Source organism: Myotis daubentonii, chromosome 9 (assembly GCF_963259705.1).
Source record: "Myotis daubentonii chromosome 9, mMyoDau2.1, whole genome shotgun sequence".
In the NCBI taxonomy this organism is placed as follows: domain Eukaryota; kingdom Metazoa; phylum Chordata; class Mammalia; order Chiroptera; family Vespertilionidae; genus Myotis; species Myotis daubentonii.
This window is the reverse complement of record NC_081848.1, coordinates 23,121,386-23,409,743: the sequence shown is the minus strand read 5'-3', so window position 1 is coordinate 23,409,743 and position 288,358 is coordinate 23,121,386. Positions and strand designations below refer to the sequence as shown.

The following is a 288,358-nucleotide window of genomic DNA, read 5'->3' as shown; positions in this document are numbered from 1 at the left end:
TGTAGATTTGTGGTGCTTGATTATCCAAAAGAGACAAAATTGCCTTGCAATGGTTCCAAAAATGAGATATCAAGCAAGATAAAATCAGTCACCAAAAAATTTACTCCTCTGTACTAGGATTGTGTATGCATAGTGCTATGGGAGCTAAGAAGGTCAGTTTTTCAGGCTATGGAACTAGAGAAAGCTTCCCAGAAAAGTAACATTTAAGGAGAAGCAGGAATTACCCATCTATTAAGTGTTTAAGGAAAGCAAAGTTATTTAAGAAGAGGCTTCAGCTTAGTAGCAAAGAGAAATCCAGGGTAGACTGCAGAGGCCTGCCAATGGCTGTGGACCTTGTTACCTGCAAGGGCCTCTGAGCGGTTGAGGCTGAAAAACAGCCTGTTGTCCTGCTTTCCAATTGCTCTATAATCTCTACAGCAGAAGGAGGGGATACACCCTGAGGCCTGAGAGTATGACCACCATTTGTAGTTCACACAAAGGCTTGCTTTGCTCTTTAAACTTTATATTACCACCTTTCTAGGCCCACAGGAGATGCCTTCTCAATTTTGCACAAAAGTATCATGTAAATTCGTGAGGATCCTTTAAATATGGTAAGACTGCCTGACCAGTGTGGCTCAGTGGTTGAGCATTGACTCATGAATCAGGAGGTCAGAGTTTGATTCCCAGTTAGGGCACATACCAAGGTTGTGGGCTCAATCCCCATTAGGGGTCACAGGAGGTAGCTGATCAATGATTCTCTCATCACTGAAGTTTCTATTCCTCTCCCTTCCTCTCTGAAATCAATAAAAGTATATTTTAAAAAAATAAACAAGTATAGCCAGCTTATGGAAGCCCATGCAAATTAGTGTAAAGAATTTGGACTTTAAGGAAGAACAGCGAGGAGCCACTGAAGGTTTTTGGACAACTGGGAACATGACAAAAAAATAAAATTATTCCACAGCAGCTGTATGCAGGGTAGACTAGAGCCAAGAGACTCAGGAAGTTAATGCAGTTGTCCAGACATGAAGCAAAAAGGGAGATATGATGGTATCCATGGTAACAGAAAGGGAAGGATATGGAAATTATTTTGAAGGCAGAAACAACAGGACTTGATTACTGATTGGGTATGAATGTATGGAAGAGGCAGCGGTAATAAATGACTCAGGGGTTTTGAGCTTAGGAAGCTATGAGAATACCTTTGAAATAGGGATGCTAATCAGGAGAGCTGCTTTGAGAGAGAAAATAGGGAGTTTGGTTTAAGGGATGTTGAATTTCATATAATGATGGAATCTGTAAGTGGAAACACTCTCCATACATTTAAAAGGACAAAAGTAAGACAGTCTACCTTTTCTTTCTTCTTCCTTCCTTCCTTCCTTCCTTCCTTCCTTCCTTCCTTCCTTCCTTCCTTCCTTTGCTTTTTTCTTCCTTTCTTTCCTATTTTTGTTCTCTTTCCATGATTTCTAATGCATCTGAGGCTCTTTATCTGAGAGCTTTGAGGATAAATTTTACCAATTCCCTTACATTTGGTAAACTGTGAGGAAGGCTGCCATCACTGTCATCACCAACCTTGTCTTCAAGTTAACACAATGTATTATTCAATACTCACTTGTGTTTGTCACTTTTGTAGACAGAGTTCACAATAACAGATTCCATGCCCTTGAGACATGTTCACTCCGTGATGGCCAATATGTATAGGACCAATACACAAAGAACACAGAGAATAGAATAATAATCACTGAACAATATCTATAGAAGATTAAAAGTAGTATTTATTAGTATACTCTACATGAAGACATCAGGGAAGAGGAAGGTCACTATGCTAGATAGGACCAGTTGTGGGACACTGATAGATAGAGGTAAAAGAAAACCTGCTTGAATTTCTTTTTTGAACAGAGCTCATGTACGTCATGATCCCCTTAGGAAAGGAAGATGGATTTGGAATGCTGCTTAGACAATAATAATTATTATTCTCATATTTTTAGGACTTAACACTGTATACCCATTAACTCATCCTATCCCTGGATGCTAGGACTTGCGCAAGACCATAGAGCTCTACTGCAGGAAGCTGCGCTTCAAACTCAACAAGTTTACAATACAACAGGCTGAACACTTTAACGGTGATGAGAAACACCATAGTGCTTCATTCGAAAATTCAGGCAATTTTTTTAAAAACCCGGAATGCAAGAACCCAAAAATACTGAAGCTGAGGGCAGCTTCCTCAGCGTGATCTCCTTCTCTCCCTTTTACAAACTGAGGCCCGTCCTTAGGAGAGATCCCAACACTGGGCTGCACGTCTCTTCCCATCTGAACAGCACATCCCCTTCACTCATGCATCTCTACTTGCCTCTGCTGCCATTCCTGCAGCGGTTCTGTGAGTTAGTATGAAGACAGCTACCTGCCACATTGCCTTTGCTACCTCGGAGAGGAGGGTCCACTTGGAGTAAAGAGAGAGAGAAAGAAACGGCATGGTTTTCCCCCTACTTTTTCACTTTGTGAGTTTTCATTAAAGTTTAACATTCTGCGTCAAAATCTGGGCTCAGAGTCAGGTGACTTGGTTCATCTTTTTGGTCCACTGATGGGCAAATTGTTTCACTTTTGTGCTAATGTTTCCTCTGCTGTTAAAGAGATTTAGCAAAACCTTGGGTGAATATTGGAAAGATTAAGACACTCAGTCAAAAATGATGCCTTATGGAGACAAGCACCATTCACAGTCAACATCTGCTGGTGTGGGTGGAGTCCCCATTCCCACCTTTAAAAAACTCTGTATTAATTTAAGTTTCCGTATGAGTTATAGCCATCATTCACCCTTTGCTTACATAACATGTTTTCTTCAAGTTTCCCTTAAATTGTTCGCTCTACTAAACAGACATTTTTTAAGTATCTTCATCTTTTGTAGCTAGTTCAATATATGAAAGCTTGATTTCTTTGCTACCCACACAGTTTCCTCTGGGGCCTTAGCCTTACCAGTATTCTATGACTCACTACTTTACTTTTCATAAATAGATGCTAAATACTGTCCCTGACTCTATTGGAAATGGCAGATTAAAACACTCAAGAAAAATTGTAACTAATGCTGTTAGATTTAAACTATGCAATAGGTTTCTCCCCTCTCCTTTTTACTCTCTTCTTTTTTGTTTTCTACTCACTGTTTGTCATAAACAGTGGTTGTCAATTTCTGTCAGATAACTCTGTTCTCTTTATTTCTCCTTCCCCACAATATATAGCCCTTTTATTTGGGAGGAGAGGGCAAGTCTTTGGTCCTCCTCCTCTTCTCTCTCTTATATTTTACTAGAGGCCTGGTGCATGAAATTTGTGGCCAGCGATCAGGGCCAATCTGTGGGGTGACTGGTGGGGTGATAGGGCCCGCCCCCTGCTCGTACCCACCTTGGCCAGCCTGGCACCACCCACTCACCAGCCCCACTTCCTCCCCCCCCCCCCCCACCCCCCGCTTGCCTTGGCTGGCCTGGGGATAAATTTTGTATTGAGTGTCTGCCCCTTGGTGGTCAGTGTGCATCATAGTGACTAGTTGTTCCACCATTTGGTCAATTTGCATATTAGGCTTTTATTATATAGGATTTGCCAATTCTTGTCCACACTGTATTTTCTTCTCTTTTATTCACTCTCCTCTCCTCATTCCTAAATAAATAAAGTGTCACCACTGGTCCCAGAAAAAGTTACTTCCTCCTGCCAGAGACCTAAGTGATTTGTCATCTTTCTTGAATGCAAAGATCCCTGAACAGATTCAAGGAAAATAAATAACATCCAGGGTATTTCCAAGTACAGTTTGAGAGCAGAAACTGGAGGCCATGAGAACCACTACATGCCAGTTGAGATGATGGCCTAGAGACAGCAGTGGAAAGAGACAGAGATTACACATTGGGCATAGATACCAAGTTCTTTGGAGACATTTTCTCCATGGGACTCTCATGTTTCGGCAGGGCTCCTGAGCAGAGGCACAATAACCTTTCTTTTGGACTATCTTTTCGAGGATATTTGTATAGAAATAAACATTAGGAAATACAGTATTTCCCTCCCGAGGAAAGGGCAGACATTATTATCACCCATTGTAATGGATCTGGGTTCCCCAAGCTTAGGGTTTCTCTCCGGCCATGCAACCCACTGTCTATGCAGATGTCACCTGGCCCTCTTTGCAGCACCCTGTGGGAATTGAGGCTCAGGAAAGTGCCGCAAGAAAATTCTGATATTCTGTCTACTGCTGTTTTTCCAAGTAATAAAGTCCTTTGTCTCTGACCCAGGAGTCTTGTGTCTCCTGCCAGTATCTATGAAACTATAGCAGGCTAATGTATTGGATTACAAGTAGGCTAAAATCTCAGCCTTTCATACTTCTTGACAATATCCAGACATTACGATATTTCAGGCTGTTGGTAGCAATATTAGGCAGAGAGAAACTTAGAGGCTAAATTTTTTTCTCTCCATCAATATCTTGAAACAGTTAAATGCACACTCTCTTCCCCTTCAGCTCCCACCTCCATCTAGTCTAATGTACCTTCTTAACCTTGGTAATAATGGCTCTAATGGCCCATGTATTCAATAGAGTGGATTTCTAAAACCTATTTCCAGGTTACAGTTTGTGTGCAAGGATTACATTTGTTTTTATTAATAGAGAAAGGAGCCGTGTAGCAGATTAGAGCTGACTTTTCAATCACTTAATCACCAAATGCACCCTGAGTACTTTCATACTTCTGTGTTAAGTGCTGCATAAAGCAGCTTCAGTTCTCAAAGCATTTTAACTTCCTTCACTCCCATAAAAAAAAAAAACACAATAAAAACTTCTCTATTAAAAAACCCAAATGTTCAAGCCACTCATTCATTGAGGCTGTAACCATAGAAACATTTTTATAAGTAGGCTTTTAAAAGTATTCTCCCCCATCTATCTTGGTCCTAAACAGAAAAACAACCTCAGGATCCAGACTCAATATCCTCATTTTTAAAAACCTCTGACCTTCAGGGAGCTTGAAGATTAAAAGAGACCAGGCCTACCAAACCAACATCCTTCTGGTACCACTGATTAATAGTAATAATGAAAATAAACATTGCTCTCTGTCATTTCCAGTTAATTCAATCCATAATGATGATTATTTGTTGTAGGAAAGAAAGCAGTGAGTCACAGCAAGGCTTTAAGAGCTGGGAAAGAAGCCATGTGAACACACACACACACACACACACACACACAATTTTCACACCAATCTGAATCATAGCATTGTTTTAAACAATGGTGCTGACATGATAAGTGCACTTTACAGTTCAACAAAAACTCAAAGTCTATCACCTGTCGTCAATCATTCTGAGTCTCTGTGATCCCCAATTCAGCCCAGAATTGAACCTCCAAGCCAACCCAACATAGTACTGACCAGTTAGATTTCAACCACAGTCTTCAGAGAGAGAGAAAACTGCAGCTTGATTACTGGGTGGGGGTGTGGATAAATATGAAAACTCACTGGTTCTACTACCAAGGTACCTAGCAACCAGCCAATAAGGTACAATAGTCTCAAGACTTGCATTTTTGTGGGAGTTGGAGAGCCCCAAAAGCTGTTCTCCTTCCTCTGACGCAGCCCAGCCTTCACCGTTTGTTGCTCCTTGCAACACTGCCTATTTTCTTTGTGTCTGTTGCCCCTGAGGAGAAGGGCTACAGACATGCGGAGTGTGTCATGGGCTGCACTGCTTGCTATCTTGGCCTGATTTCTACCCAAGGATGCAAACCATTTCTAGGTTTGCTTTACTGTTTGGACAAAAGATGTTCAAGACCTCCACACACAACCAAGAGATAAAGTACCTAAAGTTAACGACACTTTCATAATGATAGACTTTTAGGTGATTTTTGACTTGGAAGTTATTCTTTTCTCAATTAAAAGTCAGAGGTATTTATATAACTACTCACACTGCCTTAAGTCATCCCAGGTGACCAGTGCTGTAAACTGATTAAAAAAAATAAAGACAATCTCCAGAAGTTCTAGCATAACACAGATCCAGTCACTAGTACTTAGGAAGAAGAGTAATTAGAGCTAAAGAAATACAGCTGATAGAAACTCATCATAAAGAATGAAATCTGAGCAACTGCAGGCAGCCTAAAAATTCTCAAGTAGTTTAAGTGAAGAGTTCTGACTCAAGAAGTAACCATTCCAACACAGGCCTATAAGGGACATAGAATAGCATGTCATATGGGAGATAATAAAATCACATCCTAGAATTAAATGAAAAAGGGAGGGGCAGTAAACATTTGTATGTGGATCAGGCATAGACATTTCCCTCAGGCATTCCTGGATAAATCTTCTATCAGTTCTCTAAAGAGTTAAGATAGGAAATTGTGTGGTTTCTTGAGTAGATATTACATGTAGTTTCACATGCCTGCACGTGTGTGTGTGTACTTGCTTAACTACTTAGTAACTTAAACCTAGTACATTCCTTGGTAGGGGTTGAATTATCCTCAATTAATGCTTTTTTAGTTTATTATAGCATCCAATGTAAAATTCCCCAGCAAATATCAAGATGAATAATAATCTGGATTATAGGTGCCTAATGGACAATCAGAACTAAGATTCTGGTACTTCGAATAAGCAAAAGACATTATCAACAGCCCTTCAGAACGTTGCTTCAGCAGGATTATTCTTATTTAGATATGCTATACTACATAGGGCCCCAAGAGATTTTGCTATGCTATATAACTCTCCTCATAGAGGGTAAGATCTGACAGAGCTAAATGACCTGCCTACCCCCAAATCATCTCCTTTGTCCTCCTGATATGTACCTGAAATTCTTCACTGTCTTTGTTAAAGCTAGCATAATGTTACATGCAATTTGGGGAAAGGGGTGATTAACACTTTTAGCTTCTACTCAAATACAGATAAAGCCATTTCTTCAGATTAACTAGCAAGTGGTCTTGAACACAGTGAACGTATTTTACAAATCTGAAAGTGGGTCAAGTTGTTGCACAAGTAAAAATGTAAATACAAACTGTTAAAAACTTGGAAATCACAACAGTGCTAGAAGAACTGAGATATTAAGTTATCATAAGCATGAAATGGGATCCTTTCAATGGAGGAGGAAGAGGATGGGGAAACACCAGGCAAAATGGAAGAGTGTGGAGCCATCATTACCAGAGAGCATCACAGCACTCACGGGAGGAAAAGGAAGACAGGAAAGGCACGGGAATCAGCAGGTTCTGGGGGAAAAAAAGGCACAAGGCTGCTCTAACTGGCCCTAACGTTTCTGCTTAGTCCTTCATATTTTTGTTGTAGTATTAAAAAAAAAAGTAAAGCAAAATTGGACGATGACAAACTAGATTACTTTTCTAACATAAAATATGAATAGAGGGGTGTTCGCTTCACTATTTCCTGAGTTGTTACTTTGTGTCAAACCCTGAGCCCCGCACTCTCCTTCCATTGTGCCGAGGACCAGGCTGTAGAGTGCATGTTACCATGGCAACACACCAGTGGAAACAGCTCTGGCCCCACTCATACTGAGCCTTCAATTCTAAGTATTCCCAAGGTTCATCTCAAACCAAAATAAACTTTTCTTCACACTTCTGAGAAAGAGCTGCAATTATTGATATTTATTTATTTATTCCCATAAGCTTTAGCAATAGCATGCCAAAACCGAGCCCTAGGGAACAAATAAAATAGGCCTTCAGTGGGTGTGCAAGAAGTTTTTGTTTAAAAGACTACCATCTATCTGTTATTTGGGCAGAATATCAAGAGCTCTTAATGCAACTCTCAAGTCCATCTGTCAAAAGCTTTAATAAAGTCCAAAATATCCCAGTCCCTATCCCCTCAAAATATCATAAAAGAGATAACAGTTCAAATGAAATGATAAGGGACACACTGACCAAGTCATTGAGTGGGGAAGCACCTCACTTTTAAGGAAGGATAGAGCCCCAGGCTGACCTTGCCCAGGCAGTTTTGCTGGCTCTTCCTGCCTTGGTTGGAGAGCGCCACCTACTGTATCTGCCCCACTACTCTTCTCATACAGTCCCTTTGTCAGCTCCAAGTATCCCAAATGCCAAAGACGTTGAAAGCCCAGGGCCAACTCTAATATTTATAAGCATCGGTTGGACAAGTGTGTCTTGGACTGTGGTCTAAAGAAAGAGGAAAGAAGGGCCAGCTTTGAAACTTTTAAAGAAGAGCATATGAGAGCTTTGGGAGGAGGATTTTAGATTATTTTTACCACCCAGACACCTGGTCTGGACACACTGAATTCCTGCCCACTTTCTTGTCCCTATCAGCCACCAGTCTTTTGTACCAAGTCTGCACCAAACTGGATTCCCTACCATAGCCTATATTGTTTCTCGTGGGGTTTTTTTTTTTTTTTCATTCCATTCCCATTCCTTAGCTTTACCACTTAACCAAAACTTATGCATCTGTTAAGGGCTAGTTAAGAATGTTTTTCTATCTTCATGAAGGTTTTCTTTACCGTCTTTATAGTTCTTCATACCACCCATGGTTAATACCAATTATTTATCAATTAAATAACTAGTGAGATCTCTTTTACATTTCATTATTAGTTAATTCTTGCCTGGCTCTCTAAGTAGTCATGTGCTTTGGGGTAACATCCCCTGAAGTCTTAGAAGCTCCTGGAGAGCAGCAGTAGCATGACATATTACACCAAGAATAGAGCCTTGGACCTGACAGCCATTTTTCTTGATCTCATCATTTCTCCTCCAAAACTTCTTTCACTGTGTCCCATATAATTCCTCACAGGCACTTGCCTTTGTGAGAGAGCTCTGAATTCAGTTGTTAGACATGTACCCTGGAGTCCCTCATCCACATAACACTGTGGGTAGGAGGGCGGGGTGAGGATGGGTAAAAGTGGATAAGAATACTGGCAAAGCTGAAAAGTGAATAATTTTTTTCTTTGTCTCTAGAGGTTCCTTGCTTCTCAATAAGTCAATGAGCTTAATTTTAGTCACCCTCCTATGCTACAGAAATTCTTCAATTCCTTGTTTTCATTAATATTTAGCAACAGATTAATGGATGTGGCCAGATATAAAGCATAATGGCTAAGATCATAAATTTTAAAGAAAGAAAACTGAGTTTAATTACCAACTCTATAATTTATAACCCATGTAACCTGGGGCATGTTTCTTGGCATCATTGAACTTGTTTCCTCATATGTAAAATGAAGATAACATTCACCTAATGGGATTTTTGTGAGAATTAAATGAGTAATGTGTGTAAAGCACCTACTGCAGTGCCTGATGATAAGTTTTATTGCTGGTGGTGTTTATATTCCCACAGTCTAGCAGGGAGCCTGGCCACAGAAACACACACACACACACACACATACACACACACACACACGTTGAAGTGAAATAGAATATACAAAAATAGATCTATGCCATCCCACACACTATGAACAGATCTAGCCCCGGTGACAGGGATATATAAAGATCCAGCTCTAGGCCCCAGTCCTCAATGTCCAACACTTGTCCAAACAGTTCATTTATGACAACCTGCTCTCATCTTCTCTGAATTCTCCCAATTTTCACTTCTGGCCCCTGATGACCCAGTGGGACACCCCCTGTAGTCTGACCCATGTGCTCTTAGACCCAGCTGAGCAGTCATACTCTGCCTCCACATACTCTCTACTCTGCCTTCCATCTTGTCCAGTAATCCCTCTGATCTCACCAAGGGCAGGAGATGGACCACAATTATCCCAACGAGCAACTAGCCAACAAAAGCAAAAATATCAGTTATCTACTTAAGAGATTAAATTAGGTACCTGAACTCAATTCCAACGTGGGGGGGGGGGGGCGGGGGCGATGGGGGAGAGTTCCTCCACCACCAACAAGCATTTCTCAGACACAAGAAGGGTAGCATCAGATTTCACAGGTTAAGTATTAAGATCTACAAAACTGCTCCCCCCCACTGGCACCCCCTCTGGCACCCCCACTTCAGACTCCAGTGGCAAGTGCTTTTGACCCACTGGCTATAAATCAGAGGTTCCCAGGACCACCTCCTTAGATTTGATTAATTTGTTACAAGGGCTCACAGAACTCAGAAAACAAGTTGATTCACTAGAATACCCATTTATTACAAAGGATATAAATCAATAGCCAGATGAAGAGATAAATAGGGCCAGGTCCCAAACAAAGGAGCTTCTGTCCGCATGGAGGTTGGGGCTCTGCACAGTGGCGCAGGGTAGCATTCTCATTTCTCGATGTAGAAGCTCTCCGAACCCTGTCCTTTGGGAATTTTGTAGAGGCTTCATTAAAAGTCATGATTAATTAAATCACTGAGATTGGTGATTGATTCAGCCTCCAGCCCCTCTCCCCTCCCTGGAGGTGATGGGTGTGACTGAAAGTTCCAACCCTCTAATTACATGGTTGGGTACATTGGCAACCAGCCCCCATCCTTAGGTGCTTTCCAAAAATCACTTCATTAATATAACAAAAGACACCTTGATCACTTTCAACACTTTGAAAATTCCAAGGGTTTTGGGAGCTCTGTGCCAGAAATGGAGTTGAAGGCCAAATATATTTTTCTTATTATAAATCACAATAGCAGAGAGATGAAAATCTGTAATCAGATTTCCACTGGTTGCAGGAAAATAAAGTATTCACATTTTAACATTATGCATTAGCCTGTCCACTGTTAGAGACTAATGTTTACTATTGTTAATTTTTAACACAAGCTATATATGTGTCCTACATGTGCCAAAACCACTTTCAATAGGATGGCTATTACACACATATGGAGGAGCAAAAAGGTGTGAACTTGTCAAAATTTGGCCTTGGTTTCTTTTAGCACCATTCCCTGGCAAACTGTTTCTGAGAGCCCCTGTTTTCCCTGTTATTTTGCTTTCAGCTAGTTGTCAATGACTGTCCCTCAGGTGTGGACTGGCATTGCTTTAAAGTGTTTTAAGTGCAAGAAAAAGAAATGTATTAGGCTTAAAATACAGTACCTTCCAATGGTATTTTCACTTTTGTATGAGACCCTTGAATAGAGTTCCTTTAGACCCAATAGAATTAATCTCTCAGGGTAAGATTTCCAAAGGTTGAAAATGACTTCTGTTCCTGAAATTACATCAGTGGTGGGTCCACTTACTCCATCGTCCACTAATGTTAGACCCCGGACAGAGTAGGCTGTAAGCAATGGCAAAATGGAGATGAACACATAAAAGATGTAGCCCTCTTCTGTCCCTTGAATTCTGCGGTGAGAAGCAGTCGTTGGCTCCAGCTGCTCAGAGAAGAGTTTTAGAACAATCGAGGCCAGCTGTGGAAAATCCTGCCTGGGTTTGGCTTCTGACAGACAGCAGCTTTGGTGTGGAGAGAAGCAGCTCTTTTCCCTCAGGTAAAACCTGTCTGTGAAATCTAAATTGGCCAAAGATTTTGAAAGAACATGATTCTGATGCTGAAACCATCAACAAGTGAGGAAGCAGGAATGTGCCTGTTAGTAGGCAGCACGAGCCACAAAGATTGGACGTAAAGCTACATGATTCAGCCTACTTGATATTATTTCCAGAGGGCTCAGAGCACCTAAATCCAGTGAGCTCCATGGTCTTAACACTTAATGTGTGCTGTCCCTATCCTGAATACAATTCCCCAAAACTCGCCAATTCATTTTGCTAATAAGAAAGTCAACTTATACCTATGAAGGAAGACCAAAGCAACCAGTAAAAAAACGCAACAGGATATTAAGTATGGCTGTAACTTGCCTGAGAAACTAGAGTCCCACAGAGGAGGGGAGGAAACTGTGAGCAATGCTAGCGTCACTCAGGTAAAGAGCCTCAGTGGAGATGAGAGACGACTGTGACCAGGCAAGCAGAGGCCTAAGGGTAGGGGATAGTGAAAGGAATTAAATCCCGCTCCTGGGAGCGTATTAAGGAGCATTTGAGCTGTAGGAATGAGAGTGAGTTCAACTGGAATGATTCCTATTACATTAAGCTAACATAGGCAAGGTCAAAGATTCTCACTAGATGAGAAATACTACAAAGATGAGACAGAGGGGAGATTTCTAGTTTCATATAGTAACTTCTGATAGTTTTTTTCCTAATTAAACTTTAGTATAATTATACTAGAGGCCCGGTGCACAAAAATTCATGCACTGGGCAGGGGAGGGGCGTCCCTAAGCCTGGCCTGCACCCTCTCACAGTCCCGGAGTCCTCAGGGGATGTCCTACTGATGGCTTAGGCCCCCTCCCCGCAAGGAGGGGGCCTAAGCCACAGTCTGGCCTCCCTCTGCCGAAGGCAACTGGGCCAGCTGATCAGGGGACAGCGCCAGCCCCCCACACCCCCCCACATCGCCCCTCTGCCGCCGCTGGTCGCTGCCCCCCCACCCCATTGCCGTTCCCTCCCTCTGCCCGCGGGCACATGCCTTGGCTGGCCCGGCACCGCCTGCTCGCAGGCCCCGCCCCCTGCTGACTGGTCATTCTGCCTTTCGGTGGATTTGCATATTATGCTTTTATTATATAGGATGGTAAAAGTTTCTTGCTCCATATATCCCAGGATTTAGTTCTGAGAGGAAGAAATATGCTAACTCAGAAACATTCCATGAAACTAATTGGTTGCCTGGTAAATTTGTGCAAAAACAAACAAATAAACAAAAACACCCTTAGTACAGAGATATTACACAGGAAAGCGGGAAGAAGCTCTAAAGTCAATAGACTAAAATCAAAACAAAATGGTACAGAAAGTGGGATAATGCAGAGAATGTCAACTGGGATGGGTGGTAGGAAACTAGAATTATCTCTGGCATCTTTCCAAAGGACACATCTACCCACACATAGATTCTGATGGGTTCACAGGGAGAACTCCCAGCTTCCCACCCCAGAGAGGAACACTGCTCTTGATAGACAGGAATTATCCTGTCCTTTAAATGAGAAAAGGGTGAGTCATCATCCAAATGAGAAAAACCACTAGCCTACAGTCAGGTGGAATGAGAAGTGAATTTAGGTTTTCACACATACTAAGTACTTGTTTAGGCTATTATTTCTATCTCCCTCCATTTCCTGTTTTCACAAAGGGGGGGGGGTGGGTAGTAATAGCTACAAGTTTATGCTAAACATTCAATAATACATGATAATGATATTAAAGAAACATTAGAATCTGAATTTTGTTGTAGCATTCATAACTATGATGCTTTACCAAATAAATATGTCAGGCTCTGCTCACTGTTTTTATTTTAACTTATTTTCATTTATATCAATTTGCCCTGGTTTGTACTAAAAGGATTTCCTGGGTTGTATATTTTTAATCAGTTTGTGGGAAAGGAAGTTCTCAAAGGAAAGACTCTTTGCGCTATATCCGATGAAATTATTGGCATAGGATTTAGAAAGTTAAGAAAAACTAACTTGTTTACAATTACTTGATTCAACATGGAAATTTCCTTTTGGTTGGATTTATTTTTGTTGATGCTGTTTGTGCAAAGCAAAACCACTAAACATAAAGATATGAATCCAGTATTAATAGAGCAAAGCTGTGAAACTATCAACTAACTGAATTTCATTCTCATTGGTGTTATCAATTAACTTGAAATTGAACAAATAATCGTCCCACATTAAAAGTTAATCTACCCATAAGTCTAAGAAACACCACCTACCCATTAAAATAAACAAACAAAAACATACGGCATAATCTATAATAATAAAAGTGTCATATGCTAATTAGACCAGATGACCTTCCGGAAGAAGCTGTGGCAACGGGGGCCAAGGCAGAGGCAGAGGCAGAGGCAGATGGCTGCCGCTGCGTCGTCGGCAGGGGCCAAGCCTCTTGCACGAATTTCGTGCATCGGGACTCTAGTTACATTACAGAATATCACCATACAACTATGCTTCTGTAAGTCTTCATGCACACTTAGGAATATAGTCTCATTTACTTTACTTATGTATCACTAATATATATGTACAACCAATATGTATCCAGTTAAGACTGGTATATATAATCTGCTCCATAAAATTTACAGTTGGTGGATCAGATTAAAAAATTATGCTAAGATTGACACATTTTTTTCTCCACCTAATTGTTTATTCACCTAACTGCAGTTTACCATACTTTTTGGAAATCCAAAGTAGCCACTGATGAAACTGAGAAAGTAATTCTTTTCTTTTTGTTTGAATTTTGTGATATAATTCACACTCATGCTGGAACCTTCAGCACCCCAGAAAGGAGTCAGGTGAAAGGAAATTCCAAAGAGTATTTAAGGCCTCCCCCAAGGAATTTTCCCTTTCTCCCCCTCACATACCTCTATGCTTTGATCCACCTACAGTTCTGAGAAAAGTCAAAAGAGTTAAATGAATGTATGTGTGAGTTTATTACAGGCTCTCTAGGTAAAATTGTGCTCCAGCATTACCAGTTGCATTTCTGAAGCTCCGACGCTGTCATAAACCATAGTGCCATTTAGCTGAGGTTGAGCATATTGGGCAGAGTCAAGGTGAACATCTAGAAAAGAGCTTTGGGTACACTCCAGGGAGAAAGCTGAAGTCATTTCTCACTGGAACAACAAATAAAATGGACTTGTTCTCCAGGCTGCTCCTTCCCCTCCTTCTCCCACCTCTACTTTCACTTTGGTAACCAGTATTAAATACTGAGCCTGTGCTGTTTATGAAATAATACTAAAGGGAATAGGAATTAAACATTTTCCACTTTTCATCTCAAATTTTATCAAGAAAATATGACAAAGTTTCTAATACCTCCCCTGAAAGATGTTTTAAATGGTGGCTAAATAAAATACCTGGGAGTTTTAGAAAATAAGATTATTAATTAAAAAATCATGCTTAGGCCCACACATTTTGCCAAAAAAGTTTTCTTCTCTGGAATTCTGATGGAGCAGAATAAATAAATACTCTCATTAATATTTTATTACAAAGGGTGATTTATAAAGCAGCCATTTTTTGAATGAAGAAACTAAGATTCAGGAAGCACAAATGATTTGCCCTGTCATGGATTTGGTTAACCAAAGAGCAAGTTGTTTCCTACACTTACTGTCTTTTTTGTTAATCATTTATACACAAACTCTTGAGTACCTATTATATCCACAGTGTTATCTAAGGGCTGTGAATGTATAAACCCAAACAGGTCATGGTTCCTGATGCCAAAGATACTATTATTCGATATCCTATACAGAGCAATAATAGAAATCACTATATATCAATATTCATCATGTGAGAGAAACTAGGTCAATCTCAGGCAGGGTCACAGACATTATTCTCTTAATATGAGTGTTATTTTCCTCAGTTTACAAATGGGAATCCTAGGATACAACATGGTCATGTGATTGTTTCAAATCACACAGTTCATCTGAAGCCCGGGTCACACTTGAACCCAGATCTGCCTGATGCCAACACCTTTGCTCTTAACTATATCATAGGCTAAGCTACATCCGAAACAGTTCTTCTCCCCAGAGGCAGTGGGAGATGCTTTGGCTAAATGTAAAAGGGATGTTTTCCAAAACGAGTTCTATTAGCCCTGGAATAATTTACCAAAAGAACCTACAGATTTTCATCTCTCCTAGGTGACTTGAAAATGAGAGGATATTGATTTAGAGGTTTAAGAGTGGGCCTGCCTGACTGCCTAGTAAGAAGTGAAACTAAATGACATCTCAGGCTTTCTTCCATCCTGTAACTCTCGGGAAAAACAATAACCACCAAAACACAAAAACATCTATAACAAGTCTCTCCTGTGTTTTCCCTTGAATTCAAATAAGCTGAAAAGTAATAAGTATATTGCACTTAACATAGCTATGCAGAGCCCTTGGAAAATACGGATGGACTATGAAGCTTCCAGGCGTTCCAAGGGGGTTTTGCAGAGGGGTTGTTGTTTTTAATGGTAAAGCCTGAACTGAAGTTTGGGCCAAGGTGTGTGTTTACATGTAGTGATTAAGCCTGTGTCTGTGGGAAGCAAACACTGCAGAACACTGAAAAATATGTTCATGCTAGAAGACCCGTATGAGGGCTGGCATCCTGAAAGAAAGACAGATGTTTCCTCAAAAGCAGAACAAGTGGCTTGCTGTTCTATCTGGACTTGGTCCTTTAGCTGTATCTCAGGGTCAGAACAGTTGCGACCACCATGCTCCCCTCTGTATCTCTAGAAAGAGATGGAGCACCAGGAAAGAGCCAACTCTTCGTTCACAAGGCCTTTGCTAGCAGTACTTCTCGTTTGAAATACTTTTAGTTTTCAAGCTCTATTACAGGCTTTAGGACTGTTGCCTTTGTTCACATGCTGCGGGCCCCTGCAGTGCTCCTAGAACAACACTGTGTATCTCTTTTTCATAAAAACCATCCCTTTAGCATTCACTTTTTAATGCAATAGGTCTCTTCTCTGCTAAACCATATGCTCATTTCATGGCAGGAAGCATAGCTGCCTTGTCAACCATAAAATCCCAAAGGCCCAACACAATGCCAGGCATATGGTAAGCCCTCAACTTTCTTTTTCTTACCACTCCTGAGAGCATCTTTGAATAGTCTCAGACATCCATGAAAGGCAAAGCCTTTCATTAGGCTGCTTGAACAAGATCGTTCATTCATTCATTCAACAAATATTTTTGAGTTCATAATATGTGGTAGGCACTGCTCTGAGTGATTGGGCTTCTACAGTGAAAAGAGACCATAATCCTCATCTTCATGGAATTTGCATGTCACCATAACTACAATGGAAAAAGGAATTTAAAAATCCAGCTATGTCACTACCATTTATTTTGCAGATTACATGAGGTTGCTAAGTATCTTACAAAATTTCTATCTTAATCAGGTGGAGGTAGCTATAATAATAAAAGGGTAATATGCTAATTAGACCGGACATCCTTCCCGAGGTCATTCCGGACGTCCTTCCTGACGGAAGCCGGGGCCAGAGGGAAGCCAGCCCAGGTTCAGGGTGGCTGCAGGCAGCTGGCTGGAAGCCGGTGTTGGCAGCCGAGGGAAGGAAGGCCTACTCCTTCAGGCCTCTAGTATCTCCATAAAACAGTAGAGTTTTAACTGAGAAATGTAACTTACAAGTACAGAAACCTCTTGCAATGGTATCAAAGCTAGCTGTGTAGTATTCCATGCCCACCTTCCCATGTGTGACCTCAGAAGCTCCCTAACAGCTTTAGCATGAATACATGTGTCCTATTGTTCTTTGCCGCCAATCAAGTTCTGAGTAATGGGCAGTAGGTTCTGACAGGAATAGAAGCACGTGGAGTGTGGGGGATTCATTTAGAGAAGAAAAGTGAAACTAACGTGCACCAAGCTAATTGCATCTAAGTTATAATTGGCATTTTTACATACACTATCTCAATCTTGGCAATAAACTATATCATATGGCCTCCCTTTAGCTTCCTATGGAATGAGGAAATAGAGTCAGAGGTAGAGATGTGCCTTTACATGCCAATAGATTATACCTTTTGCAATGGCCAGTGCTCCTAACTAACTTCCTAACTAGCAGATTTGTGGACTGGCTTAAAGAGTGAATACACGAATGGTCTCGCCAGATAATGAGAACATTTACTGCTCGTGACCCTGTGCCAAAAAAGAAATGGGAAAGTATCAGACCAGAGAGAATGGCCATCTACCTTCTATTCAGCCAGGCAACATTTTGTAGAAAAGGTAGAAACTGGCTACAGCTCCTGCTATTTAAAGAAACCCTGACTTTCAAAATTCTCCGCTGCCTTTTCTAATGGTGCCATTTCCCCTCCCCCTCCTTAAGGTCACAAACTTTTCTCCAGCTGAAAACACAGCTGTCTCACAGAAACACTGTATACGAAAATTAATAACAATAAAACCCAGAGGAATCAGGCAGGCAGTGATAAGGCTGCTTTATGCTTTTCCTTTATCCAACTGGGAACTTACATATTGGGCTTTGCTTGCTGAGTGCTAAGAAGCTAGGGGAGACTGCTGGGGCACACAGGGCGAAGGAAGGAGGGTGGGGAGCAGCAAACGGAAGAGGGAGCAAAGAGAATTTAACGAGGAGAACAGTCTCCAGCTGGGCCTAGTCCAAGGATAAGTTGAAGGTCAGTAGAGGAGCTTTAACACAAACCTCTCCATCTTTCTCCCCCCTCCCCCTCTCCTCTCCCCTTCCCTCCTTTCTCCCTCCCCCCTTTCTCCCTCTCTCCCTCCTCCCTCTACGGTGCTCTCATTGCCTTCAGGTCCTACCCCCTTCCCAGCTGCTCCGCTTCTTATCCTCTCAACAACCTGAAACAACAAATGCTCCAAATCAGGAGCTTTTGCGTGGATACTGGCGCCCAGTTCTGTACCAATTTATTTGTATTCTGACTTTAGGACTGAGGCTTGAACTAGTATATTTATCTTCAACCACAAACAAATCCTCCTTTTCCGCAGTTTTGTTTTGATGGTTTTACTTACCCGTGGTGAGCCATGCTCCTAGATTATCAAATGAAAAATTCCAGAAACAAGCAATTCGTAGGTTGTACATGGCGGCCGCTCTGGCTAGCGGGGTGAACTCTCCCGCCTCCTGCCCTTTATGTGCCCTCCTCCCCCACTTGTCCCGTGTCTCCACGCTCTTCACACCCCGCCCTTCCGTCGCCTGGTGGCTGCTGTCTTGGTTGTCAGACCCACTGGCGGGGATCGCAGTGCTTGTGTTCAAGTCACCCCGATGTTCCTTAGGCCCCAAAGCACAAGAGTAGTGATGCTGGCCATGTGGATATGCGAATGAAGTGCTTGTTTGAAGAGAAAAGGTGGAAGTTCTAGACTTAAGGAAAGAAAAATATATGTGCTGAGGTTGCTAAGATCCACGGTAAGAACGGACCTTCTATGCATGAAACTGTGAGTAACAAAAAAAAGAAATTCTTTCTAGTTTAGCTGTTGCACCTCAACCTGCAAAAGTTAAGGCCACAGCGAGTGAGAAGCGCTCAGTTACGCTGGGAAAGGCATTGCATTTGTGGGTGGAAGGTGAACAGAAAGCACATTGCAGTTGGCGAGAAAGCACGGGCACACCCAGGGATGTCAGCAAGGCATCCCCTGAAACTATTGATCACATTCACCGGACTCTGATTTTAATATACTGTTCTAACTGTTCCATTTCATTATTAGTTATTGTTGTGAATCTCTTACTGTGCCTCACTTATAAGTTAAACTTTGTCATAGGTATGTATGTATATTTTAAAAAACACAGTATGTATAGGATACAGTGCCATCTGTGGTTTCGGGTATTATTGGGGGGTGTTGGAAGGTATTCTCCATGGATGAGGGGAAACTACTGCATTAGGGTTACAGTGGCTTAATAGTAAAAGCCAGAATGGGATACAGCCTGCGGGAAAGCTTTAGCAGAAGTTCTCAACCTGTGGGTCGCAACCTCTTTGGCGGTCGAACGACCCTTTCACAGGGGTTGCCTAAGACCATCCTGCATATCAGATATTTACATTACGATTCATAACAGTAGCAACATTACAGTTATGAAGTAGCAACGAAAATAACTTTATGGTTGGGTCACAACATGAGGAACTGTATTTTAAGGGCCAGAAGGTTGAGGACCACTGCTTTAGAGTTACACCTATCCCCATTCTCCTCCAAAGGAACTTCAAAGACAATGTTGTGAAGGGTCAGATATCAGAATATATTTTTTTATTCTATCTTTGGTGAACGGTAATCAAATTTCTATGTGCTTGAGAATTACAAAATATCTTAAAACTACTTATACTATGCTCATAGGTCAGTTAAAGGCTTTCCAAGCCCCTACAAAATTTTTATGTAGTTTGACTTTTCATCATGACTTTTATCTACTTTGACTTTTTATCATGGCCACAAAAGCTACTTCCACCCTTTTCTGGGGAGAAGGGCTTTAGCTTTTGAAGTACTCTCAAAGGACTCCATAACCACCAGAGGTAAGAACCACTGCTCTTCCCACATCAACCCTCACCACCTCACATCTCAGTCCCTCAGGAATAGCCTATTCCCCTGCTTACTGCTGCACCTTAACTGATAAAGTCATCTGAGTTAAGCTTTCAATGGCTCCAGTACCTAAACGGAACCTGTACTTTATAAAATACTAGAGGCCCAGTGCATGAAATTCGTGCAAGAGTAGGCCTTCCTTCCCCCGGCTGCCAGCACCAACTTCCCTCCAGCACCCGGAACCAGGCTTCCCTCACAGCCCTGGTTTCATCCAGAAGGTCATCTGGAAGGATGTCCGGTCTAATTAGCATATTATGCTTGTATTGTTATAGATTATAAACATGTCGAACAACCTCACCAGTGGAGTGGGGGGTTAGGATATTGTCCTGAATAACTTTGGAAATCAGTGAAGTCTGTAAGTCTAAAGGCAAAAGGGACTCTACACGCATTCTAGTTGATAAAGTTGTTTCCCACAAAGTATGGGTTAACAATTCTGAAACCATTATATATCGATACTGGAATTGAACCGTGAGGTAAATGAGTGGCAGATGGTAGAAACCAGATTTCTTACTATTGGAGTGGGAGGTTGCAGATAAGCAATGGGAGGAACCTACAATGGTCTAGGCCAGTGGTTCTCAACCTGTGGGTTGCGAGCCCTTTGGGGGTCAAACGACCCTTTCACAGGGGTCACCTAAGACCATCGGAAAACACATATATAATTACATATTGTTTTTGTGATTAATCACTATGCTTTAATTATGTTCAATTTGTAACAATGAAATTGGGGGTCACCACATGAGGAACTGTATTAAAGGATCAGGGCATTAGGAAGGTTGAGAACCACTGGTCTATGTGATGTTGAGTTAGAGCTGAAGGCTTCCGAATAAACTAATGTTTAGCTTAATAGATACAGGTAATTATATATGGAGGTATATATAAATATGTGCATAGACACAGATAAAAATACATTTTTTTGTTGCTCTATCACCTGAGAGGGCTTGGAAGTAATGACACCCCATTCTAGTTTTCCCTCTCTCCCCAAATATGCCTCTCTCTCCTTGAGAACTCTTGTCTCTCCACACCTGATTTATTTATCTATAAAAGCATGCTGTGCAATGACGCTATAACTCAATAGAGCTGCCCAAGACAGAAAATTTAATTTTTCTAGTTGCTCTGCCTTCACACAAGGAAACTCAATTTATCTTGCAGGGAGCGAAAGGAAGCTTCATCCAATTTATTTTGAGAAGCAGGAAATAAGCTATATATACACAGAAAGAAAAAGCTAGAAAGTACATTTGAACTTAAAATCTAGGAGATGCACCCTGGCTGTGTGGCTCAGTTGGTTGGAGCATCATCCTGTACACCAAAAGGTTGGGGTTTTGATCCCCAGTCAGGGACGGGAGGCAACCAATCGATCTCTCTCTCTCTCTCTCTCTCTCTCTCCCTTCCTCTCTCTCTAAAATCAATAAACATATCCTTGGGTGAGGATAAAAAAAACCTGGGAGATGCTATCTCATTAATTTGTATATCACAAATGCAGGATTTTGACAGTTCAGACAGAATGCATGTAATTTTATTGAATAAAAGTAAAAGCTAGCAGCTACAGTATAATATATTTAATGGCATATTCTATTTACATTATTGACTTGATAAAAATGAATCCATGTTAAATATATTAAATGTATATAAGTGTACTTTTTAAAGATTTTTTAATATATTTGAAAATTTAGTCACAATTATTTGGGATATACGATTTTGTATTGTATTAATATTACCAAGGCTCCCAGAACTGAACCCAGGAGCTTGACAAACATACAAATAACTATGTGTAAAAACATGCTAGAAATAATGTTGTTAAGATAGGAATGAAAGGACAAAGTAATACTTGGAATGTCAAATAAGAGGATGTCTTTGAAATGAATAGTCATCAAATTCATAATGATATTTAAGTCCAAATCCATTGCCTGGTTAATTTTCATTTTAATCTAATTCAGGTGATGATTTCTAGCGCCTGTTGAAGAAGTGGGTATCTTAACATCTTCACCAGCCTTAAACCAAACTCAGGAGTGAAGATTATCCCTGCCTTCCTCTCCCCATCCTAGAACCTGGTTGAGTTAACAACTATTTAGATAGGTTGATGGTAGTAATTTACATATGGAGAATAAGGCATCACATGTATCAAATGCTAAAAAGGCTACAAAGAAGATTCTGATGAAAATATATATCTTATCTCATTCTTACACATTCACAAATATGTATTTCATCCTACCAAAAATCTTTATTCATTCAAATAATCATCACTTATTTGTATACCAGTTTTAGCTTGAATACAATTTGCAACATTTTTCTTGTAGTACTTCCAAAAGGAGTTCAAATAAGAAAAATTTGCATACCTGTCTTCTATAGAGAAACAGATAAACTCTCAATGTCCTTTTGTTTATTTTTAATTATTAATACCATACATTTTATAGGCTTTCTATTTTTCAGTGCCTTTTCATAACGTTACGTCACTGGTCTGTTTTATAGGTGATGGAATCATTTCAGAAATATTAAGGGCCTGAATTAAAGTCCTACGGCAAATACGTGATGATCCTAGGATCAAATTGCAGTCTCCTGACTATGAAGTCCATATTATTTGCAATACAGCTGCAGTGAAAGTTGTTTATCAAAAGGACGTTTTTCAACTTCACTGTTTCTGAACACAAACAAATTAATGACCAAGAATATTATATTTTGCAAAATCAGAAGAAAATAAAATTATTCCCAAAATCTGTTCAGTTAATAGACACTGACAACAAATCACATAAGAAGCACAGGTTGAGCCCTCAACATTAATAAATCCGAGCGCCTCACTCTGTAAGATATAACTAGTGAGGGAGTGTTTTGGGGATAACCTCGGGAATCCTGAAGGACTGGAATGACTCAGGACAGAAAAAGTAACTATGTGCAGAGATGAACAGACCGTCCCTTCCTTCACAGCTATCATTCTTTTAGTTGGAAGTGACAGACACTAACTCAGGCCTGCTTAAGTCAAAAATGGAAATTTAGTACAAGGACACTGTGCTGCTTCGGAATTCAGGATCGTGTGTCAGGGGCTCACAGAGACCCTATTGTGAAGCACTCTTAGCGTGGAGGCTTTCCATGTTGTCTGAAGGAAAGGGGGAGAGTCTGGCGTATAGAAGGAACATGTCTACGGTTGACTCTGGGTAGAAAATCTGAACAGACCCATTTCTGCATGCACAGAGATGCGTCTAAGGACTCCCACACTTAAGTGGAGACACTCCACAAGGGTGGGGATTGGTAAGGCCCTCCAGTTCTATAGGTGAGAGCAAAGGAGCCAGCAAATTTGTGGCATTAGGCTAATGTAATTCCATTTCTACCCACAGACTGGAGAAGCCTGAGAATATGGGTTATGCATACATGGGGGTGTGATACAGAAGGGGGGGGGGATTCTCCACAGGCCAGTGGAGAACACAACATGGGATTTCTGCACCAATGCTGCCCTCATCTGTGGTCTTGGCACAATGAAATAGCTAGCGGTCGGTCGTACTGAGCAGAGCAGGGGCGGGAGGCAGGGAGGGGCCTAGGCAGCGCCCTGGGCAGCGGCATCTGCTCTGTGGCATTGGAGACTGGCAGCAGACCTTAGGCAGCAAAGCTGGGGCTGGAAAGAAGTGAAATGATGTGTTTGGGTGTGCATATAGCGGTGAAACACTGTCAAGATGACTCGGCATTCATCAGTAAAGGTTCTAAAGGCATCTGAAGGGAATGAGGCAGAGCCAAAGAAATAATATATTTGTACTGCAATTCTGAACCCCTTCTTTTTACCTCTTAGTGCGTGGCTTGGAAAACATGGTATATACATCTTTAGACATATGTGGCTATATCTCTCTATCTCCATATTTGTAGAGTTCTCTGAGTATTGCCTCTGAACCATTCTATTTCATGGTGTTGGATGACAGAGGTTGTTGGCCCTTGCCTGAACTCTTTCTGACGCACTATAGAAACTCAGTAAACCTTTGCTGCTGATGGCGATCCCAATTCCTCACAAACATGGGAGCCTGTCAGTGTCATTTCCATGCTCCTCATGATATTAGTCAAGATGTCAGGAAGTAATACTTATGGAATGTAGCAACAAAGAACTTTTTTTAATTTATTAAGTTGAGAGAGAGGTATGAGAGAGAGAGAGAGAGAGAGAAAGGAACATTGACTTGTTCTTTGACTTATTTATGCATTCATTTGTTGAATCTTTTATGTGCCCTGACCAAGGATTGAATCTGCAACTTGGGCGTATCGGGATGACACTCTAACGAACTAAGCTACCCGGCTTCAAAGATCTTTTGAAGCCCAGACACATCCATTATATTCATTGTAAAAGACATGTCTTATATTACATTCCTAAAAAGTCTATATGTAGTAATGAATTGCATATAAAGACAAATGATATTTTAAGCATTGATCATTGAAAAAATTCTAGAATCAATTTATTTGTAAAGGAAATAATCATCTGTTATTCATTTTCTTGGTAGATTTGTACTGCCTCTTTAGGAGATTTGCAGAAAGGGGATACCATAGCAGAGTGGGAAGAGTTAGGGCTTAAAATTAAATAGATGAAGAATTGATCTTTATTTCCACTAACTAGCTGTATGACCTTAAACAGGTTATTTGTTAAGTATTTATTTTCTCATCTTCAAGTACAGCTATTACTAATCTCACAACTGAGGAACCATGTAAAGAACTGGTACATAGTAGTTGCCCATATATTTGTCTATGTCATGTTTTATATTTCTCTCTCTTTTTGTATATATTAATCATACACATATATAAATTTATACATATATGTGATGCCCACATTTCTGTTTCCTAAAAATTAGTATTTCTAGAATTTTTAAGTGTATATACAGAAATAAAAATTTATACATATACAACACAGTTAGGCACACTATCATAGCTCCTCAATATTCTGGATAAAAACTATTAAATTTACACCTTTTAACCATTTTTAAAATTTTACTGAAATTAGTGTCTTAGCCTATTATTTTATTACTGCTTAAAGTTGACAGCTGCACCTCAATTTCTGCAAAATGAAGAAGCAAATGAATGAGATGCACCTTTCTATGTTGAATCCTTCCATTTCTATGAAAACCCAATCAACTGATAAATCGGTACGTGCCATGGCACAGGACTGTGTTGAGCAAATCAGAAAAGACCTTACTAAGTGCTTTTTTTCTCACTGGTATGATATACCTAGCTTTGCCAAAATCTTATTTTTGATAATTTCATTGATCCTTTAAATTTTAGATAAAAAGCTAGCTCAAAACAGCAATGTATTCCAAGAGTCAATTTCAGATGGATTTTCTTCTCTATAACATACATAGTCAAACAGATGCCATGACTAATAGTTGTTCTTTAAGGTTCAATATTTGTATTTTTGCAGTTGCAAAATGGGCCTTAAATTTGTTCAAAATCAATGTGCTTCAAATGTAAGGTTTCTCCCAAGAGGAAAATTAGAATAAATTTTGTATGGTAAAATCACTGTTCTGCATTCTGCACCTGTAGCTGATTTCTACACTAATGTGGAAGAATTACAGGAATAATTTCTGGAACACATTCATCATTAAGTTTGTTGGAAGATAGCTGTTTGAGGGCTTAAAGAGGCTAAAACACAAGTTGGAAGGATCTGTTCCTCAATGTTGGGGACTCTTTGTGTCAAACAAAGACATTAGTTTATTTTCTTAGATTCTATTAAACCCAGTAAAGCAGGTGTTTGCATAAACTGAAATTTCATTGATGTGCTTGCTCTACATAAAGATAGAAATTACTCCTTATTATTGGTAATGCTTGTCCTAAAAGCAGAATCTTGAAAGTGTTATAATAACTGGATTTAAAAAGCTCTTTAGTTTCACCGAAATTCAGGTGGTCATATGCTGTTGTCATAAAAAAAGTTTCAAAGGGAAAAAAAATACTATTTTGCAAAGTGGCTTAGCTTGACTGATCTCACAGGCTTCAAATCAAGTGATAGAATTTGAAATTTGGAAATGACCTTGTAGATTATCATACTTTCCAACCTACTTATTTTAGGTAAGCAAATTAATGCCCGGAGCTGTGTCTCCTAGTATCCAATACTGACATTCCCAGCTTTGTGAGCAGTCTCAACTCACAGGATATAAACAATAAAAGATTTTTCACCCCCCCCCCCCCCAGTAATTGAAACTAGTTATGCTTTGTTGAACACCCTACACCATTTTCCATGCTGGATAGCAGACTCCCTTAAGGTATCTCATTGTGGCCTCCATGAATTTGTAGCCACTTTCAGTTACTAAAACAGTCACATTTTGGATCTTTAAAACAGAGTGCTGTTCATTTCGCTTCCGTCTCAAATTTTATCCAAAGTCCTTGTTCTCATTGCCCTAGCACTGGCTAACCTCATGACTTTAGCAGCTTGAGAGGAGAGGGAGGAACACCGGGTTGTCTCTCCTCTTTACCTCTCCCCATCCTCCACCCCCACCCCACCCCCACTCCCTGCCTCTGATGTTGAGGCAGGGGGAGGGAATGGGAGAGGTAAAGAGGAGAGAATTCCATACCTATCCATGATGAGGTTTCCAGCCCTTTGCTGTAGGCAGTGGTGTCTTTTCTGTCAACCATGGGTAGGCCAGCAATCCTTTCACGGTTGTTGACATCCAAATATCCTTGAACCTCTTTTTTCTATTCACACTTCATTCCTAGTTGATCTCACCCACTCTGGTGGCTTTTAATATTTTTTATACATTAAAAAAATCCCAATATCCAACTGCTTATTCACTGTCTTTACTTAGATGTTCAGTAAGCATCTCAGACTTTACATGTCCACAATCCTGCTCCACCTGAACTCTTCCCAATCTTAACTAGCAGCAACTCCATCCCTCTAGTAACCAGAGTCTAGTTGCTCAAACCAAAATTTAGGATCACTTTTCCTTCTTTCTTTCTCTCTAAACCCACAGACAATATTTCAACAAATTCCATCACTCCTACCTTGAAGACTCATCTGGAATCCAAATCCTTCTTACCGTGTCCACTGCTGCCTCCCTCATCCAAGCCCTTGTTAGCTCTAGGCCAGATTATTGCAATGGTCTTCTAATGGATCTGCTTTGCTTCCTATATCTTCCTTAACATAGCAACAAGAGTGATCCTATTAAAACAGATCAATTCATGTCTGTGCTCAAAATCTTACAAAGAGTCCCTACCTTATCCAGAAGAAAAGCCAGAGGTCTTGCAATGGCCTAGTAGGCCCTACATGATAACTTTCATCCCCTGTTATATCTTTGTCCTCTTCTGCTACATTCTTCTCTTTCACTTCACACCAGATAAGCTGATTTTATGCTTTTCTTCAACAAACACTCGAGGCATGTCTTCTTTTTTTATTTGAATTCTGATTTACACACAATAAAATTATAAATGTTAGTGTCCAGTTCATAGATTTTTGACAATTATATCCACCCGTGTAACCAGCACCCAAATCAAGATCTAGAACAGCCGTGGGCAAACTACGGCCCGCGGGCCGGATCCGGCCCATTTGAAATGAATAAAACTAAAAAAAAAAGAGACCGTACCCTTTTATGTAATGATGTTTACTTTGAATTTATATTAGTTCACACAAACACTCCCTTTTGTTCCGGCCCTCCGGTCCAGTTTAAGAACCCATTGTGGCCCTCAAGTCAAAAAGTTTGCCCACCCCTGATCTAGAATATTGCTATCTCCTTACAAAATTGCCTCGTGTTGTTTTTTGGGGTTTTTTTTAGTCAACTTCTACCCATCCCCATAGGCAACCAGTGCTTTATTTCTGTCACCTTAGATTAATTTTACCTATTCTTAGACTTAATGTAAACAGAATCGAATAGTGAGCTCATTCAAAATACAAGAAACTTCCCTCATCAATTATGTCAATTGTTATAACTATTACAAGTTAACAAAGATGCTTGTCTCTGAAATCTTAAAGTGATTCTCAGTACCTGCTCTGCTCAGGGAATAGCCAGGAAAACACATTTCACTTACAGTATTTACAGCAGAGGTTACACAATGCAGGAAGTTGGTTGCATGGGTGATGAAGGAGCTAGGAAGCCATGGTGAGAGGGAATCCAGAAATTTGCCATTTCAGGAAACCACTGCTATCCCTAAGCTGGAAGATAAATGGAGGAAGCAAAATTACCAGAGCCCAGGTGCCAGGGTCACTCAGCAGGAGCTTGTTTCATGGCACACCTGTCAGACAGGACAGGTGCCATGGAAAATATATAGCCCAGCCAGAGGTAGCCACAAGGAAGAGATCAGCAAAGAGAAATAAATACCCTGGCATATTCATTTCTCTCTCACTCCAGTCTCCTGGAGGGCTTCCCATTGGCCACACTGAGCCAGAAGCCAGTTGACACATGAACCTGGGAAATAGCCTACAGGGACCAGCCTACTCAAGCCAGGGATGGGCACGGAACAGATCTGAGGGCGGCAATTAGAACTGTGACAAAGCTATAGCATAAATACACATAGCAGAATTTGGAAAACATTCAATAATTTCTATCAGAAACATTTCAAAATGCATGCACTAACATAAACAGATATAAATGCCTATACTCCCTTGGTTTCAAAAAGGGAAAGAAGGAAGGAAGGAAGAAAGGAAGGAAGGAAGGAAGGAAGGAAGGAAGGAAGGAAGGAAGGAAGGAAGGAAGGGAGGAAGGACTACCAAATGCTAAAACATTATTAAAGTAGATTAACACTCAAACAGAGTTTGAAAGGGGGAAGGGGTCTTTTTGGATTCCATCCTATTCTCTTATGGCATTGAGATTGGAAGTAGTGAGGCAAAAAGGATTGAATAATTCCATGTAACTTTTGGTCACTCCAGTTGCACCATGGGAAAAAATAAAAAGGAGACTAACAGTACTTGTTCAGATCTTCGCTTGATAGTTATCTCAAAAATTTGTATATTTTTAGAGCAATGAAACTAGTAAATAAATTTGGAAGATAAAGTTCCTTTTCCTTCTTTTTGACACTGTAAAGTTATTTCAACAATTAAAAAATAGTCTGGAAAAAAAGGTTGTGCCCCTAAAAATCAAGGGTTTATATACTTCTTAAGCCTGCAATTTACTAGGCAGAATGTTTTGGCAAGACTCACAATTAGGCCATTGCTGTTATGACTGCGGTTAACTTACAAGCAGTGGAGAGTGCCAAGGATTTTGAGTTCCAAGACCCGGCTCTGAGTACCACCTGGAGTACTTCCCTACCTGTGTATTTTTAGACAAACAACTTGGCAACTCTGAGACCCTGGTCATTTGCAATAAACTAGCTCCAGTCATGGTACCACACCACAGGGTCATTGTGATGATTAATGAAATAAGGTTGGTGACTGTTACTGCACAAATGTTGGCTGTTGTTGTTGTTTTATCTCAAGGACCTGAGAATGAGCCTTTCTTTTATCCGATGAAAAAACATGGAACACAAACATTATGTCATCAGAAGCAACCTAAAATAGCCACTATATAATTAACTCAGTCTTCAGAAGAGAAAACAACTGCAGGATGAGAGAAGGAAAAACACAATTTTCAGTGCCTTCTCAGTTGCCGCAGCTGAATGAAGACCTGTCAAACTCATTTATGGTACCCAGCCATGTTACGGAATCTTTACAGCCCTCAGTATTCCAGATGTGTAGGGCTCACCGGTGTCTGGTAAGCTAGTAAACAGGCTAAACAGTGGTTTTCTACAAAACAGTGGATTAAAAAATCAGAAGAAGAAATGAAGAACACCTGGACATTTTTATCTTAATATAATTGACAGAGGGGGTGGGGAAAAACTAGTTTTGTAAACCCAAGTTTCTTGCAGCAGTATTCTTACTTAAAGAATCCTGGAAAGCATTTTGTCTACCAAATCACCAAGTCCTGGTTTCAGCTCCATTGCTTATCTTCCTCTCTAATTCAGACCCCAAGAACAACCAATTACAACCCACTCACTCTCTTTTTAAAGGATCCTTTACTTCATAAACTTCTCTCTCTCTCTCTCTCTCTCTCTCTCCTCCCTCCATTTTAGCCCCTTGGAGTAATTTTACACATCATTCATCATACAATGAGACTTAAAGACCTCCAGTTATTATGTGCTCTGCTAGGCCAGGGTTGGGGGGTGGGGGGGTGGACTACATTAGAAGTAAACAAAGACCCTGACCTTCTGAGCTTACATTCTAGTGGGGGAGACAGACAATAAATAAGCAATATAATAAAGAGGTAAATTAGATAACATGATAAGTGAAAACTGTTATGGATTGAAAAAATGAGTTGTAGACCTGACCTTGAGGAAGGGAAGAAGGGTAGAAAATTCTCCCCTGTCCTTTCAACAGTCAGCATTCAAGAGACTGAGGTTTCTGTGAAGACACATTCCTTCCTCGGGAACAAGGTTTCATACGGCCAGTAATAGCCTGTTGCCCTCCCGTTCATGCAAGTAATGCAATTTTACACCGTTCTTTTTACACTTTCGATTTCCAGATCTGATTTTGTGGAACGACATATATTAAGATACCCTTGTTTCTCTATTCATTATATTTCATTAGAACTAATTTAGCTTCTCATCTCCGAGTCCTCAATCTTTCCATGTTCCCTTCACTAATAGAATAATTACCAGTTCACATCCTTTGACGTCAGAATAGTCCGACCAACTCAGTGTTTTACCAATTCAATTCTGAGGCTTTCATCTGATTCCCTGGACCTCATTCGAACTTCCCCGGGTACAAGTCCATCTTAATAAAAGACACTGACTCGGTAAAACAGTAAAGCAAGTGAAGACTGGGAGGGAGCCCCTCCACAGTCCATTTATGAGGTTCTTAACCCATTTATTGCTGCACTTTCTTTCTTCTTCTCCCTTCCAATGGTGGACTATACCCTCATTCCATATTTCCCTCAGCCAAAGCCTTCACCCTGTATGTCAATACCTTGAGGACTTTCCACATAACTGGTAAACCAATGCCTGCTGATACATTAATTCACACAGTTACTTTAAGTAAAGTGAATATTTTATTTAAAGGAAGGGGGGTGCTTCTGGCTTATTCTTATTCAGCATTGTATCTCCAGGGCTCAGTACATGTTAGTACTCAATATATGTTTGATGGAAGGATGAATGAATAACATTATTACAGGAAGATATAATTCTGACATAGAGGAAAGAAAACAATGTAAATTTTGTGTAAGTGGTTGAAACTTGGATTCTGTCTCTCCTATAACTGAATGCTTTATCCCCTGCTCATACATGCTTTGATTTTATTTCACCATGTTTCATTTGTCCGTCTGGCTGCCCCCTCTTCCACTGGACCCGGAGTTCCTTGAGAGATTATACGTGGTCAGCTGTTTTATTTCCCGCCGTTAACATCCAGGCTGGGAGAACACCACTTTGTGAACCCCCACATCTCCCTTGATTTATTTTTATTTTTGTTAATTTTCACCAGGGATATTTTTCCCATTGGTTTTTAGAGACAGTGGAAGGGAGGGGGAGAGGAAAAGGGGGGAAGGGAGGATCTATCAGTTTCCAGCCAGAGAAGAGCAGGGATGTCTACATTCCTCCTCAGAAAAGAAAAGCTGGGAGAAACTACAAATGTCTCTCCAGGCCCTCTCGCTCCTCGCCATTGTGAAATATGGGAGAAGACATCACACGCACTCAGCTCAGCCCCATTCACCTCCGCCCCACTCTCTGTGGCTGCCAGGGGGTAAGCTGGAGAGGGAGGGGGTTATACTGCTCGTCCAGGGCCTGGGTGGGTAGGTCTGCCCAATTCAGAAGTAAAGTCTTAAGTGGTTCATTGGGAATGGCATTTCTAAACCACAACTTCTACTCAGCCTTACCCACAAAGCCAGTTTTCCTTCTCTGTTAGATTCCTGCATCTACGCCTGAATCGGCGCTCACTGCCATCACTAGCACAGGGCCTGGTTCGGGATATGCACTCAAAGATGAATGAGATTAATTCAATAATGTTGTCAGGGTCTTTGTGATGCTTGGGTGGAAATGTGAAGAATGACCTAGATAAGCACAAGGCACTTTCATTGCTCAGGAAAATGGGGAGTAGCTCTCATTCAGAAGTCCAGGAGTCATTAATTTATTTGGTACTCGAAGGCAGCGATTTTCAACCTTTTTTATTTCATGGCACAGATAAACTAATTACTAAAATTCTGTGGCACACCAAAAAATATATTTTTTGGTTATCTGGCTAAAAAAGGTATAAGGTATCATTGTGATTGATTCAATATTATTGCTATGTTGGCGGTTGGCGGTTTTTTTATTTGACAATCTAAGGGAAAAGAGGTCAGTGCCTCTGACTAAATAGTCAGGTATTGCATGTTTAAAAATTCCTGTATCTTACCAATGTGCACACCGGTTGAAAATCACTGCTCTAGGGAGTAGGTTTAGGCTAGGGTGAACTGAAAAATGTCTAACTTGTCTCTGTTTTCTTGTCTCCACTATATCATAAATGTGTTGACCCAGAGCTGGGGCACATCCAGCAATACCTGATATATTTATCCTAGAAATACCCTTCCCAAAGTGCGATCTGTGAGATTCTGCTTGAGCAAGATGCTCTTGGGGAAAAGAAAAAAGAAAGAAAATAGAGCATTGTAATCAAGAGTATGGGTTCTGTAGCCAAACTGCTGATTCAAATCCCAGCAAAGGCACTTGCTCATCATGACTTTCGCAAAGTTTTTTAAGCACTCCAGGCCTCAAGGCCATCATTCCAGAAAATAAAGATACATCATAGAATAATTATATGGATTAAATGAAGCAATCTATGTAAAACTATGTAAATCTATAAAAGTAGTTTATATATGTAATAAATAGTACATAGATGCTCAATAAATGCTGGTTTCCTTTTATACATCTGATAATTGTATTACCTCCCTCCCTTAGAGATGTGCAATGCTCATATGTATACTCACTGCTCTGAAATACCCTGCACTAAAGAAATTCATTGTACTTTGTTCAATACAGGACTTTTTAAATGTATTTCACCATAAATTCTTTTCTGTGTGTGGGTTTTCAAATTATTCTTAACATCCATGCACAAACTTTAGGCAACAGTGTCACAGGATTGTGAATACAGCCCAGAGCCACACACAATCTTAGTGGCCATCAAACCTTAAAAAAAAGGAGATGCAATTCAAAAATATACACCCATTTGGCCAGTTAGTCATTTCTGAACTCTAAGAGTACAGCGACCCTTCATCATCTGCTTTTTCATGACCAGCAGTCTGCACAGGCCTTAGCTAATTGAACTTGCAAAGTGCCACCCGCAGATAATGATCTCAGTATATATTTTAAGTCATCATCCACCGAAATCAGAGATAAGAGCAACATGTAATGGCTGCAAATACATAAATAGCCACGTCCATTCACTTTCAATTACTCTGCAGAGAAATCTGGTCACAAATGAGCTCAGTAAATTTACAATATGTTATCCTCAATAGCCAAGCTGGGCAAAATGACCCAATTTGTTAGACCATTAATCCTCTATAAGTGTTCCAACCCTAATCATTTTATGGCTTCAGATGGCTTAATGGTAAAGTTAAAAGAACCCCCAGGGATGCCCAGGTGTGACCTTCAGTTAGTCAAATGCAGACAGTCTCCTGATAACATGGATGCGAGTAGTGCTGCCTCGATACCTCATTTGCATTACAGTACATGTCATTGACTAAGTCATCTTGGTTGGTAGAATGTCCAGATCTTTGAAAGTAAGGATTATGTCTTATTTATTTTTGAATCTCCAGTGATGGATATAATATCAGGCACATAGGAGTCAAGGTACATAGGAGTCACTCAACATATTTTGTTAAATGAAAGATCAAATAAATGACCCTCAGTAGTCACTTTCAATAATGAGGAGAGGGGAGGGGTGCTTTTTATACCTGTCAATCTAAAGGTGGAGCTGTAGGCTCTCTTTGCTTGATTTTCCCTGTGAGGAGTAATTCTGAGTGGTGATAATATAAGTAAAACTGGTAGGATAATGTAACAAAAGCACAGACTCTGCATCATACTTTATGGGTTTCAATCTTGGACCTGCCTCTTAGTAGCTGTGTGACCCTGGGCAAGTTACTTAGCCTCTTTGTGTCTTAGTTACTAAACTACCAGACAGGGATAATAATGAAGGTTGTCATGAAGAGTAAATAAATTGTATATATTTACATATATAGCTATCTACCTATACATATGTCTGTATCTATGTATCTGTCTACCTAATGTCTAGGTGTGACCCTAAACCTGGGCTGTTACTGTGTGAAGGATTAGGAGTAAAGCAGTAATGAGATTATTGCACTCATGTAAATTGCCCCCTCTTAAAGTTCTGTTCCCTTTTCTGCATCTCTTAGAATTCACTTCTCACAAGGCTGATGCAGCATGAGAGAGAAAAGCCTGGCAAGGAGTAGTGTATATTTGTGTGGCCTCCCCCTCTATTCAGATCTCTCTGGGACCTAGTAGAAGTGGGATCTGGTCAAGAACACCATCAAGCACAAGGCAGACTTGTGCCCTTTGGCCCTCCCTTTCCTGTATTCTTGGAGTCTCTCACTCACACCTCCGACCACCCAGAGCCTATGATAAATTCTAGCCATGCAAAACCCCCACATCTCCATCAAAGGAACTGTATTCAGATCCTCTCTTGGATATTGAATCAGTGTAACATGAGTTCATATAATTAGTAGGATGATTGTTGCTGGCTGACCAGTGATCATCTCAGGGAATCATGCTTTATAGTAACCTTCCTCTTCCCAATTTAAAAGAACAAACACCAAATGCCATTTTAAAAATCAACTTAATTGAGGTAAAAATTATCTTAAATAATAAAAGGCTAATATGCAAATCAACTGAACAGCAGAACGAGCGGTCGCTATGATGTGCACTGGCCACCAGGGGGGTAGATGCTCAACGCAGGAGCTGGGCTCATGGCTGGCGAACGCAGTGGCTTTGGCATGAGCCTCTCCTACCTCTGCAGCAGGGCTAAGATGTTCAGGGAGCAGGCCTAAGCCACCAATTGGATATCCCCCAAGGGCTCCCGGACTGTGAGAGGGCGCAGGCTGGGCTGAGGGACACCCCTCCCCAGTGCATGAATCTCATGCACCCAGCCTCTAGTATGTAATAAAATGCTTCCATTTTTAAGTGTTCAGTTTAATGAAATTTGACAAATACCTATATATATCTGTATAAGTATCATCATCAGTACATTTCCCTCACTCCATAAAGTTCCCTTGTACCCCTTGGTAGTAAATTATTCCCATCCTAATCCCCAAGCAACCACTCATCTGCCATTATGATGAGTTTTTCTTTTGCTAAATCTTCATATAAATTCACTTTTGTGTATTTTATTCAGCACTAGATGCCTGGTGTACGAATTCGTGCACCAGTGGCGTCCCTCAGCCTGGCCTGTGGGGATTGGGCCAAAACTGGCTCTCTGACATCCCCCTAGGGGTCCCGGATTGCAAGAGGGTGCAGGCCAGGCCAAGGAACCCCACCAGTGCATGATCAGGGCTGGGGAGGGACGTGGGAGGTTGGCCAGCCAGGGAAGGGCCACGGGAGGGCTCCAGGGCATGTCTGGCCCATCTTGCTCAGTCCCGATCAGCCAGACCCCAGCAGCAAGCTAACCTACCAGTCAGAGCGACTACCCCCTGGTGGTCAGTGCACGTCATAGCAAGTGGTTGAGCGTCCTTAGCATATAATTAGCATATTACACTTTGATTGGTTGAATGGACGACCGGACACTTAGCATTTTAGGCTTTTATTATATAGGATATTTTTGAGAGCTTATCCATGTTGTTTTATGTTTCAGTAGTATGTTGCATTTTATTGCTAAGTAGTATTCTAGCATATGTATATACTATAATTTGTCCATTCATACACCTGTTGATGAATTGTTTCAATTGTTTGCAGTTTTGGCTATTATGAATAAAGAATCTGTGAAAATTCATGGACAATTTTTCATGTAGTCATATGCTTTCCTTTCTTTTGGGTAGATTCCTAGGCTATTGCTGATCCTATGGTAATTTTGTACTTAACTATTTAGAATCTATCAGTCTGTTTTACAAAAATTTTATAGTTTCAGCATTTATATTTAGGTCTATGAACCATTTCAAGTTACTATGTGAAAATGATGTGATGTAAGGTTTGCTCATTATTTTTTTTGAACTTATACCCATTTGTTCCAGCATTATTTGTGAAGACTTGGTACAAAGGCACTTCAGTACACACACACAAACACACAAACACACTATCTTCTGTTCTATTGATCTGTGTGCCCATCCTGACATCAATACCATACTATCTTGAATACCATAGCTTTTGTAAGTCTTGAAGAGAGGTGGTGTAAATCCTCCAATATTATTCTTTTTCAAAATAGTTGTCATTACTCTAGATCAGTGGTTCTCAACCTTCCTAATGCCGCAACCCTTTAATACATGTTGTGGTGACCCCCAATTTCATTGTTACAAATTGAACATAATTAAAACATAGTGATTAGTCACAAAAACAATATGTAATTATATATGTGTTTTCCGATGGTCTTAGGCGATCCCTGTGAAAGGGTCGTTCGACCCCCAAAGGGGACGTGACCCACAGGTTGAGAACCGCTGCTCTAGATGCTTTGTAGTTCCTTTTTTTTTTTAGTTTTTTTTATTATTATTATTATGTTTTATTGCTTAAAGCAGGGGTCCTCAAACTTTTTAAACAGGGAGCCAGTTCACTGTCCCTCAGACCGTTGGAGGGCTGGACTATAGTTTAAAAAAAAAACTATGAACAAATTCCTATGCACACAGCGGCGGCAAAAACACCCGGCAGGCTGGATAAATGTTTTTGGTGGGCGGCATGTGGCCCATGTGGCCCGCGGGCCGTAGTTTGAGGACAAAGAGTATTACATGTGTCTCCTTCCACCCACCCTTGACATTCCCCAGGCCTCCCCTACCCCCCAGTGTCTTATGTCCATTTGTTATGCTTATATGCATGCATACAAGTCCTTCCGTTGATCTCTTACCCCCGCTCCGGCCCCACAACCCTCCCCAGCCTTCCCTCTGTAGTTTGACAGTCTGTTCGATCAGCTTCACAATTTCTACCAAAAAAAAAATGCTGCCAAAACGGGTTTGGCTCAGTGGATAGAGCGTCGGCCTGAGGACTGAAAGGTCCCAGGTTCGATTCCGGTCAAGGGCATGTACCTTGGTTGCGGGCACATCCCCAGTGGAGGGGTGTGTGTAGGAGGCAACTGATCGATGTTTCTAACTCTCTATCCCTCTCCCTTCCTCTCTGTAAAAAATCAATAAAATATATATTTTTAAAAAATTGCTGTGTTAGAGCTAAAAATCTATGTCAAGTCAAGGCAAATTGATATTTTAATAATACAGCACCTTCCAATTAATGATGATGGTATCACCTTACCATTTATTGTTTAGATGTTCTTTTATTTCTCTCAGCAATGTTTTGTGGTTGTAAAGTATTATAGTGTACAGTCTTAATATCCTTTGCTAAATGTATCCCTAATTATTTTATGTCTTTTATACTATTCTAGATGGAATCACTTTTTATTGCATGTTCTTGAGGTTCATTGCTAGTATATAAAAATACAGTTATATTTGTATACTACCTAGTGTCTTGTGACCTTGCTAAATTCACTTGTTAATTATAGATATTTTACCATGAATATGTATTGAATATTGTCCAATACTTATTCTGCATCTAAGGAAGCATTGTTTTTCTTCTTTATTCTAATGATATAATGACTGATATTAATTGATTTTTTAATGTAAATCAACTTTGCATTTCTGAAATAAACCTTACTTGTTCATTTTTTATTATTTCTATAACGTATTGCTGGATTTCTTTTGATGATAATTTGTAGTGTAGTTTTGTTTCAGTGCTGATGAGGGACATGGGTCAATAGTTTTCTTGTAATGTCTTGGTCTGCTTTGTTATCAGAATAAGGCTGGCCTCACAAAATGAATTAATATTTCCTCCTCTGCTGTTTGCCAATAAAATTTGTGACCCATTTGTATTTATTCTGTAAATGTTTGAAGGAATTCACCTTTGAAGCAATCTAGCAAATCTGTAATTTTCTTTGACAGAAATCTTTTAATTTTTAATGCAATATCTTCTCTATAGGGCTATTCAGATATTTTGTTTTTACCTATGTTAGTTTTGGTAATTTGTGCTTTTAAGAAATGTTTATTTCATATAAACTGTCAACTTGGGGGGGGGCATATAATTGTTCGTAGTATTTTCTTATTTTTCTTTTAATGCAGAAAGATCTATATTGATAAATCCTCTTTAAATATTTATAAGTTGTATTTTTTTCTGATCAGCCTCACCTGAGGCTTATCAATTTTATTTTACTTTATTTTTTCCACTTATCCCCTCTATGCCCTCTTCCACCTCCACCTAACCACCCCCCCAACACACACACAGTCACCACATTGTTATCCATGTCTATGAGTTCTCTTTCTTTTTCTTTTTTGCTCAGTCCTTTTACCACCCACCACCCTTCACCACACACACACACACACACCAGAGCTGTCTGACTCTCTATTTTGCTTGGTAGTTCAGTTTGTTCATTAAATTCCACATATGACTGAAATCATAAGGTATTTGTCTTTCTCTTACTGGCTTATTTCACTTAGCATAATATTCTCTAGGTCTGTCCATGCTGTTGCAATTTTATTGATATTTTCAAAGAATCAACTTTTGGTTTTACTGATTTTTCTCTTAGTCCTCTTTTCTATTTAATTACTTTCTGTCTTTATTATTTCTTTCCTTCTCTTTATTTTGGGGTTTATTTCCTCTCTAGTGTCCAACAGCATCTTCTTAAAGTGGAAGCCTAAATCGTAATGTACTTTTTTTATCCTGATAATATTCTAGTTTGAGTCTAATTTAAAATAGCCACTCTATTTTTCTTTTGATTAGTTTTTTCTTGGTATTTTTTTCCATTCTTTTAATTTTAACCCAGGTTTTGATATTTAAAGTAAGTTCTTGTAGGTACTATAGACTTAGTTGTTGCTTTGTTAATGCAAATGGAGTAAAGACCCCAAATTAAAGGTCAAATTTGACAATATCGGTTTTTTATTTAGGGTCTTTAGTCTATTTACATTTCATGAATTATTGATATGGTTGGGCTTAAATCCACAATCTTGCTATGTGGTGTTTATGTTTGTCTGAATAAGTCTTCTTTTCCTTTTTTATTTAATTTATTGGGGTGACATTGGTTAATAAAATTCTATAGGTTCTTTGAATATATCTTTTTCTCACCTTCACTCCTGAAGGACATTTTTGCTTAATATAGAATTCTAGGTTAACAGGTTTTATTTTCTTTTTCCAGTAGTTTAAATCTGTTTTTCAATTACATATTGGCTCATATTGTTTCTAATAATAAGTCTGACATCTTTGTTCCCTTTTATATACATGATATTTTCTTTTCCTCTGGCTGTTTTAGGAACTTCTCTTTATCGTTGATTTTCAGTAATTTGATAAAGATATACTTTGGTAGGTTTTTTTGCTTATTGTTTATGTGATTGTTAATTTTGGTTGGGATTTGTTGAGTTTCTTGGATTTATAATTTATGGTTTTTACCAAATTTGGAGATTTTTTTTTTATTTCATCAAATACTTTTTCTACCCCCTACCTTTCTCCTTGGATTTTATATATAGGTATGTAAAGTACCTGAAATTGTGTCAAATATTGCTGAGGTTCCATTCACTTGTTTTAATCTATTTCTTTTTCTGCTTTCTTTTGGATAGTTTCTATTCCTATATCTTCAACTTCACTGATGTCTTGCACTATATTATCTAATTTTCCATTGTGTTCATCCTATAACATGTTCATTTTAAATATTGATTTTTTTTCATTCTTGGAGGTTCCCTTTGATTTTTTTAAAATGTTTTTATTTCTCTCCTCACTAAATGTTTTTTTTTTTAATTCCATGAGCATATTTGTTACAGCAATTTCAAAGCTGTTACATGTTGATTTCATCTTCTATGTCATGTCTAAGTTTCTTACTACTAACTAGTTATTTTCCTGGTAATGGGTCACATTTTTTCATTTTTTTAACATGTCTAATCATTTTTATTGGGTGCTTGGAATTGTGATTGTTACACTTTGAATGCCTAGATATTATCTTCCATTAAAGTGTTTTCAAGTTTGTTTTGTCAGGCAATCAATTTACTTGTGGATCAACTTGATCTAATTGAGGTTTGTTTCTAAAATTTTAGGAAAGTCTAGAGTAGCCTTTACTCTAGGGCAGTGGTCAGGAAACTCATTAGTCAACAGAGCCAAATATCAACAGTACAACGATTGAAATTTCTTTTGAGAGCCAAATTTTTTAAACTTAAACTATATAGGTAGGGCATTATTAACTTAATTAGGGTACTCCTAAGCTGGCCTTTGCTAAAAACGTGGTATTTTGTGGAAGAGCCACACTCAAGGGGCCAAAGAGCCACATGTGGCTCGCGAGCCGCGGTTTGCTGACCACTGCTCTAGGGTTAATAAACTGTGAACCTTCCGGGGTCCCTATTTAATATTCTGTGAGGCCTCACTACTTTGGCTAGTTGGAACTCAAATAGTTTTCAGTCAATTGTAATCTATGAAATTTGCTTAGTGGTTCCCTGCTTGGCTGTGAGTTTTTATGCTCTGCATAGATAGATAGTTTAGAATTCAGCAACAGACTAAAGTGGACTTCTGTGTAAGTTTCTCTGCATGGCTGCCTGCTCTTTAGTTCACTGATCTACAAATCCAGCTACCTCAACCTCCTCAACTTCTGATTTTTGTATCTTCAACACAACAAGACCACTGAGTTCTGCTTGGGCTCTTCGTCTATGAGCTGCCATCCAGAAAGAACAGAAAGCCGGGGTCATTGAAAGAATGACCCCACATTGCCTTGCTTACCTTCTCTCAAGGGTCACAGTCCTGTACTGCCTGTTGTCCAAAATCTGAAGATAGTTATTTAATTCCCCCCCCCCAATGTTTGAGTGTTTTGGGTGGGAGAACAAGTAGAGTCTCAGTTACTTCATCCTATCTGGAAGTAAAAGTCAAACATGGTGTTTCAATTGCTGTTATACTATAGGAAAAAGGTTTTCTGATTTAACTAAAATTTACATTAATCTACAAAAGATGTAACCTTCCCCTTCAAAGACCACAGTAATTCCTTTTAATCATTGAACGCGTTTGAAGAAGAGCAAAGAATAAATGGTCAAAGAAATCCTAAAGTGGTGATGTTGGCAAGGATTTCCATACAAGAGGATGTACCCCTTTCAGGTATCAACACTCCTCACCTCCCACCCTTCCTCATTCGCAGGCTTGGTTCTAGATTCCCCCCTGCAGTACACTATGCCCTTTACTTTCTTCAAAATATCTCTGGACAAAATTTTCTAAGTATCCATGTGTTCAGAGCCCAGCTCCCCCTTCAGAGGCTGTATGTGGGCCACACTTCAGTGGTGGTGGGAGACTAGCTCAGTGTTTACTGCTTTTGACCAACGTAACATCTGTTCTTGTCAGCAGGCACTTTCTGGGGACAACAGTTCTGCCTTTGTTGTTTAACTCAAAAGAGCACATCTAATCAGCCCAGGTAGGAACAAAGGCTGCTTGGCCAGTCACTCAGAGTGAACATTTTAATTAGATCAACTCTTTAAGTAAGTCTCCAGGTGAATAATTAATAAAACTGGAGAACTTTTCATAACATTTAGACACAGTATCTATACCTCCTTTTGGTCTCCAGAAGAGCAACAGAAGGGAGCATTCAAAACGATTGCTACTTAATTGACCTCCAAGGAATGATACAGCCATACTTGACAACTGTGTACAGTTTGAGTTTTTTTGTTTTATTTATTTATTATTTTTACTGTTTTTAGTAATTCGTTAATTGGCACATTTGGAGTCATTTATTAATTCTGAAACAGTTATTTCACAGTTACCATGTGTCATGCCCTATGCTAGCCATTCTAAGGATGAATGGATATGGTGGCTGTTCCTCAGGAGCTCACAGTCTCCTGAAGGAGCAAGATATGTAACTGTGTTATTATAATATGTTGTGAAGTCATTTGATGGAGACATGCGCAGAGAGCTACAGGAACACAGAAGGGGGTGTAATTCTCCATGCCGTGAGAAAAGCTATCCACAGCAGGTACTATTTCAGTAGTAGATTACAGTCAATATGTCTGAACATCTCAAAATTAAGATAGTTTTGAACTGAAAACATTGTAAGATATAGGGAGCTGTAATTTAATCATTACAATTCCAAGTATCTACCTGTGGGGCCTGGGAGGAGCTGCTGATTAAAGCTAAGTGGGGATATTCTTGTGCTCAATGCCCAGATTATCAGAGAGGAGAGAAATCAAGAGAGCAGGTCTGATGTAGTTCATAGTGAAAAAGTTGGATCCCTGTGAGAAGGCTGAGTAATGATTGCATATGAAGGAGAAACATAATTGACTAACAAGCACGTTCCTATAGGGCAGTAATGCCTAATCTAAGGTCCATGACTGGGTTTCAGCCGTATGGAGACAATGAACCTCTCCATCCCTGAAATTGTCTTCGCAATGATGTTTATGCATTTTTTTCTCAAAAAAAGTTTCTTAGCTTTGATCAGGTTGTCAAAATATCACATGTTAAACACTATTGCATAGTAAATTATCAGGTAATGGAAATACGCCAGGAAGCCAAAAGACTCAAGTTTGAGACATAGGCCCATAGACTAGCTATGTGGCCTTGAATATGTCCCTTTATCTCTCTATGCCTAAATCTGTCGTCTGCTTACCTTGTACAATTATCGTGAAAGTCAAAGGATTTCATAAAACATAAATTGCTACACTATTGTCTATAAAAATTAACTTAAGTAAATGCATATTTATTAGAAGTTTATTGCTCAATTAAATATGGCAAATCTACTAGTACTCTAGAGGTTAATTCCTACCTGTATGTGTATGTGTGTGTGTGTGAACTTTAAAAATTTTTTCCGTGTGAAAGTTTTCCAACATATGCAAAAGAAAAGAAAATAGTGTAATACACCCATGTAATAGTTTCCATAATTATCAACATTTTGCTGATCTTGTTTCATCTATACCCCCATTTCCTCCTCCTCCATTCACTGAATTATTTTGCGGTAAATCCAATACATATTTTACTTCAGTATGTTTCTTATAAAATAGAGACTTTTTTTTTTTTTTAGAAAATAGCATTACCATTTTAAACATAACAACAAATATCACTGTCACACCCCAAAATAACTGTAAATCTTTAGCATCATCAGTGTTCCCATTTTCTGGTCTTCTTTCTGAATCAGGTCCAAACAAGGTTCACTGAACCTTTGGTTGACAGAGCTAGAGGTTCACTCCATGCTGACCTTCCCAGGTCCTCCTCGCCAGGCCCCTAGATGCCCTTCTCCTGCAGCCAGGGCTGATCAGGCCAGGGACTCTAGCAGCAGCTTCAGCCACCAATCGATGGATTGGGAAGTTATTTTTGTTGCCATATCTGTTATCAACTAGGGCTCCGCCTGATTTTCCTCTGAGCTTTTGCTTTGATTTCCCTGATTAGCATCTGACAATTTAACTACCGCTCTCATGACTATCTGTGGTGGATTTAGTGCCCAGCTACAAATTCTTTGACACTTCTTCTATTGAGTAATGATGTTTATGCCCCACTTGAATCTGGATGAGATTCCACTGCTTTGACCAATTAAGTACAGCCGAAGTGGTACAATGTGACATACAAGGCTGAATCATAAGTGGCCAGGGAGCTTCTATCATCACGCTGTACCATTCCAGCACGCTGATAGGAAGCTCAAGCTACATGGAAGGGCCACGTGTGGTCATTCCAGTGGACAATCCTGGTTGAGCAATCTTTACACCATCCCACGGGTATCATACCTGCAGCTGAAGAAATTTCTAGATGATTCCAGTCCCTAGTCATTTGAGTCAGTCTAGGTGTTTGTCTTCCCAGTTAGGACTAGAGGTATGATAAAGCTGGGACAAGCCATCCCCACTTAAGTTTTAGTAGGAGCGCCCTGTCTGAAATCCTGACCCACAGAATCCATTAGCATAATAAAATGGCTTATGTTTTATGCCACTAAACTTTGTGGTGGTTTGCTGTATACAATGTTAATAACCACCCTAGTTCTTGGCATACCTGTTTCCTTAGAGGGCTAAATACTCCCCCAAGCTCCTTTTTAAGTGCAATACACCGAGTGTCCACGATTTGGGAGACCAGCTAAAGAAACCGACTGAGAGAGCTTACCAGTCACTCTGCAGAATTTAGTGTAATCCTCATTTCTAATAAAGTGACGCACTCTGATCCCCAGGCTGTATTTGTCATCACTAAATCCAAAGTGACTTGGTTCAATTTTTTGGACAATAAACCCCCAGATTCCAGGCTTAAAGGGGTGGGAGAAGTGTTCAAATAGTCTAAATTCCAATAAACCTTCATTAAGTCCATCCTCACCCTGCCTCCAATTCCTAAGTCTTCCCTGGGTCCTGCAGAGTAAAGCCTCATTGTTGGCACCTTCTGTTCACTCGGCTAAGTTGGAATCCACAAGCTTTCTCTCTTCTACAGCATTGGTTGGAATATCATGTCAGGTGTCGTTTCCTACTGCCTGTTCTCTGTCATTGTGTATTTGTGCCTTGTTTTATTCATCCTCGGGCATCTGATCTAGAAGCAAGCCAGGGAAAGTGGCTGGAGGGCTGGTCTTATTTTCTGAAGGTAGACTCGACCTCAGTCCCTGATTTCTGGCCTGCCTCTCATCCCAGTCATACACGATACACAATATTATGGAGTTCTGAGCTCAAGCTTTCTTTTGTTTGTTGCAGACTTTCAAGCAGTCTTCTAATTTTCAGCACTGGGCCTCAGTCGCAACTTCCACAGTATTTGACACCTCCAAGTTCTGAGCCTTGGAAGGTTTCTCTGCAGTGAAGGTTTCTCTGCAGTGGACAAGCTCACGACTAGTAAGTTTCCCTTTTTGTAGACTCTACTGTGCTACCTCAGTCATCACTTCTCTGTCCACTTTCTATCTCTCAAAAATGTACTAAACTCCTGCATCTGTTGAATTGCCATTTTCTTCCCAGGTCTATAGCTTTCTAATTTCTTTAGTTTTAATACAATCTTGGAAGAGGATATAAACCTATGTGGTTAATACACCAAATTTAATAAAAATTGAAAATCACCAATATTTACTTAGAAAGTGACCAGTGAATAATGAAGGTTTTGCTTAGATAAAAATCAGTATTTATAGAAATAATGAATAGCAGTTGCTGTATTGTGTCACCCTCAGTATCTGATTTTCTTCTTTATTTTGTGGGAGGGTGTTGCAGAATATTGAGGATCTTCTATTTCACAGAGAAAAGTTGCAAATGATAATGTTTTTTAACAGATTGCCCAACAGCCTCTGTTGCCTCCTGACGATATCTAACATTGTAAGCAATAAAGGGGAGAAATTCCTAAAAGAGCAGAGAATGGGAAAGAGGATATCAATGTAGAAAAGTCATCGGTAAATTTTCATAAGATAGAAACTAGATGATATAATACCAGTGGATGAGCAAAAGTAGATGAATCTCCAACTCCAGCATATCCTGACATGGCTGAGGCAGAGGGCTGATCAATTTTCATGATACCCATCAGAGTCAGGACATGATAATTATCATGAGTTTTATTTTATTGAGCACTTACTACATGTCAAACAGTGTTTTAAGTTAGGTGTTATCCCATTTAATCCTTCAACAACCTTATAAAATTGATTCTAGGTCCATTTTATAGATAAAGAAATTGAGGCACATGAAAGTCAAGTAATATGGCCAAGATTCTCAGCTTGTAGGTGGTAAAGTTATAAGTGAAACTCAGGCAGTTCATCTCCAGTATCTCATACTGGCTGTTTCAAGTGGCTATATTCATTTCATTTTGCATGTGGAATTCAAACTTTAAGGTTTGCTTTTATCGTTGATATTTTATCTGCATTTATAAGCTGGAAAATACTGGAAGACTGTATTGTAAAATTGAGCTTATTCAGCTTATTAAAAGTTAGAAAGCACCACAAACTCACAAATGCTAAATCTATCTATAATTGGACCACATGTTACCCATTCACATATTTCCTAAAACTTCTATTTCTCCATGAAAATGCCACACATCCAGGGGATGCATGTAAGTGTTGCCTCACATTTAATTGAGTACAGCATGCGTGGGTTGCTGTCATGTACTTATGTCTATAACTTTATGAGGGAGCACACACAGCAGGCTGAGCTAATAAAACACTAGAGTAGGCCTACAAATCTCTTATCTAATGCATTTTTTTAAAGTACAAATACAAAAGCTGTCAGAAAATTTTTATTCCAAAGTTTGCACAAAAGCAAGCTAAACTACGTGTCATAAGTCAACGCATAACATGTGGCCCCTGTAGTAGCTCAGAGATACCTCAGTGCCAGCACACACAAAGCCCCTCACCCACAGGTGCTTATACTGTACTTATACTGCGTGATTCTGTGCCCTGCAACTAGGGATTCAAAGAAGAAGCCACATGGACACTGGTAGGAGGGGCAGAGATGAAAAACCGGCTGGTCCCACACCCACATGTGGCAGCTGAAAATCGGGAGGGATATCTCAGCTGCGGAGGTTCCCCACTGAAGAGCAAGAGGACCCAGCCCCACATCATGTCCCCAAGTCCAGGGTTTCAGTGCTGAGAAGAGAAATCCCCATAACTTCTGTCTGTAAAAAACACAAAACAAAAAACAGTGAAAATTGAGGCTGAGCCCAATGGAGGCTGCCGGAGTCCCAGGCAGTTCTTAAAGGGCCTGCTCAGGAATTTCCTATGACTGAGCTCCAGCGCTGGGATGGCAGCTCCAAAGGCATCAGGGGCATATGAGGAGGAACTGAGGTGTCTGGCATCAGGGCAAGAACTGGGGGACAGCTTTCTCCCAGATAAAAGTACCTGGCAGAGGCTACTGGTCCTTTGATAAGCACTCCCCTCCACAGAGCTGGGAAGTGGGTGCTATAGCTGAGTCTCCACCAACCTGGCTATCACTGTTTGCCCCCACCCTGGTGATTCCCTGAGACCCCACCCCACCAAACTTGCAGGCCTACCCCAAACTGTTTCCCGTGGAATGGCCTGTCTTGGCTCACACTTCAGACTTTTCTAAAATCTCTCAAGCAGCATCTGGACTTAGCACGCCCCTTACCCCTCTCTTAGTGGCTCCAGGTAAGCACAAGCAGAAGCTGGCTGTGTTTCACAGCTTGGCCTGTCCTGGACACCTCCAAGCCCAGGACAAATAGCAGGCAGCTGCAGACAGTTTTGTAGCTCAAGCCCTGGGCAGAACACAGGTGACCACTGATCTTGGCCTATACCTCCCAGGGAGGCCGCAGAGCCAGCACACCTGGTGGACAGCTGTGGGTTGGCATTATAACCCAACCACCTCCATGATGTCAGTGGTTGTAGCCAGTCTTTGCAGCAGATTGACCTGGGGGTAAATCTCTCCAGTTGACATGCCAACATCAGTCAAGGATCAACTATAATAGGAGGGTATACACAGCTCACATGGGGCGAGGGGGTACAACAGGAATCCTCAGCTTGGGTGATCAGGGAGGCTGTGCCACTGAACCCTACAGAACACCTTCTACATAAGGCCACTCTACCAAGCCTGGGAGACATAGCGGTTCTACTTAAAACATAGAAACAAACACAGGGGCCGGGTAGAGGTCAGTGGTGGGAAAAGGAGACTTGTGTAATACTTTAAACAATAAAGAATTTAAATTTTAAAAAAAGCAACAAACAAACACAGGAAGGCCAAAATGAGGAGACAAAGAAACATGTCCCAAATGAAAGAACAAAACTCCAGAAAAAGAACTAATGAAAACAGAGACAGTCTACTAGATGCAGAGTTCAAAACACTGTTTTTAAGGGTGCTTATTGAACTTAGGGAAAGAATAGCTGAACTTAGAGAGAACCTCAACAGCATAAAAAAGGACATGGATACCATAAAAAAGAACAAGTCAGAAATGAAGAATACACTAACTTAAATGAAGAAAATTTACAGAGAATCAACAGCAGAGTAGATGAAGCCAAGAATTGAATCAGCAATTTGGAATATAAGGAAGCAAAAAACACCCAATCAGAACAGCAAAAAGAAAAAAGAATCTTGGTGAATGAGGATAGTGTAAGGAGCCTATGGGGCAACTTCAAGCATACCAACATTCACATCATGAGGGTACCTGAAGGAGAAAGAGGAGAGCAAGAGATTGAAAACCTATTTGAAAAAATGACAGAAAACTTCCCTAACCTACTGAAGGAAATAGACATACAAATCCAGGAAGCACAGAGAGTTCCAAACAAGATGAACCCAAAAAGGCCCACACCAAGATATATCATAATTGAAATGCACAAGTTTAAAGACAGAGAATCTTAAAAGCAGCAAGAGAAAAGTAGTTAGTCACCTACAAGGGAACTCCCATAAGACTGTCAACTGATTTCTTAACAGAAACTTTGCAGGCCAGAAGGGGTTGTTAAGAAATATTCAAAGTGATGAAAAGCAAGACTCTAAAACCAAGATTATTCTAGTCCACAAAGCTATCATTTAGAATCAAAGGATAGATAAAGAGCTTTCCAGACAAGGAAAAGCTAAAGGAGTTAATCACCACCAAACCAGTATTACATGAAATGTTAAAGGGTCTTCTTTAAGAAGAAAAAAAATGATAAAAATATGAAAAATAAAATGGCAATAAATACATATCTATCAATAAATGGATCTGGAACAAAACAAAATAAACAAAGAAGTGCAACAGAAACAAACTCATAGATACAGAGAATATTTTGACAGTTGCCAGATGGGAGGGGGTTTGGGGAGAATGCATGAAAAAGGTGAAGGGATTAAGTCCAAATTGGTTTGTTACAGAATAGTCATGGGAGTGTAAAGTACAGCATAGGGAATACAGTTAATGATATTCTAATAACTATATATGATGGCTTATGGACACTAGATTTATCGGGATGTTCATTTAGTAAGTTATATAATGTCTGATCACTGGGGTATACACCTGAAACTAATGCAATATTGTATGGCAACTGTAATTGAATTAATAAAATATTAAATTTTTAAAAAATCTGTTATGTGAAGATTCTGTGACATAAAGACAGCCCTTTTGCTAGCTCTGTACCATACTGAGAACTTGTAGTCTTGAAGGACATTCAGGGAAAGGGCATGTAACTTGTTAACTTTGGCAGCTTCCTAGTGCATAGCAGAATTCTGACTGCGCTGTGTTTAAAGTACCCCAGTGGACTCAGCTCAGCTCAGCTGGCAAGGAAAGATCTGCTAGATGGTCTATAATAACAACAATATTTGATGGCAATCAATTGTATAGAGGAATTTTTATAATCATGATCTTACTTGCTTCTCATAGCCCTGAGGATTGAAGGTTACTGCAATATTATTGTGACACTTTAAAAGTGAGGGGGAAAAGTGAGATGCAAAAAAAGTTATCTTTTCAAGGTTTCCTGATTCCCAATCTCACACTTCTTTCCATCCATCACAGGCCTTTAATTCGATAATTAATTTTATAGAAACTCAGCTCTGAAGGTTACGCAATGGCATAAATATCCCTTTCTCATGAAAGAGACAAATAATTTAAAAGCAAGTGAATATCAAGAACTTTTTCAAGTGAGCAAGTTGTCCAATCAGATTCCATTTTTAGGAAATAAAAATAGCCCATTTACTGAGCACTAACTATGTGCCAGGAAATGGGATCAGCATCTTCTGTGCTTTATTTACACTTAACAACACCATGTGATTAACCTCCATTTTAGCAAATGATAAAACTGAGACTCAGAGAGGTTATGTAACTCACTCACTGATGCACAGCCAGATAGTGACAGTGTCTGGGCTTGAACCATAATCTAACTCTAAAGCCTCTGTTCTCAACCAATACATCTGTGGTCTCTGTGCAACACTGTGCTAAATCTAATGAGAGATATCTTGTCTTTGAGTTAAGGAAAAGTTAAGTGTTTTCAACAATTGCCATTAACAATGCTAGAAAGTGTTATTTACTAGTAGGAGTTGGGGAGAATCACCAAAAACTAGATTAAATTGTTTGACTTAAACTTTAGTGGTCAGGAAAAATTACTTTCCCAAATTACTCTTTTTCCTGCAGTTCAGGATACATGAGTTGTTAACCCACTTTTATTTTGTATATCCTTGTTAAAATTTATCTTTATTGTTATTTTAAATGCACAATTCTCTTTATTTACTTAAAGCAGAATAGTTTTTTCTAAAAATAAAAAAACTCTTCAGCACTAGGTCATTTTAAAAAATAAATACATCTAATTTTTGTATATTTAAAAACATGATTATATTCATGCTAGATTCTTGTGGCACAGTTTTTCCACATTACTTGCCACTTCTCTCTTCCTGTAGTTATTTTTAAATGATGCTTTCATTTTTCCTTTTCATTATTTTTATGGATTTGATCAAGCTGCTTTCAGCCTAGTTTCCCCCCAATATCTTATAAGTTATACCTCCTTTTCATTTCATTAATGGCCACAACTCTTTCCTGTGCTCACAATCACACTCATCTTTACCTGTTTCATTGAAGAAAAGACACCAATTGGTTTCTCCCACCTCAACGATTCTATATTTTCATTTTCTCCTCAATCCTTTATATGCTCACTAAAGGCCTGGTGCACAAAATTCATGCACAGGTAGGATCCCTAGGCCTGGCCAGGGAGCAGGGCCGATCCGGGCCTTCCCGCTGCCAGCTGGGGCCTTCTTTCATTCCATACCACCCTCTGGTGGTCAGCGCACATCATAGCAAGCGATCAAAATCCCAGTCTCCCGGTCGAACTCCTGAGGGGACACTTTGCATATTAGCCTTTTATATATATATCGATAGATTCCCCTTTCTCCTGCTGTCTGTCATTTGTTGCCTGCCTTGCTTGCTTGAAACTTTTGGAATGGAATTATTTAGTCGTTTTCTATCTCCAGCTCCTATATTTAAAGGAGATAGTCAAAATCTTTGTAGTTCCTTCTTTTTCAAGAGTTCATTTTTATCACTTCAAGATATTAAAAGACCCCAGGCTAACATTATCTGTTTAGATATAAAGATAAATATATCTTGCAAACTTCATTGCTCACCACCATTTCCTCTCTGCCACATCTCCATACCGGATTTCTTTTCCTAGTTCCTTTGTTTAGTGTCTTTTCTAGAATAGTTTTCCCATATGTAGAACATGGGTGATACAGTCTTTGATTGCTAGCACATCCACATTCTTCTTGACAGAATGATACTTGGCTAGAGTAGGATTTCTTGGTAGCTGCCTCTTTCTGTAAGTGGTTTGTGGGATGTTGGTTCACTATAGCTTCTGGTGTTACAGATGAGAGTCTAATTCCTTTTCCTTTGAAGGAAACCTCTTTTTGTCTGGAAGCTTATGAGATTTTTTTTCTCTTTAGCCTTGGAATATAGACATTTTACCAGGATTTTTTTTTTAAATCAATACTACCAGAAATGTATTAATTCCTTTTAATACATAGACTCAAGTCTTTCATAGCTCTGGGATGATTTCTACTATAATTTAATGTATGTCTCTATTCCTTCTGTTCCTTTTACATTTTTTTATTTTAGAACTCTTTTTAAAATTATTATTGCTTTGCATGTCAGGACTCCTGAATCTATATTATAAAGAAATGAATATATTTTATCATTATTTCTGCTTTGCATTTTGGATGTATTTCTTGTCGTTATTTTTCCACTTATCCAACCTTAGCAATGACTATCCTCTCCATTTACTGAAATGTTTGGTTTTATCACTTTTTTTTTTCCGTCTGTGTGTGTGTGTTTTAATCTCTATTATATATTTAATTATGTGCTGTTTTTTTATTTTAAGCCTCCATCATTGCTGTGAGGTTTTTTAATTTAAATTCTTTATTGTTTAAAGTATTACATAAGTCTCCTTTCCCCCCATTGACCTCTCCCTAGCCATTCCTACCCCCCAGCACATGCCCTCACCCCCCTACTGTATGTGTCCATTGGTTATGCTCATATGCATGCATACAAGTTTTTTGGTTGATCCCTTACCCACCCCACACCTCCTTAGGTTGAATGACCTGTTTGATGCTTCTGGATCTATTTTTGTTCATCGGATTATTGTTCATTATATTCCACAAATGAGTGAGATCATGTGATATTTATCTTTCTCCAATTGGCTTATTTTGGTTAGCATAATGCTCTCCAGTTCCATCCGTGCAGCTGCAAATGTTAAGAATGCCTTCTTTTTTATATCAGCATTGTATTCCATTGTGTAGATGTAACATAGTTTTTAATCCACTCATCTGCTGATGGGCACTTAAGCTATTTCAAAATCTTAGCTATTGAAAATTGTGCTGTTATGAACATAGGGGTGCATATATCCTTTCTGATTGGTGTTTCTGACTTCTTGGGATATATTCCTAGAAGTGGGATTACTGGGTCAAATAGAGTTCCATTTTTAATTTTTTGAGGGAACTTCATACTGTTTTTCACAGTGGCTGCACCAGTCTGCGTTCCCACCAGAAGTGCACGAGGGTTCCTTTTTCTCCACATCCTCTCCTGCACTTGTTTGTTGATTTGTTGATGATAGCTATTCTGACAGGTGTGAGATGGTACCTCATTGTTGTTTTGATTTGCATCTCTCAGATGATTAGTGACTTTGAGCATGTTTTTATATGTCTCCTGGCCTTCTGTATGTCCTCTTTTGAAAAGTATCTACTTAAGTCCTTTGCCCATTTTTTGATTGGATAGTTTATCTTCCTTTTGTTAAGATGTATGCGTTCCCTATAAATTTTAGAGAGTAGGCCCTTATTAGATGTAACATTGGTAATGTTCTCCGATGTAGTGGGCTTTCTTCTTGTTTTGTTGATGGTTTCTTTTGCTGTGCAGAAACATTTTATTTTGATGTAGTCCCATTTGTTTATTTTCTCCTTAATTTCCATTGCCCCAGGAGCTGTATTGGTAAACATATTGCTATTACATATGTCTGTTATTTTGCTGTCTATGGATTCTTCTAAGATTTTATGCTTTCGCATCTTATGTTTAAGTCCTTTATCCATTGTGAGTTTATTTTTGTGTATGGTGTACGTTGGTGGTCTAGTTTCATTTTTTTTGCATGTATCTGTCCAATTTTCCCAACACCATTTATTGAAGAGACTATCTTGAGTCCATTGTATGCTCTTGCCTCCTTTTTCAAATATTAATTGAGCATAATGGCTTGGGTTGATTTCTGGGTTCTCTTTTTTCTTAATATTTTATTGATTTTTTACAGAGAGGAAGGGAGAGAGATAGTTAGAAACATCGATCAGCTGCCTCCTGCACATCCCCCACTGGGGAAGTGCCCGCAACCCAGGTACATGCCCTTGACCGGAATCGAACCTGGGACCTTTCAGTCCGCAGGCCGACGCTCTATCCACTGAGCCAAACCGGTTTCGGCTCTGGGTTCTCTTTTGTTGTTGTTTGCCAATTTAATTATAGTGTGTCTTGGGGTTGGTCTTTCTGGGTTCATCTTGTTTGGGATTCTGTGTGCTTCTTGGACTTACATGATTTTTTTCTTCCCCAGATAAGGGAAGTTTCCTGTCATCATTTCTTTTTCTTTAAACAGGTTTTCTATTCCTTACTCAGCTTCCTCTCCTTCTGGCACCCCTATTATGTGGATGTTGTTTCATTTCATGTGATCCCAAAGCTCCCTTAGGCCCTCCTCCTGCTTTTTAAGTTTTTATTCCAGTTGCTATTCTGCTTGGGTGTTTTTCTACCTTGTCTTCTAACTTGCTGATGCGGTCCTCAACTTCTTGCAGTCTGTTGTTGAAACTTTCCATTGTGTTCTTTATTGTAGTTAAGTCATTCTTCATTTCCTCTTGATTCTTACATGTTGTTGAATTTGTCTCCCATTCTTTTCAGTGTCCTTATAACTATTGCTCTGAATTCTTTCTCTGACAAATTACTTGCCTCCATTTCATTTATTTCCTTTTCTGGTGATTCCTCCTTTTCTTTCATATGGGGTTGTTTCTTGTCTCCCCATTTTTGCTTTTCCTTTGTGATTGTTTCTATGTATTAGATCAAACTGCTATGCATCCAGACTTTTTGAGTTTATCTTATATAGCAGATGTTTTGTGGGTCCCAGTGGTGCCATCTCTCTGGTCTTCTGGGCTGGGTATTCTAGGGAAGCCCCTTACTTGGGATATTTGAGTTCTCTTGGTGTAGTTGGGTCTTGAGTGTTGTTATCCCATTTGTGGATGGAGTCTCCTCTCAAGGTGTCTGGTTATGTGGCTCACTCTCTACTACATTGACCAAACAGCACAAAATACAACTCAACAAGACATGACACAAAGGGAACAAAACTCAAATGTACTCAGGACACCAATAACCCCAATAAAAGTAACTACCAAAGAAAAGAGAATTAGGAAAGAGAAAAGAGAGCAAAGATAATATGGGTGGGGGGTAGGGGAGAAAGGGTAAGAGACAAAAGAAAAAGAAGAAAAAATGTGGGGAGAAAACACCACAAAACAAACAGATAAACCAAAAAATTCAAACAACAAACACCCAGAAAAAGAGGGGGACAGAATCTGTAGAGGCAGAGCTTATATAAGGAAAGTAAGGTTAAGGAATTGAATGAATAGGGGAAGAATCATGGTTCAGTATAGAGGAGGTAGAAAGAGAATGAGTGGATAAGAAGAGAAAAAGAAAACCAATAAAGTAAAAAGAAAATATTAAAAAATTAAAAATGCTACTAATAAAAATTTAAAAAATAAAAAGATAAATATATATATATATTCATTTATTCATCCATTTTTTGAAAAGGAGAGTAGAGGAGAGAGCAGGTAGGCTTATTGAGTGGAACTAACTAAACAATTAAGAGAAGAGAGCAAGAAAGGAGAGGAAAAACAAGCATAAAAATTGACTAGTGAAGAAAGAGAAAGGAGAAGCATGTGTAGACTTGGGGAGAGGAAAGCATGTGTGCAGGGGAGAGGAAATTAGATATGAGTAAGCCAACAGAGACTACAATAATAATAACCCATCAATAAAGCAGGTAAAGATGATCAATTTTTAACAAAGGATAAAAAGAAAGTAAAGAGAAAAACTAAAGCAGGCACAGGAGAGGGGGAAACAGGATGAAAGGGAGAAGTGGGGGAAAAATATTTAAAGCTAATTTCTTGTGATGGGATGAGTGGCAGAGTTGGTGCTTAAGCAAGTTCTTTTGAGATCTCCCTCCACACCCCTGGGAACTCTTTATCTTACTTTCTACAACATGGGCAAGAAGATATTTTCCTATAGCTCACTGTACATTCTTAAAACTCTGGTTTTTCTTTTGACTATTCAATGAAGACTCCTTGCTGGAATCCCCTCACTGCTCATCTCCTACTAACCCAAAGCAGTCCTCTTGGGCAAATTTGGAACAACTCCACACTGGCTGAATCACGTCTCCCACAATTGGAAACACTACTCACATATCTTGGACCCAATAATCCCTGAAAATGAAAATCAGTCTCGATGCAGCAACGTTTCCTTTGTTGGTACCATCAGAGAAGCCAGCCAAGCCAGTTGTATCTGCCAGATTTTAGATTTTCCAGGGAGAAGTCACACTCCAGTGTGGGGAACATATCAAACTCTTCAAATGAGTTCATTGAAAATTCTCTCCTTTTATGGGGTGTTAGCCTTGGTTGCAGAGAAAGGGCTTACAGTTCAGCTCTCTCCACACAAATCTTTTCCTAGGTACCACTTTCAACCTGTCTAGCCCCTCATTGTTGGTTAGGGGTTAAGAAATGTGTCCTGGGTTTTCAGTTACTTTCTTTTCACAAGATCCCGGGGGTGGCCCATCTCACTTTGGTATCTACCATCTATTGTAGCTTGTTGTTTCACTCATGACTCTCATTTCATATCCTAGTACAAACAATCTGTGTGCACAAGCTGAATTCATAGCCCTATTCCTACCTGAAATGCTTCTTTTGCACTCCTTTTCACATGCTCCCCAAAAGGTTGTCTTACTCCAGTGTTTTGAGAGAGATAGAGAGCACAGTTATAGAACATAGAAAATGTGTAGTGCTTTATATTTTAAGAATAATTTCTATCACAACATCCTCATGCTTCTTTACCCACAGGAGAGACTAAATACTGACATTGCCCTTTCTCCCTCTACTCTGTGCAGCCACAGAGATATTTATAGTCCGGGAACCGGGCTACCTCACCTACATGGATAATCAGGAATTGGAGCCCGTCTTGGTCACCATAGCAGCAGGCAGCCAGTGACATCAGAAGCCTGACATTGGTCAGTGCTGCTATGCTGAAGGAAACCAGAAGCTGATATAAAGAAAACATTATATAAAATGCTTTTTATTTCTTTTGAGAAGCACTTGGGAATGATTTCTGAAAGTAGCTGAATTCCTGCAACCATTTTTAAATCTTCAGCTTGTATTAATAAAATTTATATTATAAAAAAGATAATTTAAAAATAATGTAGAGTAATAAGAATGCAGATGTGAATATATGTATACACGAATTTCGTGCACTGGGGGGGGGGGTGTCCTCAGCCCACCTGCACTCTCTCCAATCTGGAACCCCTTGGGGGTTTGTCCAACTGCCGGTTTAGGCCCGATCCCACAGGGCAGTCGGACATCCCTCTCACAATCCAGGACTGCTGGCTCCCAACCTCTCACCTGCCTGATTGCCCCAACTACTTCTGCCTGTCAGCCTGATCACCCCCTAACCACTCCTCTGCCAGCCTGACACCTAACTGCTCTCCTGCTGGCCTGGTCCACCACAACTGCCCTCCCTTGCAGGCCCGGTCACCCCCAACTGCCCTCCCCTGCTGGCCTGGTTGCCCCCAACTACCCTCCCCTGCTGGCCTGATCGCTCACAACTGCCCTCCCCTGCCATCTTGTGGTGGCCATCTTATGCCCACATGGGGGCAGCCATATTGTGTGGGGGCATGATGGTCAGTTTGCATATTACCTCTTTATTATATAGGATATACATATATCATATATATTACATCATATATATATATATACATATATATATATATATACATATATATATATATATTTACCAACCATTAGTTTTAACTGCTAGTTTGACTATGAAGACACCCTGCTGTAGGATAACTATGCCATAATCCAGACTAAGTCGACTTGTATAAAGTCTTTCTAGTGTAAACAAATGGATGCATTAATTATGCTGGCCTTTGGTGTTTGTTGATTTCTATCTGAACTCCATTTTTCCTAATGCTCTGCTTTCCTTCTAGCTACACTCCAGGCTTCTCAGATTACCCTCTCACACTTATTCTACTACATCATTATTTCCATTTCCATTTCTTAATTTTCAGTGAATCTCTTAATCCAGACCTGACATACTTGAAACATGCGTAGTTTGTTATTCAGAATTAGAGGCCTGGTGCACAAAATTCGTGCACAGGTAGGGTCCCTAGGCCTGGCTGGTGATCAGGGCTGATCTGTGGGGCAACTGGCAGGGCAATCAGGGGATCCCATTGGCATCCCCCTTGGCCAGCCTGGTGCCGCCTGCTCGCCGGCCCTGCCCCCCACTGCTGCCAGTTGCCTCTCTCTGCAGGACGACTGGCGGGGTGATTTGGGGGTGGGGGGGCCCACTGGCACCCTCCTTGGCTGGCCTGGAGCCTGGGGGCAGCTCCTGTGTTAAGAATTTGCCCCCTGGTGGTCCGGGTGCATTGTAGTGACTGGTCATCCCGCCAGTCGTTCCACCACTTGGTCAATTTGCATATTAGGCTTTTATTATATAGGATGATAATGCATGTGATACATTTGGCCCAATGTCTCAATAATGTTCGCCATTCACTCAACAGAAGTTAGTGATTTTATTCAAAGAAAATTTACAGTTCTCATCATGACTAGAGATAGTTAACAGTTTGGTTAGTTGTTATGTGGGCAAGGCAGAAATGATTTTTCTAGCTTAAATTAACAATTAAGAATTTGAAAAGAGGGGCTTTCGATAGAAGCTGAATGGCCCCATCCATATGAGTCCCTGGTATCCTGGAAGATCTTTCCCATTACTAACAAATAAGGGAGGCCTTAACTAACCTCTCAAAGAAAAGTCCATGCCACAGGAAGTGCACAAAGATAAGCAAAATCTATAAAGAAGTGATCCCTCAGGAGCTGTCCAGTACATGCAATAGCTCGGCTCAGAGCACACCATTCCAGCCAGCAGGTGCTCCAAGTTTCAGGCCATCAACCATGGGCTGTGTATTGTATAACTCCATGGAGGGTTTTTGACTTAGGACTGCTGATTCCCTGACTCATCATGTTGCCTCTAAGTATAGTGGGTAGAGGAACTCCCTCACAGGCTTTGGAGAGAAAGGAATGTGTACAGAACTTCAAGACAGAGATTAAAAGCAATTATTTTTCAAATAAAACTTCTGAATTCAAAATTGATACTTCCAAAGGCAAACATTTTAAATTCTTTTTGTGTGTGTGAGCTAATTGGTTGTATTCTGAAAAGTTGTATTCTGGAATTATGCAAAACCAATTGCTTTTGCAAATAGGTTTTCCCATTTATAACAATACCTAGCCCATATTTAATAAAACTTGCTGTTGCAAAGAGTAGCGATGAGAATGCTTGCTCTTATTACAGTGCCTCCCATGGCTGGCTGCACAACAAATGAATATTGTAGGGTATTATTTAGTAGTGAAGTGCTCCCCCTAGTGAACATAAGTAGGAATTTAAACAAAAAGAAAAATCTTGAAAATATTTCAGTTCCTCTTTAATATTTAAATCATAGAATTAAAAAAAGTAGGGCACTAGCTACTTTACTGATTGGTCCTATAAGCTTTGGTGAGGTAGAGAGACACACTAAAGTCAAGGCTTTTTAGGCTACTGTAAGGGTTGAGATGTCAAGTCTTTTTAGGGTTTTGAGTGCAGTAGGGTCTCTCAACTCTGTCATTATTGACATTGTAGGCCAGACAATTCTTAGTTTGGGCAGGGCCATCCTGTGCATTGTAGGATGTTTAGCAGCCTCTCTAGCTTCTACCCACTTGATGTTAGCAGCATCTTCTCCCTACCCCCGCCCACCCCCCCACTCCCGCCCCCAACACACACACACACACACACACTCCTACCAGTCCTGATGACCAAAAATGCCTTGACATTGATCGCCAATTTCCCCAGGAGAGCAATATATCCCTCCAGCTGAGAACCACTGAATGGAGGGATGACACAATATGACATCCTTTAATAGAATCACGGTTTCTCTGCTGAGAATAGCTGACAGGCAACAAAAATAACAGATAGGAATGGAGATGGTGAAAAGTGGTCAACTTCTGAATATATTTTGAAGTTAGAACTGACAGAAATTTTGAAAGAACAGATATGGAGACAAAGAGAGGAGAGAGGAGAGGCGAGAGAGGAGAGAGGGAGGGGGGAGGGAGGAGGGGGAAAAAGGAGAAGGGAAGGGGGAGAGAGGGAGGAAGAAAGGGAGGGAGAAAACTGAGTCAAGGATGACATCAAGGGACTTTAGCCTGAAGAACTAGAACTGAGTTGTCATTAACTGAGATGTGGAGACAAAAAGAGGAGCTGACTTCAGAGGCTTTTTAGATACCCAAATAGAGATGAAACACAGTTTGGAAATTAGGTGAGAGGTGAGGTTATATGTTTGGGCTGTTGTTATATGTTTGGGAGTCATTATCTTATAAATAATATATATATAAGTTGATCTATGAAGTGAATATATATATATATAAGAAATTCCAACTATTCAATGTAAGAAATGTGAGAAGAAACCAGCAAAAGAAACTGAGAAGCAATAAGTACAGTTGGAGAAAAACAGAACAGTGTAATGTTCTGGAAGTCAGGAGCCTTTGCACATAGTTTTTCTCTTTACATGAAAGGGTCTCATCTTAGTAACTTCCTTCTTAAGGTGATCATTTGTGAATATATGCAATATATCATATTTTCTGCAATAACATACTTACCTGGCTGTCTCCCCTAGATTGTGAGCTCCTGAAAATAAAGATTTCTGCAGCTTTGTAGCAACCAGCACAATAACTGGCACATATTACATAATACATGTTCAGTCGATACTGAGATTTAATAGGAAATCCACCCTTCTGAAATAAATTAAATCAAGGCTCGCAATTAATTCAAAATTAGCAATAACTCAGACATAACTCAAATAACTGAGATGTTTAAATTCTGTGTTGGATCATACCATGAAAGGGATACCATTGCTGCCTTGAATTCAAAGTGTCTCAGCTTTTATTTTATGTGTTTGGGACTCTTGATAATAGTGTGTTTGATAAAAGAAAATTAGATCCATGGCTAATAACTATAAAGCCATTAATCATCCCTAATATTCTATTGCCATCAGACCCATCAAAGAGACGTGCTTGAAAGCTGAAAAGGCGGTTAGCCTACATGTTACCTTTAAATATTTTTAATAGATTAAATAAATGAATCGCCTAAACATATTGTAAACCTACTATGTGCCAGAGAGTACAGAAAATACTTTCTATATTAGTCCTTTATCTTATTTAACACTTAAAACTCTATGAATTGTTAATGACACAAATAAGGAAATTGAGACTCAAAGATGTTAATAAATATTCCCCCCCCCCCCCGAAATTAAACATAGCTGAAATACCATATCACATCTGAAAAGTTAACAATAATTACTTAATATCATTAACCAGTCAGTATTCAAATTTCTGGTTGTCACAAATTGCAATTTTTTTCAATTTTTAAGTTTCTTTGATTCAAGGTCCAGATCAGTTCGATCATTATGACTGGTTGATATCTCCTAAGTACGTCTCATTCTATAAGTTCCCCTCCATCACTTTTTCCCCCTTGCAACTTATTGAAGAAATAATCATGCCAATTGCATCCCTTCAGTGGCATTTTTGTCCTATTTCCTTAGTAGATGCTTGATCAGATTTAGGTAGAATTCATTTCCGTAAAACCAGAAAGCATGTAATGTTAAGAATGTGTCTCTTGTGTACTCTAGCAGCTAACCAATAATCTGTTCTCTTTTTCGAAGAATCCCAGTCTTAAGCAACAAATAGAATGATAGGATTAGAATACCACATTATTCACTTGCCTTATCCTACAGTATTTTTATCCCACACAATCTCAGAATAACAACACCAACACTGCCACCAACATGATCATTACAGACAGTGTAAGACGATTTCTGCAGTTCTCTTTTTACTTTAGGACATATCCCATTAGAAAAATACACATTGAACTTTATAGCAATAAGAATAGTTCTCTGCATTGTTATGGTACCAACTGGATATATATTTAGGTATGTTTTTTAAAGATTGACTTAAGTTTTGAGAAAGCAATGACACCTTTCTGACAATTCTTAGAATGCCCTTGATAAAGGGGCACTTTATAATATCAAAGTTAAGTTCTAGATACCTTTTTATGTATATTGTCTCCCCACCTAGACTATTATCTTGTTTTCAACTTTTATTCTATCAAACAACCTAGTATAATCATATGCCAAAGTTTTCAAAAACTTTACTGTATGTAACTTGATTTGTTACTTTGAAATAGCTCATTAAACATTTATATACTGTTTTTCCCCCCAGAAAAATATTTCATGAAAGCAGTCTGAATGAAATTAGGAAAATAAAACATCTGTTTGGCCTGAGCCAATTATATCAAATAGGTTGTTTTAGGACCTCATCCTGGATATAAGTAGATAAAGCTTATGGTAGGTTCAATAATGGTCCCCCAAGATGTGTATGTCAGAATCTGTGAATGTTGCCTTATATGACAAAAGGGAGTTTGCAGATGCGGTTAAGGATTGAAAATGGGGGGACATCCAGGTGAGCCCAATGATCTATATTATAAAAGGCCAGTGGCTGTAATCCCATAACCAAACGACCAGTCACCAGAAGGTGCATTGATGGGTCTCACGGCGCGGTGGGGGTCTGGGTCTCGTGCGATTTCGCACGCTTGGCCTCTAGTATATATATAAAAGCCTAAGCAACCATTATGACCAGTCGACCGAACGAGCAGTTGCTATGACACGCACTGACCACCAGGGGCAGACGCTCAATGCAGGAGCTGCCCCCTGGTGGTCAGTGCACTCTCACAGCTAACCTCTGCAGCCAGCCAATCTCCCGCGGTCCCTCCCCCCAGCCAGCTGGCCCTGATAGGCCCCAATTGCTGGCCAGGCTGAGGGACCCCACCTGTGCATGAATTCATGCACCAGGCCTCTAGAGTCTTTATAAGAGGGAGCAGAAGGAGACACTACAACCAAAGAGAGGAGAGCATATGATAATTGAGACAGAGACTGAAAGATACTAAACTTTTAGCTGTTAAGATGGAGGAAGGGGCAAAGAGCCACAGAATGCAAGAAATGCAGCCCCAGAAGCTGGAAAAGGCAAGGAATTGTATTCTCCACTAGAGTTTCATGAAGAAACCAGTGCTGTCAATACCCTGACTTTAGCCAGGGAAACTGATTTTGGACTTCTGGCCTCCAGAACATAAGAAAATCTTTGCTGTTTTAAACCACTAGGTTTGTGGTAATTTGTTATAGCAGCAATAGGAAACTAATACAAAGCTTTTGACAAGTTTTATTGTGAAATATTAGATTTAGAAAAAAGTACAAAATGTCAACAGTTGGATGTGTACAAGTACAGTATTTTAAGTCTATACATGTGAACAGCTTAACAGGTTCACCTCAGAATGCATATTTAGACCAATACAATCTAAAAAGGACTGTAATATTCACAGGCTATTAATACATAAATAGCTTGAGCCAAAATGATCCACACTGGTAAATGCTAATAGCTGAAAACAGGCTAAAAAGCACAATACAGCACACCATAGTATCTCCTTACAGGTCCACATTTAAAGAATATCAGCTCATTATGTCAATACACTATAGATCCGGGACTGGGACTCAATTGCTAATACAACTGAAATAATTTTAAGTGATAAAATAAAGTCATGGGATAAAGAGAGGGCATTTAATTAGTGCTAAATACTGTGAAACCCCTAAAAGATTTTAGCAAAGTTTAATTATTTAGATTGATTTTCAATTTTCAATGTTACCTAAAAAAGTGGGAATCCTTTGCAGCAGCTCCAAAAAGGTGTAAGAACTACTATACATCTTAATTTAAAACCATAATAACCACAGTGGATTGTCAAATGACTATAATCAGAATATAAAATATTAAAATCTGTGATAAGGAGGCAGTATCTAGCATTGTTCAAAGTACTGAAATTTATGAAGAACATTACATATAAGGATCTCATAAAAATAAACTGGTTTAGTTCTTCCAAGTCTTACAGATTCAGTCTTTTGCTATCACTTGAAAATTACCCTAGATTATGTTTTCAAATTTGGCAAGGAATTATTTTATATTACTTTATAATGAATGACCATAGGAATAATCTACTGAAACATGAGTCATATTACAATTACAATTATTCTGTGTTCTGAGAAAAGATGACCTTTGATGAGATTCATAATCATTGCTTGCTTAAAAACAAACCTTTCCAAAATTGACAAATTTAATAATCAGTTTACTTCAAACAAATTTACCCTGCTCATAAATTCCTAAGAGAAAGAACTCTCCCATTCTATCCAATATACTAGCAATGCCTGATGTTTTAAAATTTAAATACAAGTCTGAACTGGCATATATTAAGTAGGCCATCAATTCCATTACAGGCTGAAAACATGGATCAGAATATAATTAGTCAATAACTTCCCATAACCTATCCCACCCTACCTTAATCTTTTATAGACAATTTTAAAGACTCTTATATAATTTTCTTATAAATAGTACCTGAATCTTAAATAAGATTCCAATTTATTCAAAGATAGTCACAGATTGATTTAAAAGTTATTTAATTTTTTCCAGATTTGCTTTAAACTTACAAATGAAGTATGGTGTACATAAATATTAACTTAGATAACCACATATTATAAGGAAAGCATATATATGGACCACTGCAGAAAAATTATAAATTTTTAAATTTTTTATAAAAGAAAAATAAATCAAAACATGTAACTTATAAAATATGAACATGAAGCCATATCACATAAAAATAAAATTACTCTATCAGAAGTGATTTAAAATTAAATCTTTGGGAAGTATTTTGACTAATTCAATGAATTCAATGACCAACAACTTCCCATATTACACAGAAACAAACCATAAAATCATCTAAAGTTTATATGCATAATCAGTTCTTAATGCAACCTCAAACATTTTACTAGCAAGTTTGATTTCCTTTTGAAATAGGCTCCTATACATATGCATTTATATACAAACATTTATTAAACATGATTTTAAAACAACTATGTACAAAAGATCAACATTCCTATAAATAAAAACATTAGGTGGCAAAAAGGCACTTGTAAGTAAAAATCCACAGTTTATACAAAACAAAACACATTTTACCTTGGGTACTGTACAATAAACATTAATTCCTATACCAATAATGAAAATACTAGTATACTAACTAATGTTAATTATGTAAATTTAAAAACATATTTACATATTCTCTGAAGTTCATTTAATAAAAGCACCATGATTCCTAAATCAATGTTGATGCAAAGTGAAAAAACAATCACCAAAAAAAAAAACCCAGTGTTCACCATTTTCCTTGTTTAAAAGCTTTTGTATTTCTAAATTGAAAACTGTTTATTTGAAATTAGCATGGTGTAAAACAAAAAAACAAAGCAAAACCCTGCTGCTATGATTTCTTAAAACCATACCTACTCTATTATTGCATGTTACATTTTATAAAAAGCACTACTCATGCACTCCTTTACAACTGTTTAATACTATTGCTGGCAAAAAAGTTCCTGGATATCAAATAATATAAAGTTACTTCAAACCAGTTGAAGTTTTATTTGGATGTTTTACAACTTAAAAATGCTTATCAGTTACAAAAGTGAATAGGAAATATGCCAATTCATTTGGTGTGCAAAAATATTTTTTCACTACACAGAATTTAAGGGCTTTACTGAAATTTTTTCAAATTTACATTTTCAGCAGAAGCATTAAATCAATAACTTTCTCAAGGGGATGTTAGTATACTTCCACTTTTGTCAAACTTTTTACCCTTCGACAATGCAGCAACCTGTTTGAGTAGTTCTCTGTTTTTGGCCTGTGGGAGACAAAAACATTTAAAAGATTTAAGATTAACAATATTTGAAATATTAAAACATGCTGAAGACTACTACTTAATTAATGCTTTTTTTTTCACTTACAGAACAAGATTTCATTGAAACACTAACAATTAAGTAAGAGTATACTTAGATCCATCTCTTTAACTCTGGCTATGTAGATGGAAAATTATAGATTGGTTTGTAAATGTCAATATAATTGTTGTCTAAGGATTTAATCATTTAAAAAAACAGGCAACTTAAAGTGAATATGCTTAAAAGAGAGTCAACATTTTATTTTATTATTATTTTTTATAAATATATTTTTACTGACTTCAGAGAGGAAGGGAGAGAAACATCAATGATGAGAGAGAATCATTGATCAGCTGCCTTCTATACACCCCCTTACTGGGGATCGAGCCAGCAACCAGGGCATGTGCCCTGACTGGGAATTGAACCTTGACCTCCTAGTTCATAGGTCGATGCTCAACCACTAAGCCACACTGGCTAGGACAAGAATAAACATTTTAAATAGAAAAAAAAGTTTTGGCTCTTAATCATATAAACATGAAGTGAAAAGTTTTATTTTATGATGAATAAGATCAAATGACTCAAGTGATGATCTGGAAGGAGTATTTCCCTACGAAATGTACAAAGCCTTTTATTTTATGCTCACCAATTAAGAGAACAAGCTGAAGAAGTCCTTTTTGCAAAATGCTGACTTTATTACTTTGCCACAAAGACTCTAAGCTTAATGATATTCAATACTTAAAAAAATACCCATCAGAACCATCCTTCCTAATCTTATTTTTGTTCTTTTAATTGCCATTTTGTGCTGGCTTTGATATAATTTGAGCAGTTATATCATCATTTTTAGTTTCATTAAAGGGTGAAGTTTTTTTTCAAAGATTCAGAATTTCACATTGTCATTGATCTGAACTGAATTTGCATTTCATTCAAATGTTGCATCCACCACTGACGAAGACACTACCCTTGAGCCAATGTGCTGTGTCATATTTTGACTATCTCCCTATGTAATCTCCTGACTATGGAAATGTAAATAAATACAGTGGGGCCCTGACTTACGAGTTTAATTCGTTCCATGATGGAGCTCATAACTCAAATTACTCTTATGTCAAATCAAAAAGTGAACGAGTGAGACACGTGATGCTGGGCTGATGTTGTGGCGTTCACTGTGACGTTCGCTGCGCCAACTAGCGGTGGGGTATCTGAAGCTGGCTCGTAACCCGAATTTTAGCTTGCAACTCAAAGCAAAAAATCGGCCGAGAGACGGCTCATATTTCGAAAAACTTGTTAGTCGGGACACTCGTAAGTCAAGTCCCCACTGTAATAACTCTCCATATATACAAGTACATTAATGATCAGATCCTTTCGGAGCTTCTGAGCCAAAATGGGGAGAGTGCTGACAATAGTTTGAAATCTGAGCACTGTCCTAAAATAACAGAATCCTATCTAATAAAAGAGAAACATGGTAATTGGCGTACGACCACTACCCTTCCCATTGGCTAATCAGGGCAATATGCAAATTAACTGCCAGCCAAGATGGCGGTTAACCACCAACAAAGATGGCGGTTAATTTGCATACGTAGCCGCAATGCTGGGAGGCAAAAGGGGAAGGACTGAAGAATGGTGATCCGCAACCCAGGCGGCAGGCAAGAGCTGGGGGGTGGGCAAAGGCCGCCTTCAGCCGGTGATTGCCATCAGAAAGCTGGTTGGGGTTGCCGGCTGGCCTGCGCCCAGCGATCGCCATGGTGATCCGAGGGCGGTGGGATCGGAGGGCGGGAGGGCCTGATCCCAGCGATCGCCATGTGGCGATCAGAGGGCGGGAGGGCCTGCCCCCGCAATTGGAGTGCGGGAGGGCTGGGGTGCAGGCCAGGCCGCAACTCCCAAAGCCCCGGGGGCCAGTGTTGCCGGCTGGCCTGCGCCCAGCGATCACCATGGCGATCGGAGGGCTGGAGGGCCAGGGCGCAGGCCAGGGGGCAACCCCAAACTCCCGGGGCTGGCGGCTGGCCTGCTGCCCCAAGATCGCCATGGCGATCGGAGGGTGGGAGGGCACGGGAGCAGGCCAGGCAGCAACCCCGGTCCCCCCGGGGGCGGGGTTGCTGGCTGGCCTGCGCCCTGAGATCGGAAGGGCGGGAGGGCCGGGGCACAGGTCAGGCCGCAACCCCGACACCCCGGGGGCCAGGGTTGCCTGCTGGCCTGCACCCAGAGATCACCATGGCTATCGGAGGGCGGGAGGGCCTGTGCCCTGCGATCGATTGGAGGGCGGGAGGGCCTGGGCGCAGGCCAGGCCGCAACACCGGACTCCCGGGACAGGTGGCTGTCCTGTGCCCCGAGATTACCATGGTGATTGGAGGGCAGGAGGGCCTGGGAGCAGGTCAGGCGGCAACCCCGACCCCCCAGTAGCCACCTGCCCGCACCTCTGTGCAGCCTCTGAAGCCACCTTTCCACAGCATGTACAGCCACAAAAGCTGCCTGCCGCCGCCTGTGACCTGATCGGGTCCCAGGTTGCAGGCCCGCACCCGTGTGCAGCCGCAGAAGCTGCCTGCCTGCAGCATCCCACTATGATCCACTGAGTTATGAGGCCAGAGAGCAAAGAGAACTTCCACCCCTGAGTCAAAGTGGGGAGCGGAGGACACGGCCTCCCCTCCTAAAGTCGCCAAAGGACAGGACCTAACCTAAGCCACATCCTCTGAGACAGCTGGGCAGGCACCACTGACCCTCTCTGCAGGCCGGGCCCCCCTCCCACTTCCCCTGTCCCTGCACAGCTCCCATAGCTCCCCACTGGCTGAGTCAGGCACAACAGGTTGCAGCCACAGGGGCGATCTATCAGCTAATGAAAAATGCAAGAACGAACAAATGAAACAGCTACTGCAGTGGGGAAAAGACGTTCATCAAATTCGTTGTTGCTGAGAAACTGAGGCAGCCAGCACAGGCCCCTGCACAGGACGAGGCTTCTGCTTCTAAAGAAACGTCCTGGGGTTAGAGGTGAGGGGGTGCTGCCTTTCCCATTTCAGAGCTCTAGGAGTCTGTGCTCCCCCTCCTGGTATTCTTAACACCCAGAGACCCCTCCCCAGTCCAGGCAGGAATGTTCCACGCTGACTGCCTCCAGAAAGCAGAGAACAAAGAGGCACTTCTTGACTTCAAGCCTCTAAACCAGTGGTTCTCCACCTTGGCTGCACATTAGAGTCACCTGGGAAACTTTTTAAAATCCTGATTTCTGGGCCTCATCCTCCGGAAATTCGATGAGGCCCAGAAATCAGGATTTTAAAAAGATTCCCAGGTGACTCTAATGTGCAGCCAAGGTGGAGAACCACTGCTCTAAACAGACTTGACCACTGTGGGCAAAGACCTGCAGCTGAGAGGGGGCAGGTTCTGGGTGTCGAGGTCCAGAGTGTGGAAGACCTCCTGGGGGAGCAGTGGATCTGGAAGCCTGTGTGCTGGGTCAGAGACATGCCTGCCTCCCACCCTCCCCTGCCCTGCACATAGACGTGCCTGGACTGGGGTGAGGAGGAGAAGGAGAACTAGAGGGAAGGAACACTGAGTGTTTGTTGGCGGCCATGTAAAAAGGACTGTGACCCTCCCCTCCCACTGAGTCACTCCCTAAGGCAGCAGGAGACGGAGGGTCTGAGAGCAGCCACACAGCTTTGTGGCCGTGACCAAGGCACCAAGATGGTGTCCATGCAACGGGGCTGAGGAGGTGTCAGAGGACCTCACCCCAGAAAGCCCAATAGCTCTTTGTGTGAGAGAGAGAAGGTGGCAGGGAGGGAGGGAGGGAGAGAGCAAATTGGACTCAAGAGGCCTCATGGCCCAGATGAGGAGAATATACCAGGGATCAGCATGGACTTGAGCTCTGAGGTGAGGGTCAAGGGCAGCTGGGTGGGGGCCAGCCCAGACAGAAGACCGAGGTCCAGATGTTCTTGACTCTGCTCGGTTCTTTGGCACCTCTGCCTGAGATATAAACTGTCTGACATGGAAGTACAACTCCAGAGAAGGGGGTGGGGAACCTATGTTAAATAATATTTTGTTTTTGTTTTTCACTTGGCAGAATGGGGGCTGAAGTTGAAGTTAGGTTTGGTTACTAAACAATAAAGAAAGCAACATTTCTTGCACACCCGACTGTGTGGTCTGAGTTTGCTGCTGCCTATAAACCGAGAAAAAGTTGTAAAATGAAGTACTAATCTCTAGGGTTTAGGTCAGACCGAGGAGTGCCACTCAGCCAGAAGCTGGCTCATGGCTGGCCAGTGCAGTGATGGTGGCAGGAGCTTCTCCCACCTCCGTGGCAGCACTAAGAATGTCCAACTAACAGTTTAGGCCCGACCCTTGGGGGCCTAAGCCTTTAGTCGGACATCCCCCAAGGGCTCCCTGGCTGCCAGAAGGATGTCTGACTGCAAGCTTAAGCCTGATCCCCCGGGGAGTGGGCCTAAGTCAACAGGTGGACATCCCCCAAGGGGTCCTGGACTGCAAATGGGCGCAGGCTGGGCTGAGGGACGCACCCTTCCCCCGCCCCCAAGTGCACAAATTTTGTGCACCAGGCCTCTAGTTTTAAAAGATATCCTCTGGTTATATTTCCAAACCATTTCCCTTCACAAGTCTCAAGAGTTATTATTATTTAGGTAGACTCCATTTTAACCTCAGTGCTTCACCTTCTACTCTAACTTTAGCCTTTCTATGGCAACATAACACCCTGCCTTCTCTGCATACCATCTTAAAAGCAGTTTCATGAAACAGAAACCTTTGCAGGCTTTGTGCTTTCACTTCCCCACTCTTTTCCAATCAAACTCTCCCTAATTAATACCTATGACCTCCAAAATGCAAATATTCTTAGAACAATCTTGTATTTGTAAATCAAAAGTTTTTTTCATGTTTGACTCCATAATTAACAGCATTTCTCTGTTCTTGGTTGTTAAATATTTAAGGTGGTAATTAAGAATTTCAATTTCAAATTTAGAAAACCATTAAGAATTTAAAAGGGCCCTGACTGGTTTGGCTCAGTGGATAGAGCATGGGCCTGTGGACTAAAGGGTCCCAAGTTCGATTCCAGTCAAGGGCGTGTACCTTGGTTGTGGGCACATCCCCAGCAGGAGGTGTGCAGGAGGCGGCTGATCGATGTTTCTCTCTCATCAATGTTTCTAACTCTCTATCCCTCTCCCTTCCTCTCTGTAAAAAATCGATAGAATATATTAAAAAAAATGTATTTTAAAGGATTTTTATTTTTCCTTAAAACTAAAGTTGAGAAATTCAGAGGACAAATCATTAAGAATGCCTGACAGTTGGTGATCATGATCAACTGCCTATTACTCAGCTGACCAGTCCTAGTCAAATGTAGATTTTAATTGTTTTCTTCCTTTCTTTTTTAAAATTTTTGAGGTGACATCTATAATAATAAAAGCGTAATATGCCAATTAGACTGGACAACCTCCTGAACAAAGCCGGGGCTGCAAGGGCTGAGACGGCTGCCATGGCGGGCGGGGGCCAAGGCAGAGGCAGCCGCCACGGTGGTGGGGGCCGAGCCCCTTGCACAAATTTCGTGCATCGGGCCTCTAGTTGGTTAATAAATTATTATATAGGTTCCAGGTGTATAATTATAATTCTATTACAGATTGTCTGAAAACTCCATTGTGTGTTCACCACCCAAAGTCAAATCTCCTTCCAACACCATATATTTGACCTCTTTTACCCCTTTACTACCTCTTCCCCACCTGCTTCCCTCTGGTAAACATATTGTTATCTGTGTCTATGAGTTGTTGTTTGTCTTGTCTATTCATTTGTTGATTCCAGTTTTGTATCTCATATATGAGTAAAATCATATGGGTCTTGACTTTTTCTGTCTGACATTTATTTCCTTAGCATAATATTTTCAAGAGTGATCCATGCTGTTGCAAATGGCAGTATTATTTGTTAGATACAGATTTAATTTATAACTGAAATAGACTTACTGGCCAAAAAAGAAGTATCTTAAGAAACAAATTTTAAAATACAAATTTATGAAGAGCATGAAAAAGGATATGTCTGCAAATTTGCTTCAAAGAGATCTCTATCAGATCTGTAAGTTATCCTATACTAGAGGCCCGGTGCACAAAAATTTGTGCACTCGGGGGGGGGGGGGGGAAAGGGGGTGTCCCTCAGCCTGGCCTGTGCCCTCTTGCAGTCTGGGACCCCTCGGGAGATAACGACCTGCTGGCTTAGGCCTGCTCCCGGGTGGCAGAGGGCAGGCCTAATCCCTAGGTGCAGCCCCTGGTCGGGCTCAGAGAAGGGCCGATTGGGGAATTGGGGCGCTGCCCCCTGTCATGCACAGAGCAGGGTGGATCAGGAGGTTGCGATGCCACCCTTAGTCATGCTCAGGGTAGGGCTGATTGGGGGGTTGGGGCACCGCCCCCTGTCACACTCAAGGCAGGGTCGATGGGGAAGTTGCGGCGCCACCCGCTGTCATGCACAGAGCAGGGCCCATCAGGGGGTTGGGGCGCTGCCCCCTGTCACGCACAGAGCAGGGCCGATCAGGAGGTTGGGGAGCTCCCCCCTGTCACGCACAGAGCAGGGCCCATCAGGGGGCTGGGGAGCTCCCCCCCTGTCACGCACAGAGCAGGGCGGATCAGGGGGTTAGGGCACCGCTCTCTATCACCCACAGAGCAGGGCCGATCAGGGGGTTGGGGCGCCGCCACTCTCACACTCAGGGCAGGGCCGATGGGGAGGTTATGGCTCTACCCCGTCACACACAGAGCAGGGCCTGTGGGGTGGGGGGGTTGAGGCGCCGCACCCTGTCACACACAGAGCTGCAGGGCGATCAGGAGGCTGGGGAGCTCCCCCCTATCAGGCACAGAGCAGGGCTGATCAGGGGGTTGGGGCGCCTTCCCCTGTCACGAACAGAGCAGGCTGGATAGGGAGGTTGTGGCCCCGGCCCCTGTCACACAGAGCCACAGGGCGATCAGGGGGTTTGGGCGCTGCCCCGTCATGCTGATCCCAGTGCCGGGAGGCATATTACCCTTTTACTATATAGGATAGAGGCCTGGTGCATGGGTGGGGCCGGCTGGTTTGCCCTGAAGGGTGTCCTAGATCAGGGTGGGAGTCCCCACTGGGGTGCCTGGCCAGCCTGGGTGAGGGGATGATGGCTGTTTGCAGCTGGTCACACACCATTCAGGGTAGGGGTCCCCACTGGGGTGCCTGGCCAGTCTGGGTGAGGGGCTGAGGGCTGTTTTCAGGCTGGAAGTGACTGAAGTTCCCAATCGCTCCTTTTTTTCTTTTTTCTTTTTTTTATTCTGGGCCAGCTTTAGCTTGAGGCTTGGCTCCAGCTCTTAGGCCTCAGCAGGCTGAAAGTAGGTTTCTGGCCTTTGCATACAATGTTGCGAATCTGCTGGCTGTTTGAAACTGCAGGCTCAGAGGCCTGCAGCGGCAGGTGGGGAACGTTGGTTTCCTCCGTCACTGAAGCAAGCAAGCCTCATGTTAGTTTCAAGCTGCTTGGCTGCCGGCCGCCATCTTGGCTGACAGTTAATTTGCATATCTCGCTGATTAGCCAATGAGAAGGGTAGCGGTCGTACGCCAATTACCATGTTTCTCTTTTATTAGTGTAGATAATAAAAGCCTAATATGCTAAGTGTCCAGTTGTCTGGTCAGCCATTCAACCAATCAAAGCATAATATGCTAATGATATGCTAAGGCTGCTCAACTGCTTGCTATGATGTGCACTGACCACCAGGGGGCAGATGTTCTAACAGGTAGATTAGCTTGCTGCTGGGGTCTGGCTGATTGGGACTGAACAAGACAGGCCTGACAGGCTCTGGAGCCCTCCCACAGGCTCTCCCCTGCTGGCCAACCTCCTGCATCCCTCCCCCGCCCTGATTGTGCACCGGTGGGGTCACTTGGCCTGCCCTGCGCCTCTCTCAGTCCAGGACCCCTCAGGGGATGTTGGAGAGCTGGTTTTGGCCTGATCCTGCAGGTCAGGCTGAGGGACCCCACTGATGCATGAATTTGTGCACTGGGCCTCTAGTATATATATAAAAGCATAACAAATTATTAAAAAGTTAATCTTAAAATTTTTTTCTCTTAATCAAGAAACAAAAAATGAATTTATAATTTTCACATTTTAAGTATGAAATACCAGAAATTAAAAATTCGGTAATGATAGCAATTTTCCCTTTTTAATTCTATAGCAGCTAATTTTCAATCTGTACTTATATATTCAGTCTCCTAATCAAGACACTAATAAATTCAATTGCCAATAAATTATGTTTAAAAAAATGCCTTTCAGAAAAATAAACAGTACATCAGTTGTTAAATGGAGACAAGCCTCAAACTGTCTATTCTAATATAGGTACAAAAATATATTTTATAATGCAACATTTAAATATAAGCACTCAAAATTTATATGCTAATATAACTTCTTTATTACACACCCTTAAAAATCCATTACATTATTTTAAAACTCTTAAGCAAGTTAAGTTACAAATGTTTAGAAATGCTGGCCTAACCAAAAGGTTATCTAGAATAGGAAGCACACATATCCTGCTTTGAATCCTGGCTCTGCTACTTATCTGCTATGTAATCCGGAGTCTATTTTTTCACAGGTAAACAGAAACTTCACGCCCCCCATAACAGGAGTTGAAAGAACTAAATCCTATTAATAAAAGTCTAATATGTTAAGTGTCTGGTTGACCGTTCAACCAATCAAAGTGTAATAAGCTAATAATATGCTAAGGCCACTCAACCGCTCGCTATGACGTGCACTGATCACCAGGGGGCAGACAGCCGACTGGTCGACCAGTCCCTCTGACATGCACTGACCACCAGTGGCAAATGCTCCAACCGGCAGGTTACCTTGCTCCTGGGGTCCAGCAGATCAGGACCGAGCGAGACGGATCGGACATGCCCTGGAGCCCTCCCACGGTCCCTACCCGACCCCAATCGTGCACTAGTGGGGCCCCTCGGCCTGGCCTGCGCCCTCTTGCAATCCAGGACCCCTCAGGGGATGTTGGAGAGCCGGTTTCAGCCCCATCTCACAGGCCAGGCCGAGGGACACCACTGGTGTACGAATTCAAGCACCGGACCTCTAGTAAACATATAAAACACTTAGCCAAACACAGTAGCTCCTACATAGTAGGCACTCAAATGTTAGTACTCTATCCTCTTTCATCAACTCCTAAATGAAAGGCAGCTGCTTTAATTTGTTATTCTTGATATTTTAGATAATTTAGGGTGTTTGTGGGTGTGTGTTTTTGGTATTTTGTGCAATTTTTTCTTGTTATGCTCAATGCTTTTTTCCCCAGATTTGATAGTTTAAAAAGTTCTGAGAGCTATTATAGAATAAGGTAAATTTCCTGCTACAGGGTTCAGTTTCTTATCACAAAAAGATAAGACAAAGAGTTAACTATATTTACTCACCTACTAGTACATGGTTGCTAAAGGGAATGGGATTAAAAGAGGGTATTTAGCTGTAATAGAATGACTCCAGATATGGGAAAGTGGTCTGATAACAAGAATGAAACATAAAATCTAAGTAACATGAGATGGAAAGAAAACTATAGAACAGGAGAAAGTACAGTCAAATCAAAGTCAAAAGATATAGGTTTCTATGTCACTTCCAACTAATTATGTGAACACAGTTTCATACCACATAACAAAGTTATCTTAAGGAGCAAAAATGATAGACTATGTAAACTCACATTGAAAATGTCATACTTCTATATAAATATTAGTCATTATTCTCTCATATGAAAACTTAGCTATCAATCAAGATGCCAATCAGGCTAAAATGACAAAGATAGTAAATATAGTAAATACTGTAAATACACTAAAAAATGAGACAATAAATTGCTCTTTTGAACAGAAGTACTAAGTTTTATCATATTTAAATACTGCTCATAGTTTTTCTGTTACTTCATTCTGGATTAACTCCAGAGTTTTGGTTATACCACATTAAATCAGATCAGAGATCATCATACAGAAGATTTTGTTCCCAGGTAATCATTCAACATTAATAACTGAATGAGGAAAATAAGAGTAAATAAAAATAATTAGTGAACACAGTTCACTAAAAATAATACTTGCTGGTGATGATAAACAATAATGCATAAGAAATCTAATATATGGGCAATCTCCCAGGACAGAAGGAAAAGGGGCAGTTACATAAATCACCACGCATTCAAAGAATTACCTGAATGCCTATTATGTGCCAGGTTCCATGCAAGATTTCTCTTCAAAATTCTTTGTAATAGTACAAAGAATAAGAGTTAAGAGTAGAGTAGACAGAGATAAGGGTAGATAACTTGTACTTCAAATTTCAACAGGTTTTCCTAAATCTAATTCTAATCTTACACAATTTAAGCTATTTATGAAGAATACAAAGCCAAAAGATAGACACAGCAAATATTCTTTGGTGTTGCATTGTTTAAAACAAAAAACAAAAAATGGGGCAAAATCCTTACTTCCCAAGCAGCACTCTCCCATCAAGAGTCTAAAGCTAAAAAAAAAAAAAAAAAAAAAAAAAAAAGAGTCTAAAGCTGTGTGCTGGCATGTGCTATGCTTTTAAAACTTCTGAAAACCCTGTTACCCAAAGATTAATTCTACAATGAAAGACCATAAACCAATAGGATATGTAATTAATTTAATGTGGTCTAATTTCTAAATTTATGAAACCTAGATGAGAAAAAGCTTGGATGCTCTCCATCTCAGTGTGCCAGACATCAGATATTACCTTCTTTGTAACTGTGGTGACTCTTGGCTTCATCATTCAGTTGTTTGCTATATAAAAATCCAACTGAGTATATATACTTGTCAGTATTTTGAGATTGACCAAGTGCCTTACATCACTGCAAACAATGTAAAGTTCCTCCACTTGAGGCCCTGAAAATTAGTTTTCTACACCCATCTCCCTTCCCATTATGTGGGAGGAAATAGGAAGAATAATTGCACAATGTACTAAAGACCTTGTTTTCACATATCCAATATTTAATGTTTTGCTTTACAATGATCACTGTAATGCCATCCTCCTCTAAAAATTTCATTTGATGTTTACGCAGAAGTTTTCAAAATTAATATTGAATCCCCTATTGAGTGATTTCTTTTAATGGGAGTAGGATTAAGCAATAACTTTTAATGGGTGTAGGATTAAGAACTATTGTGAAATCTAAATCAAAGCTGAAAATGCACCAAATATGCATAAAACGGGGATACCAATACCCGTCAAAGGCAATGAATACTATTAACAAAGTTTAGCTTTCCTCTTCTAATAGTGTATATAAATAATGTCACTTACCTGAAGTTGTTCCACAGTTTCTTTGTGAGCTTTTTCCATACTGTTCATCTTTGTTCTCAAGTTTGACTCTTGGTACTGAAAGTCTGCCTTTAGTTCAGTTAACTAATAAAAACAAAAAACACCATATATATGTTTATGTGTGTGAGATCATTTTCAATATTCTTTACCATAAACTACAATTCATTATAAAAATGGAAGATGTTAACAATGGCTTCCTGAGTTTTATAACGTATCTATAATTTCTGCTTTGTGAAATTATAAATTGTCTACTTTAGTATAATTTTAATGTTAAAATAATATTAAACCATCATTTAAACTTTTGAAAAGTTGCCTTTTTGTTTCTATTAAGGGCTTTAGCCCAGCTAGTGTGGCTCAGGGGTTGAGGGTGGATCCAGGAACCAAAAGGTCACTGATTTGAATACTGGTCAGGGCACATGCCTGGGTTGTAGGCTGGATCCCCCACCCCAGTAGGCAGCGTGCAGGAGGCAGCCAGTCAATGTTGTCTCTCTCATCAATATTTCTATTCCTCGCCCTCTAGAAATAGGAAGGCTGGCTCTAGAAATCACTAAATAAAGTGAAATAAATTCAAGAAAATAACTTGGTTGTCTTAGATTTACATTTATAAGAAAAACTGCAAATATGTAACTACTTTAGACTTACAATTATTACTTTCCTTACATCACTGCTAATCCCCATACCCGTTAGTGTTTTTTAAGAAAAAAGGAACACTAACAAAAGCAGAAAACTCAATGTATGCACTAATATAGAATAATTATGCTAGGAAAAGGAAAAGTAGCTAAAAAAGTCAAAATTCCACAATTTTTTACTACTTGGTTTTTGGAATCATTATTATAGTAAACTTACCATTTTATTTAACCTTTATCTGGGTTAATACAGATATACCCATCTTAGTGCAATAGAAATGTCTCTGAGATTTTGAGCATTAAACAAATTTCCATAAAAGCCCACTAATATAAAAAGTCCTGCAATAAAAAATGACCCTAAAAAATAAGACACAACTATTCTATTTTTCTTATGTCAATCCTAAATTTCATATACTGAATTTGCTTAAAATAAGGTACAAATGTATTGAAAAAAATTTAGATCCGCTAAACCATCAAGGTATGGGAAAATGTAACATTAAAGTTGTTGAATGCCAGAGGAAAAGCTAGCTCAAACTGAAGCACTACTATAGATACTTAGAAACAGGTAATTCATGTACATATTTATAATCTATATTATAAAAGGACTGTGGCCCTAACGCCATAACAACCAAAGACTGGTGTGGGTGGGTGGGGCTGTGTGATTTCGCGCACTGGGCTTCTAGTCAAATTATAATTTTAAAATTAGTTTGTAATATTTTCCTACTGCATAAGATATATGATATAGAATAAACTAGTCTACGACAATAAAACAAGTACAAATGTAGGTTCTACCCTCAAAGATGAGAGTCTCTATTGAGTCTTAGAACAGTAATAGCATTATGAGCACTTACACATGCGAGGAGCTGTGGTAAGTACTTTACACGTTCATTTAATAGTAACAACCATCCCATGTGATGGCATTAACACTCTCATTTTTAAAATGAGAAAATTGAGATCCAAAAAGGTGAAAACATTCCGCTCAAGTTCACCCAGAGAGTGTCAGAACTTTTCACTAAATAGGCAACATATTTTGATATCCTTTTTGATCAAGTCCCATAAATACTTCCTTCTTACAAAATGATTTTAGACATGTAATGCTAATCACTGACTAAAACACAGGAAATTACCACAAATTTACTTTCACCAGTTATTTGATCTCGACTGAAATAAATACATGATTGGATTATCACCAACTATATTCAATTGCTTTCTTAAATCGTAAGAATTCACATAATATACCATATATATCTCATTTTCAAATTAATACATTAGACCTATTTTAAATTACAGGCTTACTGAAAACTAATGTTCAGAAATTATTACAATCCTAATTAGCTCTCTATTGACTCTTAGAACAAAAATTCTGAAAGACTATTTTATCTATCTTCACTAATGGCTTAGGTTCCAATTTGGGCTTTTGTTATGTGTCCTACAAGAATCATGTATAACAAACATTACCAATTATTAAAGAAAGTCTAATAAAATTCACATTTATCAAGCAAGAGTCAAAATGTAAGTTTTACCAGGCTTCAGTGAACCATGTACTTACCTTTTTATCTTTTTCTAAAATGGTCTGGTCTCTCTGCTGTAAGAGACGTTTAAGTGACATCACTTCTTCTTTCAGTTGACTTATAAGGACAAAATTGTCTGTTCCCCCACTATCTGCTGACTGATTTATAGAGCTACTAAAAAGAAAAAAGTAAAACAGAGTTAAATGAAGTAGAAGGAAAATAAGCAAGTGTTCAAATTGCATAAATTAGACAATTCCACAAACATCCTTAAGGCTAATGCAAAAAAATATGTACCTGACAGAAATGGATGCAACTGGCAAATTACCTTACTAATGGCACACATTACATACACCTGCAGAAATATAATTCAGTATTAGCTTTTAGGGGGTCAATACTTCTAGTGTAAAGCAATAGGCAGCCAATTTGTACAGTAACATCAGCAAACTTTTGGCTAATGAACTAAAACAAAGTCACGTTCATAATACTTTACATCTAAAAACATTTTCCAAGCAGGCCAATTTAAAATATCACAATTAGATTTGTGTTTCATTGAAGAATTATTAAGATAAAAAGAATGTTCTCTATGCAGATTTGTTTTCCTTTTTTCAAAACCCAAATTTATTTCCCAAATAGAACAACATAGTTCAGTGCCACTTTCTTATTGCCAAAATTAAGTTAAAATTTTTCAACTGTTATGTTTACTCTTCTGAATGACTCAAAGAAGTCAATGTAGAAGATACATGTTTCTGTTCTTTCACCTAGTAGTAACTGGCAATCAACTATAACTGTTTTCAACTAAGTTGGATTTTCACTAAAGGAATTCATTTTTACCTATCTCCATTAGATGGCTTAGATTCCAATTTGGGCTTTTTCTTTGGAGTTTCATTCTGAATTGCTGCAGAGGATTTATGGCTGAAACCAAACATTAATAAGAATAATTAGAGGAAAAAGGGCTGAGGCACCAAATGATGTTATTTTTCTTCCCCCCAAATATTACCAAACATCATTGATTTTTTTAAAAGCCTAAGTAACAAGGTTAATGGGAAATGGCATTTAAAAAATACTTTTCAATATACTTCAGAAAACATATTAACACCAGAGGCTGGGTGCACAGAATTCGAGTGGGGGGGGCGGCGGCGAGGGGGAACCCTCTCCAATCCGGGACCACTCGGGGGATGTCCGACTGCCTCTTGCAATCTGGGACCACTGACTTCTAACAGCTCGCCTGCCTGCCTGATTGCCCCTAAATGCTCCCCTGCTGGCCTGATCACCCCTAACTGCCTCTGCCTCGTCCTGCACCCAGGGGCCCAGGATTTCCTCCTCTGGCCAGTTGCAGGCATCTGGGACCCGGGCTTCCTTCCCTCTAGCCAGCCGCAGCCGCAGGGGACTGTGGGTGGGCAGCTTTGCCCGGGCCGCAGGCGCCCGGGACCACAGGACAGGTGGCTTGTCCCTCTCCTGGGCCGCAACCTGGCTGGTCCCCATTCCTCTCTCATGAGCTCATTTGTGCCTGGCTGGTCCCCATTCCTCTCTCACCAGTGTTGAGTGTCTGAGCCATTACGATGTTGACGACCATTTGCACATTAGCTCTTTATTATATAGGATATTTACCTCTGTTTCCACAGTCCCTGTTCTTGTTCAGGACTCAGATTGCTGATTCTGAAAAATATATAAATGGCATCTAATAACAACATTTATTTAATACATCTACATTTAATAACATTCTTCCCAATGAATTTACACTTTATATGCTTATTATAATCTCTTGTTCAGAGAAAGGCATATTCAATTAAGCAAATATATATTGAATAAATCACATTCTAATAAGATGCATTCTAATCAGATGACTGCTAGTCATCTTAAGTTCTTCAAAAAAGGTACAAAGACAGGGACTGAATTTTATTTTAATGAGGACCTCCAAATTCAATTTACTATCATACTAAGGGTGGGAGGATATGACCATGAAACACCACAAAAGGGATTTATAATTATAAACTCTGAGAATCATCATACTTAGGCTGCCCTTACTATTTCAGATAGATTTCTACCTTTAGAGTCAGGGCTTCCTAATAATCCTACATGAAGATTCTTCCTTTGGAGTAATTCAAGTTGCTCAAAATAGTGTATCAAGTTGAACCAGGAAATATCTTAATGTCTTTGTTTCCTTCCTACTTTTTCTAAGAACTCTCTCCAAAGTCTCTAGATCTTTCTTTAATCAGTACTCTGAAGAAGTCATCCTGAAATACTGGGAAATTTCATAGTAACAACTGATTTAACTTTTACTTATAATTAGTACTATACCACTTCTCTTTCATTATGCCATAGTATCAATATAGCCACTTCATAATGCACTATGAAGCCTACAAACTTCCCCCGTCCTTGCACATTACCCAATTTTCCATTAACCCCTAGTTCACTGACTCAACATGTATAGAGCATCTACTACGTATATATTTATACAATAAAAGAGACGTAGAAGCCCTGGGTTGTGTGGCCTTTTTCAAGGTACTTAAAATTCCTTAGTTCCCTCATCTATAAAATAGATATAATACATCTGAAGATTAATGAGTTATTTGTGTATGTATAAATATATATGTATATATACATACACACACGTCTGTGTATAATTTTTTTCTATTGTTTTAGTCTAGAAGTTTTTTTAAGCAAAAGTAAAAAACAAATCATGTTCTTAAAAATCACTTCTAAGTAAATATCATCTAATCTATATACCTGAGTTTTTCCTTACATGTGGCAATGTATGGCAACCCTAAGAAATTCAGTTGCCATTTTGTTTATTTTAAAAAACTTCATTAGTAGAAGTAGCAAACCATAAAATCTCATGTGAATTAATGGCACTATCCAGATTTCAAAGTGAGAACTATCATATTAATAATGATTAAACTGAAATAGAATTATCATCCTCACTTTCTGAGGTAGGCCATTTCTGGATCCAGATTGACCAGAATTTCTTCCCTTCCCCCCTTCCATCACTGTATTTCACAATATGTATGCTCCTCATAATTTTTCTAATCTACTGAACTGAAGATAGGACCCCACAAACTGGTTAGTTGCATGTCAAAGGTCTGTATCCATCAAAGACAAAACAGTATTTGCATTTCTTAAGTAATCAAAAGGAAAAAAAGTTAATCCCATCCTCTTTCCCTTTATTTTTGAAACCTGTGATTTTTTAAAAGATTTAAGTTCCGGTCATAGAATTTGATCTTATAAGCATACTCTGAGTGTGTCCTTTCACATCACACTAAGACCAATTTATCTGTAAAGGACAAAGGAAAGGGACACTTCGGCTGAGTCTTAGGAGTAGGTCTGCTGGATACCATTTGTCATATTTTTTGTTAAAGCAAGAAACAGAAAAAGGAAAGATTTATGTTCCTTTGCTCCTCGGGGTATTCTGATATAAAGACCACAAGATTTCTTCAAAATAGCCATATTAAAAGTCACCATTCGGTCTAGCATTGCTACATCCAGAAAGCACAACACAATAAGTAAGGAAAGTGGAAAAAAATTGCTCCTGAAGTAAACAACATCATTGCCTCAATAATACCCCATAATCTAATATATACTTGCCTTGATTTAAAATCAAATTTTAATTAGAACCATGTTATATTTCCTATATATCACTAATTGTGTTCCTAACTAATTTATGTTTTCTGTAAATAAAATTAAGTTTTGCCTATCTAGAACTTTAGACTCATAGAGAAATTTGGGGGGAACAGTGAACTCTTCTGAAAACCTGTATATGATGTTCCTGTGTTCTCCATTTAAATATGTGTTCGTGTTTCAATATTCTTGATTTTTCCCTGAGTAAAACCACACTTAAACATCTTTATAGTACAGACATTAAGTGTTAAGCTATTACTACTATATAACTCCCTCCCATTTTAAAAATCAAGGAGTTCTTTATATTTGAATAGAGTTCCTATGTATTTTTTAAAAATACAGCAAAGCACCACCAGTTAAAAAAAATTACTTCTCACACTTTGAGAACTTTCAAGATTTCAAATGTTTCTATCATGGTCACTAATGATAGTGTTACAATCGGTTCTCAATAATATCGAATTTACATTTCCTACTCACTGGTTTAATTGTTTTTAACTAAAACAAATTAATGGTAACAAAGGTAAATATAATTTTTACAAGTAAAGTCATAACAATTATTTAAATAAAAAATTTAAAAAAGAAAGGAAATTGCCCTGGCCAGGTGGCTCAGTTAGTTGGAATGTGGTCACATACACCAAGAAGATTTCAGGTTCCATCCCTAATAGGGGCATGTACAAGAGGCAACTGATCGGTGTTTCTCTCTCACATGGATGTTTCTGTCTCTTTCTCTCCCTTCCTCCTTCCTCTCGCCCTTCCTTTCTCTCTAAAAATCCTTGGGTGAGAATTTAAAAAAATGAAAGAAAATCGAGGCTTTTTTAAAAAAAAATCATCACCTGCAATCATCACTTGTATTTTGACTCCATAAAATTCCCTAAATGTCCTATCTTTATTATAATGGTAAATAGCTAAACACAGTCCATGTGTACAAATTAAATACATTGAATAAAGTGGGGAAACTATAGACACTCAAGAAGTTTACCCTGTACCATGGAAACCAGCACATAGCTAGTATTTGGCATTAAATGCCTGGGAGGATTTTAAAAAACATTTCAAAGTACTTACTTGTGATGGCCACTGCTGTGACGATGGTGATGGTGATGATGGTGATGATGATGTTTTGAATGATGCTGGTCTTTCTCCGGAAGAGATGAAGATGATGAATTTGAATGGGAAGATCCCAGGCTCTTCCTTTGTTCTTTTGTCTTCTGTAAAACTCTTTTGTATGATAAAGTACAGAGCCAGCATAATAACTTTCCATCAACCTTTTTAAAGAAAAGATTTGTATTAGATTAAGTGTACCTATTAACTGGCCATAGGTGAAACCAAGTAATATAAAGTGCTAAACTTCTAGCTGTATTTACCTCTCCCCCACCCCCTTCTTCTCTCTCGCTTTTACACACACACACAGTGCTGCAAAATGGAAGTAAAATTCAGACTTTCCTGAAATTTGGGAAAATGCTTGTTTGGAGTCATAAAGTTGGTCATAAGGGATGATATCTAGACTTCCGTTAGTTTTGAGATATTGATTACTTTGGAGAGAGAAACTTGTTTTCTTATTACTTTGAAAATTGATGATATACTTCAAAGAAATATTACCAAAACACTAACTTTAATTCTTAAATCAGTGTAATTACTAAAATAACAAAGTATTTTCCCCTACAGCAAAAACTATTAATTTATACAAAAAAGAAGAGCTTGAATAACATATACAGTGATTCTCATTATTTGCAGATTTCACATTTTTTTTTATTTATTTATTTATTTATTTATTTATTTATTTATTTATTTATTTATTTATTGTTTTTTTACAGAGAGGAAGGGAGAGGGATAGAGTTAGAAACATCGATGAGTGACAAACATCGATCAGCTGCCTCCTGCACACCCCCTACTGGGGATGTGCCTGCAACCAAGGTACATGCCCTTAACTGGAATCGAACCCGGGACCCTTTGATCTACAGGCCGACGCTCTATCCACTGAGCCAAACTGGTCAGGGCCAGATTTCACATTTTTAAATTCATCACCTACTTGCTGAAATTTAGACATAACCCTAAAGTCAACTTGCAGCACTTTCGTGATCATCCATGCACATGCACAGAGCAGCAATTTGTGTAGCTGGATGGCAACAGGCTGAGTAAGGTGACGATCTGTTGCCTTCTTTTAGCTCTCATACTGTAAACAAGTGTCCTTCTCATGGTCTAGCAGTGCCATGTTTTTTTTTGCATTTTGGGCTTTTTATTAGTAATTTCACTGATTACAATGGTTCCAAAGTGTAGTGATGTGATGTGTTCCTAAGAACAAGGCTGTGAAGTACCTTATGCAGAAAATACATGTGTTAGATAAGCTTCATTCAGGCAGTTTTAATGCTGTTTGCTGTGAGCTCAATTTAATCAATCAACAATATATATTAAGGTGTCTTTAAACAGAAATATACACAAAACAAAACAAGATTATGTGCTGATCGCCACGTTGTGACTAGAGGCAGGAACCTATTCCTATAATTATCCTTAGGAGCAATGGTTCAGTATTCACCAACTCAAAGTTTGCAGCAACTTTATAGACTACTAGAGGTCTGGTGCATGGACTTGTGCACCAGTGGGGTCCCTGGCCTGGCCTGTACCCTCTCGCAATTGGGACCCCTCGGGGGATGTCAGATAGCCGGTTTCGGCCAGATCGCAGCAGGCGAGGCCGAGGGACCCCACCGGTACACAAATCCGTGCACAGGAACTCTAGTATGCATATAAGATCTTTGGTTAATCTCTTCCCGCCCTCCCCCTCCCCCCTTCCCTCCTCTCACCTGAGATTCACCAGTCTGTTCTATGTTTCCATGTCTGTGCATTGAGCGTCTGCTCCCTGGTGGTCATTGTGCATGATAGCTACCAGCCAGTCGCTTAGGCTTTTATGTATATAGATAACTACTACAAGTAACAAGAATCACTTATACATGTCAAGGGGGAGGAAAAGAGACTTCTTTCCAAAATTATTAAGACTAAAACTATAAAAATAAATTAAGTTTCTAGCTTCTATTTGTTCACCCAAAAAGTGCTAGAGGAACACTTCTTATAAGTAGGGTACATATATTGCTGTGGGAGCAGCTAGGGGAGCTCCTCAGTTAGTCACTTTCCAAGGCAACTGAAACTGACAGACAGGAGGCCTGTGTGAATGCTGATCAGAAGAATGCCACATGCATACACACACTTTTTAGGTCACTATAGGTAGAGAAAAACAGTGATTTAAAATATGAGCCCCAAATCAAAGGCACAAGACTAACTTTGAATTACACATGTTAATGTGCCATCAGGTAGTTTTTCATACCAGTAACTTCAAATAAGTAGCTGTAAGGATGTAAAAGCAGTAATTCTCTGAAACCAATTGTTAGATAACCAAGTAGTACAGAATAGCCATCACAGACTAGTTTTTAAAGTACAGTAATTTCAATTGATCAATATCTATCTACATATGATGCAAAGAGAAGATGCACTGTTCCTACACTTTCATCTAACTACCTGCTTTCAGGGACCCAAAGAATACATCAAGTCTCACTAGTGCATTAGTTATAATGACTCCATTTGTTTGGTATTTTATTTAATTTCCAGAATATGTCATAACATAAATAAAACATACCTTCTTTCTTCCTTCCTCCTTCCGATCAAAAGCACATTGTTGTTTGCACTGTTCACAGGTCTGAGGTGGTCCATATTTCTTTTCTGAATTTGTGCAACGCTGACATTTCGTACCAATAAATGCTGCAATTATGTTACAGTACTGGCAAGGCTTAGGCTGAAAAACAGATATATATTTTTCTTAACTGAGACATTTAAAAATGTTAAAAATCTGCTGCATAAAATATACCCAATGTACAATTTCTGGAATTAAGAAAAATAGGTAAACAATTTTTTCTGTTAAATATAGCAAGTCCTCAGTTAACATCAATGATGTGACTTTAAGTGAAATAATGTATATGAAAACCATATGGTAAAATGTCATATTCAATGACATTCATAATGTTTATGATGTTTCCATTAATTTAATAAAATTTATTTCTAGTTATGAACTTTTTGTTACTCTATTGAATAGCTAAAAAAGATCATGAGAAACATTTATGATTTGCAATGTATGTTATATAATACACTAACTACGGGGTAAAAGGTCTTAAAGAATGAAAACAGAAGTACACACTGATAGAAAATTTTCATGTATCCAGTATTTAGGGAATAAACTTCTACTAATTTAATATCTTGGTTAGGTTAATCACTATACCATTTATTCAAAAAACATTTATACAGGTACAGATGATGCAAGGAATGTACACTATAGGTGAGTTTTCAACTTTAAAAAATTGGCATATGCATACCTTGATTTTCTTTTGATATTCAAAAAACAATTAAGGATTTTGTAGAACCTTAAGGCCTACACTTTGACTAATCATGACTGTAATAAACCAATAATTGCTATAATATACATGATAAAAAAAATTTGTACTAGAATAATGTCATTACTTTTGTGAGTAAATGCCTGAATTGTGCTGCTATATAAAAATTGTTGAAGGTTCCGAAGGGAAAAAACCATGATTATGCCAACTTTATCGGTAAGTAGGTTCTCCATAACCAGTTTATTATATTTGAATCTTTAATGAATAAATTATATTTGAATCTTTCACCCTGTATGTTAATATATATAAAACATGCACATATGACTGTTTTTAAATATTGTCATCTTCCCCACAGACTGTCTACAGAAAATTTATTTCCTGAAATATTTTGACATGTTGAAATATTTAAGAACTACATATATATTTTAAAAGATCCATCTTTGTGTAAAACATTAATTGACCAGTGACAGTAACATGAAATGAAAATATATGACATACTTACCGTGCCAAACTGCTTCACATTTTGAGCACACTTCTTACAAATGGTATTAGTTTTGCTGAAAAGGAAATTGTAGGTGATCAAATTTATGTAGCTTTCAGAGATAACTGGCATGATGCTGATTTAAAACAGATAAAGAATACAACTTGCTTTAGTACTTAAAACTCACTCAAATAAAAACTAACCATTTTAAAAATATACAAACATAAGAATCTTTTTAGGGTTATCTATTATTCAAATTTACTCCTCTTCCATTACCTGAAGACAGTGATTGGTGTGCTGCAAGAATCTTTAAAACATGCAATATCTGACTACTTAGCCAGGGGCAATGACCTCTTTTCCCTTAGATTGCCAAATAATAACAGCCAACACAACAATAACTGTCCAGTGTAAATGAAATAAAATTTTCTTTTGTCAGATAGGCAAAAAATATCTTTTTTGGTGTGCTGTAGAATTTTAATAATTAGTTTACATGTGCCATGAGATGAAAAAGGTTGAAAACCACTGACTTAAGATAAATGTTTTATATACATTTTCATTGTGCATTTTTGGTAAACAAAACAAAGAGTCTTAATGTTTGGTATCTTGTTGCAAAACCAACACGTGCCACTATTTATGCAGAGCATCATAAGTCAGTGCCTACCTAACAGCCCAATGGCCTTCTCCACTAGATCATTCCACACCAATTTATGAAGAAATTACTGTTCTTCTCTTAGGTTACTCTCTAACGTGTACTCTAATTTTCTAACAAGAACCAACCTATTAAAAAGTCCTAGATTTCACTCTTGGAAGATAGTTGGTAACACTATAGTCCTTCCCTCAGGTCCATGTCAGCACTAATATTGTGCCATATTTTTAGCTTAAGAGTACATGCTTATATTTGAATTTTTTGTTAGCAGGTCTATACATGTTCCATACAATAATTTATTTCCTCATGTTCAAACGGAAGTCTAGAGAAACAATAACCATTAATTTTTTGTCAACATTCTCTCTTCCGCAACTTAACATTTAAGAAGCGAAACCATTTTTTAAAAAACACCTTAAATGTGGAGTTACAACCCCCAAGTATTCCTTACAGACAATATCTTTATCAAAAAGTGTTGTTATACAAACCTCTCTTGTTGAAACTCTGATCTGCAGTAAGTACATTTTACAATAGGATGCGCAATCCGACATTCCTGTAGTAAGACAGTGAATTGATCAGTACCTCTCTCAAAGTCCCAAGTTTCACTTTTCTGGTTTAAAATTATTATCTAACCTAGGCAATGTCTAAAACATTCGTAAGATTTATTGGGGCGACTCATCATACAAGCGGTGTAATTCCTTAGGGAAGGCATGGGTGTCTTTGTCTTTATTAGATGGAGTTGGGGGGCGGGGGGTAATGCTACTGATAAATTAAGAAAAGCTGTCAGGGCCGACTTCAAGCACAGCTTAAATGCGAAACTACTCATTATTGTGCACCGTTGCTCACAGACAGCACCCCGGCTTTAAGGGGCTGGGAGGAGCTCCAAATCATAGAGCATTCTGTTCCCAAGCTAGTCGCTTCGCTTTCCTGGACAGGGAAGGAGGATGCCATCAGCTTTGCTGCTTCAGGTTCCTAGCAAGAAAGTGCAAAAACCGTCCCCTGCCTCCCGGTGGAAGGAGAGGGTAAACCAGGCAAAGGAGGGGAAGAAAAAAAAAAAAAAAGAAGCCAAAAACCAAAACATCTCCAGCCCAGGGTCTCTGCGGCACAGACAGGTGGCTGTCTCTCTCCGTCAGCCCCACCCCCGGGACCCCGGAATGTGGCCCGGGTCCGGACCCCTTCCGGGCGGGATTGCCTTCCTCTCGGGGGCCTTTGGCAGCTGGCGCCCGGGTCATGCACGAAACGGGTCCCTGGGCGTGGGGGCCAGGGCTCCAGAGCCCCGAGGCGCCAGCACCCAGAGCGGGGCTGCAGTTCGGCGGGCACCCAGCTCCCGGAGGCTACGGCCGAGGACACCCCACCCGCCCGCCGCCCAGCGCCCACGGACCTTGCAGAGCTGCTGGCCCTGGGAGAGCTCCTCGAAGGGATAGCGCTGGGTACACTTGGTGCAGGCGTACAGGGCCGAGGCCGCCATCCTGCTCCTCGGTCTCCTCCACCTCCGCCCGCTCCGAGGCGGGGCCCTACGGGGAAGTCGGGCGCTGCCGCCGCCCGGGCCGCGGGCTCCTCCTCCGCCCCCTCCCCCTACCTTAAGCCCACCAGGGCCTTGCCCGGGGAAGCCCGAGCCCTGCGGACGCCGCCGTCTCCCTCCGCCTCCACTTCCGCCCCAGCCCACCCAGTGACGCCGTCCCAGCCGCTCCCGCTCAGGCCCCGCTGGCGGCGGAGGGAGACGAAACGGGTTGCTGGCTGCAGTTTAGCTGCGCGGCAGAGGATCCGCTTCCTTCTTGGCCCCCCTTTCCCATCTCTGATTAGCTGGCCGAGCTTCTGCGTCACTCGGCCGCTCTTCCCAACCCCTAACCCCGGCGACGCCGGGAGCTCCCACAAAGGGAGGAAGTCGCTGGCCAATCAGCGCCCGGCGCTCTGGGCGCGGGAAAGCCGCTTTAAACTCGCCCCGCCCCCCAGCAGCCAGTCCGAGGTTTGGGTGAGAGCTCCCGGATCCAATTGGGCGAGGGTTCGCGAAGGGTTACGCTCGGCCTCCACGCCCCTTCCCTGAGCTTGTATTGGACCAGATCGTCAAGCCCCTCCTCTTTCTATCTGCTATTGGCCAGAAGGTGAGTACTTCACCTGGACTGACGTCCCGGAGTCAAGCGAACGCCCTCCTTGGCCTTTAGTCCCAGAGAACCGGTGCAGTGTGTGAACTTCGCATTCGCTTTCATTCCTAACGGTCATTCGGGTCAAGTGCCTTAGGAGACAAAACACGACCCCTCGCCCACGTCTACTCCGGGAGACGGCTCGCCCTCAGAGCTGTCTAGCAGCCACCGCCTTAGCGCCGCGGCGTTCTCGGCTGCGCGCTACCTTGTGACGTCACCGGGAGAAGAGGCGGATTCGCTCTGACTCCCGGAAGACACCCGCCTTTTTGATTGGCTGTTCCGGACGCCCGTTAGTGCGTGTGGCCCGTTCCGTGTGCGCGCTCAGCGTGGGCGTCCCTGTGGGGGTGTGCGGTAGGGGTTTCCAGACCCGGCGCCAGCACCCTAGCGGCCCCTTCCATCTGGGGCTCGGCTTAGGGTCGCCCTCGGCGGGCGGCTCCCGGATTTGGAAGGACGGCAGGAGAACCAGCCCGCTCCGGGGCTGCGGGGTCCGCTGGGCAGACGGGAAGATGGCGGCAGCGTCGGTCTCGACGACTTCTGGGTCTCAGTTCTCGGTAAGAAGCGGGTGCCCCGCGCCTGGGCCCCAGGTCGGTCGTGGCGCCTCTGCTTCTCTCATCCTTCAGAGCGCCCTCGGCCCCGCGTCTCCCCGCATCCCGGGGGACGGCGGAGGGCGCCCAGCCCCGTGCTGCCCCCCTCCGCCCCCTGCTCCTCTGCGAGGCTGCACTCCCCCGTGGAAACAGGCCCGGCCCGTCTCTATCTCCCACGCCCCCTTACCTTTAGCCTAGCAGCCCCGGGGCACAGCCAGGACCCGCTAGGATGACTGTGCCCACACCCCGAGTTGCGAAAACATTGCTGAGTGGGTCACGTGGGTGTAACGGCCCCTCTAGGAATCTTGCCCAACCAGGTAGGCGCCCTGGCCGGCGGCTTCATGGCTGCAGTGGATGGACCGCAGCCTGGCGTGCACACCAGCCCTCCTTGAAGCTGACTCCTTTGACCGCAGGGCCCCCGCTCCCGTCCTCCCGGTAGCTTCGTGCTCATCCTGCCCGGAGCTCGCGCTTCCTACCTCCCACCTGGTTACTGACTTCAGCGTGTCAGTGCCCTTTTGCAGAAGCCACACGGGGAGCTAGCTGGATGTTCGTTATTGTTTTTGCCTTCGCGAGGGCCACCAGCCAGTTAGGCCCCTCATATTTGCTAATGGAGCGTCGAACATGCATTTTGAAAACCGCCGCTTTGGGAATACTACTGGAAATAAGCAGTAAATGGGAGGAGGCCCGAGTTTGCGCCATTATCTCTTAATTAGCAAATGCCCAGTGCCTCGCATACCTTTACGAGCCTAACTTTGTGGTTCTCAACCTTGGCTGCACATTAGGATCACCTGGGAATCTTTTTAAAATCCTGGTTTCTGGGCCTCATCCTCCGGCAATTCTGTTTCTTTGTTATGGGGTGGAGCCACAACATTAGTAACAAACAGAATTTCCTGAGGTTGAGGCCCAGAAATCAGGATTTTAAAAAGATTCCCAGGTGATTCTAATGTGCAGCCAAGGTTGAAAACCACTGCTTTAGGTGCTGTGATTACACAGATAAATAGGATAGAGTCCGTATTCTGAAGCAGCAAAGCACTGAACAGGAACCACAGGCAATGAGATCTATTGCACTGTGGAGGCTGATCAATGCTACTACCATCCTGGAATAACTGAGGGAACAGTGATTAGCTGTGCTTAGGTTAAATTCCTAGAAGGGAAGATGGAGCCAGCTGGATGGATGATGAAGGGATTCTAAGTGCTTATCACAAGAAGAGAGCAGAGAGAAAAAGGGACCACAGGCATTTGAGGTTTGTGCCAAGAGAGTAGGTACTTTGAGTAAACTTGAAATAATTTGGGATGAGCAGTAGTAGTGTAGGGGTAGAGTCGTATTTAGATGGATTATAAAAGTAGGTTAAAAAAAAGGACTGGATAGTGAAGGAAGAAGACAGGAGAATATCAGGGTAAAGTTATCTCATAGAAGCAGGTGGGGGAAAGTGTTCAGGGAATGTTAAAAGAGAGCAGTCACCTTGATAAAGACTTTTCCTTAGTTTCAGTTTTCTGTGACTATTGTTAGGGTCTGTGTTAGTGAGACCAGAAATAACCTTCAGGGTTTCAGCTGAATGAGGGGAACAGGTTTGCAGAGGTCAGGGCTGATTATGGAAAAAGAATGACTGAAGCAATTGGAATTCAACCAGGAATTAGGTCAATAAAAAGGAAGGTAAAAGAAGAACCATTTGACTATTAGGAAGAAGTGTCACTAAGTATAGATGGATGAGATTATATAAGAATTGAGGTGCATTAAACTTAATTGGGATAAGAGGCTTTTCGCTGCTCTCGAAGGCACCTGTACTGGGAGACTAAGCAAGGAATGCTATTATACAGGCATACCTTGGAGAAACCATCACAATAAAACAAGCAGTAATCTTTTTGCCGGGGGAGGGTCTTACTTTCCATTTGTAAAAAATACCTCGCTGTGCAGTGCAACAAAGCAAAGCACAAATCATGAGGTATGCCTGTAAATGTTGAATTGAACTGCACACTGCCAAGACCATCCAGCTAGCAGTGGTACTGCAATGTGGTCTTTAAGGTAACCTGGTCAGAAACCTCATAGAATGTTTAATAGGAAAGCATATATATTTTATATACCAAGTTCAGCTTTAAGTGGATTCTAAATATCAAGAATACATTAAGGTTTAAATATCTACCACCCTTTACAAATCAAAACATGACCAACCTTCCTAATCACATTGAACCTGCTACATCAAAATGTCTAATTTGGAAATCACTATTTCTCAAAACAAAATGACAATTTAACAGAAGAAATGGCACAGCTTAGATACTTTAACTGTCATGTCAGAAATAAGGCTGGCATTTCCAAAAGAATTTAAAAAGCATTTTAGCTTAACAAACATATGACCATAAAATATGACAACACAAAATGACCTTTTAAAACTACCACATGGAATCAGAAGGCTACTCATACTCAGATTTCAAGGTTATGAACATTAACAATTCACTTAACATTGATAAATTCAGCACAGAGTTAGCTATAGTAAATAGAGGTGCTTTGACCAGGCAAGGATTTTTAACAAGTAGATGAACAAATAACACAGTCTAGGAAGCAGCTACCATGTAAATCTCATAGGTAACATGGACTTAGTTGATACATTTGAATTGTTCTTTTAAGTATGGTAGCCTTTTACTTTAAGAGTAACACTTAGAAGCTCTTGTTACTAATATTTATTGAATGGCAGTTTTGGAGCCTATCCCAACTCACTAGTGGAGAGCAGCCGGAAAACAAAAATGATAGTACAGGCAGCATAGTCTTGTCCTTTTTATTTTCCTAGTAACCATAGTCAACACTTAGGACACTTTGGACTTAATTTATAAGCTAATCTAATCGATCTCCTGGCCAGGCCTTTTACCCAAAAATGTTTTGTGAATATATCATAGATTTTATAACAATAAATATATAAAAAGTTTATTTTTGAAAATAAAATGAATACTTGCATGCCCCTTTTTGCATTTTCCTGCTTTCACACACACTATCATACATCTTGAGATTATAATAATACATAACAGTACTAATTGGTAGTCATATTTTAAATACTTTTCATAAAATTTAATCCTCAATGACCTTACGAGATTGGCATTAGTATTTCCATTTTCTAATGAGCAATGAGGCACACAGAAAGGTTGTTGAGGAAAGAATGTCCAGCCTATAGAAAAGGTGTTATAAAAGAGTTTATTTGAGACAAAATTTTGAGAACATGCCTGGAAGTAAAATCTCAATGGATTGAGAAAATGCTCCAAAGAATGGCAGTTTTGCAGCCTATCCCATACATCAGAATCAAAGGAAAAGATGTAAGGAAGATTACATGAAATCCATTAATGGTATGGTGGATCAAGGAGGTAGGAGAAAGGAAAGTAGGGAAATCTCTAGAATCGGATGAAAAGTAAAATGGGGAAGCCTGTTTTTACATTAGTGGGTACAGGATAGTTAATTAACATTTGCAGCATAGAGAGATGGTATGAGGGGATCAAGATAGCAATGAGGGGTTTGTGGTCTTGTGCTCTGGTGCCTTTAAGGGTCTAGAAAAGAATTACTCTGGTATATTATCCTAGATGCATAAGGACAATGGACAGAGCTCATTTAAGGTAATGATTGATCTTTGCTAAGGAAGGAGACTGTAGGCTTGAGATGGAACTATACACCATGGCCTAAGCTAGGAATCTATGGACCATCCTCTGATTACTCTTGAGCTTGTCAGGCTCCCCATGTAGCCCCTGGTAGCTTGTCAGATGTTAACATCTGTTATCTCTTTCCATTATCCTAATGTGCAGGCTAGGAAATGTAGCACATCATTGACTAGAAGTTGTCTTGTAAATATCTTTGTCTTGTTCCTGAATTTAAAAGGAATGTTTAAAATTTTGCACCATTAAATATGTTGTCATGTGGGTTTTTTGGGGAGTAATTTTTCTTATAAGAAAATAGTTATTTAATAATGGCTAGATAATTGAATTTTATTGAGGTGTATTGCATTAAAAGATGTTCTCATGTTCACCTTGTCTTATCTGGAATAACCCCACCTTGATCATATTGTTTTATCTTTTCTACAGAGTTGAGTATGGTTTACTAAATGGTATTTAAACTTTTATGTACCTGATTTTTTTTCCAGCCATATTGAACATTCTGTTTAAAAAGAAGGCAAGCAGTGTACATTTTAAATTATACTTTACATTTAACATGGTGTTGAGAGATGTTAAGTAAATATTTGAATCATAAGTGTTCTTAAATATAATATTTGCCCTAATAACTAAAGCTACCAGCAAAGAAAGTGGTTAGGTTAAACATTTTGTCTTTAATTCTGGAAATTTTTCCTAGAATTGTATCATTGTAGTTGGAAAAATATTTACTGAATGCTTGGGGTCATGGAAGTAGTACTGCATTAGGAGGTGGTCTTGGGCTTCTTAGTAGTTATGAGACCTTAAACAAATGGGTTAAATTTCCTTAGCCTCTTTTTTTTTTTTTTTTAACCTACAAAATGGGGACAATAATATTTGCTATGCTTCACAAAGTTCTTGTGATAATTAAAGGAGAATATGAATGTGCTTATAAAAACCAACAATGTGCTAACAAATCTAGGATACTATGTTCAGTGTTCTGAGAATAAGTCCAAGTATCTATATATATAAAGAGCCAGGGGCCGTCACATTTGAAACAACCAAACAGATGAACAGGCTGCATGGGGTGACCAGGCCGGCAGGTGGTTTAGTGAGGGACGACCAAATGACCGAGCAGCAGGCTGCGTGGGCGACCAGGCCGGCATGGGATTTAGTGAGGGACAACTGAACACCAGTCTGCGTGGGGCAAACAGGTCGGCAGGGGGGTTAGTGAAGGATGGCCAAATGACTGAACAGCAGGCTGCATGGGGTGACCAGACTGGCGGGGGTGGGGGAGGAGGAGTTAGGGGCAACCAGGCCGGTGGTCGGGGGTGGGGGGAGGGGTGGCAGTTGGGGGCGACTAGGGCGGCAGGGTGGCCAGTGAAGGGCGACCAGGCCAGCAGGGGTACAATTGGGGGCAATCAGGCTGGCAGAGGAGGCCATGAGGGGCAACCAAGCCAGCGGGGGGGAATTGGGGGCAACCAGGCCAGCAGAGGGGGGCAGTGAGGGGTGAACAGGCTGGCAGGGGAGGCAGTTGGGGGCAACCAGGCCGGCAGGGGTGGGGGGGGCAGTTGGGGGCAATCAGGTCAGCAGGCAGAGGCAGTTAGGGGTGATCAGGGGGGCCAGTTAGGGGCAATCAGGCAGGCAGGCAGGTGAGCACTTAGGAGCCAGCAGTCCTGGATTGTGAAAAGGACTGCTGGTTTAGGCATGATCGATCCTCAGCAGTCAGACATCCCCCAAGGGATCCCGGATTGGAGAGGTTGCAGCCCGGCCTGAGGGGACACTCCTGCGCCCCCTCCCGCCTGTTCCCCCCCTCCTCCCCATGCAGGAATTTTGTGCACCGGGCCTCTAGACCAACCGTGGGCAAACTACGGCCCGCGGGCCGGATCTGGCCCATTTGAAATGAATAAAACTAAAAAAAAAAAGACTGTACCCTTTTATGTAATGATGTTTACTTTGAATTTATATTAGTTCACACAAACACTCCATCCATGCTTTTGTTCCGGCCCTCCGGTCCAGTTTAAGAACCCATTGTGGCCCTTGAGTCAAAAAGTTTGCCCACCCCTGCTCTAGACTATATTATAAAAAGCCAGTGATTGTAATGACCAAAAGTCTGGTCACCAGGAGGTGCATTGATGGTCCCCCCCGCGCTGTGGGTCTGGGTCTCGCGTGATTTCATGTGCTGGTCCTCCAGTGTCTTTCATAAAGTGGAGATGTTTTTTCTTACCCGTCAGGATTGTTGTGAGGATCAACCCAGATACTGGGAGTGTAAATTGTTAGCTGCAATGGGAATTTGTGGTTTATGGGTGGTCATTTTTAGTATGTATGTGGAGGGAGTGAGCATAAACATTCTGCTTGAAGGATCTTTTGCCCTTCCATAGTTTTCAGGTGCCCATGATTGTATGGCATATGGCATTGAAAACAAGAATAATTTTTCACTTGAAATGTACCATCCTAGGTTAGTGCTATCTTAGAAAGGCCTGTTTACAAGTTTGGCTCTTGGTTGACACCTATGAACTGAATAGTAAACAATTTCCTACACGGATAGAAAACTTCAGCCTAAATGATGAGTGCCTCACTGTGCCTGAATTGTTTGTACAAACAATTTGGTTTATGCTGAACACCTGTTTGTTTTTTTTATGGAAGTCAGGAATGTGACTAGCCCCCAATAAAAACATGGCACTCAGTGTAACGTGAGCTTTCTTGGTAGACAACACTTCACCTAAGTTGTTATTAGTTGGTGGAGGAATTAAGCACATTCTGTAGAGAAACTTTGAAAGCTTGCACCTGATTTTCTAAGGTCTTCACCCCATGTATCTTTCCCCTTTGCTGATTTTACTCTGTATCCTTTTGCTATAATAACCTCAACCATGAGTATAACTATCTGCTGAATACTGTTAATCCTTCTAGCAAGTTATTGAACCTGGGGCTGGTCTTGGGAACCCATAACACTCCTGCTGACAATAGTTGGAACCTTCCCCAAATTAAACTTCCCTAGATAACTAGGTAAGAACCAACCTTGTAAGTGGACATTTCTAAGGATAGCAGTTGCAAAGTTTGCTATTACCTCTACTTCTTATGACATTTGTGCTATTTGTTTTTTGATATAAATGAAATCAAAAGCTTTTATTGTCTTTCAATGGGTTATAGCAACTTTATTGAATAGAATAGTTCAGTTTCATAAATAGGTGTTTTTTCCCCCCTGTTTTGCAGGGGAATTGTGTAACTAATTTATTAACATTTATTCAGCAGATGTATCGAATGTCTTTATTAGAACTTAAACTCTATTGATGATGACTGCTTTTACTACATCAGTTCTTTGCCAACTGGGTGCCCAACAATTCAATTCACTTCTGGAACTAACTTCCTGGATATAGTGCAGATCCTATAGGGATTAGGTGCTACAAAATTGCTCCCACTTCAGTTGTTAGCTCTAAGTCCCAGATGTTCCCAATGCAAACTGCCCAGCCAACTGCAAATTAAGGAGTTACATTTAATAATTCTCCAGAATGACTCTCAGAACTCAGGAAAGCACTAAAGGTATACGTACAGGTTTAAAAGATAGTACTGAGAAACAGGCAAATGGCTGAGACACCTAGGGCAAGATGTAAAGAGGATTTCATGACCAATACGGACGCTCCCAGAAATTAACTGCAAGGGTTTTTTGGAGGTTTCATTATGGAGGCATGATTGATGAAATCATTGGCCATTGGTGACTGAACTCAATGTCCAGTTCCTCTCTCTTCTGAGGTCTGGGTGTGGGGCTAAAATGTTTAACGCTTTAATCACCTGGTTGGGTTTTCAGGCTACCAGCTCTCATCCTAAAGTTACCTAGGGTGCTCCACTATTAGCATAACAAAGACACTGCTATCACTTAAGAAATTTCAAGTTTTTGAATGTCAGGAGCCAGGGACAGACACCAAGTATATTTTTTATTCCACAGGGCATCTACACTAATAAAAGAAAAACATGCAATTGGTGTCACTCCGCTATTCCCACCAGCCAATCAGATGAGTATGCAAATCAACCCAACAAAGATGGCGGTTAATTTGCATACACAGGCGCGGAGCAACAACTGAAGACAATGTAGAAGGAAGCCAAGCGCTGCAGAAGGTAGCGAAGCTGCAGAGAAGCAAGCGGGGCGGCGGGGGCGGGAGGGAAGCCTGCCTCGGCGGGTTTCACTCCCTTCTCTGCTTTGCTTTGGCCACAGGAAGCCCTGTTCTTGCAGGAATCTGCCTGCAACTGGCATCTAGTATAGATAATATATGTATGTCAGGTAGGATAATTTTTTTTTTTTCAGAGTAAGGAGATTGAGTGACAGAAGGGCACTTACTACTTTAGATAGGGCAGTCAGGGAAAGTTGCACTGACAGACTTTGGGCAGATTACTCCATGGTGTGAGGAAGGAGCTTTCCAGGCAGAGTAAACTTAGCAAATGAAAATGCAGGGTACTGTGTATTTCAGAAATCCAAGTTAGTATGGCTGGGAAATGGTGCTGGTGGTAAGGAGAGAGAGGTGGGGAATGAGGTCAGGGTTAGCCTGGGTCAGATTATGTGGGGCCTTCTAAGCCATAAGATTTTTGGGGTTTTTTTAGTGATGGAAAGCCATTGGAGGGTTTGGATTAGGAATATTATTTGAATTAATTTACTTCTTAAAAAGAATCATAAGGACTATTTGGAGAGGAGACTAAGGCAGTGGTCACCAACCGGTGATCCACAGACCACTGGTGGTCCATGAGGTCCAAAAGGTTGGTGACCGCTGGACTAAGGGGATGTGGGCAAGAATGGTTAAGAGGCTATTCTGTTAGTCCAGATGAAAGATCACAGTAGTGTCAACCATCGCATTAGTAGTGGAATTGATGAGAAGTTGGGGGAGTTTATTGATATATTTTGACAGAGCTCCAACCAAGATTAGATGTGCGATATATGAGAAATGACTCCATCCAAGGATTTTGGCCTGAGCAGTTGTGTATATGGTGGTGCCACTTATTGTGCTATGCTGAGAGAGGAGCAAGTTTTGGGATAAGATTCAATAATTTGATAATAGACATGTTAACTTGGGAAGCCCATATTGACATCCCAGTGGTGATGAGTGGGAAGGTTGGTTTGAATATAGAGTTTAAGAGGGAGAACTCTGTATTCTGTGTTTAAACTTGAAAGTTTTTAGCCGAGAGGCTTTTCAAAGCCCTGAGAGTAGGTGAGATCATCAGAGGAATCCATGTAGGTGAAAATAAGAAGAGGTGGGAATACTAAGCTTTGGGGAATGCCAGCATTTACAGAAAAAAAGGAGCCAGGGAGATTCTGATTGAGGAGCCTGTGTTAGGAGGAAAACCAAAGAGTGTGGTGTTCCATCCACTAAAAACAGTAAAGTGGTCTATCACATGCTTCTGGGAGGTCACTGAATTCAGCAGTGTAAAAGTCATTGGTGAACTTGAGAGCTGCGTCTCTGAATTGATGAAGACTGGGAGAGGTGATTAAGAGGTAACAGCACTTGTAGATATTGTGAGGGACTTTTTTATTAAAGCTGAGAAATGAAGCAGAAGCTGGGAGTCCTAAAATTCAGAAAAATTTGTAATCCCCCCCCCCCCCCCCCAGTTTTGTCCTTAATAGCATTGTGAAAGATCTGGTAGGGAGGGAGAATTAGATGGCATCAGAAGGGAGGAGAGGGGTTTTATAGGAGACAAGACTTTCAGTAGGTTAGTTACACAAAGCTCACTCCTTGTTTGAGGAGAGGGGGGCAGAGTAAGAGCAGTGTAGGTAGGTTGGCCGGTTCTCTTGAGAACTAGTTCTTTGTTCAGTTAATCACATAGAATGTGATTGCCCTGATTCTTCAGGGAGTGAGGTTGTGGTGGGAGTGGGGGGAGATAATAGGGAAAGGTAATAGGTAAGTCAACTTTTTGAACCTCCTTTTTTCTTTTTTTGTAAAATAGGATTATACTAGACTAGAGGCCCAGTGCATGAAATTCGTGCACAGGTAGGGTCCCGAGCAGCTGCTCCCTGGTGGTCAGCGCACGTCATAGCGAGCGATTGAAATCCTGGTCTGTCAAACTCCTGAGGGGACACTTTGCATATTAGGCTTTTATATATATAGACTAGAGGCCCGATGCACAAAAATTTGTGCACTTGGGGGGGGGGGACGGGTCCCTCAGCCCGACCTGTGCCCTCTCACAGTCTGGGACCCCTCGGGAGATAACGACCTGCTGGCTTAGGCCTGCTCCCGGGTGGCAGAGGGCAGGCCCAACCCTTAGGTGCAGCCCCTGGTCGGGCTCAGAGCAGGGCTGATTGGGGAGTTGGGGTGCCGCCTCCTGTCATGCACCCGATCGGGAGGTTGCGATGCCACCCTCAGTCACGCTCAGGGTAGGGCCGATTGGGGGGTTGGGGCACCGCCCCCGGTCACACTCAAGGCAAGGTCGATGGGAAGATTGTGGCGCCACCCCCTGTCACGCACAGAGCAGGGCCAATCGGGGTTGTGGCGCTGTCCCCTGTCACGCACAGAGCAGGGCCCAACGGGGTTGGGGAGCTCCCCCCTGTTACGCACAGAGTAGGGCCGATAGGGGAGTTGGGGCACCGCCCCCTGTCACACACAGAGCAGGGCGGATCAGGGGGTTGGGGCGCATACCCTGTCACACTCAGGGCAGGGCTGATGGGGAGGTTATGGCTCTATCCCATCACACACAGAGCAGGGCCCGTGGGGGGCGGTTGGGGCGCCGCCCTCTATCACCCACAGAGCAGCGCCGATCAGGGGGTTGGTACGCCGTCACTGTCACACTCAGGGCAGGGCCGATGGGGAGGTTATGGCTCTACCCCATCACACACAGAGCAGGGCCCATGGGGAGGGGGGTGTTGGGGCACCGCACCCTGTCACACACAGAGCCGCAGGGCGATCAGGGGGTTTGGGCGCTGCCCCCTGTCACGCTGATCTCGGTGCTGGGAGGCATATTACCCTTTTACTATATAGGATAGAGGCCTGGTGCACAGGTGGGGGCCGGCTGGTTTGCCCTGAAGGGTGTCCTGGATCAGGGTGGGGGTCCCCACTGGGGTGCCTGGCCAGCCTGGATGACGGGATGATGGCTGTTTGCAGCTGGTCACACACCCTTCAGAGTGGTGGTCCCAACTGGGGTGCCTGGCCAGTCTGGGTGAGGGGCCGAGGGCTGTTTTCAGGCTGGCGGGTGACTGAAGCTCCCAACCGCTCCTTTTTTTCTTTTTTTCTTTTTTATTCTGGGCCAGCTTTAGCTCTGAGGCTTGGCTCCAGCTCTTAGGCCTCCGCTGCTGAAAGCAGGTATCTGGTTTGTTTGGGTTCTATAATCGAAACACTGTTTCAACTCCAGCTCTGAGATCCCGGCTGGGGTTTTGTTTAGCTTCTATATTTGTAACAATGTTTCAAACTGCAAGCTCAGAGGCCGGCAGGCGGGGAACGGGGAACGTTGGAGTCCTCCGTCACTGAAGCAAGCAAGCCTCATGTTCACTTCAAGCTGCCTGGCAGCCAGCCGCCATCTTGGCTGGCAGTTAATTTGCATATCGCCCTGATTAGCCAATGGGAAGGGTAGTGGAGGTACGGCTAATTACCACGTTTCTCTTTTATTAGATAGGATAGGATAATTTCTATGGCGTTTCCAACTCTTAAAAAAAATACTTTTCTAATCCCTGAAGTGTATAACTCCTTACAATTCTTGTTATTTGTCTTGTTATTTACCTAAACTTTACCATCTTAACCATTTTTAAGTGTATGGCTTATTTTTTCAAATATATTTTTATTGATTTGGAAGAGGGAGAGGAGATAAAAACATCAGTGCTCAGAGAGAATCATTGATTTGCTGCCTCCAGCTTCCCCCCCCCCCCCCCCCTCCCCGGGATTGAGCCTGATATCCAGGCATGTGCCCTGACTGGGAATTGAACTGTGACCTCCTGGTTCATAGGTCAACGCTTAACCACTGAGCCATGCCAGTTGGGCTAAGGATACAGTAGTGTTAAATATATTCACATTATTGTGAATCAGATCTCCAGAATTTTGTCATCTTTTAAAGTTGAAGCTCTATATCCATTCATCAACTCCCATTTGCAACCTCCCCTCAGCCCCTGGTAACCAAGATTCTACTTTCTTTTTCTATGAATTTGACTATCTAGATACCTCATGTACTATTAAGTGGAATCATAAAATATTTGTCTTTTTGTGACTGACTGATCATAATGTCCTTAAGGATCATCTATTATGTAGCATGTGATGGGATTCCCTCCTTTTAAAAGCTGAATAATACTTATGTATATATCACATTTTGTCCTTTACTGTTTTTAGTAGACACATTTGTGTGCATATGATTAAGAGTATATGTTCGTTTTGCATGTCTTATTTTAATTTTATTTAAAAACTGTATTGTAAATAATTTTTGCAAAGCCATTTTATTTTGTCTTCCTATTCTTTGCTTCAGACTGCTGGCAGTAATGAGGACATTTGAATTTCATTGATTAAACCTTGGCATTCAAAGTGAGTTGACTGACTTAGAATATGGAGTACATTTAGAATTGCTTTTCTCAAATGGCAGGGTGTGGGGGGACCCATCTCAGTATAACTTGCATTTTTATATAAAGACACTGCATAGTTTGCTGATCCAACCCAAGCAGTATTTCGATGACATATATGTGACAAATTTTTTTGGACAATCTTAAACTATTTTATAAGAGCTTGCAGGCAGTGATTTTAATGAGGTTTGTTTGTTTGTTTTCTTTGCTAAATTATTTAGGCACCTTCCTGTTAATATAAGGAATATTTCCTAACCATTGTTACTACGTGATAGGATTTAGTAGTTTGTATGAAGTTTTCTGTGAAGAATCATATTTAAAATTAAGCTATATTTATGGTGCTTTGCAGAAGCTTTGGCAGTATTATATGTTACTAGAAGCCTGATGCACGAAATTCGTACATGATTAGGGTCCCTAGGCCTGGCCGGCGATCAGGGCCGATCTGTGGGGCGACTAGCGACTAGCGGGGCGATCGGGAGGGGGGGGCCCTGCTGACACCCCCTGCAGACTGGGGGCAGCTCCTGCATTAAGCATCTGCCCCCTGGTGGTCCATAGTGACCAGTTGTTCTGCCATTCGGTTGACTTGCATATTAGGCTTTGCCACCTGCCAAACCTGATGCCAGATTGCCAAAAAGCTTGAAAAATGTAATTCTCGGTCCTTGTTTCATGTGAACATACTTTTTTACAATAGACCTACCATTGATTTACCACTTTTTAGACTAATTCTTACCCCTTCCAAGTTCTTTCCCCTTTCCTTTAGTTTTCATAGCCATATCGTGTGTTTTGAGTTGACTTTCTTAAATCAACTGAAAAATTGCCCGGTTTTTAAAAAAGAAATAGTCTTTAGTTTTTAATAAGATTTAGCTCCAATGTGGTTGGTTATTTTGATGGCCGTTGTTTGTACCAAGAGATGTTTTTACTGTTATTGTAAATATTTATATTTCTTTGTCCTTTTCTGGAAACAGATTTTTCTGGTGCTGTATAAATAGTTGTAGTTCTCCAATAGTAGGAGTCGAAAGCCTACATTACTGTGGCTACTTGAATAAGAAAAATGAATGTTGAGAATTTTGAGTAGCTAGCAGTCATATCGTCCTTCCCCTTTAGATTTTAGTTTCTCCATTACGTCTCCCACTCTAGGTCTCTTGTACTAACAGGAAGTCACCTATAACACAAAACTCCACATTTATTATCTCCTGCACTAAAAATTATCATGTGGAACAGAATCCCAATTGAACAGAATCCCATTTATGACAGAAGGTGTGTGTGTGGAAATACACTTTGATAAGCTTTAATGTTTTCTTGGTGTCCCCTTTCCCCCCCTAACTAAATATAAAGTTTTTAAGGCAAGGACTATGCCTTATTTTCTTATGTACCCCACATTGATTAAACCTTGGCATTCAAAATGAATTGGCTGGACGTTTGACAAATACTCATGAAGTGTTTAGTTGACTGGGGATAGATTAATGCAATCATTTTGTGTCAGTTTCTGATACTGTAAAAATACAATATTTTTCTGAATATGTATTTTATAGTAAATACTTTTAAAATAAAATTAATTGTGAGTATAACATTAAAGTATTTCTATGCAGCGTTTGTATTCAAGTTGTGTGAACATTATTTCTTATTTATGCACTCATTGGTTGATTCTTGTATGTGCCCTTACTGAGGATCAAAGCCACAACCTTGGTGTGTGAGGTACACACTCTAACCAACTGAGCTACCCAGCCATGGCTAACATTATTTCCTTTTTATAGTGTCTGGCATATGGCTGTACTCACACAAATTTGAAACTCTTTAAAAGTTTTATTATTTTCAAGCAGACATGGGGAACATCCGGCCTGCGGTCCATATAAGGCCATGAAATAATTTGGTCTGGCCCTGCCAGGCATTAGGGGCGAGTTAGTTAAATGTTTGACCAAATATAGCAGGCTATTTGTATGGCCCAAAAATGATGTTATAAATGTCCAAATGGCGCTTGGCAGAAAAAAGGTTCCCCACACCTTTTTTAAAGTGATGATTGGATTCTATCACATATGATTAGTGGACTCTGTTGTTTCTGTTGTCGCTATGATTGGAACATATACACAGTCTAGTTCTCAGTCATGAACATTCATGGGTGAGTGTGTGTTTGTGCACATACACATATGCCGTTTGCATTTAAAATTTGAAAGGTAATTTCTGTAATTTTTTATCTTTCAGAACGTCTTAGCTGAACCATCAAGGTCTAATGGAAGTATGCTTCGCCATTCCACATCTTCATATGTAGTATATCCACCAGATAAGCCTTTCCTTAATAGTGATCTACGACGCTCCCCAAATAAGCCTACACTTGCCTATCCAGAAAGCAACAGCAGAGGTAATAGAGCCTAGCAAAACAGATGTGGGTTTGTGTGTGTGTGTGTGTGTGTATGTGTGAGTTTAGTTGATGTTTAAAAATTCTTGTGTCTTTTATTTTAAACTAGGGGCCCGGTGCATGAAATTCGTGCACTGGGTGTGTGTGGTGGGGAGTGTCCCTCAGCCCAGCCTGCCCCCTCTCACATACTGGGAGCCCTCAGGCGTTGACCCCCATCACCCTCCAATCGCAGGATCGGCCCCTTGCCCAGGCCTGACGCCTCTGGCCTAGGCATCTGGCCCGGGCAGCGGGACCTGCAGCTGCAGCGGCCCCACGATCGTGGGCTTCGCTTTAGGCCCAGGCAAGGGACCCCTAGCTCCCATCGCTGGCTCCACCCCTACTTCCTGCTATCACTGGCCAGGGCGGAAAAGGCACCTGATTCTCCGATCATGGCTGGCGGGCAGGGCAAAGGCCGCCTTTGCCCTGCCCCCCAGCTCTTAGCTCCCCCCTGGGTTTCTGATCACTGTCAGTGGCAGGGGGCTTCTTCCTGCTTTCCCTTTCGCCTCCCTGCATTGTGCCTACATATGCAAATTAACTGCCATCTTGTTGGCAGTTAATTGCCAATCTTAGTTGGCAGTTAATTTGCATATAGCCCTGATTAGCCAATGAAAAGGGTAGCTCGTACGCCAATTACCATTTTTCTCTTTTATTAGTGTTGATTTAGAGGAGAGAATATTTCCCCCCTTCCTGTTTTAACCTCCTCAAAATATAATGTCTGTTTTAGTTTGTTTCTTGTCAAACATCATCATTTTTAATATTTTATCCAGCAGTAATTCACTTTTCTCTGAACTTTTGAAAAAGTTCCATTACATAGATGTAAAAATCAGAACTAGGTATATTGTAACACAAGGAATAATATCTAACTCTTAGACTTTTTGTTCTGCTGGAACTCTAGTGCTTGGGTTTTTTTTATATGGGTTTTTTGTTTTGTTTTTGTTTTTAAGAAGAAATTATTACTAAAACGAAACTTTTTATTCCACTGTGAACTTAGTTATTTGTTTTTTACTTTTTTAACCTATGTTAAATTGTTTGAATGTCATGTAGTTTTTGTTATTTTTCAGAATTGCCAGTCTTTACTGTATTCTGATAAGTAGCACTTTCGCAGTTGTTTTATTAACAATTAAATTAGCATGTTCTTTGTCATCATCATCTTTGAGAAACAGCATCTTATAAATAAGGTTCTGATTAGGAAATTGAATATTGAATTTTGAAATTCTTAACACATTGTATGAGGAAAATGTATTCATACGTTTTACGTTGCCTGTAGTAGTTGAGCGCGGGACACGTATTAATATGTTTTTTATCGACTAGCGGTAGAATGCGAGTAACGTATAAATACGTAAACTAAAGTGATCGTAATTTTACTGAACGTTGCTATTTGCGCAAAAAATTAGCAAAAATGGCCCGCGCCACCTGTTAGCGTGCGATAAAAACTACCCACAAACAATGTGTTAACAGATACCAGACACCAGGTTAAATTTATTTTAGCAAACACCTTTGAGGTCCCAAGATTTACATTGGAGACTATACTTGGATATTATTATGTACCTGATACTTTACTATACCGTCACCTCACGGTTTATAAAACTGTCTTTCTGAGATTAATCTTTTTTTTTTTTTTTAATATATTTTATTGATTTTTTACAGAGAGGAAGGGAGAGAGATAGAGAGTCAGAAACATCAATGAGAGAGAAACATCGATCAGCTGCTTCTTGCACATCTCCTACTGGGGATGTGCCTGCAACCAAGGTACATGCCCTTGACCGGAATCGAACCTGGGACCCTTCAGTCCGCAGGCCGACGCTCCATCCACTGAGCCAAACCGGTTTCGGCCTGAGATTAATCTTTTAAGAGATTTGCAATGCATTTCCCTCTTGAAACAAAAAAGTTGCAAACTTTAATTTACAAATGCCTATTTAACCTATAAGTGGCAAATCTAACACTTCTTTTATCTAGAGCAGCGGTTCTCAACCTGTGGGTTGCGACCCCTTTGGCAGTCGAACGACCCTTTCACAGGGGTCGCCTAATACCATCCTGCATATCAGATATTTACATAATGATTCATAACAGTAGCAACATTACAGTTATGAAGTAGCAACGAAAATAATTTTATGGTTGGGTCACAACATGAGGAACTGTATTTAAAGGGCCAGAAGGTTGAGAACCACTAATCTAGAGAATTGTTGGTAAATAAAATTGCCACAGTACTAGTGATTGTGTTAAAAAATTAAACACAATTTTTTTTTTTTTTTTAAAGAATGAAATGCAGTAGCATTCCAGGTAAAGCAAATACATTTGATTTAATCACAATTGGAAAATAGTATAAGATAGGTATATTCAAAATGGACAGATGAAGAAACATCTCAAAGATGTTTAACTAAGTATCAAAACCTTTATCCCTTTCCACTTTTCCCCTCATTTGTTTAGTGTACCCTCAAATATTTATTGAATGAAGTCTTATTTTGAATAGAACTCTCTTATAACAAACTTTTTTTGCATATTAATAAGCTTTTTTCTCACTAATACTTTAGCTGGGGAAAGCTTTGTAATTCTTTAGTTATGTTTTAATATATTTTCATTGATAAAAATTTTACACTCCTATCTGATAATTACAGAACATGAAAATACTAGAGGCCCGGTGCACGAATTCATGCACGCGTGGGGTTCCTCAGCCTGTCTGGCGATTGGAGCTGGCCGGCTGGCCAGGGGAGGGAGCGCGGGAGGTTGGCTGGCAGTGGGAGGTTGGCTGTGGGAGCACACTGACCACCAGGGGTAGCTCCTGCGTTGAGCGTCTGCCCCCTGGTGGTCAGTGCGCATCACAGTGACCAGTCAACCAGTTGTAATGGTTGCTTAGGCTTTTATATATATAGACTAGAGGCCTGGTGCACAAAAATTTGTGCACTCGGGTGGGAAAGGGGGGTCCCTCAGCCCGGCCTGTGCCCTCTCACAGTCTGGGACCCCTCGGGAGATAATGACCTGCTGGCTTAGGCCTGCTCCCGGGTGGCAGAGGGCAGGCCCAATCCCTAGGTGCAGCCCCTGGTCGGGCTCAGTGCAGGGCCAATTGGGGAGTTGGGGCGCCGCCTCCTGTCATGCACAGACCAGGGCGGATCGGGAGGTTGCGATGCCACCCTCAGTCATGCTCAGGGTAGGGCCGATTGGGGGGTTGGGGCACCGCCCCCTGTCACACTCAAGGCAGGGTCCATAGGGAGGTTGTGGCGCCACCCCCTGTCACGCACAGAGCAGGGCCCATCAGGGGGATTGGGGCTCCGTACCCTGTCATGCACAGAGCAGGGTCGATCAGGGGGTTGGGGAGTTCCCCCATTCCATGCACAGAGCAGGGCCCATCAGGGGGTTGAGGAGCTCCCCCCTGTCACTCACAGAGTAGGGGCGATAGGGGAGTTGGGGTACCACCCCCTGTCACACACAGAGCAGGGCGGATCAGGGGGTTGAGGCACTGCCCTCTATCACCCACAGAGCAGGGCTGATCAGGAGGTTGGGGCGCCGCCACTGTCACACTCAAGGCAGGGCCGATCGGGAGGTTATGGCTCTACCCTGTCACACACAGAGCAGGGCCCGTGGCGGGGGGGGGAGGTTGGGGAGCTCACCCGTATCAGGCACAGAGCAGGGCTGATCAGGAGGTTGGGGCGCCTTCCCCTGTCACGAACAGAGCAGGGCGGATAGGGAGGTTGTGGCCCCACCCCCGGTCACACACAGAGCCACAGGGCGATCAGGGTGTTTGGGCGCTGCCCCCGTCATGCTGATCCCGGTGCCGTTAGGCCTCGCGGTTCTGCTGATCCCGGTGCTCGGAGGCATATTACCCTTTTACTATATAGGATAGAGGCCTGGTGCACGGGTGGGGGCCGGCTGGTTTGCCCTGAAGGGTGTCCTGGATCAGGGTGGGGGTCCCCACTGCGATGCCTGGCCAGCCTGGGTGACGGATGATGGCTGTTTGCAGCTGGTCACACACCCTTCATGGTGGGGGTCCCAACTGGGGTGCCTGGCCAGCCTGGGTGAGGGGATGATGGCTGTTTGCAGCTGGTCACACACCCATCAGGGTGGTGGTCCCAACTGGGGTGCCTGGCCAGCCTGGGTGAGGGGATGATGGCTGTTTGCAGCTGGTCACACACCCTTCAGGGTGGTGGTCCCAACTGGGGTGCCTGGCCAGCCTGGGTGAGGGGATGATGGCTGTTTGCAGCTGGTCACACACCCTTCAGAGTCGGGGTCCCCACTGGGGTGCCTGGCCAGTCTGGGTGAGGGGCTGAGGGCTGTTTTCAGTCTGGCGGGTGACGGAAGCTCCCAACTGCTCCTTTTTTTCTTTTTTCTTTTTTATTCTGGGCCAGCTTTAGCTCTGAGGCTTGGCTCTAGCTCTTAGGCCTCCGCTCCTGAAAGCAGGTATCTGGTTTGTTTCGGTTCTATAATCGAAACTCTCCTATCAACTCCAGCTCTGAGATCCCGGCTTGCTTAAAGCAGGTTTCTGGGATTTTGTTTAGCTTCTATATTTGTTACAGTGTTTCTTAAACTGCAGGCTCAGAGGCCGGCAAGGCAGGCGGGGAACGTTGGAGTCCTCCGTCACTGAAGCAAGCAAGCCTCATGTTAGTTTCAAGCTGCCTGGCTGCTGGCCGCCATCTTGGCTGGCAGTTAATTTGCATATCTCGCTGATTAGCCAATGGGAAGGGTAGCGATCGTATGCCAATTACCATGTTTCTCTTTTATTAGATAGGATAATTTGACTAATGGCTATAGAAAGAGATAATTAAGCTGTTTCTTGTACTTCTCATTCATTTGAACTTTAGTTAGAAAATAAATTGGAAATTATTACTGCCTTCAAAAATATATTAATGTCTTTAGCGTTGTTTAAAAATTTGTAACATCATTCCAAAGAGTTTTAATATTAACCTATTGCTCATGTTATTTGTTCAATACATTTCATATGACAGTGACATGGAGAATAAATTGGACAGCTGAAGTAAGATAACTAGCTATAAGGCAGTTCTTCTAGGCCAGCCATGGGCAAACTACGGCCCGTGGGCCGGATCTGGCCCGTTTGAAATGAATAAAGCTAAAAAAAAAAAAAAAAGACCGTACCCTTTTATGTAATGATGTTTACTTTGAATTTATATTAGTTCACACAAACACTCCATCCATGCTTTTGTTCCGACCCTCCGGTCCAGTTTAAGAACCCATTGTGGCCCTCGAGTCAAAAAGTTTGCCCACCCCTGTTCTAGGCAGTGCTTTCTAACCTTTCACACATTATAGCACATGTGGAAAATGAAAGGGCAATCTATGTACACCACAGAAAGTACAGATAAACTGCGGGCTTGATGACAAGTAGTTTGGTCTCTTTAACTGTCCCAGGTCACTCTTGTCTCCCCACTCCTCCTCAGAGTTGAGAGAGAAAACATCTTGGCATATCTATTACAAATTTGTGTCAGATCTGTAGAAAGCTCAGTGTTTATTGTGTTAGGTTTTAAAAATGTACTGCCCATCTGTTCATTTAAAGCATTGATTCTCAAGTTTTTTGGTTCAAGAAGCCCTAATAAACCTATTGCATTATTTATGTAAGTATTTTGATGAATAATAACTATTTTCCAGATTTAAAAAAATAGTCTAAAGCAGTGATGGCGAATCTTTTCAGCTCGGCGTGTCAGCATTTTGAAAAACCATAACTTAACTCTGGTGCTGTGTCACATATAGACATTTTTTGATATTTGCAACCATAGTAAAACAGATTTATGTTTTTGATATTTATTTTATATATTTAAATGCCATTTAACAAAGAAAAATCAACGAAAAAAATGAGTTCGCATGTCACAGGTTCACCATCACTGGTCTAAAGAGTGATTGTTTTATTTAAGAATTTGTAAGTCTCTTATTTATGACTTATAGAAGACAGCTTGATTCTCATATATACTTTTACTAAAAATTTCATTTGGGGTGATGTTATTTTGATTGAAGTATGTGAAAAAAAATCTACACAGGTATGTAGTTGGAAATGGAGTAATATTTTAATTGCCTTTCCGACAATTTAGATATTCTTTGATACTACACCAAAACTTAGCACCTGATAGTTTTTTAAAATTTAGTTGCAATATGCAATCTGAAAATATCAGTGAATTTTCTAAACTCTGTGACTTTAGGAACACCTATATGTTTGGACATTAACTATGACTTTTAAGATTCACAAGTGGTTTTAATTATGTTTATGGTTTATTACAATGTAATCTAAAGAAATCTAGATGTTTCCATAGTCCTCCCGCATAGAGGTCACACAGAAACACACTTTTTTCTCCACCAATGAACTCTCCAGCATCTATTCTGTGTTTCTGTCCAGTAAAGCCCACTTAAGGCTCAGATTATGGCTTTTGTCTGGAGCACTTTTTGCCTGGTCAGCCAGTTGTGATATTTACTATAAAACACATTGTTTACACAAACTATCTAGGCAGACTTATGCAGTAGAATTCAGTGCCCTAGACCTACAAAACATCTTATCAATTAATAACATAGGAAATACTCCAAAAGCCAAGTTCCATAGATTAGCCAAGGTTCAGGCCTGCTGAATAAACTTTTTTTATCCTATTACATGGAAATGCAGTGTTTGCTGTGAAAAGTCTGTCTGTGAAAATAAATCTAACACGTACAGTATTTTTAGGACTTTTTTTCGATTTTTTCAATATTCCAATTTGCTTCTTCTTCTAGAAATATATTTTCCACAGTATCTCATAATTTATGAAGTTAGAAATCTTCTAATCTTTCAACGTTCATTTCTACATAAAGTATTTTTTCACTCCAGGGTCTCTCTAGGTCATGTGGTAATTTGAACATAAATAGCACAACTGTGCATGACCTCATAGAAGTGAGGGCAGTAGATGGAAAGAAAAAGCAAGGGTTTGAAGTGGGGGAAAAAGCTTAAGATCAATCACTTGGTCATCTAGAATGATTTTTAACTTAAGAAAGCCATCATGCTAGTATGAAAGTAAATATTTATAAAACTAAAAATTTGTAAGACAAATACAACTTTTGAAATGAAAATATTATAAAGCAAATTATTTTATCATTTGGACCCAAATATCTCCAGTGAAAACATTAGACAATAAGGGGATGAAATAAAAGTTTGTTACATTTCTTATGTGAACTTTATTTTATATACAATTTCATTTTTGTCATAGAAAATGTATTTAGAGATGTGTTTATGTATGTATGTATTCATATATTTAAAAATATATATTGTGGATTGGTAGAATAAAGTTATATTGTATCTTTATGATACTAGATTTATTTAGGAACATTTTAGAAAGCAAAGTACATTTAATAAAATGTTAACTATTAGTGATAGAAACTCCCAATCTGAACTAGTTTGGGCAAAGGGGACTCTGGTTTACAAACATGCAAGGTAGGATTGAAAAACCAAGAATAGGCAGGCAGATATAACAGTGAACTTAAGAACATTAGGAGCCAGGGACTCAAAGATGGCCTACATTGCCCTAGCTGGTTTGCCTCAGTGGATAGAGCATCAGCCTGCAGAAAGGTCTCTGCCATGTCTTTTTTTTTTTTTCTGCTTGCTACAGACCAGTTTTTCCACATGTTAGGAAACATGGTTACTAACAAAGTAAGCTTTAAGTTGAACTAATTCTCGTTTTAACTTTTTGGACAAAATTCTAAAAATTCCCTAAAGAACCTATGTCTGAGTCAGTCATCTGTGAGTCACTAGCTTTGGTGAGTTGTGAGAGGCCACTAAAAGAATCCTATATAATAAAAGGCTAATATGCAAATTGTCCCTTCGACCGGAAGTTCAACTGGGAGTTTGACCCGGGGGTGGGGCTGGCCAGCCAACTGCCCACGCCTCTAGTGTATACATAAGTTGTAGTTAAAGCCCTGTTGACATAAAGGCAAATTCCCTGGAAAAGCTATGTGCAAAATCAGGCAAACCGCTATGGTATGTTTCATATAATAGATACTAGATGCCCGTTGCAGGAAGAGTTCTGCAAGAATAGGGCCTCCTCCGGCCTATTCCTGCAAGAATAGGGCTTCCTGAGAACGGAGCGAAGCCCGCCTAGGCGGGCTTTGCTCCCTTCTCCGCTGCCTTGCTTCCTACCTTCCCCGCTTAGCCCTCGGCTCCCTCCCTTTTCTGCCACCTGGGCTCTCTCCCTTCTCCGCCGCTTTGCTCCCTCGACAGGTCATGGATCCGGGGCCTGGGGCCCACGGGCAGCCTTGCGCGCTGCCGGCCCCGCCTGCAGTATGCAAATTAGCTGCCATCTTTGTTGGTGGTTAATTTGCATATCATGCTGATTAGCCAATGGGAGGTGTAGCGAAGGTATGGTCAATTACCATGTTTGTCTATTATTAGATAGGGCTAGAGGCCCAGTGCATGAAATTAATGCTTGGATATGGTCCCTACGCCTGGCCTGCATTCAGGGCCATCTTTCCCAGCTGCCTGCAGCTGGCTGCCACCCACCCCCAGTTCCCTGTTTACTATTGGGTGATTGGAACTTGCCAGCCCGAGGGAGTTGGGGGGAGAATGGAGAGGTCAGCGGTTCTGCCCGCTCGCCAGCCCCGCCCCCACCGCAGGTTGCCCTCTATGTGTGGGGCGACTGGTGGGGTGGGGGCCTTGGCCTGGTGCTACCCACATCCCCAACCACCCACCCCCGGTTCCCCGTTTGTCATTGGGTGATTGGAACCTGTCAGCTAGAGAAAGGGGCCAAGAGGTGGCCAGTGCGCCTCATAGTGACTGGTCAAACGGTCATTCTGGTCGTTCTACTGTTAGGGTCAATTTGCATATTACCCTTTTACTATATAGGATTATATAGGGTGCTTCATATAATAAAAAGTCAAGGAAACAAAATTAGAAAGCATAAAATACAATGACAAAGAATAGGATGACATCAGGTATGATGTTAAATGGAATTATGTTAAAAGACTCAAAAAAGCCCTGGCTGGTTGACTCAGTGGTTAGAGAGTCAGCCTGCAGACCCAAGGCTTCCGGTTAGATTTCTGGTCAAGGACACACCAGGTGGGAGCACTTATGGGAGGCAACCAGTGCATGTGTCTTTCTCATGTAGACCTTCCTCCCTCCCTCCCTCTCTCTCTCTCTCTCTCCCTCACCCCCCTGCCCCCCCTCCACTCTGTTGAGAACTCAGTGGAAAAAATATCCTCAGGTGAGGATTTAAAAAAAAAAAAGACAAAAGAAAAGTCAGTATGTGCTTTTTAAGCCAAAACTGAAATAAAAGGACACAAGTTAAAAATAAAAAGTTGGCAAAATCTAGATATAAAAATATCTAAAATAATAAAAGCATAATATGCTAAATAGACCGGGCAACCTTCCGGATGAAGCTGGTGCTTCAAGGGAAGGCCTGGTAACAAATATAAAGGATGGATGGCAATATTGTTGTCAGATTAGTATGATACACAAATAGTTTCATATAATAATAAATTGCAATGACTAATACCCAGATGTCAGAAATAAAATGAACTTGAAGGATAAGCAGTAAGGAGGTAAGTAAAGGCCATAGTCTCGGGGACACTAAGAGTCTACTAGTATATGAGCCCTAGGTATTGGGATACAATTGAGGAGACATTGGGATTTAAAATCTAGGTAGGGACTGGAGAACAAAACTTTAAACCCATGTGAGGGGTCTAAAGCTTCTGAAATAATGTTTTTGAAAAACAGAGTAATGGAGAAAGGGAACTGGAACAACTCAGCCCCCTGGCCTGGGAAAGAGGCTGTGGATAGAAAAGTCACCTCTCAAAAATCAACCTAGGAATGTCTCTCTGCTCACTGAGGTGCATACATGAATGAATAAATAGAGCTGTACAGTGTTACCTCAGTGGAAACTCTTAATATTGTGAGTTGCATTTAAAGAATAATATGTGAGAGCTGCATTTTTTTCTTTTAATAGAAGGGTTCACTCTATGTAAGTAATGGCCTCACTTTGTCAACTAATAACAGATTATAGAGCTATAAAGATAGGAAGTGTGGAACTGGTACAGAACTAGATATTAGTGAAATAGAAAGTTTATAGACACAAATGTATAAGGATGGAATTCTAGAAATGCATCTATTGACATAGAGAATGATTATGCATATGAGTGTGATATGACATAGTCGAGAGTAATCCCACTAACATGAAAGCATAGAAAAGTACATAAGGATTTCAGCAAAATATTTTTAATTATTGTGCCAAGATGTTACCATATGGGTGTCATATTTTTCCTTCTCATTCCTGTTTTTTTCTAAATTCAATTTAACTATAGTTAACACTGCTGTATATAGCAGGTCCTCAATATCGTTTCAAAGTTTTATTATAACGTTGAATAGATGGATGCCTTAGGAACTTTTGCTTATATCAATTAGTCTATGGTAGAATTGGTTTTGTTATACATTGTTTTCCTTAAAGTTGAAAACCTATTGATGATGTTAGGTGAGGACTTACTATATAGGAAAGTTGTTAAGAGAGTAGATCTTAAGAGTTCTCATGACAAGGAGAAATTTTTTTCTCTTTTATCTATGTAAGGTAATGGATGTTAGATGAACATATTGTAATCATTTCAAAATACATGCCCATCAAACCATCAAGTTGAACATCTTAAACTTACATAGTGATGTATGTCAGTTGTTTATCAAAACTGGAAAAAAATAAGCATTAATTGAGGTTTGTTAGACTAAGGAAAGTGGGAGAAAGAACTCATGTTTGGTTTGTGTTGTGTTTTGTATTAAAATAAAAACGCTGAGGATCCGAAGGAACTTCTAAGAAAGATTCTAAAGAAGGTACATAAATCTATTATGTAGAAAATTAGAAATAGGGACAATGTGGTAGATGTTTATAAGACTAAAATGTTTGGTTCTCTATTAATAAATTTGAGTATTATAATAAAATTATTAAGGTGTCAAAGTCTCAGTAAAGCTCTAACCCCAAGTAGTTTTAGGGAATAAATTTTGCAAAATGTTTAAACAGAAAATCTCCATGATATATAAGCCATTCCAGAATGCAGAAAAAGAAAGCATATACTCACCCCAGATCTTCTTTGTTAATCTAGCATATCCCTGTCATAACCACATTTGCTCTCTTATAAAACAAAAATTGAGTGTTCCAGCCAATTGCAAAATAACTGTAAATGTAAAAATAAAATACTAACAAAATCGTATACTAATTTGTATAATTTAATGAAGGAATAAAAGAAATGTTTGGTATTACAAAATTTTAGGAAATACTCCTATGTGGTTCAGAATAGGTTAATGAACCTCATTTGATATTTAAAAGCATTTATTAACTGTCTGTTTTCCTATTGCATTTGTTATCTGATTATTCCAGATATATCAGAGAATTATTACTTTGAATATTAATCTTATATTGAGCTCTTTTGGTATTCTCATAGTCTGTGTGCTCATGTCTGCACTCTTCCTATGCATAACTGGAAGAACAAGCTATCTATGTTATCTCCTATTTGGGCGTGTTGCACTGAAACATTTGGTAAATGAATGAATTGTGTTAATAAATGGAAATGTATGCCTTGTTTTGAGTGCAGGCTCGATTTTTAAAAGATGTTAATTCTTCCTACCTATTGTATAGTTTACATGAAGTTTCATTAGATCAGTATTTAGACAAAATGATTCTGAGCATCTGATTAGTGAGGATAATATTGAAATGGTTTAAAGCAGGGGTCCTCAAACTACAGCCCGCTGGCCACATGCAAATACAAATATTGTATTTGTTCCCGTTTTGTTTTTTTACTTCAAAATAAGATATGTGCAGTGTGCATAGGAATTTGTTCATAGTTTTTTTTTAAACTATAGTCCGGCCCTCCAACAGTCTGAGGGACAGTGAACTGGCCCCCTGTTTAAAAAGTTTGAGGACCCCTGGTTTAAAGATTTATATACTACTAGAGGCCCAGTGCACAACATTTGTGCACTGGGGGGCAGGGGTCCCTCACCCAGCTTGTGCCCTCTCACAGTCCGGTACCCCTCAGGGGATGTCCGACTGCCAGCTTAGGCCCTCTCCCTAATCCGGCAGTCGGACATCCCTTGAGGGGTCCTTAGCACTGCTGCAGAAGTGGGAGAGGCTCCCTCCACTGCTGCTGTGCTCGCCAGCCATGAGCCTGGCTTCTGGTTGAGCGGCGCTCCCCCTGTGGGAGCACACTGACCACCAGGGGGGCAGCTCCTGTGTTGAGTGTCTGCCCCCTGGTGGTCAGTGCTTGTCATAGCAACTGGTTGTTCTGCCATTTGGTCAATTTGCATATTAGGGTTTTATTGGATAGGATGGGAGACTGGAAATATTAATATTTATAAAGTTAATTAAAATATTGGCATAATATTAATGGAATTGGAATAATAAAATCTTGAAGTTGTCTTGCTCATGTGTCTAAGTAATAATTGTATCTGTATATATAGGTATTTGTGAACTTGATATATGATAAAGTTGCCATTTAAAGTTTTTTAGTACAAAAATACCTTTTATTTGACTTACAGAATTAAATGTAAAAATGTGTGAAACTACTATACTTAAGTGGAATAAAGGAAAATATAAAGTTTAATCTTCATTACAAGAAAACATTCTATGTATATAAACAAAGAACTTGATGGAAAAGATTGTTAGATATAACTATGAAAAATCAAAACATTAGTACATTAAAACTAGAAACAAAGACTAAAATGAAGGGTTGGACTTTTTCTTATGTAAAATGAGCGAAGAAATTCATAAAAGTAGAAAATTGACCAATTATATAAACATATTTAAACCTCTAGCAATCCTATACAGACAGTCCTCTGGTTACGTTGGACTCGACATATGTCGTTTCGTGGTTACGTCACCACCTCCCATCTATATATATAAAAGCCTAAGCGACCGGACAACTGGCCATTCGCTATGATGTGCAGTGACCACCAGGGGCAGATGCTCAATGCAGGAGCTGCCCCCTGCTGGTCAGTGTGCTCCCACAGCAGGAGTGCTGCTCAGCTGACTCCGGGCACCAGATGCCAGGCTCACAGCTGGCCAGCGCAACTGTGGCGACGCGAGCCTCTCCCACCTCTGTGGCAGTGCTACCAAGCGGTGGCGGTGACGGCAGCAGGCACAGCAAGGCCGGGATGAGTGGGAGAGGCACAGTGCCCAGCCCAGGCTCTTCCCCACCCGCCTGCCACTGCCCGCACTACTACATCCTCCAGGGGTCCCGGATTGTGAGAGGGTGCAGGCCATGCTGAGGGACCCTACTGGTGCACGAATCCATGCACTGGGCCTCTAGTTTATTTATAAAAAAAAAAAAGTTGCGTCATTTTGACATATGTACATATGTGCTTTATGTTTTTTATTACTTATTTACCACAAGTAAAGGTCAGGAATTGTTATCTTTCTTTTAAATTATTTTTACTGTTTCACTTCATTACTGCTGTGTATGTGCTCCATGTGAGTCACGTAGGTGTTTATGTAGGTGGGTTCAGACTTACGGCAAAAATCGCATTATGTTGCGCAGCAGGAACGGATCTCTGAGGTAACCCAAGGACCTACTGTATAATAAAACCCTAATATGCAAATCGACTGAACAGCGGAACGACCGGTCGCTATGACGCACACTGACCACCAAGAGGCACATGCTTGAGCAGGAGCTGCCCCCTGGTGGTCAGTGCACTCCCATAGGGGGAGTGCTGCTCAGCCAGAAGCCCGGTGTGATCATGGCTGGTGAGCACAGCGGCAGTGGCGGGAGCCTCTCCCACCTCCGCAGTAGCCTGCCAGCAGTCAGATATCCCCCGAGGAGTCCTGGACTGGGAGAGGGCACAGGCCAAACTGAGGGGACACTCCACCCCCCACCCCCCAGTGCACTGATGGCATGCACCAGGCCTCTAGTGCAAAATAAAATAGAAGCTTCATGTTTTAAACAGAGCGTCAGAGGTGACCCTGACCAGGTAACTCGGTTGGTTACAGTTTCATCCCTATACACCAAGGTTTCGGGTTTTATCTCTGGTCAGGGCACATACAAGAATCAACAAATGAATGCATAAATAAGTGGAACAAGTTGATGCTCTTCCCTCCCTCTTCCTCTCTCTCTGAAATCAAGAAATTAAAAAACAATGGCAAAGAGATTATAATTAATAATGGTCTGTGTTGGCAAAGACATGCTTCTGATGAAAGTATAAATTGATGCAACCTTTTTTGAAGGTACTTTACTTTTTCAGGAAACTTTAAAATATGAATTTTTTTGACCCAGTAACTTGATTTTTCAATTTTTATTTGTTTATAATAAGACAGCATGAATGAGAGCTCACAGTATTTTAATGCTAGAGTGAAAAACAAAAATAAATTTTAATCTCAATTTTTAGTAAAAAGTATATACAGTAAAAAATTGAAAGAAATTACAAATTGACAGTCATTATCTTTTGGTAGTAGGATTATCAGTTATTTTCTTTGTTGTATTTTCCTGTGCCTTGTACAATGAATACATATTACTTTTATAATTAGGAACTTTGATTAGGCAGTGAAAGTGTGCTTAGATTTTTATCCTAAGTAATGAAAAAATAGACATTAAAAATAGTCCTTTTTATGCTTGACTATTTTAACTCTGATTGGATTCTGCCTGTGATCCTTGTAATGAAACAAAAAAGAGTGATAGTTAATGTACTTCAGGACAGTTATGTGAACTGGTATGATTAGCTAAATATTTTCACCATTTTGAAAATCTGAAATATCTTTACCATGATAAAGTGGTTTTTATTTGAGTACTTTGCATGTTTCAGAAACTCAAAAGCTATCTTTAAATGGATTTTTTTTTAATTCTCATATGATGGTAATTAACATTTTATTGTTCCCAAAGAGTGATCCTCCACTGGACCCATCCATCAGTTTTATTTTTTATTTAGATAAGATTATTCTTTCTAAGTGAACTTTCTCCATATATATTGTTATCTTATGGTATTCATATTTGTATTTGGCAGCCATATTTTCTGCTCTGAAGAATCTTCAAGATAAGATTCGACGCTTAGAACTTGAAAGGATTCAAGCAGAAGAAAGTGTGAAAACCTTGTCTAGAGAAACAGTTGAATATAAGAAAGTATTGGATGAACAGATACAAGAAAGGGAGAATTCAAAAAATGAGGAATCAAAACACAATCAAGGTTTGTTTAATTATAAAGGAAATGAAACACTGTAAAGAATGTAAAATTACTCCAAAATTGCACATTAGCATTTTCTGGTGGCCTGTCTTCAGGCACTACAAAATTGCATTATACTCTGGTGCGTTTTGAGAAGCTTATAAGGTACAATTTACATCATCTGGAAAGGCTCAGAGGGCTACTGGAAATGTTTATTATGTACACAGTAGACTAAATTCCTTTTAACAGCTTGTTAAAACTGTTCTATGAGTGACCTAATTGCTTTTCTTACATATTCTTTTTAGAGCTGACATCTCAGTTGTTAGCTGCAGAAAGTAAATGCAATCTTTTAGAAAAACAATTGGAATACATGCGTAATATGATAAAGCATGCAGAAATAGAAAGGACGTCTGTCTTGGAGAAACAGGTATGACACCTCACCAATTCATTCTCAAGGACAGTTATTGGTGGGAAAAATTAGACATAAAGGACTAATGGTGCTGTTGTAATAATCATTTCTACTTTTACCTTAAAGTAACCATTGGTAAGCTGGCTAGAGCTGGAGTGAACATGGCCAACATGACCTGGGGCCACCTTCATGGGAAGGCTGTTAATATTTGGGGACGGAATGGGCTGAGATGTCCTAGAGTTTTCCTTTTCACATCCCTTCTGGTGGGGTGGCAAGTTGGATCTGGGGTGGGCCTGGGCTAAGGTGTCCTGGTCAGGTAGCTGACTAGAGGTGGAAAGCTGTTGGTGACTAGGGGTCCTCAATGTGCTGGGGTGGCCTTGTAGGTTGGCTAGAGTGCATAGCCCAAGCTCTTCCACCCATGCTACCCAGGTGGTGTGGGATTATAAACTGGCCTCTTATCCTGGTGTCTTCTAGCAGTTCCCTACCCTTCCCTTTTGGCAGATGCTTTAGGATTAATTTACTTAAGTACCTTACACCTTTGTGAGAGGACATCTGCAACATCTGTCTTGAATATATATTTTTAAAAATACCTGATGTTCCTATTATGAATCTAAAATTTTAATTCATCATGAATATTACGATACCTAAACATCTTACCTTTATTATGTAAAATTTTAAGATTTATATGCTTCACATTTTGCTAGATGCTCTGCAGTGTGAAAATGTTTATGCTTTTTACCGTCAGTCAACTGATATTAGATCTAAAAAAAATAGTTGAATAATTACACGACAAGGCTATACTAAGCTAATTTAAAATTTTAAACTTAAATCATCCTTACTGTATTGTTCTCATTTTCTTTCCTGTTATTTTTTCATTATTTCTATAAATATTCAAATTAAAAAATAAAAACCCTCAATTTTGAAACAAACTTACATTGGAGTTCTAAGTTTGTTTATAACTTTTAAAATATTGTGTTAAGCCCTACCGGGTTTGGCTCAGTTGATAGAGCGTCAGCTTGTGGACTGAAGGGTCCCGGGTTTGATTCCAGTGAAGGGCACATGCCTGGGTTGCAGGCTTGATCTCCAGTAGGGTTTGTACAGGAGGCAGCCAAGCAATGATTCTCTCTCATCATTGATGTTTCTTTCTCTCTAAAATCAATAAAAATACATATATTTTAAAAAATAAAATATGGTATTAAAATGTAAAATACCCCAAATCACAAAAAATTAACTGTCTTGCAGTATATATCTAATTTATTTTTTTAAAACCTGAATTGTTTTTATACAGGTAATCAAGTGTTATTTCTTTTAAATGAAACTCCTTTATATGCTAGAAGAGGTTATGTGGTATTGCCCTTTAAAAACCAATACAAATTTCATTTTTTCTATGCTGACACTTCAAGAGATATGTCTTTCTCTTTATGGAAGTGTACAGCCTTCTTTACTGTTTCAAGCTGTTGTTCTTCTGTTTCATTTCTGTGCAATCTTGAGTTTCTTTCTGAGTTTTTTTACTTGTGTTCCAGCTAATGAGTCCTTTTTCTCTTGCGCATGTATCCTCTTCAGTATATACTTGTGATCACAGAAAACTGAAAGATTACCAGGGTTCTGAAGAGGAGGCATTAGTAATCCAATAGCAACATTATCCTGGGAATTAGGAGGTTTTAAAAGAGGCAGGGAAGCTGTTCTTGTGGCTCTAGAAGATCTTCCTTCTCGTCATGTGGTTCAGTGCAAAGAAATATTGTGGGCATAGCATTTTTTTTCAGTAACTTATTGCATTCCCTCGTAAAGCAATCTGGAGTAAAGTGTTCCCAAAAAATACTGCTATATTTGTTGTGTTTAGTTTTTTCTTCTGATAGCTGCCTCCCATTCTTTGCAAAGACTGGGTCAAGTAAGAGGAAACTTGTGGAAATAAATGGGCTTATCCTTATTCTATTGGTTTCTTGCCACCTTTGGTGGAACAGGACTGTACCACCCTTCACTTCTGCCGCCCCAGCAAGCAGGTGAAGCTGTTTACCAGTGTCACTGCTCTTAGCCTTGACACCCTCGCTTCTTCTGTAGCTTTGACCAACAATTATGATGATAGCCTCAGTCCCGGTGCCTAATGTGCCTTTATGTTGTTTGCAATAACAGAAGGACCACATACCATCTCCTGTCTCCCATGTCTAATTGTCACCATATTTTTTGTTTCCAATCGCATCTTCTTTATGTCACCTTGTTTTAATGTACCATAACTCTGGTTTTTATTTCTTCCTTTTATCTCTTTAAACACTATAATTAAGAATTTCTTCTTAATTATCTGATGTTTTCAGAGTACCAGTTCTGTCATTTATTGTATCTATTTAATCTCACTTATGGTGGTTTTTTTTTCCTTATTGGAAATAAAAACATACATTGTATGGTCAGCTTATTCTTTCCAAGTACTTTTCCCCCCTTGGGAATTTATACTTTCTAAGTGGTGTTACAACTTTAGGAGGCAGTTGTGTATTTACCTTTGCTGAGGCTTGATGGTTTTCACTGGTTCTGGTCCCGATTTATATTAATGTATTGGCTGGGGGTTCTTATATCTGCAGATGGTGGTACACTGAGATTTTGTCATATTCCTGGTATATTTTATACATCAAGTCTAGTACAGCCTCATGTGATATTTAGCCTCCTTATCCCTTTTCACTTGCTTTTGAGCTTATCTTTTGCATTTGTAGATTTTTCTTTCATGCTTTCAAACTTAATTATGTTATCATTTATTGCAGTGGTTTGTCTATCACTTTTATGTGATAGATTGGGTGAGGAAGGGAAGGTGTTTAGTTCAATCTGCCACATGATTGGAAATGTAAAACATTTTAGGTTTGTGCAAGCACACTCTATGATGTTTCTACATTGTCGAAGTCACCTAATATGCATTTCTAAGAATGTATACCTGTTGTTAACTGGTATATATAAGAGTTGACTTTGAATTATAGCCCCATTTCATCAGTAAATTTCAAATATCTTATTCAATAGGAATGGTTTCAATACTGGAAATAAAATGTGACTTTTGCCAATTTTTATCTAAATATATTCTTTTAAAGTCAGTAAACTACCCACTGTAATGAATAGGGGGAAATTAGTAATTCACACATTCCTGAAAAAAATATTGCTGTTTGTATTACTTTGCCATTTTCAAATTTCTGATAGTATATTATCTACTGCTATAGACTTGTATGTGGAGATATACTCTTTACAAGTTTAGGTACTTAGTATATTGGCTTTTTACCAAAAGACCTCAATTTAGCATATTTCCACTTCTCATCTTAGTTTAATAGTTCATCTTGTGATTGTCAGTTCTGAAACCTGATAGGTGGCAGTCTGTTCAAATCCTTTATCCTAAAACTGAAAAAAAAAAAAAAGTTTTACATAAAATTCACAGGAAATTAAATAATAGATTCTGAAACGGCAATTATTGCCTTAATCAAGGGATTAACTGTTTAAGGTAACCAGACTAATTAGAAGAGTGTGTGTGCGTATGTGTGTGTGTGTGCCCCCTCTACATGTCTAGTAAATCTCTGCTATTTCACAGTATAATGATAGTTTCGCTATAATAGAATTACATTATAATTGTATTTAGTGAGGACAGGAGTCCATTTGTATTAATGTGATGTTCCTGTGGTTTCATCTTAATATTTTCCTAGAATTCCTCTATAGTATGTAAGTAGTTATATGAAAGACCAGAAAAAAATAGCATACAGTATACTTACTCTAAATTAACTCAGTGTTGTTTTTCAGTTTTATTTTGCTGAAATCATCATGCTGTATTTAATATTGTTTCCCAGGTTTCCCTAGAAAGAGAACGACAACATGATCAAACACATGTTCAGAGCCAACTTGAAAAATTGGACCTTCTTGAGCAGGAATATAACAAACTAACTGCAATGCAGGCCCTAGCTGAAGTCAGTGAATGTATTTTTTACTTATCTATATTGACAGATTGACCGGTCGACCAGTTGCTATGGCGTGCACTGACCACCAGGGGCCAGACACTCAATGCAGGAGCTGCCCCCTAGTGGTCAGTGCACTCCCACAGGCAACCTCCTGCGGCCGGCCAATCACCTGCAGTCCCTTCCCCTGGTCATCCCCTAGCTGGCCAACCTCCAGCGGTCCCTCCCCCAAGCTGGCAGGCCCTGATCAGCTTGCCGCCCGCTCACCACAGTGGCAGGGTGATGACAGAGGCATCAGCATCTGGCGTCTGCGTCTGGCATCCTTTCCTTCCATGCCCAGTCTGGTGACATTTGCCTCCTCTCCCAACCTCGCCAGGGCCTTCGGACCCTGGACTGGGACGGGGAACCGGGGGTGGGTGGCAGTGGATGCAGCCCCTTTCCCAGGGCTGGAAGCCAACCTCCCGCGATTGTCCGCAACCCCATCCCCACCCCTGGCTGGCAGGCCCTGATTGGCCAGGCCCAGCCAGGCCTAGGGACCCCACCCATGCATGAATTCGTGCACCAGGCCTCTAGTCAATGTATAATATCTATAAGATAGATCATTTTATAATACTGGATGTTTATAGAAAGAAGTGATACTATAACAAACGAATTTTTAAAAGGAAGAAATGTAATTTGGAGAGAATGTTCACATTTTAAAACTTATATACATGAAAAGTAGGTGTTTGTTTTTTAAATGTTTGAAGATTAAATGTTTTTGAGTATTCCTGAGGCTTGCATCACTTGTTTTAAGTTATTCTGTTACCTAATTTTAGTTCTAATTAATTTTCTCGGGAAATACCAGTACCACTGACTAATGTTTCAGATTCGACTTCCATCTAACTTGAGTGTGTTCATACAGAGCTGTGTTCTTTGGACATAGATTTTTACACATAATTCTTTCAAACCTCACAAATGACTAATAATAAATCATAAGGGAGTGTCGAGGATACTGGCAAACGCAGACCCATTAGTAGAGTGAACTAGCAAGCTTTTATTTACTATGCTAAAATTTTACACATATTCCTCTGTTGCTATATTAAAATTTTACAAATTAGTAAGACTTTTTCACTGTTACCACTTTGAATGTTTTTTGTTTTTTTCACTAGAAAAAAATGCAAGAATTGGAAGCAAAACTTCGTGAAGAAGAAAAGGAAAGAAAACGTATGCAGGCTAAAGCAGCTGAGGTAAATTGAAATGTGAACAACTAGGTCCCTCATGTTTTAAACTGTTTTTATGTAAGTAGATGGTTAACTGTGGGCTTCTTAGATTATTTATATTTTGGAATGGTTCAGTATATAAATTCTTAGATGTAGTTTAATATGGAAAATTACAAACATTTTTACAGAGTAAAACCTGAGCATTTCTTTAGACTTTTTCAAATTGTGAGATTTCTGTCAGGATTTTGTATGTGCCCTTGACCAGGGATTAAACCACAACCTTGGCGTATCCAGACAACGCTTTAAACAACTGAGCTATCTGGCCAGGGCTCAATCAGTATTTTAAAAAATCAGTAGGCTGAAAAATACCAGAAACTGTATACATAATGTAATTAATAATACCTAATCATGTAAAACCTCACACAGGTCACTATTAGAAATATATTAAAGCCATCATTTGGTATTCTATTTATAGGTGCTTACCTTTCCTTGGTGGTCTCAAGACAGAAGTAGAGGTAGAGGGCTGCCCCAATAGCTACTGACATATTAATTCACAAAAGCTACCATATTAGGCAAATGAGTTTCACTTCACTAGTCTTGGCTTTTTTTTTTTTTTTTTTTAACTTGATTTCAGAGAGGTAGGGAGAGTGAGAGAGAGTTAGAAACATCAGTGATGAGAGAGAATCATTGGTTGGCTACCTCCTGCATGCCTCACACTGAGGATGGAGCCCACAACCCTGGCATGAATCCTGACCAGGAATTCAACCATCCTGGTTCATGGGTCGATGCTCAAACACTGAGCCATGCCAGCGGGTTAGTCTTGGATTTTTATTCCTTGCAGTGGCCACTAGGTAGAATAGGTAAGGCAGTTTGAATTCACAAAAACATTGAGTTCATGTACAGCAACCAGAACTGCATTTCTAGAAGTAGTAACACTTCTGTACCCATTAAGTCTTTATTTTTTTAATAAATCTTTATTATTGTTCAGATTACTACAGATCTTCCTCTTTTTCCCCACATAGCTCCCCTCCACCTGGTTCCCACCCCACCCCATGCCCTTACCCCAGCCACTGTCCTCATCCATAGGTGTAATCTGTTTGTCCAATCTCTTCTTGCACCCCTCACACTCCCTTAACCCTGAGAATTGCCAGTTCACTCCCATTCTATGCCCCTGCTTTTATTATATTCACCAGTTTATTCTGTTCATCAGATTTTTTATTCACTTGATTTTTAGATTGACTTGTTGATAGATATGTATTTGTTGTTCATAATTGTTTACCTTTTTCTTCCTCTTCTTGAAGAATACTCTTCAGCATTTCATATAATCCTGGTTTGGTGGTGATGAACTCCTTTAGCTTTTTCTTGTCTGTGAAGCTCTTTATCTGACCTTCAATTCTGAATGATAGCTTTGCTGGGTAAAGTAATCTTGGTTGTAGGTTCTTGCTATTCATCACTTTGAATATTTCTTGCCACTCCCTTCTGGCCTGCATAGTTTCTATTAAGAAATCAGCTGACAGTCGTATGGGTACTCCCTTGTAGGTAACTGACTTTCTTTCTCTTGCTGCTTTTAAGATTCTCTCTTTGTCTTTTGCCCTTGGCATTTTAATTATGATGTGTGCTTGGTATGGTCCTCTTTGGATTCCTTTTGTTTGGGTTTCTCTGTGCTTCCTGGACTTGTAAGTCTATTTCTTTCACCAGGTAGGGGAAGTTTTCAGTCATTATTTCTTCAAATAGGTTTTCAATATCTTGCTCTCTCTCTTCTTCTGGCACCCCCATAATTCCGATATTGGTACGCTTGAAGCTGTCCCAGAGGTTCCTTACACTATCTTCATATTTTTGTATTCTTTTTTCATTTTGCTTTTCCAGTTGGGTGTTTTTTGCTTCCTCGTATTTCAAATCTTTGATTTGATTCTTGGGATCCTCTAGTCTACTGTTGAATTTCTGTATATTATTCTTTATTTCAGACAGTGTATGCTTAATTTCTGACTGGTCCTTTTCCATTTTTTTGGCATTCTCATTAAGGTCCTCTCAGGTCTCACTAAGTTCCTTGGAGGACTCACTAAGTTCCTCGAGGTTTCTAGAAGATTCTTGAGTAACCTTATAACCGTGGTTTTGAACTCTATATCCAGTAGTTTGCTTTCCTCCATTTCTTTCATTTGTGACATGTTTTTTGTCTCCACATTCTGGCTGCTTCCCTGTGTTGATAGGGTGGCTTTTTGTGGTAGGTGTCCTATAGGGCCCAATGGCTCAGCCTCCCCAATCACCTGAGGTGGACACTCAGTGCACCCCTTTGTGGGCTGGGTGCACAGTCTTGTTGTAGTTAAGCCTTGATTGCTCTTGGTATCACTGGGTGGAATTGACCTCCAGGCCAATTGGCTGTGAGGACCCGCTCTGTCTATAGTGGAAGAACTGCTGTGCTGGAGTACCCTTATGGGTCAGGACTTGCTTCAGTGGGGCTTTGGTGCTCACTGAGTCTGCCTCTTGAGTGTGTCATTTCTGGATGTGAGGAGTTGAAATCTGGTATCTGACCACTGGGTACACTGGCTCCTGGATCTCCAAAGAGGTGTAAAGTCAACCACTGCCTGAGGCCACCCAGTAGGAGCTACAGTGAGATCTGCAGATTTCTCCTCTTTGAGGTTCGGAAGTTTTGGAGCTCTCTGACCCAGCTGCAGTTTGTTAGGTTAGTCTGTGAAAGGACAGGCCATTCATATGCAAAAGCCACTGCACTATGCACAGCTTAGGTGGGATTTTAAACTGGGTGGGGCAGGGTCTCAGGGAATCACCAGGGCGGAGCAAACAGCGATGACTGCCAATCAGCCGTCTCCGGGTCCCCGCATCCCACACCCCCACGCAGTGACTGATTCCCTGTGAGCACCTCTGCAAGAAAGCCACCCTCGCTTTCCGACCTGATGCCAGACAGTCCAGTTTCTCCCATAGGGAGTCTGGGTTCCCAGAGTCTCCACGGAAACGAGTTCAGAGCAGTCGGGTGCTTGTATCTCCCTTCCAATTGAAAAAAACAGCACACCCAGTTGGCAGCCCATTTTGCACGCCTCTGTACCTCCACTCTTCCACGCCTCCGCACCTCCTACCCAGTCTCAGTGCACTTTTTTCTTTCCTTCTACTTGTAGAACTTCCACTCAGCTTTCCCATGGTTCTGGATGATAGCCATTTTGTCTTTTAGTTTTAATTTTGATGTGGTTGTGAGAGGCAGCACATACAGGTGTATACCTTATGCCGCATCTTGGTTCTCTCTCCCATTAAGTCTTATTTACAGGCTTAATAAAAGACTTACGTTTATAACTGTTGACTCTCCCCTTATGAGTTTATTTATTCAAATATCTCCTATGTATTGCCTTCCCCATTCCAAAGTTTTTAAATAACATTTGCATATAATATTTTCATAATAATATTAACACAAGAAGTTGATCCTGATTTCAAAAGAATTGGGAGGGAAGGATTTGTAGTTCAGGCTGTGGCAGATGCCAACACTATCCTGGGATCACTTCATGAGTGTGCTCATAGGTTTGTGACCATTCTAGTAATCTCATCTTTGTTATCTATTTCTTCCTGTGCCTCCCAGAATTCATTGACTTCACATACTCTCTTTCTTTAAAACTTGTATTTTTTCCTTAAATATCTACCTTTTGATCCGTATGCATATATTTTTTCCCTTAGTGTGCTTTCTGAGTTATATAGTCATGTGACTTTATTTTTGACTACCAACAAAGTTTAAAATTACTTCTTTTCTCTGCCCATTCCACTTTAGGGTGGGCCACTTTTACTGTGTCTACATTTCCTCACTTGCAACATGAAACTTATGGGTTGTGCTTTATATACGTTGTGGTGGTGAGTTTTATTGTACATGTAATACAGATTAAACAAGTTCATAATTTTATTTTAATGAAAGGTATGAAAGCAACCAATAAGTCAAAGTACTGATTATTGGTCATAATTTATGTATCATATTCCTTGCTTTCTTTTTTATTAAGCAGGCATAAAGTAGGGACCAAATCAGTTACTACTGATAGTGTAATGTCAATAAAGCTTTTGAGTTCTGATAACTCTATAGTAGTGGAAGAACAATGGCCGAGCTTAATAAGTGGTTCCAAGTCTAGATAACCCTAATTTGTTTAGCCTTAGGTAAGATATTTGACCATTCAAAGCTTGAATTTTACCTTGGATAAAGTTATCTTCATTTTATTTCTTCTTACTATTAGATCAAATTAGAGAAAAAGATCAAAGCTTGAATTTTACCTTGGATAAAGTTATCTTCATTTTATTTCTTCTTACTATTAGATCAAATTAGAGAAAAAGATCATGAAAGCACTTTAAATTGTTAAAACTCTGCCATAACAGCTACTGGGAAGAACTAAAAAGCTGGAAGTTTAAAATATTCAAACAAATTCTTCTTTCGTTTACTATTCAAACTCTTTGGCTTCTTAGGTCTTCCATATAGTAATTTCATGTTCCTTGAATTATAGTTATTCAGTTTACTGTGTATAAAACATTGTTAGATGTGTATGAATTTAGGTGCTCCTGAAAACGAAGGTCCTGTATTTCTTTGTCACTGAATAAATTCTATCCTGGGAGAATGCAGTAATTGTGGGGAGTCTTAGTAATGATCTCAGTATTTCTTTTAACTAATCCATTGGTTCTAAGTGTTTGTTCCCGTTCCATTTTAAATTCCTGGGGAACTTCAAGATACTGTTAAATACAAATTTCCCCAACCTAGGAGGTTTAAAATGATGTGGTCAGGAGAGGAGCACTTAATTTTATTCCTCATAAACTCCAGACAATTTTGATACATAGGCAAGTTTGAAAACCACTATTCTAGACTAATGAACTAACTCGTAAATGTATATGATTATATTGATTTAAGTAAAGTTGTAAGTTGGCTTAGGGAAAACAGCAGTCCTTGTTTGAAATCCTTAATAATTGCTTGTGGATTTCCTCTGATGTAGATAGAAAATTATTTTTATTGTAGTTACTAAGCTTCTAGAGAAATGGGCTTAATTACATTTGCTGACATACCATCCAGTTCTTTTGGACATAAATTTCCAGTTCCTTTTTCTTATATCATTAAGTGTATGAGTTTTTATAAGAGGAAGAAATGTATTTGCTTTCAAGCTGCTTTTGTGTCAGGTGCTGTTACAGATTCTGTGTGTGAAAGAAAGAAAATACTGAAGCATCAGATTACAGTTAGATATAGTACATTTAACTTATTATCTATAATTTATGGAGCTGCTCCAAATAAGGGAGCTTCAAGATAAATTGAGATGCTGGTATTGATTTAAAGTGTTTGACAGATGTTGACAGATTGGTTTCAGACATAGTTATACAGCTATGATGTAATTTTTAATCAGATACTCCTGTAAGTTTTAGAGGCTTTTACATGGAAAATCTCAAATTTGAATTCTAGCTTTTATTTCTACAGCATTAACTTTAGGCTCATATTTTTTCTAGTTGCAGACAGGTCTAGAAACAAATAGACTTATATTTGAAGATAAGGAAACTCCTTGTGCCCCCTGTGCAAGAAGAATTAAAAAAAAGAAGTCAAAACCACCAGAAAAGGTATGAAAGCAACCAGTAAGTCAGTGTACTGATTATTATTGTCATAATTTATGTGAAAACACTCATAAACCCTGTAATATTACAACCTTGGACGAGTAAATTAAATCTATTTCATTCTCAGTTTCTTTATTGGGAAGTTGGGATAAGTAATACCCACTTCTAAATTTTACTGATAGTTAGATAATATATATGAAAACATTTTAGAGCTACCAAACACTCCATAAATATTAGTTATTAATAATCAGTATTGCATTAATTACTCTTTGATCTTGAAATGTTTTGTACTAGTATACACAAACACAGCACTAGACTGTAATTGCTATTTTGTCAGGTTTCATTTTTTCTTTCCTAGACTAGGATGCATTATTAGGAACTTGAGACCATAATATAAATGAGGCAAGTAGTGGCCCAGCAGTAAGCTGGAGTTTCAGGTTACTCATATACTAGTATAGTTAGCTTTTACTATCATGTTAGTAAAACTGTTTTTCTTTCCTTTCCATTCAGAAAGGTTCTAGGAACTATTTTGCTGCTCAACCACATTATAGATTATGCTTGGGTGATATGCCATTTGTAGCTGGGAAGGTGAGTTGGTTGAACTCTAGATTTTTTTTTGTTTAACTTAGATCTTTGAATTAAATTTACCTGTTTGCCTGTATACCTAAAAATGATGGAAATATTTTCTGCTCTTTTGTGGGTCATAGTGATGTAAGGATGAGATGGAGGAAGGTTTTATGGGATTGGGGGAGTAGGGAGGAGACTAGGAGGACACTTTAAAACAGAGAAATTTTTTGTGGAAGGGAATTTACTAACAAAAGGAGAGACCCCAGTTTGTAGAAGGCGTGGTTGCAGAGAAGGGTCAAGGGAATAAGAAACAGTACGTTTGTAGCATTGAATTTTTAGTATCAACCCTGTTGATTTCTATTTAGATAAGGATATTTAAATAAATAAAAATCACATTCTGGTTATCTTCACTTCCATATCCTATCTAATAAAAGAGAAACATGGTAATTAGCAGACGACCGCTACCCTTCCCATATCAGGGCGATATGCAAATTAACTGCCAGCCAAGATGGCCGCCGGCAGCCAGACAGCTTAAAACTAACATGAGGCTTGCTTGCTGCAGTGACGGAGGAAACCAACGTTTCCCACCTGCCTTGCCGGCCTCTGAGCCTGCAGTTTAAGAAACATTGTAACAAATATAGAAGCTAAACAAAACCCCAGAAACCTGCTTTCAGCAAGCCAGGATCTCAGAGCTGGAGTTATACATTGTTTCGATTATAGAACCCAAACAAACCAGATAACTGCTTTCAGCAGCAGAGGCCTCAGAACTGGAGCCAGAGCTAAAGCTGGCCCAGAATTTAAAAAAAAGAAAAAAAGGAGCAGTTGGGAGCTTCAGTCACCCGCCAGCCTGAAAACAGCCCTCAGCCCCTCACCCAGATTGGCCAGGCACCCCAGTGGGGACCCCCACCCTGAAGGGTGTGTGACCAGCTGCAAACAGCCATCATCCCCTCATCCAGGCTGGCCAGGCACCCCAGTGGAGACCCCCACCCTGAAGGGTGTGTGACCAGCTGCAAACAGCCATCATCCCCTCACCCAGGCTGGCCAGGCACCCCAGTGGGGACCCCCACCCTGATCCAGGACACCCTTCAGGGCAAACCAGCCGGCCCCCACCCGTGCACCAGGCCTCTATTCTGTATAGTAAAAGGGTAATATGCCTCCCAGCACCGGGATCAGCGGAGCCGAGAGGCCTCCTGGCACTGGTATCAGCGTGACAGGGGGCAGCGCCCAAACCCCCTGATCGCCCTGCGGCTCTGTGTGTGACAGGGGGCGGGGCCACAACCTCCCTATCCGCCCTGCTCTGTTTGTGACAGGGGAAGGCGCCCCAACCTCCTGATCAGCCCTGCTCTGTGCCTGATATGGGGGAGCTCCTCAACCCCCTGATCGCCCTGCGGCTCTGTGTGTGACAGGGTGCGGCGCCCCTCCCCCCCCCACAGGCCCTGCTCTGTGTGTGACAGGGTAGAGCCATAACCTCCCCATCGGCCCTGCCCTGAGTGTGAGAGTGGCGGCGCCCCAACCCCCTGATCGGCCCTGCTCTGTGGGTGATAGAGGGCAGCGCCCCAACCCCCTGATCCGCCCTGCTCTGTGTATGACAGGGGGCGGTGCTCCAACTCTCCTATCGGCCCTACTCTGTGAGTGACGGGGGGGCTCCCCAAACCCCTGATGGGCCCTGCTCTGTGCGTGACAGGGGTTGGCGCCGCAACCTCCCCATCGACCCTGCCTTGAGTGTGACAGGGGGCGGTGCCCCAACCCCCCAATCGGCCCTACCCTGAGCGTGACTGAGGGTGGCATCGCAACCTCCCGATCGGGTGCATGACAGGAGGCGGCACCCCAACTCCCCAATCAGCCCTGCTCTGAGCCCGACCAGGGGCTGCACCTAGGGATTGGGCCTGCCCTCTGCCACCCGGGAGCAGGCCTAAGCCAGCATGTCGTTATCTCCCGAGGGGTCCCAGACTGCGAGAGGGCACAGGCCGGGCTGAGGGACCACCCCCCCCCCCCCCCAAGTGCACAAAGTTTTGTGCACCGGGCCTCTAGTTACTTATAAGACTCATTCTCCAAAAAGCACTTATACATGGCATTGAATCTTATTTTCCTTTAGTGCTTAAATATAGAGATGATAACTTTGTCAAATATCAGCAAGTACTGAGTAATTTCTACTAAGTGCTTAACACTGTTAGTTTATACCACTTTTGATGAACTGTTTGCGTCGATGGTGTGTGTGTGCGCGTGCGCGCGCGCACACACACACACACACAGCTAAATTGTGCGTTTATGAATTTGAGAGTATTTGGGAATAAAATTTTATTTGTCCTTTATTTAATTTTAAATTCTCCCCCCCTCCTCCTCCCACTCCCCCTCCCCAGCATTGAATTGTCAGTGAAAGCTTGGGAATTAATTGTTTCCAAGATTTTTCACTTGCCTTTTGTAGGAAGCACAGATTGCTTGGAAAAAAAGTATTGCATTGGCTCTATGCTATCCCCTACCCTAAAATTACCCTGTTGTTGGATTGCAGACCATCTTTTGACCTATGTTATATCCTTTATCTTTTATTCCTACCAGACTTCTTCTGTTTCACCATAGAATATTTGATATAGGTTGGAAATAGAGGTTCTCAAGGAATAGCCAGAATCACCCAGTATGCATTTGAAAAAGCAGCTTACAAAGCCAATCACAACCCTACTAAGTCAGAAGTTTCTGGGTGTGGGGTCTAGAAAGTCTTTATTTTTTAAAATATATTTTTATTGATTTCAGAGAGGAAGGGAGAGGCGACAGAGAGAGAGAAACATCAATGATGAGAGTGAATCATTGATTGGCTGCCTCCTGCATGCCCCCTAATAGGGATCGAGCCCACAACCTGGGCATGTGCCCTTGGTCAGAATCAAACCCAGGACCCTTCAGTCCACAGGCCAATGCTTTATCCACTGAGCCAAACCGGCCAGGGCTAGAAAATATTTTTAACTGTTCCCTGGTCCCACTCTAATGTTCAGTGTAATTAGGAAAGCACTGACACACCTTCCTGTTCAATTTTTTTGTGTAAACATTCAGAACAATGATTGTATGTTCTGTTAAAATATATCTACTGGTGAAGACATCATTTTACCTCAGACATCCCATCATATTTCTAGACTGCTTCATTTGAAAGTGCCTAAGTGAGTTGAAATCTGTCACTGTATAAATTCTACTCATTGGTCTTTTTTTACTCATAGGGATTCACATGGAACATATGAGTAAACGCGTGACTATTGTAAAATTTAAAAAATTTTGAAGATAGCTTCATCTTCTTATCCTCTTCTAGGCTATAAATAAAGACCATTTTCTTCACTTATTCATAAGATGTGCTTTACGAGTTTCTTTACTGTCTCATCACTCTTTTTGCTTCTAAGTTGAATATAACCTTCTAAATGGGTTGTTACTAGCAAAGAATAGAGTCTTTGACATATTCTGGATAATCTCTTAACTCAGCCTAGTATCACATTAATTTTATGGGATAAGCTGAACTATCTCTTTCATTCAGTGCTTTTTGAGTCAACTAAAATTACAGATCTTTTGTTGCTGCTGTTGTTGTTGTTGTTAATCTTCACCTGAGGATATATTTTCCATTTATTTTCGACAGAGTGGAAGGGAGTGGGAGAGACAGAGAGAAACATTAATGTTAGAGAGAGACTTAAATTGGTTGCCTCCTGCATATGCCCCAACCAAGGTTGGGCAACTGAGGTACGTGCCCTTGACAGGAATCGAATCTACGACCTTTTAGTCCATGGGCCAATGCTCTAACCACTGTGCAAACCAACTAGGACAATTACAGGTCTTTTACTGAATCTTTGCATCACCCTCTGTAGATTCTGTACTTGTGGAATTGATTTTTTTAATACAGACTTTTAATCTAATGAAGCTCTATAAGAATGGATTCACCTACTCTCACATTAGATTAGAATCAAGTTCAGTCTTCCATTATATTTCTATTTCCAAATTTAATTGCCTATCTTTGATAATTCTCACTGATGTCATTTATACAAAGATTGAACAAGACAGGTTCAAAGACAACTTTTCAACCTGAGCTTCCCTTTTGAAGTTATTTATATTATTCAGACAACTGTGTCACCTAGCTGAGTGTTTCTCAAACTATCTATTGTGTAGGACCAGTATTTATTTGTAATTACACATTGTCATAGACCAATACTTTTGTAAAATGCAACAAAAGTGAATTACTAGAGCGCTAACCGGTTTGGCTCAGTGGATAGAGGTCGGCTTGCGGGCTCAGGGGTCCCAGGTTCAATTCCGGTCGGGGGCATATACCTTGGTTGCGGACACATCCCCAGTGGGGAGTGTGCAGGAGGCAGCTGATAGATGTTTCTAACTTTCTATCCCTCTCCCTCCCTCTCTGTAAAAAATCAATAAATTATATATTTTTTTAAAAAGTGAATTACTAGAAAAATAATTTAAAAAGACAAAATACAAGTCCCTATATTTTTATTAGATTCAACAGACACAAAATTACATTAATAAATAACAATTGGAAAAAAAAAAACAGGAAAAAGATTTTCAAAAACTACTGCTTATTGAGCGTGTATATATAAGCAGTTAGTATAATGAATACATATTGCAGGTTATGAGCAATGTAGTGATTCAACACATTTTTCAGTTTAAATAAATACCACATATATCAATGTTTAAAGTTGTTAATGAGACATGAATTTGGATCTTGATAATCAAGGTTGTAATGATGATAGTGTAACTTGAAAGAGTAGTATGTATATCTACATCATTTAATTGTAGTTGAATTAAAATTATCTTGATAAACATGGATTAACTTTTATTTTGAAATGATTGTAGATTCATAGGACATTGAAAAAATAATACAAAAAGGTCTCTTTACCTCATTTGTAACATAGTATGTAACTAAAGTACAGTATCAAAACCAGGAGATTGCCATCAGTACAAACACAGACCTTCAGATTTCTGTAGTTTTACATATACTCCTGTGTGTGCTTTATGCATATACTCAGGCACAGGTCAGTGCAGTTTTATCATGTAGATTTGTGTAACCACCACCATAACCATATCTACAGTTTTGTCATTTCAAAAATGTTATGTAATCGAAGCATACAGTTATACCTTTTTTGAGATTGAATGAAAACTTTTTTACTTGAGATCCCTTGAGATCCATCAAATTATTTTGTGTCCATATAAGTACTATTTCGTGGTGTGGATATACCAGTTTGTTTAACCATTCATTCACCCAGTGAAGGATATTTGGGTTGTTTCCAATTTTTGGCATTTACAATTAAAGCCAGTATGAACGTTTACGTACAGAGTTTTGTGTGGACATGTGTTTTACATTCCCAGTAGTAGTGTATGAAAGATGCAGGTTTTCCACATTCTCACCAGCATTTAGTATTGTCACTTTTTATTGCAGCTGTTCTGATTAGTATTTTGTGATCCCTCACTGTGATGTTAATTTGTATTACCCTAATGATTAATGATGTTTGAATTTCCATGTGCTTATTTGACATCTATATGTTCTCTAGCAAATTGTATGTTTATATCTTTAGCTCTTTTTAATTTAATTTTCCTTATCACTATTAGGTTTTGAGAGTTCTATATGTATATGTATTTTAGAGACAAGGCATTTTTAAGATATGTGGTTCGCAAGTACATTCTCCCAGCCTGCAGCTTCTCTTTTCATCCTCTTAACAGATTGTTTCACAGAGGAGAAGCTTTTCATTATGACAGTGTAGTTAATTGATTTATTTGCTTTTATGGATTATGCTTTTGGTGTTATATCTAAGAACTCTGCCTTAGACCTATGTTATATAGATTTTCACCTATTTTCTGTTTTATATTTAAATCCATGAGCCACTTAAAATAATTTTTATATACAGTATGAGGCTATTAGGTCAAGATTCATTTTTTATTCTGTTTGGTATATGTGTTTGCTTCTTTGCCAATACACACACTGCCTTGATTACTGTTGCTTTTTATAGTAAGTCTTAACATCAGGGAAAGTGATCCCTCCTTCTTTATTCTTCTCTTTTCAAAATTGTATAACTTTTCTAGCTCCTTTGCCTCTCCATATGAATTTTAAAATAAACTTGACTCTAAAAGGAAAAAACCTTACTGGATTATGATAGGAATTATAAGTGTAGACCAGTTTGAAGAGAATTGACATCCTTGTTGAGTGTTCCAGCCCATGAATACAGTATATCTCTAATTTATTTAGATCTTTGATTTTTTTTATCAGTGTTTTATGGTTGTCAGCATATTAATTTCATGTTTTATTAGATTTATACTCAATTTTTTTGAGTGATTGTAAATTGTAGTTAGTTTGCATTTCAGTTTCTATATGATCATTGCTAGTATATTTAATTTTTGTATGTTGGTTTTACATTCTGTTACCTTGCTGAATTCACTTATTAGTCCTAGGAATTATTTTTTGGATTATATAAGATTTGCCGTGTAGAGAATCATGTCATCTATAAATAGGACAGTTTTAATTTTTCCTTTTTAATTGGTATACCTTTTATTTCCTTCTCTTGTCTTACTGCACTGGCTAGGATTTCCAGTATTATGTTGAGTAAGAGTGATGAGAATGGACATCTTCGCCTTTTTTTCTGATTCTAAGGGGAAAACATTCAGTTTTTCACCAATAACTATGATATTAGGTATAGGTTCTTTGTTAGTGCTCTTTATCAACTTGAGGAAATTTCCCCTTGTTCCACCTTTACTTACTGAGTATTAATTAGTACCCTGAGTGGGTGTTGGATTTTTTCAAATGCTCTTCTTTATCAAATGATATGATCACATAATTTTTATGTTTTACCCTATTGAGATGTTGGATTGCATTGATTGATTGTTGAATATTGAATTAGTCTTGCATTCCTGAAATAAACCCCACTTGGATGCAGTGTATACTTCTTTGTACAAATTGCTGAAATCAGTTTACTCCCTAACAGTAGAAACCAGGATAAAAAGAACATCTGTTTAGCTTATCACAGTGATCTCCAAACCTGACTGATCAAAATCAACCTGGCAGGCTTAAAAAGAAACATTTCTAACCCCTGACCCCACCGTGATTGAGTTTGATGTGCTGCCTAGGAATCTGCATTTTAAATAAGCTTGTCTGGATGATTCCTTCGGAGCGAAGTTAGCTCAGCCATCTATGTGTGAGTTGAAATAGCATGTTGAGGTTACTGTTTAGTATTCAAAACAAAACCAAAAGTTTTGAGAAGGCTACGAGGTTTTTCTTGTTGATTATGTGACAAATACGGCCTTACTGCTTTCTATTATTCGAGGACAAAGAAATAAATACAGTAATCCTTATGACCTAGAAGCACATACACTGTTTAATAGGGGAAATAGACATGCAAACACGATTACAATCTTTTGTGATAAATATTGTGATAGAGATAAAGGCCATAAGTGATCTAAATTTGGACAAATTAATTATCTGGATATTTTATGGAAATGTTTAAAAATTATATATTTGAACTGGGTTTTAAAGAATAGCATAGAAATTGTCACACACAAAAATATGGCATGTGCAAATAGTTTGTTCAAATAATGAAGAGAAATTAGGAGATGGGACATGAGGCCAAGGAGTATAAATTGCAGATCAGTTTTTATAAAGCCTTATTTTCTAGGTTCAGGAGTTTGGAACCAGTGGGCTTAACACCAGAGGATTTCAAATAGAACAACCTGTTCAGAATACTATTTTAGAGTAGCTGATAGTATTGTGCAGTTAGAGACTGTAGAGGCTAGGAGCAAAGATACCAGTTAGGATGCTCATCCAATGAGGTGGGTGCATAAACCAACTGAATTGACAATAGGATGGAGAATAAAAGGGGGATTGGAGATTTTTCAATTGTTAAATCCTTGGTAGTTGGTAATTGATTTAACTAGACTAGGAGACATGGGCTTTTTGGGGAGGTAGGGGGAGTTCTTTTTTTTTAACCCAGGATAGGGAGTGAAAAAAAAAAAAATTCAAGGATGAGGCTTCTAATTATTTCTCATTTTTCTTCAGTCTACGAGTCCCAGTCATGCTGTTGTAGCCAATGTCCAGCATGTCTTGCATCTAATGAAGCAACACAGTAAAGCCTTGTGTAATGATCGAGTAGTCAGCAGTGTTCCTTTGGCAAAGCAAGCATCTTCACGAAGTGGTAAAAGTAAGAAGTTGTCAGTAAGGCCGTCCTCCTCTAGCAGCAGCATTAATGAAGAGTTGTCAGAAGTCTTACAGACTTTACAAGATGAATTTGGGCAAATGAGCTTGTGAGTTTTAATTTTGCTTTTTTTTTTTTTAATTACATTTAATTGTAAAATCTTGTTTTAACTTCTTGGTGACTTTACTAGTCAGATATTTTGTTTGTTCCACAAATATTTGTTCAACACAATTCTTGCACCAACCACTGAGCAAGTTACTAGGATAATAATAAACATAACAATTACTATCACTGGTAATTTGGAAATTTGTTGCCCTATTAAAAAAAATTGAGACTTTTTTAAATGCATGAGCAATGGTCTCATGGTGAGTGAGATGCATGACCTAATCATGATAACACAGGAAACTTAACCAAACCTTACTTTTGTTTTTATATAGTGATCATCAGCAACTTGCAAAACTTATCCAAGAATCACCAACTATTGAACTGAAAGAAAATTTAGAGTGTGAACTGGAAGCATTAGTGACAAGGATGGAGGCAAAAGCCAATCAAATAACTAAAGTTCGTAAATATCAAGCCCAGGTAACTCAGGCTTCCCGTACTCATTTCTAATGATTAAAAAACAAAACAGTACCAAAAAAAAAACCTTTTTTTTTTTTTTCAAGTATATGAATTTATGACATTGTAAGTGTATTTTAGATAGGGAGCTACAGAAAGTCTTTCTGTACTGTAGACACTTGTTAATTTGGTTTATTATTAAGAATTGGTGTTAAGTGGGCTAGGGAAAAAGACACTGTCTTTTAGTCTCTTAGAATCTTTGAAATACTGATGTTTCATATTCTGATCTTTATATGAACAAACTTAATTTCTGTGATGAATATAAATGGCTCTGAGTTTACCCAAATCATTTTAAAAGCACCTAGAACTTTTCATTAATAATCTTTAGTTATATGGTTACTAATTATATTAAATTAATAAAACCATTTAGTACCTATTAAGTGCAGTGGGAAGTCACACGCCAAGGTTCTCATCTAGATGTACTTCTATCAGGGTCCTCAGTGACTACAATTGGGGAGAATGAGACAGATTGGAGGTGTGTTTTAGAAGTAGAAATATCAGGGCTACTTGCTGCTGGCTCTCATGTGGACTGAAATGTAGAAAACTGAGAGCGGAATATGGTTGGCTGACATTAATTGGTAGCTATGTAACAGGCACAATGCAGGTGCTATGCATATGTCATCTAAAACCTGAGGTTTTAAGCACTTTGTCTAAAGATTGTTTTCCAAAAAATAAATATGATTCTTGTAGGAGTAATAATAATATGATTTGTTTCTTGTACATTAGACTTGACTTTGTTCTTTCTAATAGAACATTGACATGCCAGCAGCAATTCATTTTAGCCAGCAGCTAAAGTAAAAATAAAGCCCCCTATTTTTTTAAATTTATTTTTATTATTGACAATATTACAGATGTTCCCCATTTCTCCCCTTTCCATTTACTCCCACCCTCCTGCCCCATCCCAAGCCTTCCCCACACAAGTGTCTGTGCCCATGGGCTATGCACATCTATCTATTCTATATAATAATCCTATAGAATAAAGCTGTAATATGCAAATTGACTGTCACACCCTCACACAAGATGGCCGCCCCCATGTGGTCACAAGAAGGCCACCACAAGATGGCCGGCAGGGGAGGGCAGTTGGGGGCGACCAGGCCTGCAGGGGAAGGAGGGCAGTTAGGGGCAACCAGGCCTGCAGGGGAGGGCAGTTGGGACGACCCAGCCAGCAGGGAGCAGTTAGGCGTCAATCCGCTAGCAGGGAAGTGGTCAGGGGGTGATCAGGCAGGCAGGCAGGCAGGCGAGCGATTGGGAGCCAGCAGTCCTGGATTATGAGAGGGATGTCCAACTGCTGGTTTAGGCCCAATCCCACAGGCAGTCAGACATCCCCTGAGGGGTCCCAGATTGGAGAGGGTGCAGGCTGGGTTGAGGGACACACACACACACACACACACACACACACACAGTGCACGAATTCCATGCACTGGGCCTCTAGTGTATATCCTATCTAATAATAGACAAATATGGTAATTGACTGTACCTTCGCTACGTCTCATTGGCTAATCAGTGAGCTATGCAAATTAACTGAACAAAGATGGCGGCTAATTTGCATACTGCAGGCAGATCCCGCTGCGCTGCCCCGCCTGGGGCTGGCGGCAGCGCGATCCCCAGCCGCTGGCCGCCCCAGCGCGAGATCCTAGCCTGCCGTGTGCAGGGTGGGGCGGGCGGCAGCGTGATCTTGAGCCGCCACCTGCCCCAGCGCGGGATCCGGGCCTGCCATCTGCGACGGGGGAGACAGGGCAGACACCGCGGGATTGGGTGTGCCATCTGCCACCAGGGGAGCGGTCCTAAGCCAGCAGGTGGTTATCTCCCGAAGGGTCCCAGACTGAGAGAGGGCACAGGTTGGGCTGAGGGACCACCCCCCCCCCCCCCACCAGTGCACAAGTTTTTTTGCATGGGGTTTCTAGTATATATATAAGATTAATATGCTAAGTGTCCCTATGCCCATCTGACCAGTCACTATGACGCACACTGACCACCAGGGGGCAGATGCTCAACGCAGGAGCTGCCATGACATCACACTGGCCATTTATGGCAGCACAGACCTGGCACCAACAAAGCAACACTCAGCTTCCCCCAAGTGGGATACAGGCCCCGCCGCCACCCCAAAGCAACACCTCATCAAATCACAGCTGATGCTGCTGAAACCCCATGGCCAGTCCGAAAAAGTGGCTGTAGGCACTGGATAATGACATCACGTAGCAGCACCCAGATTCTTCTCCCTAGCAACTAGCCTCCTTGCAGTTTCTTCAGCCCAGGAACATGACTTACTTTATATAGAGCCAGGTGGCAACATTTTACACTCTAACCAAATATCTGTTTTCCCATGCCTCATCTCATTTGATCCTCACAGAAGTCCTGGAGGAGGTAGATAGGCGACTAAGTAGAATCCTATTTTCTTTCCATTAGCCAGAAAATGGTGATTTAGAAAGTTTAGAAACTTGACCCGACTGAAAAGAAGTAAGAAATGGTGGACCTTGAAAATGACTTCATGTTTTCTCATTGCGTAGAATATAGTCAAACACTACTGCAGTTCAATATTTTACCTTTCTTCTCCCTGTGTGATCTACAATAATAATCTGCTTCATGTTGATAGTTACTGCTGTGTTGCAGACAATTACCTGAAAGAGAAGTTGGGGTACTTCACTGGGCTGGAAAAAGTTTAGCTAAATCAGAAAGCATGTCTAATTAAGCAAATTTACTCTATATCTATAAAAGGCTAAGTTGACTTACACATGTGCGATACATATAAAGCTCTCGCTGGCGCCAGTTGCACGTGTGTTTCTGTCATTGTTGATCGTGAATTTGTTTGACACTTCTATTAGAAAGAAAGGGTGAGTGGCGATACTAAAATATTCTAATTAATTTCCTTTCAATGTGCACGAATTCGTGTACCAGGTCACTAGTATGCATATAAATTCTATGTTTAATCTCTTCTAGTCTCCCGTACCCCTGCCCTCTGAGATCTGTTAGCCTACTTCATGCATCCCTGCCTCTGTACCTGTTTTTTCAGTTTATTTTGTCCACTAGATTCCACATATAAATGAGATCATCTAATATTGTCTTTCTCTAACTGCCTTATTTCATTTAGCATAGTAATCTCCAGGTCCATTCATACTGTCTCAAAGGGTAAGAGCTCCTTATTTTTTACAACTGAATAGTATTCCATTGTGTAAACGTACCACGTCTTTTTTATCTACTCATCTGATGCTATTTCCAGTTCTTAGCTATTGTAAAAAACACTGCTATGAACATAGAGATGCATATATTCTTTCTGATTGGTGTTTTGGGATTCTTAGAATATATTCCCAGAAGTGGGAACATTGGGTCAAGTTGCAGTTCCATTTTTTACTTTTTTAGGAAACTCCATACTATTTTCCACAGTGGCTGCACCAATCTACGTTCCCACCAGCAGTGTACCGGGTTTCCTTTTCTCCACATCCTTACCAACACTTGTTGTTTGTTGATTTATTGATGGTAGCCATTCTAACAGGTGTGAGGTGATACCTCATTGTCATTTTAATTTGTATCTCTCAGATGATTAGTGATGTTGAGCATTTTTTCATATGTCTATTGGCCATCTATATGTCCTCTTTAGAGAGTCCTCTATTAAGATCCTTTGCCCATTTTTTTTTTTTTAAATTGGGTTGTCTTTTGTTGAGTTGCATGAGTTCTTTATATATTTTGGTAATTAACCCTTATCAGATGTATATTGGTGAATATGTTCTCCCATACAGTAGGATCCCTTTTCATTTGCTGTACAGAAGCTTTTTAGTTTGATGTAGTCCTATTTGCTTTGTTTTCTTTTTCTTTCTTTCTCTTGCCCTAAGAGATGTTTCAGTGGAAATTATACTACATGAGATTTTGCTGCCTATGTTTTCTTTTAGATTTTTATGGTTTAGCAACTTACATTTAAGTCTTTTATCCATTTTGAGTTTATTCTTGTGTATAGTGTAAGTTGGTGGTCTGGCTTCATTTTTTTGCATGTACTTGTTAGATTTTTCCAATACCATTTATTGAGGAGACAGTCTTGACTCCATAATATGTTCTTGCCTCCTTTGTCAAATATTAATTGACTAATAGCATTGGTTGATTTCTAGGGTCTCAGTTCTGTTCTATTGATCTATATACCTGTTCTTGTGCCAGTAACAGGCTATTTTTATTACAGTTACTTTATAATATAGTTTGATATATGGTATTGTGATCCTTCAAACTTTGTTCTTAAGACTTCTACGGTTATTCGTGGTCTTTGCTGGTTCCATATAAAGTTTTTGAATATTTGGTCTAGATCTGTGAAATACATCGATGGTATTTTAATAGGGATTGCATTCAATCTATAGATTGCTTTTGGTAGTATGGATATTTTAATTATGTTAATTCTTCCAATCTTTGAACGAGCTATATGCTTCTACTTGGTTGTATCTTCCTCTATTTCTTTTTTCAATGTCCTATAGTTTTCTGAGTAGAGGTCTTTTACCTCCTTGGTTAAGTATATTCCTAGGTATCTACTTTTTGTTGTCACAGTGGTAAATGGGACTGCTTTCTTTAGTTTCTCTTTCTGAGAATTAAGTATTGGTGTATAAAAATGCCATCCATTTATGGATGTTAATTTTGTATCCTGCTACTTTGCTGAATTCCTTTATTAACTGTAGTTTTTTGATGGAGTATTTAGGGTTTTCTATGTACAATATAACGTCATCTTCGAATAATGACAGTTTCACTTACTCCTTTCCAATTTGAATGCCTTTTATTTCTTTTTCTTGTCTGCTCACAGTGGTTAGGACTTTCAGTACTATGTTAAATAATAATGGTGAAAGCACTCATCCCTGTCTTGTTCCTGTTCTTAAGGGAAACAAACACTTTTAGTTTTTGCCCATTGAATATGATATTGGCTATAGGTTTGTCCTATGTGGCCTTTATTATGTTGAGGTATGTTCCCTCTATTTCCACTTTGCTGAGAATTTTTGTCAAAAATGGTTGCTGGATTTTGTCAAATGCTTTTTCTGTGTCTATTGATACGATCATGTGGTTTTTATCCTCCATTTTGTTTATGTGATGTGTCACATTTATTGATTTGCGAATTTTGTACCAGCCTGGCATCCCTGGACTAAATTCCACTTGGTCATGATGTATGATCTTTTTAATATATTGCTGGATCCAATTTGCTAGCATTTTATTGAGGATTTTAGCATATGTGTTCATCATGGATATTGGCCTATATTTTCTTTCTTTGTCATGTCTTCATCTGGTTTTGGGATTAGGATAGTGCTGGCTTCGTAAAACAAGCTTGAAGTGTTCCTTACTCTTGAATATTTTGGAATATTTCAAGGAGGATAGGTGGTGATTCTCCTTTGAATGTTTGGTAAAACTCCCCTGTGAAGTCAGTTCTCTCTAATGGAACACTGACATGTTAGCAGCAGTTCATTTTAGCCAGCAGCTAAAGTAAAAATAAAGCTTCCCTATTAATATTATTCTAATTATAGTGAAATAATAAAATAAAAATTATTTTCATATTAGTGCATTACCACTGCATCTCTTCATCCATCTGGAACATGCTTCTTTGCCTGCTCAGACTAGAATGCCTTTCTTCTCTCCTTCACCTACTATCCTTCATTTCTCTTGTCCGATATTTTTCCTGCAAAGTGTTCTGCACTTTGGCAACATGACCTTAACTTCTGATACTGCACCAGAATTGATGTGTTTACTCTTGTTTACTTATTTGTATGTCACTATACATTTTAAGCACTAAGTATTAAATGACTGGTAAATTAGATTTTTGAAGTCTTAAAAAAAATAAACCCAGAATATATTATTTTTATTATTTTTAATTTTTATTGATTTTAGAGAGGAAAAGAGAGGGAGAGAGAGATAGAGACAACAGTGATGAGAGAGAATCATTGATTGGCTGCCCCCTGCACACCCCACACAGGATCGAGCCCACAACCCTGCCATATGTCCTGACGGGGAATCCTGGTTCATAGGTCAATGCTCAGCCACTGAGCAACACCGGCCAGGCTATATTACTTGCATTTTGGTATGAGAGTTTAAAGTGCCGGTTGTCAGAAAAGAATGTTTTCATTAAATTTTTCTTTTTTCCTTGACTTGATTATTTGCTATAGCTGGAGAAACAGAAGATAGAAAAGCAGAGAAGGGAACTAAGAACCACCAAAAAGACTCTTGATGAAGAAGGAAACAGCAGCAGCCGTTCTTCTGGAAACACGGGGACCACAAATAAGAAGGACTGTACCAAACCCAGACCTGGGGAAAAAAGCAGGAAAAATCTTCAGTTACTGAAGGACATGCAAACCATACAGAGTTCATTACAAAGCAGTAATTTGTGTTGGGATTACTGACTGGTACCAGGTTATAAATTTTATTCAGATAACCTGTACTTCATCAATCAAATGTTGACAGTTTCTTTTCCAGGTCTCATATTCTTATGTTGGAATTAATAGGTGGTACCGGGCCCACACTTTATTCATTACACAGGCTTCTTGTGTTTGCACATCACAACTCAATGTTAAATCCTCTAGATAGAAATCAGGGGCGTTTCAAAGGCTAAGAAGCTACACATACTTTGTTTCTTTGAGATGAATTTGTTGTACTGAAATATTGTGCTTTGTAAACAAAATACCAATTTTTTACTTGTGGGCGTGATCTTTTAAAATAGTTCTTTATTTGTCTAAGTAAATTTAGATTTAAATTATCAAAATAGAGGCTGTCCCATAGGCAGTGTTTGCTGGAAAAGTCTCATTTTTAAATCTTCCCCTGGCATGAATTGCCCTTTTCTTCTTACTACTACAAACATTAAATATACTTTGTTTTGACTTTTGATGGAGGTTTTCTATATTTAAATATTTATGCATATTTAAGAAGATTGTTTCATTTTGCTTTTTAACATTTCAAACATCAATCAGTATTGAATACAGTTAAAGTTTTTAAAAAGACTCAATCATTCATTTTAAGTCAATGAAGTGTGAAGATTATGAAAGACTTTTTTAAAGTATAAAATTGTTAAGTAAAAGGTTTTGGAATGAAGAGGTAAGGGGAGGTATGGGAAAACATTTGTTTTTAAATAGTATGTGTTTGTAATCATGCTATTCAGTTCAAAGAATTATGGGTTTTAATCTATGAAGAACCCCTTGGATATTTACTTTGATTGGTGTACAGTATGAGTGCAGTCTTAACTGTACACGTGCAATTGTTATCTTAATAATGTAAATCATTTTGAATATATAAAATCGTTAACCTTTTATAAATTTGCCATTTAAGTCAATAAAAGCAGCTTTTTTAAGGAAATACTGAAATTTTCCTTAACAGCCTGTTAATAAAGGCTTTATTTGTTGTAATTTTTTAAAACGCATTTCCAAGTAGTAGCATATTCAAAAAAATAAGAATATGTGGTATTTATAAGTACATAATTTACTTGCCTTTCTCATGCTTACATGGAAACTAAATCCAAGAAAATTGAATTATCTTGTGGTACAGGATATGGTACTCTTAGGGTACTAAGGAACACATTAACCACATATCAAAGAAATTCATTTTTATGCCTCCTCTGGGATTGAAATAAATTTCTAGGATTTTTTCTACATAACCAACATGAATTGTATTGGCTGTCCAGGCACTATACTTATTAAATTATTTTTCTATAAAGTTTTTATTTTAGGATCTTTACATTTGGGGGTATTTGTGAATTTACTGAAATTGTATGTAAACTTTTGCTTGCATGTACAATTTTCTGATGAGCAGGTTTGTATCTTCATTGAATGCATAGCTCTGAGTCCACAGACCCAAGGAATCACTGTTCCATGACATGGAAAATATTTCTTGTGTCTCAATCACTTTTTCAACTATTAAAATTTTGTTGCCTTTGTTTTTGAATTCCAGGTCATTAAATTGTGTAACCCTCACTTGCATTGTAGTGGCTCCAAGTCCCAATTAGAAGAGTGGTTTAATGTTGGTAAAACCCATCCCATCCTTCCTTCAGCTAGGAGTCAAACCAAAATATTCACTCCATCTTTTGATACCCTCAGGTGAAAACTGAAAACAAGAAAATACTGCTTCAGCCTCTTAATTTGAGTTTACAGCAGAAGATTATGTTGTCATTCATCCAATTCTGTTGTATGAGAGCTTTGTTGCAATACATTTCAAATACAAGATTCTTCTGTGTGTAAGGTGCCAATATGGATACCAGGCTGAGTAAGAAAGGTATGTTTACAGGTAGGTGGAAGATACTTGAATCATCATTTCAATACAATGTGAATGCAGTGGTGATAGCATGGGCACACGTTATATAGGAGCACAGAGAAAGGTGGGGCATGGCAGAGAAGGTACCCAGGAATCAGGGAAAACCTCCAGGAGGAGGAAATGATGCCTAAACACTAGAGAATAGGAATTAGCCACAAGGGAGAACAGTTTCAGGTCAACAAGATAAAATGAATCTGCAGTTTACATAGGAGCATTGTGACTAAGTAGAACTGGTAAATACATAAATGTTGATGTATGCAGATAAGAAAAATAGGGTAAGCAGATGAGTCACAGGATGCTACTAAGGCGCTTCAACTTAATCATATTGGTCTCTAAATTGTGTATTCCTTATCCTAAAAGAAAAAGTAGTTCCTATATGACCAATATTCATAGTTATTTATGAAGTTATACATAAAACTCAATGTTCTCTGCAAAAATGTCTTCAATACTTCTGTCCCTTTTTAAAATTAGATTGGGTTTGTTAAGTTTATGAGCTCTTCATATATTTTGAGTGTTAATACCTTATCTGATAAATGGTTTGCAAAAATTTTCTCCCACTTTGCAGGTTGTCTTTTCTCCCACTCTGCAATTGTTTTTTGTTGCTTTTTTGCTGTGCAGAATCTTTTGAATTGGTTGTAGTTTCATTTGTTGATTTTTGCTTTTAGCGTCATGTAAAAGTATCATATCCAAGAGCTTCTTTTCTACATTCTCTTCTAGTACTTTTTATGGTATCAAGACTTATGTATAAGTCTTTGATCCATTAGAATTGATTTTGGGGATTTTCTATAGATAAAATCATATCATCAGTAAATAAATATTTCTTGTCCTTTCCTACCTGGATGCATTTTATGTATTTGTTTTGCCTAATTTCTCTAGCTAGGACTTCTAATACTATGTTGAATAAGTAGTGAAAGTGGGCATCAATGTTTTGTTCCTGACTTTAGAGGAACAAAGTTGAGTATGTTAGCTATGGATGTGTCTCATATGATTATATTGAGGAAAGTACCTCCTATATTCAGTCTGTTAAAAGCTTTTATCCAGAAAGGATGATGTATTTTGCCAAGTGTTTTTTCTGCACCTATTGAAATGATCATGTGATTTTTATCTTTCAATTTAGATATGTGATATATTACATTTATTGAGTTGTACATTTGGAACTATCCTTGTACCCCAGGGACAAATTCCACTTGATCATGGTGTATAATACTTTTAAATGTGTTCTTGAATTTGGTTTCTTAATATTTTTTGAGAATGTTTACATGTATATTCATCAGGGATATTGGTTTATAGTTTTTTTTTGTGCTATCCTTCTCTGTTTATTTAATCAATGTAATACCTCCTGTTACGTATGAGTTTGGAAGTGTTCCCTCTTCCTCAATATTTTGGAAGAGTTTGAGGAGGATGGACGTTAATCCTTGTTTAAATGCTTGATTATCTCACCAGTGAAGCCATCACCTGTCTGGTCCTGGAGTTTTCTGTGTTGGTAGTTGTTTGATTACTGATTCAACCTTTTTACTCATTATTGGTCTGTTCATATTTTCTATCTCTTCCTGATTCAAATTTGGTAGGTTATGTGTTTCTAGAAATGCATCCATTTCTCCTAGGTTATGTAATTTTTTGGCATATAATTGTTCATAGGACTCTCTTTATGATCCTACATATTTCTGTAGTATCAGTTGTATGTAGTGTCGTCTCTTTGCTTTCTAAAGTTTTCTGACTTATTCCAGCTAAAGGTCTGTCAATTTTATCTTTTCAGTGAGCCACCTCTTATTTTCATTGATCTTTTCCCATTGTTTTTCTGCTCTCTCTCTCTCATTTCTGTGCTGATCTTTATAGTTTCTTCCTTCTGCTAACTTTGGGCTTAATTTGCTTTGGGCTTAATTTGTTGCACTTTTTTGTAGTTCCTTGAAGTATAAAGTTAGCTTCTTTGAGATCTAATTTCTTAATATATGTGTTTGTTGCTATAAACTTTCAGAACTGCCTTTGCTCGAACCACAAGATTCAGTATGTTGTGTTGTATTTTTTTTTCAAGATAACTTATTTCCTTTTTTAGTTTTTATTTGTGTATAAGTGTGTTGAGTTTCCACATATTTGTAGATTTTTCACTTTCCTCATGCTTTCTAGGTCCATACCACAGTGGTCAGAAAAGACAGTTGGTATGATTTCAGTCTTAAATTTGCTAAGATTCGTTTAGTGTCCTATCATATGGTCTATCTGGGAGAATGTTCTGTGTGCATTTGACAAGAGTGTGTATTCTGCTTTGGGATGCAATGATATATATATATATACATATATATATATGCTTGATAAGTCCATTTGTTCTAAAGTATGTTTCAATTCCAAAATTTTCTTTTCTGGACAATCTTTCCATTGGTAATAGTGGGGATCCCCTACTCTTATTGTGTTTTTGTCTATTTCTTCCTTAAGACATATTTAGCATTTGCTTAATATGTTTTGGTGCTCAGAGCATATATATTTATGATTGTTTTACCATTATGCAATTTTCTTTGACCATTTTTGGCTTGAAATCTATCTTGACTGATCTAAGTATGGCTAGGCCTGCTTTCTTTTGGTTTCCACTTGCTTGAAATACATCTTTCAGCCTTTCGCTTTAAGCCTATGTGTCCTTTGAGCAGCAGTTCTCAACCTGTGGATCGCGACCCCTTTGGCGGTCGAACAACCCTTTCACAGGGGTCGCCTAAGACCATCCTGAATATCAGATGTTTACAGTACAATTCATAACAGCAACATTACAGTTACGAAGTAGCAACGAAAATAATTTTATGGTTGGGTCACAACATGAGGAACTGTATTTAAAGGGCCACAAGGTTGAGAACCACTGGATTAGAGCTAAAATGAGTTTTTGGTACACAGCATATAGTTGTGTCTTGTTTTCAACCCATTTACATTTAGGGTTTTTATCCTATATAATAAAGAGGTAATATGCAAATTAACCCTAATGCTGTCACAAGATGGCTGCGGCCACAGCAGAGGTGGGGCTCCTATAACAAGCCGTAACAAGCAATCAGCGTGGAGCCGGGGCAGGAGACCTGAGGCTGCGCCCCCTGCCCAGCGGTACTTGACCGGGGACCTCAGACTGCGCCACCCCCTCCGCCCAGCGGGGCTTGATGGGGGACCTCAAAGCGCGCCCTGCCCCAGCGCTGGGCCGGGAGACCTCAGGCCGTGACCCTATCCCTCGGCCGGGCTGGGGGCCCTGAGGCTGCACCCCCCCACCCGGCGGGGCTTGATGGGGGTGGGATCAGCCTGGTCTGGATCTCGCCCAGTGGGGGTCATGGCGGCCAGGTTTGGGTCTTGCATGATTTTGAGGCATGCACGGGTGGATGGGGACTTGACTCTGGGTCCCACAGTGCGCCCCAGACTCTGACAAGAGGAAGATTTTCATACACATTTTACTAATTTTCTTTCATCTCTTACATACCTATTATAGATAAAGGGCAATTAGCAATATTAAAATATTTCCTCTAATTCCCTTTTAATGTGCACGAATTTCGTGCATCTGGGCCACTAGTTAATATAAGGGCTTACTACTGCCATTTCATATTTTACTGTCCAGTTATTTTATCTCCATTGTTTCTTTTTCCTTCTGTTTTGAGTCTACTTTTGTAAGTTGCTGGCTTTTCATGTTTCATGTGTCTTCTCTAAACGTTTGCTTTTTGTTTACCATAAGGTTTACATAAAGCATCTCAGATAAAATAGTCCATTTTGTGATGATAGCAATTTATCATTCTTTACCTATAAAAGTTCCATCCTTTCACACCTTCCCTTTTGTGTTTTTTGATGTCACAGATTATCCTTTTATTCTGTGAAATTTTTAACAGGTTGTAGTAGCTATAGTTATTTTAAATACTACCTTTATGTTGTAATTGTTTACTATATTCTAAAATAGAGTGAAAGTTTTCAAATTCTGTCACCTTAGTAAAAGTTTTGTGTACTTCCACCTTTTTATTTGATGAAGACCTTTTTTCAACATTTCTTACAAGGAAGTTGGTGAACTCCCTCACTTTTTATTAAGAAAATTTTTATTTCTGCTGTGTATCAGAAGGATAACTTTCTTTGCAAGTATTCTTGGGTAGCAATTTTTATCTTTCAACATTTTGAATATGTCTTTGTGGTCTGTAGAATTTTCTGCTTAGAAATCTACAGATAGCCTAGGAGTTTATTTGTAGGTTAATGGCACCCCCTCCCCCAGCTGCATCTAAAACTCTTTATAAACTTATTTGATAATCATGGCGATGGTCTTATGCATTGAGATAATTCAGTGTTCCATTAGCTTCTTGAACTTGTATGTCCAGTTTCTTCCCCGGGTTTGGGAAATTCTTGGCTGTTATTTCTTTAGATGATCTGCTGCTTTCTCTCTTCTCTTTATACCCAATAATCTTTTTTAAAAAATCTTTATTGTTGAAAATATTACATAAGCCCTCCTTTTCCCCCCCATTAAACTCTTCCACCTGCTCCTGTCTCCCCTTCAACCTCCCCCCCCCCCCCAGGCCTTCACTACCCCCATTGTCTGTGTTCACGGGTTATGCGTATATGCAAACAAATTCACTGGTTGATCTCTTTCCACCCACCCTCCCCTGCCTTTCCTCTGAGGTTCAACAATGTGTTCATGCTTCTATGACTCTGGGTCTATTTTTGATCATCAGTTTGTTTAGTTCATTAGATTCTACATGTGAGTGAGATCATGTGATACTTTTCTCTGACTGGCTTCTTTTGCTCAGCATAATACTCTCCAGGTGCATCCATGCTGTTGCAAATGGTAAGACTTCTTTCTTTTTTATTGCTGAGTAGTATTCCATTGTGTAAATGTACCATAGTTTTATTATCCACTCATCTGCTGATGGGCACTTAGGCTATTTCCAAGTTTGAGCTGTTTGTACTGCTATGAACATAGGGGTGCATATATTCTTTCTGATGAGTGTTTTGGGTTTCTTAGGATATATTACTAAAAGTGCAATTACTGTGTCAAATGGGAGTTCCATTTATTTTTCAAGGAAACTTGATAGTGTTTTCCCTAGTGGCTGCACCAGTCTGCATTTCCTTTCTCCATCTCACAAACACTTGTTGGTTGATTTGTTGATGATAGCCATTCTGACAGGTGTGAGGCAATACCTCATTGTCATTTTGAATTGCATCTGATTACTGACTTTGAGCATTTTTTTATGTGACTCTTGGCTTTCTGTATGCCCATGTTGGAGAAATGTCTATTTAGGTCCTTTCCCCAGTTTTTAATTGGATTGTTTGTCTTCCTTTTGTTAACTTGTATGAATTCCCTATATATTTTGGAGATTAACCCCTTACCTATCATTGGCAATAATGTTCTTCCATGCAGTAGGCTCTTATTATTTTGTTGATGGTTTCTTTTGCTGTGCAGAGCTTTTATTTTGATGTAGTCCCATTTGTTTATTTTCTCCTGTTTTCATAGTCCTAGGAGATGTATCCCTAAACATACTGCTATGAGAGATGTCTGAGATTTTGTTGCCTTTCTAGGACTTTTATGGTTTCACATCTTACATTTAAGTCTCACATTCATTTTTAGTTTATTCTTCTGTATGGTGTATGTTGGTGGTGTAGTGTAATTTTTTTCATGTACCTGTCCAATTTTCTCCACACCTTTTATTGAAAAGACTGTCTCTTCTCCATTGTATGCTCTTGCCTCCTTTGTCAATATTGAGCATAATCGCTTGAGTTGATTTCTGGATTCTGTTTTGTTCCAATTGGTCTATATGCCTGTTCTTGTGCCAGTGCCAGGCTGTTTTGAGCACAGTGACTTTGTAATATAACTTGAAATCTGGTATTGTGATTCCTCCAACTTTGTTCTTCTTTCTCTAGATTGCTGCAGCTATTCGGGATCTTTTTTGATTGCATATACATTTTTGGAGTGTTTGTTCTAGGTCTGTGAAAAATGCCGTTGGTATTTAATAGGGATTGCATTGAATCTGTAGGTTGCTTTGGGTATTATGGACATTTTAATGATGTTGATTCTACTGCTCCATGAATATGATATATCCTTCCACTTTTTTATATATCTCTCTCTCTTTTTTAAACACCCTGTAGTTTTCAGAGTATAGGTCTTTTACCTCCTTGGTTAAGTTTATTCCTAAGTATCTTAATTTTTTTGTTGCAATGGTATTTGGGATTTTTTTATTCATTTCTCTTCTGAGAGTTCATTATTGGTGTAAAACAATGCTATGAATTTTGGGGTGTTCATTTTATATCCTATGTTTCTGAATCCATTTATTAAATCCAGTAGTTTTCAGATGGGAGTCTTTTAGGGATTTTCTATGCACAGTATCATGTCATCTGCAGGTGAGTTTTACTTCCTCTTTTCTAATTTGGATGTATTTTATTTCTTTTTTTCTGATTACTATGGCCAGGACTTCCAGAACTATGTTGAACAAGAGTGGTGAAACAGGGCATCCCTATCTTGTTCCTGTTCTTAGGGAAGATGGTTTTAGTTTTGCTCATTATGATGTTGGATGTAGGTTTGTCCTAATATGGCCTTTATTATGTTGAGGTATGATCCCTCTATTCCCACTTTGCTGAACGTTTTTATCAAAAAAAAGATGTTGGATTTTGTGGAATGCTTTTTCTGCATTGATTGATATCATCACGTGATTTGTGTCTTGCATTCTGTTTGTGCTGTATCACATTTATTGATTTGCAAATATTGTATCAAGCTTGCATCCCCAGAATAAATCCCACTTGGTCATGATATATGATCTTTCAAATGTATTGTTGGATCTGATTTCCTAACATTTTGTTGAGGATTTTAGCGTCTACGTTCATTAGGGATATTGGCCTGTAATTCATTTTCTTTGTAGTGTCTTTATCTGGTATTGAAATTAAGGTAATGCTGGCCTCACAAGAGTTTGGAAGTGTTCTTCCTTACCCAATAATCTTGTGTTGGCTTTTCTAATGGAGTCTGATGATTCTTGTAGGGTTTCTTCACTTTTTAAAAATTTCAGTTCTCCTTTTTCACCTGAATAATTTCTAAGTTCCTTTACTTTCTCATCCCTCTGATTTCTATTTGCAATGCTTTCTGATGCATTCTTCTTCTCATTTATTGAGTTCACCAACTCCAGGTTTTATTTAGAATTTCAATCTCTTGGTAAAATACTTCTTAGGTTCACAAATTTTATTCTTGAGTTTATTGAATTGCCTTTCTGAGTTTCTTTTAGCTTGTTGAATTTCATATTTTGAATTCTTTACCAGTTGGACCACAGTATGCTGTGTCATTGGTTTTGTTTGCTGGAGTTTTTTCATTTTGTGATATATTGCCATGATTTTTCATAAGTTTTGACAAGTGTGCCTCTGCTGCCACCTTTGGGTAGTGAACATCTTTCTTATTTAGATAAGGTTTCATGCGTCTACTTTGATTCTAACAATTCAACAGATTGACAATTAGAAGTTCAGTTTCCAGAAGATGGTGCTATAACGTAAGTTTTTATCTTATTGGAGCCTACTGGCTGCTAAAGTTGAAAATGCGTGCATAAAAAAGGTGGCTTTTCAAAAAACAGGCTGGTGGCAGAAGGGGAGGAGGTGTGTGCTTAGCATGGTCATGGCTTTGACTCTGCCCACAGCCCAGTAGGAGGATCCTCGAGTTAGACCAGAGGCAGGCCTCTTGCTGAAATCCTGGGGCAGTCAGCAGGAAACGTGTACCTTCAGCTCTTTGTCTTCTCTTCTTTCCTTTTCAGTCCCCTTCCCCAGTCAGAGAAGGCTGAGGTGGATGTTGGTGAAGAGCAATGGGACCCTTAGCTACAGTCCAGATGGCTCAGCAGACTTTCCCTCATCTCTTACTTTCCACCGCCTCTACAGCTTCCGTGGCTCTAGCCTCCGCCTCGGTCCAGTTCACCCCCTTTGGGATGTACTGGTGATGAACTCTTGGGTGTCCTGGTGTGCAGTGCAGTCATCTACATATCAGACCAAGATAATAAAAGCTTAAATGAGGAGAATGGTAGAATGGACAGGAGAGAATGGGTGTATGAAATATTTGGAATAGAAAACTCGGCTTTAATTCTGATAGACTGGCCACTTAACTCCTGATTATAAATTTCCTTAAAAAATTACACATAATGACAAAATTTTGCATAGACAGGAAGAGCAGGGCTAAGGTTCAGACTATAATGAATTAACAAGTGAAAAAACACTGTATGTATTGTTTGAACCTATTTTCCCTCTAATATACAAGTCAAATTGAACATTTCATTTTGAAACAGATGCAAGGAGCATACCACTTTCCTCAAAAAAAAAAAAAAAAAAAAATCCAAATAACATTTCTGCAAAAGAAACAATGTAAATAAATAGGATAAGGTCAAAGTTTAGAAGTCAGTTGAAATTTGCTTTTATTTAAAGACCCAAGGGCCAAGAAGCTCCTTTGTTACAGTACATAACCTATGGCTCTTTTAGAGTAACACAGGCATCAAGGAGTCCACGTTTATACCAGGACTGAACTCCTGCTGCAGCAGGTGCACAGTGAAGCGGGAGTTCCTTTTCTGGCTTTCAGATTGTAATACATTTTTACATGCAGTAAGTTCTTTGGTAGACTTTATCATTCAGTGGAAGTACAGACTTTACAAAGGACAGTAGTAAAATATTTCATGTAAAATTTGAGCATAATGCTTATCATAAGCAATTTATAGATTTCAGAAAAAAATCAATCCTTGTAAACTTTAAAATATTGCCTCAAAATTTAGCAATTCTGTGCTCAGATACGCCAAAAGAAATCTAAAGTAGGGTAGATAATGAGCTTTTAAATGTTATTTCTAGTAATTGGTCAACTGGAAACTAATCTGAAGGATGTGGAATTCTTTGAAATCCTGGACAGCTACTCAATAATGCATCTTAAATAAGTCCATAAATAATGACCACAAAATTTTTAACTACACCATAATATCTTCAAGACTTTGCCTTATCATGTATGAAAAATGTGGGTGACCAAGTAGATCAATTACCACGCAAAAATAAAAAGAAAACGCAGGATGGGGAAAGGTGTGTCAGATTTGATCTGTCATGAGATTACAGTGTATATAATGCCATGGAACTTCAGTGTTGGTTTGAAAAGTGATGCTCTTCCTCTCCTCTGTGCAATGAGCTCTCTTCCATCGAGTTATATTTTTGAAGTGTTTTGTATTTTGATTTTACCAGACACCAAAATTTATAAGAGCATTTTCCTTTTAAAATCAAACTTATTCCCACTGTAGATTTAGGATTGAAGCATTTTAATATTCTTTGGGTAACTTATATTAGTGTTATGATCATGTTGTTATATATGTGGTTATTCCACTTAAGCCCCCTGCACTGCTACAGTTCTGAACTCAGATTTAAATAAATAAAGGACTGACTTTCTCTTATAGACTTTCTCTTATAAAGTCTAAGTTCAGGAGACTTTACTCAGAGCTGCCATTTGTAATCAGGAGTTTGTGGTTGTGATGGCTCCAGCTAACGGTCCTTTCACACCACTGTCTGGACAGGAGTGACACACTGTGCAGGAGAACTGGCTCTCTCTGAGGATGAGGTTGATCGGTTGGAGATCTCTCTCTGTAGTTCCTCTACTTTTTTCTGAAGTTCTGCTCGTTTAGCAAGAAGTTCTTTGTATCTATTGTGAATGGGCTCCTACAAAAGCAAAACACCACAAAATTATTCCAACTAGGCAGTTCTAAACAAACCCAAAGTCACATTCTGGTATGTAGTTCTGTCCCTAAATGTTAAAATGTGGGGTTTTTTCTAGCACCACTGCTCTTTCTCTGGCTTTCCCAGTGCTCCTAAGTATTTCCACAGAATACTCTAAAACTGGCAATTTTCCAAATATAGCAAATAATTAACAATACAATCTAAAAGCCAATGTCAAGTAATTCCTATAGTTTAGGTTAGGGTTTTTAGTCTTTTGAAGAGTTTAGTAGTAAGTAGTCCACATTTCAAACTGAACCAAAATTTCCTATTTCTCTAACCTAATTAAGAAAGGACGAAACAGAAGTGTTATTTCCAAAGTAATCCAATCGAAGTCAGGAATGATAAGAACCAAATATACCTATTACCCCTGTGGAGTGCTTTTTCTACTATACAGTTGTAACTATTAATCAGGAAAGGGAAAAGTTCTAAATATGCACATACTTTTTCTAGTTACTATACAATTGCATGGATGAAAACTCCTGCTGTGTATTGTACAGCATACCTGTGGTTTCATACATGGATTCCACCTCACATAATATCCCACCCAGAGCTCTAGGTGGCGCATGCTGGCTACTGGATAAAGGACGTGATTGGAGTAGCTCCCATAGAGAGGATTGGTGAAGTCTTCCAGCTGGCTGTTTATGTAGGACCACAGTGACACTGTCCTTTTAGGAAGGTTCTGTAAAAAGGAAAAGTCGAGATTCATCACATAAGCTCTTTGTACTTTAGATGAAAGTTATAAAGAGGGTATGTTGTGATCACTTCAGTGACATCCCCACTTACATTAAAATCAGAGGATATTGGAAAACAGTGCAGTTCCTCAAAAAGGTAAACATAGAGTTACTGTGCCCATAATTCTATTCTTAGGTTTATACCCAAGAGAATTGAAAACAGGCACATAGAATTCTGTACATAGATGTTCAAAGCAGCATTTCTTATAATGGCCAAAAAGTAGAAATCCAAACGTCTATCAACTGACAAATGGACAAAATAGTTATACGATGAACGTTCATCCATAAAAAGGTATAAAGTATTGATAACTGCTGCAAATCAAACCTTATGCTACGTGAAAGAAGCCAGACACTGAGGCCATATCCTGAATAACTCCATTTCCATGAAATGTCCTGAAGGGGCAAATCCACAGAGACAGATTAGGGTTTGCCAGGGGCTGGGAGGGCAGGAGAATGGAGAGTAAGTACTAACAGGTACACAGTTTCTTTCCAATGTTGTGAACATAGTGCTGATGTTTGTACAACTCTAGATACCTTAAAAACCACTAAACCAAGCATGTCAAACTCGTGCCTGCTGACATGCTTGTACTAAACTATATACTTTTAAGAGAGTGAATTTTGTGGATCGCAAATTATACCTCAGTAAAAATGTTCCTTTTTAAATATCAAGATATAGTAAATCCTATTCAAGGCTCAAAAAATGAAAGTATTTAGGAACTTAGCTATTCTGAATTATCTAACATTTAACCAACTCCTGAGTGTCTATTGTGCAGGCAATTATTTACTGTGTGGTAGTAGACACTGAAGATACTATGGTGAAGTAATATAGTCCAGGAAGCACTTACTACATAGCAATGATTATAGAGTTTTGTATGGTGGAATCCTCACACCAATAAGTACTATTACCCTAATTTTACAGAAGCAGAAATTAACTTGCCGGAAGTCACACAGTAAGTGAAAAATCCAAGGTCTGAATCAGGCAGCTTGGCTCAAAGCAAGCAACGCTCCACTCTGCTTTAGCAGTGGTGAGAACGTCTGGCCCTGCCAAGGCATTACGGGGAGTTCATTCAATGCTTGACAAACATAGCAGGCTAATTTTTAAGTTTATAATTTTGTATGGCCCAAGAATGATGTTATAAATATCTAAATGGCTCTTGGCAGAAAAAATGGTTCCCCACTACTGCTTTATAGAAAAGCATGGAAAATCTATTTTATAACCACTTTTTTAAAAATGAAAATTGATGCAGGGAGATACACTGATCAGTAGGATTAAGAATTTCATACAGAGGTTATCCTTATATGGTTTGTTGTAAATAATACCAACCACCAGTAATATCTTTGGCTAAACGGGGTAACAAAATAACTTTATACACAGTATCTTTTCAGTGTTTAAATGTTTTACAGTATTATTTTACGATTTTAAAAACTAAAATGTCTCATGAACAATATATTTTCAGATTTGAGTTATCTATTTGTTTAAATGTATGTTTTATCATATATTACCAATTATATGTACTGCACCTGTTCTGAAGGATTTCCATCCTGCAAGGATAACAGGTACACTGGTGCTCCTTAGCAGACACTACTTCCCACCCATAACTCACCTGGCAGCTAGCTGGCACTTTAGCATTGCAACAGAGGTACTTTAAAATACTAGTGGATCAGGCTCAGAAGTTTGGGAAGAAGGAATCATAATAAAGTATGGCCAAAGAAATCATTCAAAAGAACAACTATTCAGTTGCAATCCATCACAACATACACTCTAGTAGGGAAAATACATGTTGAGGATAGACCAGGACAGGGGCTCATTATTTTACCTCTTTTACTCTCTGCTGTTCACTGTTACAAAGGAATGTTCCGAATAAACAGCTATACAGGTGGTCCAAAATGGTAATGAGAAAATATTCATTGAATTCAAATGCTGTAGGAAACTGCAAATCAAACACCACAAACAAAACTATTAAGACATTTTTTTCAAGCATATTCACCCTGTAGTATATGAGTAGATCCTTTATAAATATTTAAAAGTAGGCTAAACAATATTCAAAACTATATTTCTAAGCCATTATGGCATCCGCTTGGTTTTCTGTTCAAAAATCACTTTACCATTTAGTTCTAAGATTATTTCTCCAAAATCTTTTCTTATGCATCAAGAATTTGAATGATCTGACCTTGATGTTTCTGATCTACATCTGCTAGCCCCACAAGCTGAGGAATTTTGGCCTGGGCAATTCTGGAAACTCTAATCTTTCTCTGCCAAAAGTGACCATAAACAACATAAGGCTTTTCTTTAAATTTCAAAAACATTGTTTTGTTTTAGAAATTACAAAAAAATAGCATCAATGTCTCCAAAAAAATGTCAGCAATGCACACAAATAACTGCCCCAGGCAGATGTGCAGATCATTTAAAGCGAACCTGCTCATCTTTTCAAGGAGCAGCCAGGCAAATGGAAGTATCGTGGAACCCAGGACTTAAGCAGCCTCTTTCTAATTAAAAAGAAAATTCACTTTCTCCATAACCTAATGGCAGCGGCCTACTGGATGTCTTAATATTATACAAACAACACAATCTGTGGGGACTTTATCAAGGTCAAATTACAGACCACAGGAAGGTAAAGGATTTAGTTTAATCCATCCTGTCAATGTAATAGTTCAAAATTATCCCAAAGTTTCCATGTAAGATTGTACCAATTACTCAACTGAAAAGGAATTCCATGAACATTTAGATTGCAGAGTTGGGAAATATTCACTTCAAGTAAGTTTTCTTTAGAATGATTCCTACCCAGTAGTGAAGGAAAATAGCATGAACTGTAAGCAAAAGGTACAGGGTTAAAAACAACTTTACTGTAAAATTTCCTAAATTTTAGAAAGCCCTAAGCAGGGTAATATAGCAGATTTCTCAAAGAATAAATGATAACTCCATGTTGTGGCTATGGAACTGAATGAATGCAGCAGGTGATCAAGCACATGCCAACAAAAAGCCAAGTATTTTAAGAAACTTGGCCAAATCCCATTTATTTACAAAATAAATCCCATCACCTGATTAACACTCTTAGCCTTATTTATTAGCCAACTATGCGTGTACTCTGACTCATGAAATAGCAATCCAGAAGAGCTGAGCCTCTGGGTAGCTCTTCTTGGCAGGGCTTTTAGCTCAGTTATGAGAAGATATCTTAATCAGTGGGCATTTCCTCACAACAACACTAAAATAGCAGATTTGCTGGCACTGCTTTTAAAATCTTAAACAGAAGAGGAATATTTTGTTCTTGCATATTTAAAATATCAAGGGCCCTTCATCCGCTGCTTCCTGAAGATGCGAGTAAGAACAGAGGTGGAATCTGGTTAACTACAACATGATTCTTATTTTGACAAATGTGTTATTTAAATCTCTGAACAAACATGCAATTATTTGTAAAACTGAAGATTACCTATAAACATTGTAACATTTATGTTCAGGAAGAAAATGTACATAAAACATAACTAGATGTCTAAAGAATCATCACTTCTATAATGTATTTTAGATTATCTAAGAAACAAGATTAAACTGATTTTCTACTTTATAGTACCTTAAGCTCAGCATTGAAGTAAGACTGCTATTAGGTATATAGCATATAGAAAGTTAACACATGTACTAGTCATATACTCTGCCACGTAAACAACTGGTAACTTTTTTTTTTTTTAACAAGCATACCAGAACTAATATATTCACTTATGTTGCCCCTTTAAGATAGTCCCCTTGGGAAGCAATCCATATAAGCATCGATGATGTCACGGCTTCACACAACCTTCCTGGTCCGTTGATAGGGCATTTGATTTTTGCCAACAGCCAAGTGCTATTTAGAAACTGAATATGGTAATGGCCAAAAATGGGTCCTGCCCTGGTCAGTTTGGCTCAGTAGATAGTGAGTCTGCCCTTGGACTGAAGGGTCCTGGGTTTTATTCCAGTCAAGGGCACGTATCTCAGTTGCAGGCTCAATTCCCAGCCCCTGTCGGGGTACATGTGGGAGGCAACCAATCAATGTGTCTCTCTCACATGGATTTTTTTTTTTTAAAAAGTGGATCCTATTATTTTTAGTCAAAACCCAAAAAAGGATTGGTAAGGATTTGTATAGCTGATATACTACCTCGAAGGCAATTCCAAAGGAAAATTTCTCACCTGCTCCAAGAAGTAGTGAACATTAAAATAAGTATGTAGCATCTCCCCTCCCACAACATGAGAACCTGATGCACAGAACAAAACTGAATTGTATACACATTCGTAGAATATGTGTGAAAATACCAGCCTCTTCATACTGTAGTCATATCTACAACACAGTTTAACCCAGCAAGTTTCCAAATAATCCACCCAAATTGAAATTCTTTTGGGAAGAAACAAACTTCAATATACACTGTAATTGGTGTATTTTTCCCTAAGGATCACCACTTCCTTTTAAATCAAGGGTCCTCAAACTACGGCCACATGCAAATACAAATATTGTATTTGTTCCTGTTTTGTTTTTTCACTTCAAAATAAGATATGTGCAGTGTGCATAGGAATTTGTTCATAGTTTTTTTTTTAAACTATAGTCCGGCCCTCCAACGGTCTGAGGGACAGTGAACTGGCCTCCTGTTTAAAAAGTTTGAGGACCCCTGTTTTAAATAGTATTTTCTTGAAGCTAAAATGTGACCCTAAAGCAGAGCAGAGCCAGCAATTTCCCTACCTTATATTCACATGAGAATCTAACTAAAAACAAACCAGACTCCCAGCTGAGGTCTAATAAACCCTTGGGTGATAGTTAACTGACATACCAGTGAGCTGTATCCAACTTTGGGGTTTTGAGATGATTTTTCTTAAGTAGAGTTAAATATTTTTATGACCCAAACCCTTGCCTCATTAGGGGGTGATCCCATAATTACCAGATTTTTTTCTCTTTTGTGCTATCTAAATATAGCAAACCATTTACACTAGATTTCACATTGGTTTATTAGAAAGTTGGTAGAAGCTCTAAAAAACCAATCTCTCCATACCTAAGAAAAATAAAGAATCCATTATATACCTATCTTGCCATCATTTCCCACCCAACCCATTTTTCATTAAATTTACTTGCCTGTTTCTTCATTTCTTTACCTTTTTAACAATACGCAGATGAGCTTTTGGGTGAACATGCTGAGTGATGTTACTAATTGTCTATAGAGGAGGAAACTCTTAGGTTATTACGGAGCCACTCACTGAAATGCTGATGGAATCAAATTGTCAAGTGTTTAATACTACTCCCAAATAATATTCTTCAGCTTAATTCACAACGTGATAATTAGGTAATAGTTATGTTACCTAGAAACCTTACAAGAACTTTCATTTTACATGAAATACAGGAAAATCAGTGACCAAATCTCCTAACTCCAACTGGAAGGCTTAAAAAAGGGATGTAAGAATGGATATATATAAGTTACCTGTCTTGTCATTTGCCAGACACAGTCGATGAACTGAAGAAAAACAGGCGATCTATCTGCATCTGCATGATTCTTATCTCCATGCCCAAGTCTCTGAAGAAAGACAGTGAAATAGCATGTGAACTTTATGGAATTTTTCATTTTTTTAATGAAAATAAATTTCCAATAAAAATACTATTTTGTCAGTATTTTTTAAACTCCAGAAAATCTTTTTAAAAGAGCATAGCAAAGAAAATAGCCATCACCATCACCCTACCTATGAAATGTCCATACAGTAGACTCGTGCACCTGAAACCTACACTGAATGGCCAGATTATGACCACCTGACGTTTGTAGGCAAATCAGCTACAATTTTGCACTGAAGTTGCTAGAGGGCCAGACCATTATAAATAGACACACACACACATACTGTATATGCTTTGCTAACAAGTATCACCCCAATAAATTCAATAAAAAGAAAACATTTTTAAGTGCAAACTGCCAGGTTTAACATGTAATGCTTTTAATAGGAATTACAACTTTAATAAATGAAACTTAGGCAATTGAACCGACAACATTTCAGTGCATAGGACGATGGTCAACTAGCTGAGCCACACCGGCCAGGGCACATGCCAGGATTGTGGGCTCCATCCCCAGTAATAAGTGGAGGCGGGTGGGGGGGGTGAGTAGCTTATCGACATTCACTCACACCAATGTTTCTTTTCTCCCTCTCCCTCCCCCTCTCTCTAAAATTAATAATAAATGAAACCCAGACCTAAAAGGCTGACAATGGAAGATTGGAGTAGTCAGACCTCAGAGCCCAGATTTTTGTTCTGGAGATCTAATTTCCCCCTGAATATTATGTTGTCATATAAAGTACCCTTCTCCTCTAACACCTTGGCCAGTGCATGAAGGGGACCTGTTGCATCTTAGCTCCAGTCTCCTTATCAAGAAGAATCTAGCACAAACCTTCATAAACCTTTAAAATATGCTTGACTTCTGCCCTCCAAGCATGCACTCACCCAGGTTCTCAGTTTTTTCTTTCTCTGAGCACCTTTGCCCCAGATGACTGAAACAGACCCCTGTTCCCTATCTTAAAGCCATTAATTCTAAAAATATGACCCCTAGACTTCTGGGGATGGGGGGGACTGTGAGGTCAAACCAATTTCATAATCCTAAAATGTCATCTGCCTTTTTAAATTCATTGACGTTTGCACTCATGGTGCAAAAGTGATGAAGGATCAAACTTTTTGGTACCTTGGGAGGAATCAAGCGAGGCAGTGAAACAAGCTGCACTGGTTACATCCTGCCCTGCCACACACGCACGTAAAGGAAAGGGACTAGAGCCAATTTCTGGAGCAGTTTCCTTGAAGCGGTAAAAAGTATTAACGTTATTAAATGCATTTTTTTACTATTCTGTGTAACAAATGGGAAATGCACATGATGCGCTTCTGCTGTAAACTTAAGTAGAACGATAGGAACTGACACTTTTTCACAGAACATCGTTCTGACTTGAAAGAACAATTGATAAGTGAACTATGGTTACGAAGACGACTATCTTGCAGACTTTTTGAAAATGTACAAAGTGACTGTGTCACTTCAAGGAATACAATGGACAGTATTTGTTGCCAATGATAAAATTCAAGCTTTTGAGTGAAAATTAGATTTCTGGAAAACTTTTACCTGCCACGTAAGTTTGATAATACTTAAAGACTTCCAATAAAATCAGTGGTGGTATTAACAGCTGTGGTTTATGGGATTATATAAAGAAATGCATTGGAAGAACCAAGCTGGCGGCCTAAGGTACAGACCTGTGCGTGCTGCCTCCCACAACAACATTGAAAATACCAACTATAAGATAAAACAGCTATCATTCGGAACCATGGGAAAGCTGGCCCAGTGGAAGTTCTACAACTGGAAGGAAAGAAAGCAGCACATTGAGACTGAGTAGGAGGTGCAGAGTCGCCAAGAACAGACGTACGGAGTCGCGTGCCAGGCGGGCTGCAACTGGATGCACGGTTTTTTTCAATCGAAAGGGGTTACAAACTCTCGAATCCACTGAGCTTGTTTGGGGCGGGACTCTGAGGTCCCAGACCCCTACGGGGAGAGGCTGGACAGCCTTGCAGTGGGTCGGAAAGCGAGAGTGGCTTTCTCGCAGAGCTGCTTGCCGGCACTCTGGGACGCAGGGTCACAGAGACACCATTGCTGCTTGCTCTGCCCTGGTGACTCCTTGAGACCCCGCCCTACTCAATTTACATCCCCGCCCAAGCTGTGCCAGAAGCACAAAAGGAATCTCCTGTGCTTTTACAGCCTAACCCAACAAACTGCAGATTTCAACCGCTCCCATCCATAAGGGACACACTCAAGAAGCAGATTTTTTTCAATCGAAAGGGGTTACAAACTCTCGAATCCACTAAGCTTGTTTGGGGCGGGATTCTGAGGTCCCAGACCCCTATGGGGAGAAGCGGGACGGCCTTGCAGCAGGTCGGAAAGCGAGAGTGGCTTTCTCGCGGAGCTGCTCGCCGGCACTCGGGGATGCGGAGACATGGAGTGGCGAGGAGTTGTAGAAACACCATTGCTGTTTGCTCCACCCTGGTGATTCTGAGACCCCGCCCTACTCAATTTACATCCCCGCCCAAGCTGTGCCAGTGGCACAAAAGGAACCACCTGCGCTTTTGCAGCTTAACCCAACAAACTGCAGATTTCCATAAGGGACACACTCAAGAAGCAGAATCAGGTTCGGAGGAAGCCGGAACCAGACCCGGCTGGGCCAGCAACATGGAGCCGCTATAACAGCAAACGCACAGGTCCACCAGATCCAGTCTCACATGGGACACCAGGAGACAGCAGACAAGCAGTCTGTGCACTTAGTAGAAAACGAAATCCAAGCAAGCATACCAGATATTCAGCCAGCAAGAACGCCTGGAGATTTTGTCCAGCAAGGAGCCGCCCAACAAAAGACAAAATGCCAAACTTCATGTTGACCAGTTAAAGTATGATGTCAGCACCTGCAGACGGCTCTCAGAAACTTCCAGCATCAGCAAGACACAAGGGAGCAGCAGGAGAGACAGCGAGAGGAGCTTCTGCCTCGCACCTTCACCTCCAACGTGGGATACGGCACCCCCTGCGAGGCTGTGCCGGCCCCTGCGAGGCTGAGACGGCCCCTGGGAGGCTGAGACGGCCCCTGGGAGGCTGCGACGGTCCCTGTGAGGCCAAACACAGGGACACATCGCGGATGGAAATAGCTACATTTTCCATGTGTGACCCAGCAACAAAAAGTGTACACCTATGGATGAGGACGGGGGGGGGGGGGGGGGGGGCGCGAACTGGGTGGAGGGGAGCTATGGGGGGGGGAAAGGGGAACAACTGTAATAATCTGAATAAAGATTTTTTAAAAATGCATTAGCAGTGGAAAAGGTATATAGCTCAGCAAGCAAGCATTTTCCACATATCCAACATCTGATGGTACAAAATCCCGTGTGGGTAAAAGATCTATTCAAAGTGGGAGATGGACCAATTCAATGGAACAAACAACAAAAACCTCATTGATTTGGATTCCACATTGTTTTGGATTCCACATTACAATTAACCTCTAAGAAACTACCTTTAAAGTTTTGGTACAATAACAAGGAATTAATACCAATAATTCCCTAAAAAAGCTACTAAAAGACTCTACTTTCCAAACTATGTATCTGTCTGTGTGTGGTCAGATTCTTCTGTCATATACTTCAACCGGTAAAACATACTGCAGCAGAATGAATGCAGAAGAAAAGAAATTTAGCTGTCATATTAAGCCAAATTTTAAAAATTACCCCCAAACCATAAAACAATGCTTCTCATGAAAACTTCTTTGTTTTGTTAAATATATTTTTCTTTAAAATATTATTTGTTAATGTTTCTCCAAAATTCCTATTTTGCACTAATGTGATATTAGGAAGAGTCGTCTCTGGGTGGAACCCTCATGAATGGGGTTGGTGTTCATATCAAAAACACCCCACAGAGCTTCTGAGCCCTCTTCCTGCATGTGAGGACAGTGAGAAGATTACAGTCTGCAACCCAAAGGAGTGTCTTCACCAGAACCTCACCATGCTGGCACGCTGACTCTGGACTATTAGCCCTCCAACAGAAATATCCCTGGCCAGTGTGTTCACTGATTAGAGCACAGGCCTGTGCACTGGAGTGTTGTGGGTTCAATTTCCAGTCAACGGTACATACATGGGTTGCAGGTTCGATCCTCAGCCCTGGTTGGGGAGCATGTGGGAGGCAATTTCTCACATTGACGTCTTTCTCCCCCACTTCCTCCCTCCCTCTCACTCTTTCTCAAAAAAAAAAAATCAATAGAAAAAATATCCTTGGATGATGATTAACAACAACAAAACTGTGAGGAATAAATTTCTGTTGTTTATAAGCCACCGTCTATGGCAGCGGTTCTCAACCTATGGGTCGCGACCCCTTTGGGGGTCAAACGACCCTTTCACAGGGGTCGCCTAAGACCATCGGAAAACACATATATACATATTGTTTTTGTGATTAATCACTATGCTTTAATTATGTTCAATTTGTAACAATGAAAATACATCCTGTATATCAGATATTTACATTATGATTCCTAACAGTAGCAAAATTATAGTTATGAAGTAGCAACGAAAATAATTTTATGGTTGGGGTCACCACAACATGAGGAACTGTATTAAAGGGTCGCGGGGTTAGGAAGGTTGAGAACCACTGGTCTATGTTATTATAACCGTCCAAATGGACTAAGACAAATAGATTTATTTCTTTAATTAGTATTTAACTAGTATTCAATTTAATTTCTAATATGGTAAATACTGATAGTCATAAACCATGTAAGCAAAGTTCTCTGGGGTCATCAATAATTGTCAAGAATGAAAGGTCTTGAAATCAACAAGTGTGAGAATCAGTGCCCTGTATGAACCATGTGTGAGCACAGCATCTTGACCAGATGTCCTTTATTGGTCAAATTTTGCTTTCACCTAACACCTGGGGTAAATGGAGTAGAAAACCAGAGCTGACAATTTAGGAATCCATAGCAATTTCAAACAGTTTGCTATGTTTATGATTTTGGTGACATTTATATAACATGTGCAGCTTTGGCTGACTAAAACTTTATTCTTTGAAGTAAGTTTTTTTGTGTTTTATTTTTAAATAGTCTTCTCATTTTCTAGAGAATTGAAAAATGTGAGCCATCTGAATAGATACTCCAGATGCCCAACTTCACAGCTGAAGTTCAAAAGAGCAGACTTACCATTAAATGTCTGTTTTTCTCAAGCCATTTGTAAACAATGCCCACATACCCCGGCAACTCCTGGACACTAAAGGTTAACGTTAGAGACAGCGTCTGGGTAGACCTCTTTCACAAAGCCTTTCAGCTGATCTAGGAAAATGCTGCCACGAGCCACACTCCCAGTGGTTTTATGGCCCCTGACCCACTAACTCCTCCACTGGCCAAGATTCTCTAAACCTGACCCTCCCTCATCGCTACTCTTGCCACGCTCAACTCTCTAGACATGTGCTCACTCTGCTCCTACTTTGTGTGAAAATATTACTCCTCCTCACTCTCCAAATTCTATGATTGCAACTAACACAAATAGATATTACATAAGAACCAAGTTTTCTGATTCCAAATTTAGTGTTTAGCAGAAACTACTTAAATGTGTGTTTATGTAAAAGCTACACAAATCCAAAGTGTGATGTAACAAAAAAGCACATGTGAAAGGGACATAATACACCCATTTGTATATTTAGGAACTGTGATTAGTTCTGGCTACCCACTTGCAGAAAGGTCCTGAGGACAACTAGGAGGGAGGAGCTAGGACAAGAGAGGAAAGTGGATGGCAGCCAGAAGAACTGACGACTACAAATGACATGAGCTGACAGCTACTTCCTAATATCTGAAGGGCTATCTTATATGAACAAGTAGTTACATTTGTTCTTCTTGTCTCCAAAGGGGAATGTAGAAACACTGGGAAGCAGGTTTTAGTTCCCTACGAGGAAGAGGTTTCGAATAGGTAGACTTTCCGGGGGGAGACGGACAGCCTCGGGAGAGACTGCGGCTTTTCCCTGTGGTGTCAATGAGGACACCAGTCACTGTGGGACACCACAGATGTTCAACAACTGCTGGGCTCTGACTTCCTTCTGACTCTTAAATTTGATACCAATGATAACATCAACAACAGAAGGCACAAAAATTTGTCATTTCCATAAAACTAACTGCAACACTTTAATTTATTAATTTTTAGGAAGAGAGAGAAAGAGATACATCAATTTGTTGTTCCACTTATTTATTCATTCACTGGTCACTTGTTGTATGTACCCTGACCGGGGATCAAAGATGGAACCCCGTATCTGGATGACGCTCTAACCAGCTGAGCTACTTGGCCAGGGCTGCAACACTGGCCAAGTGTTAGTGCCTTAAAAAGGATAACAGGAAAGTTGTTTTATTCCCAACTCTGAGTTACATTTTACTTTTTTTCTTCCAGTTGTGTGAGCAATACTACTTTGTAGGGCTACTTTAAGTTGGGAATAATAATTCAGCCATTCTAATCTTTTTTTAAGTCTACAGGAAAAGCTACAAGTGCCTTGTAATTCCACAACTGTTCTTGCTAATCTGAACTATCAACTGCAGGAGGACAGGAGACGCCCATGGAAATCATGGGATGAGACCTGACGTTTCCTGGGAGAGATGACAGAAGAGGCTGGGTCAGGGGCCTAACAAATAGCCAGGCTTGGCTCAGGCTGCAAAGCCTGGACAGAAGACGCTAATGCTTTCCAAAACAAAAAGTTCTCCTGAGAACCTTAACCCTCTAGAATAAATGATCGATTCTAGATGAATAGCTAATGAATAGAAGGCATTATTTTCACACACCTGATGTGGGATGCATGGAATACATTGATTCAAGGTTCTTTACTCACAAGCTGAAATCGATGTCCAAAGCTCAGCCATTCTTTCTCCACGAGGACTTCGAATCCGTGGATGGTTCGGTAGTACCCGTCGAGCATGAGCATGGCCAGGGACGTCAGTTGGGCGGTGCGGTCCCAGCCATCGCTGCAGTGCACCACCACCGATGTCTTTCCTGATTCCACTCTGTCAGCAATCCGGAGAGCTCCGGCAAGAATAAGCTGCAAAACAGGTTGTTGTTTTTTTTTTAAATAGAAAAAATTTTTAAATGCTTCCTTCTTTAAAATGATAATTTTTTGCCAGGGATGACTGTCTCAATAACATGAAAAACAAACATCGGTCCCTTCCTAAAAAAAATTTTTTTAAGTGGTAGAAGGCCTATAAAATTTGCTTTTAAAAATAGAAAAATCTCATAAATGCAGACTCCTATTTATCTGCACAATGAAATATACAAATGAAAGGTGCCCTTGGGTTCTATAGAAATCAACAGAATGAGAAAGAAAAAAAGATCTAAGTTCTAAAAAGGACTGTTTCTAAGAATCTTCCAATATTCCAAGTATCATCCACTTAAATTAAAATATCCCAACTGAAGTCTTATCTGTTATTTATAACAATGCTTGCTTAACCAAATTAAAATGTCTGAAACAATAAAATTGATCTCTTTTAAGATATTCTATAGCTTCCACAGCATTTTACTCTTTTTATATATGGCATACAGCATACAGAGAACACAGTATAAAACTTCAGAGTAAGTACTTTTCTGTATCGGGATGAATGAAAATTCTCATCTGTTCAATATATTACCAGGTCAATTTACCTGGTATCTAAAATAATTTCGGTTATTTATTTAAATATGCACAGACTCTGCAAAATGATTTAATGAAGATGATCTTGAGTTAAAACTAGACAAAATTATATGTAACCAAAACAGAAACAGTATACTATCCTTTAAAATAGACATTCTAGTACTATTCGTCTCTTCAGTGACTAGATCATACATACAGAACAGCATGGCTCCCCAGACATCAGAATGAAAGAAATGTGACTTACTACCAGGTTAAAGAATCTCACAATAGCCTCCCTCTAACCTTATTGTCAGCATGTTCAGGAAACGAGGTGCTCGCTGAAGCAACCTCAATCCCGACTATGCCACAGTCATCTGGAAGCATTACCTTTTTCTAAAATGCCCGGACTCCAATCTCCACTAACCCTAACTCACTATTTTAAATAACTTCCACCAATAATTCAAACACATATCCAGACTCACAAATCACTGACCCAAAAGGACCAAAACAGTTGGGAAGAAAAGGCTGGCCCAAAGTGGTCATTTTAACTCATGCATTTGTTTATAAAACAACTAGAGGCCCAGTGCATGAAAATTCATGCACTGGAGCGGGGTCCTTCAGCCAGGCCTGTCCCCTCTCACAGTCCGGGAGCCCTCAGGGGCGGGAGGCGACCTGGAGATCAGGGGAAGGCGACGCCCCCACCACACCTCTGCTGCTGCCACTGCTGGCAGCACAAGCCTCAGCCAGCCCTGGTTACCTGAGCCTCAGGCAGCCCTGGGCAGCTGGGTAGCCGACATCTGAGACTTGCCTGCACCTCGGGCTGGCCCTGGGCAGCATGAGGACTAAGGAGACTGGGGCACTCTGGATGCAGGTGCACGGAGCGACCAGCCCGTCTGGGGGGGCGGGCCCAGCCTTGCCACAAGCCTGCCGCCCTGGTGGGGCTGTGGGGACTGAGCGCTGCCATCTTTGAGGGTGGGGCAATTAGCATATTCCCTCCTTATTGGCTGTGGGCACTGCCATCTTTGAGGGCAGGGCAGTCAATTAGCATATTCCATCCTTATTGGCTGTGGGCGCCGCCATCTTTATGATAGATGGGGGTCAATTAGCATATTCCCTCTTCATTAGATAGGATAAACATTTATGGGGCCCCTCACTATGTGGCAGGCACTGTTCTAGGTGCTGGAGATAGAGCAGTGAACAAAAGAGAGTATTGGCTTAATGAAGTTTCCGTAATGGCTGGTGAGGCCAGCCAGATGCAAATAAATAAGGAAATATATACTGTGTCAGAGGGAGGTAAGTGGAAAAACACCACACAGTTCTAGGGGGTTCTGGCAGAATTGTCACTTTGTACGTAGTAGTTGGGAAAGCCTCTTTGGGAAGGTGACATTTGAGCAAGGATCTGAGAAAGTGAGAGGATAAGCCTTGCAGGTGAGAGGACTGGGGAGGAGAAGGTCGTGCAGGCACAACTGCACCTCTTGTGCCTCTAAGGAAAGTTGTTTCTGGTACAGGCAGCCTTTTGGAGAGAATGTTACACCTGCTATGAAATGGAATTTACAGAAGTGAAAGAGATGATGTATGTTAGCTCTAAATCAATCTTATGGGTTCCTACTTACACATCAAGCAACAAATAGATGGGCCACAGGAACCTATTCTCTAGCTACATTCAAGCTTCTAGAAAAGAAGTAATAAAAAATAAATAGTCTATAATTCTCATTAAATTAGCCTTCTCTTCTATTTGTCTGAATTTCAGAGATTTTGATGTGAGTATAAGTCTGCTCCTACTTATGAAAAATCTCATTTCCCTTTATTTTATAATATTAATAATATATGAGGCTATAAAAATATTTTGGTAAGCTATGTTATTGAAATTCAGACCATATCTGAAAAAAATATACAACTCTATTTAATAACATTTGGTGCTTCACACATTATATTAACATTTTAGGCAAATCAGCATTCACATGGTAGTCTCTAAATAACTTAGCATTCAAAGGGTATCCTTCACTCAGCTTCTTCACCTCACTCCCCTAACCAGCATGATCATCACTTCACAAGCCACGCAACAAGCATTTCCTGGGTGCCTGCTACTCACAGATAGTGCTGCCCTAGCTCCTGAGGGGAAAAAAATATGATCACCATCTGTCCAGCCCTGATCTCCCCTGAGTTGACACACAAAAGTAATTAAATGAAGTACGACATAGGACTGATTAAACGGAAAGAAAAAAATAGAGTGAAAACTTCAGAGAAACTGGAAACAGCAATCTGGTAAGACTTCCAGAATAAGTGAAATATGAACGGAGACCTGAAGGATGGGGAGAATTCAGACTGGATGGGGAAGAAAGTGAAAGAAGTTCCAACAGACCCAAATGCACAATATGGGAAACTAATTCATTCAAGCACCAAAACTTAGAAGTAGTTCAATTATCAAAGCAGGTATCAACTTTGCACTGCTGAGCAAGGTACCTTCGTCTTCATCTCAGCGGTAAGAGCCAATATAGGAAAGGGGCAGAGAAAGCCCTTGTTTGGCACCCTTTCTGTAACAGGATAGGAAACAGCCCACCTTAATATGCTCTAGCCAATGAGTAGATTCCAAGTTAGACAGCCAGTGGGTCTCCTCGATGTTGGGGTACACGATCTCCTTGAGTTTTCGCAAGGATTCTCTCATAACATGAATATTGTGGATATCTAGAAAAACTAATTCTGTATTCTGATAGGCATCTTCACTTTCATAACCTCCACCCTTTGCCTGGAAACAAAGCACACACCACAGAAATAAAAAATGAACGCACATCCATAATATATTGACACCCACGAAAAAGTGCCATAAAATATCCAATAGCATAAAAGAGAATACTTACTACTGATGAAAAGGACACCTCACAGGAAAATATGGACGATGCAGGGCTGCTTAACACCACTCAACTTGCTACCCCAAGTTTTCTTATAAAACAATATACACTCTCACCCTGACTTCCTTATATGGCTGTTATAAAAATTAAATGTGGTACGATATGTGAAGGTGCTTACACATTTTAAAGCACTAAATTTACCTACCCATATTTCAAGTCCTTATGCAAACAATTTCTTACAGAAGACTGAAATCACCAGACCAGTAAATTCCTTGTGCAGGAATTATGTCTACTTTACCACTGGCTCATGCTTCCTCACCTTATTCTAATCTAATATTTACAAAAGACTTTGCAATCATAAGGACTTGCTTTTATTTTAGCCACATAATTTTTTAAGTAAAAAGGCAGAATAAGTATAAAAGCACAAATACTATAGTGCATTACTATTACTATTCTCAGAGACTTAAATCTACATCTACAGAACAGATGGGAAATACATGCTTTGAATTAAACTGTGGCTGAAAAGGAGAATAATTTTTCTGGATTAATCTTTATTTTATGAATAAAATAATTCTTCTATCTCCTACTTATCTTAGGTATAAAAATCACACTTCTTAGAGCACTAATTAGGAAAAATTGGAAAAATAATGGAAGAGTCACTGCAATTATACACGTGTCTCTCATGTTGATGTTCCTCTCTCCCCCTCTCCCTCCTCCCTTCCAGTCTCTAAAATAAATAAATAAATAAATAAATCAACAGGAAAAATATTCTCCCATGAGGATTAACTACGAAACAAACCAAAAAATAAAATAAAAGGAAAAAAAGACTGAGGCAAAGAAAGACTAAATTAAGAGATACTTAAAAGACATATCCAACGCAATATTTAAAAAGGTAAAGACTAACCCTACAGTGTCTAGGTATGTACACTGCTGCAATAAAAGTAGAAAGAAATGCAAGAAGATGGTATTAAGTGAATTTGATTGGTTTAGGGCAGCAGTCGCCAACCTTTTGGACCTCACGAACCACCAGTGGTCCACGGACTACTGGTTGGCAACCGCTGCTCCAAAGGTATCCTTAAACCAGTGGTCTCCAACCTTTCGGACCTCATGGGCCACCAGTGGTCCACGGACTACCGATTGGCCATTGCTGGTGCAAGGCACACGTGGAAGACATAGTGGCTGACAAGGTGGGTTTTTTTGTTTATTAATCCTCACCCGAGGATATTTTTTCCATTGATTTTTAGACAGAGTGGAAGGGAGGGGAGACAGAGAAAGAGAAACATCAATGTGAGAAAGACACACAGGTTGGTTGCCTCCCACACATGCCCCGACTTCGAAACCAGGGAACAATGAACCTGCAACACAGGTATGTGCTCTTGACTGGGAATTGAACCCTCAATCCTTTAGTGCCGGCCAGGGATTGTTTATGTTTTTTATTTTTATATATTGATTTCAAAGAGAGAAAGAAATCAATTTTTGTTGTTTCACTTATTTATGAATTCATTGGCTGATTCTTGTATGTGCCCTGACCCAGGATCTATAACCCACAACCCTGGCATATCGGGACAATGCTCTAACCAACTGAGCTACCTGGCCAGAGCATGGCTAGCAAAGTTTTATTTATTTTTATTTATTTTTCTTTAAATATATTTTATTGATTTTTACAGAGAGGAAGGGAGAGGGATAGAGAGTTAGAAACATCGATGAGAGAGAAACATGGATCAGCTGCCTCCTGCACACTCCCCACTGGGGATGTGCCCACAACAAAGGTACATGCCCTTGACCGGAAATAAACCTGGGACCCTTCAATCCGCAGGCTGAGGCTCTATCCACTGAGCCAAACCAGTTAGGGCATTATTTATTTTTTAATGTATATTTTTGATTTCAGTGAGGAAGGGAGAGAGAGAGAGAGAGAGAGAAAGAAACATCAATGATGAGAAAGAATCATTGATTGGCTGTCTCCTGCATATCCCCCACAGTGATCAAGCCTGCAACCCAGGCATGTGCCCAGACCGGGAATCAAACCATGACTTCCTGGTTCATATGTCATGCTCAACCACTGAGCCACACCAGCCGGGCCCAGCAGAGTTTTCATTCTTTACATTGGCAAGAGCATTTGTCATATTAATATCGATTTTTCTTACTATGCAGGCAAAAAAAAAAAAATTTGTTCCAACAAGGTTATATACTTTTGCAAAAAGGGGGATAAGTGGGGGAGTTTGGTGAAGGTGGTCAAAAGGTACAAACTTCTAGTTATAAGATGAATAAGTTTTGGAGATCTAATGTACAGCATGGTGATTACAGTTAATACTTTACAGTATATGTGAAAGTTGCTAAGAGAGTAGACCTTAAGAGTTCACATCATAAGGAAAAAAAAAAGTTGTAACTATGTCAGATGATAGATGTTAAACTGGAATTATTGTGATAATCATTTCTTAATATATACATATATGAAATCATTACATTGTATGCCTTAAACTTTTACAATGTTAAATGTCAATTATATCTCAATACTAGAGGCCTGGTGCACAAAAATTTGTGCACTCAGCGGGGGGCAGGGGTCCTCAGCCCAGCCTGTGCCCTCTCGCAGTCTGGGACCCCTCGGGGGATGTCCACCAGCTGGCTTAGGCCCGCTCCCTAGGGGATCGGGCCTAAGCTGGCAGTCAGACATCCCTCTGGCAGCCTGGGAGCCCTCGGGGGATGTCTACTTGCCAGCGGAGAGCAGGCCTAAGCTGCAGTTGGACATCCTTAGCGCTGCTGAGGAGGCAGGATAGGCTCCTGCCACCACCACTGCACTCACAGCCATCAGCCTGGCTTGTGGCTGAGCAGAGCTCCCTCTGTGGAAGCGCCCTGACCACCAAGGGGCAGCTCCTGCGTTGAGCGTCTGTCCCCTGGTGGTCAGTGCATGTCAGAGTGACCAGTCATTCTGACGTTGGGGTCAATTTGCATATTATCCTTTTATTATATAGGACTAGAGGGCCAGTGCACGAAATCCGTGCATGGGGGGGGGGGTCCCTCAACCCGCCTGCACCCTCTCCAATCTGGGACCCCTCGGGGGATGTCCAACTGCTGGTTTAGGCCCAATCCCTGTGGGAACCTGGGACCCTGTGGGATCGGGCCTAAACCAGCAGTCAGACATCCCTCTTACAATCCGGGACCGCTAGCTCCTAGCTGCTCTCCTGCCTGCCTACCTGATCACCCCTAACCACCTATGCCTGCTGCCTGATCGCCGCCTAACTGCCCTCCCCTGCCGACCTGATCACCCCCAACTGTCCTCTCCTGCCGGGCTGATCGCCCCTAACTGCTTGCTCCCCCACACCAACCTGATCTTGCCCCTAACTGCTTGCTCCCCCGCGCTGGCATGATCACCCCAACCGCCTCTGCCTCTGCCCCACCACCATGGCTTTGTCCAGAAGGAAGTCGGACGTCCAGAAGATGTCTGGTTGATCCAGTCTAATTAGCATATTACCCTTTTATTAGTATAGATAGTGTGGAGCAGGGGGGACATCAAGTTAGTAAACTGGATCGACCATTCTGAAGAATATTTGCAATATGAAAATGTTAAAAAATATGCATATTTTAAATTTTAATATAGTAACTGTATATCTAGAAAATTATTTTAAGGAAATCAAAGATGCTAACAAAATATATCTATTTCAGCTATAGTTAAAATAGTAAATACTTAAATGCCCAATATTAGAAGAATGATTAAATGAATGATAATACACCTACATGATGAGTACTATTACTTTTCAAGAATATTTCATGAAAAGAAATGGTTCTTATAATACAATGGTAAGAGAAAAAAACAATGAAACAAAATAACCAACACTTCAATGAATAGAAAAAATAGTGAAGGAAAATATAAAAAATCTTAGTGACTATATGTGATTATCTTTTCTATTCCTTCCTAATTTTTTATACTGTCTACTACATATTTTGTAATGTAATAGATGAAATGTTATAGATGAATGTTTACTGTCATAGAAAGATACAGTGTCAATTTTTTTAAGTTACAATTATCCCATTCTGTTTCAGATATATGAGTGTATGCATACATACATAGGTCTGGAAGTAGAAGCACAATTTAATTATGGTTCTCTCCTAGTTACAGGATTAAGGGTGGTTTTAAATATTTTCTTTTTTTTTTTTCTCATCTGCATTAGGTAATTTTCTGTAATACATATATATTGTTTAGTGGGGATTTAAAAAGAGAAGTACCTTCTTAAAGCTAAGTTATATCTCTTCTCTCACCTTTTCCTATAGATTTTGTCAACTGAACCAGACTTTCTATTTCCACAGTGTAAATCTTTTTTTAAAAAATTTTATTTTCTTGTTTAAAGTATTACAAATAGTAGTACATAAGTCTCCTTTTTTTCCCCATTGACCTTCCCCTGGCCTCCCCTACCCCGCCGGCACATGCCCTTACCCCACCCCCCCAGTATCTTGTGTCCATTGGTTATGCTTATATGCATGCATATAAGCCACAATGCAAATTTTTATTCTATAGCAGCAATCAGGACGACTCCTCCAGCTAACTGCAAGTCTTCAGTGTGAACAGCTTGTACAGGGGCAGGGCTGTCAGGAGAGGGCACCGCTGGTCACTCAGAACACTGCTTCCTGATTCCTACAGCTGTGCTAGGCAGACCTGACTCGGGCATGAACTCAGGTGCGTTTGGAGGATGGAGAATGAATAATGATTCGTCCTGAACACCTACCTCTATGTAAGTACAGGGTTCTGCACTATTTTGTATTAGGTCCTGTTAGCTGTTGTTATTCTCATTTTACAGATGAACAATCAAGGTCTAAAATCCTATACTAATAAAAGAGAAAAATGGTAATTGGCGTACAACCGATACCTCTTTCATTGGCTAATCAGCGAGATATGCAAATTAACTGTCAGCCAAGATGGCGGCTGGCAGCCAGGCAGCTGAGAATAGGAGGCTTGGTTGCCCCAGCGATGGAGAAAGTCAAGGATCCCCGCAGCTGCGGGGCTCTGAGCTCCTGAAGCAACAACTCCAAAAGATACAATGTTTCAATTATAGAAGCTAAAAGATGGCGGTTAATTTGCATACTCAGGCTCCAAGCAGAGTGAAGCCAAACAGCCCTGAAGCAGCAGGGCAGAGAGGCCTCAGGGCCTGGGATCAGCAGAGTCGAGAGGCCTCCCGGCCCCGGTGATCAGCGGAGCCGAGAGGCCTCCCGGCCCCCGTGATCAGCGGAGCCGAGAGGCCCCCCGGCCCCGGTGATCAGCGGATCCGAGAGGCCCCCCGGCCCCGGTGATCAGCGGAGCCGAGAGGCCTCCCGGCCCCGGTGATCAGCGGAGCCGAGAGGCCTCCCGGCCCCGGTGATCAGCGGAGTCGGAGGCCCCGCGATCAGCGGAGCCGAGAGGCCTCCCGGCCCCCGTGATCAGTGGAGCCGAGAGGCCTCCCGGCCCCGGTGATCAGCGGAGCCGAGAGGCCTCCCGGCCCCTGTGATCAGCGGAGTCCAGAGGCCTCCCGGCCCGGTGATCAGCGGAGCCGAGAGGCCTCCCGCCCGTGATCAGCGGAGCCGAGAGGCCTCCCGGCCCCAGTGATCAGCGGAGCCGAGAGGCCTCCCGGCCCCGGGGATCAGCGGAGCCGAGAGGCCTCCCGGCCCCTGTGATCAGCGGAGTCCAGAGGCCTCCCGGCCCGGTGATCAGCGGAGCCGAGAGGCCTCCCGCCCGTGATCAGCGGAGCCGAGAGGCCTCCCGGCCCCAGTGATCAGCGGAGCCGAGAGGCCTCCCGGCCCCGGGGATCAGCGGAGTCGGAGGTCCCGCGATCAGCGGAGCCGAGAGGCCTCCCGGCCCCGGTGATCAGCGGAGCCGAGAGGCCTCCCGGCCCCTGTTATCAGCGGAGTCCAGAGGCCTCCCGGCCCGGTGATCAGCCGAGAGGCCTCCCAGCCCCGGTGATCAGCGGAGTCCAGAGGCCTCCCGGCCCGGTGATCAGCGGAGTCCATAGGCCTCCCGGCCCCGGTGATCAGCGGAGTCCAGAGGCCTCCCGGCCCCGTGATCAGCGGAGTCGGAGGCCCCGCGATCTGCGGAGCAGAGAGGCCTCCCGCCCCGGTGATCAGCGGAGCCGAGAGGCCTCCGGGCCAGGGATCAGGGGAGCCGAGAGGCGTCCTGGCCCTGGGATCAGCGGAGCAGGGAGGCTTCCCAGCACCGGGATCAGTGTGACAGGGTGCGGAGCTCCAACCCTCTGATTGGCCCTGCTCTGTGCATGACAGGAGTGGCGCTGCAACCTCCCTATGGACCCTGCCTTGAGTGTGCCAAGGGGTGGTGCCCCAACCCCCCAATCAGCCCTACCCTGAGCATGACTGAGGGTGGCATCGCAACCTCCCAATCCGCCCTGCTCTGTGCATGACAGGAGGCGGGGCCCCAACTCCCCAATGGGCCCTGCTCTGAGCCGGACCAGGGGTTACACCTAGGATTAGGCCTGCCCTCTGCCACCCGGGAGCAGGCCTAAACCAGCAGGTCCTTATCTCCTGATGGGTCCCAGACTGTGAGAGGGCACAGGCCAGGCTGAGGGACCTCCTCTCCCAACCCCGAGTGCACAAATTTTTGTGCACCGGGCCTCTAGTGATTAAATAATGAACTCAGAGTCATACCAGCAAGGGGAGCCAGGATCAGAATCTCCATCTTTATCACTGGAAAGCCTGAACTCTTTCTACTGCATTGTGGCTTCTGTCAAACTCAGCTGATTCGTGAAACTATAATATTAATTACTTACTTGAAAAGTAATCTCACCTTATTGGCAACAGCATTAACACTTGGCCGGGCATCGAATATAAAGATTTTATGAGATTGGGCATTAGAGTCCATGATGGCTTGAAGGTATTTCTCATCTTCTTTACTTCGCTTCCCACTCACTCCTACCATGGGCTGGCTGCATCGAGTGATTGTGGCCTGACTTTCAGGATGAATCCAGGATAAAACCTAAATGGGGGGAAATGGCAGCACACTCTTTATAAACTTGCCTGTTTATAATTCTCCTAAGAAAAAATTACTCTATAAAACTCTGCTTTCTAATTGGGTCCAAACCCTAGCCATGAAAAGATATATTGGAGCTGCTCTCAAATATCATCACCTTTCTTTCAAACCAACTCTGGGATGTGGAAAACTTGGTCTAATACCTTTATCAGATATTAACTTATAAAAGTCATTGATTATTGGGAAGTGTTGTCTCTACAAAACCTACCTTAAAAGGGGGCTAAGTCCCACTTTTAAAGTTTTATTACTATATCAGCAAACTGCCCAACTTATAAAATCTTGTGAATCTATGAATTTTGTACTTAAAATTATTTGAGCTGGTCTTTCTAGAACACAGTAATTCAAGATTTTGTAAAATTTTCTTGTTTCTAGGATTTAAAGGAAAAGAGCATGTATCACCAAGAATATGCAACAAAATAAAGAAATAGTGAAAATACAAAGAACCAACTTTGTTTTCAAGTTAAGAATCACGCAATTCTGTGCACCTAATACCCATGTCACACTCTTCAGACATTTCTTTAATCAGCTTTTACCCCATTTTTGGTTTATTAAATAACTCATTTTCTAATATCGCATAAACACCTTTAGCTATAGCTATTTTTATCCTGCATCCATTCTCCAAGTCCTTAATCTCAGTACAAAAGCATCTGCAAAGTCTCATCACAGCTTCATACTCACTGGGATTCGGCCCCTTGATCTGAAGGATGCCACCCTCTTTAATTCTTCATCAGGAATACTTGCTGGCACAACCAAGAGGGCAGGGTATGTATCACAAAGATCATAGCGTTCATTTATCTTTGTTATTCTCCAGCTTTCATTTGGAATTCCCTGTATGTGAAAAAACATAAGACAAATTACTACCTAACTAAAATATAAGACAAGAAAACTGAAGTCATCCTATTCAATCTCTCTCATCTCCACTGTCCAGCTCTTAAGTTGTTGGAATAGTTCTGTTCTGCCTGTGGTGATCAGCCTATTAGGTTGAGAGATTCTAACAGTGATATACATTCTTTCTGACATTCGATTTTATGTTAATAGGTTAAGTACTGTTTGTGTGCTGGGTCTGTGCTAAGCATATCCAATGGGAAGGAAGCAAATGGTGGGACTGCAAATATTCCCTGTCTTCAAAAAGAACAGTACCATTCAATTTCACTGGGTTATTGATTTTACTGCCATTCACCTACACAAAGAAATTTGAGAGGGAAGACACCAAGTGTCCACCACAATGCTATATATACATTTACCACTCCCATACGAAAGTTTTCACTCCTACATTATAGTACTAATGGAATACTTCTAATCTAAAACATATTAGAAAAGCAAGGATAACAGAAGGCAAAGCCAAAAAGAGTCAAGGGAAATACAACTTTTTTAAAAAATACACATCGATTATTAAGCTCTCATTGGGTCCTTCAATTTTCTCTCTCTCTCTCTCTCTCTCTCTCTCTCTCTCTCTCTCTCTCTCTCTATATATATATATATATATATATATATATAAATAAATAAAACTAGGGTACTACTTCACCTACAGGATTGCTTATTAAGACCTTAAGTTTTTTCACCCTCCGTTCTACAGAAAAAAAGGCCTTTATATTAAATGTTTGGAATTTAAAATATATATTTTTTTAAGTTTTCTGACCTCTGACAACTCATATCATCACAGAAAAAAATAAAAGAAACCAAATTATAGTAAAAAATGTATTTATTGAGCACCTACTATGTGCAGGCACTATGCCAGCAGCCTCTTTATATACATACATACACAGTGAAAAAGGCACAGAAAATGTGCAGAGAATGCTATCATCTGCTTAAAAATGTAATATACATAGATACACAAGCTCTGCAGGCATAAAATCTCTGAACTGACATATGGAGAACCAGTAACAATATTTCCTAAAGGGAGAGGAACTGGGATGGCAAGGGGAAAAAGCTGGCCTAGAAGATAACCAACCCTACCTTTCCATATACCCTTTTGTACCTTCTGAATTTTATGTAGTGTGCAATTACCACTTTCAATATTTTTCAATTAAAAAAAGAATACTCTGAAGCTTTATGTCTAATCTTAAGGTTTATATTAAGAGATTATCTTCATTTTCTTCCATAATATACATATATATATATTTTATAAACTGAGCCTTCTAATTATGAATACAGTGTCTTTTCTGTTAAGACTTTAGCTGGGTTTACTCAGAGACAAATTAAGTATCTGTAGAAAAAAAGTCAACAAATTCATCTAGTAGGTCAAAAACCATAAGCATATATTTATTGCAGAGTTCAATGCTCTATTCTGACTGCCATGTTTCCAAAACTCATAATTCTCTTTATGGGAATAGCTGTTCATTTACTCTTTAACTTATTTTTTCTTTTTAATAATAATTTATTTCTTTTCGCTAGACATGGTTATTCTCATCTGCTTTCCAAAGTTCTATTTTGAATGCTACAATAACAGATAGCAATTTCTACCCAGATTCCCAAAGAATATTTTTACTATTATAAAGACATTTGTTAGATATGCTGGTTGCTTTCCAAGATTTGGGTTAGCAAAAATCTTATAATGTCCAGGTTTAGTTGACCCACTTATTCTGTATTCTGCTTCATATTTGTCAGCAGATGGTTTTATAACTGAACGAGGAATTTCAAATTATACTTGCCACACGTGATTAAATGATAAACTTTGTAATTAAAATGCAATGTTTGAAATCTAAATATGAAAATCACAGCTTAATGATCTTCATACCTGAATTCTAGAATAATTTGGATACCAAATCTAATGATTACCAAAAAGCAATCAATGTGTCTGCACTTAATTTCTCAAGATAGCACCATGAACATGTGGAAAGTTGAAAATAAAGCCTATTTTAGGTAGTGTTTATTTTTTAAAAAATTTATTTTATGTTTAAAGTATTACAAATAGTAGTACATATGTCTCCTTTTTTCCCCCATTTACCTTCCCTGGCCTCCCCCACTCCCTACCCCCCCACCCCCTCCCGCCCGGGCACATGCTGTAGAACAGGAACTCTTGGTAAGTGGTGTACTGAGGAAAAATAGGGAGAATGATATACTCACTATAACACAGATTTCAAGATTGGATTCAGCTATATCTCTTATTATGGTAAATGAAATCACACTGATAAGCATTCAAATATTAAACCAACCCACCTTAGTCATGATACCAGATTTGATTTGTTAACATTTTATGTAAGTATGTAGCCTCGGTGAATATGTAAAACTTTCAAACTTTTAGGTGGAGCTACATTATAAACAGAACTATCTGAAATGTTTTCCAAATTAAATTACAGCATACCCAAAAGAGAAAAATTGAGTAAATAATGTTTAATGCTGTAAGCACATTAAAATTTAATGTATTTGCCTTTTTATTTTAAAAACTATTAAACATTTAAAAAAAACAAATCGATTTATCTGTGAACTCTTAGATAAGTAAAGATTCATTAAAAATCACTGGCACAGTCTGAAGAGCAGTTTAAGGAACTGAAAGACACCCCTAAAGCATATATCTGTTTACTTCTTCCCATAAAATGTTGTAATAAAAAGAATATAGTATATTAAAATTGAAAGAAAAAAGTACGTACCTGCCTTCTATATTCTAAAAGAGGGTCATATAGTTTCCATCCATTTTCAGGGAATACTTCTTTGTATTCAAAAGCAAAAAGAGGCTACAAAAAAGTAAACAGAGTTAAGAGCTAAAAAGACAGTTAAGGAGATAATGAATCAGAAATGTATCCTCATCAAATCCAATGTTTTCATTTACTTCTCTGCCAGGATATTTGTATTGGCATTCTTTTTTTATATTGCTCTTTTAGCTTTATTTTAAAATTTTGGAAACATATTGTTTTTTCATATTTTTCAAACAGAAAAGCACAGGTCAACCACCAAGATTTATTAAATGTTAACATGTCACCATAATTCCTTCAGATATCATAAGCAGCTGTGTTAGGTTTACCTCTAAATAATGAGACATTTAATAAAAAAGGTGTCTTCTGATATAATTAATTAGTGTGACATCACAGACATCAGGAGTTAAGCAGCTTTGATGAAAAACACAAAAACTAGAGTACTATTTCCAAATTTTACTCCCTACTAGCTAAGCCCTTGAGTTAATTACTTACCTGCTCCTGGTTTCAACTTTAAAATTGGGATAAATACTATTGACCACCATAGGGCTACTCTGGAAGTTAAATTATCCTATATAATAAAATGCTAATATGCAAATTGACCGAATAGTGGAATGACTGGTCGCTACGACATGCACTGACCACCAGGGGGCAGACACTCCATGCAAGAGCTGCCCTCCCCCACACGACTGGGGGCAGCTCCTGAGTTGAGTGTCCACCCCCTGAGAGGAAGGTGACCAGTGGGAGCGATCGGGGGGAGGAGCCAGCCAGCAGATGGCACCAGGCTGCCAGCCAAGGCGGGTGCCAGTAGGGGCCCCCAGATTGTCCCACCCAACAGTTGCTTCACAGATGGCCCTTCTCGCCAGCCAGACCTTGGGACCCTCCCCTATATATTGGGAACAGTCTCTTAGATTTAAAAATTAAAACCTAGCAAGGGTACTCGCACTGAAAAAAACACAGGATGACGCAGTGATGACATGCACATTTTGTGGTCAGCCCTGATTCTGACACTTATGTGAAAAAGCCAATCACTTAACTTCTCTCTGCTTCAGTTTTTCCACCCATAAGATGGGGAAAATAGTACTACTGCCTCAGAAGGATCACGTTATGTACTACTTTTTATAATCAGGGCAAAAAAATGTAACTGCCCATACAATAGCAAGATGACTTTTACCTGTATGAAAAGTATTGTCACACTAGTGCATGCAAGCGTTATGGATTGAGAGAGAGATGTCCGACTGCTGTTTTAGGCCCGACATCCCCCAAGGGGTCCCGGATTACGAGAGGACGAAGGCCGGGCTGAGGGACCCCCATTCCTGCCCTCTTCCTCCCCGCAGCCCTCCGCATGAATTTCATGCATCGGGCCTCTAGTGTAACATAAATGAGGGAGCCTAACACTGTTTAATAGCACGTTGTAGGGACTCAGTTAAGTATCTACCTTCTTAAAGTTGCTAAACTTAACTGTCAGCTCCCAATTAAAAAGGAGATTTCAAACCCTAATGAAGACTATATACTGCTCTTCATCATGGATACACTCTGGAAAGATCATATAATTATTGAATGTCAGTACCAAGAATGGATGTTGGAAATCAGCTAGTCCAGCTTCCTCACTTTACACTAAAAAATTTGTCCAAAAGATTATGCTAAAACCTTACACCCATCTGGTTGAATGGCAAAGCAGGATCATAAATGTAGAGATTCTAGATAGCCTAGACAAATTTCTTTATGCTACATCAATAATTATAATACAGTTTTTCCAAAGATAAGAAAACATCTTACCAGATTATTAGAGACAGGAAATGCATATTTCATTAGATTCTCAAATATGGATCTTCTCGTCCGCCCCTCAGGTTTATGAGCAAACCGTAAATTTCGAATATCCTAAAAAAGATTTCGGCTTCAAGTCATCTTTCATTGTTTGTTCACTTTTTATTTAATGAAAAGTTAGGTAACTTGGAACTATCTTGTAAAATATTAAGATCTGGTCCTGGCTGGGTAGTTCAGTTGGTTAGAGCATCATCCCAATCCCCAAGGTTGCAGTTCCAGCCCCTGTCAGGGCACATACAAAAAGCAACCACTAAATACATGGGTGGATGGAACAACAAATCAATGTTTGTCTTTTTCTCTCTCTCCAAAGTAATTTTTTTTTAATCCTCACCCGAGGATATTTTTCCTATTGATTTTTTTAAGGAGAGTGAAAGGGGGGGGGGGGGGGGGAGAGAAATACTGATGTGACAGAAACATGAATTTGGTCACTTCCTCCACAAGCCAGCAACCAAGGTATGCACCCTTGACTGGGAACTGAACCCGTAACCCTTTGGTCCTTGAGCCAGCACTCTAAGTGCTGAGCAAATGGGCCAGGGCCAAAATCAATTTTCTTTAAAAAGCTTTAAAGAACTGGGAAGAGGAGGAGGGGGGAGGGGGATAGGCAGGGGAGAAGGAGGAGAAGGAAGAAAATGTTAAGATCTGTAAATGTGGGGCACATTCAGACATCTTCTGAAGGCAGGGAAATTACAACACTTCACTGAGAAAAATAAAAAGGCAGAATTCAGAGGACAGAAAATTTACCACTGCTTATGGACTGAAGATAGGTCCATAAAAGTGGACACTGGAGATTAGAGATACTGTATTTGAAGCATAATGCTCTCCACTTTGTAAGTCTCCTGCTACTACACCGCTAGAACCAAACTCTGCCTAAACGTCTTTCTCCACTCCGTGTCCAAGTCCTTCAACCATCTACTGGCAGATCAACTCTGAACAGTTTGGTTGGTATCATCTGGGCACTATAGTTAGATCTAAAGACCAAGGTTCCCTTACATTATTTGTCTTCAATTCTTTGTCTTTTTTAAAATTTTTTTATTTCTTGATTTGCGAGAGAGAGAGACAGAGATAGAAACATCAATTTGTTGTTCCACTTATTTATGCATCATTGGTTGCTTCTTGTATGTACCCTGACTGGAAATCGAACCCACAACCTTAGCGTATCGGCACAATGCTCTGACTGAGCTACCTCAGCTAGTAAAAAATTTGGGATTAGAAATAATTTCAAGACTTCATTTTATTTAAGTGTTTTAATCTAGGCAGAACTCAAAATAGCTTTAATATACCCTGTTCTATAAAACCAAACACAAACGTCACACTACAATGTACATGAAAAAATAGAACATTTTATTACAAATCTGACCTAAAACTAGAATGTTAGCCCTACCATCCTATAAAACAAACATGTGCAGGAAGCTACGCTGATACCTTATTTTCTCTCAGTAAGTACCTTAACAACAGTAGCGATGTCCCTAAGCACTGTGTTAACCGCAGAGCACTCTCTAACTACCACAGCAAAAGCCCTGACAAATGTCTGGGCTTGTTAATGGTCTTGTCTATGAAAAAAACTGCACTTGAAATTATCGAGATTTGAGCCACCCTCGTTCATTTTCTCTTGGTGCCTATGCTCTATTTACTATTACACTCCAGAGGAGTGACGAGGAGGCAGTGCGCTTGACCCAGGGTTGACAGTTATTACACTCTTAGAGCTATTCTGACTATAATGGAAAAGCAAAAAATAATTACTAAGTCATTACCTTTAATGATAGATTCACAAAGATTAGCATATGAAAGAATCTTAAAAGTTATGCATGCACTGTTGCTTTTACTTTTGGCACAGGCAGACCAGAAAAAAGGACAACAGTGATCCAGAACTGAGATGAGCACTGACTAGGCCATAGTAAGCAGAACAGTGACCTGCAAAGTGGCATGTGGTATTAAGTATCTGTGACTGAGCGCTAAAATTGTAACAATCTAAGTTTAGTTCAAGTATCAATACATTTAAAGAATGCAAGTTTGATACGAAAACAGGAAAGGTCTAAATATCAAGTTTTCCCCATGATTGTTTCAGAAAAATTATGAAAACTAGGAGGAGGAAAGACTGTTGATGATGAATGTATCATAACCAGTTTTTCCACTACAAAGTGCCATATCTTCACTGCTCAGATCCTTGTGTTTCCTAATATGTAAGTTTAAGGTAATAATGTCTATCATGCCTATTTCAGGATTTTTATGAGGCTCAACATGAAACAATGAATGTTAAAGTACATTTTATTGGGTCCAAAAGAATTCATGTCTAATTCATGATAGAGCAGCTTTTTATTACTCTTAAATGTTGTTTTCCTCTACGAGAATAACATTTCCAAGATCCATTAGATATTTGGTAACCAGTTCTAATTAATAGAAAGTTTTCCATACTAAATAAAACTGCACATATATTATGAAATTTACCTTGCACACAGTTTCTAATCCATAAGAATTTTCACCTCGACTAGAAGCACCACCAATTTTTTCCACTCTACTTATCACACCAAGAGAAGCATCTAAAACAAATGGGGGATCCTAAAGGAAGGAAAGAGAAAAACAAAACTGAGCAATGAATATTGTACAATTATAGCTGAGAAAAATTTTAATTGGTAATGCTTTAATTAAAAATGATTAAAACTGTCTGCAAACAATACAGAAATGTACACATAAAAATCCAACCCAACAAGACTTACCTGTTCCATGCTTTTGAAATATAACCTGTAATTTGTGACAGTCAGAGTTCCTCGTACAGGAACAGTGAATGGACATATATAAGTTACATCTTTGGCTGAAAAGAGAAAGGTCCACAATTTACTATAGAGTATGCACCATTAAAAACTGCACTCTCATCTTTTCACAAGTAAAATGTAATAGAATTCTGACTGCTATTCTAACTTATGCTCAAAAATCACAGAATCAATGATTTAAAGTAAACACAGACACCAAATCCAAGCTTCCAAACATGCAGTAATCATGGGAAGAAATCGAAAATAAATGTGAAGGACTTGAAGAAGCAGAGGGGTGTCCCTTACCCTGAGACAGAACAGAAGGAAACAGAGAAGCCACTCCCCCTGTTGGATAGAATAGAGGTGGCAGTTGGAGCAGTGGGTGAAGGGGTGGTGGTAATGGTGGTTAACAGTAAATGTCTCATGTCACAGTCACCAATCATCTTATCACAGTTTCAACATCACTCTGCCAATCTGCTGGTCTTCTGGCCACAGTCTAGTCTGTCCACATATCTCTAAAAATACAGTAGCTGAAACATATTATACCAAAAACTTCCGACCTGATTATATTTATGGGAAAGTATTGTAGGGGAGAAGTGCATATGAAATATAATCTCTTAGAAAAATAATAGTGTAATAAGAGGATATTATATTCCTGACCAAGCAACTGATGTCCAACTTTGTGGAGAAATAATCACAAGTAATGCTTTATTAAATGATGTATGACAAATCTATACAGCATTAGGCTTTTAAAAACATGCATTACTTAACTCAGCTACCAACCAATACCTCAAAATAATATTTAATATGGTAAAATTCATAACGCCCAATATAAAGTTTTTTTATCTCTTAAAATATTCATAAATTCCTGCAATATCACTATTGTAACAATCAGCAAATAAAGAAATATCTTCACTGTGCCAAGGAAGTAGGGCACAATTAGGAGCAACAAATTCATAAGGACCTCTCAAGCAGTTTCTGGAAAAACTTAGGGACATGAAATGCATTTAATAAGGTATTGCAACTTCCTGACTTTGCTTTTTAGTTATTACTTTGAAGAAATGACTGCTTTGTATGGAATTCATGATAGAGTAGCTTTTTATTATTCTTAAATGAGACTGATTTTTTCTTCTTTTTAAACTTTATTGTTGGAAATATTACAAATATTCCTCCTTTTTTACCCATTAATCCCTTCCACTCCACTCCCACCCTCTCCCCAGGATTCCCTGCACTATTGTTTGTCCATGGGCTATGCATATATACATTTAAGTTCTTTGTTTAATCTCTTTCCATCCTCCCTTCTGAAATACATTAGTCTGTTGCATGTTTCAATGTCTCTGAATGCTTTTTTCATCATTTTATTTTTATTAGATTCCACATATAAGTGCTATCATGTGATACTTGTCTTTTTCTTTGACTTGTCTTTATCGCTTAGCATAATGCTCTCCAGGTCCCTCCATGCTGTCTCAAAGGGTAAGAGTGAAGTTTTTAGATGACTGGACAGGAAGTCATGATATGAGCATAACCAATGGACACAGATGGGGGTGGGGTGGGGTGAGGACATGCCCTGGGTGTTGGGGGCGACCAGGGAGAGGTCAATGAGGGAAAAAGGAGACTTATGTAATACATTAAACAATAAATAACTTAAATTTTTAAAAAATGTAAATGCCTGTGTGCTACAGGTCCTCTCTCTGTGCATTTGCCTACTCAGCTCAGGATCAAGAGACTAATCTAACCAACATTTCTAACATTTCAAAACAGTTCCTTTGGGAATGTTCAAGTATGAACAATATTTTTAAAATCATTGTTTCCAATGCATGTCATTTAGAGGAAAACTTTTAAAATTAAACAAACCTATCATTATAGAAAGATACACAAACTTGCCTTGCATACATTTTCTTAACTTTATGAATTTCTACCTCAACCATGAAAGCTTTATTCATGTTAGTAAAATCATTTCTGGATTCCCTGCAGAGCCATTTTCTTACACAAGTAAATCAACCTTATTATTCTATATTCCGATACAGAGTATGTCCCTCCTTGTCTGATGCTTTTGTTACACTTACCCCTTTATTCTAAAATTAGAGGCCCGGTGCACGAAATTCATGCCCTAGAGCAGGGGTGGGCAAACTTTTTGACTGGAGGGCCACAATGGGTTCTTAAACTGGACCGGAGGGCCGGAACAAAAGCATGGATGGAGTTTTTGTGTGAACTAATATAAATTCAAAGTAAACATCATTACATAAAAGGGTACGGTCTTTTTATTTATTTTTTTTTCCAATCAGCAGATAGCTTTATTTCAAAGCAATGTCTTTATAATTTTAGTAACATACAACATATATACTTATAGGTTTATAATAAAATTATGTTAGTAATAAGAAATTAAGAAGACTGGTATTGAAAATGTTTACCAGCTAAAAGAACATCCAGATAATTTCTACCTCAAATTTGACATTATCATCGCTATTGAGGGTTCACATCAAATTAATTTCTCCTTTGTACTTGATTTTCAATATTTTAAGTCATTTTTTTCATTTTTTTTTTGCTTTAGTTAGTTAGTTAGTTAGTTAGTTAGTTAGTTTTATTCATTTCAAATGGGCTGGATCCGGCCCGTAGGCCGTAGTTTGCCCACGGCTGCCCTAGGGGGTAGGAGGGGTCCTTCAGCCCAGGCTGCACCCTCTCGCAGTCCATGAGCCCTGGGGGATACAGTCGGACATCCTTAGCGCTATCACGGAGGCAGGAGAGGTTCTTGCCACTGCACTTACCAGCCATGAGCCCGGCTTCTGGCTGAGCGGTGCTCCTCCTGTGGGAGCGCACTGACCACCAGGGGGCAGCTCCTGCTTCAGCATCTACCTCCTGGTAGTCAGCGCATGTCATAGTGACTGTTCGTTCCACTGTGTGGCCGAAACCAGCTCTCCAACATCCCCCGAGGGGTGCTGGATTGCGAGAGGGCGCAGGCCAGGCCAAGAGACCCTACGGGTGCACGATTGGGGCCAGGGAGGGACACGGGAGGTTGGCCAGCCAGGAGGTAGGGGGGACCGCGGGAGGGCTCCAGGGCATGTCCAGCCTGTCTTGCTCAGTCCCGATCAACCAGACCTCAGCGGCAAGCTAACCTACTGGTCAGACCATTGACTGGTCGACCAACCAGTCAACTGTCTGCCCCCTGATGGTTAGTGCACGTCATAGCGAGCGGTTGAGCGGCCTTAGCATATCATTAGCATATTATGCTTTGATTGGTTAAACGGACAACCAGATGACCGGATACGTAGCATATCATGAGATAATACACGTGAAAGTGCTTTCAAAATTAAAAGTATTATACAAGGATTTATTCCCATGTTACTATTATCATCAATAGGCTCTGTGTTGTTCCGTCCACTTTACTCTTCCTCCTCAGGCTGGAGACAGCTAAGTCACTCTGAGAAAAGAGTTTACGTTTAGCAGGGCTTGTACCAAGTAAAAGGGAGACTGTGAGCAGGCACCTTTCCAGAGCAAATGACAGTAATAACAACCAGCACTGACAGCTTAGCACTTCAGAGTTTATAAAGTACTTTTCATCTGAGTACCTCCCTCCTTCAATCTTCATAACAACCCTTAACACATTAAGCGCCCAGTCACCGGTGACTGACACTATACTTTCTGTCCAGAAGACAAAACAGGCTGGGTGCTTAATGTGTTAAATGTAAGACCTAGAATTAACTACAAGTTTTAGATGAGAATACCGGGGCTCAGAGAAGTAAAATAAAATGCCTAATGTTTCAGAACCAGTAACTGCTAAGATTAAGACCTGAATGCAGTTCCTCTGTCTACAAATTCAAATCTCTCTCCAACCACATCGTGCAAAGAGGCCACTAGAGTAGCATAGTCTGTCTCCTGTGTCAAAGGTTGCAACACTGCAGCCTAGGCCACCTCTACTGTTGATGTGCCCAAGCCACAGTATCTGAGCTTGCTACTTCCCTAAAGCATTCTGTTCATGTTCCTACCACTACTCTAGCTTTTAAAAAAACATATAAACTACAGACTGACATTAGACCAACTAAAAATCAAACATCTTTTCTACATAAATTAACATATTCAACATTACTCTAGCTTTGTACTTCAATGTATTTAATTTTTGCACAATATTCAAGTCTATATAGATGATTCTGAATCAGAATTATTTTATTTAGTATATTAGATATTCCTCTAAACCTGCAATACTAATACTGCCTAATCATACCAAAAGAGCTTAGGTTTACTAATCTCAAATTTTCACTGAGTTCACAGAGGAAGAATCCATAATAATTTCCAGGAGACAGACTATAATGGCCTTGAGAATAAATACCTATAAGGATAAAAAATAGATCCAAATAAATGTAATACATGACAACATGCAATCTGTGCAGAAAGAGAGGCACAAAAGCGTGCTCTAGTACAGAGAAGAGGAAGTCCATTCAGCTATGAGATCAGAGAAGGTTCAAGGAACACAGGCTTGTGAATTGTGCCCCAATGATGGGTAGGGATAATAAGACAGAACTCAATGCAGAGAAAAAACCTATTCCAATATGCAGAAGTGGGAAAGTAAAGTACCTATTTAAAGGTAAGTATATAGTGTGGTTCTCTGTAATTTATATTCTATCACACTTTTCACTCCTCGATTTCCTTCCCTGGTTCCTTTTCTACCATATGATTCCAAAACATTTACCGAGCTATGTTCTTGGCCCTCTTCTCACTCCCTACACTCTCTGATTTATTTTCCTCCTCCCATTTTTCAACTAATATCCATGTTCTGATTATTTCAAAATATGGACTTCCAACCCTGATCTCTCTCCTAATCTCCTAAAATCTCTCTCCTAGATATCTCCGCTGGAAGATTCTCATAGGTACCTGACATTAAATACACATAAATATGATGCCAAGGGCTCATGAAACCCAAGAGGAAAAGGTAAATTCAAGAAATTCTTAGAGATCAACTCCTCTGGATCTGGTAATTGATTGGATAGCAGAGTTCAGAAAAAAGAGTTCTTGCCCTTAGCCTGTTTGTTCTGTGGTTAGAGCATCAGCCTGCGGACTGAAGGGTTGTGGGTTCAATATAGGGCCAGGGCACAAACCTATTACCTCGGTTGCAGGCACGATCTCCAGCCCCAGTCCAGGCACATGCGGGAAGGCAACCAGTTGATGTATCTCTCTCACATCAGAGTCAGTCCTCTCTCTCTCTCTCTCTCTCTCTCTCTCTCTCTCTCTCTCTCTCTCTCTCTCTCTCTCTCCACCCCACTTGGAGGTAGTTACCTTTTGGCTTGCTTAGTTTTACACAGGAAAATAACACCTGGAAAAGGAAAATTAAGCATTTACTAAGTCCTTTAAAAAAAATTTTTTTTGGTGGTTTTACTTAGGCTAAGAAACCATTTATTTTATTAAATACGTTTTAATTGATTTCAGAGAGAGGAAGAAAAAGGGAGGAAAAGAAACATTGATGAGAGAGAAACATCAATAGGCTGCCTCCTACATGCCTGCTACTGGGGATCGAGCCCACAACCCAGGCATGTGCCCTGACCCGGAATCAAATCGTGACTCCCTTGGTTCATGGGTCAACAGTCAACCCCTGAGCCACACTGGCCAGGTTAATAACCATTTACTTTATTCTCCTATTATATTACTTTCTCAAGAGCTATGGGTATTTTAAAGTAAAATCATGAAGATTGGGTAGGGGGGGTGGTTCCTTTTCTACCATATGATAGAAATGAGGGGGGGGGGGGGGGTAAAGGAGACATGTGTAATACTTTAAACAATAAAGAATTAAATAAATAAATAAATAAATAAATAAATAAAGTAAAATCATGAAGACAAAAGAAAAAAAGCTTAAATGCAAGTTTCTAGTTTCTAGTTCATGCAATAAGTTAATGCTTTGTTCTATAGGCTGGACAAAGAAAGGCACACACCCATATGCAAATGGCTTGCTTTGCAATGGAGATGAAATATTTTCACCCAAAAACTGAGCTGAGTTTAATCAGAGTAGAAAAAAATAAAGAAAGAGGACAGAAAGTGATTTCAGAAAAATTACTTGTACAAAGTGGCAATTCAATGTTTTTTATCAAGGCAACCCACTATCTTCCTGTGGCAATTCAAAATAATGACATTTTCTTTCACAGAATTCAGCAATGTATTTTTTCAAATCACTTATTTTCAATGAAAATAAAGCAAACCAGAGAAACAGCAGAATATTCTGTTTGTATGTTTCCCAGCAGTCCAAATACGAACAAAACCAACAGGTCTAAGCCTAGGCTATAGCTGGGAAGGCTAGCAGTAAAGAGTGCTACAGGACAGGAGGTGTTTCGGACAGTAAGCCTGCTCTCTGTATATTGAGAGTGAAAGGGGTGGAGGTGAAAGGTGTTCTGAATAGTCTTTATAGTCAGAAAGGAGAAGGAAATTCAGCAAAAAATACCATTACAGACCCATGTCTTTAATATTTTCTCCTGGAAGCAAGGGCGGTTCTTCCATTTCTGCTAATTTGTTAGACTCCCTCAGGACCTGGATTGGAAAGGGGAGGAGGGGACAAGAAAAGAAATATTTTTTACTTAAAGGTTAATTTTTTGCTGAATTTCAACTAAGTATACTTGCTCTTATGTAAAGTTATAACATTATATTACACATACTATTTTAAATTATAAAAACTGTAGTTTTGGCGTGTGTAACACATAAAGCTGCAATTTTTCTACAGAGCTTTTACTGAATGCCTACTTAGTATAAGGTATTATATACAAAACCCTTTACACATTTCCTCATTGAATCCTACACAACCCTTTAAGGTTAGGTGTTATTATCCTCAATCCTAGATGAGGAAGAAAAGGCCAGAAGTGACAATTAGTTCAAGATCACATAGCTAAAAAGTGTCAAAATCTAGATTTGAATTATAGTTTTTAGTGGACTACAAAGCCCAATTTCTTTCCAGTAAGGTAGGTCTAAAGGCCTTAATGTATTCTAACTCAGACAAAATCAAGCTTTTATGTAGATTTAACATTTAGAGAATTTAGAAATGATGTTGATAAAGAATCTTGTTGAAAAAGAGATATTAAGTTAATCAAAATCATGATCAATAATGTTTTACTAATTAGCTCCCTTAAGAAAGATGCTACACTGGATTCCAAGAATGTAAGTCCAGTTTTCTAGTGGATTTACAACAAGAGAAGGAACACACATACACACACACACACACATACACACACACACACACTCTCACATCACATATTAAACACAAGCTACCTCAAGCCACTCCACTCCACCCCTTATACTCCCAAACAATAAACTTCATTGTCAACAATTCTTTACCTCCCATTAATTCCTCAACCTTCTGCAATCTGGTTTTTCACATAACCCAACCCTTTCCAGGAGGGAGCCCACTTTCTTCCCAATAACCTCCTAATTATTAAAGACAATGGACATTTCCATCTTCACTTTTATTTCTTAGCTACTTTTGACACTATCTGCACATCTCCCTGGCCATTCTTTCTCAATGACCTTTACATTCCTTTTCCTTAACCCAGTGGTTCTCAACCTTCCTAATGCCGTGACCCTTTAATACAGTCCCTCATGTTGTGGTGACCCCCTATTTCATTGTTACAAATTGAACATAATTAAAGCATAGTGATTAATCACAAAAAACAATATGTAATTATATGTGTGTTTTCCGATGGTCTTAGGCGACCCCTGTGAAAGGGTCGTTCGACCCCCAAAGGGGTCGCAACCCACAGGTTGAGAACCGCTGCCTTAACCTTTCCTGTTCCTCAGAGGTTTGTCCATTTTTCACTTTACTCACTTCCTGATGATCTCATACTCTTTGACTTCATCTAATATCAATTACATTGTCAGCGGAAATTTTTCTTGGACTCTATTTCTACACATCCAACTGACTAATGTTCCTCCCCATCTATATGTCCCACAGACACCTTGAACTCAACAGATCTTAAATTGACCTGCGTTCCATACTTAACAAGTAGCACCACCATCCATTTCGTTGTCTCAGCCAGTTCTGAGCAGTGGTCTCTGTAAGCAGACATGCCTTCTACTTTAACCTTGGTTTGTTTCATTAGAGTGAGAACCAATACCACTAAAATAAATGATTCTCAAACATTTCTTAAAGCTTTTGACTTGTATTTACTTCAATCCAAAAAGTAGACTTAAAAATCCTCAATAGAAGGTTAAAAAGGAAGAAAACACAAGGTGCTAACTGCCCTAAAGGACACCTTCTGTAGACCCTCAAAACTGGGCTAGATCTCTCCTGGGCATGAGCTCCAAACTGGCAATTACCACCCACTTTAAGTGCCTATCTTCTTCCCCACCGGACTCCTAGGGAAGAGGTACCCTATCTTATACACTTTTAAATACTCATTAGAAATGTAACAAGGCAAAGGACCTAAATAGACACCTTTCAAAAGAGGACATTCAGAAAGCCAAGAGACATATGAAAACATGCTCAAAGTCACTAATCATCCGAGAGATGCAAATCAAAACAACAATGAGGTACCATCTCACACCTGTCAGACTGGCTATCATCAACAAATCAACAAACGACAAGTGCTGGAGAGGATGTGGAGAAAAAGGAACACTTGTGCACTGCTGCTGGGAATGCAGACTGGTGCAGCCACTATGGAAGACAGTATGGAGTTTCCTCAAAAAACTGAAAATGGAACTCCCATTTGACCCTGTGATCCCACTTCTAGGAATATATCCCAAGAAGTCAGAAACACCAATCAGAAAGGATATATGCACCCCTATGTTCATAGCAGCACAATTCACCATAGCTAAGATCTGGAAACAGCCTAAGTGCCCATCAGTAGATGAATGGATTAGAAAACTGTGGTACATCTACACGATGGAATACTATGCTGCTCTAAAAAGGAAGGAACTCTTACCATTTGCAACGGCATGGATGGAACTGGAGAGCATTATGCTAAGTGAAATAAGCCAGTCAATGAAGGAAAAATACCACATGATCTCACTCATTCATGGATAATAGAGACCATTATAAACTTTTGAACAATAATAGATACAGAGGCAGAGCTGCCTCAAACAGATTGTCAAACTGCAGCGGGAAGGCCGGGGAGGGTTGGGGGGCAGGAGGTAAGGGGGTAAGAGATCAACCAAAGGACTTGTATGCATGCATATAAGCATAACCAATGGACATAAGACACTGGGGGATAGGGGAGGCTAGGGGACTGTCTAGGGGGGGGGGGGGAAAAATGGACACATATGTAATACCCTTTGTAATACTTTAAGCAATAAAAAAAAAGAAAAAAAGAAATGTAACAAGAGCTACATATGTACTTTTTAATTGTCTAGAAGCCATATTAGAAAAATAAAAACAGTACTAGCTAGTTTGGCTCAGTGGATAGAGCATCAGCCTGTGGACTGAAGGATCCCAGGTTCAATTCTGGTCAAGGGCACATGACCAGGTTTCGGGCTCAATCCCCAGTAGGGGGCATGCAGCAGGTAGCCAATCAATGATTCTCTCTCATCATTGACGTTTCTATCTCTCCCTCTCCCTTCTTCTCTGAAATCAATAAATATATATTTAAAAAAAGAAAGAAAAACAGGCAAAAGTGATTTAATATATTTCATTTAATCCAATAAATCCAAACTACTGTCATCTCAGCATGCAACAAATATTTTAAAAATATTAATGAGACATTCTATATTTTTTGTTTATACCAAGCCTTCAAAATCCAGAGTGTATTTTATATACACAACACATCTCAATCCAGACCAGCCACATTTCAAGTGCTCAACAGCCATATGTGTAGTGGTGCTTGGATTGAGCATAATCTAATTCTTCCTGAGAACCAAATTATTCCTTAGTTTGCCCTGGCCAGGTTGCTTACTTGGTTAGAGGGTCGTCCTGATACCCCAAGGTTGCAGGTTCAATCCCCAGTCAGGGCACATATAGAAGTCAGCCAGTGAATGCATAAATATGTGGAAAAACAAATCTTTCTCTCTCTCTCTCTCCCCCCCTCTCCCTCCCTCTCCTTTTTTTCTCTCTCTTCCCCTCCCGCCATTCCTTTCTCTCTAAAAATCATTCAATAAAAAAAAAATTATCCCTTAGTTTAAGTCAGGTGCTTAGGAAGGAGTAGGCATCACTACCATAGCTCAGTGCTCAACTAAGACCAATAAGCTAAGAACTACAAAGAACAAATTAATTCTGTTCAATAAATCTGCAATCTGAACAAATTCACACTTCTGAAAGTTTAATATTTTATCTCATAAAGTAATCTTACTGCAGTACCTAAAGAATTAAAATACATATGTGCCTTTTATATTCCAAATTCTAAAACTCAATAAGGTCATATGTTTTAATGACATCTAGTTGCCAGTTCCTAATATGTAACATAGTCATAGAAGAAAGGAAGAGACAGAAACAGGGAAGGAAGGAGAGAGGCAGGAAGAAAGGAAGCAGACTGAGTCTGTGAGGATGCAGAAAAACAAGATAAAAATGCAATTTGCAAATATATAAATTACCTGGACTCATATCCTGACTGTTCTACATGCTAGCTAGGTACTCTTACTCTGGGTGTCCAACTTTATTGCCTCATTTTCCCATCTATAAAATGATAATAATTATAGTATGCCACAAAAGGATTTTATAAAAATTAAATTAGTTAATAACTTAAAGCATTTATATCAGTGTTGACATAACATATACTCAATAAACATTTCCTAATACAAATAATAAAAATTGAGACTAAACTGATTACCAAACTCTGGTAAGAATTTCTACTGATTATGAAAACAACATAATTAGATTAAGAAAGATACAAATAATAACACAGTATCTTTTTTTAAAAAAAATCAAACAATGATCCCCATGTGAAAGTCTTTATCTTCTGCCCATCATCTACCACGTGATTTGGAAATACAAAGATTATATCCCTTATAAAGCTGGGCAGTAGTTCCTTTATTTCAGAGGTGTACTTTCTTGTAGCTGCTACAGTGTTGTTCCCCGTGACCGCCTTCCTCTCTTTCTGTATTTCTACTTTCAGAAGGAATTTGCATATCGAAGAATATATATGTATTGTATACAGGAGTGGAGAGGAAGGTAGTTCTGGAAGAGGCACATGGTAACATAAAAGGTCTAAGAAGTAAAGCTTTATAATGTGAGAAAAGAGACAGAGAACTCAGTGCATACTGAGAGCCACAGGCTCTCTTATACCAGTATACTTTCTGACCAAAATGTCAGAGAATAAGGGCAATGAAGAGAAGGCAAGACAAGATCCCATCTTTGTCCAGAAAAGCTACACTAGGTGACAGACTTTTAACAATAGGTATACACCAGAGGTTATATATAAACAAGTCACATTAGAGCCACAGATATAAAAAGAACTCAAACAAGTGAACAGAGCAAGGCGGAGGGCAACCCATACCCTACATATGTTGGCCATCACTGGTTTTGAACATGGCTATCTTTCATCAAACATAAAAAAAAGGGGGGGGACCTAGAAGAAAAGATTATTTGACAAGGAAAAGGAACTATCAGCCTGATGCTCAACAAAAGAGCAGTCTTCTGAAAATAATTTCCGATATACATTACAAGAAACATTAATAAACTAGCTGGCATACTCAAAAGGAAATCAGCCATATCTCCTAAGGAACAGGAACAAACGCCATAAGGATAGACACACTGAGACTAAGAAATGGGTCATATAAAGAATGACTGCAAAAAATTTAAAAATGTAATAGCAGAAACAAAATCTGTGTTGGAATTAAGAACTAAATTGATTATTCAGAAAACAGCATTTATGTTGAAGGGCAACCATAAAAATTGCTCCACAAATTTATAGAAAAAGAACAAGAGGTAAAAATCATGAGAGAAGATGATAAAGAACCAATGAAAGAATTATATTTCCTAAAGAAAAAAGTCAAAACACAATAGGAACAATAATCCAATACATAATGGAAGAACATGCTTTTGAAATAAATAATGACTTTCTAAGCTTGTTGATCAAAATAGCTTACCAGATTCCACATACTTAAAAAAATGAACAGAGATATACCTAGGTGCATTTTAGCAAATTCTTCTGAAATATAAGAATTAAAAGACAAACTTTGAGTACATAGGCAGAGAGAGAGAGAGAGAGAGAGAGAGAGAGAGAGAGAGAGAGAGAGAGATAGAGATAATGTACAACAGCAAGATCAGGCTGGCTTCAAATTTATCAACTATATTCTAGAAGACAACAAAATGTTATCAGATCTTTGAAGAAAAATGCTATGACCTCTCTAATATGATTGATGGTAACAGGAAGTAATTCTCAGATATGCCATGTCACCAAAAATATAATCCACATGTTCTGCTTTTGGGGAGGAAATTGCCTGAGGGCAATTAAGCTGAAAGGGGGAAATCAAAATTAAGAGTTCTATATAAGAAATTTGTGGTGTACAAGCAAAGACTTAAGTTATTATATCCTAATGACCCTACAGCCAAAAAAAAAAAAAAATTCCTGCCACCATACTAACATCTCTGAGTCTGACTTTCATATTTATATCAAGATAATAATATCCACCTTACAGGTTTGTATGAAATGAGACAGTTGAAACATAAAGGGATTTGCAAGCTGCTATATTAAAATGTAAGAAATACTTATCAATCACTTAACAGACACATCAACAGAAGTTTTCACCTCATCTCACAATATTCTATTCATGTGGTGTTTTGTTTCTCTGCTCTAAAACAAATAGGGATTAATGACACCTTACAATCTAATAGCAATAAACACAATATCTCCATAATTCCATAAAATTTGATATACTATACAAAATAACATACACAGAATTAATATTTGAGACCGCATGACATAAAGAGAACCACCACCTCACAAATTCTTCAACTACTGACTTCTAGATTTAGCTACAGAAAAAAGAGCACCTTATTCTAAAAAAAGCAATAAGAGGAATGATATCAGCATCATGGCATCATAAGATGTCCCTCATTCTGTTGCCTTTTAACTTCTAAAATTTGGCACCTCTCCATAAATAAAAGGGCCTCCGTGGGAGCCTTGAAATCCAGCACCATATGCCAAGGGAGCCGGAAAGGGTCTCTCCCACTAGTGCATCAGGTAATAGGCAGACAGACCCCAGACCCAGGTAAGGGCTGTGGAATCAGCAGGAGCCTGTGAATTGACTCCAACCCTCTTGATTGCAGGAAAATACTGACGTGACACATACAGATAAGAAAGCCTTGCCCTGACCGGTCTGGCTCAGAAGATAGAGCGTTGGCCTGCGGACTCAAGGATCCCAGGTTCGATTCCGGTCAAGGGCATGTACCTTGGTTTCGGGCACATACCCAGTAGGGAGTGTGCAGGAGGCAGCTGATCGATGTTTCTCTCTCATTGATGTTTCTAACTCTCTACCCCTCTCCCTTCCTCTCCGTAAAAAATCAGTAATTTATATATATAAAAGAAAGCCTTAATAGAAATCCAGGTTTCTGCAGAAGTTCCAGCACTCCACTGGGGCAAAAAATATATACAAGTTTTATGCATCAAAGTGGATAAGAGGAACTTTGTCAGCATCACCCTTGCCCAGGAGGCGGCACAGCTTAAGAGGAAGTCGGGGATCCCTCCCTGTGGGGGAAAGGGAGAGGAGTAAGCACCCAACTTCCCCAGTTGTGGGGCTGCTAAAGAAACCCATCTCTTGCCCACAGGATTCAGAGTATTAAAGCAAAAGTCCATTACTTGGAGAAGGAAGGGGTTCAGAAAAGTGGCAGATGAGAGTATCAGAAAGCATTAAAGAGATGCAGTTTTCTGTGTTCTAGACTCCAGCAAAAAGCCCATCCATAAGCTGTCAGAAAAAACCTCACCCAAGGATTCCTTCACCTGACCCACAGGAATGCCAAAATCCCCAAGTGCCAAACCCATACCTTCCTGACTCTGGAGCCAGCTCTTTTTACTAGTATGTGTTTCAGAGGGCTACAGCAAGAGCAAGCTCAGGTAGATAGAGAGTGCATGCAGAAAAGCTGGGGTCTGTGGGCAAGGGAGAAACCATAATTATGAGCTGTACTGCCACCTTTGTGACAATGAAAGAGAGGTTCCCACCATTTAGCCTGGTTTACTGTAAGATCAACTGCTTAAGAATCCACAAGAGGAAGCAAGAATTGTACAACAGGTGTATTCAATCATATAAGGTGAGAGACAGCTCCAGAATATAAGCTGACAAAAAAAAAAAAAATCCTTCATGAAGGCAGCTAGTACATATTGGAGGAGGGGACTGCTACTTCAAATGCCAAAACAGCAATGCAAAACTACAAGAAACATAAAGAGTCAAAGGAACATGATATCACCAAAAGGTCACAATAATACCCCAAAAATTGAACCCAAAGACAGAGATCTGTGATTTACCCAATAAAGAATTAAAAACAGCTGTTTTGAGGGACCTCAATGAACTAAAAAAATTTTTTTAATTAAATCAAGAAAACAATAAATGAACAAAATGAGAAATAAACTGAGATAGAAATCATAAAAACAACCAAACAGAAATTCTGTTGCTGAAGAATTCAATAAATGAAATGAACACAAGACAGAGTACCAACAGCAGAATAGAACAGGCAGAAGACAGACTCAGTGAATTAAAGGATAGGAACTTTGAAATAACCCAGTCAGAGGAGAACAAAGAAAAAAGAATGAAGAGTGAAGCAAACCTATGATTTATAAGACACCATCAAGAGAACCAATATCAGAATCACCAGAGTTCCAGAAGGTGAAGAAAGGGAAACGGGGCATAAAGTTTATTAGAACTTACAGACCAGGGGAGAGAATTGGACATCCAAGTGCTTAAACCAGCCGTGGGCAAACTACGGCCCGTGAAATGAATAAAACTAAAAAAAAAAAAAAAAAAAAGACCATACCCTTTTATGTAATGACTAGGGGCCCGGTGCACGAAATTCGTGCACTGGGTGTGTGTGGGCGGGGGGAGTGTCCCTCAGCCCAGCCTGCCCCCTCTCACATACTGGGAGCCCTCAGGCATTGACCCCCATCACCCTCCAATCGCAGGATCGGCCCCTTGCCCAGGCGTCAGGCCTGGGCAGGGGACCCTCATTTCCCCCCATCACTGGTTCTGCCCCCAGCCCAGGCCTGATGCCTCGGCCAGAGGCGTAGACGCCCAACACCCTCTGATCGCCTGATCGGCCCCTTGCCCAGGCCTGACGCCTCCGCCAGAGGTGTCAGGCTTGGACAGGGGACCCCCATCTCCCCCTGATCACTGGCTCTGGCCCCCGCCCAGGCCTGAGGCCTCTGGCCCAGGAATCATGCCTGGGCAGGGGACCCCCATCTCCCTCTGATCGCTTGCTCCACCCCCCACCCAAGCCTGACGCCTCTGACCCAGGCTTCAGGCCTGGGCAAGGGGACCATCATATCCCCCCAATCCCTGGCTCCGCCCCCCGCCCAGGCCTGATGCCTCGGCCAGAGGAGTTGACCCTCATCACCCTCCGATCACCAATCACCGGATCGGCCCCTTGACCAGGCCTGAGGCCTCTGGCAGAGATGTCAGGCCTGGACAGGGGACCCCCAGCTCCCCGCGGTTGCAGGCTCCGCCCCTGCCCAGGCCTAACACCTCTGGCCTAGGCGTCCGGCCCGGGCAGCGGGGACCCGCAGCTGCAGCGGCCCCGCGATCGTGGGCTTCGCTTTAGGCCCAGGCAAGGGACCCCTAGCTCCCGGGACTGCCAGCTTCGACTGTGCCCAGCTCCCATCGCTGGCTCCACCCCTACTTCCTGCTATCACTGGCCAGGGCGGCAAAGGCACCTGATTCTCCGATCATGGCTAGGGGGCAGGCCAAAGGCGGCCCCAGGGCCGCCTTTGCCCTGCCCCCCAGCTCTTAGGTCCCCCCTGGGTTTCTGATCACTGTCAGTGGCAGGGGGCTTCTTCCTGCTTTCCCTTTCGCCTCCCTGCATTGTGCCTACATATGCAAATTAACCGCCATCTTGTTGGCAGTTAACTGCCAATCTTAGTTGGCAGTTAACTGCCAATCTTAGTTGGCAGTTAATTTGCATATAGCCCTGATTAGCCAATGAAAAGGGTATCGTCGTACGCCAATTACCATTTTTCTCTTTTATTAGATAGGATGTTTACTCTGAATTTATATTAGTTCACACAAACACTCCATCCATGCTTTTGTTCTGGCCCTCTGGTCCAGTTTAAGAACCCACTGTGGCCCTCGAGTCAAAAAGTTTGCCCACCCCTGGCTTAAACTCATAGATCATCTCATTATTTCAATTCAAAACAATCCTCTCTAAGACACATTATAATAAAACTGTCAAAAATCACAGATAAAGAGGAAATACTGAAAGTAATAAAAGAAAATTTCTAACCTATAAACCCTCATTAGGCTATCTAGGCCAGTGGTTGACAATCGGTGGTCTGGGAACCACTGGTGGTCCATGAGGTCTGAAAGGTTGGCGACCGCTGATCTAGGCCCATGGTCGGCAAACTGTGGCTTGCAAGCCACATGCGGCTCTTTGGCCCCTTGAGTGTGGCTTTTCCTAAGCCTTAGGAGTATCCTAATTAAGTTAATAACAATGTACCTACCTATACAGTTTAAGTTTAAAAAAATTGGCTCTCAAAAGAAATTTCAATCGTTGTACTGTTGATATTTGGCTCTGTTGACTAATGAGTTTGCCGACCACTGATAGACCAGTGGTTCTCAACCTTGGCTGCACATTAGAATCACCTGGGAATCTTTTTAAAATCCTGATTTCTGGGCCTCATCCTCCAGAAATTCTGTTTCTTTGTTATGGGGTGGTGCCACAACATTAGTAACAAAGAAACAGAATTTCCTGAGGATGAGGCCCAGAAATCAGGATTTTAAAAAGATTCCCAGGTGATTCTAATGTGTAGCCAAGGTTGAGAACCACTGCTAAGGGCAGATTTCTCAGTAGGAACCTTACCACCTGGGAGAGAATGAATTGATATGCTGAAAGGAAAAAATGCCAGCCAAGAATACTCTATCTGGCAAAGGAATCCTTCAGAAATGAAATACTTTCCCAAACAAACAAAAGCTGAGTGAGTTCATCACCATTACATCTGCCTTACAAAAAATGCTAAAAGGAATTCTTCAAAACAAAAAGATGCTAATAGTAAAATGAAAATGTACAACTTGAAAGGACAGAGCAGGACTGATGGCTGTGTCCTTAACCCCTCTTCCAAGAAAAAGCTGCAGGGTGTATCAGTTACTCAGCCTGCCCTTATCTCGGCCAATGGGAAAGCGGGGGAAACTAGCCCAAGGCCAAAAGTATGCTGGCCCCCCCCCCCGCCCCCACCCCCGCGTCTTTGTGTAACCAGACCCTAGCTGCACCCTGCCCCAACCCCCGACCCCAAGCCCTGTAAATTCTTTGTTCTCTTGGGATTCGGGGCTCTCTCTTGCACCCAGTAATGGAGGCAAGGGGGGGACCAAGCGAGCTTGTATAAGAGACCCTCTGCTTTTGCATCGGACTGGCTCCCTGGCGTGGTTTTTTGGGGATCTTGAAATCTGGGCATAACATTTTGGGGGCTCGCCGGGATCCCCGACACCATTGAGGGACCCCCAGTCCGGAGGGCCTGACTGACCGCGGTAGGTGTTTGTGTGTCGCTGTATGTTTTGTATCTATCCTATGTGAGCTCACTTCTGAAATCTGTAATCGTAATCGCCCACATGATCTAGGGGATCAAGGGCAGGAGGAGTCGGGGGACACCTTGATCCTCCATCTGGAGGGGTATAGCTTTGCTTCCGCGGAGTCGGAAAGTCTGTAGAAACCCCCTCAATCTGGGACGGGCGGAGGAGTCGGGGGACGCCTCGATACTCCATCTGAAGAGGGAAAATTTTGCTTCCGCGGAGTCGGAAGGTCTGTAGAAACCCCCTCAATCTGAGAAAAGGCGGGTCGCTCCCGCTGGTTGGCACGCAGCCATCGTCTAGCTTTCGGTTTTTGCTTCCATGGAGTTGGAAGGCTGTACTTTTTTGGGCCCTTTAGTTGTTTGTGTTTCCGTTTTATTTTGTGGACTTGCTGGATGGACATTATGGTGGACTCAGACCGCTCCCTTGGGTATTGTGATTAATCATTTCAAGGAGATTGGGGGAGGCTTTAGAGCTCCCTCAGGAATGGGGAAGTTTTTAGGAATTGAATGGATTGTTTAAACTCTGAATGAATGTCTGGTGAAAGTGTATGAATGTGGAGGGAGGGGGACTGCTCTCACCCCTCCTTTGTGTGGCGGTCAGGCGGCCGCCTGAGTGAAGGTCTGTGGAAACAGGTCACCCCCTCCCCAAGTATTCTAAAATTAAAATCCTTCTTGTAATTGAAAAGCTTTTACAAATTTATAAATGCATCCGGGATTTCTGTGCACATGTAGAGGGAAAAGGCCAGTTTAAAAACGAGTGCACATAGTTTTGAGCTGAACTTGACTTTTTGCTGTGTACAGAATAAAAACCCGAGCCTGTTTTGGCCTTAAAAATGGCGAAGATGAACCTGAAAAAGAAATACAGGCTGGTTTCCCAAGGCCATTTAAAGTAGCTCTTTTGAAATTTCCCGCCCTGAGGCAAGTACCACCAGGAAGTTGATAGTCAAGTTTACATATGAATAGCTATGACTTCCCCAGCAGGAAAATTGTGACCATTTTGAAATTTAGCAGCTATGCCAGGCTTATTGGCTGGAAACTTAAAACTTTTAAGTTCAAATCATCTAAAAGCATTGAAATTTATAATACTGAAATGTTGATCTAAATATGCCTAGTATGAAGTCTAAATGATAGAAGTTAATCTATTAATTGAAAATGCCTTTGCTTATTGATCTGATTGACAAGAGAGGATTGATTTTGTGACCTCAACTGAAGATTTTTGATGCAAGGACCAGTTTAAATTTAATTGATATTCTTTAAAATGATTATAAAAGGTATAAACAGCTAATATATGCCTAAGTTTAACCTACGTTCTAGATAATGTGTTTACCCAAAGCTGTGGTTTAAATTGCATGCTGTCTCTGCTTAACTAGTGAAATTTCTGTGTCTCTTAAAATGTATTGCTAATCACCTAAGAATTAAGGCTAAGAGTTCTAGCTACCTGGAAAGCATGGCCTTGGTGTGATAGGAGGAAAAAAAGAAATGTTAACTGGATAATATACCAGTGAGCTGGGACTGGTCACTAATGATGGATTGTGAGAAGGGCTGAACATGGCCTAACTTCTCCTTCCTTGGTACCCCTGAAATGTCAGAGGATCCAATGTGTTTAATCCTCTTGAAGGACACTGAATGGTTCTTTCCTTCCTCTTTAACTTTTAGGGGATTGTATAAATGGATTACTGATGTAGATTATCAAGAATCTCTAAGGGACTTGTCCTGTATCTGGAGGAATGGCTTCTAGATGGTATTCACCATCTCTGGGACTTCCGGAGGGAAGTCGAAACTCGGACTGGCTAAGGGTTCGAATCTGGCCTATCTTTTAGAAAGATAGAAAAGAAGCATTCCTAGGCAGTTTTCTATCACCTCTGTTCAGGGACTTGTTCTGTATCTTGACACAACTGAAACTGATTTGTTGGTATTTTGTGGTATAAATGTGGCATGCACCTCAAAGTTCTTAATGGGGAATGTATCTAGTTATCATGTCTATTTAGTCTTGATCTCCTTGTTCAATATGAGTACCATTTCTATCTGGATGAGACATAGGTCAAGAATCCCATCCTGGGACGTGGGAAAGGGAGGCCCCCACATCTGTTCCTGTCAGGCCCCCATCAGGGGACTTGGGCGGTGTTCCTGTTACCTGCTCAAGATCCCAAGACTGTATTTGTTCATGTAAGTGTGGAAATATATTCTGTGCTAGGTTGGGATTTTGGAATTCTGGGGTAGATTTAAAAGGTATTTGTGGCTTTTCTAGTCTGATTGGGACATTTAAGGGTGGGGCTCACAGTTCCCCAGGGCAGAGATTCCATGGGCCCTTCCCCCTGCCTGTGCTGAATTAAATAATACAGGCCAGTGTCATTTAGCTTGCTGGTTAAAGGAAAACAATGGGCCTTAGAATCTGTAAAGGTGGGCGGGAATGAAGCTGGTCAAATGTACCTGTTGCTGCTAGCTAAGGAGGGGCTGATACCCACTTCTAGAGCACTCCCTTGAAAGAGGCCTGGTTGCTGCTCTGCCACAAAGGGAACTGGTAGAAAGACAAAAAAGCAGAGCGCTGTAACTGATAAACAGGGTTACCTAGAAGCCATCAGGACTTTGAAGTTCTCCAAGAGAGGAGGAATCTGACTCAGAGACTGGTGAGGACTGGGTAGCTTTTCTTTAACAATCTCTTTCCTTGAGAGGGCTCCAGACATTTGGCCGCGCCTCCGCGCCATCTACGGGACCAGCCCAACCCCAACTCCTCATCAGCACAGACCAGGAGATTGGGTCTACATCAGAAGGCACTGCTGGGAGACCCTAGAGCCACGTTGGAAGGGTCCCTACACTGTGGTGCTGAAGACCCCCACCGCTCTCGAGGTAGACGGCGTCACGACCTGGGTCCATCCGGAAAGACTTCATCACCAAATGGAGCATCGATTGATCGAGAGCAACGCAACCCGCTCAAGCTCAAGCTACGGAGTGCTTGACCTGCCTGATGCCGGTAACATGACTCGCGATCGCTCCTGTCATCAGGAGCCCCCACAATACTGTGTAATACACTTAGATAATGCCTGCATCTTCATGGACATGGCTCCAAAGAGACAAGGACCATTTATAGGATCACATGTTTAGTAGAAGATTTGGCTACCTGAAGCGGCCATGATGCCAATATTATGTTTCATTGTATTGATATGTTATATTAACCTTTGATTCTTTTGCAGGTTTGAATGTATGTTGGCTGTCCTGGAAGGGAGCTGTGTGGGGTGACCCCCAAAAGTAAAGGGTGTCTAGCTGCCAAGAGGGCAAGTGCCCAACTGGGCAGGGAAGGATGCCCATCAGGTTTTGGTCTCTGTTGAGAGACAGCTAACAGTTGACAGCCTGTAATACTGTCTTGCAGGCCTGAGTCACCATGCCCATGTCAGGGGTAGTAAAGCTGGAAAAAGCCTGTTTAGACTAGAAGGTCTGAGGCATGGTTATGCATAGAAAGAAGGTTTTATACCAACAATTACTGTTTTGTTTTAAATCCATGAAAAGGAATTAGCAAGGAAAGTCAGAAAATCTTAGAGTAGATTAGTATGTTTTTCTCCTTATGTAATTCCTCCCAAATCTGGCAATGCTAAATAAGTACGTTTCTTTGCATAGATCCAATAAGACTGATTCCTAATAGTGGTTTTATTAATGGAAAACTTTGACTGGAGTATCATGTTTTAAAGAGCCCTGTCTGAACTCTAAAGACTTGAAGCCACTAAGACCACGAAGAAAGCCTGGTATCCTGCTTGGGAGCCCTGAAGATGGCTGGCGCTGGAGCGTCAGGCCCATGCCCTACCATCACTGGCGGTTGGTAAGAGTAGAAGGGCAGCAGTAAAGATGTCTCTGCATCCCTGCGGAACCCCCACACACTCTGGGCCGCAACAAGTAGGAGGGCTACTGAGATGGGCCTTAAAGCCTGGAGCGTGGGCTCAGGTGGAGTTGCTACAGGTGAGGGATTCACCTAACTCAGCAGATACTGCAGGCTGGCTTGATGGCAGCTGGATGGCTTGGCTTCCTGGCCCTACGGGGCACATTAAGGTTCAACCATGAAATTCCAGCAAAGGTAGTCAGTTACCATTCTTGTTGTGTTTATGCAAACATCAGGACAGTAAATAAATTAATCTTGATTTGGCTTTTTAATAGCCATGGAGGAATTTTAAGAAGAAAAATCCTATTTCAATAGAAGTTGTTAAAGCTAAAATGATTTCTTTCCCTTCCACCGGACCATTTGTTAAGCTTATAAGAATAGTTCAATTGATAGTTCTGTGTGCCCAGTACGGGCCACTAGCAACAGTGGAATAGAAATGCAGTCCGTCTCATGATTGAGCCGGAAGTTCCAAGACAAGGGGGGAATGAAAGGACAGAGCAGGACTGATGGCTGTGTCCTTAACCCCTCTTCCAAGAAAAAGCCGCAGGGTCTATCAGTTACTCAGCCTGCCCTTATCTCGGCCAATGGGAAAGCGGGGGAAACTAGCCCAAGGCCAAAAGTATGCTGGCCACCTCCCCTGTCTTTGTGTAACCAGACCCTAGCTGCACCCTGCCCCAACCCCCGACCCCAAGCCCTGTAAATTCTTTGTTCTCTTGGGATTCGGGGCTCTCTCTTGCACCCAGTAATGGAGGCAAGGAGGGGACCAAGTGAGCTTGTATAAGAGACCCTCTGCTTTTGCATCGGACTGGCTCCCTGGCGTGGTTTTTTGGGGATCTTGAAATCTGGGCATAACACAACTCACTGGTAAATATATAGTCAGATTCAGAAAAGTCTAATTCTGTAATAGGATGCTGCGTTAACCAACTGACCGTGTTATAAACATTAACGGAAAGAGTATTAAAAATAATTATAGCCAGTATAATTTCTTCATGAACAATATAAAATGAGGTAAACTGTGACATTAAATACATAAAATGTTCAATGCAATCTCCTCAGAAATAGAAAAAAAATCCTAAAATTTATATGGGACCATAAAAGATTCCAAATAGCTAAAGTAATCTTGAGAAAGAACAAAACTGGAGGCATCATACTTCCTGCTTTCAAACTATATACAAAGTTATAGCTATCAAACCCATATGGTATTATCATACAAACAGACACACAGAATAATGGAACAGAATAAAGAGCATAGAAATAAACCTATGCATATATGATCAATTAATTTACAACAAGTTGCCAAGAATATACTAGGAAGAAAGGATAGTCTTTTCAATAGTGCTAGGAAAACTGAACAGCCAAGTGCAAAAGAGTGAAATTGGATCCCTATGTTGCACCATACACAAATATCAACTCAAAATGGATTAAAGACTTGGAAATAAGACCTGAAACCACAAAACTAGAATAAACCATGGAGGGTAAGCTCCCTGGCATCAGTGTTGGCAATGATTTTTTTGGTTTTCCCACCAAAAGGAAAGGGAATAAAAGGAAAAACAAACAAGTGGGACTACATAAAAAGCTGTGTAGGGGAAAGGAAACCATCAACAAAATGAAAAGACAAACTACTGATCTAGAGAAAATATTTGTAAAGCATGTATCTGGCAAGACATTAATATCCAGAATACACAAAGAACTCATAAAACTCAGTAGTGTGTTTGGAAATTTTTATAATATTGGGAAGGGGATTAAGAATTTTAAACTTGACTAGTCATGTAAAGGAAAATCACTGCAGACCTCTGATGAGATTAATAGCATGGTCAAAGAGGTATACAAAACTGGATATAATAAAGACAAAATGATAATAATCTAGGAGAGAAATAGCAAAATCCTGGATTAGTAGAAATAAAGTGGTATTAGAAGCAAAGAGAAATATTTGATACTTGTTGAAAAAAGTAGTTAAATGTGACCAGAGGCTTAATAAACAAATACAATCAATTAATTTTTACTTGAGAAGAACTGCATTTAAGATATGTCAGTAATGGAAGAAGAAATGCAAATATAACAAAGAAAGGAGGTAAGATCAAAACAAGAGGACAACTCAGAAATGCCAGGAGCCTACAAAAGGGCTTGTGGAATTAAAGCAGCAAAGCCAGACTGATTCATCAGGTTTTTCTGCATTCACACGGAAATACCTTTAGTGGAAAAAAGTTATATAACTCTCCCCCGTCTGAAAGGAGGAGAAAAATCCCCTCCTGGAGAAATCCCCTTAACACATAAAACACTTTTCTCTTACTGGGTCAAAATAATGTTATTAAATGACTATCCAACCTGTTTCCCATCAGATTCATTAGAACTGCCTGCTTCCGGAGTTCTGGTTATATCAAAGATAAGATTATATAAGGTCTGCTCTTTGAATACAATACAATACTTAATCCTTTTCTTATTATCAAGAAGTCTATAAATCACATTAAAATCTTACTGGTGAAAAAAACACACAGATAGAAATTTCTAATACTTTTTATATTCCTAAAATCAATTCAGTTTTGCTCTCTCCCCAACCATGTTTTTCCCCATTGTCTTCCATGCCCTCTTTATCAAGCTCTGTAAATTTCCGTGTGATTTTAACCTACCTCCCAATCTCTCCTTCTCTCCCTGATCAGGAAATTATTATAAAGGATCTGCAAGTGGTAAGTTTATGGATCAGTTTTCACATGGAATGTCAGATGACAGATAAACAGGCAAGAAATTTTTTGAAATCTGCAGAACACTAAATTAAAATCATCTGAAAGGGAGAAATGAGTCTGTAGAAGTTACAAACTATCCGCCACAGTTTCTTTATGTGCTAAAACAGTAGAGGAAAAAATAATGAACTTATTCTTCATTGAATAATTCTATAAAAGAAAATTGTTTACATCAATTTTACTTTAGTCTATTTTTTTATACAACTTGACTGTGTCGACATAAGAAACTTCCAAACCTGTAAAGAATCTTTATGTGTTTATTTGAGCCAAACTGACAAGTTATGCCAGGGAGCAAGATCTCAAAGGCTCCAGAAGATAATAGTTTTGCAGTTACTTTTCTGCACTTAAAATCAAAGCAAGGGAAGGAAGGTTACATGAAGGTAGGAGAAAGCAAGGCAGGAGACTCTCATGCTTCAGAAGGAGGGATCTGCAAGGGGCATTTAAAAGGTATGTTATTTGGATGCACAGAAACAATGAACAGGGCTTAAGGCAAAAATAAGCCTTTATAAAGTTATATTCCTGGAGCATCACTCCCCACCATGACCAGCCCAGTTAGGAATTTATAATCAGATCACCGTATGAGGTTACTTTCCATAGAACCCCTTTTTTCCTCCACAACTGACAAACCACAAAGTAAGCAAATGAATCATACAAATAAAATCTGAACAGGGTAGAGTCAAAGACTGGCATCTGGGATGGATCTTATTGGTTATACATTTGAAAGCACATCCAAATTCAAGCACAGGAAGCCCTTTCTTTTCATAACACTGCCAAGAACAATTTGGTTTTGAGCTGAAACCACAATTAGCAAACATTGGATAACATTACATCACCATCAACGATTCAACAACAAAGGGTATCTAAGAGGTACAGTCTGAAAAGCATCATTTCATGCTACAGGTTGAATTGTGCCCTCCCATAGATAAAGATAGGTTGAAGTCCTGGTTGACAGTACCTCAGAATGTGACCTTATCTGGAAAGGTGGGGTGCCCTCAGTGTCCCCAGCTGTTGCCAGTGGAAGTGGAATTCTTGCAATGTTGCAAGGAAAGTAATTTCCTGAAACTCGCACTGGAGAATGAGTGATATTTATTTCTGTGGAATTAAACCCCTGGGTTTCCAATGTTGCATTTCCCCATCCCACCATGGAGGAAGTCCAATCTTATCTTCAGCAAGGCTAGGATTAAAGCCACTGCCCAGAGTTTCCACACTGTATTAAAGCACAGTCTAGGCCAGCATCTGGCTAGCTTAGCTTGTGCTCCCAAGAGCAGTCCATTGCATCTGGGGTCTGCACGGACATAACGCTGCTTAAGGTCACATGAAGGGCTAGCGTACGGGCGAGTACAGGTCACTGAGCAAGAGAGTGCAAGGGAGCAGGAGCAAAGCCAGAGGCAAGAGAGAGAGAATTCTTTGCCCAGAGATTTTTAACCTTCCAAGATTTCACAGCTTGCAGTAGCTTCAGCCCCTAGGCAATTACCTTTGTCCCAGGTAAGACTGACAGACAAGCACCTTCCCTAGTCATCCTGACTTCACTGCGCCTGTGCCCATTTCTCTCTTTGTTTGATCCCTTTCCCCAGTGATCTGCAGGAACTGATCAGTGTTCCCTGGGGAGTGTGCAACTATAGCTTACTGGTGAAGCTGCCCAGATGACCATGCTTATAATGATGTCTGGCCTCACCTTTGCTTTCTTCGTATTATTATTAGCTAGTTAATTATGACAATGAGAGAAATGGGATCACTGCAGATAGGGTCATGGTAATTAGTTAAGATAAGGATACAGTGGAGTAGGGCGGGCCCCTAACCCAACATGACTGTTGTCTTTATTACAAGACAGCTCTGTGAAGACACAGAGATATAATATTGCCTTAATTACTTTCATTTTGCCTCAAACCAAGGAATCTATCATCATGCACTGGCCCAGTTAATGCACTGTTTTCAGAAGATCGTTATTCATTTAGCTCATAATACCCCTGAATTAGAAGTAGTACTCTAATGGTAAACACAGTAAATAATAAACAACATAAAGCACATACGGATTACATCGGACTCGACGTACATCGTTTCGTGGTTACGTCGCCATCTCCCACTTATTTACAAAACAAAAAAGTTCCGTCATTTCGACGTATGTACATATGTGCTTTATGTTTTTTGTTATTTATTTACCACAAGGTCAGGAATTGTTATCTTTCTTTTAAATTTTTTTTACCATTTCACTTCATTACTGCTGTGCCTGTGCTCCATGTGAGTGACATAGGTGCTTATGTGGGTGGGTTCCGACTGATGGCAAAATCACCTTACGTCGCACGGTAGGAACGGATCTCCCGTAACCCGAGGGCCTACTGTATGTACATACATCAAAATGACGGAACTTTTCTTTATAAATAAATGGGAGATGGCGATGTAATCGCGAAACGACACACACTGAGTCCGATATAACCCGAGGACTGCCTATACTACCATTTTATGGCCAATAAAGGTATACATACTAAAAGCAAAATAACATTCACAAAATTGGGGAGGAGGGAGATCAGGTTTTATTACAAACACTCTCGTTTTCTGATTATTTAGAAAAGCAACTCCCATTTATTAGGTAATATTAAAAATTGCTCTATCGCCCTAACCCAGTGGTCGGCAAACTGCGGCCCCTTGAGTGCAGTTCTTCCACAAAATACCACGTGCGGGTGCACACGTAGAGTGTGATTGAAACTTCGTAGCCACACTCAAGGGGCCAAAGAGCCGCATGTGGCTCACGAGCCGCAGTTTGCCGACCACTGCCCTAACCGATTTGGTTCATTGGATAGAGCATCAGCCTGCAGACTGAAGGGTCCATGGTTGGTTCCGGTCAAGGGCATGTAACTTGGTTGCAGGCACATCCCCAGTAGGGGGTGTGCAGGAGGCAGCTGATTGATGTTTCTCTCTCATTGATGTTTCTAACTCTCTATCCCTCTCCCTTTTCCTCTCTGTAAAAAATCAATAAAATATCCAATCTAATAAAAGAAAAACATGGTAATTAGCCGTACCTCCACTACCCTTCCCATGGGCTAATCAGGACAATATGCAAATTAACTGCCAGCCAAGATGGCGGCCGGCAGCCAGGCAGCTTGAAGCAAACATGAGGCTTGCTTGCTTCAGTGACGGAGGACTCCAACATTCTCCGCCTGTCTTGCCAGCCTCTGAGCTTGCAGTTTGAAACATTGTTACAAATATAGAAGCTAAACAAAACCCCAGAAACCTGCTTTCAGCCAGCCGGGATCTCAGAGCTGGAGTTGAAACAGTGTTTCGATTATAGAACCCCCTGATTGGCCCTGCTCTGTGCGTGACAGGGGGGAGCTCCCCAACACCCTGATCAACCCTGCTCTGTGCGTGACAGGGTATGGAGCCCCAACCCCCTGATGGGCCCTGCTCTGTGACAGGGGGCAGCACCCCAACCCCAATTGGCCCTGCTCTGTGCGTGACAGGGGGTGGCACCGCAACCTCCCCATCGACCCTGCCTTGAGTGTGACAGGGGGTGGTGGCCCAACCCCACAAGCGGCCCCACCCTGAGCGTGACTGAGGGTGGCATCACAACCTCCCAATCTGCCCTGCTCTGTGCATGACAGGGGGCGGCGCCCAACTCCCCAATCGGCCCTGCTCTGAGCCCGACCAGGGGCTGCACCTAGGGATTGGGCCTGCCCTCTGCCACCCAGGAGCAGGCCTAAGCCAGCAGGTCATTATCTCCCGAGGGGTCCCAGACTGCGAGAGGGCACAGGCCGGGCTAAGGGACCCCCCCTTCCCCCCAAGTGCACAAATTTTTTTGTACCAGGCTGCTAGTATTTTTAAAAAATTGCTATGTCTACCTCAAAAGTGTATTAAAGATACTCTTGTTAATAATAAAAAATATCACTTCGCATTTCAAGAAACAGGACTACATGGAAAGATAGTCTTTCTGGGTAATGTGCTGTATAGAAATATGACCAACCTGAGACCACATAAGGGCAACACCTGTGTGCCTATTTAAGCACATGAGTTAATTCACCTCTTCTGAATATCAGGTTTCTCTTATCAGTCAAATGAAGTAATAGCCCTGGCTGGTTTGGCTCAGAGGATAGAGCGTCCACTTCCGGGAGTGAAGGGTCCCAGTTTGAGTACAATCAAGGGGCACATGCCCAGTTTGTAGGCTCAATCCCCAGTAGGGTCATGCAGGAGGCAGCCTATCAATGATTCTCTCTCATCACTGATGTTTCTATCTCTCTCTCCCTTTCCCTTCATCTCTGAAATCAATAAAAATATATTTTTTAAAAAAATAAATAAATGAGGTAATGTCTGTTTCACAGGATTGTTGCGAAAGCTAAATGGGTTATGTATAAATGTTTATTACAACAGCTGGCTACGTGGTTTTTTTCAATTATTAGAAGCACATCCATCCCCCCCACCCCGCCTGTAAAACATATATAATGGGGCCTTGACTTACGAGTTTAATTCGTTCAAGACCGAGCTCCTTAAGGAGCTCGTTAACTCAAATTACTCTGTCAACTCAATGCAAAAAAATCGGCCGAGAGACAGCTGGTATCTCAAAAAACTCGTTAGTCGGGACACTCGTAAGTCAAGGCCCCACTGTATTTGAAATAGGCTGCATTTTTAAAAAATATATTTCTTTATTGATTTCAGAGAGGAAGGGAGAGGGAGAGAGAGATAGAAACATCAATGATGAGAGAGAATCATCCGTCAGCTTTAGGCTGCATTTTTTAAATGATACTAACATTTAACATAATGTTATTCATTCATCTCTCTCCCACAATTGACAAAAAGACCGATTCAAGCAACAATATATCTAACAATCAAAGATGTCCTTAAAAATGACAAAACAGGTAACAGGCAGGCTATCATATTAATTTCCTTTTTTTATTTCTGTCACTTTAGGCACTCTACTATGGAAAGTACAGTTAACCTTTGTTAATCAAAGCCATCTTCTCCTTAGTTTAACATTTAACAACTGTCTCTTCATTCATCGAGTAAAAACATTCTGAGAACCCCACAAAGTTGTGAAAGATGCTGAATATGGCACTAATGAAGCTAATTCCTGCAGTCATGGAGCTGGTACATAAATTTAACAGATTCCCTTGGTACTCTTGTGCTAAGAGAATCAATAATTCAGGCTATTTTTGCACCTAATGTTAAACCTGAAGGGACAACAGGCATAAAATAAAATAAGATATTCTCAATATGAGCTCACAAGCAAATTACTTCATTAATGAAAATAATGTTTTAGTTAAAATTATGAAAGTGTAACACTGAGAAAACAGTTACTAAACCAGAATAAAAAGATTCTGAGATAAGTTTAAGGGTTAGCACTAAAAATGAAATTCATTTTGTTCATTATTCATAGACAAGCAGTTATAGAAAAGGAGATGAATCCAAAAATGTACAAAGTGCTTCAGGATATTCCCAATGTGGTTAGGTTCAAAGCAACAAAGCCTATAATAAACAGAGAATACTTAAAAACTATAATGAGATGTATAGCAAATATAGCACAGTATTTAAGTGATTTAGTTCCAGAACTAGAACACATGAGCTGGAATACCGGCACTAAAACTTAGTAGCTATGAGACCTTGGGCAGGTTACTAATTTTAGTTATTATCAGGTGTAGAATATAGACTGATAATAGTCTCTACCTCACAGAAGTGGTAGAAATATCATAAGAGATATTTCATACAGCACTTAGAACAATGCTTGGCACATGAAAAGTACTCAATAAATGTTAGCCATTACTGGCCATCATTATGGGAGTAATCATGAAAATATTTTATACCACAATGAAATTCATTACTTATCTTTTGGCTAAGAACTTAAAAGTTATCACACATAGAGATGAATTACACATTTCTTTTTCAACTAAATAAGACTTCCCAATTTGCTGGCCTATTCTGAGATATTTTATAAAGACTGAGTGAGGTCTTTTGAGAATATTTCATGAATATCTCCTGCTTACTCAGTTAAAGGTTACATTGATAGTGTTGGCCACAAATAGCTAACAGAGAATACTTCTTCAGAACTTAGAAACAGTATACATACCCTCAAATCAGGAGAAAAGTTGTCTGCAGAAGTTGAAATGGAATCCGATGACACAACAGAAGCAGATTTTGTATGCACTGAATTCTCTGAATGAGTAGAAGCACTGCAAAATAAAAACAACAGTATGTTTGAAAAATGGGGCTTTCCGATTTGAGAAATTTTCATTAGAACTCCATTATTTATCAAAACTTCCACTGCCAACTAGTCCTACTTTGCCCACTCAATCTTATCTCCAAATATGGATTAACTGCAAACTGTGTATTCCTGCATGGGTAAGTATTCTTACCATCCACACGCCCTCTGGAAGACTTCCCCAATACTCATGAAAATATTCCCAGCTAATTCTTTTTATCAAATTCGTCCATTCTTTCATCCAGTGAACATTCACTGAATAATCATGTGCAAACCCATTACACACGAGGCACTATCATCTGGAGATAAATATGTTATCATCCCAGTGTTCATGAAGTTCACAAGAATATGGCTGAGACAGACAATAAATAAATGCAATGTAATGATAGAGATGAGATAAAGATAGAGCTAGAGCTAGAGCTACAGATGCAGATACAGATGGATAGACAGGACAAATACACACTCTCTGGGAGAAGAGAAAAGGAAGCACCTAACTCTACCTAGGAAGTTCAGAGAGGATTTCACAGAGGAGATGATATTTCAACTGAGTCTTAAAAGAAGAAATTGCAAGGCTGACAAACAAGGGAATTTCAAAGCAAACAAAAGGCACTGCAAAGTTACGAATCATCATAGAGCACAGACTATTTGAGAAACCACACAGACTATTTGAGAAACCACAAATAGTTCAACAGGGCTGGACAAGCAGAACAGCAGAAGATAAAGATAGAAAGATAAGCCTGTCTTTGTACCTTGTACCTTTCCACCAAATCAAATTCTACATTTTATTAAAAAATATTTTTTTATTGATTTCAGAGAGGAAGGGAGAGGGAGAAAGATAGAAACATCAATGATGAGAAGGAATCATTGATTGGCTTCCTCCTGCTCACTGCACAATGGGGATTGAGCCCACAATCCAGGCATGTGCCCTGACGGGGAATCAAACCATGACCTCCTAGTTCATAGGTCAATGCTCAACCACTGAGACACGCAGGCAGGTATCAAATTCTATACTTCTGATATGCCTATCTTAAATGTCCACCTATCTTAAACATCCACCTATCTTAAACATCCACTTCTTCTACTAAACTAAGTACTCACACTCTACAGTTACTTTTATTCTCTGAAATTCCTATAAATGAGCTCTGTATTTTCCTGAATTCATACCTTTGCTCAAGCCATTCCAAAACAGAATGCCTCTTTATCCCAATCTGTTTATTAAAATCCTACCTACTCTTTAAAACCCAGTAAAAAGCTAGCTTTTCCAAGAAGTCTTGCCCAGGACTTTTAGCTGGAACTAAGTTTTTCTATACTTTCGTAGACTTCTGTCTATACTCTACAATGGCACTTAACACTTTTCACATTAGACTTCAGCTTTTTGGTAACATGACCACCTCCTTATTAAGAATCTTCTAACAACTGGCAAGGCATTTAAATGCAAGCAAAGACTGCAGTTTGCTAATATAATCAAGTAAACAATACCAACTCGGTCCTGTTTTCCTAGGCCCATAAACTTCACTAAAATCAATCCAAACATCGCTGTTATCCTTGTCATCCTAAGTTTCTCTTCAAAAATGCCAGAGCTTCTATAACTATATGTTTCTTCCTCCATCTATTTTCCCTGTCCAAGTCTTCCTTCCACTACTAACTCATCCTAACATTTATACTGGAATCTTTATTCCATAGTGAATAAATTCCCTCACAATCTCAACAGAATTCTCCTCTCACAGCTCTGGTCAGGTGGAGCACTTTGTTAGAGCATCGTCCAGATACACCACGGTTGTGGGTTCAATCCCCAGTCAGGGCACATACAACAATCAATGAATGCATAAGTAAGTGGAACAACAAATCCATGTCTCTCTCTGTTCTCTCTTTTTCTCTCCCTTTGTCCGTCCTCCTAACTCTCTAAAAAAAAGAATTCTTCCCTCACCTCTTCACCTCAACTAATACTTTCGACCAGGAATCCACTTCCTGCAGCCATTTCTAGAGGAGACTCTCTTCTCCTACATCTACCAAAGCCCAAAGGTGAAACCAGCACTCCCCCAGCTCCACTATCATGCTCATACACTAGTATTAATTTTTCCATTTTCATATGTAAAATCCTTCTTCCTCTGAGGTTAATAGCATCTGGGTATCCAGCCTCTTATTGTCATCCACCTACCTTTTAATTACTCCTCCTAGTTCACTAAAGACTTTTCAACTGGCTTACTTTCTTCTCCAAAACTTCTTTCTCCTCCAAAGCTGCATCATTGTGGGAATTTAAATGTCCCTAAGAATAAACTAGCAACAACCTACCTCAAATTTCCTCAATTCCCACAACCCTCATCCACATTCCCACTTTAGCTATGAGCTTCTGTAGTCATACCCTGGACTTTATCATTTCTCAGCCTCTATAATATTAAATTCAAAAAAACAACAACAACAGAAAAAAATCTCTGACTACAGATGCTATCCTTTCCAAATGTCTCACTTTCTTACCTTGTCCTTCATCTAATCTCCAACCTGATGGAGAGAACTCATCCTTCAACCCTTCCATTTGTCAGGCATTATTGCTCCTTTTTCCCATTCACTTTCTCCTTACCCAGCCTGGAATGTATAGTGTAACACTTCATATTCTCTTGGCAAATCCTATCTTTACCCACCAGCCACCACTGCCCTGCTAATCCCTACCTTGTCCTGTGCTAAATCTTGGCTATTAATGAAAAAAAATATTCACATTGGGGCCACTGAGGACTCATGGTTAGAAATATCAGCTAAGCCCAAGGCAGTGCTCAGCAAACCGATCACATCCAATCAATCCAAAGTCCTGTAGAGTCTACTTCCCTATCATCTTTTGACTGCAGCCCTTTTTCTATCATAATTTTTACTGTCTTAACTAGACACCTCTTCCCTGGACTACTGCCAAGTCACCTGCCTCCTTTCTCCTACTTATCCAATATATCATCCCAAATCAATACTAAAGTGATCTTTCAGAAACAGATCTGATCATATCATTCGTCTTCAGTGATTCCTCATTGCCTACAGAATTGAGCCCAAAATCCTTAACATATACTTGAAGTCTTCCAAGATCTAGCCCTTAGTCTACATAACTAGCTATAGCTCCTATTCCTCTTAAGCCATTGGGAATGGCTTGTAGATTCCCTAAATTTGTAGCCATGTCATGGCTCTGTCATTTGCTAAGCCTGCTTCTTTTGTCTGTAATGTCCTCTATACACTTCCATGCCCTCTTTGCTGCTAGCCATCTTACAGGAGTGACTACTTCCTCCATTATGTACACTGTATGTATTTCTATCATAATACCTGTCACACTGCATTGCATTTATTGATCGACAAGCTCCTCCTCTCAGAGAGTTTGATTATTGTATACTATTCCAATATTTTTCTTTACTACAGATCATTTCTCCACCTTGCTCTCAATAAAAAATGTAAAGTGTCTAAAAAAGAATAGCTGACATACTGTTAGCTATTATTACTTATGTGCAATAACTGAGTGTTATTGCACACATATTACCCCAAGTCCAATCAGCTGCCATCATCATCAACACTAATAAAAGAGAAAAATGGTAATTGGTGTACAAGCTACCCTTTTCATTGGCTAATCAGGGCTATATGCAAATTAACTGCCAACTAAGATTGGCAGTTAACTGCCAACTAAGATTGGCAGTTAACTGCCAACAAGATGGCGGTTAATTTGCATATGTAGGCACAATGCAGGGAGGCGAAAGGGAAAGCAGGAAGAAGCCCCCTGCCACTGACAGTGATCGGAAACCCAGGGGGGAGCTAAGAGCTGGGGGGCAGGGCAAAGGCGGCCCTGGGAATCGGAGAATCAGGTGCCTTTTCCGCCCTGGCCAGTGATAGCAGGAAGCAGGGGTGGAGCCAGCGATGGGAGCTGGGCACGGTCGAAGCTGGCAGTCCCAGGAGCTAGGGGTCCCTTGCCTGGGCCTAAAGCGAAGCCCACGATCGTGGGGCCGCTGCAGCTGCGGGTCCCCGCTGCCCCTGCCGGACGCCTAGGCCAGAGGCGTCAGGCCTGGGCAAGGGGCCGATCCTGCGATTGGAGGGTGATGGGGGTCAACGCCTGAGGGCTCCCAGTATGTGAGAGGGGGCAGGCTGGGCTGAGGGACACTCCCCCACACACACACCCAGTGTACGAATTTTGTGCACCGGGCCCCTAGTTATAAATAAAATTACAATGGAAAGCTACTGTTTCACCTCTCATTAGTACTACTTTCAGCTGTAACATATTACAAGTAAGAATACAAATTTCCCCCAGTAACTGTAACTAAAGATTTACTGGAAGGAATAAAACAGCAAGAACTACAATTAAAGACCTTGTATTTAAAAAACAAGGAATTATGTGTCCTGGACAGTATTATGTTAGAGGTATTAAAAAACATTATTCCTACTGAAAAAGCATTTGTGTTGGCATTGTGAATGCCATTTAAAAATTAAAGTTGTCATTCATTACCAGGGAATAAATTTAAATTGTCTGCCCCACCCCCTTCCCCTGAAAAAATTGTATGTTGAAGCTCCAACCCCCTAATGTGATTGTAATTGGAAATCAGGGCTTTTAGGAGGTAACTAAGGTTAAATGAAGTCGGGGGGGGGGGGGGGGGTGGAGACTGGGAAGTTAATCTGATAACATTAGTGACTTTATAAGAAGAGGAAGAGAACCCCTAGGGGTTCATTTATATTCTCTTCCTCTCCCTGTCCCGCCTTCTCTCTGCAAGCACCTAGGAAAGGCCATGTGAGGACACAATGAGAAGGCAGCCATCTGCAAGCCAGTTAAAGAGAGCCCTCACCAAGAATCAAATCAGCAAACACCTTGATCTTAGACTTCCCAGACACCAGAACTGTGAGAAACAAACTTCTATTATTTAAGCCACCCAGTCCATAGAATTTTAGCAAGCCCAAGCAGACTAGTAGTCATAGAAGATGAATGTCATCAAAGGAATTTCTCTTGGCTTTTGAAGTGAAAAATTTCCTATTTGAAATTATAATTTAAAAATATTTTCTTCCTAAAAATAAAAAATATTTTCTTATGTAAAAAAGGCTTGCAAGGGAGAAACCAAGATGGCAGCATAGGTAAACACCTGAAATTGCTGCCTCGCACAACCACTTCAAAACTACAATTAAAAGACAAAACAGACATCACCCAGAGCCACAGGAAGGCTGGCTGAGTGGAAATTCTACAACTAGAAGGAAAGAGAAAAGCACACTGAGACTCAGAGGAGGTGCGGAAGTAAGTGCAGAGGTACGGAGGCGTGCGCGGAAAAGGCTGGCAACTGAGGACGCAGTTGTCTTTTTCAATCGGGAGGGAGACACAAGCTCCCGGGCAAGTCTCTGGGGGCCCAGACTCATACGGGGAGAAACCGGACTGTCTGGCAGCAGGCTGAAATCGAGGGCGGCTTTCAGAGGTGCTTGCAGCAATTACCCAGACACTGAGACACGGGGCTTCTTAGGGTAGGACTGAGGATCAGCCATAGCTGTTTGCTCCACCCTGTTGATTCCCTGAGACCCCACCCCACCCAAGCTGTGCGCAGAGGCTTTTGCATATGAATGGCCTGGCCCTTTGCAATCTAAAATTACCCAACAAACTGCAGCTGGGTCAGAGAGACCCAGAACATCCAAAAGAAGGCCCAAGGCCCCACAGCAGCTTGCACTGTTTCACAGCTGGGCCTCATCTGGGCACCTCCAAACCCCAAACAAAGAAGAGGAATCTGCAGACCTCTCCGTAGCTCCTGCTGGGTAGCCTCAGGCAGAGGCTAAATTAGCACCTCCTTCGACATCTAAGAGCCAGTGTACCCAGTGGAAGGAGTGGGACCATCCAGATTACAACTCCTCAGATCCATAAGGGACACACTCAGGGGGCAGACTCAGAGAGCACCAAAGCCCCACTGAAGCAAGTTTTGCCCCAGAAGGGTGTCTCCAGCACAGATGTTCTCCCACCATAGACACAGCTGATTCTCACAGACAACTGGCCTGGAGGTCAATTCCTCCCAGTGATACCTACAACAATCAAGGCTTAACTACAACAAGACTGTGCACAAAGCCCACAAGGGGGTGCACCAAGAGTGTCCACCTCAGGTAATTGGGGAGGCTGAGCCACTGGGCCCTATAGGACACCTAACACAGAAAGCCACTCTATCAACACAGGGAAGCAGCCAAAATGCGGAGACAAAGAAACAGGTCACAAATGACAGAAATGGAGGAAAGCAAACTACTGGATATAGAGTTCAAAACCACGGTTATAAGGTTTTTCAAGAATTTTCTAGAAACCGCCAATAAATTTAGTGAGACCCTCAAGAAATCTAGTGAGACCCTCGAGGATATGAACAAGGACCAGAAATTTTGCATACACTGACTGAAATAAAGAATATTATACAGACTCCCAACAGCAGACCAGAGGATCGCAAGAATCAAGTCAAAGATCTGAAATACTAAGAAGCAAAAAACACCCAACCGGAAAAACAAAAAGAAAAAAGAATCCAAAAATATGAAGATAGTGTAAGGAGCCTCTGGGACAACTTCAAGCGTACCAACATCCGAATTATAGGGGTGCCAGAAGAAGAGAGAGTGCAAGATATTGAAAACCTATTTGAAGAAATAATGACTGAAAATTTCCCCTACCTGGTGTTATAGACCTACACGTCCAGGAAGCACAGAGAACCCCAAACAAAAGGAATCCAAAGAGGACCACACCAAGACACATCATAATTAAAATGCCAAGAACAAAAGACAAAGAGAGAATCTTAAAAGCAGCAAGAGAAAAACAGTCTGTTACCTAGAAGGGAGTACCCATATGACTGTCAGCTGATTTCTCAACAGAAACTTTGCAGGCCAGTAGGGAGTGGCAAGAAATATTCAAAGTGATGAATACCAAGAACCTACAACCAAGATTACTTTATCCAGCAAAACTATCATTCAGAATTGAAGGTCAGATAGAGAGCTTCACAGATAAGAAAAAGCTAAAGGAGTTCATCACCACCAAACCAATATTATATGAAATGCTGAAAGGTCTTCTTTAAGAAGAGGAAGAAGAAGAAAAAGGTAAAGATAAAAATTATGAATAACAAATACATATCTATCAACAAGTGAATCTAAAAATCAAGTGAATAAAAAATATGATGAACAGAATAAACTGGTGAATATAATAGAATCAGGGGCATAGAAAGGGAGTGGACTGACAATTCTTGGGGGGGAAAAGGGTGTGGGAGATGTGGGAAGAGACTGAACAAAAATCGTACACCTATGGATGAGGACAGTGGGGGTGGGGAGGTAAGGGCAGAGGGTGGGGTGGGAACTGGGTGGAGGGGAGCTCTGGGGGGGGAAAAAGAGGAACAACTGTAATAATCTGAACAATAAAGATTTAATAAAAAATAAATTTAAAAAAAAGGCTTGCAAGTTCTATAAAGTTTAAAAAGCAACAGGACAGTCCCAATGGAAAACTATTTTGTTGTCATCAATAATAACCTTTCTCTATCCTTTTAACATGTCAATATAAAAAGTTATTAATGAAAAAATATATTGATATTTTTATTCTTTATTTCGTACTATCTGGTATGAATTTTACACTTACAGCACATCTCAGTTTAGATAGCCATATTTCAAGTGCTCAAAAGCCACATACATGTGCTAATGTATTGGATAGCACAAGTATACAAGAACAATAAAATAAACCACAAAGAATCAATCCAGAATGCTGGACCTTCTAAAGGAAAAATCTGCAGATATGCAATGACATGAAAAGTAAAAGTGGGGGGAAACTGCTCTAAATTAAGAGGTTAACTATATATAATATATTACTGAATCCTAATTCAAAAAAATCATCTACAAAGAGTTTTTTTTTAGACATATGGGGAAATTCGATATGAGTGAGCAACCTATATAATAAAAGCGTAGTATGCAAATTGTCCCCTCGACCAGGAGTTCCTCCAGGAGTTTGAACAGAGGGTGGGGCAGGCTGGGGAAAGAGAGGGAGGCCCTGGCTGGCAGCCGGCAGCTGCTAGGGACCCTACCAATGCATGAATTTCTCTCTCTCCCCCCGCCCCCCCCCCCCCCCTTGCTCTCCTGAGTCAAACCACACCATCCTTCTTTGAAATCCTTAAATAAGCTGGCTCCTCTGCAGGGAGCATGGGTCTACCAAACTCCTTCCTGACTTAAGTTCTCAACTGAACACCATTTCCTCAACTGAAATCTGACCCAATGTCCCAGACCAGTGCTCCTAGCAGTTCTTCTCAAAGCCCTGTGTGCTTCTCATTCTTTCCACTGTTCTTACATTTCTTTGTAAATGTCTGATTAACATCTATGTCCCTGAAGAATACAAACTTTACCAAGGAAACATGTCAACTGTGCTCACCATTCTATTCCTAGGACCTAGCATGGTGCCTGGCATAGCACACTCAAGAAATATTTGTTGAATTAATTAATGAGTGAAAGAATGATCAAAAGATTGGGTTATTCTAATCAAATTCATCAGAGGCAATGATCAGAACATCCAATACAGAATGAAAAACAAGGGAAGGGGTAAAACAAGGGTAAGGGAAGATAAAATCTCATTTTTCTTTTATGAGTTATTGTGTATATATTATTTTATATACCACATATAGGGTCCCATTTCCATTTTAAAACTTTTTATCACACTGGGGAAAATATTTCTTTAGATACTATGTCTTAAGTGAATGACAAATAATCGTTACACAACTGGTAGGAATCTGTTATTTCCAGTGGGACGATTAAAGTAGTAGTTGGGAACTGAAAAACCAGGTTTTTAGTCCTATGAAGCTAACAGCAGTATCCTTGGCCATGTGACTTAATTCCCATTCCTCATTACAGTTTCATTATCTATGAAAAGTAATGACTAGACTACTTTAGTGGTTAGTTTTTTGGTGATTATATACCTTCTTAAGACTCTCATGAAACCTATTCTATGAATTGCTTATAACATCAGGGAATTTAAAATTAAGAACCCTGGCCCAAATGATACCTTTTAGTTCTAATGAAATGACTATTCTATAATTTGTAATGATCATACAATATCTAGATAAATATTGAAAAATTAAATTGCCAAAAAATAAATGTATATGTGTTTGTGTCTATATTTACAGGGTGGGGCAAAAGTAGGTTTCTAGTTCTATGCAAAATAATATGACAAATAATAATACAAGAATAAACTCTGTTCTGCATACTCACAACTGTAAACCTATTTTGCCTCACACTGTATTTTCTAATTATGTAATCACAGACTTAGTCTTGAATATGAAGTTAAGACTCATAGACTAAATAGAAATATTCCGATATTGTATTTTTTACAATAAAGTCTGTAAGAGAAGTTTATGTACAACAGAATCACAGGAAAATTAAATCCAATAGCTACACTTATTTCAGGAGCTCTGGGCTATCACTCTATAAATATATACAACACCCCTGCTATGGCATCCTATCAAGAAATGTAAGCCATGTTTCTTTAAATATTTTTACTGTTCTCATATTAAGTGATTTTAGCAGAAACTATAATTATCTTTTAAAATACATTTCAAAAATATTCTAATTTAGCTAAGTAATGGTTTATTTTAAATGTCTTACATTTCAAAATATACCTGTCATAATAAAAGGGATAGAGCCCCTAAATATCTATATACACTTGTCTCAGTAACTCTCCTCCCTAAATAATTTCATCAGAATGAACTGGAACAGAGGAATATAAACTCAATTGACTCAGAACATCACCCTTGCCAGCACCCAACAGGGTTATGCTTACAAGACTTCTGACGCTGTGATTTGCACACTTACTCTAACCTTGTGACCTCAGTACACTGGAACCCATAATTAGCTTCAGTGGCCTGGCTCATGTGGAGTACTTCTCTGCTGCCAAGGTGAAAAATGAAAACACATGACTTGGGAATAAACTTGGCACTTGCATTTCCGACAGCACACTCATTTTTCTTTCAAACACTACACAAAGAGTCTTGTGGTTTTCTTTCACAAGTCTTTCCAAATCTGCAGACCATATTCCATTTCTTCAGAGTTTAGCCACCTTCCACATTACCACAAACTGTCTATCCTCACTGGCTCCATTTTCTCAGTGCCCAACTCACTCCTTAATCCTTTGCAATCTAGCTTTTGCCTTTATCAACCCCCTAAAATGGCTCTTTCTATAATTATTAATGACCTGATTATAATAATGGTCTTTTCTCTGTTCTGATACTATAAATGTTCATCTCCCTTCACTAGCATATTCTTTTGGTTATCCCATATCTCAGTTTAACCAATGCTCCTGAGTACCCACTGTATGCAAGATACAACTGTTCTAGGAACTCCTAGAGAAACAGAGATAAATATTTAACACGGGGTTGCTGCCTCTAATGAGCCTTCATTCCAAGGTACTAAATTCAAGTGCACTAAAAATACAACACAATGTAGAACATGAAATATGAATGAGAGAGAAATAAAACACCTGGAAGTTTGGATACTGAAAAGCTCATATACAGCTTTAATTTAGGGGCTTAAGAAAGAGACAGCATTTGAGGTTAGCCAAAATATAGTAAAGGTGTTTTAACACCTTCTCAACCATTTCACTAAACAAATGAATAGCAAGGGGAAGGGGAAGTGGAAAATTCAGGGCATGTTAAAAGCTATTTTAAGAGGCAGACCACTTTGGTTGAAATATAGGTTACTTAAAACACACAGAGATAAACCTGAAAAGGTAGGTTTTGATTAAACTGAGGCAGGTCCTACAAAATTGGTGGGCAGTTCTTAAAACAGTGAGAAGCTACTGAAAGTTTCTGTGCTTGAGGAAGATTATTTTAACAATAGGCCAAAGAGTGAATGATAATAGCAGGAAATCTGCTAGCAGTAAAAATTAAATAGGAGTGGATACAAGAGACACTGTAGAGATAAAATCAACAGAACTTGGCAACTGACTTGACATGATGAGAAAGGGAGAGAAAAGGGACAAAATATGACCCAAATCTTATTGATGAAGAAACCAGTGTGCCAAATTAGAGAGCAAAAAAAGGAAAGTAGGTGCCCAGCCGGTGTGCCTCAGTGGTTGAGTATCAACATATGAACCAGTAGGTCATGGGAAGGTTTGATTCCCGATCAGGGCATACGCCTGGCTGCAGGCTGTATCTCCAGTGTGGGGCATGCAGGAGGCAGCCAATCAATGATTCTCTATCATCACTGATGTTTCTATCTCTCTCTCCCTCCCCCTTCCTCTCCAAAATCAATAAAAATGTATTTTAAAAAGAAAAGAAGGTAGTTTGAAGAGGGATGAATTCTACCTTGGAATTCTTAAGTCTGAGCTGGTATCAAGACATCAACGGGGAAATGTGCAGCACACCATATATACACTAGTAGGCCAAAGCATTTTAGATTTTACCTGACCATTCATTCATTCATTCATTCAGGCAATGTTGATTTACTAATTACTCTATTTTGGATGAGTGGCACTGTGAAGATACATGTGATAAGCAACATTAGATGCGTTCCCAAATGATGTCTCATGGGAGAGGCAGACTCCTATTTAACTGTCTACAAATCTGACTATATAAGAGTTGTTTAAACAATACTATGGGAAGACAGAGGAGGAAAAGATTGGATATGACTGAGATACATGAAAAGATGTGTCAGTTTTGATGGACATTGGCCTGTTAGTAAGATTTGGTGGTAGAGTGGAAGAGTAAAAATATTCTAGACAGAACAGCATAAGTAAAAAATTTGGGGAAACCAATGTGACTGGCCTTTGTGAATCATGGCAGGTTGAAAGCAAGAAAGGTTGAGCTGTGTTCTATAAATAAACCATGATAAGATTGTATTCTGTAGGCAACAGGAAGCCATCAAACATTTCTGAACAGAAGTGTCATATATGCTGCTAGGGTTATGAAGTATCAATTGGGGGAGTAGGGGATTCTAGAGGAAGATATATTAGTTAACAGGCTACTGAATTAGGCTATTTAGACTATTGTAATAGATCACATAATGATATAAGAAATAAAGAAGAGTTTGAATAGATATGTAGAATAAACTAGATTTTAATGTTGAATTTGAGCTTCTTGCAAAATATCCAAGTGGATGTATTCATCATGTAAGTGGAAATATGAAACTTGTCCAGTTTGGGCACTCCCTGGAGAGATTATAGCTAAGTGATAGCTAAATCTATGAGACTGAATCATGTAGCCCAGGAACAGCATATAAAGCAAGAAGAGATGTGAGAATTAGTGAATGGAACTACATTCATTTTCATAAAATAAAGACTGGAGGTAGGTGTGAAGAAAAAATAGAAAGAGGGGAGAATCAAGAGAAACATTGTGAAAGCCAAGAAGAGTGTTTCAAAATAGGCAGCCAATATTATGTAATGCTAAATAAAAGTAAAAGAAGAGAAAAATCCAATGGATTTATTTTTTTTTAATATATTTTATTGATTTTTTACAGAGAGGAAGGGAGAGAGATAGAGAGTTAGAAACATCGATGAGAGAGAAACATCAATCAGCTGCCTCCTGCACATCTCCTACTGGGGATATGCCCGCAACCCAGGTACATGCCCTTGACCGGAATCGAACCTGGGACCTTTCAGTCCGCAGGCCGACGCTCTATCCACTGAGCCAAGCCGGTTTCGGCGGATTTATTAAATAGATATGTCAAACCAATGATTATGTCAACACTCTATATAATGTTTTAGAAACAATAATCTAATTTGAATTTAAAAATTGAGGCAATGAGGCATGGTCGTCTTCAACTTCTGGCTTCCCTCTCTTTCTTCCTGTCTTAGGTGACAGCATGACGCTTTTCGTGTTCAAGGACAGTCCTTCCTTCTATGCTCTCTATCCTGTCCCATCCAGTCTCCTTTGGGTGTGTGTTAGTATACATACAGACATCCACTTTACACAACACTGGACATTTAGGAGGAATTCAACAATGATTTGTCAGAAACATTAATGGCACATTGAATTCAACCTTCAACTACTCTATTGATATTACTTTCTGGATGTCATTAATGACCTCCAGTGTCATTTCTCAGTGCTTGTCTTCCATAACTTCTTCTCTGCAATATGTGACATTACTGTCACTGCCTCCCTGTTGGGATTTTCTCTCTAAACTTCCACTGTCATTAAAATGTACTAGCTTTCTTTAATATTCTCTCAACTTCTCTAGGTTCTTTTCTTCCAGCTGCTCTCTAAATATAGATTCTCTTAAAAGTTCTGACCTTGGTTCTGTTCTCTGTACTCAATCTCTCTCAGAAATATCATGGATTCTCAAAGCTTCAGTTATCACCTCAGAACAGACCATTTTCAAACATATATTTAGTGTTCTTGGTCCCAAATACTTGCTGCTAGTACCATCTGACTCACCTCTCTCCGGCCCTATTTCTCTCTGATCCTGCTTGGCTACAGACCACATCTTACAATGTCATTAAGCTGTATGGTAAGTAACTAGAATTACACCAAATAATATTTTTTAAATTGTCCCTTTCAAATGCAAATACAGGCATTAGTTAACCAATTATTCTGCTAACCAGTTAGTAAATTATCCTATATAATAAAAGGCTAATATGCAAATTGTCCCCTTGGGAGTTTAACCGACCGCTATGACATGTGCTGACCACCAGGGGGCGGCACTGAATGAAGGAAGGCCCCAGGGAAGAAAGGCCCGCGGCCTGCAGCCCGAAGGCCCCCATCGGCCCTGATCACCAGCCAGTCCTGGGAACCCTACCTGTGCTCATGCACGGGGCCTCTAGTAGATTATAACTTTCAAGGACCTTGGAGATCATGATAGTGAAACCTCCCTCATTTACAAATAAAGTACAGCCCAGAAAAGTGAAGTAAATGGTTTCAAATATAATATCAAATTAGTGGCAGAACCAGCTATAGAAGAAGGTCCCCTTTTGATTATATCACATTGCTTCTGACAGGAGTGCAGAACCAAAAGGAGAAATACCCTCAGGGTGCTTATTATCTAACTGGGGAGATAAAATAAGTGCATGCGCGTGAGCACACACACACTCCTCCCACATACTTCTATCACACATGCTCACTGTATGAAGACAAAGTTCAGTTAAGAATAATCAGGGAATGCTCCCTCAGAAGATAAAGCTAAACTGGATTTAGAAGTGGGTTAAGAACAGGCCAGCAGAAAACAGTGCATTTAGGACTGTTTCCCATAATTTTTTTAAAGTTTTTGGACAAAAAACACAGGAAACATTCTATATGAAAAACTCAATTGTTAATTAAATCCCACATTTAGAATTCAGCATGAATCCAAGTGTTACCGTAGGATCTCAAAGTAAATGACAATTTATCTCATAGAATGTTACTGTTCCCTGACTAGTTTAAGACTAGTTCATTTCCTTACTCCACTACTCAGTAGTCATGAGACGTTGGGCGGGATGCTCTACATCTCTGAGTCTGTTTCTTCATGTATAAAATGGAGATGATAAAATCTACTTCATAATTGGTCATTTATTCAGCTCCTTGTGTTCCAAATAAGGCCATTCATTACCCCAGTGTCTAGCTTCCATCAGTAGAAGTTAAGAAAGGGCATCAGAAATCCAAATCTCTGGAGTATGAATGTCCCTCCATTTCTCCTTCAGCCGCCCCAATACCATTGATGAAGCGAAGGAGATCCCAGAATTGTGAGTGGACCTTACAGAATCTCACCCTTACCTACCACTCAACTCTTACAGCCTCACCACATGCCATTCTAAAAACTGTAAGAACTAACTTCATTATACCCTTTATCTCTGTTTTCAGCAGTTCCCATAAGAGATCAGAACTACCAGACTCTAATTGCCTCTTCTGATCCCATCTTCAAGTAACCATCTCCCTCCCCCAATTCCTGTGCTTCTGGATTTTAAAGTCAATCTTTAACAAAAGTCCCTCTACTTTCTCTCTCTTTCTTAAATGGTCTCTTTACCTTTTACTCTAACTAAAGCCTGGTTTTCCCAAGGACACTGCTCTCACTACAGCTCTTTCAAATGGGAAAATAAGCTCTCATTTTTTCTCATACACCACTCTCCAACCACTGGGTCTGGAAATTGGGTCTTTTTCCTCTTTACTACTTTTCAGACTATTCTTCCTTTCTCTGTCTAAAGACCCCAAGTATTCAATCTCTTCATCTCATGTCATCACAGTATTCTACACACTATCCCTCCTCCTTATTGAAGTTATCTACCAATCTACGTCACTCTCCTTGATTCTTTGAAGAATTAACTTCAGGCTCACCATCATTCTTTCTAATATTTATACAATTGCCATAATTCTTAATGATTTCAGTATTCATATAAATTAGCATCTGCCAAAACCGGTTTGGCTCAGTGGATAGAGCGTCGGCCTGCGGACTGAAAGGTCCCAGGTTCGATTCCAGTCAAGGGCATGTACCTGGGTTGCGGGCACATCCCCAGTGGGAGATGTGCAGGAGGCAGCTGATCGATGTTTCTCGCTCATCGATGTTTCTAACTCTCTATCTCTCTCCCTTCCTCTCTGAAAAAATCAATAAAATATATTTTTAAAAAAAATAAAAATAAAAAAAATAAATAAATTAGCATCTAACACCTCGCCTCTCAGCTCCTTGATCTCCTCTGCTCCAATGATCTCCTCTGCTCCTCTGCTCCACTGTATCTCAGATCATGATCATCCCCTTAACACTGGCATTACTAATTAACTGTAAGCCCTCCTTAATTTAAATTTCAAACCACCAGCTCATTCTCTCTAGTACACCAGCCAACATCTTCAATTGTTCAATCATATGAAGACCTCCATTGTTCCTACTATCTTTCATTGACTCTATTTCATGTCTTCACTTCTCTCTTTCCCCAATTTATGAAACTCCATGGCCTGTCATTACAGTAAATCCCTTGCTTTGTGGTACTTACCTGGCAACACCAAAATGCTAGTCAAAGCCAACTCTCTGCCTACTCCAGACCTGCATCCATACAGTTGAATAGTCTCGAGAAAAAAATACACCCATCTGCCCTGGATTTACTTTGAATTGATGATCACTTACCTCAACTAGACCCAGCAATACTGCCCAGCAATCACACATTCTCCTCATCCATATATCCTCATTCTTCTAGACTACTATTTCAGATTTTTTTTTCTTTCCTAACCCTCTCCATCCTGAATTTTAATAATCTGTTACTATTTCACTGAAAAATACAGAAGGAATCAAGACCTTCCACAAGTTCCCCGAACCACAAGTTATGTACACTTATGCATATGTACTGTGCCTTCCTTTCTCTTACTAGGGAAAAATTGTACATACTCCCATCTCAAGCCAGCTCTCCATTAAACTTCATCTTCTCTCATCTACACAAGAAACTCTATCAGTTCTTCCCTCTGGTTCAAAATTTTCCCTCTCTACTCAATCATTCCAACCAATATAGAAACATGCTATTATTTCTCTCAACCCCTCCAACTACCACTTCATTTCTCTGAGCTTATTTACAGCAAGTGTTGAAAGAGATGTTTATGTTCACTGCTTCCAATTCCTCACATCTCACTTTCTCTTGAACTCACTCCCATCAGGCCAGCAAAAATGTTTTTTTAAAGGTCATCAAGAACCTCCACTTTGCTATACTCCATTGTCAACACTTATGCCTCGTCCATAAGTAGCATTTGACATAGTTGATCCTTCCTCTTTGAAACACTTTCTACCCTGGGATTCCAAAACACTTATGGCTACCTCACTAGTCACTAGACACTCTCTCTCAAGTCTCCTGTAATGATTGCTTCTTACCTTCTTATATCGTAACACTCGAACACCCCTTAACACTCAGTCCTTGAACCTCTTATCTTCATTATGTACACTTCCCCTTGCTTAATAATCTCGTCCAGGCTTATAGCTTGAACATCCTTAACTTGATAAACCAAAATTTATAATGCTATCCCACACTTCTCTCTGGAACTGCAGATTCCAATAACTTTTTTAACATCTATTCTGGATGTCTAATACCAAACTCCTGCTCTTCTTCTGGAAACCAGCTCTATACCTTAGTAAGTGGTAATTCTATCCTAAACTTTCTTCAGCCAAAAACTTTAGAGTCATCTTGGGAGCTTCTTATTACATGACATGTTTAGTCAGGAAATAAGGTTGGTTGCACCTACAAAACATGTCCAGTATCCAATCATTTCTCTCTGCCTCTTCAGCCACCACTATCATCTCCCTCCTGATGATTCCAATTGTCTATAACCAGTCTCCAAGCTTCTGCATCACAGTCTGTTAACACAGCAACCAGAGTGATCCTTTTGAAACAGCTGATAGTGTCACTCCTCTGCAAAAAAACTGCCACTATCTTCCCATCTCACTCAGAATAAAAACAAAGTCCTTAAAATAGCTAAAAGGCCTTTCATGATCTGCCCCCACCCTTATCTCCCTGATCTCATCTTCTCCTATCTTCCCTCCTGTGCCCTTGCACCTCACAGGACTCCTGCTCTTCCTCAAACACACCAGACAAGTTCCCACTTCAAGAATTTTATACCATTGGTCATCTCTATCTAGAATTCTCTTCTCACAAATATTCCCAATTTTCCTTCACTTCGTTCAGCTTTTTTGCTGAAATGCTGCCTTCTTGATATGATCTTTCCTGGTCCTTTTATTTAAAACTAGAGGCCCGATGCACGAAATTCATGTAAGAGTAGGCCTTCCTTCCCCTGGCTGCCGGCACCAGGTTCCCTCTGGCACCCAGACCCCGGCTTTCCTCCAGCCGCCAGCAGTCACCCAGGACCCGGACTTCCCTTGCAGCCCTGGCTTTGTCTGGAGGGTCATCTGGAAGGTCGTCTGGTCTAACTAGCATATTACGCTTTTATTATTATAGATTATTACTATAGATTATAAGTAAGCCGCACCAAACCTACCCACTCATTATCTATTCCCTTCCTCCTTTATTTTTCTTAGAATATGTATTATCATCTGACATATTTTTTTGATTTTAAAATATTCTGACTCCTCCACTTAGTTAATACTTACTGAGTGCTAACTATATACCAGAAACAGTTCATATACTTATAAAAATAAAATAATAAAGTTAATGTATTACCTGACAAACAGAAACACCAAAACAATGTAAACAACTCTAACAATCTGATCCTTAAAGGCGGTGGTAAGTCATCCATAATCAGATAATCTCTGCCAGAGAAAAGTTAATACAGTTTGTTTAAAACAAGACAAGTAAACAAAATAATCTCTAGAAAAGGAAATTTTGTATCTCCCCTCTAGCAACCAATTCTAATTATTAAATCACTAGAGACCTGGTGCACAAAATTTGTGCACAGGTAGGATCCCTAGGCCTGGCCAGTGATCAGGGCCAATCTGTGGGGCGACCAGCGGGGCAATCAGGGCCCCCTGCTCACACACGCCTTCGCTGGCCCGGTGCCGCCTGCTCGCCAGCCTCACTCCCCACAGCTAGAGTCCTGCGGGTTGGGGGCAGCTCCTGCATTGAGCGTCTGACCCCTGTTGGTCAGTGTGCATCATAGTGACCAGTCGTTCTACCGTTCAGTCGATTTGCATATTAGGGTTCTATTATATAGGATTGTTAGAAAAACAGACCCTGTCCATTTTCATGGTAAGTGCTGTGTATTATTTTATTTCATGACCAAAAAGTTAAGCATTTAATAGGGACACTATTAAATGTAGCCATACTAAAATTTATCTTCACAATGATGCAAGGGACACTTTGGCAAATCCTAAAACATAGATAAACTACTCTCCCACTGCAACCAGGACATGTAAGTTTAAGGTAGGAGAAGAGAAAGAAAATTATGTCTCATAAGTCATGGAAAGTAATATATAGCCTCTCAGAGCTTCAATTTCATATTGTAAAATAAGGATAAAAACAATGGCTCTCCTTATTTCATTGGGTAGTTATAAAAATCAAGTGAAAATGCTGTTTAAACTCTAAGATTCTTTTATATATAAATACCACTGTTTACAAAAAATCCAGAGGGCAGGAAGGGGAAGGAGCCAGCATCCTGCAATCGACAATGTAATAAATGTGGAAAATGGAAGTTACTGTTAAAATGACTTAAGTTTAAAGCAAAAAGCAAATATGTATGGAGCTATCTAAGGAACAAGGCACCGCCGCAGGAAGACTTTCCAGATTCACATCCTTCCTCCTGGTTGACCCTGGATAGATGTCCCCTCAGCACATTAGTATTTAATTCACAGCTATTTCTTATTAGTTCTTTGTTAAGTTTTCAAGCAAATCTGTGTGTTCTAGTTTGATAAAATGAAAAAACTCAATAAATGTTTATTTACCAACAAAGCTTCCCAAATAAAAATCAGAACTCTTTAGAGATTAGCATTTACAACATATTCATAAAATATAGAGGCCAGGTCTATTTTCACTAAAATAATTTAAAGGGATAACTGACTTATAGAGAAAAACATTAAATAAAGAAATATTTGAGATTATCAAATCCATCATTACAAAGGAAAAAGTGACTTGTGGAAAAGTCACAAAGTCACATCACTTATTTTTTGACAAAAGCCAAATTGGATAAAATTTGGCCACAAAAATGAAACAATGACATATAAACATTCAGTTTCATGTTCCAAATACATTTTTAAATGGTTCTTAGTTTCATAAGTTTCACATAGAGATTTCAAACAAATTTTTAAAACTGTAGTATTACTATATTAAATTATTGCCTTTCCATAGTATCTGCTTTAATCACTAAATGCCACATCCCCTAAATCTCTGCCCTCAGCCACCAAAAATAAAAACTTTGCAGCATATGCTTAATTGAAACACACAGCTATGATTCCAAACCAAGCAATCATTCTCTATTATCCATATTCCTTCTAATTGGCAGGCTACAAAAAGGGTCATCTTCTGTATCCAAGGCCTTTTATCATGAATAGTATCCAAAATGGAGCGGGAAGTGTTGGCTTTGTGAATGATGACATCAATGACATTCAATGAATTCAATTCCATGATGATATTCAAAGTCATAAGGAAGACCTGAGGGATGAAACTGCTATACAAGATGGTCTTGAAGTTCAAAGCTAAGACTGTATGATTCAGAGCACAGACATAAAATTCTAGTATCACAAATGAACTGAAGAGCTATAGTTCTAAATATTGGAAATATTTGCTAAACTAGCTGATAGATCCTCCCTTCCCCCAACTGGTAAGTATGACGTAATCTGCAGCCCGGAAATACCTGAGTGACTAACCATGTACCTTATATGGACTATACATTGAACCACCAATCCACACCTGCCAAATACCCTAAACCCTTGTTCCTATATGGACCATACAGTAAGCCACCAATCAGTGTGTGCCGAGTACACTAAGTCCCTACCCCTTCCCATTCCGCCCCTCAAAAGGCGTGCCCACCTCTGCACCTGCTGCTGTCCTCCCCTTGCCAGACAGCCCGGCAGGTCCTTCTCCTCTAATAAAGCCTGTAGTCCTAGTTTTCAGCCTCTGTCTGATCTTTCACTAGCTTTTACAAATTTTAACATATCTTTTATCTTGAATCAAAATGCCCCCAACTTTTCCCTCCCACACAAACAAACTATTGTCCCATTTGAAATATGAATCAAAGATTTGTCCTTCAACATCATTTCTTAGGTTTGGCACAGAAATTTTCCTCACAGAAAGGTCCTAGCACAGCTGCAGCATCATGACATTTTGTTCTCATTTTTACTTAGCATGGGCACTTCTCTGCCCAAACCTTTAATCAGAGTTGTTATTAAAAAAATAAAATTATAATCGTGATTCCCTTCTGTTCCTTTAAATATTTTTTTGAAAGTACACACACACACACACACACACACACACACATACAACAAAAAAACACTGACAAGGTTCAAATAGCTAAGCCAGTGATGGCAAACCTTTTGAGCTCGGTGTGTCAGCATTTTGAAAAACCCTAACTTAACTCTGGTGCCATGTCACATATAGAAATTTTTTGATATTTGCAACCATAGTAAAACAAAGATTTATATTTTTGATATTTATTTTATATATTTAAATGCCATTTAACAAAGAAAAAGCAACCAAAAAAATGAGTTCACGTGTCACCTCTGACACGCGTGTCACAGGTTCGCCATCACTGAGCTCAGCCATAAATACACAGAAAATTCCCAGGCCCTCGATAACCTGAAAGTAATTAATAAGAATGGAGAGTTAAGTGTGCTTTGAAACAAAAACAATAATAATTCCTCAAGGGTAGGTAAAACATAATTTCTGCCTTCAAGAGCATTAATATTTTTATTTGTTTTAGTTGAGTGTGCTATGTCAAAAAATCATAAACACATTTTAGAAATTAATGAAGTTGTTACAGAGAGGATATTTTCTCAAAAGCAACAAAATTGATCAAAATATAATTAGCACTGTGGGATACTCTTAATAATGTAAATTATTCTTTATATTTATACTTATTCATATGTAGACTCCTTTTTCCAAGAGGCTCAAAATACCTTTCAGAGTAAAACTGCAATTATAGTCTAATGTACTAAATTTTTATTATCAACCCTTAGGAAGAGCAATTAAAGCAGGTGAGCATGCGGACAATTTACAATCACAAATGCATTTACATATCTAAATTTGCAGAGCCATGACCCCTGTAAATGGGAAGTCACTCTCACTAGAATTCCCCTTTCTTTAACCAACTCCTCATTCCACCCTAAACTATATTACTTTGTTTATTCCTATTTAAAAAATCAAGTCCATATTATTTAAATGTTAACTTCTGGTTCCACAAAATAACCAAATGAATATACAAATACATGCTTACATATGAAAGAACACAACTTAGGCTGACAATAAGAAAGGCCAGCACTAGTCATAATCTGTTTTTCAATAGCCCTGCCATTATCTCAGCCAGAGTGACACAGTTTTCTTTCCACCACAAGATCAAAACACAAATCCCATCATCTCTTAGTCATTCCCACTCATTTACTGGCCTGCTGTTATTATAACAGAATGTCTTTTTCCTCTGCTCACTATTCCTAAGAGCAATGTTCCACCCTTTTGGTCTCAAAAGTTCTATTATGTTAAAGTGTAGTATTTAGGTGAACAGTTATACAAAAAAATAATTGGTAAGGGGATAGAAATGGCTCTATATGCTTTTCAAAATAGTATCATTTAATAAGATAAAGTACTCTCTACTTTTCTATTTATTTTGTTTCAGTTTTTGGGGGGGGGTTTTTTGGTTATGCTTATTCCTGAGAATTATTCAAGCTAAATACTTGCAAATTAAGAAAGTTATGTCTTAATAAATGAATTTGGGAACCTACTACAGATTACTTCTTGCCTCAATACCACTGAATTTACAAGCATCCCTGTTAAAGCTGCAAAGGCAGAGAAATTTGTTTCCAGATAGCAGGGGTTCCCTTATCACCTCCAAATATGCCTCATGGCACCCCTCAGCTGCCTTGAAAGGATGGAGACTAAGAACCTCTATCACCAACTAAAGGCCTCTTAGGCACCTTCCCTCCTGTTCTTCCCACCCTCCCCTTCCATTTGGGAAGCAGGAACTTCCTAAATCTCCTTTTTCTTACTCTTGCACAGACATTTACTAATATCATCAATGTATTATGTACTGGGGATAGTGTTAAAACGGATTCATTTTCTTCAGGGACCTACAGTCTAATGAAAGTGCTGAGTATGTGAAGTACCTCCTAACAGTGGAGTGTAGGAATGAAGGATATAAAGGATGCAACAGAAACCAAGAAGAGAACACAAAGCTCAGAACCGGTCAGTGGCTGAAAACATGAGCTTTAGCATCAGAGACTTGGTTTCACCAGTCAGTAAATAATAATTCAGACAAGTTACGTAATCTCTCTAAATTCTTTCTTATAAAATATGATAACAAAACCTTATAAGACTGTAATAAGGATCAAAAAGCATGATTTATAGAAAATAATTAGTGCTAAATGCTTAGCTGGTAGAAAGTGTTCAAATAGCATTGGGGAAATACAAGAGCACCCTCTTCAGAAGGGAAAAAAGGATGAAATCAGAAATAAAGGTCTCCCATTAAGGAATTCATTAATTAAATTTAAATGAAGAAAGAAAGCACTTGGCCCTAGAAGCACTTCTCACTGAAATCTGCACTGTAAATTGTCCTGCTTTGACTAAGATGACTGAATGTACAACATTTTTAATTTTAAAGAAGTTTTAGTTAATAGGTGAATCACTTAATACAAAGTACAAAAATCAGGAGCAAAATTTTTAAAAATATATTACACATATACTCTCATGCACATACATTCACACATCTTATGTAACTTTTGATATGTTCAAGCAGAAGGTTGGCCCAAAGCTTCAATCCCAAAAGCAGTCTATCACTAGTATTTTTCAATGTAACCATTATCAAAGCATAGGCTCTCTCTGGTTCTGCTGGTTTGTCAGATGGTTAGTGGAATCATCATTACTTTATTGTCGGTCCCATTAACACTTGGAGGTATTTTACAGTAATAAACAGTCATAAATGTTTTGATATTCCTCTTCTCCTGACATATTTCAAAACCCAGTAAAAACATTTCCAGTGAAAGTAAAAAAGTATTTCTGAAAAAGAGAAATACAGATAAACAATTCATACTAATTTTAATTCAAAACGATCTGGAAATAAGTCACATGCATTTCATATTGTAGTTAACAAATGCCTCCATAGGACTTGGGAGAGGCTGCATTTCTCTAATTTACAGTCATTACTGACCACAGTCATTACAATAAGGTCTAGACCACTTGCCTTATTTAAAGCGCTTCACTCCAATTTCATTTTTCATCAGTACTCCATGGAAAGTATACTCCGTAGTAATGTCCTGAGCACACACATAGTACATTTGCCAGAGGACATTAAAGAATGCGTTCTGTATCCTGACTGTGAAAAACCTTTTCTAGGAATGCAAATTTTACTCTCAACACTTACACAATGGACTACAGTGTCACAAGCACTGTTCATATTCTATTAGTCATTCTGCAGAACATTTTATTTAAAAAATAATAAAAGGCCTTTAGTGTGTATAAAGAATTTGGGACACAAAAGACTCATTGTCAGACTATTTGCAGTCCCCAAAATAGAAAAATAACCCCCCAAAACAAAATTATTTGCAGCTCATAATTATTTTTAAAATGCTACCCCAGAACCCTGCACTTTTTAATTTAACCAATCTTTAGTATAAAAGAGATGGCATAAGTGATCTTATCATAATGGCATCTGATTGACAAAGATCAGAGACTACACTTTGTATTCTTCAGAGAAACAAAGGGGATTTGAGCTCTGGGACAGCTGGTGCCTGTTGGCATTTAGTTTAGAAAACCCCAAGGTTCTAAGGTACATGTGACCTTGGATACAGTTTAATTTGTATTATTTTATTTTAAGGTCTATCAACTATACTTCCTGAACTGAAAGTCAGGGTGTGTATTATTTGGTAATCCAACAGCAAGTCTGAAAAACCAGGTTGTATAAAAAATGGTGTACATATATCTTTTTTCCTGCAGAGTACTGCTTCTCCAAAGATCGTATCTGGAAATACAAATAAATAAAACAGGCAAAAGCCAAGTATGCTAGCCAAAATTTATGTGTCCATAGGGGATCCAGTAAGAACTGGAGAGAAGGAGGGACCTTGGGTTCCAGCACCAATCAATCTCAACACCCTCAGCACTCTCTTAAAAGAGCTTCTCAGAACTTCTTCAAAAATCTCTGACAAACAAACTAGAGCAAAAATGAAAATTCATTTGGATTCATAAGTAGCCTAGAGGGGAAAGTTACTTACATACCAGTTTAACTGAGAAAATGTCATACTAAACTGAAGACCAGTCAGATCATTAGAGCTCCAAGCACACTATGTTAGCACAGGTAACAGGTACTTTATTTTGTTTGCAGAAACTAAATTAAAAAATTCAGTAGGAAAAGAAGAGCATTTAATGTCTCTTTCTCTTTCAAGTCTGGAAAGGTTAGTTAAAATGCAAAGTATTGGCATCATTCAGTGATTTATCCCTCCATAATTTTGAGTACTGTTCCCTATTTACCAGATTAGTTAGTACAAATCATAAGATACTATCTTCTTGCTTATTTTTGTCTTTTCTCGCTATCTGTATAAAGATGAAGAAAATACCTTTTTAAATATCATTTTAAAGTATTAATACTTAATATTAGCATGGCTTTTTAAAACAGCAAAAATGCTCTCATACAAATTATCTTCCATACATATTGCCAATTCTGGGGTTAGACTGCCTGGTACTAAATTCTAGTTCAATCACCTGTGTGACCTTGAGGAAGTTACTTAACCTCTCTGTGCTTGAGTTCCTCATCTATAAAGTGGGATACCAATAATTCTTATACCTCACAGGATTGTTATAACAATATATGTAAAATACTTAAACCAGTGCCAACTACATAGTACACACTACATAGCTGTTAACTTTTTAAATTATTATAAGCAATCATTATGTTTGGGTCTAATAATCCTATATAATAAAAGCCTAATATGTAAATTGTCCCCTTGACTGGGAGTTCCACCAGGAGGCAGGGCCATCCAGCCAACCTTGGGAAGGGAGGCCCCGGCTGGCAGCCAGCAGCCACTAGGGACCCTAACCATGCACGAATTTCATGCACTGGGCCTCTAGTAATTCTATAAAGATAAGACAATCATTTTAAAACCCCTTTTCCAGATAAGGGAATCAGGATCAGCGAAATCAAGTGGCGAATCCAGAGTCAGAGTTAAGAAGTAAAACCAGAACTAAAAACCCAAGACAAAGAAATAACCAAGACTTCTCACTACACTGTGCTATATCATATCACACAGTATATTTTCTGAGTTAATATAGTTCAGTATACTTCTAAAGACCTGCTCTTTTAAACATTTAAACACTCAAATAATTTTAGGCAGCATTCAATGGTAGCCACACTAAGAATGAGTCTGTTATCCAAAAGATACCTGCTTCTCTTTTAAGTATTTTTTGAGTAGCAAAATGAGTCAGACTTCTCAAGAGAAGTACACACCAAATAATTAGGCTGGCTGGACAAGATGAACCTGTCATAAGTTTTCCAATATCTAGAGTTTCTTTTAAATAGCAAAACGTATATCCCAAGATACTTCCATGTTATGATTTATGCTGCACAGTGGAAACAAGATGGCATTTAAGAGTCAAAATTTCGGTTCCATCTTTTCAAGCAGGGGACACAGGACAATAGTGTCACTCCCCTGAGCTTCATTTACCCATCTGACAAATGAAGTCCTACCTCACAAGACTGTTATAGAAATAACTGAGGTGATATAGGTTAAACAGCTTTGTAACTATAAAAATCAAACCAAAATGTGTTAACATTACAATTAGCTACTCTGATTACACTGATAATACTTAACATTCAGTTATTCATTCATTAATCACTTTTTTCTTAGAAAATTGCTGACAAAACTCTTCTAAAAATAGAAGTATCATCCTGGGCATCCTATCTAATAAAAGAGAAAAATGGTAATTGGCATACAACGATACCCTTTTCATTGGCTAATCAGGGCTATATGCAAATTAACTGCCAACTAAGATTGGCAGTTAACTGCCAACAAGATGGCGGCTAATTTGCATATGTAGGCACAATGCAGGGAGGCGAAAGGGAAAGCAGGAAGAAGCCCCCTGCCACTGACAATGATCGGAAACCCAGCGGGGAGCTAAGAGCTGGGGGGCAGGGCAAAGGCGGCCCTGGGGCCGCCTTTGCCCTGCCCCCTAGCCATGATCGGAGAATCAGGCGCCTTTGCCGCCCTGGCCAGTGATAGCAGGAAGTAGGGGTGGGGCCAGCGATGGGAGCTGGGCACGGTCGAAGCTGGCAGTCCCGGGAGCTAGGGGTCCCTTGCCTGGGCCTAAAGCGAAGCCCATGATCGCGGGGCCGCTGCAGCTGCGGGTCCCCGCTGCCCGGGCCGGACGCCTAGGCCAGAGATGTTAGGCCTGGGCAGTGGCGGAGCCTGCAACCACAGGGAGCTGGGGGTCCCTTGCCCAGGCCTGACACCTCTGCCGGAGGCCTCAGGCCTGGTCAAGGGGCCGATCCGGTGATTGGTGATCAGAGGGTGATGAGGGTTAACTCCTCTGGCCGAGGCATCAGGCCTGGGTGGGGGGCGGAACTGGGGATTGGGGGGATATGATGGTCCCCTTGCCCAGGCCTGAAGCCTGGGTCAGAGGCGTCAGGCTTGGGCGGGGGGTGGAGCAAGCGATCAGAGGGAGATGGGGGTCCCCTGCCCAGGCATGATTCCTGGGCCAGAGGCCTCAGGCCTGGGCGGGGGCCAGAGCCAGTGATCAGGGGGAGATGGGGGTCCCCTGTCCAAGCCTGACACCTCTGGCAGAGGCGTCAGGCCTGGGCAAGGGGCCGATCAGGCGATCGGAGGGTGATGGGGGTCTATGCCTCTGGCCGAGGCATCAGGCCTGGGCTGGGGGCAGAACCAGTGATGGGGGGAAATGAGGGTCCCCTGCCCAGGTCTGACGCCTCTGTCAGAGGCATCAGGCCTGGGCAAGGGGCCAATCCTGCGATTGGAGGGTGATGGGGGTCAACGCCTGAGGGCTCCCAGTATGTGAGAGGGGGCAGGCTGGGCTGAGGGACACTCCCCCACACACACACACACACACACCCCCAGTGCACGAATTTCGTGCACCGGGCCCCTAGTCTACACTAATAAAAGAGAAACATGCAAACTGGTGTCACTCCACTATGCCACCAGCCAATCAAAGCGACTATGCAAATGAGCCCAACAAAGATAACGGTTAATTTGCATAAGCAGGTGCTGAGTGAAGACTGAAGAGGCTTGGTTTGCAGCGGAGAAGCCAAGCCTCGCTGCGGCCAGAAGGGAAAAGCCTAGCCTCGAGGCTTGGCTTCTCTGCTGCGGCCGGACCAAAGGCGTGGGTCCCAGGTGCCAGAGGAAACCCGTGCCGGCAGCCAGGGGAAGGAAGGCCTATTGCGCGAATCTTCGTGCAACGGGCTTCTAGTTTTGTATAATAACAGTATATTAAGTGACAATCTGGATTAGATTAGCACAGTGAAAGAACTTCAGGTGATCTATGAAGTATCTACTCTAGTACCATGTGCTTAAAGGAGACTCAGTAAAATCTGATAAAAGAACAAGCCAAGTGACAAGCATATGTATTTTTTTTCTTATTTTACATTAAATAGTAAACATTTTCAATTAAATCACAAGGAAACTCAGTGGACATATTATCATCATAGCAGTAATCATAACACATTATATTTGTGTGACACTACAGTTTTCAAAGCATCTCACACGTCATCATAGAAATACAATGTTATTCTGCTTTTTCTCAAGTGTATTTTAAAAATTCATAAAACTTCCACGTTTAGGCAAGTCTCTAACTATTAATATACTATGCAAAATAAAATACAAAATACACACACCAAAATTTATTCACACTTATAGTTCAGAAAATACCTTAGAATATTTCAGTCCCTCAGATACTGTGAATATCAACCACAACAATGTAGTAATAAAAATATAAAATAACTTCAATCATTTAAGGTCTCTGGCTCGGTATATAAAGCATCAGATTCTGTACCAAGCAAATAAAACTACTCCTAATAGTATTTCATAGAATCCAAAGGAAAAAAAAAAGTTTTTTCATACTACCTATGTTCAAACTACATACTATTCATACTACAATTTACCAAGCACCTATTTGCAAAGCACTATGCTAGTTACTATCATCATTCAAAAATGAATTCAGACCCCTCTTTTTCAGAAGCATAAAATATAAAGGTCAAAAGTAGAGATAGAGTCCAGCCAGCATAGCTCAGTGGCTGAGCATCGATCTATGAACCAAAAAGTCCCAGTTCAATTCCTGGTCAGGGCACATGCCCAGGTTGCAGGCTTGATCCCCTGTGTGGGGTGTGCAGGAGGCAACCGATCAATGATTCTCTCTCATCATTGATGTTTCTATCTCTCCCTCTCCCTTCCTGTCTGAACTCAATAAAAATATATTAAAAAAAAAAAAAAAAAAGTAGGGATAGTGCAATGGGGAAAAAAAGAACAAGTATTTTTCCTCTACCTAGACCACCACGGTTTTTCCACCCAATGATTTCAAAATCAAAATCAGTGGCATAACTGACTAAAGATGAAGAAAGAGTCCATGTATCTCATGTACATAATCAATATGTGCTTTTAGTTATTTTTTTAGGAACAATGACAGATGTTATGATTTCATATATACACAGTGAAGCTGTCAGACCCAACAAAAATCACTAAGTGACAGTGAAGTCTAGAACTGGAAGTCAGGAGATCACTAAATAGCACTAAATAGCCCTGTGACTTTGGAGGAAACAATACCAATCTTTCCTGGCCTTCTAACACTTACTGTGCCGTAGGGTAGGTTATTAGATTTCTCTAGATCTGTTCCCTCATCGACAAACTTACAGAGTTGGACTAGAATACACTTACTAAAAACTTTAAGTGAAAATTTGGGGGCCCACTCCCAGTGATTCACAATGTCTGGGCTGGAATCTAGGAAGCTCAATGCTCACCAAGCACCACAGGTGATTGAAATAAGCAGGAGAGCTTCAGCCACACTAAGGACATTACAAGTCCTAGACACAGTAAAGAATCTCCTATGCCCCTAACTGTATAAAAAGATGACATAATTTGTTTCAGTGCCAAGGTCTTAGGAATTCTGGATCTAGCATACGTGCAGAACACAGTAGATGCTAAACAAATATTTATAAAGAGGAAGAAGGGAGGAAGGGAGGGGATAGAGAAAGAAGGGAAGGAAGGGAGGAGGCAGCTAACTAACTGGTCATAGTTTTGGCTAAGAAACATAAAAAACTGTAGTAAAATTAAAATTGGGTAAAACATACATCAGCAGCTAGAAGGCAAAGATTTCAGTCTCTATACACAATTTTTTTTTTTTTTGCACACAATTTTAAATATAGCATGAGCCCTTGTCAAACTGCAAAGTACTACGGAGGAAAAGGGGAAAAAACACTACATGGAAGCCAAAGAATTCTAATGAAAAATTACCAATGACTAAAACTTAGTCATAGTTTTCACCAGGTAGAATACAGAATTTTAAGAACTGGGACTTGTAACTGGAACTAAAGTTTGTAGTTACTGTTTATTTATATGCATAAATTTCATGTAGGATAATATATGGATTCCAGAAATACTGTTGGCAATATTAATTTTGTCCATTTTTTATTTTCATTTTCTGATTCACTTACATTATAATTTTTGAGATGTTTTATCTTCACTTCTGATGATCTTCAAATTCAAATGTCAATGGCTCTTAACACATTAACTGTAAACAAACACAAAGGAACTTAGGGGAATTCAGATATTTAAGGAACCCTACAATAAAATATTCTAAATTACTCTGTAAATCCTGTGGGGGAGGGAGAAGTGGAGGTGGGATGAAACTTGAGCACCTTGTTTATTTCTTGCTTCACAATTTATCTGATGGTTCATGTAAAACTCTTCTTTTAAATGGCAATGAGACTATCCTCTTAATCATCAAGCAAAGGAAACAAAATCAACCTATTTTCTGTAGGAAGAATAAAACATTCAAAGTTAGAGAAAATTCTCTCCAAATATGGACACTCTGAACTCACTAACGTACTGTGTGCGTTATCCTTCTCCTCCTCAGCAGTGGTCAAGGAAATTCACTTTCTTGTCACTACCACCCAATCAACCTGCCCTGGGATAGCCCTCTTACTACCAACTATTAGCCTAGACCTGGGCACCAGATCTTCAGGTTCTCTACAGCACATAGAGCCTGGAGTTAAACAGATTTGGGGTCAAACATCAAACTCTTCACCCTAATTTTCAGTTTTCTGATCTGTAAAATGGAAACAATAATACTGTTTATTTTATATAATTATAAGGATTATATGAGAAAATATGTATTAAGGGATTTAGAAGCATGCCCATCATATAGCAAGCACTCAGTAAATGTTACGTGCTGTCATTTTTATTATTGTTGATTAATTAATATGAATATTAATTTATTACTACAACTATCTACTCCTTGAAAAGCAAAGCTTATCTCAGGTGCTTTTATTTTTAGGTACTGCCTTTGGTTATAATTGAAGACTTATCCAATACCAGTAACAGAGGACATCTATCTGATATAAAATCTTATTTTTGAACTGTGCTGAGCATCTTGGTTCAGCTCAAGAAAATTAAGGCTTATAATCACTAGTCTATCATCAGTCAAAGTTAGTATCTTTTTTTTTTTGCTAACATACAACCATCTAACAAAGTCCTACTTGAACTGCTCACTTGCAGTTATCAATAACAGCAACTCTTGTTAACAAAGGAGATGGATATATTTGTAGACCCTCTGAGCAGATGAATAATAATGCTATATCAATTCAGAGGAGATTTCTCTATCCTCTTCTACTCACTCTCAAATGTTAAACTCTTCATGTATGACATTATATGCTTAAAATATTAATATTTATGTTAGGTGACACAAAAATGCATGAAACACTGATTTCTCTGAATTTTTCAATCAAATTCTTAGGTCAAAGATATAAAAACAAGTACAAAAGCATTCATAAAGTAACATGGCCCAGGCCCTAGCCAGGTGACTCAGTTGATTAGAGCATCATCCCAATATGTAAAGGTGGAGAGTTCCATTTCCAGTCAGGGTACATCTAGGAGGCAACCAATGAATGCATAAATAAGTGGAACAACAAATTTAAGGCTGTCTCTTTCCCGCCCCCCCCCCCCAAAAAAAAATCAATTAAAAATACACAAACAGCCCTGACTGGTTTGGCTCAATGGATAGAGCATCACCCTGCGGACTCAAGGGTCCCAGGTTCGATTCTGGTCAAGGGCATGTACCTTGGTTAGGGTACATCCCCAGTAGGGAGGTGTGCAGGAGGCAGCTGATCGATGTTTCTCTCTCATCGATGTTTCTAACTCTCTATCTCTCCCCCTTCCTCTCTGTAAAAAATCAGTAAAATATATTTAAAAACAAACAAACAAACACGGTCCCAAATGACCAGCTTCATTTCCCTTATGGCGACCAAACCTCCTGAATTAAAATGAGAGAAGATATCTAAGTAGAACTTGAGGCGTATTCTGGGAGAAATAAAACAAATGGATACATGGCTTGGAAATGAACATCAAACTACCCAGGAATAAGGAGTGTAAGCCATCATCCTCACCACCACCACTACTTTACCATGCAATGCCTTGAGCTCTTCAAATGAAATAAATGAACAGCACAGTTGCTCATTCTTCATTTGCTTTCTACTTGCCTTTCACCTAATGATCTAGCAATGATTAAGTGTCTTCCTTTTATTTTATGGTCCTAGATTAGGATCATAAAAATCTGGCCCAAGATAATACATACAAAAAGGTAGAAAGTTAAAAATGCTCCAAGTTTAGAGTGTTCCAAAAGACAGTTCTCTTTTTCTGTCTGCTACAATATATCATCTCTCTCTTTCAGTGTATTTTCTATTTTGGTCCTTGCATTTGCAAAACAAAGATTGTCTCTGGCTTAAGTGTTGTAGGCCTAACTGGAAAATGCCTTTCTTGTTTTAAAATGATTCGTTTCGTATACAATGGGAGAAGCTGTGGATTACCTCCAATACTCAAGTCACTCCTATTCTTAACCTCTAACTCGTACCTCAGCACAAGGCCTCCCAGAAAAAGCTACATATCCTAGTCCCCCTTATGGCTAGGTATGGCCATGGGACCAACTGTACATAAGCTTCAAAGACTGTGTGACTTCAAAAAAGTATCCTTTCAAGGGAGAGATCATGCCTTTCTTCTTCCCATTCTTCCTTTAGACTAGAAAGAAGATGCAGCGGTTAGAATTTCAACAGCAATTTTGGTTCATGAAATAACACTGGAATGTAAAATCTTACCTAATAATAGACAAACATGTAAATTGACCATACCTTCGCTACACTAACCAGCCAATCAGGAGTATGCAAATTAACCCAACAAAGATGGCGGTTAATTTGCATACGTAGGCTCCAAGCGGCGGAGTGGAGCAGCAAGGCTGACAGCCCCAGGGCCGGCGGAGCGAAGCCTGACGACTCCGGGGCCGACTCCGGCCAGAGCCCGGCCAGAGCGAAGGCCTGGGTCCCGGGTGCCAGAGGCAAACCAGTGCCAGCAGCCAAGGGAAGGGAAGGCCTATTGCACGAATCTCTTCGGGCAACAGGCCTCTAGTAAGATATATTAAGTTAGAAAGAATCTGTGTCTTGATACTTCAGATCTATATCAGACCTATACTGACTACATCTTTGGGCTTTTATGTGCTAAAAAAAATGATCTCTATTTTAAGCTACAGTTAGTTTGGATTTTCTGTTATACTCTGCTAAACCTAAACCCTAACTTAAAATAAAATGAAAAAAAAAAAAGTTTTCCAAGTATCAGTATTTAGGTTTCTTTGAAATCTACAGATTAAAACATATTTTAAGTTAACTTTTATTATATTAAAAATGCATTGCCCTTATTTAATCTAAACTAAAAGTATTTAATGAACCTACAAGTTAATCACATCCAGTAAGAATCTTTGAAAGAATGAAAATTTATCAGCAATTACTGCCATGGGTACTATGTACCTGAGCAGGGGAAGAATTACAGAGCTTGCTCATTAATGGTCTACAGTGATGACAATGTTGATGCATATACAGAAACACATTAAGAGAGATAAACACAATTAGTTCTGTGTAATAAAGTTACAGGGAAGGGAATTGAGGTTATTTTCATTACGAGGGCATCTTCTCTAATCACTTCAATTTTAATAACCTTGTACCAATCTTTTCTGTTTTTAATAGTTCCATTTTTAACCTGACTTCCTGTGGACAGCAGCTTATAAAATCACTCCCAACCCTGATTATAGCCTCTCAATAGCTTTTAATCCAGCGGTTCTCAACCTGTGGGTCGCAACCCCTTTGGGGGTTGAACGACCCTTTCACAGGGGTCGCCTAAATACATCCTGCATATCAGATATTTACATTACGATTCATAACAGTAGCAAAATTACAGTTATGAAGTAGCAACGAAAATAATTTTATAGTTAGGGGTCACCACAACATGAGGAACTGTATTAAAGGGTCGCGGCATTAGGAAGGTTGAGAACCACTGTAACTGATTTAACTAAATCATACAGTAGGCACAAAGTGCTTTACTTAATCAAAACTAATTTCCTTAAAAGGGGAAAATATTCTATTCTAAAATCTAGAGAATTTCCACTGGTCAACTCCTGAATCCCATGCCACCTTTGGCCCTGGAGATTCTGAATACAATAGCATTAACCTGATAGCTTTCCAAAACAAACTTAGTGCTTTCTGGACATCTGTATCTGGGCTATTTCCTTCCCTTGGGCATAATCCAAGCTTTACTAGTTCAGGTGATGTCCTGAATTACCTCTTCATAACACTTTTTTTCAAATGCATGTTACAACTAATGTATGTCACCAACGATCTATTTTTAAGAAAAAGCCCAATACATGTATTCTTGCTTTGTGTTATCTGTGGCTGAGAAAGAAAAGAGCTAGGGAAATTCCCTAACAATCAGATATAATTAATCTACAAGAGATGACTTTTACTTTCTACTACTTCAGTCAATATTTTACAACAATACTCTCACGTAATAGGCTTATAGTAGTGAGTTCTAACATAGATCTTAGTCCATTTCCACTAATATTGATGGAGTTACTAGGCAACAATTAGTAACAGATTGAAGGCAGTGGTTCTCAAAATTGCCATGCATCAGTATCACCTGGAGGGCTTGCTAAAACAAACTGTGGGCTCCAGAGTTTCTGATTCAGTTAGATCTGAGGTGGGACCAGGGAATTTATATTATTAACAAATTCCCAAGAAATGCTGACACTGCTGGTCAAGGGACTATGGATCTACATTAATAGAAAACTACTGATGATAGCAGAGGAGGAAAAAAAAATGTATATGGGTCCCAATCTCAGCTTTAGTATTAATTTATATACTTTTGACTAGCAATTAATCTCTTTAAATGTGCTTTCAAGAAATCTACACAATACTGATTAGCTCATAGTAATACTGGACTTTGAAGTTCTGTTAGAGTCCTGGAATAATGAAATACAAAATAAATAATTTTTAGGCTACCAGTATGTTCAATGTCTGGCTCAAGGTGCTAAGAATAAGAGCAAGATTGGAGGGTCAACCTGTTAGCTTCACTTCGTTCTGTAGCTATAGACAGTTTCTACCACTAATCCTAGCCAGCTGCCTCAGAAGACACACCAACGGTCAGTCACAAGGGAAATGTAAGAATGTTTGAATGGACACAAATCCATCACCACTACTGGAAAACAACCCAAAAGCACATTTCCTACTGATGACATATCTCTAAGTGACCTTGAAGATAAAACTAGAGATGAGACCTTACAACAAAATGTGTTTTAGAAATCTTAAAACCTCTTCTACCTCTTTAAGACTATAGGTACAATCAAAATTAATGCAAACAAATTCAGGATTTGCCGGTTTCAAATGATGATAATTTTAAGGAAGATGTGCCACTTAAAAATATAAACAGCTGGAGGCTACTATTTTTGGTATAGCTACCTCTCCTTTGATCCTTTTAATCTAAGTTAAATGTAAATAGGGGTGCTCATAAATGCTAATGAATTTATAAACTAAAAATCAGCTGATAAACCAAAACAATCTGAAACAAACCAGTGGCGCCGAGAATAGCTGCATGAGGATATATAAAGGATGAAAGAAATACACATTAAATAAAATGCCTGACGATGTTAAGTTAGAGAGAAAAAGAACAAAGTAGTCAAGAGTAGCAAATGGAAAAACAAGTAGGCCAAGAGAAGGTAATATCATGAAGATACGTAGGTCTAGACACCGAAAACATAATGCAGCAAATAAAATCAGCTCAGGAAGTCGAGAGGCTTCATGGGAGAATAATTCAGCTTGCACCTGACGATGTGACTTTATAGGTCAAACACAACAGAGAAAAAAGGAAAAAAAAATTCAACCGAGAGAAACCCCTTTTGTCTTAATATATTTTTATTGATTTCAGAGAGGAAGGGAGAGGGAGAGAGAGAGAGAAACATTAATGATGACAGAGAACCATTGATCGGCCGCCTCCTGCACGGCCCCTGCACGGGGATGGAGCCCGCAACCCGGGCATGTGCCCTTGACCGGAATCCAACCTGGGACCCTTCAGTCCACAGGCCAATGCACTATCCACTGAGCCAAACCAGCTAAGGCTAGAGAAACCCATTTTAATCCTTTGAATGGAAACAACAAATAAGAAAAGTGATGAACATTGAGTCAACATTTCTTTATTCAAATGTTCCCTGGATACGTATCTGGCACTAGATATAATACAGCTGACCCTTGAACAATGCAGGGGGTTGGGATGCCGACCATCAAGCAGTTGAAAATTCAAGCATAACTTTTGACTTCCCAAAAACTTAGCTGTTCCTCAGTATTTGTGGGGGACTGATTCCAGGAACCCCCGCAAATACCAAAATCTAGGGATACGTAAGTCCCCTATATAAAGCATTGTAGATAAATACATACAGTGGCCCTCTACATCTGAAACAGTACAGGCATTTATGGAAAAAACCCACATAAAAGTGTTCCAGTGCACTTCAAACTGTTATGTTCAAGGGTCAGCTGTATTAGTATTTGATTATGCATAGTAAAAAGTAAAGAACACATTCAAGCAGTAAATTTTATAACAGTGTACAAACTGAAAAATAGAAAACCAGACGAAGGCAGAAGAGTACCAATACAGTGTTCAATTCAATTTTCGTACAATTCTGAGGCTCTCATAGATAGCTATCATCTCTAGCCTACATTACTGTTTTATCTACAGCCTGTGTAAGTCACACTTATATCAAGAATCAGAGCAAGACCAACAAGAATAGAATTATGGAATACAGCCAGATTATCACTGTGCTGAAGCGAATATTTTCACAACTCTCTGTGGGGCTTAATATGTTGGAGAATGGATAATAAGTAGCAGGATATACAAGAGCTGCTGAACAGCTCACTGAAGCAGAGCAGATACCAAGCAGGACTCACAAAAGAAACTGATTTTTTTTAAGGATACTAACTACAAAACTGCTATCTGGATATCATATAAAGAATGAAATGCATGAGGATGTAAAGTACAGCGTAAGGAATGTAGTCAATAATATTGTCATAACTATGTATGGAACAGGTGGGTCCTAGACCTATCAGAGATTAGTTCGTAAGTTATGTAAATATCTAACCATTATGTTGTATGCCTGAAACATTGTATGTCAACTGTAATTGACTTTTTTTTAATCAAAGGAAAAAAGGAAATTGCTCTTTTGTGACCAAGCATCAGGCCTGTGACAACTTGGAAGGCAATAACAAGTCGAGATAGAGATAGAGACAGATAGATGAGAGAGATAGAGAGATAAGAGAGATGAGATGAGATGAGAGAGAGAGAGAGAGAGAGAGTGTGTCTACATATGTTTACTGTGAACTACAGATTCCACAAGAGTCAGTCATCCAACTTCAATGGAGGGTGTCATTAAAAAAAAAAAAAAGGCAACCAGATGAGTTTGTGTATTATTTTTCAGATTTATATACTTCCCAAAACATCTTACAAACGAGCATATTTAAACATAACATAGTATTTAAACTTAATCCATCTAATATAAGTATTTGAAGAAATCAGAGATAAGTATATTATCAACTTCACTTACAAATCTGACTTAAGTCTTTTTGCTAAACTGAAGAGGACAATGCAGTTACATAGTTTTCATTTTCAAACAAACAGAAAGCATACTTAATTTTTTGCACAATTTTCCTTGGAACTAAACTGAGCAGAAATTTATGTCAACCTGGTGTGTAAAAGTCAATCTGTAACACATGGAACAGTATTATTAACTATATTTTCCAGGGGATATCAAGACAAATTCATAAGGCAATTTCCTAACTGAAAATTTGAAATTAAAAATTTCCTAATTATATAAAACAGAAGGTATAAAAATAAGCTACAATTTAAGTGCAACATTTCTGCAAAAGGCCAAGATAACATAATTCAAACATGGATATTTTGGTTAACCATAGGCTAACAAAAGTAAAAACTTAGTCTGGATAGCTACTTAACATAGGTATAACCATGGTTGTCCACTGCCTTTGTATTAGAATCACCTGTGATTGTTAGCTTAGATTAAAAGCCTTCCAACAAGTGTCTGAAACGCAGCCGTTCTATATTGTTGATTAAAGAGTGCCACCAATAGGTGTGATTCATGAACTAAAAGATATAATTTAGTAAGGGTGAATTCTATACAGTAGATTCAGTAAATGTTATCTTTCTACCTTCCAGAGGAGAGAAATGAAAGCTGGCATTATCATGTGGAAAGTAGAGCGTCATACTTATCTTTTTGTCCAGAGAGGATGAGGCTAACATGACAGTCAAAATTCTTTCAAGCAGTTCTTAATTTTTTGAAATCATTCAGTCAGTAACATCATTTTTTATTAAGTTAAAATAGATATATAAAGTCTAACTACAGTAGCGAGGCGGTCTCTTTAGGAAATAAATGTGCTTCAAAGCGGCACAATTAGTTAGGTACATTAATTTCTAATAACCAACAGCATTTATTTAGTATAATTTCAGAAACCCATAATAAAGGCTACTTGTAAAGGGAATATTTGATAAGAATGCCCTCATCTTAATAACTGACAAGAATGTGTTCATAATTGACAAGAATGATAATAATTGATAAGAATGCATTTCTCTTGTATTACCAAAATGATGACAGAATTTTGAGTTCCAAAAGAACCTACAGATTTGCTAGATCAATCCCCTTATTTTAAAAGATGAGAAAACTGCACACCTGCGAAGTTACATGATACAGCCCAAACCAGGGCCTGAGACAAGACCTTGAGAGCCTGGGCCTCCGGACTTGAGTACTTTTCCTTTTTCTACCGGACTCTGCTGCCTCCGGTGGTTCTAAATCCTCTGGCTTGGATGACACTACTGGTCTCCTCACTGGTTTTCTTTACCTTCTATGCTGAACCACAGTTGTCATTTGTGACTTTCGCATAAAATGAATTTCCAATCTGTTCTCTTAATGGTTTTATACTGAGCATGTCAATCCTCAGCTTTCTAAATGCCAGACTAATAAACACAAAATGCTTGAAACAAATGCAGAATATACATAATCACACCAAAGAAAAATTCTCTCCTGGATAATTTGATCTCCAAATTAAAAACAAAGAGGGCTGGTTTGGGTCAGTGGATAGAGCGTCGGCCTGCGGACTCAAGGGTCCCAGGTTCAATTCCGATCAAGGGCATGTACCTTGGTTGCGGGCACATCCCCAGTGGGGAGTGTGCAGGAGGCGGCTAATCGATGTTTCTCTCTCATTGATGTTTCTAACTCTCTATCCCTCTCCCTTCCTCTCTGTAAAAAAATCAATAAAAACAAAGAAATATTTAATGAGCAACTCTGCTATGCAAGGTCTCTGTTAATTGCAGGGACCTGAAGCTGAGTAAGCTATGGTCCTGGTGCCTAGTGGAGTATAGCCTAGTGAAGACAATTAAACCAACCATTACAGGCGCTTGTTAAGGACTCCAAACAAGGGATGGGCAGGTGCCTGGAAGAGGGAATCTAATTTAGAACGGTGGGATCAGCGAATAATTTCCCAAACAGGCCCTGAACAGCAACAGGAAAAAATGCCAGCATCCCCCATATTTACCCGGGTCCAACATGAATTAAAAGAGACACAGCAACTTCGATTTATTCAGGGATTTAAAAAAAAAAAGAAAGAAAGAAAGAAAACTGTGTGTGCACTATTTTCCAACGGAAAAGAACCAGCTTTCGCCCTGGCCAGGCGGCTCAGTTGGTTGGCGCATCATAACGTTGCTGGCTCAATCGGGCCGGTTCGGGAGGCAACAGACCCAGGTGGAAGTTTCTCTCTCACATCGATGTCTTCCCCCCTCTCTCTAAAAGTCAATAAAAATATATCCTTGGGTGAAGATTAAAAAGGAAAACAACCTGATCTCATTGTGGCTACATAACAAATACAGATCTCCAATTACTTAATGAAATGCTAAATCACTATTTTAAAACCAAAGGGGAAAAAAAAAACACGCACCTAAAACCTGTCTAGTGAACACCCCTTCGCAAGCGCTCTCTCCAAAGCTGCCCCCTAAATTCTCAAGATGACGGGAGGGGAAGCCCATGGGGAGAAGGGAAAGAACCGGGGGGACCGAGCGCGACCGAGGAGGAAACTGCTCCCTTCCCTCCGGGGCGTGGAGGCTCAGAGTCCCCGACGGCGCCTTTCGGCGGGAAGACCGGCCAGAGGAGCACTGCTGCGGGCTTTTATATTTACATCTTTAAGCAAAAAAAAAAAAAAAAAGGGGGGGGGGGGGTCCGGAGAGCAGGGAAAATCGTGGGAAAGATAAGTGAAGGGACGGAAAAGAGAGGAAAGGGGTGGACCAGAACCCAAAGGCAAACGGGCGGATGGAAGAGAGACCGGAGGGGAGTTGGGGAAAGAGAAGCGGAGACAGGGAGGCAGGAGGGAGGGATGGGAGGGAGGCAGGAGGGAGGGATGGGAGGGAGGCAGGAGGGAGGGCGGAGGGGATGAAGGGGGGAGGGGAGGGGATGAAGGGGGGAGGGGAGGGGATGAAGGGGGGAGGGGAGGGGAGGGCTGCCTAAGAAAATGATGAGAGAGGAAATGCGGGAGCGGAGCGAGCAGGGGCTGGGGAGGGGACACCGGGGCGGCGGGGTGCCCCCTCTTTACCAGCCTCCGAGCCCCAGAGAGGGAGGACGTGGCTCCGAGTCCCGGGGACGGCAGTCGGCGCCGCCGGGGGAACCGAGCCCGCGAGCGGACACGGTGCCGCGGCCGGGCCTCGCCTCCCCCGGGCGCTGGGCGGGGCGGGCGGCGGCCGGTTACCTGGACAGGGAGCCCGCGCTGGGCGGCCGCGCCGCCGCGGGCGGGGAGTCCAGGCTCTCGCAGCTCGAGCTCCTCTCCATGGCGCGGCGGGCGGCGGGCGGAGCGGCGGCCGGGCGGAGGGCGGGGGGCGGAGTGCCCGCGGGACCCGCGGTCAGGCCGGCGCCGGCCCGGGAGGGAGACCGGAAGCGGCCATGTTCCCCCAGAGTGCACCGCGCGGGCTGCCGGGCGGAGGACCACGCGCGCCCCTCGGACCCGGGGAGGGGCGGCTCCGGGCGCGGGGGGAGCCGGGAGCCTGTGGACGGAGGGCTCCTGCTAGGAACACAGAGGACGGAGGGAACTCTAGTGGCGAGGGTCTCAAGAAAAGCCAGTCGTGGGCCCGAGGGAGGAGGAGAGCAGGGGGAGGGGAGCGGGGAGGACAGGTTAAGGGAGGGACCGGCGATCGGTAGGATGTTGGGGGGGGGCGGGGGGGACAGGATGGGCTCCGAGAAGTTAAATGGCCAGATGTTCGCCAGAGGCGGGCCTGAGAAGAATGCTTACAGCAGCGGTTCTCAACCTGTGGGTCGCGGCCCCTTTGCGGGTGGAATGACCCTTTCACAGGGGTCGCCTAAGACCATCGGAAAACACATATATAATTACAGATTGTTTTTGTGATTAATCACGATGCTTTAATTATGTTCAATCTGTAACAATGAAAATACATCCTGCATGTCAGATATTTACATGACGATTCATAACTAGCAAAATTACAGTGATGAAGTAGCAACGAAAATAATTTGATGGTTGGAGGTCACCACAACATGGGGAGCTGTATTAAAGGGTCGCGGCGTTAGGAAGGTTGAGAACCACTGGCTTAGAGAATGAAGTGATTGAAGGCGGCTTTGGAGCCGTCAGACTTGAATGCACACCCGCCTCACTGGCAGCATCACCCAGGACACTGAGCATCAGAGAAGGAACGGCAGCTCTGTGGTCCCTAAACCTGGAAAAAGAGCCGCTTCGCGTTTAGATGAGTCAATGCATGAAAATGCCTAGAACAAGGCTTAGCACACAGGCACGCGAAGGTTAGCTGTTGGCCTCACGACCCACCCCCTAAGGGTTGCTAAGGTGGGATGGACTAACATTTACATTTTAACATATTTACATTTTACAACATAAACAGTTGCTGCTGACACAGCTTCAAAAGAATGGTAGTCGCAGGAGGGAAGATGTAGGGAGGGTGGCAGGGGAGTGAGAAGTGACTGGGAGGGGAAGGGTAATGGGGGGAGCATGGGAGGGGAGGGCGAAGGGTAACGATGCTCATCTCTCCATTTGCACCCCACCCCTGGCCAGCACTGTGGAAAGGGCACTCGGACAGAAGCTGAAACTTGCAGTTCTCCTGTGCTCTGGACGGAAGTCTGCGGGGTCGCGTAGTGCCTGTGGGAGAAAAGCACTCTGCCGTTCATCTATTGCTACACAAAGAGGTTTGGAAAAGGACAAAACTGATAAGGATGCACAAGAATTAGACACATTCTACTGCATGTGGTGGTGGTGGGTAGAGGGCAGACTTTTCGCCATCCTTCCCTGCCCTGTCAGATTCCCCCCCGCAGAGCAGGAAGGGAGGGCAGAGGATAGAACTGTGATAAGAGAACAGGAACTGAGGGGGGAGGAAATGCTTCTGCTGGTAATTTTCTGTAACAGAGGACACAGGAAGGACATGGACAGGATACCACAAAGGAATTTTTCTGATTGAGGCTGAGCCCCAATCACTTCATGCACGGTATAGAAAATGGGCAAATATGATTTCTGCGAAAAAGTAGACAATCGCTTTAAAAAAAAAAAAAACTTCCTTGCTAGGATAAATAGGATTATGTTGATTTAAACTAGATTAAATTTATACTGAAAACATGTTTTTAAGAAAATCTTAACGTATAGGACCAGTGAATTATTAACTTGCAAATATTTTCCCCAAAAGAACATCCTAGCCTAGTGGTGTTCAGCATAAGCTAGAGCACTTATTAAAATGGATTAATGTATGTGAAAGCATAAAAGGCTTAGCCTTTCTGTCCCATTCTGCAGCTGGGCAAGGACAAGGTGACAGCTGATGTTTTTTATTTTTTAATTTTTTGAGAAAATTTAACTGCACTCCTCTGATAGGCAAAGAGAGTAGGTAGTCAGAAACACTTAAGCATAAACATCTACATTGATTGATTAATAATTTGCTTGTTACTTCCCCATCTCTACCTGCCTTCCAAGATGCGGATTCACTGTCTCTTGATACTTTGGCAGATTTTCCAAGCTAAGTTTGGTGAAGACTGATGAAGCCTTGAATAGAAGACCCACGTGCTCTCTACTACCCAATTCATTCCTGGCGCTGTATCAATAGAGTACTTGAAACTGTAACCGGACAATCAGTGGGTCCGCGCTGCCTGTCACTACTCGAGCCAATTAAGCAGAGACAGAGTTGAATCATAAAAGCATTTATTCCAATACTGACGACAGTATGGGAGAGCAGCAGGTCATCCACAAAAACCTGCTCTGCACCCCACCATAAGCAGGCTGCTTATATTGGGTAGAAGGACAGAGATTACAGGAGAAGTAGGCAGAAGGTAATGCCAAATGGGCAACTTACAGGTAATGCAGGCTGGAGATTTGTAAAGGCCTGCGGGTACGTAAAGGGCTGAATGTCTTCAAAGGGCTGACAGCTCTGGTTTCTGCAACAAGGTTGTTAATCTTTCCGTGATAACAGGCAGCTCCTAAATGAGGAGGATGGGCCATATTTCCAGGTGAGGTCCCAGGTGCATGCAACTCCCAGCCAGGTTAGAATGTGCTTTCTTTAATCAGAACAAAACAATCATGGTTAACAGAACATGATTAATATTTCTTACAATTATAGTTGGTCCCCAATATACTATTTCTGCTCCTATCAAAACCATCTTCCTGATGATGTAATGATTTATATATGGGCCAATCTGGTGGTTAATAAAGAACACCAGTGTTAAGTGAAGATACTTTTGAACCAATCTAAATTGGAATCCTGCTTCGTCATATATTTGCTCTATGATTTTTATTAAGTTGCTTCTCCAAGACTCAGTTCTCTTATCTATAAAATGGAAATTAAAATGCCACATAATGAGTTGTTTTTCTGTACCCAAAGTTGGTTGAACAGTAGGCTTTCAGTGCGGGAAGCCACCTCTTGCCAATACTGTCAGTGAACCAAGGAACACAGAAGGCTGATGGACCTTGGGTGTTAGCAGGGCTGACGCTAAGCACCTCGTCTTTTGAGATAGTGATGTTCCTAACCTGATGATCCTTTTTCTGTTTACCAAACTTTACCTTTGATATGTCTGTATGCATTGCTAAAGGGCAAATGTGTATTCAAGTAAATAAATAGTGGACTAGGCCAGAAGTCGGTGTGTCTCTTCAAGAAAGAGGCTCCACCTGGCTCCCAATGCCTTCTAAATTCATATTTCCTGTATAGCATTTTCATTTATGCGTCAGCCCCACCTTCAGATTCTGAACCTCACCGCAAAGGTCACGGCATCTCAGTAACTAGATTTGTTACTATTATTGTTCTTCCTCTAAACTTACTGTTTTACTTCTCACCTAAATGGTAAGACAATAACTTCTCAGATTGACCAGGAAGCAAATACTTCAATCTCAGCTGAAAGTTAAAGTCTTACTGAATTATTTTTCTGACATATTGGCTGCTATATGTCATATGACATATATCTCCAAGAGAAATCAACTTGATTAGGACTTTCTGTACTTAAAGAAGAATATTTTAGCCTACTCAGGTCATTCAGAAACTATTGCTATAATCAAATTACAGTCTAGCCTCCTCATAGAACTTCCCAAAGTTATTTTCTTATTTGCAATCTCGACCAGTGCTTCTCAAATTATGTGTGGGAAGAACCAGTGTCTTTTTTTAAATTTTTAAACCATCACCAACCAATTGTTTTTAAATATAAGAAAAAATAGTTGCTATAAAAAAGAAATTTAAGGAAAATCAAAGGCATGCAACATAATTTTGATTCATTCACACCGGAAGGCTGTTATTGTGTTGGCTGTTGTCATTTTTTCTTAAATTTGACTATCTAAGGGAAAAGAGGTCCATGCCCCTGACTAAATAGTCAGGTATTGCATGTTTTAAAAATTCTGTGGCATACTAACTGAAAATCACTGCCACAGACAGATAATTTTGAAGAAAACCAAGGTAATTAGAATGTTCTTAGGACATTGATGTAATCAAATAAAATATGACTTTATAAGCAAAAAAAATACTATAAATAATAATAAAAGCATAATATGCTAATTAGACCAGACAGCCGAATAACCTTCCAGACGAAGTCAAGGCAGTGGCAGCCGCTGTGGCTGTGAGGGCCAAGGCAGCGGCAGCCACCGTGGCTGTAAGGGCTGAGCCCCTTGCAAGATTTTCATGCATCGGGCCTCTAGTACAAGTAGTAATTATTATAGTGGCCTCTGTTGATAGCAGATGGTTTATAAGGCTAGAAACTCTTGATCAGAATCCTGGCTGTAATACTTCCTATGTATGTAAATTTAGAGCAGTTATCTCTGAGCTTCTGTAAAATGTAGCTAGTATTCCAGCTCCCCCCCACATCTTCCTACATTATGTTCACATACACATACACATACACATACATGTCAGAATGTGAGATGACACATGCAAAAGCATCTAATATGGCACTTGACACATTATACATGTTCTACAAGTGGTAGTTCTCTTTAATTCATTAAAGGAATAAAGATACATACAGTAGAGGCCAGACCAAAGGACTGAGCATGGCTGAAATTTTGGCAGTAAATGAAGACCCCAGCATCTGCTTTTTTTTTTCTAGTGACCTTGGGCACATGTTAACATCAACAGACTGAATTATCTGAAATGCATTTTTAAAAATCTCTGTGTTTGAATCAATCTCATAGTTTCAGGTCATATGATTTCATGATTGTGATTTAATCTAACAACTGTCACTTTTACATTGAGTGAGTTAAATTGTCTCCATTTGATCATAGTTCCTAAACTACACATCTGTGGACATGGTGCCTACCTTTTTTGATTCATTAAAATTACCTTCACATTCATGACATTTTCATGACTACTTGATATATCACCTCAGGTATTGGGAAGTAGATAAAAGATTTCTGGCATCTTGGGGAGGATGAATTTGTCCTGGAAGAGATTATATCTTGATGTATTGTTATTGAGTCTCCAGGAAAGTGTTGTATGAACTGTCAAGCTTTGGTACCTGCTTTCAGTGTCTAATGTTGGGTATCTAATATATATTGCACTTATATGGTGTGAGTTGCTTATACTTGCAAGGTCATCTACTGCATTTTGCTCTAATTCATGATAACTAAAGTGGGTATAAAAGGCAATCGCCTCTCCTTGACCTTAAATGAAGTTTGTGTTTTGGACTGAAAATTAATAAAAAACATAGCTGCCTTCACCTAGGGATGCAATAACTTAGAAGCATTCAGAATTGAAGTTAAAATTGAGTCAAAATAACTTGAAGTTCCTTTTTGCCTTTTTCTCTCTTGTCATAGCCAGATGATATTGACACGTTTGCTAACAACTTTTCTATCCCAATATTAAAGTTCTCACACCTCCTTCAAAATTTTGCTCAAATGTCTCTTTTTCGAGTCCTACCTTGAATACCCCATTTAAAATTTCTCATGCACCCCTGTACTTATATCTCCTTTATTCTCCTCTATTTTTTCCATACTACTTATCACTTTATGCTTATCATGTACTTTACTTATTTATCTATATATTGTTATTATCTGTTGCTTTCAGCTAGGAATTCTTGTGGGTTTTGCCCACTAATATGTTCTAAGTAGCTAGAAGAGTGCTTGGAACAAAGTGGACATTCAATAAATATATATTTGAATGAATGAATATGTCTCGTAGATGCCTCCAAGAAAATTGTTGACCTGATTTGAGAGTGCTCATGAGAACTAATCACAGGGGATGTGGGTATTTGCTGCCAACAATGTTTTGGGTGAGTTAGGACTTCCTGAAAAATATGTTCTTTGGCAGAACATGTTTGTATTTTTTCCCTTTCCAGTGAAAGTGTTGTAGCTTATTTTATGTGATTGTTTCTTATAATAATTTAAAAAATAAAAATGGATGACATGAGCAGAAACAAATACAAGGTCCTTTGGGAACACTGAATAGGGATAATTAGCTCAATTTAGGAGTCTAGGAAAGGCTTCCTGAGGGAGATGATACATAAACTGAGATGTGTGAATTAGTGAAGAAAGGAAGGAGAGCATCGCAACAGAGTAAACAGTATGTCAGTCCTTGCTGTTAAATACTTTGATGTTCATACAGTTACTAGAGGCCTGGTGCACAAAATTCGTGCAGGGGGGTGGGGTGGGGGGGTGGTCCCTCAGCCTGGCCTGCACCCTCTTCAATCCAGGACATCCCTCTCGCAATCTGGGACCACTGCCACTGGCTCCTAACCACTCACCTGCCTGCCTGCCTGATCGTCCCTAACCACTCTGCCTGTCTGATCACTCCTAACCCCTCTGCCTGCCTGCCTGATAACCCCTAACCCCTCTGCCTGCCTGCCTGATCGCCCCTAAATGCCTCTGCCTGCCTGCCTGCCTGCCTGATGCCCCTAACTGCTCCCCTGCTGGCCTGATCAACCCTAACTACTTTCCCCTGCCAGCCTGATCACCCCTAACCGCCTCTGCCTGCCTCTGCCTGCTGCCCTAATTGCCCCTAACTGCCTCTACCTTGGCCCCCCTCCCCCCACCGTGGCTTTGTCCAGAAGGACGCCCGGAAGACGTTGGGTCTATCTAATCTAATTAGCATATTATCCTTTTATTAGTATAAATGAGTGTTAAATTTCTTGTTTATATCAATAAGCAGCTTCCTCCCTTATATTAGTTGCTTGACATTTAATAAGTTTCAAGAGCAGAAATAAAATACAATGAACCAATAAAAAGATGATGCAGCCCTGGCCAGGTAGCTCAGTTGGTTGGAGCTTCATCATGATGTGCCAAGGTTGCAAGTTTCATCTCCAGTCAGGGCACATACAGGAGACTAGTGAATGCATTGGTGAGTGGGACAGCAAATCTCTCTCTCTCTCAAATCAATAAATTTTAAAAAAATCCTTAAAAAATGATGCAAGCTCAAATAAAATTTAAAACATTTATTGAGCAATAGAAAAGATAAATATAAAAGTAGAGACTGAGAACAATGCAACTATATGATCAAGTGGGATAAAGGAAATAAAATGGAAAGAACAAAGAAGGATTAAGAATTATTGATATATGCAGCAAAATAATCATACCCAGAGACTAAGAGATGAAATAGTTAAAATAATAAAACAGGCTGAAATGACATGAATACCACTAATGTATGGCTTTACGTAGAGCTGATGAAGACATAAAAGCCACATGAGTTAAAAGGGCGATAAATCAGCACTGACAGCTGTAAAGGTCATTAGAGGTTTCAAACAAAAGTACATACAATGTCTAGAAAAATACCACCTACTCTGGTCCTCCCAAGTTGTCCTCAAAGATTTCTTAGACTAATACCCTCTGACTCAGAGTGATGAGTATTCCCGCACCCTGTTTTATGCCTTAAGCCTCAAGAGCAGCCTTTCTCAACCATTACAGCGATCAATGCCTGATTTTCCAAACTCTTTCTTCCAAAACAGCAGAAATCAGGTCGTTTCCCTCACTTCCTGCTCACTCAAAAACCTTAGTTTCTTGCTATCATAATTTTCTGAACAGTATCCCACACCGTGTGAGACTGCTCCTGCAACCTCTTTAGCCGCCTGACCACTTCGGTCAAAGCAAACAAACCTCTGGTGCTGATCTTAATCAGAAATCAGTAAAATGGTAGGCTTTTAGTAACTATACCGTACAACCTATTTTTTTCATTGCAAATACACAAACATCAGTGTATGCATTTTGTAGAAATAAATATTTTTCTAAAGGCCAGCCAGAACGCACTCTTAGGTTAAATTACATAGGACAGCATTTGCCTCACCACACGATAGGCTATCAATTTGGGTTATGTGGAAAAGGTCAAATAAATTTAGGAAATTTCAGTTTTAAAAATAAGAGCATTGTTTTCTGGAGAAAATTTTCTCTTATATATCTCTAAGAATGTATTTTTCTAGAATACATTCTTAGAGCTATATAAGACATATATAAAATATATACTTTTTGACAATGAAAATCCTTTGTATGACTGTGTTGCAAAGCCTCTAACTAGTAGTTCACAAAATACACTTTAGGAAACACGGTTTAAGAGAAATATATATATATATATATATATATATACATACAGAGATGGGAAATCTAGCTCTCTAACAAAATCTCTACAACCTTTGAATCCAACTGTGTTACTAAAGGACCGGTAGGAAATATTCATCAAGTAGTCTCTGACTTCATATTGCAATGGGAAGAGAAGCATCCTATCTTTGGGAAAATTGATGATAGATTTAAAGGAATTTATTTTTTTAAATCTTGACTTTCTGAATGCAGCACCACATATTTTAACTTTGAAGCTTAAAATAGTTTGAATGTACTTCTCTGAGGTGAAATATATCTTGATATGCTTTGACTTTTTAAAATAAAAGCAAATAAATATACATATGTAACATTTTATCTGTTTAATAACTCACATTAAGGGTTGGTTAACTTGGAGAACCAAATTTTTACCCATTTTTTTTGAGTTACCAGTTTTTCTCTATGTCATAAGAGAGCTTATGTCACTGCACAAGTGCAAATAACTTCTTCAAGAAAGAACAGCTATAAAACATGGCAATATTTCATGTTCCAACTGAGACATCTGTGCACACAATTGACATTCAGAACTCCCCGATACCATTATTTTATCAGCCTTTGCATATTTAGCTTTCAAATCGTATAAAAGAAGTGAAACTTTTTTCCCCCAAATATTATCCACCAGCTTTGAAATGCTAAAGGGAAAGCCTTTGAAATGAGTTTTGGAGAAAATTTTGAATAATCCACCTCATCATAGACATGTAACTGAAATAAAATTCACTCAGCCGTTGACCTTTACCAGCTGTGTTTCTTCTTATAACCTTTCATTTTAATATTTGTAACTGTATTATAGTGTAGCTATAGTGACTTCTCTGTGAATAGACTTCTGGATTAGGTAAGGGATGGAGAATATTTTTCCATAATAAAGCAGTTATCTGGATTGAATTGTCAAAATCTAATCCTCACAACACTCTTATTTGGGTTTTGTGAAATTAATAAAGACATCTTTAACATACTCAGAGCAGGATTAAAACATCCTTCAAACCTTCTGATCACTCCAAAGATTTACAAAAATTCCTGGCTAACTTTATCCAAAAGACCAGATGTAGAATAAGCTTCAGTGTTTTTTCTGTAAGTGTTGAAAGGCAGAATTATACAAATGGAGACATACATTATACATAAATGAGGTTTATATATCTATCTCTCTATATTTAACTTTTTCTTCAGTGCTTTGAAAAGTGACATGTTATTTTCAAGTTAGTATATGAATAAATAATGAAGAAAAACTACTTTGAAGATTATTTATGTTATATTCATTCATACTAAAGATAAGCTTCCTTAATATTTTAAAATATTTTCTCAGAAATAAATGTTAAGTTCAAGCTTATTTTTCAAAATGCATAATTTCTATGCCATTCTATCCTTACCCCCCACTAGTTCCCCACGCAAATTAAAGCCTTTAGTTCATTTTCTTAATGTTTAATAGAGTAGATGTCCTCTGATATGATGTGAGTAGAAGAAGTGGTAGTTGGTCAGTTAATTAAGAAAGAAAATCAAAGTGGGTTAAACAGGATCATATATATGTATACATACACTATATACATACAAATATGCATAAATTAAATGTTTTAACTTAAAACATAAAATTTAAACATTTTAATTTATAGCCTGTAAAGTGCCTTTGTTCATTAATCTTTTAATGTTGGGCTTTCTTTGAGATATGGTTTTGCTAATAGGAGGTCTCTGAAGTATTTCTTGCATGAATTACATACATAATGCATCTTCTATGATTTCAAATTCTGATTTCATTAAAGAGTTTTTGCGTAGCAAAGGTAACCACCAACAAAATGAAAAGACAACCCACTGAATGGGAGAACATATTTTCCAATGATACATCTGATAAGAGGTTAATATCCAAAATTTATAAAGAACTTACACAACTCAACACCAAAAAACTCCCAAACAATCCAATTAAAAAATGGGTAAGCCCTAGTGGGTTTGGCTCAGTGGATAGAGAATTGGCCTGTAGACCAAAGGGTCCTGGGTTTAATTTCTTTCAAGGGCACATACCTCAGTTGTAGGCTCCTTCCCAGCCAGGGCCCTGGTCAGGGCTTGTGCAGGAGGCAACCAATCAATGTGTTTCTCTCACATCGATGTTTCTCTCTGCCTTTCCCTCTCTTCCACTCTCTCTAAAAATCAATGGAAAAATATCCTCGGTGAGGATTAAAAGAAAAAGATGGATAAAAGACCTGAATAGACACTTCTACAAAGAGGACATACAGATGGCCAATAGACATGTGAAAAGATGTTCAACATCACTAATCATCAGAGAAATGTAAATTAAAACCATAATGAGATACCACCTCACACCTGTCAGAATGGCTATCATCAATAAATCAACAAACAACAAGTGTTGGTGAGGATGTGGAGAAAAGGGAACCCTTGTGCACTGTTGGTGGGAAGGCAGCCACTCTAGAAAGCAGTATGGAGTTACTTTAAAAAATTAAAAATGGAACTGCCTTATGGCCCAGTGACTCCACTTCTGAGAATTTATCCAAAGAAACTGGAAACAATAATTAAAAAGAATATATATACTCCTGTGTTCATGGCATCATTATTTACAATAGCCAAGATTTGGAAGCAACCCGAGTGTCCATCAGTAGATGAGTGGATAAGAAGCTGTGGTACATCTACACAATGGAATACTACTCGGCTGTAAAAAGGAAGAACATTTCCCCCTTTGCGACAGCATGTTTGGACCTGGAGAACATTATGCTAAGTGAAATAAGCCAGTCAGAGAAGACAAGTATCATATGATTTCACTCAGATGTGGAATCTAATGAACAAACTGAACTATCAAGAATAATAAAGACAGACTCATAGATAGAGAGCAGGTAGACAGCTCTGGGGAGAGGGATTGAGCAAAAAAGACAAAAAAGAGAAAGAACTCATGGGCATGGACAACAGCATGGTCACTGCAGCATGGAAGAGGGTGGGTGGGGGTGGAAAAGGACATAGAGGGGATAAATGGTGGTGGAAATAAATGAATAAATAAAGTAAAAGAGAAAACAAATGGAACTACGCTACAGTTGTTTTCCTTATAGTAAGATTTTAAATGGTCCTAATTGCTTTAATGTTATCAACCTATTCAGGTTCTCTATTTTTTTCTCGGATCAGGTTTGGTGAGTTTTATTTTGTGCTTACTTACCCATTCCCTTTAAATTTTCAAATTTATTGCATAACATCCTATTATCTGTTTAATACTTTTAGTAGTAACAGTTATGTTTCTTTTTAATCCCTAATAATGTTGTTTTTCTTCTCTTTTTCTTTTGATCAGTCTCTCCAGTAGTTTTATTAATGTCTTTAAGTAATCAACTTTTTGTCTTTGTAATCCTCTTGATTATATGTTTATATTTGCTCTTATTTTTATTTGTTTACCTTTTCTATGTTTATTATTTAATCCGACTTTCTTTAGATTTATTCTGCATTCTTTTTCTAAATCCTCAAGTTAGATTTTAAAAATTCATTCTGCGCCTTTTTTTTGTTTGTTTTTGGTAATAAAAATCAACCAAGGGAATAAATTTATCTCCAAGAACTCCTTAAGCAACATACATATTCTATTACTGCTTAATCATAAGTATTTTGTATATTTTGTTATGGTTTTTTAACTGACCCAAGAGTTGTTTAGATGAGTTCTTTTTCAAAAAAATTTAATTGATTTTAGAGAGAGAGAAAGGGAGAGGGATTGAGATGGAGAAACATCAATGAGAGCGAGAAACATCTATCACTGCCTCCTTCATGCCCCCTACTGGGGTTTGAGCCCTAAATCCGGGAATGTACCCCGACTGGGAATCTAACCAGCGACTCTAGGTGGTTAGATGGGACAACACTCAACCAACTGAGCCACACTGGCCAAGGCTAGATGAGTTTTTTTGTCTTAAAATTTCAAGTAAATGGAGTTTTCCAAGTTACTTTTTAAATCTATTTCTAACAAGGGAAGTGTGAGTGGTGAATGTGGTCAGTATAATACTGATCTTTTGAAATTGAACAAAGCTCTTTTATGGCATATAATGGGTCAATTTTTATGAATATGCTTAACAAGAATGTTTATTCTCCAGATGGGCCATCTTCAGTTCATGCTGATATATCTAAGCTTGTCTTTATTTCTTTAAATATTTTTAAGTTAGTTATTTTAGATGTGTGTTATTTCCAGTGTCTGAAGCTTTTGTGGGTCTTTTGTTGTCTGTTGTTTATGCTGCTTCTCACTCATGATGCTTTGTTTACTTAGGTGTCATTTAACATAGCTTAGTTTTCATATTTCTAGTAATCTATTACAGGTATGAAAAAAGACATTTAAAAATATAAAAATATAACATGTAGTCTTCATTTGGCTTAGGAAATAACATAATTTAAATCCTTTCTGTCCACCTTCACATTTCTCTATATTCCCTCAAAGATAATCAACATCTTGAGCTTATGTTTATAATTCCTATGCATATCTTTATACTTTTATTTAGCAACATTTCCAAACACCTGCTCCCTTGTCATCCTCTACTTTCGAGGCCATAACTCTAAGTACTTGACACCTCCCCTTCCTGAAGATCTGGAAGGCCATAGACACAATCACGGCCAAAGAAGTATAGTTATGTCTCTGGTAGGGTGACCTTTCCCACATGAAAAGGTAAAGATTTCCTATAGACAACATGTTTTTGCCCTTCATAATATTTTCTTTCAATTTTTTCAACTAGGAACATAGACATGAGGCTCAGATAACTGTCTTGTTACAGAAGTGACAAGTATGAAGAAGAGGTCTATGCTTCTTCGTGGCAGAAATGAAAGATGGAAATAGTCTGGGAACCTGATAGCATTGCTGGACTTCTGCACTAGTTAGGACTGCCTGCCTCAGACCCCTTTTTGAATGAGACGAATACTGCATTTGATGTCATCTCAGATACAATTGATTGTAAGACACATCATTACTCTACATACCATTAAGAAGGAAAAGAAAATGCTGACAATTATACAATAGTATACTGCTTTCTTTTCACATCATTTATAGATGACGATCTAATTTTAAGATAAGAAATTTGAAAAAGCATGTGTTTCTAAGAGTCAATGAAATATATATTTAAAAACCACCTTTTTAAAAACTACCCTTAGGTTGAGTCCTGGCTGGGTGGCTCAGTTGGTTGGAGTATCGTCCTGTACATCAACAGGTTGTGGGATTGATTCCCAGTCAGGTCACATACCTAGGTTGTGGGTTCGATCCCCAGTTAGGCATATGGGAGGCAACCCATCGATGTTTCTCTCTCTCCCTTCCTCTTTCTCTAAAATCAATAAGCAGCCCAGCTGGAGTGTCTCAGTGGTTGAGTTGGACCTATGAACCAGGAGGTCACGGTTCAATTCCTGGTCAGGGCACATGCCTGGGTTGCAGACTCGATCCCCAGTGCAGGAGGCAGCCAATCAATGATTCTTTCTCATCATTGATGTTTCTATCTCTCTCCCTCTCCCTTCCTCTCTGAAATCAATAAAAAGTATATTAAAAAATAAAATCAATAAGCATATCCTCAAGTGATGAACAAAAAAGGGAACCATCATTAGTTGAGGTTTTAAACACTTGCAGGTAAACAGTTTCATCATAGATACCATTCTATAATAAATAGACACATTTAGACAGAAATGAATGTTATCTGAAAGTAGAGAGGGAAGAAGATCAGGCTTTGCTAAGAAAGCTGCTTTTTGCTCTATGTCAGCAATCTGGATGGCAGATTCCAGAAATCTGCCAGCATGTCGTGTTCAACCCGGGACTTTTTATTGACGGGCGTATTTCTTGCCCTTTTCTGGTCTGGTCTGTAATGCTCCAGGCTATGTTTCCAGCCTCCTGGGTGAGCTGAGGTCCAGCTGAGTTCAGCCAATGAGATGCACTGCCTGGGGAGTGGGAGAAGACAGGAGGCGTGCACTGTATTCGTTCTCCTCTTTCTCTGTCCTTCGTGGCATCTCCATTAGCAACTCAAACTCCTCACTGGATTTGGCTCCTGCCAGACAGACCAGCCAATGGTGTAGCATGTGACCGCTTGTCTTGTGGTCCTTTCCTCCTGGGAGGAGTAGTGCCTTCCTGCTTTTGCTCATTGCAGGATGGCCTCACCAACCTCTATTTGGCCTCTCCACTTGCTCATCTCCCTGGTAACCAATTCCTTTCATTAAAGTCTCTCTGACACTTGGACTACTTGAAGTGATTTTTGTTTCCCTGACTAGAAATCATCAGTGATACTTTTGAAAAGTTGAATTTTCAGTTGTAAACTAAAGATATTGCATACCACGTCAAACAGATAGGAAGCATGGCAGGTCTGATTGGGACTTGAGAAAAGTCTGATTCCCTGGGCTTTTCCCCAATATCTGCAGCGGTTCTCAACCTGTGGGTCGTGACCCCTTTGGCGGTCGAACGACCCTTGCACAGGGGTTGCCTAAGACCATCCTGCATATCAGATATTTACATTACGATTCATAACAGTAGCAACATTACAGTTATGAAGTAGCAACGAAAATAATTTTATGGTTGGGTCACTACATGAGGAACTGTATTTAAAGGACCAGAAGGTTGAGAACCACTGAAATGTAATATACTCCCTAGGGAAGGGGTGATTATTTCCACTGTAAAATGCAGCTGGCATGCATCCTGAGAAAAGAGGGGAGTTTTAAAAAATATATATATGTTTTTTATTGATTTTAGAGAGAGAGGAAGGGAGGGGAATGAGTAAGAGAAACACTGATGAGAGAGAAAGACAGAGAGTGGATTGAGCCCACAACCCGGATATATACCCTGACCAGGAATCGAACCAGCAACCCTTTGGTACATGGGACGGAACTTCAACCAACTGAGCCACACTGGCCAGGGTGAGAGGGGAGTTGTTTTTGTTGTTGTTGTTGTTGTTGTTGTTTTAATCCTCACCTGAGTAAATTTTTCCATTGATTTTAGAGAGAGTGGAAGAGAGAGGGAAAGACAGAGAAACATCAATGTGAGAGAAACACATCCATTGGCTGCCTCCTGCATGCGCCCTGACCTGGGCTAGGCTGGGGAGGAGCCTGCAACTGAGGTATGTGCCCTTGACCAGAATCGAATCCGGGACCCTTCTGTTCACAGGCCGACGCTCTATCCACTGAGCCAAACCGCTAGAGCTAGAGGGCAGGTTTTAATGCTCCTTCCCCAGGCCATTGGCTTGAATAGTTTTGATTCTTCTTGTTCAGAAGGATGTAATCTACACGTTAGTAGCTCTTCCAAATGGAACTCTCTATTACTATTATCCTGTTCTCTCTCCACGCGGATACATTAGAGTGCATAAATATCTTTGGGGCTTGGATTGCTGGTTCATCTTGACCTGGCAAAAAGAGTTTGCTTCACCTAGGTGGGTTGGACTAGGAGGTGGATATAGTAAGTAAATGAGATTTGGATTGCCTCCTTATAGGGAGGAGGTGAGTATGACAGTGAGGTTCTGAAATTGAAAATATGGGAAAAACAGTATATGTGGAAATAGAGCAGCCAGAAAAGGATAGTAGGCATTTGTGGTCTTCTTCCCTGACTCCCTCCCTCCCTCCCTCCCTTCCTTCACAATCATTTCTTTCTCTCTCTCTCTCTCTCTCTCTCTCTCTCTCTCTCTCTCTCTCTCTCTTTCTCTCCTTCCCTTTCTTTCTGATAATAGCGATTTGATTTTTCTTTGGGAAATCACCTCTTTTCCACTCTTAGGCCATATGGTTTGATGGTGTTAACACTGTCTCTACATCTAGAGATAGGCATTTGACTCAGGCCTGGCCAATCCAAACACTGCACCTTCCTGACCAAAATGATTGTCCAGGATGGGCACATGCCCTAATCAAAGCCTGTGAAATGCGAAGTTGTAACTTTTGGAAGGGAAGCATTCACTATTGTTCATGCTGGACTTGAAGTTGGAGGATGTCAGCCTGGCGTTTCTAGCAACCATCTCGCCACCGTGAGAGACAGGCCTGCCTGAGAATGCCGCCAACACACCGGGAGGCAAAGGTGAGAGACAGAAAAGAACCAGTTCTTGATGACTCTGTGGACCTGCTGGATTCAGCTGTGCCAAAACCCAGAACTAGCTCCTAAACTTTTGAGCTACGTTAACAAGTAAATTCCTTTCTTTAAGCCTGTTTGGGATGTTTTCTTCCTTCCTTCTTTCTCCCTTCCCCCTTTTCTTCCTTTTTCTGAAAGCACCCCATGAAAGGTTCTATATACAGAACATCCCCCCAAAATGTATGCACACTTAACAGCTGATAGCTCTATTGATGTTTCTTACTTTTCAGATGTAATCCATTGGAATTAATAATTATTCAAAGTGTGTATACTTTATATTAAAAAATCAATATATTTATGCACCACCTGGAACTAAAGATGAATTAAATTTGGTAAAAAGAAAATTTAAAATACTATTTATACAAACAAATGAAAGCCCCCTCTTAATATTACTGCATTCAGATCAGGGACAACAGCATTTGGTTTTTAAGATCTATGGTCTTCTTGCCAGCATGGCTCAGTGGTTGAATGTGGACCTATGAACAAGGAGGTCAGGGTTCAATTCCCGGTCAAGGTACATCCTCAGGTTGTGGGCTCCATCCCCAGTGTGGGGCATGCAAGAGGCAGCCAATCAATGGTTCTCTCTCATCATTGATGTTTCTATCTCTCTCCCTCTCCCTTCCTCTCTAAAATCAATAAAAACACTTATTAAAAATAAAAATCTATGGTCAATATGTTTTCTTAATTCTCAAGATATAACGTTTTAATCATGTTATTGTTGCCAATGAGGTTGATACTAGGGCACTATTGTACTTTTCCTATTATAAGAATTTAGGAAGCATATTTAAAAGATGTTACATTATCCTTTAAAACTCATAAAAAACTTGTTAATGTATAACCAATGGAATGCACTACTGAAAGTAAGTTTTCTCCTCCCATGTAGGCAAATATTTTCTTTATGAAATTCTATGATCTCACAGGGAAATGACCATTTAATATCACATTCAAGCTTGCCTTTCAGGACTTGACTTGTATTCAGTCAGTGGGCACCTAAATTGGCATTGCCCTTCTGTTTGTCTAAGTGACTTCTGGCCTATTTATGATGAAATCTCATTTTCATAGAATTTCATTTTTATGGTGATGGCTGCTTTGTAAAATAAAATTGACTGCCAGTAAGAAATTCTTTAAAAGGTTAAGTGAATTATTTTATTTTAAAAAATGATACTATTGAGTCTTTTTTGGTTAATTTTTCACTTAGTTTTGGGGGAAAAAATCAATTGCAGAGTTTTAGAGTTGGAGAGAAACGGTAATCTATTTCCACCTCACCACCTCATTTTTTGGGTGAGGAAATGCAGCTACAGAGATATAAAATGGAAGTAGTGGAGAAAACATTTAAGAATTTGAACTGCCTTTGGCAACCACAGAATGGGTAGAAACTGAGCTACCCAGTTTTTTTGTTGTTTTTGCACTTAACTTTTATTTTCTCATTCCCTTTCTCGGATCTACTTCCATGGGTTGGAGGTGGGATTCATGGATCATTTTAGAATTATATATTTCTTTCTAATAATATGAATTCATTGATGTCGATTTTGTTTACTATCTAACCTTCCAGAATCATTGGAGAGTGACTATATAAAATGTCAATTCTTATTATTGCTCCACTAACAATGCTAGTAAGAAGGAAAATGTCACACATCCTTTTAGCAGAGGGGAGAGGGACAATGGAATTCTGGCAATATATTTCAACAGTAGAGCAAGAAATTTGGTTAGAATAGCTCCTTTGCCTCCTACAAATCCCATCCTTCTTCAACCTCTTTAACTCTCAAGAACTATGCACAGTGAGGCCATGTCTACCTGGCCCTGTGTTCACTCAGCTACACAGCAGGCCATGCAAAGGCCCACACCTTGCCTGAGAGTCAGGCAGTTTTTCTTCAGTACTTACTAGCTGCATGGCCTGCAGAATAGTAATAGGCGAATATATAGGATCTTAATGAACTAAAGAACAGTAAAATTAGACAAGTAAGCATTTCACTGGTGTTAGAAACTTCCCAGAGAATAAATTTGTCCATCACTATTAATAGTTCTTTGAACTTTCTGTGATGTAGCAGCAACATTGTCGGTGACTGAAATTCTGATTTCATACAAGAAAACCACTTCTGAATTTTTAAAAACTATTTTTTTAACACATAAGATAACACGCAATACAAAATACTTGTTTTACAAGTTGAAATCTTTACAGTTATGGGTACAGTTACAGTAATGCAAGTAATATTAGTGCATTCACATAGAGCAGAGTTATCTATCTTTATTGGGCTAACACAAAGCCGAGAATGAATTATTTGCTTGAATTGCTTTCTAGTCTTTGAATTAAAAAAAGAAAAACTACTTCTACCTCCTTTATACTATCGTCAGAATGAGAAACATTGCCAACAATTACGTACTCTGGTATTTCTATAAATGAGAGATCGTATTCCAATAGTTTTTAAGTTGTAAGTCGTCAAGTTTTGGCTACGTACGTCTATCAAATTGTCATTATCTCAGCTTTCAGGAAAAATTATGTCATCTTTGGTAATAGGCTGCCAACAAACAGAAACTGTAGACTACACCATTTTTTTCCAAAGAATCCTGTATTTTAATGAATAGCTGAATAAATAGACATTAATTATAAAATTCACATTACGATAGAAGAAAATCCAAACATCCTGATTGCTTTATCTCTTAAATTTGATAGCTACTACAAAACATACTATTTATGTTAGGGTAAAAATAAGCTGAGTCACGGGAGTGTGATGGGGAAGTGCTGGCAGATATATACAGTAACATGGAGGAGCCATAAAATAAAAGTGTTTCTATGTACATAACTTTTCCTTACATTTTTGCATGGAGAAACTCTGTTCTACAAAATGGGAAAACACACAGTAGACCACATGCAACAAGGACCAATACAATGTGCACAGCAGAATAATCAAACAAGACACAAGAACTATGGGAATTTTGGAGCAAAAAAGGAAAAAAAAAGAAAAAAAAAGGAAAGGATTGAAACCTGGAATGCTTTTTTCTTATTGAGGTTTCAGAATATAACTTTGTCTAATAAGCCTCCTGATAGTTTTTAAAAGTTCCCACTTGACCGCCTATGGATTAAGTGTGGAGCTAAAAATAAACCATCATATTATACAAAACTTTGTATATTAGCATACAAAAGGTAACAATTTACTTTTTGTATAAAATATAACCTTTTGATAGTATATTTATTTCACATACGTATAAATATAACCCAAAGAATATGTTTTAAGTATTTCTACCAAAATATTCTTTACAAAAGTTTACAAAACAAGTAATTCATTTATATTTACAGCCTAGCACAGAAAAGACTCTGGGCCAGTGATGTTGGTGTGTGTAAAAGAGGGTGCTTCTAGACATTTGAAAGAATGGGAGAGGGTTTTGCAGAACTTTCAAAATGTATTCTTTTTAAGAACAGATACGTAAAGATTTAGTTGTTAAATGACTTCAGATAAATTACATTTGATAATTGAGTATGTGAGTATATAACTAAAAAAGCAGAAGCTAATCTGTGTTCCTCTGTAATGAGGAAAATGATAGCGGTATTTTGCAGCCCTCTCAAATCAGCACACATCTTCCCCATTTTACAGCTGATCTGCATTGTGGGCACTGAGGTTATGTGACTCAAGGGAAACTTTCTTTGAGACAGTGCCGAGCCCTGAGGGAGCAAACCGGTCCATCTAGCTGGGGGCAATGATTCTTCCCTTCAGGGACACAGGAATGAGTAGACTGCTACTAGGAGATCACACTCCATTTAGCTGTTTACCCACACAATACACGTCCAAATAAGGTTTGCTTATTTTCTCTCTCAATTATGCTTCCCTTCAAACCCTAGGAAATAGACTTGTACCGACCCATACTCACCATCCCTGGTCTGATCTTTTGCTTCTTATCTTCAACCAAAACATGATACCTAGTAATCTCAGTTCTGACCCCAAAACTTCCTTTCCTTACAAATCAGTCTCTGTTCATCAAAGTAATCAGGGAGGATCAGACTCAATTTCACTCAGCTGGGGAACTAACCAGCAGGGACCATTATAATAAGTAACACCCCATGTTATCTGTGGCCAAATAAATCTCCTTTACAGCAATGACCAATGGGTGCTTTCTTGTTAAAATAGTGAAAACTGATGTAGACATGTGCACTAATATTTCAGTATGATTCGGACAGGTGATTGTATCTAAGACTTGGACACGGATTCAGAAATTGGCTGTGGAAGCCCAAATAGAGTTGGACAGCTCTGTATTCAGGCTTCAATGTTTCATCACTAGACACAGCATCTCACTGAAGTACAGGATATGTGGGGAAGATATTTCACAATTCCCTGAATGTTCTCTAGGTCCTCCAGCTTTTCTTTACTCAGGACAGTGTTTGGTTACTGCAAAAAAACCTATAACATTTCAATCTAGGAAATTTTAGAAAAACTAAATGAAAAGGTAAAGTGGAAAGATCAAACCACACTTGTATCTATTAGAGCAAATTAAGGAATTTGTTGTTGCTTGGAACTAATACCTCCGCATGACATGGGGTTTAAACAAGCTAAAAGTTGTATTACTTTTCTTTCAGGGAGAAAAGGAGCTTGGGCAACCTATGTTACACCGCTAATTACACATCAACATCACAGTTCTGTTTGGATCAATTGGATACTATGTCCTGGAGTTTAGACAGGGAAAAGTGATCCCAATGTTTTACTTTCAGGTTTGAGATTTAAAACAAGCATTTGGACCAAAATGTTGACTGCTTTCTGCTTTCCATTTCCAAGCCACGGTATCTTGATGTAGCCCAACTAAGAGTCAACAGTTGGCCTTTCCAGGGTCCTTGTAAAATACTGCCTTTTAGTGCTTGGACTTGGTGAATTGTCTCCCTTTTCTCCTTTAGGAGTTGTTCCCCAAGATTTCATCAAGATTTATGTCTTTCATCCAGTCATCATTACCAGGCTCTGTCTTCAGTAAAGAGTCAATGAAATCAGCATCACTGTTGAGGGCAGGGCCCATGTTATCAGTCTGTTGGCTGAGAAAGTCAAAAGCTAAGTCACTGCCATGGTCAGTTCCTTGAAAAGCCCTGGAACTTTGGTTGGGAGAGGGGAAGTTGCCAGGTGTCAGAGACGGTGGCTGGCTTATGCCTGTCCTTGGCTGACTCAACCCTGTTCCTGACTGATTCAAACTGGGCAAAACCTGTGTGCCCAGCTGATTGGGCCTGAGATTCAGACTTCTGAGTGGACCCATGGTTTGTCCATTCAACGTCTGGCCCATTTGGTTCATAGGTCTCATTTGCACCGTTGGTGTTATCTGATTAGGAGGAGCCACTGCCCTCTGGGAAAATTGCTGGCTACCTACCGCCTGTTGCAAGGTCTGGTTTGGAGTATAGGCTGCAGGTGTACCTGTGGGGAAGCGGACTCCTGCGGACTTCAGGGCTTCCTGCTGTTTGGTTGTCGCTTCTTGGGAGGCCCAGTTTGGTGCTGTTGTGTTGGATGTGATCATTACGTTCGATGTTCTTTGTGCTGGCATGCTTCCCATAGTATGGGTCAAGTTTGGTCTCAGTTGTTGTGAATTGCCAACAGGTCCCGTTGCAAAAGTGGCCACATTATTATTACTGGTTGGCCCTAAGGTAGGTGGCCGTGGCATGAGAGGGTTGTTTTGATTTGCTATCAATTGGTTTGGGTTTCTCTGCTGGGTCAATTGATTCATTCCTGACGTGACACTGTATGTGCCAGGTTGATTGCAAGGCAGACTCCCGTACATCCCCATGTTCTGAACTGCTGTGGATAACGATGGCATTCTTGTTCCATGGGAAGTAGACATGAGGCTGGAATTTGGAGTTAAAATGGTGTGTGTTGAAACTGGGTTTGTCAAAGTCTGGTTAGAGTTTAAACTCACTGTTGATGAGCCACCTAAGGAAAAGAAGATAATTATATTAATTCATAGCAGTAGGTTATCTCCTCTTTTTTAGAACTTTGCAATAACTTATCAAGGCCAAACCTATCACCTTGAAAATTATGTCCAATTCTTCAACTGTATCATCCCTATTCAAGAAGTTGCCAGGAGTGGCTCCTGTGTGTGGCCAGAGGATAAATTCCTATCTCTTTAAACATCTGGAATTCAATGCAATCAGTGTTCCTGTGGTTATTTCCATACGGAAAGCCTTCTGCTCCAGGAGGTACAGTTACTATTGCACTGTTATCCATACACCCTGAGCTCCCTTTGCTCATGCCATTTCCCTCTCATCTGATGTCCTTCTTGCCTCACTGAGCCCTCTCTGTTCTTCAAGGCTCAGGCCAAGGTTCTTCATTAAACTTCCCCTAATATTCCAGCCTCCTCTCTCAAGTAGCATTTGCTTTTTAAAGTTTTAACTTAGCACTTAGCCTTTGTATTGGGAAATCCATGGAGCCTCAAAGGACCTGTCAGCTACATTGATGCCTGTCAACAAGTCATTGGATGTGGGACCAGCCAATGATGGGCTGCTGAACGGAGAGGCTCCACACATAAGATAGCGATTAATCAACACATTGGAATCTTCCTGGCTTGGGGAGATTCAAGTCATCATTGGAAGACATCTTGAGAGGCAAAAGTGAGATGTCAGAAAGATTTTTTTAAAGTGTGTGCTGGATGATAAGTTCCACAAGGGAAAGAATTTTTGGCTGTTTTGTTCACTGTCATATTCTCCAAGTCTAGTGGACGGTGCAAAGTAGGTAGTCAATTGATATCTTTTGAATGAATGAATGAGTGAATGAGAGATTGAAGCAAAGACGTACCTTGGAGAGAGATACTCTTTTAAAGTACTCTCCCTCCAGAGAATCAGAGATATTGAGAAACAGAGAACTGGACACACATATGACTATGAGAATGGCATGAGGAGAGCACGGCTGCCATTGTAACCCTAGGCCAGTGATGGCGAACCTATGACACGCGTGTCTGAGGTGACACGTGAACTCATTTTTTTGGTTGATTTTTCTTTGTTAAATGGCATTTAAATATATAAAACAAATACAGTGGGGCCTTGACTTACGAGTTTAATTCGTTCCGTGATGGAGCTCGTAACTGAAATTACTCGTATGTCAAATCAAAAAGTGAACGAGTGAGACACGTGATGCTGGGCTGATGTTGTGGTGTTCACTGTGACATTCGCTGCGCCAACTAGCGGTGGGGTATCTGAAGCTGGCTCGTAACCTGAATTTTAGCTCGCAACTCAAAGCAAAAAACCGGGTGCTCATATCTCGAAAAACTCGTTAGTCGGGACACTCGTAAGTCAAGGCCCCACTGTATCAAAATATAAGTCTTGGTTTTACTATGGTTGCAAATATCAAAAAATTTCTCTATGTGACACAGCACCAGAGTTAAGTTAGGGTTTTTCAAAATGCTGACGCGCCGAGCTCAGAAGGTTAGCCGTCACTGCCCTAGGAGATCCCCTGTTGCTTGAGCACGGCTAGCATGGTATTGCTAGACCGATGGCCTTGCTATTTGTTTTAAAATATGCCTCCAACCAGATGATACACCCCTCGCAGGCAGGACCAGTGTCCTGTATCTCCAGGCTTAGCACGGGGCCCTGCCCTGTGTAGGGCAGCAAATGTTTGATGAAGAGGGACCAGAGTCCGGTAGGAGATACTTGAACAGTACCTCAGAGTCCACAGACTGCTAACGAGGTTAAACAACGTCATCTTGGCATCTGAAGGTTTCATGAGAAGGGACTTTACACTATGAAAATGCAATGGAAACAAATGTAGAGGTCCTAAAAATCACTCCCTCTGTGTGTGCTCTATTTTAACCGTATGCCCTGAGGAAGTTTATGAGACCAGGATTTTTAAACAACCAGACAGAGTTTCCATAAAGACCACAAACTATTATTTGCAATTACTATTTAGAAGCACCTAATATGTGGTAGAAATCATTACAGGTGCTTTCCATGCATCATTTCTCATATTAACACCTGGGCAAAGTGATTATTATTATATTGAGATTAAGATAAAAATGAAAGAGTTGGTGCTGTGCTTGCTGATGACCTCATTCTCAGAAGACTCGGAAGTACAACACTCTAGAGCAGTGATTCTTACCCACTTGGGGGTCAGCAGTTGGATGCTGAGGGAAATGCCCATATGCACTGTGGAAGAGACTTCTAAGTGCCTACCACATTTCCAACTGCCCTGTCCTCCTTAGAAACAGAGCCTTGACTTTCTAGTAATATTCTCAGCTGAAAAACCACATTTCCCAAATTTTCTTATGGGGTGGGGGTCCATATGAATAAATCCTGGTTAAAGATAGAAGTTATTAAGTGAGAAAAATATTTTTATTGATTTGAGAGAGCAGGAGGGGGGAGAGAGAGAGAGAGAGAGAGAGAGACATTGATCAGCTGCCTCCTGCACACCCCCTACTGGGGATTAAGCCCACAACCTGGGCATGTGTCCTGACCAGGAATTGAACCAGTGACCTCTTGGCATATGGGGCAATGCTCAACCAACTGAGTCACAAATGGCTGGGTTAAGAAATCTATGTTTAAAAGGGAATCTCATTTATGTTCACTGTAGCATTATTTACAATTGCCAAGATATGGAAGCAACCTAAATGTCCATCGATGGATGAATGTATAAAGAAAATGTAATATATATATATATATATATATATATATATATATATATATATATATATATGTATATGGTTGGGCAAAAGTAGGTTTACAGTTGTTCATATGGAAAATAATACAATAATTAATACACGAATAAATCCTGTGTTTTGCGTACCCACAACTGTAGACCCATTTTTGCTCCACCCTATACATATACAATGGAATACTACTTAGCCATAAGTAAAGATGAAATATTGCCAATTGTGATAACATGTATAGATCTACGTGAAATAAGTCAGATGGAAATGGACAAAAGCCATATTTCATGCATATGTAGAATATAAAACAAAAAGTAACATACATACTGACAAAACAAAAACAAACTCATCGATCTAGACAACAGAATGGTGGTTACCAGAGGGGAAGAGATTTGGGAGGGGGATGAGAAAATGGGCAAAGGGGGTCAAATACATGGCAATGGAAGGAAACTAGACTTTTGGTGGCGAGCACACAGTAAAGTATACAGATATCAAATACTGTTGTACACCTAAAATGTACATAATGTTATTTATCAATGTTACCTCAATAAATTAAAAAAATTTTTTTAAAGGGAACCTGATATATTTGGGAGGCCATGTTACTTTTCCCTTCTTCTATGTTTTTATCTGGAACATGGATATGAAGGCTGGAGGTGTGGTGGACACACCAACCCTTGGAATAGAAGCTCCAAGCTAAAGAAGGTGGAGGAGAAAAACAAGGAAGCCTGGGTCCCTGATAACATAGTAGAGCCACCAAACAAGCTTCAGACTACTCTCCCTAGGGATTCGTTTATGTGAATGGGAAAAGAAAAGCCCAAACATCCACCTTGAATTTTGTATAATATTTATTTCCCATAAAACCACTGATAGGCCATGGATGGTATTAGAAGCCATGCTCCAAATAAACACCATCCTGTCTTTTTTTTTTTAAATTATCTTTATTGTTGAAAGTATTGCAGATGTCCCGCCTTTCATCCCCACCACCACCTTCACCACACTACCGTCTTGTCTTTCAACCTTCTCGAGGACAGAATCAACTAGAGAATCCTACTTTCGCCGAGGCAAAGCAATCTAGAGAGTAGAATGCATATATCCCTTTCGCAATTTTAGGGGAGAGAGGCAATCTGGTGCATTTGAAAAAGTTGACATAAATTACAACAACATATTTGTAACAGGACCACAAAATGTTAACACACAGGAGTAGTCACAGCTCCTTTGTCTCTAGACAACCTTTTTTATGGCTTCCTGAACGATGAAAGTAACAGGCAAAGCAGAGAGGGTTTGGGAAACTCCAAGGCAAACTTAACTGACATAAGGAAGTACAGCGAGTTCTGGGCAGCAGGGATTTGAATAGCTGGTGAATAGGAGAAAGCAGGACCAGCACAGGCTAGGTTTTGGAGTTCAGACAGTAAGAGCAGAGAGATTTTAGGGGTAGTGCCTATCACCCATGTTATATTGAGAGATTTATGAAGTTTTGTATTTGGAATGCAGTCACCTTTGGTATTTTTAAGAGATTTCATAAAAACATAACTTGCTTTTTTAAAAAAATGTTTTTATTGATTTCAGAGAGAGGAAGGGAGAGTGAGAGAGAGAGATAGAAATATCAACGATGGGAGAGAGTCATGGATTGACTGCCTCCTGCACATCTACTACTGGGGATCGAGCCTGCAACCCGGACATGTACCCTGACCAGGCATCAACCATGACCTCCTGGTTCATGGGTTGATGCTCAACCACTGAGCCACACTGGCTGGGCTAAACTTGCTTTTTAATTATTTCTTGGTGGCAGGACTATCTATGTTAGGGATATGAGCCCAAAGGTGGAGAGAAAAAGATTGGGCTTTAAAGCAAATCACAATGTGACTCAGAAAGAAATGTCTACTTACCTTACAGTATGTTGGGAGGAGAATGGTTGAACCTAGCAGTTAGAAAATATTTAAGTTTTTTGAACTCTCAGAGGTAGTCTAAGAGCAGTGAAATATGTGAATACAGGACAAGAAATATGTGAATACGGGATAAGATTAAGCAAGAAATGATGAGAAAACTACAAATATTCAAGTTTGGTCTTGCTCTGAAAGTTATATGGGTGGTAATGAAGTAGTCTAAGAAAGATGTTACAATTAAATATAAGATGGGGAAAGGAGGAAATAGTAAAAACTGAACATTTTTCTTCTTCTCACAGTTACAATTTCTATTAATTTTTGAGAACACTTACCAGAATACTGAGCAGTTGGTTGCATGTTACTCATATTTCTTCTTTGGTCTTTGTAATCTGGGGGTGGCCTTGTCAAATGTCTGTTTATCTGATCTTGTGA

General features: G+C 40.1%; 4 protein-coding genes, 1 long non-coding RNA gene and 1 pseudogene across 17 annotated transcripts in view; 1 reads left to right on the top strand and 5 right to left on the bottom strand.

Moving 5' to 3' along the window:
* Nucleotides 1-62,262: 62,262 nt before the first annotated feature.
* FAM76B (family with sequence similarity 76 member B) lies at nt 62,263-89,735 on the bottom strand. Of its 6 annotated transcripts, none has more exons than XM_059708102.1 (10): nt 89,476-89,735; nt 87,849-87,913; nt 86,739-86,793; nt 85,489-85,644; nt 82,929-83,128; nt 79,860-79,907; nt 79,083-79,163; nt 78,290-78,425; nt 76,097-76,198; nt 62,263-64,829 (listed from the first exon to the last, which is right to left on the bottom strand). In XM_059708102.1, the coding sequence occupies exons 1-10, from the start codon at nt 89,578-89,580 to the stop codon at nt 64,740-64,742; spliced, it is 1,038 nt and encodes a 345-aa protein (XP_059564085.1). In that variant the 5' UTR covers nt 89,581-89,735; the 3' UTR covers nt 62,263-64,739. The 6 variants fall into 6 exon arrangements, with proteins under 6 accessions (XP_059564085.1, XP_059564086.1, XP_059564087.1 ...); XM_059708103.1 differs by having other exon boundaries at nt 78,290-78,422; XM_059708104.1 differs by lacking the exon at nt 89,476-89,735 and adding an exon at nt 88,742-89,020.
* Nucleotides 89,736-89,827: 92 nt separating this feature from the next.
* Nucleotides 89,828-147,965, top strand: CEP57 (centrosomal protein 57). Of its 5 annotated transcripts, XM_059708098.1 has the most exons (12): nt 89,829-90,052; nt 102,110-102,165; nt 104,400-104,556; nt 119,507-119,686; nt 119,968-120,089; nt 123,878-123,994; nt 125,131-125,208; nt 130,645-130,752; nt 131,257-131,334; nt 139,331-139,575; nt 139,904-140,048; nt 146,201-147,965. In XM_059708098.1, exons 3-12 carry the CDS (start codon nt 104,436-104,438, stop codon nt 146,432-146,434), a joined length of 1,428 nt encoding a protein of 475 aa, XP_059564081.1. In that variant the 5' UTR covers nt 89,829-90,052; nt 102,110-102,165; nt 104,400-104,435; the 3' UTR covers nt 146,435-147,965. The 5 variants fall into 5 exon arrangements, with proteins under 5 accessions (XP_059564082.1, XP_059564080.1, XP_059564083.1 ...); XM_059708096.1 differs by lacking the exon at nt 102,110-102,165 and having other exon boundaries at nt 89,830-90,052; XM_059708099.1 differs by lacking the exons at nt 102,110-102,165; nt 123,878-123,994 and having other exon boundaries at nt 89,828-90,052.
* LOC132241646 (THAP domain-containing protein 1-like) lies at nt 121,457-122,231 on the bottom strand (annotated as a pseudogene).
* An 8,712-nt stretch (nt 147,966-156,677) lies between the features above and the next one.
* MTMR2 (myotubularin related protein 2) lies at nt 156,678-261,326 on the bottom strand. Of its 4 annotated transcripts, none has more exons than XM_059708091.1 (16): nt 261,125-261,326; nt 220,179-220,281; nt 196,355-196,430; nt 190,230-190,268; nt 189,891-189,985; nt 189,622-189,732; nt 187,129-187,230; nt 185,308-185,391; nt 182,396-182,545; nt 181,475-181,663; nt 174,426-174,611; nt 171,095-171,301; nt 164,183-164,275; nt 160,570-160,683; nt 158,524-158,700; nt 156,678-157,964 (listed from the first exon to the last, which is right to left on the bottom strand). In XM_059708091.1, the coding sequence occupies exons 1-16, from the start codon at nt 261,202-261,204 to the stop codon at nt 157,803-157,805; spliced, it is 1,968 nt and encodes a 655-aa protein (XP_059564074.1). In that variant the 5' UTR covers nt 261,205-261,326; the 3' UTR covers nt 156,678-157,802. The 4 variants fall into 4 exon arrangements, with proteins under 4 accessions (XP_059564074.1, XP_059564077.1, XP_059564076.1 ...); XM_059708094.1 differs by lacking the exon at nt 261,125-261,326 and adding an exon at nt 200,412-200,493; XM_059708093.1 differs by lacking the exon at nt 190,230-190,268 and having other exon boundaries at nt 261,125-261,325.
* Nucleotides 243,955-261,104, bottom strand: LOC132240645 (uncharacterized). Its single transcript, XR_009454370.1, has 4 exons — nt 260,972-261,104; nt 250,661-250,776; nt 250,457-250,533; nt 243,955-245,340 (listed from the first exon to the last, which is right to left on the bottom strand). It is a non-coding gene; the product is annotated as an uncharacterized LOC132240645 (long non-coding RNA).
* An 18,224-nt stretch (nt 261,327-279,550) lies between the features above and the next one.
* Nucleotides 279,551-288,358, bottom strand: part of MAML2 (mastermind like transcriptional coactivator 2) — a 357,003-nt gene continuing 348,195 nt past the window's right edge. Inside the window, exons 4-5 of the mRNA XM_059708082.1 lie at nt 288,259-288,358; nt 279,551-283,339 (exon numbers count right to left, since the gene is read on the bottom strand). The exon at nt 288,259-288,358 is cut by the window's right edge and continues 12 nt beyond it. Of these exons, the coding sequence (XP_059564065.1) occupies nt 282,324-283,339; nt 288,259-288,358 (1,116 nt within the window). The 3' untranslated portion in view covers nt 279,551-282,323. The remainder of the gene's footprint in view (nt 283,340-288,258) is intronic.

Bases quoted from the DNA above. Each gene is read 5' to 3' on its own strand.
- FAM76B (XM_059708102.1), bottom strand. From the start codon at position 89,580: ATGACCGTTAGGAATGAAAGCGAATGCGAAGTTCACACACTGCACCGG. The intron at 83,129-85,488 runs GTATGTTTTATT...TTCTTTAAAAAG, and splicing joins AGGAGGAAGGAAGAAAGAAG to GTTGATGGAAAGTTATTATG. The intron at 79,164-79,859 runs GTAAATATCCTA...GTTTGGTTTCAG, and splicing joins CAGGGACTGTGGAAACAGAG to CCATAAATCCTCTGCAGCAA.
- CEP57 (XM_059708096.1), top strand. From the start codon at position 90,008: ATGGCGGCAGCGTCGGTCTCGACGACTTCTGGGTCTCAGTTCTCG. The intron at 123,995-125,130 runs GTCAGTGAATGT...TTTTTTCACTAG, and splicing joins CAATGCAGGCCCTAGCTGAA to AAAAAAATGCAAGAATTGGA. The intron at 139,576-139,903 runs GTGAGTTTTAAT...GTTTTTATATAG, and splicing joins GAATTTGGGCAAATGAGCTT to TGATCATCAGCAACTTGCAA.
- MTMR2 (XM_059708091.1), bottom strand. From the start codon at position 261,204: ATGGAGAGGAGCTCGAGCTGCGAGAGCCTGGACTCCCCGCCCGCGGCG. The intron at 189,733-189,890 runs GTAAGTCTTGTT...TCCTTCCTTTAG, and splicing joins ATTTCAAAAGCATGGAACAG to GATCCCCCATTTGTTTTAGA. The intron at 158,701-160,569 runs GTAAAATAATGA...TCCTTTTTACAG, and splicing joins AACAGCAGAGAGTAAAAGAG to AACCTTCCTAAAAGGACAGT.